Source organism: Euleptes europaea, chromosome 6 (genome assembly GCF_029931775.1).
Source record: "Euleptes europaea isolate rEulEur1 chromosome 6, rEulEur1.hap1, whole genome shotgun sequence".
NCBI lineage: Eukaryota > Metazoa > Chordata > Lepidosauria > Squamata > Sphaerodactylidae > Euleptes > Euleptes europaea.
In genome coordinates this window covers 36,695,754-36,959,058 of record NC_079317.1, presented here as the reverse complement: position 1 = coordinate 36,959,058, position 263,305 = coordinate 36,695,754, and the positions used below count along the sequence as shown (strand labels likewise).

The window sequence follows — 263,305 nt, the reverse complement described above, 5'->3', positions numbered from 1 at the left end:
TGAAAACGGCCTGGTCCTAGGGTTGCCATGAGCCAGTTGCTACTTGACAGTGCACACAGAAACAGTCTGACACTTTAACCAATACACCACACTAGCTCTCATCAAACCATAACAGTACTAAATAATGCAGTGCATTTTCAGTTCCGTCAAGTCGCTTCTGACTTAAAGCGGCCCAGTGAATTTATTACCTCCAAAATGCCCTATTGTGAACAGCCGTGCTAAGGTCTCAAACTGATGGCTTGTGGCTTCACAATTACGTTATTGTGATTAATATTTTATATTTTGGACTTGTTTATTAATATTTACTGAAATTTTGATTAATATTTTTTATGATTTAATACTAATTAAGATTTGAAAGCTAACTTAACAAACTTTTTATGATGTTTGTCTTAGCAAATGTATTTTTCTAATTATTAATTAAAAAATGGAAATAGAAGAGCTGAACGATAACTGGAGAAGACTAGACTGACATAAAAGGAAAGTTGGAGAAGCAGAGCCGAAGGAAAACTAAAGTGAGCTGACCCACATAACACAAGGAAGCACACGTTATGCTTTCTTGGGAACACTTGGGCAGCAGAGTGAAGAGACAATACTGACCTATGAACCAGTCCCATGACACCACACTGAGGCAACTGCTACATATTACAAAATCCCTATGGCCTTCCTTACCCTGTGATCTGTGTCTTTGTAAGCTGCATACCTTAGATCCACACAGCCATCTGTTTCTGTGTTTGAACCACAGCACAGGTACACATATCTTACAGGGACCGCTCAACACTGTACTCTAGCCCATCATGCCTCTTGTGAGCATGCTGTGTTTGTCTTTTCCACAAAATCCTGATTATTGACTCAGTTTCACCAGCGTCATGTGCGATTTCACTCATTCGTCTGTTTTGTCCTATCATTTCTAGACTTCACCTCCAACTTCCATGCATATCAACAAGACTGCAAGATGTAGCATCACGAATGGTGATGGTAGAAGTAATAGTGAATCAGGCAGTCAATCAAAGCACATAAGCAGGAATACAGGCATCCTTTCCAGCCCAGTTGTCAGCATGTAAGACAAGGGGCCTAGCAATCGACTCATCAACTACAACAAACAAACTAAGGAAAAGGGTCCTTACCATTTATCCTTTCCTGCTTCCAAACCAGTATCTGTTGTTATGTGCTAATGCTAGATAAAAAGGGTGATTTGTATCAAATGAAATGATCGATTCTGAGGGAGGAAATTATGGCAGAACAAAATCCAAACTAATGATCACAAATTCCTTAGCATTTCTTCCTTAACATTGTATTCCCACCCACCCCGACAATGTTTTATAAAATGCACAGATGTGTTTCTTGTTTATACTATTAAAACATATGTAGCTGGCTGCAATTACTTTCTTATTACAAAATACTAGTTTGGTTAGCGGATCCAGTTAATGATTAAGCTACTCAGTCAGGATATTTGACATTGCAGATTGCTGAAACACAGTTCTGTGTGAGCAAAGTTTGCCAACAGAAGGAAAATGGAATAACGACATTTTAAAACAATGTTCTAGCAATTAAATAAAGGCCTAAAAAATATAGGTTATTTTTTTTTAACAGGACAGCAAACAGGTCTTTTGGGTATTTTCTTCAGGATTCGCTCTTTCCTTTTTTAGGATGTGGAAGACTGTAGATGTTAGGATCTTGCTCTTAGTTCTTTCGCTGTTAACAAACGTGAAGAGTACAGCGTTGTCAGATCAGAAAAAATGCGGTGACCCAGAATGTGAAAGTAAGTACAAAAGTCTTTGTTTTAAATAACACTTTTCAAAACTTACTCAAATCCAAACTACAAATCAGAGTGCAGCAAGGCATTTTGAAGGCACAGTTTAAATGTCAAAATGTTAGCTTTATGAGAAATTAATCTGTATGTTTTTAACAGCAGGATTATTTCTGGGAAGCCATTTGAAGGGACTGTGTTGAGGCATATGTGAAAGGGCAAAGATCAGTAGGGAAGTTTGCTGTTGACTCTCAGGACTAGAGCCTCAGATTCATCACTGTGTTTATTCAAAACATATCCGTCCACAGTCCCTGATTAACTTTTTGTTCTTAAAAAACAATGTGTGTGTGTGTGCTGCTACTTACTAAATTTATACCATTTTTAGTACTTATTTGGCTGTCTTTGTTTCTTGCCTTACCTAGCTTGTAATATGTGATATAGGAGGGGACGTGGCTCAGTGGTAGAGCATCTGCTTTTTCTGCTGCCACGCAAAAAACGTGCAAGATCAACAACTACTTGTACACATGCATTCTCTGCTGTCACCCCCACCTTGTGGAATGGTCTGCCTGAGGAGGTCAGGAAGGCTCCCATGCATCGGTCTTTCTGCAAACTATACAAAACAGCATTGTTTAGGAGGTCATTTATATAACAACAACAGGGCTATATTACAATAAAAAACGTTCAAGATGCTTTTTACGAAGAATGTGAACTAGGCCACTATGCCTAGTGTGCCTTATCTATTTGTTGTAAATATTCTCCTACTCTTACCACATTTTCTACTTATGTTAAACCATTTTCTGCACTGTTTAACATATAATGCCCCATACATTTTGCTCAGTATTACATTTCTGTAATCCTAATCTGATTATGTTGCTTATTAGACATCTCATCCTTTTGATTGCATTGATTTACACATCTAGTCAGCTGTGATTTGACAGCAAAAAAAAATCCGTCTTGAGTCTCAGTGAGAAAGGCGGACTATAAATACAGTAAATAACAATAAAAAATAAATAATGCAGAAGGTCACAGGTTCCCTGGCATCTCCAGTTAAAGAGGATTAGGTACCTGAAAGGACTCCGAGACACTGGAGAGCTGCTGCCAGTCAAAATAGACAACACTGTCATTGGAAGATCAGTGGTCTGGCTCTCTATAAGGCAGCTTCATGCATTCATGTGAATCACAGACAAATGGAAACTTAAATATTATAGTGATCTTGGTTGTGGGAATCTATGCAGGTCTATGAGGCTGCGTGTCAGATGTGGTACCTGGTTTTATTTCCGAGAGAAGGGCTTTACGTTTCCTCATATGAACACACTGCATTAGTAAAGTGGCTGGTTGTCATGCCAATAATGAAAACAGAAAAGAACAAAAACAGGCCATGGCTTCTCCATACTTTGGAGGTTTCCCATGTATGCTGAAAAATATCTTTCACTGGAAATATCTGCTGAGGGAAGGGAATCTCTATCAGCTAAGCACAACTTTCTTGCTCCCCCACTTGCAGCCCCAAAATATGTCCCCCAAAACGCTGCTCCTGGGGGACAAGGGACTCCCTAGAACAGCAAGAGAAGGGAACTGAGGCCTGCCAAGGGAAGGACGAATTGGAGGAAATCCCCCTTCTTCTATTTGCAGAATGGAACACATAAAACTGCTATATACTGAATCAGACCATTGGTCCATCAGGGTTAGTATTGTCTACTCAGACTGGCAATGGCTCTCCAGTATGTTAGGTAGAGGTCTTTCACATTATCTACTACCTGATCTTTTAACTGGCAATGCTGTGGATTGAACCTGGGATCTTCTGCATGCCAAACATCTGCTCTACCACTGAGCCACAGCCCCTCCTCCTGGGCCATGGATCCCTGTGGTGCTAATGCTACACATGCAGGCACCAGTAACCCACTTTATACATGATGCCAAAGATATGGAACACTACTGCATTTGTCAGTTTCACCAAGGGCCATAATTAAAAATATGCTGGGCTGGGTTTTAAATGCTGGATTTTAATTAATATAGTATTTTGTTTTTGTTTTTTTCATTTTGTAAGCCACTTTGGGCAGGATCCTGAAGAGACGGCATACTTTTTTCCTAAATAAATAAATAATAAAACCCAGTACATAATGGAGTTTTTTCTGTCCCAGAAAGAAGCATAAGATGAAATGCTGGTGTGGGGTAGTAAAGAGTTGTGCATTCCCTGTCTCCAAGAGAGCAGCCTGCTCTGATTTGGGGGGAGAGGGGTTACAAAGGTTGCACAACATAAGTTTTTCTCTGCAGCAATGGGGTTGTTCCCTATGTCTATTATGAATGAACCAATGGGTTGTATCCAATGACTCCTTCCATTGATGATTGAGCTTTTCACCAGTGAAAGAATCTTTCTGCCTGTGGAAGGAGCTATTCACCAGTGCAAGAAGCCACTTCCACTGACTTAAAGCTCATTCTGCCAGAGGGTAGGTTCACCCTCAGTGGAACTGAGTAATTCAAGAAAACCCAATATTTGGATAGTTTCAGAGGGAGCTGTGTTGGTCTGCAGTAGAACAACTAGATTGAAATCCAGTAGCCCCTTAGAGACCAACACGTTTTTCATGGCATGAGCTTTCAAGAGTCAAAGCTTCAGGATCTTTGACTCTCAAAAGCTCAAACCCCAAAAGTCTTGTTGGTCTCTAAGGTGCTATTGGACTTGAATCCCAATGTTTGCTGAATATGTCCATTAATTGTCTAGAGTAAATCTTTGAGTCTAGTTTTGATTAGTATTAGTTTGGGGAGGGGCTGTGGCTCAGTGGAAGACCCTCCACTTGAATGTAGAAAGTCCCAGGTTCAATTCCTGGCATCTCAGGTTAAAAGGACCAGGCAGTAGGTAATGTGAAAGACCTCTGCCTGAGACCCTGGAGAGCCACTGCCAGTATGAGAGACACTACTGACCTTGATGGACCAATGTTCTGGTGCAGTACAAGGTAGTTTCATGTGTGTACAATGGAAAAAACAATGTCACAGAAGTCTTCATATGTTGTCTCTATTTTTTACATCTAGCTTCAATAATTCGAGTGAAAGCCATTAAAGACTACACAGGACCTGACTGTCGCTATCTGAACTTCAAATCAGGAGAAGACATAATAGTATACTTCAAACTTTCAAGGAAAAGGGAGGACTTGTGGGCGGGAAGTGTAAGTATGTCAATAGACAACACTTTCTGTATAAGCCATTAAGGTTCAGTGAGATCAACAGCCGATTCTGGTTATTATTGGGCTGACTCTAATGGTCACTGTCCACAAGCAGAAGGTCTCCCACTGCAGACCCTCACTATGACCCCCATGTTGTTCCTGAAGGTCTCCTGTCCCTAAGGAGATACATTTTGGAGAGATCAGTGGGCTGCAGCAAGAGGGCCTTCCAAATAACCATTGGAGACAACCTATTGTATGGTGGCCTGAAATGGCTCTGGGCCCAGCTCAGAGGACAAAACAGGCTGGGGGGGAAGGACAATTAGAGGATGATGTCATATAGATGCTTTCCCCCCACTCCCCAAATGAAAGCCACTCGGTTAGGAAGCCAAAGCAGAGGAAAAACCTCGTTGGACAACTAGCCTGTAATAATGGCCATATCCTGTTCCAATTAATTTCCAATTAAATGAGATGAAATGGGGATGTGACCTAATGGCAGAAAAGAAGAAGCAAAACACAGAAACGCACTTCACAGAAACTGAAGCTCAGTTCAGACAACTCAGGTGCTGTGTGTCAATGAAGAAGTTGCTTAGGAACTGCAGAGTCAGCCTGTCCTGGAGGGGGTTGCACTACCCCTGGAGGAACAGGTTCATAGCTTGAGTCCTGACCTACAGTTAGAGGATCAGGTCTCCATGACATGCAACAACTTTTATCAGCTTCAGCTGATTCAGCAACTACCGCCATTCCTCCAAAAGGCCACATCAGTGCCATTTTTCTTCAGTCAGCCCCTAGCAGTTGCACCATCATAGCACTTTTTTTAAAAATTGCTGTGGCGCTCTAATACTATAGTGCTGCCATGCTAAAGCAATTACTGTTTTTTTTTAACTCTCAAAAAGTCCTCCAGTGGCACAGCAGAGAAAACTATGGTAACATGGGGCTGATGGAAGGAAATGTGCAGAGTGCCAATGCATGTGATTCTGTATTTGCAGCAACAACGAAAGCAACACTGTATCAACTGCAGTGGAAAGCATTGGCCAAAATTGCAGTTCCTTAAATTCTGGTTATTGTGACGTGTAAGAGTATCTTTGGTAATATGGAAAGCAATACTAGTATGAAGTTCTTTTTGTATCCCGGTTGGGTGAAAAAATAGGGTATCCAGTGGGAAGAAGGCAACCTTTTCGTTCTTGAAAAGATAGTTTCAGCAGTTGCTCAATTTTCTTCTGTGATTATCTTAGATATGTAGTTTCACCCAGGCTGGTCTCATAAAAAGGGGGGAATTTTCTGAAGGAAAGTAAGTTTTATTATCAAAATTGCAGAAGTTTCACTTATTGGTTTGTTTGTTTTTGTATCACACATTTCAAGTGCAATTGAACCATGATTTTTATATAATACATCTCTAAATGTTCCATTTTTACAGAAAGGTAAGGATTTTGGATATTTCCCAAGGGATGTGGTCCAAACAGAAGAAGTTTTTGTTACAGAGGAAGTAGAAGTCCCAACTAAGGTAAATTAATATGATATCACTGTACAACAATTGAAATGGGAAGATCTTCTTTGTAAGTGTGGTCAGTAAAAACTGCCTACATAATAATAATGTGCAATGGGTGCATTAATGTATTGTGTTTTTTTTATTTTTAGGAAACTGATTTCCTTTGTCTTGATGGAGGGGAATATGTTTTTGAAAACAAAGACAGCATACTTAATACTCAGCATGAAGAAAATGAATATATACCTTTTTACACAGAAGAATACTCAAAATTAAACATGCCCAGAGATGAGGCTCTGGAAGTGACAGGTATTTCCTTCCCAAAGGAATATAAAGAACCTGACAGGGATGACAGCAAATCCAAAAACCAGCATACCCTGGAATCTACGAGGCATGGAGATTCAGAACTCAGAGGCAGCATGACTGGAGTAGATGAGAGCATTCAGCAAGAAGATCAAAGGAGTCCAGTTCTGAAACCAGTCCCTAAACAAACTACATGGTCTGTTACTGGTATTGCAGGTTGGCTTGGTTTGGGAGGCAAACAAGAAGAGGAGCCTGCAAGAGAAATCTCAGAGACTGCAGAACAAATTACATTCAGACGCAGAAAAATAGCCATCACTGATGACAGTGACTTTAAAAAACTCAATGATGATAGTGAAACAGAGCCAAGGACCTGGTTTCAGAATACTTTGACAGATTTGATGCACTTTGGAAGTGAGAAGGCTGGATTTGGTTTGCTGTACAAAGAAAATTATCCAGATGTCCAAGACATCTCCAGAATCACTGGGGATGCTGATCCCCATGGCAGTACAGCATCAGATACACAAGAAGAGGAACCCAGGGATTCCACAGTATCCAAATCTAACTGGTTTGATTTAGATATAAGTGATGTTTTAACTTTTGGCTACTCTAATGAGAATGAAGTTCAAAGAGAGAAGTATGAAGGAACAGAAGCAATAAGTACAAATGAAGACTCACTGCCTCTAAGTGTACATTCAACAGACACTGTAGTGGATCAACGTTTGATAAAGAGAACATCCAAGTCACCACCCCATGAAGAGCAAGAAAAATATATTCAAGAAATTACAGAGGTTAAAAAAACAGATTCCAAAGTGCAATTAACAAACGAAGTTACAGAATTCAAAGAGGCCACAGATAGATCTGTTTCCACTGAGCCAGGTGACAAACTACTGAAATCTCACTATGCAGAACACAGTTCAGAATCAGACAGTGAAGCTATGGAAAACTTTAACATTAAAGCTATAATGAAGGAGTCAGAGAGAAAAAATGACCAGTCAGGTTGGTATGATAGTATTTATAGTAGCATATTTGATTTTAGTAGAGTCAAATCAGATAATCAACCAGCTCATGACTCTTTATCCATTCAGAGGTTGCAGGAATTTGTTGTAGATCAGTTTTTACCATCTCACGGTGCAGATCAAGGTTTTCTCCCAAATGATAGCCCAGCTGCAAGGAAAGAAAATTTTGGCAGTCCTCAAACATGTCAGTCTTTCTTAGCGGGAAAACAAAAAATCACTGAGAAGGTTTCAGCAATCTTTGATGTAACTACTTCCGAGGAAAATCTCCTCCTGGCTTCTTTAGCAGCAAAAAATCATGAAGAAAGTAGAGATGATGAATTAGTGAAAGACAGTACTTCACTTTTTCAGTCCGTAAAAGCTAAATTAGAACAAGGGATCCCCTATGGTCAGCACATACAAATAACTACTCATGGAAAACCTGAGAGTTTGGAAATGCAGGACATTTGCAGTATAGATGATAAAAATTGCACTCCTATCTTAGAGGACCAGCAGTGTTCTGCTTTGGCGTTAGCAAATATGAATGATTCACTGACACAACAGGAAGACACTGGTGAAGTTATTTATTCCCATGAAAACTCCACCCCAGCAATAGAAGATGATGGGATAGGGGTCAGACCAAACAATAAGACTGAAGAAGTAGGTAATTCACACTCGCCAGCCACTGAAATATATCTAGAGAGGTTATCAAAAGGAGGAATGACTGAAACAGTGCAACACAAAGAAGGAAATAACCAGGAAACACATAGAAAACTGATGTTTAAAGAGCTGAAAGAACATACAGATCATTTCCCACGGCTGAGGGACAACTCAGTTGAAGATGAGGTACTTCATGATGTGTCAGATGACGATACACTAGATACAAGACGAAGCAGAGAGCAAATGTTATCAGCAAACGTTGAAGTAATAGAAAACACTGAAGTAAAAGAGATAGATAGGCACTCACCTGGCACAAAGAGCCAGAAAAAATATAATGAATTTTTCCCCAAGGATATTGCAGATGTTCATAAAAATCTTTTTCATAACCAACAAGTCGAGGAAGCACTAGTTTCTCAAAACACCCAGAATTCAGCCCACTTTCCACCTTCTTCTAGATCCTGTCAAAGCAGAGAATTAACAGATGCCCCTCATTGTGAAGAAATGCCCAGCCAGTTTGAAGAACCTCTGAATTTCCTTTCTTTTAACCGCTATGAACTTCTACTTAGCTTCCAAAGCTCAACAGAAAAAGACAAAGACTCTTTGCAAAGAAGCAAAGAGAACATTCGCTCCAGTTATGAGAACAGCCAGCCAAAAAGTAGTGCTGAATTAAGAAACAAAGAAGCAGAAAAGAAGGCACAATCTCATCAGAAAAAGTACATGCCAGCAATGAAGAAGGAAGGCATTTCCAACAAAGACATGTTGTTGTCTTCATTGGCAAAGCAAAACAAAGATAGTGAAGGTACTAGTTTATTAAAAAATAGGCTACCTGTTACATCTGCAGAGCATCCATCAGGACATGCAATAGAATCCTTGTTCAGTAATCGAAAACTGGAGGACAAAAGTACTGAGGATAGTGAAGTAGAACTGGTCCCTAACAATAAACCACATTTATTGGAAAAACAGCATGAAGCACCAACACTGAAGTTCAGTGTACAAAAATTATCACAGGACTATAAGGCTACAAATAAAGACCCCGCATCTGGAACACAAGATTTTAATGAAAAAGAAGAAATGCAGAAGAATTTTGTCTCAAAAGCATTGGAGGGGGAAGATCATACAGTTAGCATAGATTATATTGATCAGATGAAGAGAGAGCAAATTTCAGATCCAGTGTCTTTTTTACAGGCACAATCAGAAAAACGTATAAATTACAATATACAAGGAGACTATGTTGTCGATTCCTATGACAAAAATGAATCTCCTGATTTGAAAAGGAAAGGAAACATTTTTCTTTATGATACCAAAGATTATTTTTCTACAAACTCTGATGACAATGATAATCTATTAAAAAATGTAGTTCCTAATGAATGTATTAATCAGTTTTCCCAAGAGAGAATAAAAGAACAAGGGGAACTTTCACAACATGTCTCAGAAGAACATAGTGAAGGCAAACAAGGAGACAGTATGCAGGATACAGAAGATGAGCTGAAGAAGCAAACAAATAAAAATCACCCAAATATATTAAATAACCCGGAGCCATCTCCAGTGGCTTCATGTAAGGAAGCGGTGCAAAGTGAAAAAGAGATTTATAGGAATGGCAGCCACGTGTCGAGCAATGATTTTGTCAACAACAGTGTACAAAATAAAGGCATTCAGGTTTCACAATTTCACAGGACAGGTGAAAAATGTGGTGAGGAGGAACACAGCTCAAAACCAATACAAGAACATCTTGATAATGCTAAAGTTAGTGATGCTTCATTAACAGAAAAGGTAGTTGATGATCATGATCTGAAAGAAAAAGTGATCTTATCTTATCCTACTGGTACTTTTTCTTCCAAAATGCCTGTAAGTTTGCCATATCTGAAGGAAGATCAAAAAGGCTTAAAAGTTAAACAAGAAGTCCTGTCTTCCCATCCTGAGCTATCAGACTGTGATAATAGTGATATTCTGAGTCAAGGGACTGGTGAAAAGTGTACGTGTCAGATGATACACAGTACAAGAAAATTTTTTCCACAAGCACCAGATTTAGATGTGCCAGAGCTTGAAGTCTCCAAAGGCCATAAACAACTAAACAGCATTTTAAATATGCAAAGCCAGACATTTCATACAGGTCATGATGATCCTAGACTGAGGTCTGTGGATCATCCTATGGACCATGTCCCTCTTCACGCTAAACATAGCTTGGACATGAGCCATTTAACTATAGATCTGAATGATGAGAACTTTGCCCAAGACAGACTTGTTCTTCCAAAAACTCTAAACTATGTAGAAAAATTTGCTGTTTCTGGAGATAGTCAAGAAAAAAGCCAAAAAATTACAGAAAGTGAGAAAGTGATAGCACTCAGGAACATAGAAGGCAGCAATGACAAGACAGGGAAAGAAGGTGTGGTGGGCAATATTTTTACAAAAACGTCATGGTTTCTAGGAAGGCTATTTCAGAATAAGCATAATGAAGACACTCAAATAAACGAAAAAAGCACTGATAATATGGTAACCCTGGGACAGGAGATTGATATATTGGGAAGTGATCCTGAACAAGACAAAGGTGAAGTTCAGAATACAAAAGCCATCAGTTATAGTACAGATAATTTAAAAATAACAGAACAGGGGACTCGGGAGGAAATATATAAACACACCCAAGAAAAATCTATAACTATAGACTCGAGAGATGACAGCCAAAAAGCTAACCCATTTTTAATTCAGAAGGCTGTATCTGCTGTCCTGGACACAGTCAAAAATTATAAATTGATAAGTGATAGCGAGGTGGCTCTAAAAGAAGCTAGTTCACTCAGTGGATTCCAAGAACATTACATAAATCTAGTTCAAGAATCCAAAAGGATACTTCAAGAAACTATGTGTGAAAGCTATGAATTGCTGGTACTGGAACAAGAGATTGAAAATCTTTGTCACGACATCATTGCTTTTCCATGTGAAGAAGTTTTTGGTGAAAGGAGGCAAGTGATTACGTCTGCGGAATGTGAAAATAAATTTATGAATGAACCCAAGAAGTGTTTGAACAAGAAAATGGATTTAGTTGCAGAACTACGAAGTCTGATGCTGGATGTCAGAAAAAAATGTGAAGCACAAAACGCAGACTCAGGTACTGGATCACTCTGTGGTTTAAAAAGCTTGAGAAAGCAAGAACAATACTTTCAAAAACAAAAAGAGATACTTTTTTCACTGTTAAATGAGTAAAGAAATTGCTGCTTTTTTATGCTTATAAAACTGCTGGACAATATCCCTTTCAGGAGTATAGTATCCCTTTGTACCAAGCTATATCTAGAAAATGTAGGAAATATGATTTTACAATACACAAAATAGATGGAGAACTAATTTTGCTTCAATAGGAAAACCAAACGGGCTCTGGGAAAATGTAATATCCCATGACAGAAGTACACTCAACAGCAGACATGTAGCTGGTAAAAATTAAAACAATCAACCAATGAGGCTTGGATCCACAGCATATCTGTGGGTGTTCCATAGAAGTGTTCTGAAGGGTCCAACACGAAGTCTTTTTTAGTTGATGAATACATGGTTTTTAATCAGTTCAGTAAACATTACAGTTAGGATATTGGAAGATTATAATTTTAAAGTGTAATATACTTTTAAAGTGTGAAATAACTTATTTTTCATCATTTTGGTTATCTATAATATATTCTGTTAGTGTAACCAATGTAAGATTTCCAAAAATGGACAGGTTAACCCTTCCCGTGTTCTGCATATTCTCCCAGTCAGGTGTTCCTCTCCCAGATAATTTTTCTCTTGAATGAAGGAAAATTGTCAGCTGCTCAAGGAGGGATTTCCAGGGAAGAATTGAAAGGTGGAGAAAATGTTAAGCATCCTTGTTCACCCTCCAATTCTCCCTGAAATATCTCATTAACATTATGTCAAGTATCCCTCAAACATTTAATTTAATTTGGTTTGCTGTTTAATTTGGGTTGCCACTTTGCCATTATTTCCTCAGTTTCACTTTAAATGTATCTTTACCAGTATCACAAATCTTTAGTCTATTCTCTACTTTTATCTTATACTGTTCACTGGAATATTTTCAGAAGCTTTTCTGGCTTCTGTTCACTAGACCCTCTTTTCTGACAATATGTCTCCTGCCTGTTTAATCTTCACTGCTCACTGTTATGACAATGGCTTTCTTCTCTTTTGGCCTTTTCATGTAGCTCCCTCTTCCATCCCATCCTGTGTTTTTTTTTTTTTAATTTCTTAAGTCTATACTCCTTTATTCGAATAAAATAAAAATTACTTACCTTACTCTATTTGCTGTCTATTTCTCTCTTCTCTCTGTTTCTTGTTCACTTAATTTCCATAATTGAGTCAAATATTTCTTTCCTCTGCTTGCTGATCTTTACCATCACTTATTACTACCAGTCAGTATATCCTGGCTGATTCCTTCTCTCTTATCTTTTTTTAATCCTTCCATTCCTCAAGTAGCTCAGGTTGACATATATTGTTGTCCCTACCCCATGTTTTATCCTTAGTGCCCTGGGACGTTGACTGGGCACGTATGAGTGGTCTAAGATCACCCAGCAAACTTCATAGTAGACTGGGATTTGAACACAGGTCCCTCAGATCCTAATCCATTACTAGAACCATTTCCCTTATTTGTCTTATTATTTTGTTGTAAACCTGAGTGGTGTGGTAGTATTAGCAGTAGTAATATGCGTACAGCCAAAGAAATAATAAGTACTAATAAACTGACAGCCCTAGCAATATAAATGAAATAATTAATTGACATATGAGTTACATGTTCAAACCTTAATGGATGATGAATACTTTAATGTGTCTAACTTGCCTTGTTTACAATTTTCTGGGTAATTTTAAATTGGGAGATTGTAGATTGGGAGGACTCTGATGATTAAAAGAAAATCAATTGTGAATGTGAAGCTGGAATCAATCTGCTAAATCTTCATATGCCAACAAATTATGACAGATTAAAATAAATATAAAATGAAACCATTTTATTGTTGTTTATAGGCACAACTAATACAGGAAAATCATCTGGTGGTGGTCCTACAGTGAATTCCAATAAAAAACCTAACAGTGGTCAATATTCAAAAACAAACAGAATTCCTCCAGTAACTATTGAGGAGAATATATGTACTTCAGAAAACAGGGGTCAGCTGAATTTGAAAGAAAGAGTATTAGTGAGAAATCTGATGACTCAAAACTCTACTTTCAGATATGGTGAGTAGTATCTGAAAACTAGCACCCAAAATTATATATTAAAAAAAAAGTTTCATCTGTAAACACCTATTCTCTCGTTTCTCTCCCTTTTATATGAAGCAGAAAGAGAATGGCTATTTCAGATAATCCTGTATTTGAATGACATCTGTGACTTTATAAACTCTGCGTTTTCAGATATGATGCTTATGAGCAAACAGGTGAGTATCTTTAATTTTTTTTACCTCACATTGAGCTTTCTCATGGGTCACAATCCTAAACAGGTCTGTTCAGAAGTAAGTCATTTTGTTTAGTGGGGTTTATTTCCAGGAAAGTGCTTTTAGGATTGCTCTGTAAAATGTAGCTGTTATTCAGTTGTTCTTCTCTGGCACTTAAAATTTATATATAATTATAAACATTTACACACACATATATATACATACAAACACAACTCTTCCTCAGAAGAGCTCAGGGTGAGGTACACGGTTCTCCCTTCCTCCATGTAATGCTCACAATAACGGTATGAGGTAAGTTAGGTAAATGAGATGGCAGATGGATAACTGACAAAAGGATCACCCAGTGAGCTTCGTGGCTGAGGGTCTTCCAAGGGTGTTCCATATAAAAGAAACTTAAAGACTGGCTGTATCCACACATTGATGGATGCTGTGTAAGCAGTGCACTATATTGTTAAATTAATTGGCTTGTTTGGACAGAAAAATCCAGTTGCAAATAATTGCTACAGCACAACAATAGCACAACACCCAGCAATGTGTGGATGCAGTCCCTGTTGTTGCCATTAACAGCCATTGTGAATAGCCACTGTTCTTGGCTGCTTCCACAAAGGGGTGCTATAACATGCGTCTGCCATGGCAGCACAGAGTAGTACAGTGTATGGGTACGAGCAGAAATAGTGTCCACACATTCCTGTTCCTGCGCCTGCCAGTTCCCTCCCACCACCCCTGCTTCTCCTTTTTTCCCTGTCACTGCAAGACACCTCTGCAGCCCTATCTGTACCTTTCCAGTCACTTTCCTTTCCTTAAAAAGGCATGCTGTAGAGCTACAGTGTGGCTTGGCAGGGAAATGGGGGGAGACAGTTAAAGGGTTGAGTATGTATGTGATGACACATCACAGCAAAATACCTACACCATTTTGAAAGTAGAGCTTAGCGATGACCCATCCCCATAGGGGACGCTAGAGGAAATGTCCATAAGGGTGCCAGTCTCCTAGCATGTGTGGGGGAGTGGAGATCCCCTGGAATTACAACTAATCTCCACACTATAGAGATCAGTTCACCTGGACAAAATGGCTGCTTTGCAGTCTAGATTCTATGGAATCACATCCCTGCTGAACTCCCTCTACTCCCCAAACTCTGCCCTCTCCAAACTCCGTCCTAGGAATTTCCCAGCCTGGAGTTGGCAACCCTAGTCCACAGATTCACTCTCCCTACAGCCACTCAGCCAGGCAAAAGTAGTCTCCCCACCCACCCCCAGCAGCCCTGGGAATGTTATGAATTGTACTCAAACTGAGCATAACATCATGTGGATGTTCCCTGTAATGTGGGGGCTTCCTGCTTTCCATGTGGGGAAGCAGCCCTTATCTTATACACCTTTAGCTTGCATAGAAATGTGTTCATTTACATAATTTATAGTCCATCTTTGTCATGGGAGACTAAAAGTGGATTACATACATTCCTCCTGCATTCATGCTCCTGCAACCCCTACAATGTTCCCCTCTCAGTGCCCATAGGTTTACATAATCTGCTGAAGATTCGCTTCATATACCTGATGAAGTAGGCTCTAGCCCACATAATTGTATGCCCCAGTAAATCTGCTAGTCTTTAAAGTGCTGTAAGTATACATTTTTTAAAAATCAGATTTCTTACATAAAATTAGATGTAACAGCTAATTCTATCTCAAGCATCATGGGTTGGTATACTTATGCATTCCTGTTTCTGTGGCTCTCAGTAGCGAGTACAAAAGCATGAGTTAGGATCTATCACTGAGCTGATTAATGCTTATGACAGGGTTATCAGGATGCTAGTTGCAAGTACTGGATATCAGGTAAAGTAACTTGCAGGCTGGCATGGGCCAATTTACATGTAATCAGAATGGTCATGTGAAAAACACTTAATCTGGCTGGTGCTATGCTGTCATCCCCTGCGCTAATCCCCACATAGGTAGTATTTGCATGCCAGTAGGGCTGCCAATCTCTAGAATGACAACTAATCTCCAATCAACAGATCAGTTCCCCTAAAGAAAATCGCTGCTATGGAGGATTGACTCTATGGCATTATACTCCACTGAGGTCCCTCCCCTCCCCAAACTACCCTTCCCAGGCTCCCCCCCAAAAAAATTTTTCCCCAGGAATTTCCCAACCTGGAGTTGGCAGACCTACTGTGTGTGTGTGTGAAGTGCAGTCAAGTCGCAGCCGACTTATGGCAACCCCTTTTGGGGTTTTCATGGCAAGAGACTAACAGAGGTGGTTTGCCAGTGCCTTCCTCTGCACAGCAACCCTGGTATTCCTTGGTAGTCTCCCATCCAAATACTAGCCAGGGCTGACCCTGCTTAACTTCTGAGATCTGATGAAATTAAGCTAACCTGGGCCATCTAGGTCAGGGCGGCAGACCTCCTAGTGAGCTGTAAAATGGAGTGCATGTAGCCACCTTGGTAATAAACAAAAAAACAAAAAGCCATGCAAGAGGGAATTAATAACAACAACAATAAGGCTTGGTTCTTATATGCCAATTTTCTCTACCACTTAAGGAAGAATCAAACCGGCTTACAATCACCTTCCCTTCCCCACAACAGACACCCTGTGAGGTAGGTGAGGCTGAGAAATTGTGACTAGCCCAGCTGGCTTCATATGTAGGAGGGGAGAAAAAAAATCCAGTTCACCAAATTAAATCCGGTTCTCCAGATCAGAGTCCACTGCTCCAAACCACCTCTCTTAACCACTACACCACGCTGGCTCTCAGATTTGCCAAGCAAGTGAGATACATGCATTCTCATTCCATCCAAGACTTGTATTTCAGCCATTACTGCTTGTCAATTGGATATGATCATGTTTTCTGCTGAGCCATGGCACTGCTGACATGTTTTAGTTTTGCAAGGAAGCAAGTGGTATCTGATCGTCTGTTTAGCAATACCTTTCCATATACTTGCTGTGTGTAATTTAACCATGGGTATCACAAGGAAGAGGGTGTGGGACTACTGTCAGAAACGTCGCCTGTCATTAACCTCCCTTTTACACCCCCTAATTGCATAAACATCAGAATAAGATCTCTTGTGAGTTGGAAACATGTCTCTCAAGATCGGGAACTCTCATAAAGAAACTAGAGATATTTTACTGCTTCTTTAGATTTTCTAAAAGTAATATTTGCATGATCGCAGTTCTTGGTCTACAGATGGAGACAGCAGAGGAAGAGGTATGTGTTTCTTCTAAAACTAATTCAACTGACAAGAGGAAGAATTTGTTTTTTTGTATGCATAGAGTGATGTTATGATGGTAAAATTGTGGGACTGCTGCAGAGACACTTCACTAAGTGCTACTTTACTAATGGAATGTTGTTCCTTGTTTATTTGATTTGTAGATTTTCTTTGGGGTTATGAACAGTAACACTTGAAATGGGTGACAGGTGAACCGAGTTTCGTTTTGAGAAAAGGGACAACTGTTTCCATGTTGAGTTATAAATAGCCTGTTCCAACTGAAAATATCCTATACCAGCTGAAGCAGAACAGTCTTATCGAGCTCCTTCAAATGTGTCCTCTACTCTCTTTCTCTCTGTGCCCTTTTTCTATTTAAAAAGGCCAGCCATAAGTATCAATTTACAAAGTACGCTGTCCCACAGAGAGTCTACCTTGTCTTCCTTGTTTTCTCTGATCTCCCACGCTGTTTGCTCAATTGATTCTCCCTCGAGGCATAATCGTTCTTTTTCCTCCTGCCGCCAACATTTGTACCCCTGTACACAGACTAATGAGGATAGGTTACAAAGAATCCTAACGTTTTAGTATCCCTAAAACCACACTGGGTTTTTTGTCTGTCTGTCTGTTTGTTTGCCCTAATGAATAGCCAAAGAACCGGGGCCTTGTTTACCCCTCCTCATTCCACCTGGCCTCGCACACGAAACAGAACCAGGCCGCGGTCTCGTCTTCCTGCCGCTACGGCCTTCCCTGTCACCCCTCCCCTCGCCGCCTCGGTGGTTTCTTCCCGCCCGCCCCCTCTCCCAAGTCGCCGGTGGTACGTCCCGTTCGCCCACGACAGGAAGAGGCCTTGGGGGGGGGGGGCGCGGGAAAGATGGCTGCTGCTAACGTCGCCGTTGCCGGGAGCAGCCCGGAGGACGCCGCGGAGGTGGTGGCCGCGGGATTCTGGCCGGCCTGGCGGGCGAGCGCCCAGCGCTACTGCGGGCAGGTCTTGGACTGCGCTCGGAGCGTGAGTGGAAGGGGGCGGGTGGGGTATACGCAGGCGTGGAGGGACGGTCGGCCACTGCTGCCCGAGTTCCCCTTTGCTTTGCGGCCACCTCCTTCCCCAGTGGGTCATTTCTAACCCGAGATGTGCCGGAGCCTGCCTCGATGCCCCCCCCCCCCTTCGACCTGTAAGAGCTCCCAGTCGCAGCTGTCTGGGGTGGCTGAGGATACTCGGCCATGAGGGTTGGGGGAGTGTGCTCTGCACATCCTCAGTGGCAAGTCGTCATTCTTGCTTCACATGTTCCGGATGTTGGAGCCAGCTTTTGGGGGCAAAGGCCCGGCCTCCAGTTACAGCCTACCTATAGCCTCTGACTTGAGGCTTTGTAATAATATTGGTGAAATCCCCCAAGTGTTGTTCCCTTGGATGGGGGTGCTTTTAGGGATCTCAAAGGGAGATTGGAAAGAGAAAGCTGCTGAATTACAGTTGATATTCAAACTAAAGTCAATGCATTTACCTGGGCTGAATAAAGACCTTGCATTCATGGCTCATGACCAGTGCTGATTTCTCCACACCCATGTCTCCCCTGGACATCACAGACTCTTCTGCAGACCACACCTCATCCCATCATGCCTGCTATTCACATTTACATACTGTTAACATTTACATACTAATGCTTGTCTGAATTCACTCTCCTCTGCTTAAAGAAAGATGGATTCACATTCTAGCTGTACCTGAAGAAGTGAGCTGTGGCTCACGAAAGCTCATACCCTACCATAAAATATTTTTGTTAGTCTTTAAGGTGCTACTGGACCCTTGCCCTTTTCTACTACTGCAGACAGACTAACTTGGCTACCCACTGTGAATTTTCTTTTAGGGATGGAACTACTAACCTGGGAAAAGTTGTTTACTTGTTTCTTCACGAGGCTCCTGTACCTGTAACAGCTGCCACGTTAGTTTACACATTACTTTGCCAGATACTGTGTGATAATATAGGCATGTGAGTTGGCCCATTGTGTTGAAGCTTAAGTTCCACTCTCTGGTTCCATCACACACACACACCAAAGGAAAAAAACACTTGAGCGTTCTCTGGCAATTCACCCAGCTGAACCAGCCTCATAGGTTTGTTATGAGGACAGGTAGGGTGAGTATTGTGGTGTGCTTTTACATAGGACAGTGCTGTAGAAGTTTATACTTCTAGTAATAAAATAATGAAGTGGTGTGTCTGTCAAGATAATATGTATGTGAGTACTGCCTGGGACTGCCACCTGAAGCATTCTAAAATAAGGGCCGCATTGGGACACTAACAAAACGAAATATCGCTTGTATCTGAGCATTAAGAATATTAAAATGTCATTTTTGTAATGTATTACACTGTAATTGCAAAAATCAATTATAATATCTTTTCCATGAGTGTTTCCGAAATAAGGACCTGTGTCTGACCATCAGCGACAGATGGCAAGCCAAGAACCCAGCCCTGGTTGTATGTACTCAAAAACAGTGGTTTTCGATCAGACACAAAAGTAGTATGAAGGTGCCAGGAAGAACAGTTTGTTCTCCCTCGTTCCCCATGTCGACCTGATGGCCCTGTCTGCCACAGGTTATTCATTTGTGACATTTTGGCATGCTAGTAGTAATAACAGGATGCCTGTATACATACAAATGTCCTTTTCAGAAAAAGTGGATCTTTTGTTCTCATGGTGGGATCTAAGTTCTTTACTCAATGGCTTTAATGCTAGTGCATTAGCCTGACATGAGCATCTTGTTCAAAGGTTGTCCAGAGCATGGTGACATTCTTGAGGGAATATTCACAGGACTAAACATCACACCCAGTCCTCTTTGAGGTGGAGGGGTAGCAAGAAACTGAATGGTGGTTTAATCATGTGAAAAACATTGATTTGAATCTGCCTTAAGTCTTTGTGCAGCCAGTTCTTGTGCTTTGGCCTTCTAGCAAACTTTTTCTAGGAGTTGGTTCTTGTAGGTTATCCGGGCTGTGTAACCGTGGTCTTGGAATTTTCTTTCCTGACGTTTCGCCAGCAACTGTGGCAGGCATCTTCAGAGTAGTAACACTGAAGGACAGTGTCTCTCAGTGTCAAGGGTGTAGGAAGAGTAATATATAGTCAGAAAGGGGTTGGGTTTGAGCTGAGTATTGTCCTGCAAAAGTATTGTCCTGTAAGTATCAAGATAATGTGCTAATGAGGGTATGGTATGTTAATATGGAACCATTGTATCCTGAAGTGATCTGTTAATGTGTGTAATCCAAAGCTAATCTGTATGGCTATTGTTGAATGTTGTCTTTGTCTGGAGGTTTTTCAGGGCAGGAAGCCAAGCCTTATTCATTCTTAAACTCTCCTCTTTTCTGTTAAAGTTGTGCTGATGTTTATGAATTTCAATGGCTTCTCTGTGCAATCTGACAAAATAGTTGGTAGAATTGTCCAGTCTTTCAGTGTCTTGGAATAAGACCCTGTGTCCTGTTTGTGTCAGTCCATGTTCAGCCACTGCTGATTTCTCAGGTTGGCCAAGTCTGCAGTATCTTTCAGTGGCTGAACATGGACTGACACAAACAGGACACAGGGTCTTATTCCAAGACACTGAAAGACTGGACAATTCTACCAACTATTTTGTCAGATTGCACAGAGAAGCCATTGAAATTCATAAACATCAGCACAACTTTAACAGAAAAGAGGAGAGTTTAAGAATGAATAAGGCTTGGCTTCCTGCCCTGAAAAACCTCCAGACAAAGACAACATTCAACAATAGCCATACAGATTAGCTTTGGATTACACACATTAACAGATCACTTCAGGATACAATGGTTCCATATTAACATACCATACCCTCATTAGCACATTATCTTGATACTTACAGGACAATACTTTTGCAGGACAATACTCAGCTCAAACCCAACCCCTTTCTGACTATATATTACTCTTCCTACACCCTTGACACTGAGAGACACTGTCCTTCAGTGTTACTACTCTGAAGATGCCTGCCACAGTTGCTGGCGAAACGTCAGGAAAGAAAATTCCAAGACCACGGTTACACAGCCCGGATAACCTACAAGAACCAATGAACTCTGACCGTGAAAGCCTTCGACAATATTTTTCTAGGAGTGTTAGGCTTCTAACAAACTTCTCCTTTTTTGCCATTTAGTGTATCTAGCAGTTTAAGACAGTATCTATCTCAACACTTTTGGTAATCTTTGTTAATAACTCTTCACATTCCTGTGTCAAGTCTGTACTATTCACAGTATTTTAAACTGTTGCACTTTTTGAATATCATTATTTCTGGTGACAGTTGGAGGTGAATAGGCAGTATGACCTTATGCATTCTTACAGTGGGCACAAATCCCATAGGTTTATGTGGGTTTACTTTCAAGTAGGTTTGGTCATGGGTTGGAGACTAGTGCACCCAACTACATAGGATCAAGCTTCATTGCTTATAGTGGGATTTATTCCTGAGTAAACGTGTGTCAAATCAAACTGTATGTCATGTTTCAGAGGAGTTTATAAGTATGCTTTGTATCATGACCATAAAATTTGTCTTCTGTTGTACAGTAACTGTTAAGTAAATAAAATCTGAAAACCAAATATAGGACTTGTGATAACCGTTTGTCTCTTCTCAAAAAGCAAATAAATGCAGCCTCTGTGGTTGAATTACTTCACTGTGGAATACCAACAGTTGGTAGTCAGCACTTGTGTATACAATTGCTTATGAGACAATAGTCCCTTTTCTCCTTTCAACTTTTCTGTAGTATTTCTAGCATGGAAAGCATTTTAACCATTGTATTCTGGAAAAATCCTGAGTTAACATAATCAAAGCTACCAGTGTTAACCAATCCTGTTCACATTTGTTGGGGGAGAAAAACTAGTTTTGTTTATTTTTTTCTTGAAGGTTGTTGCAGCATTGCCTGAAAATGTGAGACCCGGTCCAAATCTTTATGGATTCCCATGGGAAATGGTGATATGTTCTGCAGTTGTTGTCCTTTTTGTTGTCTTTCTACTAATGTACAGGAGCTATCAGTCAGTAAGTATGCAGTAAGACAAATGCAATGTTGTACCAGGTTGTTCAAGAATTGTTTCAAAGTTAGTTCAGAGTTCTTTATTAGAGCATAATTATGCAGCTTGATTTCTGTGCTTTATGTTGACTTGGAAATGTGTTCTATTAACATATTCACTGAGGTTTAGGGTTGCACAGAGAGAACTGTGCACATACCCATGGTGGATACAATTCTTGTCAGTCTTAATATTGAAGAAATGCTAGTGATGTCTATATTTTGACACTTTGATGCAGTATTTGGACATTTGGGAGGGTTTGGGGTGTATTAAAGGAAACTCTTTCCAGTATTTTGGTGCTCTGATTAGGTTATCAAAATCTATGTCGGTGTATTTGTTTAAATATTGATGTGTTTAAAATCTTCAAGGAAGTTTAGGTTTTATTTTCAAAACCAGTTTAAAGACCTACTAAATTGTACTTGCTAGGACAGCTTTTTCTCTTAGTTATCCATCTAAATTATTGAACTATTTGATATGTGTCTTCTAAAGTTCTGATTACTCAGTTATGACAGTTTAACCCCTGCGTTCCCCCAGCTCTGGCACTCCCTCCTCCCCAAAAGTTGTTGTTTGTATTGACATTTCCTTATATCCTGAAGAATACAGCCAGCTTTAATTTGTTTGAGATTATGTGTGATTCTAATAAGATGATATAAGAAAAGAACTTTGATATAAACTAAAGCTAGCTTTATGTTGTGGCTGTATTTCTTTATTTCGAGGTTTCCTTTCTTTTGATATTTCATAACCAATATTCAATTGATACTGAATATTTTCTTGAACAACATTTTTCCTGTTTTATTTTAATGACGATGACAAATCATTCTAGCCCTGTCCTAATTAGGAGCTTGTTTTAGAGAAGGCAGGGTTTTTAAGTATTTTGAATGCTTTTCCAAAAGAATTATGCCAGAATACTGCCTTGCAGTCCAGATTAGTTTGAGACTATAAATTGTGATTTGTCATGGGAAGTGTCAGTAAAGTGAGGAAGTGGAGATGTAGCGCACAAAGAATCTTGGGGTTGTGCCAGGGTAAAGGGGTAATGTTGCTTAGTAGCAGGGAGTACAAAAAGGATGCTCTGGGAGAACTTCATATTTTTGAGTTATTCACAGTGTTCGTTCACGAGATATTTGTAACTTGGAGCAATGCTGATTTAATAGTTGGGACTAGGTGATGGGATTGCATGCCTCTACAACCTAAGCGAATTTGTGCTCAACCACGCTTCAGTGATATATTGTGTACTACTGACATTAAGTTGAATGAGGTTCCATTCTTCATTAGGTTTATTATTAGCTATTAGTAAGGGAGCTGCTTGGAATTTTAATGTTAACATTGGAAATGATTTTAAATCCTGATTTATATGCTGTATAATGTACTTATTTAAATTGTACTTATTTTATTGATTGTTAGCTGCCCTGAGCCCGACCTTGGTTGGGAAAGGCTGGGGTAGAGGTCAAAATAAACAAATATATCTTGAGCATGATTAAAGGGAAGGAGGTTGGAGTGAGTGAGTGCAGAATTCTCTGATTTTCTTCAGCTCTCTTAGCTGTGTTAAGAGCCCTGATGTTAATCTGCTTCAGACCTGAGAGTTAGCTTTAATTTGTACGGATTTTGGTATTCCAATCTTGTTCTAAGATTGAAAGCTGAGCTTTAATTGTGTGTAATGCTGTAAACTGATAGCAATATTTTCTCTTCTTTTGCAGGTCAGAAGTAGACTTTATGTTGGTAAGTTTGACTTTTTTGTCTGTGGGCTGTGTCTAGCTAAGGACTTGAGTTGAAACTATTTTCTGCCACTTAAGTTACCACATCCTCCTCCTCCTCCTCCTTCTTTTTAGGAAGAGAGAAGCAACTTGCTAGTAAAGTTGCTGAACTTGTTGAAGACAAATGTAAACTACTAGAAAAGCTCAGCCTCCACAAAAAAGAGGTAACTTGATTGCTGTTTTCCTCTATGCTTAAATGAAAGAAATACTTTCTATTATTGCTTCCTCCTAAGATTTAAAATATATAATCTAGCCATTCATTGAGTAATCTTTTTTGTTGTATACAATGTAGGGTGCCTTTCTTTACACCACCTTTAATCCTGGCATAATATCATGCTGGCACAGGGGTGGGGCTGGCCTCTGAGTGAATATTGGATTCTCACCAAGTCCCACTTGTCTTCCTGACTCCACTCCATTTTTCTCCCATGGCCCAGTAGTCTCCCGTTGGTACACAGTTTATGCTGGCAGAAGCCCTGCACTGTAACTAGTCATTCATACTCTGCATGGGGATATTGTTATGCTTTGCCCGCACAAGGGGTTTTAGTGAAGACTCTGCAGGTATAGCTCGAGAATAAACAATTGAACATAGTTAGCATGGTGTAGTGGTAAGAGCGGTGGACTCTAATCTGGAAAACTGGGTTTGATTCCCCCCTCCTCCACATGAGCGGCAGACTATCTTGTGAACCAGGTTTTTTTCCCCACTCCTACACATGAAGCCTGCTAGGTGACCTTGGGATAGTCACAGTTCTCTCCAAACTCTCTCAGCCCCACGTACCTCACAAGGTGTCTGTTGTGGGGAGGGGAAGGGAAGGTGATTGTAAGCTGGTTTGAGACTCCTTAAAGGCAAAGAAAATCATGGTATAAAATCCAACTCTTCTTCGTCGTCTTCATCATCTTCGCTTGTTGGTCTGTCTGTCTTGGGATCTCCAACCTTGTTGAGCATGTAGGCACTTCTGGCATTTCGAGAACAGTTATTGGCCATCATCACAAAATGGCTGTCATTTGGGGGGTATAGCTAAGGTTGCCAACAACCTGAAGGAAAAATGTCCTTAACATAGGCTCTTTGTTAAAGCTGTGAAATAAATGGAACTTTTGCTCATAGAACAATTTGAAGTCCATGTCTTTGGATTTTCTTAATTCCTTTTTTTGTGTTTAATGCTAATGTATGGATCTTTTCCCTATTAGTATGATGAGTTAGAAAACTCATTGAAGGACACCAGCCTTCTAAGTGAGTCAACCAATGCATCCAACATTAAGGTAACACTTGTATGGGTATAAAAGCACTTTTTGTATAATAATTGTATAAAGTATTTTTTTTATAACATAGTTTGCGCTTTGGGCAGTTTTTATGACTGTTTGTAAAGGGAAAATGATAAATCCCCTCCATAGATTCTTTCAGTTCTACAGTTCGAATTCCCTAGCCAATGGAACAACATAGTTATTAAACTTGTTGCTCATTTTTCAGTGAATATAGCAATCCACATACATACAGATACAATTTTGTTGTGCAAGAGGAATCTAGGACCTTGACAAACTCAGCTTTGCTTTTTTCAAAAAAGATTTCTTGCTTTGTGTATCGAGACATCTCCAAAATTTTAAAAGGACTAGGAAGAGCCTGAGATAATCTTTGGGTGTTCAGAAGATGTGGGGTGTCAGGATTTTCCCTAGGTCTTAGCAAGATACAAACAGGAATAAGAATCAAGTATGCAAAATAAGCAAATAATGATTTATTCAGGTTGCAGAGTTTTTATTTTGGATGGTATAAAATGTGAATTCTTCATTTGGACAATGACTTGGAGCCAAACCTCCCTTTCTGTGAGTAGAATACTTCTGCTCTCACAAGCGGGGGAGCATTTTCCACCACCTATTTCCCCATTACTGGCAAACTACTGTGCCAAATCCTACACAGTTCCGAGGGGTCCCCTGAATCTCAGGAGTATGTTTTGGCCGAGGGGATGGGTGTAAATATTTCTTTATTTCAGTTATTTATATGCCATCTTTAAACTCAAGGACACTGAACAGCAATATAAAATAGCAATTCAAAAATCTTAAATATCTTAATATAATAGTGTAGAACACAACAAACTAGTAGCTATCAAATCAGTGGACAAGAGCTAAAATAAAAATGTGCTTTTCAGGTGAGGAGAGAGGGAAGGGACAGATCTTGCAATAGACAAGGGGTTGAGGCAGCAGTATTCCAAAGACAAGGTAACACAACAGAGAAGGTCTTCTCTCTGGTAGCTACTCGTTTAAAAATGTGGGGGCCTGTAAACAGAGGTCTCAGCAGATGACCTGAGTTGATTGGCATATGGGAATAGGCAGTTCTTTGAGTACCTAGGTCTCAGACTATTTAAGGCTTTGAAGGTAACAATTAGTAATTTGAATGGTGCCCAGACGTGAATAGGTAGCCAGTGTGAGTAATAGGGGAGATGCGATCCTGTCAGTTTGCACCTGTCAGGGGACCAAGGAAAGTTCATTTTCCAAATCAGGTCAAAATCTGAAGTACGGCTTGATGATCCATTTCATCTAAGAAGGTCTGGACTGGAGTTGGACAGCTATCACTTGCTTAAGCACCTTGCCCCCAAAAAATCAGCTAATAGTTAATAAAATAACATAGGCCTTCAGGCTTCTTCAGGAGGGGACTCACAGCCATCCACACTTTTAATGAAGCATTTACTGCACTCAGTTCTGTAAACTGAGCTCCTTTTGTGGGTCTTTTTTGCTTGTTTGTTTTTTTGCGAGGGGGATCTAATCCTGTGGAAGTTTTTGTTCATCTTTGTAGCTTCTGTTCACATGTCTCATGTGGGACTGCACAGATGCGGTCCAGCCACAGAGATGAAGAACCCAAAGCTCTCTAGAAGTTTCGAAGCATTAGGAGCATTCCCCCCCTCCGTGTTTCGCACCAGCATTTCCTGCCCAAACCGGCACATGAGGGAGGCAAACGTCAGCACGAGATAGGGGGAGAGGGAGAGCATTCCTTATGCTTCAAAACTTCTATAAAGCTTTGGATTCTTCATCTCCACGGCTGGCCTTTGTCTGCGCTGTGCCATGTTTGCCTGCACAGAAGATCACTTGATGAACAACGGTTACAGGCAAGCGCAGACATAATACATAGTTTACTATTTGGTGTAAAATTTACATCTCAACGCAGCCTTCTCTCTGGAGTTCGTTTTAATGTTTCTGCAATACATCTAAAATGAATGTGTTCATTGACTGCAGTGGTTTTCTAGATTATACTTCGCAGTGATAAATGTCCACACATAATCTTTTAAAACTTGCTTCCTTTAGACAGTGTGTGAACAACTGAGGAGCTCAAACTCTGTGATCGAGAAGGAAATAGAATGTTTAGAAAAAGAACTAGAAGAAGAGAAGTCTAAAGGATCAGAACAAGATGACTTGGTATGTCTTTCATGTCAGCCAGTGTGACCTAAAATATTAACATGATAGTATAATTTTCTTTGTACTATTATAAATGTTAGGAAGTTCTCTGCTCCCCTAATCTTTGTTCTGTTTTAGTGGATAAGATCTAGTTATTGAGAATGTAATATGTAATTTTTTTAATCAAAAACGCAGTGTACTTCATAGTCCACAAAGAGCGATATTTAACTTAAGTGTTTTTTTCATGCTTACTTGTAGTCTGTCAGTACATCCAGCTCTTTGATATTAATCATTTGTGGGTGATAGAGGAAGTTTCTTATGAGCGAAACACGTCAGTTCTTTGATATCTTTGGATTTGGCTCTCATATATATTTTTGGTATCCAAGTACAGCTTATGGCTTTCTCAGTTAACTGTAGCCCATTTTATAAAATTTTCTTTATTTTCTATTTATATCCTGCCCTCAATCCCCAGCTAAAGCCCGGGCTCAGGGCTGCTCACATAATCAGCAATAATATAATAAAACCACATAACCAACTTTAATATTCCTCAGTATCAATCACATAATTAATTAAAACACAAGTGGCACTCATCATAAAAACATAGGGCCATAGTGGCCTGGAGAGAGCAGTCAGGACCCTGATATGGTTGATAAAAGCTTGGAGGGAAGGGGAGGGGGCCAGCTCTGATGATAAACCGTTGCTGCCCTCAACTATAGGCCTGGCGAATAAGTTCCATCTTAACAGGCCCTGTGGAAATTTTTTAAGATCCCTCAGGGCCCTGGTCTCATTAGAAAGGGAGTTCCACCAGACTGTGGCCAGGGCGGAAAAAGCCCTGCCCCTAGTTGAGGACAGCCAGACACTCTTTGGGCCGGGCACCACCAGTAAGCTGTTATTAGCAGAGCGTAATGCTCTCGGTGTGTGTGTGCATACCAGGAGCGACGGTCCCATAGATACGATGGTCCCAGACCGTGTAAGGCTATTTTATGTGAAAGTAAGCCCTGCAGAGTTACTTCTAAATAAGTATTCACAGGACTGCAGCTTTAGTATTACTTTTGTAATATGTAACCTAATCCTATACTTTAAAAAGGTGTTTATTTAATTTTTAAGAACTAACAGTGTTCCCCCCTATTTTAAAACAAATGTACTGCCAAAAACAAGCAAATGCTAGCATAAATAAACAAATGGATTTAAAAGGTTCAAAAGTGAGGACAGTAAAAAGAAAGTGGCAGTATGAGATTTTAGGTAAGGCTAAACCTTCAAAGCAATCCTTTGATTTCACAAACAATAGAGAAACGTGGAGTGACTTGCCTGTATCCTTGGAAGCAAGTGCCATTGTGTTTAGTAGGCCTTAGTGTACCTATGACTGATACTTTAGTGTATTGGTACCTTCCCTTCTAGCCTGCATTGGTAGTTCTAAATTTAGCATTGCATGCCTAAGGAGTGCTTTGTAAGCATCATCTGTGAACCATTCCGAGTCAGATTTTCTTTTCTCATTGTTGCTAGCTTAAATGGATTGGTAAGAGAAATGAATTGATATCTAAATGCTGTTTGGAATTGGGTGCCTCTTGACAAACATATGTAGAATCTTTCCACAGTGAATGATGCCTTTTGACATTCAATAGGCAGAACCCATTAATTTTCAGAGGTTGCTTCATCATTCTTTTAAAACATGTTTTGAAATATTCACTATTTTAAACATGCCATTGATTTCTGAGAAATTTAATTTAGCCTTGTAGAGGAAGAAGAGAAAAATTGGCTTATGTTTTAGCAGTTTGTCGGTTCACTTGTGTTTGTACCCTGATATCATAGGGTGGTTTGAATTCTCTGGCCAGCTACATCCCTGAAAGATAATTATTATTGACCCAGAGAAGTGGTGACCTTTCATTCTTAGAAATAGAGGTATTTACTTTCTCTACTCCTCTGACCTACAGGTCTTGAGTAGTATCAATCGATCCCAACTAGGAATAATAATAAGAAAGGAAGAATTCAAGCTAGAGAGAGCACACTATACCATATTAGAGAAGATGCCTTGTCACAGGCTGCTTGACTTCTCATGGTCTGAACGAGGAATTTAGCTAACAAAAAGAGTATTTGCTGGCCTAGAATCCATTACAAATTTAGTAACTATAGTATCTAGGGGAAGCTCATTTCACTAGGACATAAGTGGTTTGATCCATTTCTCTCTAGCCTCCTAATACCACAGACATTCAAAGAGAACATGCTGCACAGGGTCTGTGATCCCTAAAGCACAGCCACAATATCTATCTGAAAATGGTAAACCTAATATGTGGCCCTCAGAGATGACAGCTGGCAGTGCATTTAATCTTGCGAGCATAATTGCTTGCATGTATTGGAATTGTAAGGTTAAATGAGTATTTTGGGATTGTAAAGAGTGGTGGGATTCCCACAGGGAGAGTAGAGCAAATGAGCCTGGCAGATAGTACTATTGATATCAATCTTCCTAGTCAACTGCTTGATAGTCTTTTGGGGTGAGGCCACCCTAGCACAGAAACTACTTTCTCTGGGCATCGTATGATATTCAGTTCTTCTGTTATAGCTTGATTCCAGGAACTGGAGAAATTATCTTGTTTCATGTACTATGCTATTATCCTCAGAGAACATTATTTTTTTTCTTATTTAATGACAGTATCCAAGTCCTAGATTTGACAGAATGCTGGCCAAGTTCAAGCCATAAATTTCAGGATCTTACAGATCTGACATAAAAACTGTATTAGTGTATCCATAGTCTCATTTATCCTGTGGGCCCAGATTGCTGCTCCATTGAGTAGTTGAGATAATACCTTAGCACTGAAAGCTATAATAGCTGCTGGAAGGTATTGTCTACCTTTGCTATAGAAACACAAGTATTTCAAGGAAAATAAAACAAAAAGGCAGGAGGAGTCAAGAACTAGACCTTCACTATTCATGCAGCCTGCGTGCTATCATAGGCACAATGATGGCAAAAACTTGATTGAAACAGTGTCTTGCATAGATAATTCATTAAAGTAGAGCAAGATTGACAACATATTTTCGGTATTTTTCACTAAAATATTATTCTGCATCTATTTTGACTAGGTAGTTTAAGCCAGAATTTAGGAGACAGTCATATAATTATTTTTCTTTCTTTCTAGATGGCTGAAATACAGAGAAGATTGGAGTCTTTAGAAAATGAAGAAAAATCTATCTGTCAGCAAATACCTGAAGTAAGCCAAAGTTTAGATCTATATGTAAATTTCTTAGAGTTGTTCCATTGTTTCAGCAATCACCTTGGACCATGCTGTCAAGATTTTTCATTCTTCTAGGCATGTCTTGTAACAAGCTAAGGTAATATGCTATATGGCCCATTCTTCTGAAACACTTCCCTAATATAGTCATCTGGCAAGTCTGTTTGGTTTTTTAATTTTATTTGTTTATTTCATTTATACCCCACCTTTCTCCCCAGTCACAGCAGGTGACATTGTTCTCCTTTCCTTCATTTTATTCTCATAACAGCCCTGTGAGGTAGGTTAGGCTAAGACTTTGTGACTGGCCTAAGGTCTTCCAGCAAGCTTCTATTGCGGAGTGGGATCTGAACCTGGGTCCAAATTGTATTTTGTTTGATACAGTGGTATATAGTAGTTTAGATCATTTCAACAATGGTCACTCTTCTTGTACAGTCTGCCAGTTTCCCTTTTCCTTCTAGGAGTTTTCCTCCTTCCTCTGTCTTCCCAGGCATTCTTTTTCACATTTTCCTTAGCACTGCACTACGAAGTACAGTGTAGTGAAGTATCATTCAGTCTCATTTGGTAGGAAGAAAGACAGTCTTTGTAGCGTAAACCGTGTTAAACAGAGCAGTATTTTGCAGGCTATGCACTGAAGTTGCCTTACTTCTCTAATCTTGAAGAGCTAAGATAAGAAGGCAGAATGAGTAAGTCATGGGTACAATGTAATTCAAGGAGATGATGGGATAAAAATGGTCTAAATATAAATTACATAAATAAATACAGTACTATAGGGACTGTGTGCAGTTTTATCCCTGCAGCAGTGTGGGCTACCTGGAGGTCATTTTAACTTGACCAACTTGCAGGTTCCCTGCAAGTGGGCCATCTAATGGGCCACTGCGGTGGGAACGGGGTGATAGATGAGATGGATTTTTGTGTGAGAGAGAGATATTCAGCAGAGCTGCTTTTTTGTGTGTCTCTCACAATGCAATCCTGTACAGAGTTACTCCAATCTAAGCCCACTGGTTTCAATTAATTTGGGTTGGAGTAACTCTCCATAGGACTTCAGTGTGAGTATCTCAACCCTAAATCATTGTACTGTATTGGTAAGAGCTGTATTATGATAAGGTCAGAGTCCAAAAACAAACCTCGGAGCATCCCCACAAAACAGAAGCAACAGACTGACATGAATTGGGCTGTGGCTCATGAAAATGTCTGCCACCAAAAACTGGTCTATTGCCACAAAGTTCTCTGTTAGAATGAATAGATATATCCAGAAATGGAGACGTTATTGTGTGTCTTTTTGTAGACTAACTATAAAACCAGCTTATTTTATTCTTTGTCACTTAGGCTAAAACTACATTAAAAGTGTACAATATCAACATAGAGAGACTGAAGAAGTCTGTTCATGATGCAGTAGAGGAAAACAGCCGTCTTCAAGAAAGTGAAAAACAGGTATATGTCTGTTCCACAGTGTAATTTTGCAGTGTTTTTTTTCCCTTTTTTTTGTGACATTATACCATGACTGAAATAATTTATACAGTTGCAAATGCTTCTAAAGTCAGTCTAAATTAGTACATAATATAATGAAAACCAGATGGAAAGGTAATGGAAAATGTGTGGCAGAATACAGGCTTCTCTCTAATACAAAAATCCCCTGTACTTCAAGCATGAGTGAGGCAAGGAAAAGGCTAGGCTAAAATCCTCCTGATATGATGGTTTTGTGTGTGTTTAAATGTGAGGGAGCATTCAGACGTGTGGCTCACAATGATTCTGCCTAGCAAAACATCCACCACATAGGTGCTTTGATATTTGTCTTATGCATACTTTACTCAGAGGAGCTTAGAGCAACTTATATAATGCTCCTAGGTGGTCTCCCATGCAAATAAATACACAGAGCCAAAAATCCATTAACTTCAGCAGTTGACCTTTTGTGTGTGTCCAGACTGTTGTTTAATAATCATTTTGTTTTTCGTCTCTAGTTGTGCGTGTCAAAAAGATAGTGAAAGGTTAGGCAACAACAAAACACAAAAAGACTCTGTGTGTGTGTGTGTGAGAGAGAGTGAGAGAGAGAATCCTTACCACTCAGGGTAACAAGCCACCACCAGTCCCTCTGCTAACCCTCCAGCTAGAGACCAAGGGACAGAGTCTCCAGCCCTCCCAGGTATTAATCAAGAAGTCAGTTATGCAAGGTAGGACACTTGCAAGTTGAGTTCAAAAAAACAATTACTTTGGTAGTTGTAGCCGATTCCTTTTAGCTGGAAGCAATCATAATACCACCCCCTGGCAGTTGCCAAGTTTTTCCCCTATGTAATCAAATCTAACAGTTAGATCTGAGCAATCTGGTGCCTTAGTTGACATAGGTGTATTTATTGTTGTTGTTATTGTTACTCTCTTTGTTGTTGTTCTGTTGTTGGAACTGTTTGTGCTCAAGACTGTTGTCATAAGAGCAGAGAATAAAAGAAAGTTGTAGCCAGTGATAGCTAAAGTACTGGGTTTAGCTTGAAGCCCCCAAACACAAATAACACCACATGGTATAATTAATAAGATTTATTGAAAGAAATGTGCAAAAAAGTTACAGATATAAGAGAAGTGCAAAGCAAGGATAAAGTAATAAAATTTAAACAGCTAACCTAAAATACTTATAAAGGCTTTGATTACAGATGTTACCTGACCAGGATGAGAAACAGAGTCCAGGTAAAGTTTCAAAGTCCAAAAGCAGGTTTTCTGGCCACACAAGGCCTAACCCAGTCAAAAGGATGACCCAAAGAACAGGTGTCCAGAAGGATGCAAGCTAGAATTACAAATTTCTAGGCTGATCCTGCATTAAGCAGGGGTTATGGCCCCTTCCAACTCTATGATTCTATTATCTTGCTTTATGCCCAACTTCTAGCAAGTGGCCTCATCCTAATTGACCAATCAGGTGTGTTGCTAGACATATGACCTGACCAATCAGTTATGTGACTAACACATGACCACATTCTCTGTAGCTGCAATACAATTAAGCAAGCCACCTGAGTGCAAGCCACCTTCCTCCACCCAGGATTCCTTGTGTTTAATGAGATGGAATGTGGAGGCAACACTTACTCCCAATTTCTGGTCTTGGAAACTCTCGGCCCCATGATCTCATTTGCACCTTTGTATAACTTCCATCTCTTAACTCTCTCTGAAACTACAAGTCATTAAGTTCCCCGAGAGGGGCCTTCTATACTTTTGCTAGGCCCAAAGCCTGTTGCATCATTGATCCAGTTTCTAAAGATTTTAAAATTAAATCTTTAAGTTTGTGATAAAATTGTAAATGAAATAGTGATCTTTGCATACTTTCCTTTCCAGCTGTTACAAGAAGCCGAAGGATGGGGTGAACGATTTAGTGAACTAAACGAACAAATAAAAATGTTTGAATCTTCTAAAGCAGATATGGAGGAGTCTCTTAAAAACAAGGACAGTCAAGTCAAGGTAAAATACTCTCATTTAGCAGTGAGTGGCAAAATGATTAAAAGGGCTAAGAGACTGTTCAGGTTATTGTAGTGGCTCATCCTGTTTTTCTGGATGCTGATAAAAAACTGACAGGGTTTTGTGTAATATGATAAAAAGTGCTTAATGGGGTTACACTGTATTCAGCCAGCCCTAAATAAAGCTGCACAAACATGCAGAAAAATAAAATTTGGGGCAGCATGTGCTCTCACAGTTCAGAAATGGCCAGTGGTCCCCCACAACTGAAATAAGTAGGTGATTTTTGCATGTGTGTGACTCTAGCACACACCAAAGCAAACTTCCTTTATTATTCACAATTTAAGAAGGATGTTGACAAGTTGGAGTGTGTCCAGAGGAGGGCGACCAGAATGGTCAAAGGTCTGGAATCCATGCCTTATGAGGAGAGACTTAGGGAGTTGGGTTTGTTTAGTTTGGAGAACAGAAAGTTGAGGGGAGACATGATAGCCATGTTTAAATATGTGAAGTGATGTCATGTTGATGAGGGAACTAGGTTGTTCTCTGTTGCTCCAGAGACTAGGACACGGAGTAATGGATTTAAACTAATAGAAAAGCGATTCCACCTAAACATTAGGAAGAACTTTCTGACGGTGAGGGATGTTCGACGGTGGAATGTGCTGCCTCGGAGGGTGGTGGAGTCCCCGTCTTTGGAGGTCTTTAAGCAAAGGCTAGATGGCCATCTGTCGGGAGTGCTTTGATTGTGGGATCCTGCATGTGGGGGGAGGGTTGGGGTCACTGGGGATGTTGGGGGAGGTAGTTGTTAATTTCCTGCATTGTGCAGGGGGTTGGACTAAATGGCCCTGGTGGTCCCTTCCAACTCTATGATTCTATGATTCTTACAGTGTCATAGTTACTCTTTCAAGGGAGAACCAATTTTATTATGCGTGTAATAATTCTCCCCCCCCCCCATTTCTGCCTCCCATTCTTGTTGGGTGTGGCCCCTTTGTTACTTGTGCTTCCAAATCTTCATGCTCAGTATCCACTGTTTTCATTGTCCCTCATCCCCGGGACCTTTTCAGAAATAAAGATTTCTCCCATAGGGATTGATGAAACCGCATAGCTTCATTGATCCCTAAAGCAGTCAACTTTACTGACTCACAGCCCGAAAGAGTTTTTTCCCCCTTGCGTGGTTGCTTATTTGAGTCAAGGAAGATAACTGGTAATGTTCAACAAAATATTCACAGTCAACTGTTTTACAAGTTAATTTAACGCATTAATCTTTCCTTGTGGAGCCAAAGATTAATTCCTATTTTTTGGTAACTGACATGCAGACACTGACTGAATTCTTGTTGAAGATGAAAGACTGGAGCAGCGCAGTAGAGGAACACGATGATACCGAAGACAGCTATTGGGCTAACAATACGAGGGAAGAAACAGAGAACGGGGAACATCTAGGTAAAATGGTGTTTTTCTTTGCTGGGTAGAGGAAGTGGGAAGCAAGATGACTGTTTATTTTCGAATTCCTGAAGAGCAGACATTTCAGGCTGTAGCGGCAGAAGGAAGGAAAATTTTTTTATAGCATTGCACTACTGTTGCATGAGCTTTTGCAGGAAACAGCCTCTTTCACTCCAGGTGGTAGATTTTCTCCTAAGCTTGTAGACAGTGAAAGCTAGTTGTTTGATAGGAATCCTGAATTTAGGGAACTGGAGTTAGCATCCCTGAATCTTGGCAAGGTTGTCCTGGGCAAACATTTTGCGTGAACTATGGCTCAACAGTATTAAATATATTGAAATAAATAACTTGTACTTGAAAGTTCAGATTAATCTCAATTTATTTACTTACTTCATACCCTTCCTTTCTCCCAAGTGGGGACCCAAAGCTGCTTACTTTACCGGTTTTCATCTCCTACTGTCTTTGCTGTCGGTCAGGAGAGCTTGTCAAGCAGTACTGTTTCATAGGGACTTTAATTGATGTATTAGTTTTATGGTAGGCTATGTGATTGGATAACTTTTTTACTGAGATCTCTTATTTTAAATTGATTTTATGGTATGGTATGTCACATGTAAATTGCCTAGAACTATAAAGGACAGAAGCTCTACAAATGCTTTAAATATATTACAATTGGTGCCTTGTGCAGCTGTTATTGAACTTTAAAATGGAGATTTGTGATCTTCATTTCATCTAGGTTACCCTTACTAAGATTGGTTTAAAATGGATGTTCACATGAGGGAAATCCACAGTTAAAAATCAAACTGAATGAGACTGCCCCTCCAGTTGTATAGTTTGTCAGAAAACAAACTGATTTGATAACAGTTCAATTTTATCTTAACCCGAGTGTAAGTAATTTAAACAGGAAAATGATTAAGAATACTTCTAATTCACTAACGTTTTTTAGATGAGAAATGTTTCTTCTGCTCATCCCCTGGATTTCTAAAACAAAGAACTGCCAATTTGTAATGGGGCAAAATGAATCTCTGAAGTATTAAAGTAACATTCTTTTCATTGTGATCTACTGTTCTCTCTCCCCTTCTTTCCCTTAACTAGATGATCAGGAAAAACGAACTGTAAGGAAGCTGATTCATGCTGCTAAGGTAATATTGTAATAATATTATTTTGTTTTTTTGGTTTTTTTACTAATACAGAAACCATTAGAAATAATAAAGGAAAAAGAAAGTGTTCTGTGTATACAGTCTTGGCATCTTAGTAAGTTTATTGAAAGGATAAAAGCTTGAGAATATATCAGTACGTTGCTTGTAGGCAAGTAATTTTCTTGTAGAAATCACTTTTTAAAACATAAATTTGTTGGGGTGTGTATGTTTTTTAAAAAAACAATAAAGGGAGGGTTGGTCTTGCTGTTTAATTAGAGAATGCTGGATACCCTTTATCTTGGCATTAGATAAACTGTTGTAGCCAGAACAGAATCCAGACCTTCACAAGGATGTATTCAATAAGAACAAACATAGACGTAGTTGCTCTCAGAATTATTATCTTACATAATTTATGTTTTCTCTTTGATATAGCTAAATGCTTGCCTAAAATCATTGGAAATGGAAAGAAATCAAATATATTCAAAGCTAACTGATGAAAACAAAGCAAAAGAGGAACTTGCAGGTAATTGTGAATTTTTCTCATAGATTTTGAATGGCTTATCTTTTTTAAAAAATCCCCCTTTCTCAGGGTGGTTTTTAAGTAAGGTATACGAAGATCTGTGTATTCAGATTTACAGAAAGTTTATCCTAATAGCTTAATTCAGTTAATTTTAAATTCCTGAAATGAGTTGAGATTGTTGATCAAATTATGGAATATTGAGGATTTTTTAGTTCACATAGAAACAAAGTCTCAATTCTTAACTCTGAGCTGGATGATCTTATGAACAGTATTGTGTCATAAACTTAATATTTTTGCCTTGGGAAGATTATTTCTCTCTTGTCTCCTGCCTTAGGATTTTGCACTCTTTTCTGAAGTAGGAGGCATGGCTGAAATTAAAGAAAAGATTTGTAGAATTAGGGAGTCTGTGATAGTTTGTTAGCAGCTGTCTTAGAGATGCAGCAGATGTGTGTTTCTTTAGTCTAGCTGATTTCCATATTGGTATTGAGCAAAGGTTTATCCCCAAGACCAAGTTGGTAATCATGGTTTTAATTCCCCCTCAACACCTTATATTTTGCTTTATTGAGCAGTTTAGATTAATTTGTACTGAACTAAAATCACATCAAATTGCAGATAAAAAGGATTAACCATGGTTTGCTCTTATATCTGAATGGGCAAACTATGGTTTGTGAATAGCCAGCAAAGAAGAATCAGAAATCCTGTCTTGAAGTGCTTTTGCAAAGTAGTTTGTGTCTGGAATGGTGTCCAGATTGATAAACTGTAATGATGGTGGTTGCTTCACCTTCAAAGGCAGCCATACAGTGAAGATGGGACAAAATGTGTCAGGTTAAATACAAGTGTATGTAAAATGATAGTAGACAGATGGCACTAAATCATGAGTTGCCTATTGTGTATTTGGAAACTGATGTTTGGAGGCCACGTTTTCAACTCCAAATCATTATGGTTTGGTTGATGCCTGAATGAAGCTTTTTGTCCTGCAGACACTGGATAGCCCCAGGCTAGCCTGATCTCATCAGATCTCAGAAGCTAAGCAGGGTCAGTCCTGGCAGGTATTTGGATGGGAGACTTCCAAGGAATACCAGGGTCATGACGTGGAGGCAGGCAAAGGCAAACCACCTCAGAACATCTCTTGCCTTGAAAACCCTACAGGGTTGCCATAAGTCAACTGTGACTTGACAGCAAAAAAAAAATCTTAGATTACAGTAGGTATAAACTGGATAATGCTGGCTATGCCAGGAGTGGGCAGAAGGTAGACAGTGGAGCACTAGCTAATTTCCAGCTGGTTTTCCAGTGCATCACATAGAATTTAGTGGTTGCTTGGAGTTCCTGCAGAGAATGTGGTACTACGTGGGCCTTGGCCCAGTCTTGTAAGGCAGTAATTACACTCTTAATCAAACATGCATTAATCAAGCACGCTTAATTGTTTAGAGATCTTGTGTATGCATTTTCAGTTTGTTAGATTTGAAACATCCAGTGTACCACAGGTTTCTACTTAATAAAACAATAAACCACACAAGACTGCAGCTGGCTTGCCCCTTTCAGTTTGATGGGGATCTTTTGAGAATGAATGATCCTGTCATAGAGCTTTGGGCTGTGCACCTAAACGATCGTCACCTTTTTGATCTTATATTCATAGGGCTGTATAGGTTGGATCCCGTGGATCTATTCTGCCAGCAGAAGCTTTCCCTCTCCAGTATAAAAAGCCTTCAACCACCAGAGGAGCAGATCCATGGGGGGCTTTTGGGGGGGGAGCTGAAAATGCTGCTTTGTATCTTAAGTCTGCATAGGCATGTCTTTCTTGGTTGGACTTATTAAACTTCCACTGCGAGGAAGAGCTAGTGATGTTTTAGATGTTGGAACTGTAATTTCTCTTCCAGACTTCACCCACATAGTCATGCTGAGAGCAAATCTGGTTCAGGTTGTGATTCTTAGAGTCTTGGTGAGAGCCGCTGTCTGGGCACTGTGGTGCTAATGGCAATTTCTCATTGGCCCCAGTTCCTGCAGCCTGATACATGGCTTGGGGGTTGAAATAAGGGCTGAGTTGTTTGGCATCAGGGTCAAAAATAACAATAATATTTCATATGTATGTGCTTACTGTAATACAGTTTGAGTATCCCTTATCCAGACTGCTTGGGACCAGAAGTAGTCCGTATTTCAGATCTTTCCATATATTGGAATATTTAGGAATATTTAGGAATTTTTGCATAAACATAATGAGATATCTTGGAGGTGGGACCCACATTCATTTACATTTTATATAAACTGTATACACATAGCCTGAATGTAATTCTAAACAGTGTTTTTAACTGGTTCTTGTAGGTTATCCGGGCTGTGTGACTGTGGTCTTGGTGTTTTTAACAATTTTGTGTACATTGAACCATCAGAGAGCAAAGGTGTAACTCTCTCAGCAGAATACCTGTATCAGCTTGTAAACAAGAGCAACAACAAACTAACTAACAATGGCAGGCTTTAAATCTCCACCTACGATGCAGTATACACTGTATTTTATATTTTTAGGTGAGAGGAAATATTGAAAGTATGCAGCATGGATCTGCCTGCATGCCAGCTCGAAGGGTCCGGTTTTCGGATCAGTCCTGATAAGGGATACTCCACCTGTAGTGCTTTTGTGTGTCCACATATATGCATGTCTGTGACGTCGTCGTCGTCGTCCCCCCTCCCCCGGTAGTTTAAGCCCATTTCTGCTGTGAAGGATGTCTGAGCATAGTTTCATCCACAGATCTTTGACAACTAACATTTTCCTATATTTTGGGTTGGGGGGGATTTCAGCTAAGCCTCCTAGAGTTATATGGCCTAGTAATACTAGGAAGTTTTAGGTGTATTCAGAGCTTATTCACCATTAAAGCAAAATGCTATAACTTAAATAATTCCTGTAGGATTTTTATTCTGAGGCTTTACAATATTAATTATTTGGAAATTAACTCTAATCCTGACAGAACGCATTGAAAATCTACAAAGGGAACATGTCACGTTGCAGTCTGAAAAGACACATTTTGGAAATCAAGTTCAAAAGCTTCAGCAAAAACTAAAAGTCATGACAGAGCTGTATCAAGAAAATGAAATGAACCTCCACAGGTATTGGGGTTGGTGGATTCTTGGCTTAATGGTTGGTGAACTTTCCCCCCAGATATTGAATTTTTATTTTTAAATTTTCAGTCAGTTATGGTCCTGGTGTCATTTGAGCTTGCCAGATGACTTTGCCATTTGTGGGCTTACGTTGGCACTTGAACTTCACGTTTTAATTCTGGGAGCTGCTCTGGGAGCAGTGACCTGTTTTGTACCAGTTGGAGTTTCTGTCTTAAAAGGCAGCTCCATGTACAGGGTATGCGTAGATGTGCTAGTAAAGAACTCTTTAAATAGTAAGTTAATAATCAGACAGTATGGAAATATGTAGACAATAGGACATCCCACTGTTTTGTCTTGCCGGATTAATTTCTAATGCTTTTCATAGTGCTTAACTAAGAAAGGTAGAAAATAATGGGTTATGACTATGGATTGTTCTCTCTCTCTCTCTCTCTCTCTTTTTGGTAAGGAAATTAACTGTAGAAGAGAAAGAACGGCTGCAAAAAGAAGAAAAACTTTCTAAAGTTGACAGAAAAATTAATCATGCTGCTGAAGAACTGACCACTTACCGGTAAAGATAGATTTTGTTTCTGCCTTCCTGTATAGAGTATGCAAGATTAAACCTTTGTCCTCTATAGAATATACAAAATTAAATCTTTGAACTTGATATGATAACATACAGGAAATGTATAGTTCTGTGCTGACAGATGTCTCTTATGACTAGTGCCCCATTTTCTCCTTCTGTAGGGTTCTCCTTTAGGTTTGATTTTTACTGATTAACCCTATGCTTTTATTGATAAGCCTTGATGATGATATTCCTTTTTATAAAACACTGGTTGTGCAAAATTAACCTCAGTGTGTAATGATTCCATTACAGACAACGAGCAAAAGATCTAGAAGATGAGCTGGAAAGAACAGTTCGCTCTTATCAGAATCAGGTATATATCTTTTGCTTGCTTAACTGAGATGCTGCAGTTGCTTACAGCCCGGATAACCTACAAGAACCAATTTCAACCTTAGTCATCTTTTTTTAATAAACAGCATTGCTCGAATTAATTATGCATCATCTCACTTAAGGCCTTACTAACTATTCACATAGCCTACCTTTGAGTAAAACAGAGTAAGTACCACCTAATGTATGTCTGCATAACAGAAAATGATGGGCCAGTGGCATCTTTGAGGAAATCCAAAATACCCAGTATTTGCAGGGCTTTCCTCCCTCTTTGTGGAAACATCCATAGCTCATTCAAGCCCATCATCGCCTGTATTTCTACATCTGTGGTGTTCCTCCTCCCTAGATTTAGAGGTGCATGGTGGAGGGAACAGCTAGTTTTTCCTGGCAGGCTCCATGGCTCTCCTGCATCTTGGACTCGTTCACTGGTTTTAATTTCTGAGAGTGTGAAACCCTTTGCTGAACTCTGCAAATAGGAGGGAGACAGTGGGGGTGGGGGGAACCAAGCTCAATAATAAAAGGCAGGAAAGAGAGATGGGGGTGGAGAGAAACTTGTGCTGCTGAAAGGAAGATGGGTAGTACAGGACACAAGGGGTTCATGGGGTGCAGCGAGCCCTTTGGGGAGAAATAGTTGAGCAGTGGGGGATGCAGTGAGAGGGCTGGGAGGCAAGCAAAGGGGAGTTAGAGATTGGGGTGGAGAGAGACAAATTCACATTTTAGGGAACAGGAAAATACCGTGGAATGTAGAAAGAGGGGAGGGTTAACCGGGAGAGAATCTAGAGTAGGCCTGTAGTGGTACAGTGCACTGAGCTTCAGTGGGTCAAAGGGGCTGACTGCATGTTTTTGAAAAAGGAGAGGGAAAACTGCATTAAAATATGGTTCAGTGTTTTGCCACAGTTAATGTGGCAGTGCAGCAAACTGAGAGCGTGAAAATGTAGAAATGGAATTATTTGAGTTGGGCATCCTAGATCTAATAAGCAATTTTCTTTAACAGATTATGTCACATGAGAAGAAAGCTCATGACAATTGGGTAAGTCACAAGTACTAAAGCTCTTGAATCTGCCTGGAATGTGTGGTGTTTACTACCGTCTTGTGGGTTCAGTAGGGATTACTGCACATCTGGTTTTTTCTGAGATGTGTGCTTGTTCCTCTGGACTACAAAAAATCCCAGAAAAAACACACAGCTGCTGCTTTAGACTCCAGGATTACATGTTAATGGAAGCTTAAGTGTTTGTTTCTAGGTTCTGTGAAGGCTGCTGCAAATGCTGATGGATGCGTGCTGCTCCTTCAATCATTCGAATCGTTCACTAAAACTTTAGGAATCTTTGACGTGCTGTTTTAAACAATATCTGTCCCTCCCACTTGATGAAAGGGTCTTTCAAAGCCAGGTGCCATAGCTCTGTGGTACTTGGATGGCAGGGAAGAGGATACAGGTGCAGGAAGAGTGGTAACAATTGACACAGCTGCAGTTGTGTTTTAGAAAACTACCACACATAGCAGAAGCACATTCAGGAGGGGGTGAGAATGGAGAGTAGAACAAAGCTTTCTATGGAGCTTAGTGCATAACCCTAGGCCCAGAGAGCCAGTGTGGATTTGCCCAGGCAAAAGGGGTGAAATCCGGGCAGCTCTGCTTCATTTGCTTGATATAGAACACCACTGAAGCTGTTGCAGTTGCCAGCTGCAGCAGGAGGTAGGATGTAAAAATAAATCCTTCAGACTAGATGTTCTTTACAATAGTTAGCTTTACTCAGTTGCATTCTGGGCCTACTTCAGTGCCATTTTGATAAATGTTTTGGCTGTTCTTGGCTGTTACCCGACAGTAAAGACAGTCTGTCCTGTGATAACTTTGCAGTTGGTGGAACAAAATGTTACCGCAAAACCAAACAAATAAAAAAGAACTCTCGCTCCACTGTTATAAAGTAATTCAAATGTATTGAGAGATTGCTTCAAATAGAATACAGGGTTTTGTCCAGATGGCAGCTTCCCCTGCAGCTGTATTAACACAGTATCAAGAAATAGATAAGTGGAGGGGAAAGGTGCCAAGTATCATGGAGGTTTTATTCAACAGTCGCTCTTTAGGACTACAGAACTTTGGGATGTGATGGTCGCCCATGATCCAGTCAAGTGTGTGAATTGGATGCTTCCTTTTAGGTGTCATTTGCTGAGGGAGTGGTGCTTCTCACACACTGCTTAAGTTTGCAAAGAAGTTTATAAACTGTTTCTTTACCATTTCTTAAAATAAGTATTTGATGAGCATTTTGTTCTTAAAGCTAACAGCCCGAGCAGCTGAAAGGCACCTCAATGATATAAGGAAGGAAAGTTTGCATTTTAGACAACAGTAAGTACTGAGCTAACTTTGTACATTTGTTTACAAATACCCACCCTTAACATGCTACATCACTGGCATCTTTCCACAGCCCCATTGACAAGAATTTATAGTGGTGCCAGCAATCACTGCTTGTTCTGTGATGAACCTTAAGTTAACTTTACTCATCTGTGGCGGAACGGTATCAGAGCAGAGAAGTTCTGGAAAATGTAGTAATGCTGTCACATGGTATTGCATACAAGGTTGTTTCTACACTGGAACTAGTCTTGTTAAATGATGTGGTATCCATTCCAACACAGTTCCGTGTGCTTGTAGTGACAGCAGCTAAGATTCGTTTCAGAGGGTAGCCATGGTGATCTGCAGTAGAAGACCTGGATTCAAGTCCAGTAGCATCTTAGAGACCAACAAGATTTTCGGGGTATAAGCTTTTGAGAGTCAAAGCTCCCTTTGTCAGACACAAGTAGGAATGGAGGTCCCTGAGTCCTTACATCCAGTTCAGATGGAAGGGGTGTTACCAAGAAAGGAGTCAGGATGCAGAGGTGCAGTGCAAAATGTAACCAGGTTGATCAGAGCAGGGTAGAAATGCTTAGGGGCAGAAAATTAGCATCTGTAGTGAGATAGGAATCCTATCTTATACCCCCCCCCCCCAAAAAAAAAAAAATCTTGTTGGTCTCTAGGCTACTACTGGACTTGAATATAGCTCTGCTAAGATTAATATTTGCCAAGATGTGGAAACAAAATAAAATTCCCAGTAGGAAAGCATTCTTGGAAAAGTGAAGGATTTCTATACTGTGACATGACTTAAGGCTTTTCAAAAAATGAAGATGTTAACTAAATTAGATTTACAATGGAAAGAAGTGTTATATCTTATGGAGTTCGTTGTGTTTAAAACTTGAAGCTGCTTGTTTTTGTGTGTGACACTTTTAAGATTTAGACAAAACAACTGGGGACCTGCAAGAAATTTGCGGGAGCAGCTATCCCATCCCCCCCACCTTTGTTTCCTCCCCACTCCCCCAACTTCTCTCAGCCTCTCGCTCTTTCTCCCTCCTGCCACCCCCTTTCTTACTCTCTCTCCTCCATGCCTGTCACTTTCTCTCTCTTTCTTCCCCTTCCCCCCATCAGTTGCCCACCTGCTTCCTTCCTCCCCCCCTCCCCCCATAGCAGCAGTGGGGGCAGCAGCTCTCCCGGAATCACAACAGATCTCCCAACTAGAGATCAGTTCCCCTTATGGTTTCCAACTGCAGGTTGGGAAATTCCTTGAGATTTGGGGGTGGAGCCTTGGGAGGGTGAGGTTTGGGGAGGGAAGCAACCTCAGCAGGGTATAATACTATAGAGTCCACCTTCCAAAGCAGCCATTTTCTCCAGGGGAACTGATCTCTGTCATCTGGAGAGCAGCTGTAATTCCGAGTGATCTCCAGCCCTCACCTGAAGGTTGGCAAGCCTAGTATCCCTGGAGGAAATGGCTGCTTTGAAGGGTGCGCTCTATGGTATTATATCCTGCTGAGGCCTCTCCCCTCCCCAAACCCTGCCCTCCTCAGACTCCACCACAAAATCTCCAGGACTTTCCAAACCTGCAACTGGCAAGTCTAACCTGGCCTAGCCCCAATGAGTCATCCCTCAAAGGCCAAAATAGTAGGCTTGGAAAGGTCTCTGCCCCCTCCCTCTACCTTTTAGTGACAGAAAATGAAGCCTAGAATCTGTGGTTGCTTAGCAACAGCCACTGAAAGAATTTCAAAGCTATAGGCGCTCTGTCTATTATTTTTGGATTTTTTAACCTCCCCAATCTATTTTTTTAGATTTCTAATTTTTCAGCAAACCTGGGGCCCTTTTCAGGTTTGTAGAAAGATCTGTCTTGCCGGTTCACAGCTCCAGTCACCAGATTTAAGTATCTAAATGTTTGGCCGACTTCGCTATTAGTATATAAGATAATGAGATGGTTATTTTGGAAAGGAACAATTAATAATAGTATTATTTGGCTAATGAAAGTCTGTTTTGTCACTGGGTGTTTTATAGCAATTGAGGGACTCATCTTCTATTGCCCTTAATATGTTTTGTAAAAAAAAAAAATCAAACCCTCTTTTACTCTTGAGATGCTAAAGAATGTTGCAGCATGAACAGTCCTAAGATTAGTGTTCCCCTTTTTCATGAGCCGTTCTGAACATACATAGCAAAGTACTGGGGCGCTAAGGATTGGATCCTGTGGTTGCATGAATGGAAGGTGCTCACTGTGGCATATCTCCCCCTCGCTTCCTGTAGCAGTCCTCAGTGACCATCAGGAAGCTATTTCTGGGTGTCATAGGACCCTTGTAGACAAAACACCGAAGAGAAGAGAGGGAATTGGGTGAAATCACCACTCTTTGCTCTTGCACTGATTTCAGCGCAGCAGAACAAGTGCACCATGGGTGCAAAAGCACTTCTTTCCCTTTTCTCACTGCAGCTCCCCGCCCCTTTACCTGATGGTTTTTTTGTCTGCTGGGATCCTGTGGCCACTAGCAATACCTTTTCAGGGGTTGCAAAGAGCTGCTGTGGGAAGAGGAAAGATGGGAAAGGTCCGTCTCAGGGCCAAACTGGACATGACAGCATTGCTGGGTCTGACCTGAGGAAGCTGCTGCTATTTTAAAGCCAAATGAGGTGGTTTGAAAACGTCATGAGGGCCTGATCCTGATCAAGCCAGTGGCTCAGTGAGATGTTCTTGCTGAAACAGCTGCACATCCTTCTCCCCACGGCTATTTCAGCACTTGAAGCAGTCCGGGGGAGGAGGCAAGAGGACCCCACCCTGACACATTATGGGGCCTAGTCAGGCCTTGCGACATTTTAAACTTGCCTCATTAGGCTTTTAAATAGTGGCAGCATCCACAGGTCAGACCCAGGGATATCGTCACGTCTAGTTTGCCCCTCTGTGAGCATCTTCCCCTTGTGAGCCATAGCTTAAAATGCACTGTGAGCATAACAATTTTTTTGTGTTCTTGGTATGGCAATAACATAATGCCTTGGGAAGCCTTGTAAGTATCCTTACCACATGGCTTATTTTTGGGCATAAGAAATGTTAGGATTAGATTACTAGCATTTTATCGAAGTAGTTTCTTATATATTAACTATTAATCTTCATAATTTGTTTCATTGGCATATGTTATCTTGCATGAGCCAAAAAACTGTGTCCTAGAAATACTATGTCATGTTATGAACTGACTTGATTGTATTTTAAAACACTCTGGTAATATATTGTTTTTTCCTTTAGATTAACAGAATCAGAATTTAAATGTGATCTTTTGATAAAAGATCCTTACGCTTTTGATGTTCCAATTAGAACCTTTGGCAGAGGTATAGTACCTTTTAAAATGTGCTTTCTGTTGTAGGAATAGAGATCCTGACAGTTTGCAGAAATATTTACTGGAAGTATAGCTGGCTCTGTATGCATGCAAGATATTAGCAGTTCAATGAACTGCAGCACAGTATACATTTATTTTGATGTTCAGTTAAATTTATCTTCTTTTAAATCTGAAGTATCATTTCAATTAGTCCCAAAAGTGGTTTAATTCCAGAAAAGATTATAAATCTTGTGACACAATCTTGTGTCACACAGATACAGGATCTGAGGTGAGATATGCATAATTACTCTCTCTCTATATACACACACACACACACACACCTATTAACGCTAACCTTGTGAATTTTAGTATTTTGTTTTAACTATTCCAGAGCATTCCCCATATGGACCCTCACCAATGGGCAGACCTTCATCTGAAACAAGAGCTTTTCTTTCCCCCCCAACCTTATTGGAGGGTCCATTAAGACTTTCACCTGTGCTTCCAGGTGGAGGAGGAAGAGGTACAATTCTTAAATTTAAAAATTTAACTATTATGAGTTCTCTCTCCTCTTCGTCTATCCCTCCTTTCTTGGTAATGACTTTTGAATATATAAATTGAAAGGACCCTTTTAGGTTTTTCAGTATAAATGCCCTATGGTTTGTGCCAGCAACACAATACCTTTGGGGATTATATTTATTAAAGATAGTTTGCATTAACATGTGGGGTGGAGCCAAAGGTATCATTCTCATGGATTTGGTACCTCCTGCTCACAGAGGGCTACTGTAAACCCTTTGCATGAGAGCTTTTTATGAATAAGTAAAATGAGATCTAAAGAGATTTGTCCCCTTACTCAACAACTTGCAGAAGGACAAGAACTGCTGTAATGATGTGGGATCTTACTGCGAGCACTTGCACAAGATTTCTGGAAAAGTGGTAGCAGTAATTTTCCTCCCACTTCATATTTGCTTGGATTCAAAGTTACATTTTTAGATGAGTGAATGAACAACCCACTTTGGACTACTTTTTAGCTTGAAGAAATCTAAGTATCAGCATGTGCTGGGCAGGAGGGACAATAGGTGATGCAAAAGACCTCTACCTGAGAGCCTGGAAAGTTACTTCCAGTCAGAAGACTGACCTTGATAGACCAACAGTCTGATTCATTATAAGGCAGCGCTGTGTGTTCATGTGACGTCTTTGAATCTGGGAACCAATACAAATTGGGCGGATGCCTAAGCCAAAACAAAACAAAAAACCCAAATGTTTTTAATTTTTTAAAAAACAAGCTTTTTTTTCAAAACCAGCAGTTCATTTAGTAATAATAATAAAAAAAGAATCCAACGGCACCTTTAAAGCTAAGGAACGGAGATGAAAGTAGAACTTTTATTTGTAGCAAGAATTCCTCAGCAGAAGAAAGTTTAGTTTTTAAGTGATAAAAATGGATGGAATGTGGTGAATGATCTCAGCAGTCATTCCTTTTGTTTGAGGCTGGAGAAAGTTTCAGTCTCTGACTTTAAAGCGCTGCTAGCACTCTGCTGTTGTTCAGAGTCTGAGCTTGTATAACTGTAACAGTGTAGGTAAGAAGAATGCACCATAACTTAAGAAGATGCCAACATTCTGAATAGTAATTAAATACTGAGACCATTCTAATTAAGCACTTGTCTCTACTGCATCTTTTATCAGTTATTTATTCTTATAATATATTCTTCTAAATAGTGGGGAAACCCCTCTAATCTCTTTCAGCTGACTTCTTTCTTTAAAAATGCAACTCTTGGCAGTGAATTCAGGGGTGGGGAAATGAATTTGATGGTCTTTCTCCAACTACTGGGGAGGGAGGGGGCAGGTGAGGGCTCTGAGAAAATAATCTCTGCCAAATTGTTGCGAGGGCTGATTAGGTTGATGAAAAGGCTTTAACATTCTTTCTTTCTTTACCCAGTGAGAGGAATCTGAATATAATGTAGACTTTGTTTCAGGTTCCCCCCCCCTCAAAGCAGATATAGTATTTGTGACTGAGCACTTGCACCCCTACTGGAAAGAGCATGGGACTGCAGTTCACCAAGGGAAGGGGCTTCAGGAGCAATGTCCCCCCCCCCATTTCTTACAAACAAGTTAAAAGGTCATGACTTTGGTGCTTGCGGACTCAATGAAAGCTCTTCCAGTATCTCCAGAGAATGAATTCATTGCTTAACTTACTTGATTTAGGATCAAGAGGACCAGGGAACGCTGCCATGTATGAGGCTGGTAATGAAAGAGAAGAGCTGAGTTCTGACAGGTTATCTAATCCTCACAGACCACCTTCAGACAGTGGTTCTTTATCCCCTCCATGGGACAGAGATCGCAGGATAATGCCTCTTCCTGCAGGTAACTAAATACGGAACATTCTTCATTGTGAAATATGTATTTCTAAAACTGCTGCTGCAAATTAAAATGGAGCCTTTCTGTGTTCTTTACATTGCTGCAGCACTGGACTCTCCAGGTGTAAGGGTTTGGGGTTTTTTTTGGGGGGGGGGTATATGTAAAAATAAGACCATGAGTAGATTCTAAAAATTTGAATAGCTCTGTTTCAGTACTCCATTGTATTGTTTGGGTGGTGGAAGACTTCCATAAATGGGAGTTAAATGTCAGATTTCTATTGACCAATGTCAATAAGTGCTGCTTATTCCTCATGTCTTAATGTTATATATTTCATAGTGCATGGAATACCAGATAAATTAGGATGGCAGGCATTGTTTACTGGGTCTGATTTTTAGAGCTAATCCACTAAATAAAACATACATCTTATTGAATTGTAGGTCAGCTGTATAATGACCAGTCTCTTCCCCCTCAAAGACAAGAGAGATTTTATCCCAACCCTCCAAACTCTGGAAGGCTTTCAGGCCCAGCAGAGCTAAGAAGTTACAATATGCCTTCTTTTGATAAAGCAGGTAGGAATTGCTGCCTTCGTGTGCCTTAATGAAAGAATTTATTATGAAATTGCTTATAGCAGTAAGTAATCCTTTAGAGTAGTTAGGACAAGAAATCCAGACACACAGAGGTTTTAGCACTTTCTGTTCTCTGGTAGTAACATACCAAACTATGCCAATAATGACGGGTATTATGAAACAAATGTTGTTTGCTGTGTATAATGCAAGCTGTAACACAATTATGAAACAAAAAGAGAGGTACTAAAAGTTTAGGAAACTTCTGCTGTCCTTTTGCAATTTAATTGGACTAATTTGTTTTGCTTAACATAAGTTAAATTATTGCTTGATATGAGTAACTGTGTATCCCTGTGTCAACTATGGTCACACTTTGAAAAAAATACTTCATTCATACTAGAAAAAAATCCTTTCACCCCACATTGTAGATCAAAGATGGGTGAAACATTGATGCAGACTTTGACATAAGCCTTGCCAATATAGTCCTTCATAGTTCTCTGCAACCAGTAAAGCACTTACATAATATTATGTGGTGTGCACACTATTTCAAAGGATAACATTTCTTACTCAAAAGGGCCACCCCAGTAACAAGAAATAAAAATAAGGCCAAGGCCAATGGTGCAAAATAGGTAAAAAGATTTTGTATTACTTAGAATACTTAGAATAAAAATTCCCTACGTGATTTGCCCAAGGGGCTTCTTCAGAAGAATCTGTAGTTATTGCAGTAATCTTTATGAGCAAAAATTGGTTACAGAATTTAGCCTTATTTTTATTGGCCTTAAAATATGTTCTGTCTTGGTGGTAAAACAGCAGCTCAGATACAGGAGCTGTATTTGAAACAAACAGAAACATGAACATATGCTCACAAACTGCATTAATAAATGTGCTGAAACATGGTGTTAAAACATGTGATGAGATAGGTTCTATCTCATGCAAGCTTCTGCCACAACAAATGTTTTGGTCGTTGAAGTATCACAAGTCTTGGATAGTTTGGCTGCAGCTGATTTACAGGGATCTGAATCCTGAGGAATTTGTCATAGGTCCAGTGTTCCTACGATCTGGAGGAAATGTATCTAGAAGGTTCCTTAATGCTAAAACGAATATTATATTTTCCCTTGCCCAGATGGACACATATCTGAGAATCACTTGAGAATGGGCTTCAGTGGAAATGGAGTAAAAGATAATCCCAATGATAGTGTGAGTAGTAGTTTAAAAGAATGTTTTCCTTTGCCACAATGCTGTTTATTGTATTGTAATATAATTATCTTGTTGACACCTCCCCATACTGAACACACATTATCTGTGATTAAATTTGCGAGTGCTGGCTTGGGAAATACCTGGAGATTTGGGAGTGATGTCTGAGGAGGGGTTTCTCCTAGACTTTATGGTATACAATAGAGTTCACCTCTAAAGCTGCAGTTTTCTCCAGGAGAAACTGATCTCTGCATTGTAAATGAATAACTTTAAAACATGAAAGAGCAAGACTGCAGAAAGGATGCACAGGCAAAACGCCATCAGGGAAATGAGTGAAATATATTTCCCACACAAGGATAACATTGTGTCATGTTTTGATGAGACCAGTTTTTAATTAGCATTCCACGGTTCAGGTATCACAAACAACTCTCAATTTGTTCATGAGGAGAATGAGTCTCAAACTTGTCTGCTCCTTCCCCTCACATCCTGAGCTGCAATTGAAGACTTTCTGGTTTAGGAGGTCTTCAGTCTAGTTTCATTAAGAGCCTGCTGGACCAAGCCAGTGGTTCTTCCAATCCAGCACATTCTTTCACACAGCAGCTAACCCCAGTTTGTTGGGATTCTGAATGTGTGTGTCCTAACAAGTTGGGGATTGTTTCTTTCTCAGTAACTTGGATTGTAAAGCACAGCCTGGTTTAGAACCCTAGTTACTGAGAGAGAGAGAGAAACACTGATGGGCTTAAGACTTAAATTCAGAAATCGCAGCAAACTGAACCAGGAAGTCTTTGATTGCAGCTGAATATATGAAAGGAGGAGGGGATGGAGGACATTGATCCTGATGATTTGAGTCTCTTTCCTGCCATCTGAATGCAGCCTTGGAATCCTGGAACAGTTAATTCATGTAGGCACATTTTCCTTGGTTTGGGTTGGGTGCCTGCTTTTAGCTACCTCTGTAGCTCAGTGTCTTGTAAAAATACCTTACTTCCAAAACTTAATGTATCCCTTTCCCTTGAGAGCCAGCATGGTGTAGTGGTTAAGAGCAGCGGACTCTAATCTGGAGAACCGGGTTTGATTCCTCACTCCACATGAAACCTGCTGGATGACCTTGGGCTAGTCACAGTTCTCTTAGAACTGTCTCAGCCCCAGATACCTCACAAGGTGCCTGTTTTATGTGTGTGTGTGGGGGGAAGGACAGGTGATTGTAAGCCGCTTTGAGACTCCTTACAGTAGAGAAAACCGGGGTATGAAAACCAACTCTTCTTGTTGTTCCACAGAATATGGCCAATGTTTCAGACCATCCTGTTGCTCCTGAAGCTGAAAACTTTCGTCCTGGGGTTGTGCCTCCTCCCCCTCTCCCTTTACTGAGAGCTCCTCTAATGCCAATGGATCCACGGGGGCCTTTCATGAGAAGAGGCCCTCCCTTTCCACCAGTGCCTCCTAGTGGTGTGTATGGACCTCGTGACTATTTTCCAAGAGATTTTGCCAGTCTGCCACATCCTTCAATGCCAAGTATGTAATCGCTCCACTAAACATTATTTTTCTAACTAGGTCATTAAATGTTTTCATTTAAATATGTTAATTTTGAAAAGCAGGATAACTTGAGGCATCTGGGAAAAGATAGGTACCGCTGAAATTAATGGGGCTTTAGTTAGTCATGGGTGGCCAAGTAGGTTGAAAAAACTAAACTATTTTTAGTGGAAGATATTATTTTAGTGGAGCTTAAATGTATACCAGGAGCCCTGTGGCGCAGAGTGGTAAGTTGCAGTACTGCAGTCCAAGCTCTGCTCACGACCTGAGTTCGATCCCAGCGGAAGTTGGTTTCAGGTAGCCGGCTCAAGGTTGACTCAGCCTTCCATCCTTCCGAGGTCGGTAAAATGAGTACCCAGTTTGCTGGGGGTAAAGGGAAGATGACTGGGGAAGGCACTGGCAAACCGCCCCGCAAATGAAGTCTGCCTTGGAAACGTTGGGATGTGACGTCACCCCATGGGTCAGGAATGACCCGGTGCTTGCACAGGGGACCTTTACCTTTTAAATGTATACCAGTTTACAGTCATAAAACTCACACCTAAGTTTAAAGGAAGTTGTTGATTAACAATCTCGTCTGATAAAATCCAGAATAATTTATAATCTGTTTCCATTCTCAGGCGGAGACTGGATTCGCAAAACAGGCCCAGTGTTTTCACAGTAAATGGGTTAAAATGTTGAGCTCAAGGATAGAGGCTGGAATTTTAAATAGTTTGCTACATTTATTTATTTTAATATGATTTTTATCCTTCTATTCTTCTAAGAAGCTCAGGGTGGCATACATTGTTATCTCCTCCTCTATTTTAGCCTCACAGCAACACTGAGGTAGATTAGGCCAGCTTTGTGGCAGAGTGTGGCTTTGTGCCTGGGTCTCCCAGAGGCTACTATTGACACTAGACCATCCTGGCCAGTCTCCTTTGTGAAGGTAGAATTAGCATCTGCCACTTAGGAGGACAAAATCAGTAGTTATTAATGGAAATGGATATCACTGAAGCATTCACTGTTCATTTTGCCTACCCTCTCCCCCATCAATATTCTTATAGCACCATAGAGTGGTTTTATTGAGAAACAAGCTCTGGCGTACATGACCTCCTTCCCTTTCTAATCTTCCCTTTCTGCTTCCTGGTTAAAACTTCTGCTGCTCTCAGTAAAGTGCATGTCCATAAAGTCTCTAAGAAATTAGCTCCTTTGTTCAGTAATGGCTAAAGAGGACTCTGATCATTCTCTTTAAACAGTGAGAACTCCATTTCCATTGAGGCCTTTTTACCAGTATCCATCCCCGAGGGGTGGATTTTTTCCACCTCCACCACCTCCACCTGATAACAGCAATGAACTGCCTGCAGGATTAACACAGCTATCAACTGCACCCTCTACAGATCATCAAGAACCACAACAGGAAGCCTGATTCTTTTTAGAGTAATTCAGTCTCCCTTTTCTCTTGACTGAATTATTTGCTGCTAAGTAACAGCTGTTACTTAAGCAACTCGATGTGACTGGTGAAATGGAAGCTTAATAGAATTATTCTCAGGAGAGTGCTGCGTAAATAATGGTTGAACTGTAAATAAATGATTTCCTTTGTACAATAGCAATTTTAAATTATTTTTAATTTTTGAATGTAGATGTACAAATCCGTCCTCTGTAAGAACATCCAGCTGTTTCTGGCCATGTCTGGTCTCATAAGAAGTAATTGCACGTGAAAAGTAGACTTAAATTAAAAGGCAAATGTGAAAAAAATTAAAAGATTTAATAGTAACTGCTGTGTTGAGTGCTTAACGAAACACATTATTTCCTCCTTTCCATCAGTTCCAAAAGTACGATTCATGGTAGTCCTTTAGAAATGGCACACTTTTCCTTTATTTGTTTGCTGTGGTGCTTTCTTGGAACCTTTTTCCAGCAAGGAGTGTAGAAGGAATATAGCAGGATCCGGTAAGTCCTCTGGAGGCTGCATATCCACTACTGATATGTATGGTGCATGAAAATGTGGTTGCACAAGTATCACAGGTAACTGCTGGCAAGGGTTTTAACCTCACAAGACTAGCAATTCAACTCTTTCTCCCACAATCTATTTTCATATGTACTACTTATAAATTCATCAGACATGGATGGGCCAGTTCTCTCAATGAATTGGTCAAGACTGTGTTTGTGAATCTTTAATAACTTTAAAAAGACCTTCTTTTCCTTCAGTAGTGCCCTACCACTTCAACAGAATTCCCAAATCTGCCCTCTGATGGGAATGAGATGCTGAAAATGGGCCACATCAGAGGTAGATTATCAGCTTTGCTCACCTAAGAGAGCATGTTCAATCCCCAGTATTTTCAGGCCTGTGATCATGGAGGGCTTCTAGGCAGCAGACTGTGCTGTGCTTGATGGACCAGTAGTTCCTGCAGTGGCATTTCAAGCAAGAATGAAAACCACTGCTGTCAGGTACAGACCAGACACGATTCCTTAGGAGGCTTGTGCACAGAAGTTCTGCTGGTGAGGACAGCAGAGAAGTACACTTTCTATCAAAGCAATATAAGGAGATCATTTGAAGAGAGAATATAGGCTGCTGCTCTGTATATATTATATTTAAGCTATTCTGGGCTTCATAAAAAGTTTTTTTTTAATTAAGTTCTACCAATGAGTCCAGATGTATACACTCTAGAATGCTATAAAATGGAATGATTGGGTTACTAACAGTGCCATCCTAAGCAGAGTGGAACCCTTCTGAGCCCCATGCTACACGGAGTATAACATTAGGATGGCTACAGCTTCAAGTTCCTGCTCAGCTGTGAAGCTTATCAGGTGGCCTTCAAGCAATCATAATAATCGGTCATCCTGACCTCCTTCTTAGAGCTAGAATTCTGGACTTGAAGCTGGGAGTCCCGCCTGCTGTTTCTGCTCTTAATTGCTTGTCGTTCTGTATTTAATTGGTAAAGTAATTCAGACATATTTCTCGTGAAGGTATAACAAATTGGTGAAGCACATGGAGGTTACATGTTACGAGTTACCAGCTGAAAGACTTTGTGAAATACTTTATGAACAAAGAAATATACTATAGACATCTTTCTTTATCCCTTAGAAGTTCCTTGATCCATTGATCTTGAGCAGCGTAATTTTAAATCTCATGTTTGAGGGATATAAGGACTGAAATGAATCTTGCCACTGACAATGTAGCCTTGGGATCCTTGTCATTTAATAAAAAAGGCATGTCAGACACAGAGGCTTTAGATTTATATATTAAAAGGGGAGAGCTATAACATGATCTAAGTTCCTCATAAAAGCAGCATTCCAAGAGGGCATGAGCTAATGAATCAATAGAGCCAGAAGAGCAAGGACAGGTCTTTTCTGGGTATGGTATGTTCAAAATTCTGCCTTGCATAACCAGAGGGGTTAGCATTCAGTCTAGCTAAACAAAAGGCTCTAGAAAGACGAGGAGTTGTCAAATAATAAGCGGGCAAACTGCGTAGTGACTATAGACATCTAGAGAGAAACATTTAACCACAGAAGTGGTTTGCAGTCGAATTCTCAAAACACTACGCACAGGGGCTTTTTGCCCTGAAGAAATTCTAGGAGTACCTTGTGATCAATTGTGCATCCCCAGTGAAAATGCGGAGCTTCTGAACCATACATGAGTGTCTTCCCCCCAAAAAAACGCTGCTTTGTAATTGTCTGTAGTGTATTTTTTTAAAAAAATATATATATCACCAGCCCCGCAGCAGGATTCTCCCATTTGATCTGAACTGAGTGGCCATTTTACAGCTAAAGCAGAGAAGAGTGAACAACCCCTTCGCCCCGACCAATTTGTTTCTGCATAACTCAATGCAGCGATCATAAGAACACTTGCACAGTCATTTGTGACATTCATTGTTCCATCAGTAGTCTTGCACTTAAAAAAAAAGTCTTTCATGCCTATAAGAGGATACGTATAATGGGAGGGCTGCAAATCAGCCTGGCTCTGTTCCATCCTGCTGAGAACTGAAACTGACCCACACTCATTGTGAAACTGTCCAACTAAGCAGCCACAGAGGCTGTTTGTGATTATTTCAGCTTCTCTCAACTGTTCCATATGAAACTGACCCACACTAGCTGAGAAACTGACCAAATAAGCAACCTCATGGTATTCCAGTATTCTCTTGCTAGTGTACTTGATAATGGCTTCAAGAGGAGGGGTTGGATGAGGGGGACAGACATGTGGGAGGGAGAAGCGAGAATAGGCAGGAGAAAAAACCAAAGTGACAGGTATGCACAGGATTAGCTTTTGATTTGGGATCAAGGCAGACTTAAAACTCTGGGTAAAACAGCACCCTGAAAACGTGAGGGGAGAGCGAGGCGACTTTTGAAGGTTGGAAAATACATGAAGCCCCGAAGTACTTGAGGGACAGTGATGCGAATAACCAGTGCATAAAAGGCCTCTGTTTATGGTTGCATTGTTTGTCAGTGAGGGTGTAGATTGCATCTCCAGTAAATGAGCACACCTTTATGTGAACCTTATGAGAGGGTGGGCAGTTTTTCACTGGGGAGCTAGGATAGAGCATGCTGCCTGTTGTCTTTGTTAGGAATATATTTTACTTTGCAATCCTTTTTGAATAAATTCTTTAAAAAGAAAGACGCAGGTGGGAGGCCTCCCTGGTACAACTCTTAAAATTGACATAGATTGTCTAGCAATTTCAACTAGGCCAAATTGTTGCTACGCCGCTTTTGCTGTGAGAGTGAGGGTGTGCTGTAGTTATCTGGTAACAGCTTTATGGGTTGATATTTGCAAGCCTACTTCAGATTTGTATCTTTGACCTTGAAACCCCTAAATTGCCTGGAGTTTAGTGCAGGCGTCAACCCAAGCACACTTACTAGGGAGCAAGTCCCATTTAACTCAGTGGGACTGACTTCTGTATTCAGAGCACAGTCATTCACCACACCGCTTTTGTGACAGTAATGTAGGCTTGGGGCCCATATTAGAAAACTTATGACATATCTTGAGGATATATCTTAAGGATATTTTTTTTGTCTGCCTTTTGGCCATGGTCAGCTTTCAGAACTGTGCATAGGAAAGTACATGTGTACCTAAAACTTTAAGTCAACGTAGTCCAGAAGGGCACTCACCACATTAGTGACAGAGGTATGGCCTTTTCTGTGGGACTTTGGTACAAACTGGCTCTGCGAGTTTATAGACATAAGCTTTGCACTGACTGGGGATTATGATGTCACAATCTCACCTCCCACCCTCTCTCTGGAGTTTTCAGCTTAAAAACAACTGAGTTTACAAAAAAAGAGAAAAGAACCAAGCGATCTTTTAAAAGTATGAACACAAGGCAAACATTTCTACTTCAACATTGGCAGGGGGTGGGAGAGACAACGAGGTGGTGAGGAATAAAACAAAATTATCAGCATGTGCGTTGGGAGGGGGCAGGAACTGAGCTCATCCGGTGAGACCTAAAAGTACACTGCCTACAGCTGCAAGGTATGGCTGGATGACGTCTTCTTGTTGAAGCTTAAAATAGGAAGTTTACCAATTCTCAGTTTCAGGCCTCAGGATGGCTGTTGATGGTTTCTGTTAAACATCTTCCCAGGCAAGAAGTGAAAAACTTTAAAAGTCAAGGACTTGCAACATTCTGCAGGTGCCAAAGCAACCAAAGACATTGTCTAGCTCACTCTGCTGCTCACAGATAGCCACATGACTACTTTGTGCCACCCCAAACACATACAAAATACATACATTAAATATATAACTATAACATTTAAATTACCAGAGTACCTCTGACCAAGGGCTTCTTTATTAGCTTGGCTCTCTCCTCAGCATGAGGCACAGTAGCTCGTGTGAGAGTGAGATCGCCAAGGTGCTTGGAAGAGAGCAAGCTGGCTGTTGAGAAGGGAGGTATATGGCCAGCTTGATCTTCTCAGGTGACTGCAATGGTGGTGGTTTCCCTCTCTTTTCTCCCTACAGTTGCCCAGATACTGGGATGAGAGTAGAGCCCGCAGAGAAGGGATTGTTGGAAAGGATAGGTCATCTACTTCCATCCCTGGCCCAAGACCCACTTAGCCATCCTCCAGTATTCAAGGTGGGAACCATCTAACAGTCATAAGCCCTACTGGGCAATTGCTTTGCCAACTGTCCCAGAACATGAGGGAAGTGCCACATTGGGGAATAATGCTCAGAAGATTTGGCACTCCCTTGTCAACCCTGGCCAGCTTGCCCTCCTCTCTCAGCCCCCAAAGAGAGTTCCATAAGCCTCAGAATGGGAAAGGGGAAGACAGCTGCATTATCTTGTCCCTCCCTCTTCCCAGGACTCCTGCACTGTCCACCTTAGAGCAGGGCCCATCTTTTCTCCTTGGCTTGCCTCCGAATCTTCCTTAAAAGGGGTTCTGCCTCCCCTGCCCTCCCTCCTTCCTGCTTGCTTAGCCAATCCTGCTCCCAAGCCCTTCAACATATAGCTGGGCCCTCCTCTCCATTCCCTCCTCTGAGCCACAACCCTCCCGATAAGATGTTGGAATTCCATAGTTACAGCACCTTTGTGTATATCTTTCTAAAATGGCAGCTTTGCAGGAACCCCAATTAGGTTTTGGACCATGGCATGGGGAAGAGGATGAGTTAATCCTGAAATGGCTCTGTGGAATTGCTATTAGTCTTTTGAGGAAAACATCAGGTTGCCTTATGTTGTTCCTCCCTCCACTGATCAAATACCAGTCCCAACGGGTCATTTCAAGCCAGAAAATGGCACAAGAGCAAAGAATTAGATTTAGTCTCCCCAATCTGAATTAAGAGCCTGCAACAAAAACCCCTTGGAGCTTCAACCCAGAACTCCCAGTTTAACATGTAATTTGGCCCTTGCCTGGCCACCTGCTTCCTCCATCACTAGCCCTTGCCTGGTTGGTGGGCTGGTCAAGTTGGCTGTTCCTGCCCTGGCTCAGGCACACCCCATCCCAGGGGCAGGTGCTGGTGTACTCTTGCCTGCCATTGCAGAGGGGGTGGTGCCTGCTGCGTCTGGTTGCTGACATCACTGATGTGGGCCCCACTGCTGATGTTGCTGGCAAGGCCTTCTACTCCCTGAAGGCCGCTGGTGCCAAGGCTGCTTTCTCTGTGGCATCCACCATGTGTCCCCACCCACCGATGGCTAATTATTGCTAGGGATTTGCTAAACACAAATTATTGCTAGGGATTTCACAATTAGTGTCAGTTTACAATATACCATAAAACTCTGTCAAATGTGCAGCACTGTAAAATTCATTAATAAATAAAATGGCAAGCCAAAGGTATATTATGTGTTTGGTCCATTTAATAAGAGGACAGGAAATTAATATCAATAGTTTCCTAGAACATCAGGTTTTGATATAAGCAATTACTGCTGGAAGGATTGGATATGCTTTATATTATACTTCAAGATCTGCCAGTTTAAATAAACATTATACCAACCAATCCATTGTTTTGCTCAGGTTATATTCCTAAAATGCTCATACAGCATTAGAAAATAAACCAGCAGATTGTTTCAGACTTCAACGCTTACTGTACTGCACTTAAGAAAAAAAGCAAGCTGTTAAGTTTGCAAATTATTTGCATGATTTGTCTGATGCCAAAATGACTGTGTTGATATAATGAAATATTTTGCAGCCATCAATTTTAATGCTTTATTCATCGATTAAAAGAATATACATTTAACATAAACCATACAACATCAGTCATCAAGTCAAACACTCAGCTGGTTTCCTTACATTTTCTGTCAGGAGATACTTTTAAGTCTGATCACATTTATAAGATAAAATCTCACCACATCTGGCATATACACACACTGTGCCAGTGGATTCACTCTACTGATGTACATATAAAATCCGCATGGTATGTGCTCACTGGAGACAAAACAGCGCACACCTGTCAAAAGGTCATTTTAATATAAGATGGTAAAACCATTTGTAAAACACATATAAACTTTTCCATAAATAGAATCATATCTGGACATCTGTTGCATAAATTGTGTTTTCCAAAGCTTACAATATGGCAGCCAGGTCTCAGCACTGCTGGGCACCCACGTTGGCCACTTAACTTTTATTATTGCAGACTGTCCTTTAACATTAAATGCACAACATTCGTACCACTTAAAACTTGGGTCAGGTGGAAGTCTCACAGAGACCACGTCTGTACCGCGGTTGCCCTGAAACAGTTTATATCGGCTTTTAAAGCCTCTCAGATATAACAAGATTTTAAAACATACTTCATGGAATGTTCTTCATGCATCATAGCAGCTCATACCTGTGATAGAACAAGGTTTGTATCTGTTTTCCTTTCCTTCCTTTACATTCACTATTCACAGTGAAACAGGTGCATGTTTAAGAGTTCTGAGGTTGCTGACTGAGCCACAGCACAGCTGTGTACCACAGGTCGAAATTCGACCTTATATATTACAATCTAGCAGTATCTGGCTGGCCAAAAATCGGCCTGCCCCTGCCAGCATGTGGGCACTTCTTCGTTTTAATCTATTCTTTGGCAGCTGACACAGGCGCTGACAGAGAAAATCCAGTGACTTAGTTGCTAGGGATTTCACGACTAATGTTTGTTTGCAAGCAAAGTAGACTTATAAATTTATATCTAACTTGTTATGGTTTTACCCCATCGGAGCATACAGACTTCAACATTTCCTTTTAAATCTGGGCCCAAAGCTAACTTGTACGGAGAAGCTGACAGACCACGAGAAAAAGAAGCTACAATTCATTTACAATGGAACTACAACTTATAGCCTCCAGAGTTAGGTAAACATCTGAAGAAGCTACACAGTGCTAGAAACTACTGTTTCATATTGAAGGAAGAGATTGCAGAGTGGCAATATTTCATGCTTCGGATATTGTATGTGAAACTAAAGCAAAAGGTTTATAGTAAATGGTATTGGATAGTCATCTGATTTTCTTTTAAGCCTAAAGTAGCATGCTACCAGATAACATGACAATGACTGCATTCAAATCCACTGGGCTATGGATAGTAAACGTTTTGGCTCCCAAGCACAAGAACTCCGACAACAGGTAAAATCAGTGAAGTTGCAGAGTTACTCAGTTCAAAAAAAGAAAGTTAGCCGGCAACCTCAGACAACCATCGGCCACATCTGAGTTTTTCTTTTTTTAAAGACAAGTCCATTAACCGTGAAAGCCCTAAGCGTTGCCACTTTCAGCTTCTATACCAATACCCGACTACGTTTTTTGATCAAGAAGTAGAATATACATATAATTCTATATAGCTAATACTGATTAAACACAGCACAAGAGGGGTTAAATTCACACTACTGAAAACATAATAGGACCCTACTTGCATATGTAACCACAGGAACTGTAAATAAAGAGAGCTAAATGCCTTCACTGAAGCTTTGCATTTCTCTGTAAAAATGACGAGTTGGCTCAGTAAAGACACTGAGTAATTCTATGTCCATGACTGCGTGCCAAGGTCGACCCAATCCAAGGGATACCTGCTCAATGAGATTATGTACCGGATCCACATCCTGATCAGCTAGTTCACCTTGGTCAAAATCAATGCTTTCTTCTGTGACTTCAAGCACTTTCAAATCAGAGCCACGAAGACGAGCAATTGCGATCAGGTTGTGAGCCCAAACTGTGTAACCTGAAAAACAAAAATGGCCATTACTGTTTTGCTATTACTGCAGATTTCTTCCCTCTCCCCCGTGCCAACTCCACAGATAGTTCCATATAACACCTTCTTCAGTAATTGGCTGGTTTATATTCTCAGCTCATAAAAATTATAAGTGTGCTACACAAAGCAGGTTTTTTTGCTATTTTAAGAGGCTGCTTCCATCCCTTTCCCCCCACATGTCTAGGCAGTGGAATACTTGACTCCTTGGGTACACTAGTATTTAAAATATTAGACAAGGTATTCTGCATAAGAGTTAAATCAGCCAGTGATCTTAAACACACACACAAGGGTTAATATGGCTGCCAAGGAATCAGTAATGCATGACGAGTAAGGACATTCAAACAGTGGAGATCCGGATTTCTTACAAAAAGCACACCTGTTTTTTGCAACTGTGGTGCTTGTGCACCATGGTTTTTCAAACGTAATCATGACTATATATGCACAGACTACTTCAAATCATGCTTGAGATTAGTGTAAAGTTAAATTCCTGCCTGCATAGCTGATTTCCATCCTCCCTATGAAAAAGAACCTTTGCACATGTGTATTCACATACACACCCATTAGTTTCTAAACTGCTGAAGTTGTGCGCCTATATAATTTGCCTACCGTGCACTGCCAGAAGAGACAGCCTTGTGCATCTCCAGGCCAACAAAACCAATGGGTCTTCGGTCCGGTTGTCGCTGAGATCTGGGAAGCCAGAAGTATCTATCACATCATTCATTAGTATGAAGTGAGTGAGGAACTTATCATACTGCCTAGATATGAGATCAACAACCGCTCCTGAAACACAAGTGATGTAGCTGTCAAAGTGAATCCTCTCCAGTGGGATACTGGGCTTAAGAATCCTTAACATATCATCACTCTTGATATCAAAAGCCATTATATAGACCCGAAGATTAGTGCTGTTGCGTGTCAGTGCCTTCCAATCCTCATCTTCTGGCATGTATTCCAAGGACTTGTGCATTACAGAAATGTTGTGGACCAGAAGAGACAGTCGATACAAAGGCACATGGTTATTATCAGCCAAGACTCTTGCCATTTCTGCTGTAAAATCACAGAAATCCAAGGCGAGTGAGCGGAGACCGACAAAGCGCTCCAATTCAACAGCAGTGATAAGAGTGGTATTACCAGGGATGTGGTTGTCCAGTAAACTCAGGTGTTCCATGGTGTTGGCAATGGGATTTGAGAGAGATGACAGTGATGTGGGGGTTACAATTTGCAGCATGAACCCACATGACAGCCATTTTAGTTGCCTACTGTTACTCAATATTTCTTCAAACAGCTGCTGTATTCTGCAATAAAACACAAACAAAAATCCTATTAAATACAAATTCAACAGTGCCATTAAAAAACAAACAAACGAGAACCGAATTTAGTGGACACATTATTGGGTTGGATCCAGCAGTACCCTTGCATATGATCATGTTATGTTCCTCACTTTCCCCTCCTCCCAGCAGTCCCTTCCAACTCCAGGAAAGTTGATTCCCGGAGCTGGGTGGAAAAATAGCCATGCAGGTTGGTGGGATGCAGTGAGGAGGGTGAAATCCCCCTTTCATCAAGAACAAGTGGCTTGCCTTCGACTATTCTCAATTGCCAGAAATCACTGCTGCGCTATGGACTCAATAACATTCATACTCAATCTGATTCAGAGATTTGGAATATAATTTAAATGAGATACACAGAGTAAAAGTCAGGCCTGATTCACACATACGTGTAAATCACATGGGATCGTCACTTAAAGCTGAACATGAGAGCAATGTTTGGAGATATGAAAGCTCTATCTATGCTGTTTGTTCTGAGATGGCTGTTTCTCATGTGCAAATCACCATTTGACATTGTAATTAGAGTGATGCCTGTCCTTGTGTGTGAACTAATTTTCACACTATCCATTGATGACAATTAATCACCAAGTGACCCAAAAGGTATACAAATTGTCTTACAAATTTCAGATTAATAGTCTGGGGGAAGAAGGCACTATCAGAGCCTCCTGCATAACAGTGCTGAGGAAACAATGTGCAAGGTTATGAACTGCACAGAAATCTTCCTTTTAAAATATGCAAGTGACTTCAAATAGTAACCTATCCTTGAAGCTTCCTCCTCTTCAAAAGATTATGGTCAGGATTCAGGAGGCTGGGCATGGTGATATTCTGTACATTCACTTTTCAGATTCCCTTCATCATGCAGTTCTTCCTCTCCCAAGCCAGAGGAACTGTACGGTGGAGATTCAATATGCCTTGGGGTGGGGGAATGTGGCAACATGGAAAAACTGGCTGCCTCCTAATGCTTATGGACCTCTTTAAAGCCCCACAGATCTAAAGCAGCGAAGGGGACTAATGATTGAAGAACAAGGTCTCCTTCTGGCCAAGTTACAGCAGGAATAGTTAGTATCTGCAGAACAGGTGTTTGTGTGTGTGTGTGTGTGTGTGTGAAGAAGCTTGCAGTTCTGTTTTGAACCAATACAGTAGGAGCTATAAGAGCTTACATGTTACAACCTACAATCCCCTCTACTAATTTTAACAGATTTTCTCATACCTGTCATTAAGAATACTTGCCAGTACTCAGAAAGAGATATTCAAGCTGGTGTACACCAAACTAGCTCATTTCCAATTTGTTCTATCGCCACCCCAAATAAGATTGCTTGGCACCGAATTAAATCTGGGCAGGTTTGTGAGTTGGCAGCTAAAAAATCTAGATTATAACAGTGCACTGAATCCTGAACCAAGGAAGCTCACAGACAAAATGTTTGTTCCTTTCCCTTTCTACTCCCTCTCCCACCCCAGCAGCTCAGAATTCCCTCTCCTCTCCTATGGGGGCTTTTTAAAAAATTCAGGCATTGTTCAGAAAGAGTGTCAGCACAATGTTTTTAAAAATTCTGTATTAAGTATGTTGCAATCAAGTATTTAAAATATGTGCCCGTATAATTAAGGCCTCATTTGGAGTTTAAAAGCATAAACCCTAATCCAACTATGCTCCTAGGCAACTCTCCAAGTGTCAGAGTTAGTGACCTTAAGAGGCACACCTCTAATTGCATAATGAAATGCATCCACCTAATTCAGTAGGGAGGGATGAACATATATTGTTCATATATTGGCAACACCCATGAAAGTCTGTTCACAGACATGGACCTCTCTTTTTGGATCAGGGCAAAATCTCCAAGCACCTTTGCCTTTTCCCACACTGTGGAATAGTTTACCAGTGGGGGGCTGCTGGACTGGCTCATAACTGGCTGTGCTGTATGGCAGCCAAAGTATTTGACTAAGATATGAGAGACCCAGGCTCAAAACTCCATTCTGCCATGAAGCCTGCTGGGTGTGATCTTAGGTCAGTCTCTCTCTCTCTCGGCCTTGTTTATTTCACAGTGTTCTTCTGAGGATAAAATGGGGAAGGGAGAACAATATGCTGCCCTGAGCTCCTGGGAGTAAGAGCAGGGGAAAAATGCACTACACAGACAGATGAGTTGCCTTGCTGCAGCAGTGGATTTGATGAAATGGCCTTTGATCCCCCTCCAGTTGTCTTTTAGAACAAATGTTTCCCATCCTGCAAAACACTGTTCTCCCACCTCTTGCAAACAGTTCCCGTTTTAGAGCAACTGCATAAAGAAAAGAGTTGTACGGTTTGCAAAATAAAGTGTGACAACTAAGAATGCAAGGGGTACTTGTCAAAACAATTCTGTTCAACCCAGGCCACACAGTGGCCACAGAAGACAGAATTCTGTGGATTCTATTCTACTTCTATTAAGCTAGATCATTAACAATCTAGTTTGTGTGAAGCAAAATGTTCAACTGTTTTAAATTAAATACCACTTATTGAAAACTTACTGTTTAATCTTTTTGCCATCTGGATCCACCTTGCTGAGGTATGTATTCGATATACTTCCATGTTGTTGTAGAATGCTTATATCACCAAAGAGACTTAACTTCTGGAGATTCCTGCAAGGAAGAAAACTTGAGTTAAGTCTTGAGAGGCATTGCATTGGAAGGCATCTCAAACGCCTGCATTCTTTAATAAAAGCCATTATGAGCATAGTTACTATAAAACCTTCCTGTATGTGGGACTTGAATTTGTCTGTTTTAGCTAGGCAGCATTTAGGTTAACAAAGAAAACTTAAGCTTAACTTAAATTTGCTTTACAAGTGTGCTATAATCTGTCAAAAGTACCAAAGGAACCTAGTATTTAGAAACTAATAAAGTGAATGTTTCCCAACCATCTACAACATGATTAGAAAAAATTATTATTGGTCCTTAATATAGTTAATAAACATACTAATAAATAATACAAGGTCTATAATAGTAGTGGTGAGACATTTGCTTAAATTGGTAGCAAAATCCATATCAAAACAGAACCACTGTGTGGACTCTATGGTAGAGTAGGGGTCGGATGAAAATTGGAGGACTTTGGGCTGGATCCTATGGAAAAGACCTGTGCGTGCAAGGGAGAAGGCAATTTTTTGCTGATCCTTTGCCCAATGCAGCAGCCCTTCAACTCCCCTTACCTCTCCCGTCCCACGGTTATTTCAGTTGAGGGCATTTGGTCTGCAATGGGGAAGGGGAAGTTGCGCTTCCATGCACGGAATTCAGACAGGATCCAGCCCTCTGACAAAAGATTTCCCAATGAGTATGACCTTGTTTTCTATATCTCCTGGTAGACAAACTGTTCACATGTAATGGTCAGAATACAGAGGGCTGTCGAAACAGCCTTCTTCCTGAAACCCATCTTCAAAGGCTGCACAAAACAGGCACTCTAAAGAAGGCTTAAAAGGCAATCCTGGTTAGGGCCAAAATTCCAGAAGACTTACACGTTCCTTCATACTCTATAATGGGGCACAATAATCCTATTGCGATCAAGTCATGGCACAACAAACCCAGCTGCAATCTTCTTCTGTGTTCCAGGTTGTTGCGGTAGGTTTTCACCAAAGTTGCCTGTTTTTGGTAACTCACTGCAAGTTTTATGCATGAATTATTCCTACTATACACACAATACTCTGAACAGTCTTTCCTCAGAAGTTCCTGAACAGGATTCTTTCCAATTCATAAGAACATAAGAAACGCCATGCTGGATCAGATCAAGGTCCATCAAGTCCAACAATCTGTTCACACAATGGTCAACCAGGTACCTCTAGGAACCCTCCAAACAAAACAACTGCAGCAGCATTATCCTGCCTGTGTTCCACAGCACTGAATATAATAGGCATGCTCCTCTGATCCTGGAGAGAATAGGTATGCATCATGACTAGTATCCGGTTTTACTAGTGGCCATGAATACCCCTCTCCTCCATGAACATGTCCACTCCCCTCTTAAAGCCTTCCAAGTTGGCAGCCATCACCACATCCTGGGGCAGGGAATTCCACAATATAACAATTCAGATTAGATAAATTGACAATAGTGGTCAAAATAATTACAGAGACAACAACAACAAAGAAACAAAAAAAATAACTTGCCCTAGATAATATTCAGTGACACAGACTTGATTCCGGTATTCAACCGAAAAGCACCATTGGTTATTGTCTACAGATGCAGAGTAGGATTTCTCACTCTTGACTGACCACCTTTGCATTGGAAAACTGAGTAAAAACCAGTTCATACCAGAAGTAAGTGTGATGACTCCCTTAGAACTGTAATTCCTTGGTCCTCCTCAACTAGTTAAGAGTTTCTAAGGCTGAGCTATGGGATCCACTCAACCAATCAACCATTTTATGATTGGTGACTTGGATGCTAGGTGAAGGCAGGTGGCAGCAACAGCTCTAAGAGTTCCTGCCCTTCAAAAGATTGGGAAGCCAATTTCCTTTCCTTAAGATGGAGACTCCCTGCTCTCAACCCTAGAAAATGCAGAGACGTTTGATTTTGTGTTAGCCAGATGGCACATTAAGGACTCACCCTCTATCAGTACAAAGGACTTGTAGACCTCCTGGAATACCTTCACAGATTCCCAGGGGCTACAGTTTGAGAAAGGCTGGTTTGTAGCACAACAATTGTTTGAAAGAGACCTCCAATTTATTTCTGTACACCAAACCTTCCCTGCTGAGTTGCTTGGAGGCAATGCTAGCTCCCAGAATTGACTGAGTTCTTAGCCTCTGGACTGAAATTAAATAGCATCTTCTGGTTGTAAGTGTGACCTGACCTTAGCAGCAAGTAACCTATCTTTCAGTACTAACCTAATTCAGTAGACTGTTGCCATCCACAACTAGCAGTTCTAAAGAAGTAATACATGATCTACATAAAGTCTATTCACATGCAGCTAATTTCTTGTCTCAAATGCATCAATATTTTGTCATTTTTCACAGTGTACTATTTACTGTCAGCATAACACAACAGTTTCCCAAAGACTTTCTAAGGAGCCAGTTTTCATATCTCATCTAAATGCTCTGCTTTTTAAAAAATCAGGAGGCAATAATGCAAACATTTTAATTAGAAGCAGCAGTTAGTGCCTGAGAACATCAAGCAGTGTCACTATTTTTAGCTTTGCAGCTTGACATGCCTTCCCTCAGGTACTGTTGATTCCAAAAAGAACAGCACTGTCATTTGAAATGTTGTGTAGTTACATAATCTATACACATTGCAGTGTAGGACTGAACTAGACGGACACAAACGATCCTGATCAACTGTCACTCCATGCCTCCCTTTCACAGCATCCAACACAAAGTGTGATGTAACGTCTCTGCACTGTGCATTTCTCTGCTGCTGCTTCACATCATTGGTTGGCAAGGAGACACACCGTGTGATGACATCACATCATGCCATGTCTGTGCTAAATACTACAAGGGAGAAGGAACCAGAGTGGAGGCAGCTCTGGGTCTCTTATAATGCCTGCTTTGGCCCATAAAGACAAATTATGCATAAACATTTAGCATTTTTTTAAATTAATTGACAGATTGAGATGCAAAAAGAAAATGTTAAAGTACCATTTTAAAATTGGATTTCAGCAATTCCATTTAAGACTCTAAAAGAGAGCATAAGGTATAAGGTACTGCAGTAAGAAGGAAAAATTGGCAGAAATACAAACACATCCACTTCTTGTTCTGTTTATGCTAGAATGGGAGGTGACCTGCCAATTACCTCTAGAGCTGCAATGCTCAAGAGCATCCCAAAACCTCTGAAGCAGCTTCTAGGAGGTGCAAGGGGAAGGCAGAGAGACCTGTAACATGAATTCATTGGGTCCAACCCAATGGCATGTAAACATTCTCATTCTTATTACCCTTCTCTATTACTTTTCTCTACCGAAAAGAGTATCAAAGCGGCTTACAATCACCTTCCCTCTCCCACCCCCCCACCCCCCGCCACAACGGGCACCTTGTGAGGTAGGTGAGGCTGAGAGAGTTCTCAGCGAACTGTGACTAGCCCACGGTCACCCAGCAGGCTGCATGTGAAGGAATGCGGAATCCAATCTGGTTCTCCAGATTAGAGTCCACCGTACATGTGGAGGAGCCGGGAATTGAACCAAATTCTCCAGATTAGAGTCCACTGCTCTTAACCAGTACACCACGCTGGCTCTCCAATATTAAGTGACAGAATCCAGTGATATTATTAGTCTGCATTAGCTCACATGAAACACACGTAGGTTGAGGGTTAAATTACTGAAGTGAAAAATGAAAACTTGTGATGAAAAACAAATTTTTAGTTTGCTTAAAGCTGGAAAAATTAATGGTCCTAGAACTTCATTTGTATTGTGCAGCTGAAAAGGGAGCATCCGTCACATTTTGGAGAATAGAACAGAGTTTGCACACTTTTTTCTGTTCCCTCTACAACTCAGTAGATAAGATGGGCTCCAAAGAGGAGTGTGTATCTAACCCTCTATCCACCATGAAGAAAACCAAGATAAAAATACTGCTCCAATTGTCATCCCTCCCTGATTTTGGTCTGTACATGGGCCTAAAATGCAAGAGTGTGAATGGATTCCAAGCACAAATTGTAACATCAGTGAATAACCACTGGTATTATAACTTATGTTTATATGCATGTCATCTAAAAATTTAACACAGGCATAAAGGAAACAGAGTCCTCTTACTTCCTTTAGCAGTTTTTATGACAGAAAAACTGGACGTTCTGTAATTCAGACAGGGGACACGTTCAAAAATTAGTCGGGACTTTTAGGATTGTTCATTCCTACTTTCTCCTTTCTTCGTACCTTTACAATCCTACAAGTATTAAATAACAATTAGGCTCAGAAATAAGTAACTGAACATTTACGAATCTGAGTTGCAGTTCCAAGTAGATTAAGGAATGAGTTATACAAAAATGTTCTTCCGCTTTTGGATTACAATCTGAAAATACACGTATTATTTTCAGAGAACAGTAAGTTATGCAAGCCACATACAGGAAATGCAAGACCTTGCTAAATGAAAGACTTTCATGACCAGAGAGAAATACAGCGATTATTCTATGCAAGACAGATAATAAATAATTTGGGATCATGTTTGGGAACAGAGTGGTGACCAGTGAGTCTTCCCCTCTGCCTAGACTGGCTCACTCGAATAAATGCCCACCTCCTGTAAACCAATGGATTGAGGACCTTACAAAACATATGTATAAGGCAGAACTGCTTAAACTAGAACCTCAAGTTCCACATTATGGCTTGGATCCATTAGAAGGCTTTCACAGAAACTCCCTCCCCCGCATGCAAAGAATTTCTCCAGTAGATCCAAGTCTATGTCCTACAGCTTCTGAAGACTAGAATTTGTTTGCCAAAATAATTCTATTACCATCTAATTTGCAACTTTACCCAAAGAAATGCTTGAGTTGTCAAGCATGTTCAAGCTCAGATACTGTTACTGTGATTCAATTTTACTTTTATCATTGGAAGAGCCATAAGCAACAGTGACAAAAATTGAGATGACTTTGCCAGTGTAGTGTTAGAACACAGACACAAGTCTAAAACTAGTCAATGTAATCCTTCAATTGCATATTCATATGCACTGCAGTTTCCATGCAACACAATATCTGTATCACATACAAAGTTATACACTAGAGGGAAACTACTCTCGTCATCACAAAAACAAATGAATGCTCACAGGAGAAAATTTAAATTAAACAGCTCTAGAAATATGCTATGGTAACAACAGATACCAATTTGTCAAGACTGGTCATAGAAGTAGCATGGAAAGACTTATATGTCTTTCCATGCTACTTCTTTGACCAGTCTTTATTAGCATGCAGCTTTATTAGTATGCAACACTGAAATTAACATTTAGAATTTTACTGGCCTACCCAAAATTTTCACCAAATTGAAAGCTATGTACAACACATAGTATAAAACATGAATAATCATGTGACAGCTGTCATATTCTCAGATGGAGATGTGCCAGCGTAGTGTAGTGGTTTGGAGCGGTGGAGTCTGATCTGGAGAACCGGGTTTGATTCCCCACTCCTTCACATGAGCGGCGGAAGCTAATCTGGTGAACTGGATTTGTTTCCCCACTCCTACACACGAAGCCAGCTGGGTGACCTTGGGCTAGCCACACTCTCTCAGCCTCACTCACCTCACAGAGTGTCTGTTGTGGGGAGGGGAAGGGAAGGTGATTGTAAGCCGGTTTAAGTCTCCCTTAAGTGGTAGAGAAAGTCGGCATATAAAAACCAACTCTTCTTCAAGTTTCACCCAGGGTAGCAAAAATGGCTTGTTACCAATTTGCCATAAGAAAAAAGTTTGAGGATAGTTATAATCTAGTAATTACCCAGCGATTTCCTGGAGACACAGTAAAAATAAATTATAATAAACTACTACTGAGCATGATTTAGCAGTTTTTTCCTCCCCCTCGTTTTTCATTCCTTTTCTTTTTCCTCCTTTTCCCCCTTGTTCCTTTTCCCTTGGTTTTCTTCTTCCTTTCTCGACTGCTTGGAGGACCTGTGAATTCTGGGTCATGGTTGGCCACCTGCTCACCATCATTATGGGCCAACCCACCACTGAGATTAATTTATTATATATATAGTAAGAATGTAATTTAAAACAATCTTTTAAGCTTCTGTGTTTTTAACTTATGACCTATATTTGTATTATAATGTATTATTGTTGGAAGCCGCCCTGAGCCCAACATGGTTGGGAAAGGGTAGGGTAAAAATTAAGTAAAATAAAAATAATAAATACTTCAAACTTTTCAAGTAACAATTTAGGGTGCAGACCTTTCTATCCTACCCATGCCCAGTTATACACTTCTAAAAGGTTGGGGGAAAGCTAAAACAGCCAGCTGCTTTGGCATTGAGCCGTTTCCATAGGTTCTCAGACCATGATGTACAAGTTCCAGAACATTTACCTGTTTCAAAAGAGGCATGTATTCAGGAGGTTGCACAGGGTAACCAGGAGCATATTTTACAACCAAGAATTCTACAAGCCCTGGGGATCTTCTTGCAGTTCAATAAAAAGCTATCTTTGTCCATTTAAGCCATATGAGACAGTGGGCAGGAAGTCACTCTGCCAAAGGCATTCCTGAAGGGGTACTCCCCCACCCCCTTTCAGTAGTAACTCCTGCTTACTCTGTGTGACAGCATGGCTGCAATGTGCAAAGTGGACTTCCAGCCCAATGTGCATTGTGCAATGCATTCTTCACACTACGTGCCATAATCATGCTACAACATCATATGTGTGGGGCTACAGCCAAGGCTATTAGGATACCAACTACAAATGTAATCTCTCAAGGCTGATACAGGACAATTATGAAAAACAATCAGAAACATAAAATAATGCAGATCAAGAGTTCCACTCCCAGATCTTAAAACTGCTTCACCATTCTCTGAAGAGCTGTTTAAAAAATGCTTTCTGCAAACATACTAGGTCTTCATTTGAGCAGAAGGAATGAACCTTCTCTACCTCTCAATCCAGAGCTGAAATCGTCTGTATATATTATTTACATCATTTATAAGTCCACCTTTCTCACTAAGACTGAAGGCAAATTACACAGTATAAGTCAATGCAATCAACAGGATGGGACATCAAATAAGCAATGCAATATGATTTGGATTGCAGAACTTTGAAACAGAGCTGAAATTCTATTCAAAAGCATGGGGATTTGTTTTCTTAGACTCCATTTATGATAAGGTCTTGATCAATTACAGTTAGCCAAACCAGTTGATTATTAAAGAACTTCAAGATCTTTACAAGGATGCTTGCTTTGAACAGAAACATCCTGACTGGTAAAGCATCAAAGTTTCAGAATGCACATTTTTAGAAGTATGGCTGGGTGTACGGCTTCTCAGGAGACATTTACAAAAGCTTTATCACTGCCTATTATGAGACTGAATAAAAAATGGGACAAGATCCGAACAGTTTTCCAAAGAGTAGCTGCTTCAGCCAGGCTACCATCCACTCGAGAATCTAACCTCTAATTTTATTTTTGCTCTCAACTCCTATCCCCTGGTGAAGAATGTTTTGCTTGCCAATTTGCTTGCAGTATTTCAACTTGACACAATAGGTAGTGATGATATGAAAATTTTCCACTGCACTGGAACATCCTAATACCCTCCACAAGTGATTGCTGCTAGCTTTATCAGCCAACTTGGCTCCAGTGTAGCCTTTTTGTTCCCAGAGTTCAATGACAGAAATAAATGTCTTATCTTTAACGTCACTTCAGAAGCCCATTGACTGCAAAATGCTGAACATGCTAATATGTATGGCGTTTTCTAACTTAATCTGTTTTATTAGGTGCTCTAATAGGTTAACATCACCAAGCAATTTCTCCCGTACAAGCACATTTCCTCAGAAACCAAATGTGGGAAGCACAGATAATCAGCAGGCAGCTGCAGATGGAAAGAGAAAGTGAAGTGACAGGAAGACCTAGTTTAGCATCTTAATTGTAGAGCTTGTACGTATCTGAAATAAAGGGATTCGGAAAGATGGTCCACAGTTACCAATCACAGTCACTTACAGAAGTCAAAACAATACTTTTTCACCTATCAAAAATGTAAATACACCGACCCCAAAGATGTTTAGTTCAACACTTTGCCACCTACGGCTGAAGAAACAGACGAGAGAAATAAAAATATATATATTTTCAAAGCTACAAAGGACTTGGTTCAAAGCCTTTATTTTTTTCAGCTCTTTTTTTTTTTGGCATATTTACATGCAAGTCAGAAACTGTCTGAATTAGATATAGAGTATTCAGAATTTCCCTGCTGCCCTAGTCTAACATGGGGATCCACATGTGCAAGCTGATCTACCGCAGAAATTAAGCCGGTTTGGCATGGATGGGAACCTGCCTTGCAATTCTATGTAAATCACTTTTTGGAGGAAGACTGGGGTATAACTGAAATAATAAATTAGTTACACGAAGAATCTTTCTTGGAACATCTTCTAGAGTAAATTAAGCTGAAGACCAGCTTCTCCACAGCTTTGGGCATTTGCCTGAGAGATACCCCCCACACACACGACAAACCACAATGTTTCCTCCTCAGACAAACAGCTTGCCACTTGTTTTCTGCTACCACCCTTCTGGTTTTTTTTTTTTTTTTAATGGGGGAAGAAATAGGAGGTTTATAGTTTCTTCCTTTCATAGGATCCTTCTATATGGGAAAACTACTAGTTTTTTTGTTTTTGTTTTTTGCAGCGAGCAGCTGCTTTTTCCAGGAGCAGCAAGTAAGTTCAGCAAAACAGAAGGACCCCATCCCTAGGCCACCTCTTTAGATCACAGCAGAGGAGAAGCCCTATCCCTGACTTACTTGGGACAGAGATTTGCAGCACAGGGTGGGGGGAGGGCATGGCGGCAGGGAGTCACCACGCAAATGGGAGAAACATACAGGTACCATGTGGGTACCTTCAGGCTTCTCTTACACAGGTAATAGCAACCCCTGGTGCACTTGTATTTTGAAAAATCAGTGGGAATGATAAACATCTTTCACCTTTGTTATTACCCCAATTCATAAACCACAGCAAATTATTTGATCATGAATTTCTCAATACTGCATGTAGTTTGGCCCCTAGCGACCAAGAAATTGAGCTGAGAATACGGAAATCTCCTGTTCACATTCGATCTTAGCCATGAACACACTGGATGGGAAGCAAGCCATTATCACTCAAGCACTGCTATACAGAAAGACCACTACTGATCATGTTACTGAGTTATCATGAAGTGCTTTGAACACTTGAAAAGCACTACAGATGCTTAGGAGAAGCACGACTTTCTCCATCCTCCAATAAACCACATTTTCCAGTCGCATCGTAGTAAAAAATCCACAAACATCCTGGTCTTGGAAACAGCTCACCATTTGTACAGATGGCCGGTTAGCTAGTGATTGAAGTGTTCACTTCTGAAAATGTCTGAAACAAGTTGGAATACACAGGGAAGCATTCACAAGACCAGCATGTACCTGGATACTGTCAACAAGACGACCAAAGATATAATAGGACAAATTTAATTGTGAAAATGCACCACAAACTTGCTCGATAAATTCATCTCCTATCCACCAGCACATACTTGCTGATCCTGCTGTACCTTTTTCATACATGTCTTATATAAACAAGAGTACAATCGTAAGCATTTGTTTTCCAGACTGGGTGTGAGTTATGTGCTCTAAAGTACTCTGTTGTGCAGACCTGGATCAAGGAAAAGAGAAGAGCACAGTGAAGGGGAGGAGTGCACAAACATTTATTGAAAAGGGAGTTTCATTCTATGATGAAACAGAGAAGCAAGAGAAACAAAAGCCAAGAAAAAGATAAGTACTCAGCTCTGGAACATTACTGTTCAAATTAGACTCCCTCGTTACATGACCTTGAAAGGCAGTAGGGATGTTCCGCTTCCAGTCTGCTCCTCCATAACATGAAATTGTTGAAAGTGTCACATACATGGCTAACTGTGACACTGAGGGTTAGATAAAGAGGGATAGACTAATGTTTCCATGGGTGCAAGGATTTTTGCCTGTGGAGCACAACCCCCACCTCCAAACAGCCCTAAATGCCCCTGAAATCCTGTTTCTGGGAGACATGAAAATCATGTTTTGTGGATGGAATCCTTGTGCCCACAGAAATGTTAGTTTCAATCCAAGCCTGTTGATGGACCGTTTGCCACAGGATGGCCTATATCATTATCAATGGAAGGGAACAGGGCTCACAATTTGGATAAAAAGGCACAAGTTACTAAAATAAAGTTCCATAAAGTAAGCCACCCAAAAAGCACAATAAGCCATAGCAGAGAACTTACTGGATCTCCATAACCCCTGTACTGACATCACATATCCACCATGTTTTCTATTTGGGAGAATTCTATTCCATTTGATCCTTTTCTTGAGAAATGGAACACTATGCATACCTCTGGGGTGACTTGCCTGAACTACACACATTCATTAGTTATTAAATCTAACAGCTTAAAACAACAGGTATGCTTTTGTTCTTACACTAAGGATGAGCTAAGCATCTCACAAATACAACTCTACTGTGTCAAAGATCACCCCTGGATTCCCCAGCAAGCAGAACAGGCTTCAGGACAGCACTTGAGGAGTCCACCTAAAAGAGTGCACTGAAGGAAATTCGGTGGTGGAGCACCTACTGTACATTTAGAAAGACTCAGGCTCGATCCCTGACATTTCAGGCTAAAGCAAGATCACAATCTGATGGTAGAGTCACAGGCCACTCTGTGATGGAGAGGATTCCTCCACAGCTCAAACCCTTGGCTTTTTGTCTTACTATGGTATACCTCCTGATACCGAACATGTTTCCTATTTCCACCTTTCTTGTTCACTACTCAATGTTCTAGCCATGACAGCGGTGAGATCATAACTCCGGCTCCTCTCCTGTCACACAGACTTGCAGTTCAGTGAGTTCTATGTTTCCACCAAGGAGCTACAAAGCAGGCTCTGGGCGGAAAAAACCAAAGATGATTCAGTTAAAAGAGCCTAGAGACAGCGGGTCTTGGGAAAGGCATCCCCCACCCAAGACTCAGGAGAGCAAGTTCCAGCACAGTGGAGCAAGCGCAGGAGAGATCAGGGACATTAAAACAGCCCAGGAGCAAGCTAAGCTGAGTGGCCCCTGCAGTGCAGGAAGCGCAGCAAGGGCCACTTAGGTGAGACTGCAGCAATGAAAGCAACAGGAGTCAGCGTGCCCAAGGAGAGATGCTAAACCTGCAGCAAGCATCACAATGGCCTGGGCTTCAGCCAAGCAACCCCTCCAACACTACCTGCACCACAGGGGCCCCTTGGCCTAGCCAGTGGCCCTCCAGGGCAACTTCCCAAGTTAAAGAGCCGGTTCACCCCTGACTGCACTACATGGCACAGTGGTCTAGCTTGGAATAAAGCCAGCTTCATATGTCCAGGAATCTTCTCTCGGCCCAGATCCTTCCCGTTATAACACTTTTATTTAGGGTTGTATACTCTCTGCACCTCGTTTTTACATTAGGTTCACCATCTCCTTTCCCCTCACAAGGCTCCCACGTTTTCAACTGCTGCAAGGCAAGCAAAAAATTCAACAGGTGGAGCATCCCCCCCCCCAAAAAAAAACGTCGAACGCCACCCAGTTACGCAGCGCTGCAACCGCGCAAGGGAAGGAAGGAGGAGACGGCGAAGGGGGTGGGGGGGAGATGCAAGCGTGTCCTGTACTCTCCCTCCTTCCCGGGCGGCGGAGCGCCGTGTCCCCACGTCCCTCCTACCTGTTGTTGCGGACGCTGCTCAACACGCACAGCACGAGCTCCAAGTAGGTCCTCAGCAACTCCAGCCAGCGAGGGCAGAGAGGCGCTTCCCCGTCCGCCGCCACCGCCGCCACCGCCGCCTCTTCGCAAACCGCGCTGGCTCCGCCGCCGCCGCCGCTGGGGTAGTTGTCCGCGGCGAACTGGACGCGGAGTTCGCGCACGAACCAGCCGCACTTGCGCATGAGGAAGTCGAGGCGCGGGCGCTCGGCCGGGCAGACGCGCAGGCTGAGGCGCAGCCGGGGCCACAGGGCCGGGTAGAAGAGGCAGTCGCGCCAGTGCGAGCAGGCGGCCGAGGCCCGCAGCCGGTCCGGGGCCGCCAGGAACGAGAAGATGTGGACAACCAGCTCGCTGGGCAGGGAGCCGGCGCCCACCGGCCCCCCGCACACCGACGACATCGCCGGCCCAGCAGCAGCCGCCGGCGGCCGCAGCCCCACGCCCGGCCTCGGCCTCCTCCGCTCCAGCTCCTGCGACAAAAACAACAACATCAATGACAAGGCGGAGGGAGGCGGGGCGGCACCGCGCGCCACTCGGCTACTGGAGGAGCCAACCACCCGCCAGCAGCCGCGGGGGAGCCTGGGACGGACCATTGGGCTTCTGGGGCGGGAGGGGCGGTCGGCGGGATGGGACGGGACGGAACGTACCAGCAGGCTGAGGAACGAACCAAACGTACCGGGGGAGGGGGGAGGGGGGAGGGGGGGAGCGTGCGTCTGTGACTCAGCAAAGGGAAAGGCGGGGTTGCTCATGAGACACGTCTCAGGCAGAGCCTTTGTTTTGGGAGGACGGCATTCGCCATCACCTAGTGGAGCGAGCGGAATTTATCTGCAACGCTTGCACGTGGAAGGGGGGGGGAGGAGGGAAGATTCTTCCGCGCTTGCTTGTGAAAGAAAGTAATCATCAAGACTTATCGCCTAGTGTCGCCTCCATAAGCATCCTGCACAAACAGGGAAGATGGTGAAGGATGCGGCATCTTTCTATGTTCGGTGGCTGGGCGCTGTCCTTCCAATTGCAGATAATTCACAGTGGGTCGCCGTGTTAGTCTGTCTGCAGTAGTAGAAAAGGGCAAGAGTCCAGGAGCACCTTAAAGACTAACAAAAATATTTTCTGGCAGGGTATGAGCTTTCGTGAGCCACAGCTCACGCTGTGGCTCACGAAAGCTCATACCCTATTAGAAAATATTTTTGCATTTAAAGAGCTGTGGCTCACGAAAGCTCATACCCTACCAGAAAATAGTCTTTAACGTGCTACTGGACTCTTGCCCTTTTCTACTTCTAATTGCAGGACAGGTTTTTTAAAAAATTTTTTTACAATGAATTGGCTTAGGGAGGAGTAAGTGACAATTTGAGAATGGGGATAAAAACAGTCACTGTCCACCGTTATTCCCGTTCAAGAGGTGTTTGTTCTTTAGCCTCGAGAGGAAAACAGGAGCATCATCTTGCAATGGTTCCAGCGAGTAAAAAGAAAGGCTCACTTACAAATGATGCATAGGCAAATTGTAAAAGGCACCCAAGTTCGATAGGGCTCATCTAATTCAATTTGGTGTTCCCGTACGTGATTCTTGCCTCTTTGAGGCCTTATTTCTTGCCAGAAATAGTCATAACATTCAGTGACCCCAAAAGCTGGGATGTGGCTATGCAAATAGATAGTGAAAGGACCAGTGGTGCAATGATAGAATGTCTGCTCTGCACCTAGAAGGTCCTGGGATCAGTCCCCCAGCATCTCCCGTTTAAAGAATCAGGTCACAGGTGAAGTGAGAGACCTTGATGTGAGACCCTGGAAAGCTGCTACCAGTCATAGTAGACCAGTGGTTTAAGGCAATTTTATGTCTTTATCTGCTTGGCAGGGCAGGGCACAGGTTTAATCCTCAGTCCCAGTGGCATTTCCATGAGATGCAACTAAATGAATGGTTGTAATGCGCTCTTTTGAGGAAGAATCAAGCACTACATTGGAGGAGCATTGTGTGTGTGAAGTGCCATCAAGTCGCAGCAGACTTATGGCGACCCCTTTTTGGGGTTTTCATGGCAAGAGACTAACAGAGGTGGTTTGCCAGTGCCTTCCTCTGCACAGCAACCCTGGCATTCCTTGGTGGTCTCCCATACAAATACTAACCAGGGCCGACCCTGCTTAGCTTCTGAGATCTGACGAGATCAGGCTAGCCTGGGCCATCCAGGTCAGGGCTGGGGGAGCATTACTGTGGGGCAAAACCTGGTTTTGAGCCCTGTTGCAACCATGTGCCTATTTGTGCCAGTTCTGTGCATATTTTTGACCACTCTGCAATGCTGTCACTTCCAATATAAGAAGAGCTCTGTTGGATCAGACCAGTGTTCCATGTAGTGCAGCATCTTGTTTCACACCAACAAATAAAGCATGCTGGCCCCAATGTTGTTTTTTAGCCAGAGGATCATGCCTCTAATTTTTATAATTTCATCATTCTCCTTGACATTTTTAGGCTTGTGTAGATTATTATTTTCTGCTGCTCACTTTTGGGATCCATGAAGCTTTAAAATACAAAAGCATGTGGCTGAGGGACATAATTTATCATGTACAAACATCATGACTATATATACTGATAAATACATCCAGGTTACAATCCACAATAAATTCTACTGGCCAGGCTTAATTACAGCGTTTAATTCCAGCGTTGGTGTAGCATAGCTACTATTTTTCCTTGATCCATGAAGCTTCACCATCTTTGTTTTAGAAAATCTGCAACTAGCTCTATCCATAACCGCAAAGGAACAGTCCAATTGGCTTCTGTCATTGCAGCAATGATCGACAACAATGATTCTTGAAATGCTGGATTTTGTGCACTCAGAAGTCACATGGAGTTCAAAAGGAATTACTCTTTAGCATATATGCATAGGATTTCAGTTGCTGATTTAATAAAAGCTTATAATCTTTTTGGCCCTGACCTGGATGGCTAGGCTAGCCTGATCTTGTCAGATCTCAGAAGCTAAAGCAGGGTTGGATGGGAGACTACCAAGCTATAATACTAGGGTTGCTATGCAGAGGAAGGCAATGACAAACTACCTCTGTTAGTCTTTTGCCTTGATACCTTACTGGGTCGCCATGAGTCGGCTGCAACTTAACTGTACTTTATACACTCACATAATCCTCTGGAGCCTTTGAATCCCTCTGGCTTTGGGGGAAGAGGCTATTATAACATCAGTGAAAACAAAAGGCGTTATGTGGCACTAACAAATTTATTGTGGCAGAAGCATTTCTGGACCAGAGTTCACGTCATCAGATGAAGTACGAGAAGCAACCCGCCCTCTCCAAAATAGCCCTAAAGAATCCCGTAGCACTTCAACCTCACTAGCACACAGTAAATGGATTGCAGATAAGATCTGTAACTCTACACACGAGTCATCCGCCACAGCGCGTCCTAGAAGCAAGAGGAAGGCGGAGCTCGGACAAAGAGGAGGAAGCTTCTAGTGAGTCTGTCGTCCGGGCCTTTTGTCTTTCTGGCGTGAAATTCTAAAGAGTTTCCGTTCTCAGTTGAACGTGGGGGCAGCCAATAAAAACAAAGAGGCAAACAGGCTTGTGGCATCTCAAAGACTACCTACCTTTTATTTCAGCTACAGCTTTGTAGCGTTAGACCTCGCTTCATCAAATGTATGACATGAATAGGATCAGTATTGTACTCACAGAGCCACTTTGCCTTATGCACCTGCCACGCATAAGACGGCAGTCAAACGGGTGCCGCACGTGAAGCCGGCGTATCCGCGTTCCCCTCTCTCTGAGTGGTTTGGGCTAGGCTCTCGGGTTTGTTTTTAGAAGTACCCGCCTCGCTCGCATCTCTATGATGTGGCCTAGCCGGGCCTCTAGAACTTCCGGTGGTTGCGTGCGTCATATCCGGACGGTTCTGAGATGCCGGTAAGAAAAGCTTTTCCCCGGGAAAGGCAGGAGAAACGAGCGACTCTGTCCTTCCCTTCTCCCCCCCCCCGGACAGTGGAGGGAAAGGGGCCGCAGCGAAGGGTCCGGGGGTCCCATGGCTCCGCCCGTCCCCCGCGGTTCCTGTGTCCAGCCGTGTCCTTAGGAGGAGCCCCCGCTCTCCTCGTCGTGGGAGTGGCCTGGCTTTGGCCGTGGCCTTGTCGTAGGGCAGTCGGTGTGGAGCAGGGCGCTCCGCACCCCTGCAGGCCTCTTGTCCAGGCGCGTTTGCCTGCCTGCCTGCTGGGGCTGCCGGTGTCGCTCGTGCTGTTCCCGGGGTCAGGGTGCAAAGCTGACGCTTGCCCTTCGGTTGTCCTGCTTGCTTAGCCGGTGAAGCTTCGCGGCAGCCTAGTAAGGGGGTGGGTGGCCGGGGTCCTCTCCCTCCCCACTGTCTGGACTAACTACGGCGTCTGCGGTGTTTGCAGCCGTTGTTTTGGGCGCTGAAGTCGCTGAAGCGCTTCACTTTAAATAGAAGTCGTGCTGCGGAGCAGGTCAGTGTCGACGTCCTTGCTCGCTGTCAGTCGTGGCTGATGATTTAGTGGCCTGTGGCCTGTCACTTCACTAAGTGACGTTTGATGCTTTTCTCCGGCCTATGGCAGGTAGGAATACTGCCCAACGTCCTCAACGTGCGTACTGCTGTACAGTAATTGATAAGTCAAAAGGTGGGTTTCTGAGTTAAATCTAAATGTTGTTGGCAAGAGTGGTAGGAGAGGCAGTGGTCCCAAATATTGAACATGATGAAATGCAGTTGCATGGAAACTTCCTTTCACTTGGAGATGGGCATTAGGGATTTTTAAAGGATTCTTCTTTGTGGAAGAACTTGAAGAAGGGGGGATGTTGCGAGGGAGAATGGGAAGAGTAGTCTAAGCGAGTTGTGCTTACGCAGTAGGAACAGAAAGATATTCTGTACATGCTCAAAGGCTTTGTTGCAACTAGACATATGCTGCTGTGAGTCATAACACTGCAGGTTATTTCTAGGATTGATGTTTTAAAAGTTCTAGGTTTCTCTGCTAGGGTTGCCAGCTCTGGGTGGAGAAATTCCTGGTGATTTGGGGGTGGAGCCAGGGGAGGAAAGGGAGCGCAGTAGGAATGGGATGTTTAGAGTCCATCCTCTGGAGATGCCATTTTATCCAGGGAAACTGATCTCTGTCACCTGGGCATCAGTTGTAATTGTGACAGCGCTCCAGGTTTCACCTGGAGATTGACAGCCCAATTGTTATGGGAGTTTAACAGTCTGGTCATGGCTGTAGCTTGAAAAACAAGAAGACAATGGTAGGAAGGCTCCTGACGAGAGAATTCAGGTTAAAGCATTGTATTGGGCATTATGTTTTATGAGTTTAATGTTTGGTCACCTTCATTTCTGTTCTCTTTTAGATTAAATTGAATAGTTCTCTACTACAGCTTCTCTCAAGAAGATCCTCACAGAGTTGTGGGATTGAATATGTGCATAATCACAAAACATAGTTCACTTTGAACTTTAAGCTTTGTGCCTTACCCAAGTCTGTATTGGGAATCAGAAACTTGAATCAATGTTATCAGATGAGCTAGAATCTAAACCAGAGGTAGGTAATGGCTTGATGCATCAGTTTCTGTATCAGTTCGTGCTGTTAATACAAGTCAAGTATCCCTTATCCAAAAATTTGATATCCAAAATCCAAAACATTTTGAGCGCCCACAAAGGGTAATAAAATGGCACATGTGCAGGCCGGTCGCACCAATGGCAGGTTCCCCACAATGCCCCTCTTCTGGTCCCAAGCATTTTGGATAAGGGATACTTAACCTGTATTATCATTTGTGCAGTTAGCATATGGTTGTTGTATATAGAAACAAGATCTTTTTTCATCAAGTCTCCAAAGTTGCTCACCTGGCCTGCACCCATAAGAGGTCCCTTTCAAAACCCACCACCTGCACCTGTAGGTTACACTTAGAATTCAAGCTCTTGATAGTTGGGTGGTGTAGGGTTCCTATATCCTGTGACATTGGAGCAGCTAAGCTCACAGAAACCAGAAGAACTGTGATGTTCTTGGAGAATGCTTGCAGCATGAAGACTGTGATCCTGCTGATGGAATATAACACCTTAATTTTTACTTACTCTTTGAGACCTGTAGCAGCATTCATCCACAAGTACCAAAGAGTATCAAGAAAGCTCACATCAGAATTTCCCAAAAGGTTAGAGCTAACATAATTTAAAGTTAATGAGATTTAAGCTCCTAGGTCTGGACAAGCCTGATACAGATATTTCCACGGTTCAGTATCTGTTTTTTATTTGTTTGGCTTCTGCTCATGCTGAATGCTTCCTATTATGCACTTTCATTTGAAGACCCATTTTCCCCTTGTCTGTGCTATTCCATGTTGGCTAGCCAGGCTGCCAAGATGGCAGGCAGCCAAGGATACTGTTGAATATTCAAAAGTCCCAGCAGGTGATTTTTATCTCCATATTAAAATCTAAATGGAAGGTAGAGTGGTAAAAGCTATGGGAAGGCCACAACATATTCCTCAAAATCAAACGAATACAGTGTTTTATTGCCAAATACATCTAAAAGGAGGAAGTTTTCCAGGCTTGGCTAATGATCGGACATGGCCATTACTCATTAGTACCTGCTAAGAGAACATGTGCCCCCCCACAATATGTTCGCTTTGAACTGCGTGCTCTGAATCTATTTGTCAGAGCCATTGGCTAGCTGAGCTCTTTAAAAGATGTGAAAGTGTTGGTCTAGTGGCCTGTGAAACAATTTTTAAGTGATAGCACAAACTGTGATGCCTTGTTGCAAAGCTACCTAACATATGGTGCGATGTGGTTTGGATGCTGCTGTGTGTAAAAGTCCATATGATACCTACCTATCAATATTACACAAGTGTATTAAAACAGTGGTCATCAGCCCATGAGTTGTGGAAACCTACTTGCTAGGTTGTGAGCCTACTTGGCCACAGCTGCCACCTGCTTATCCAGCAGAAGGCCTGTGAACAATTTGCTTCATCCAGGAAAGCCTGAAGTTGTGCAGCCACCACCCGTTCAATAACCTTGCTCAAGAAAGAACACTCGAGACTGGTCAATAATTATTGAGAGGTCCTGGATCAAGGGTAGGCTTCTTTAGAAGAAGACACACCACAGCATGTTTCAAGGTTGGGTGACAACCCTCTCTCTTAAAGAAGCATTAACTGCCTCTTAAACCCAGTCAGCCAGCTCCCCTTTGAAGATTTAAGAAACCAGGAAAGGGCAAGGGTCATACATGCAAGTGGCAGGCTTCAAACGTCCAAGATCTTGTCCCTATCCTCAGACTGAATAAACTAAAAAATATTCCATGCAATTGGACAAGTTTGCACTCTGGCACCATCTAACCCTGTCACTGCTAACGTAGAGTCCAAGTCAGCAGATGTGAGAGATTTTATCTACAAAGTGTTAAGCAAAACGGTCATAGAGGGCCACCGAGCAGTCCTTCTCCTGCAGGCCAGGTCCCAACAGGCCTCTGACCACCCAGAATAGCTCGATGGCCTACACTGTGCGGATGCAGAAAAGTGTTGTTTCTTTGCCGTCATCCGTGCCATGGGGTATGCTTTAAAATGAGCTTTTGCCTTTGTCCTTTCAGATTCAGCCTACGTCTTCCTCTACTGTAACTCTAGCTGTCTCCCTTGTCTTTTCATTGCCTGCAGCCCCTCAGTACACTAAGAGGCTATCTGAAATCTAACACCTGAGAGAGAGTGCCTGGGAGTGATTATGTCAGCTGCCTGGGTCATTTTCTCATTCCAGAAGTCAACTAGGAGCCCAAAATTGACACAAGTTTAGTTCTGTGACTTCTTTATTTGGTATCTTTTGCAGTTAAGGCAGAAAAAATACTAATTCTTGAAGTCCTGGAAAAGGTGGGAGAGAACTGACAAAATATACTTAATAGCTATGCAGCATCTCTAGGTACCTGTTACTGACTTAAAACATTTGCTTATTTTTCAGCTGCTGGTTCAGTTTGTTCAGAACACATCTATTCCATTAGGACAAGGGCTTGTAGAACCAGAACATAAAGATATTACCTGTCTCTCTCTCCTTCCTGTTACTGAATCCCCAGAATGCAACAGGTTAATGTTGCCAGGTAAAATATTAAGCTAATTTTAGGAAAGTTTTGTGATAAGTTTTGTGAAAGTTTTGTAATAGGCATGGAGCAGTGTTTAAGAGAGCTAATGTTACGGTATTGCTAAAGTGTTAGTTTACGATATAGGATATTATTTCTCTATATCACAGTGTTCTAAATTACAGCCATCCTTCGATGTCATGAGATACAAACTTAATAGAGAATTCTCTATGGAATGGTTTGTTGTGTAATAAAGCTAGCATCATCTTACAGTATTCATTTTCTGTAATGATTAAATAAGATCTCTCAAATTTTAAAGAAGCATTTTGATTGTCTTAATCAGATGACTCTCCAGGTCATGCCAGCCCTTCAAAGGACGTTTCCTCTTCTGCTGTCTTGCGAAGTCTCCAGGTGAATGTTGGACCTGATGGTGAGGAAACAAGGGCAGAAACTGTGCAGAAACCACCTGAGCTTCTACCGAGTCCTGACACTTCTAGTTTATTGCAAGACCTCCAACCTAGTGATAGCACTTCCTTTATCCTCCTCAATTTAACACGAACAGGTAACTTTTATTCAGTTTTAGGGTCTACCGGTAGTTAGATTTCCCTCCGTTATTAAAATGGCAAGCGATGCCTGTCCGAGTGAGTTCATGATGATCTGTTTTCAAGAGTGGAAAATTGATCGCTGTTGCGCTTAGGCAGGGGTCCTGTGACCATCAACAGCTCTTTCCAGTCCAGTGGCCAGAAATGTTTTTGCAGATGTTGTGGTAGACCAGAGATCTCATCTCTGTTCTCAGTGTGATGAAACTTCCTCTCTTCTAGGCATTGGCTTGCCATCAGAGCACCTGGTGTTTGTCCAGGGTGAAGCAGAGGATTCTGGGAATGACTTATTCTCCAACGATAGCGCAGACAGCAGTACCCCGTGGTTTTTACGAGTGCAAGAACTGGCACATGACAGCTTGATTGCTGCCACTCGAGCCCAGCTCGCCAAGAATGCCAAAGCAAGCAATAATGGTAAGCAGGTCGTTGTTGTTTTTCAAAGCACCATCAGGTAAAATCTTCAGGATATCTTATAAACCTTTTATATATTCATAAAGATTTTTAGTCTTTTGAGGCTGAGGAAAAAGTAGCCTTAGTCTGATTATATCTTGCTGTTAACGATAATTTAATAAAAAGTCATTTCAAGGAGCTACCATCCTCTGACATTCGGTCAGTTTATGCTGAGTTGAAGACCAACATAAAGAAAGTATCTTTCTACTGCTTATACCGAGACTGACTCTCAGCCCACTTGTCCAGTTGTGCAGCCTTTCCATCTGGCTTAGTAACAAGTGCCAATACTCTTCCCGTCAACTTCTTACCTGCCACGGCTCCCGAGCTCTGTCGAACCCCAGGCACTGTGACCCAGAGGTTTTGCAGTATATGCCTGCTGCATATACGAAAACCACTCGCAGTAGCATTTGGCCAGGCCTTAATTAGGTTTGCTGGGGGAAATGGAGTATCGTGAGCTTGCAGCTCATGGCTGGGAGTTGACTGCTTTGCCCAGTAATTGCTGCCAGACTGTGTAGATCACTGAAGGCCAGACATGCTCAGCAATTGCTGGTGCGAAGGTCTGATAGTGCGGTGGAAAATTACATGTCCATAGCACACTGACATTATAGGCAATGCCTTCTCCACAGTATGAATACAAGCAAGCTTAGTCCTCTAAGGAAACCAATCATGCAATCCTTCAAGTAGTCTGAGCCAACATGTGTGTCCTTTCTCTTCCACTTGTTTGAGTGAGTTTTTGGGGAGGGAAGAGGCAGTGCATCCCCACTGCTTAAGCAATTGGGCTGGCACTCCATCTTGATCCAGCTGGAGGTGGTTAGCTAGTTGAGGCAGAACGTGCATTTGTATTGCATTGAAAATAGTGCTGTGGACACATTCTTAATTGCATTGTATTCCTTTCAGTGGGATGTGTGTCGGGATACTCATCCACATTCCACTCCAGTTTCTACTGCTAACTCCATGCAACTAGAGCTGGAGGAGGATTAAATTCTTGCTGTGCAATTTTGGGAGGTATTGAAACCACCAGCGCAGTGTCACAGGAAGGAAGTAGCAGCTCATGATTTCCCTCCCCACTCCTGATACAGAAGGAGGGCAATGAGAGGTATTTGCTTGCCATCAGCGATTGCTGTGTGTCATCATGATCACTGAGGGTCCCTGATTAGCAAATGACATGTCATAAGCAAGCCCTTTCAGGTACATAAATGATGGCATCCAAGGGGTGGTAAATAAGCGGAACAAGAACTTAAAAAGCATAGGAAAGGCAGATATTTTTATGAATACATCTAGCCTCATTTCCAAAATAGAACTTCCACATTGAGAAATATATATATTTGCTGTCAAGTCACAGCTGACTTATGACGACCCCGTAGGGTTTTCAAAGCAAGAGACATTTAGAGATGGTTTGCCATTGCCTGCCTTTGCGTCATGCCCCTGGTATTCCTTGCAGGTCTCCCATCCAAATACTTCCAGGGTTGAGGCTGAGAGTGTGTGACTGGCCCAAGGTCACCCAGGAAGTTTCCATGGCAGAGTGAGAATTCGAACCTGGGTTTCCCAGATCCTAGTCCCAACACCTTGAGAGCTAGCGTGGTGTAGTGGTTAATCTGAAGAACTGAATTCATTTCCCCACGCCTCCATATGAAGCCTGCTTGGTGACCTTGGACCTTTCCCAGAATCCTAGTCCAACGCTTTAACCACCACTCTGGCTCTTCTGCTGTATAGGGTTGGTCATATGCAAAACTCAAATGTCCAGTTTATAGGTTTTGTATCTTATTAAGTTGTTCTCTGCTGTTAGGCATCTATCACCTTCGCACCTACTCCTGACTTCACCGTTTCTTTTTTCTCCCCCCCCCCCAATTCCAGGTGAAAATGTTCACATTTGCTCAGGAGACCCCCAACTGAAAGAATCCAGCCCCATCCCTCACCTGCCTCGTGTGGAGAAAAAACTGAAGTGCACAGTTGAGGACTGTGATGGGACATTTGAGAAAAAACTGAAGTGCACAGTTGAGGGTTGTGACAGGACATTTGTGTGGCCGGCCCACTTCAAATATCACCTAAAAACCCACAGGTGTATAGACTTGCTATAGCTGTGACTTTGCAGAGCTCTGCAGACTGTATAGGTATTTATGCAGTACATTATCAGTTCCCACTCTGGAACAATCAAGTGTTCAAATACAGGGAATAAATAACAGAATGATCTCTTCCCCCCCCCCCCTTGTTGGAATTCAAGGCTTGACTAGAGAGTCTTTGTATTATGAACTTTTACCTCATCTTTTAATTCTTTTTTTTCTTGGTGAAATTACATTGACTCCCTGTTTTTCATAGTTCACCAGCCACTGGCTAGGAGGAGTAATTACCAACCTTCTCCATATATTTCCTTGATCTTAACTAAAACAGTGTTGATCGATATTTCTGTGTAGACCCAGATCTCTCATTCACTATCTGCAATATTTTACATGGGATTCGGTGACTACATAATAATAGTGCTCCTGGCTTTACTATGGTGGCTATACCAGCCCAAATGATCACAAAATTGCTGCTTGGGTGATGGGTAATTCTGCTTCTGCACTGGACTTGTTTTGTGTATGTCATTATGCACTGCCTGTATATTTTAATTTTGGTAGAACTCATTTCCAGTTTTTAGAAGTTAACCAAAAGATGTCAAAATATAACCTCAGTCTAAATCACTTCAAATTAAAAACAAAGCGGGCTATAGTTCTGACTATGTCACTTTGCCACTCTTCCATCCCCCCCCCACTTTTAATTTAATTAACCCCAAACTTTGCATTACAGAAAGCTCTTTCTTAACAAAGGACAGATTGCTCCTTGCAATGTGTGTAATGCTGGCATGAAACCTATTTTGTCTTCCAGGAATGACCGTTCCTTTATTTGTCCTGCAAAAGATTGTGGGAAAAGTTTCTATGTACTGCAGAGGCTGAAGGTGCATATGAGAACGCACAATGGCGAGAAGCCATTCGTCTGCACTGAGCTAGGCTGTGGGAAACAGTTCACAACGGCTGGGAATCTGAAGAACCATCTGAGGATTCACACTGGTGTGTGCTCCTGTTTTTTTAATCCTACTCCTGCAGTTGTGTACCACAGATCTGCAATGAATTATATAATTATCCCCCACACTCTCAGCTGCAAAACGTCTGAGGTGGCTAACAAAAATCTGCATTCAAACCAATAAAACATTAAGATCCATTCAGGTCTTCTCTGGGTCTTTTATTAACAATATTTGTCAGCCTGGCCATCGCTGAACATTCTGCTAATTTGTCTGCCCAGTTATTCAGTGATGTACATTTTTGCTTCCAGTTGTAGGTGATGACCACTCTTGCTGCTGTAATCATGTATCTGAACAGTTCAGACACATTTATGTTTTGTGTTGTTAAAAAAGTAAATATATTAATAAATATATTTAAAAACATTAAGATCATCAGCTATCACAGATAATCACCAGTTTAAAAACTAGCTTCTCCTACAATTGAGGGCATACAAGGCAGGGCTTCTTAAGTCTGACTCAACTGGTGGGCAGATTTATGTGGGAGAAGACTGTCCTTCAAGTTGGAGAGTATTAGACTTATAAGGCAATAGCCAGCATTTTAAATTGTGCTTGGAAGTAAACTAGGAGCCATTGCAACTGTGTTAAAACTAGTAAAATACCCTAACTGTAACTTGTTGCAATTCAGGGGAAAAGCCCTTCTTGTGCGAGGCTCAGGGATGTGGTCGTTCCTTTGCTGAATACTCCAGCCTTCGGAAGCACCAGGTTGTCCACTCAGGTACAGATCACGTAATAATGCCTGTCTGAGAGATGTCTTGTTTTTTCAGTTTTGCTACTTTGCCTTCTTGCCTTTTTAACCCTTATTCTGATGTGGGCCCAAAACTTTCCTCCTCAGTGCATAAGATTGTGGGCCAAATTTATTTACATTTTTTGTAGTCTTCCTTTCTCACAGAGACTCAAGGCAGATTACATAATGTAAGTCAACGCAATCAATAGGATCAGACATCTAATAAGCAATGTAGTAGGGCTAGGATTGTAGAAATCAAACTGTAAGTATTCAACATGACATGTTAAACAACACAGAAAATGCAGTGAGAGCAAGATAATACATATAGCAACAGATAATACATGCTATACGCTATACATGATAGTGTAGTCCACAGTTCCGTTCCTTTTATTAAAGCACCTTCCTAAAACTATTGTTATAATATAGCCCTATGTCCATTATAAAAATCAATTCTGTTTTACATAGTTTGCAGAATGTCAGAAGCGTGGGAGCCTTCCTGACCTCAGACAGGCCATTCTGTAACGTGGGGGCCACTACAGAGAATGCACGTGTATGGGCAGTTATTGATCTCACCCATTTGCAAAAATGCACCCTACTCAGATAAGTGAAGCTGTCTTAGTGGAGCATAGTGGGGGAGGCGGTCCTGCAGATATGAGAGTCCAAAGCCATAAAGGGTTTTATACGTGGTAGCCAGCACCCTGAATGAAACCTGGTAACCAGTGGGCAGCCAATAGAGAATGGGTGTAATATGCATGATCTGCCTAGCTCCTAAAAATAACCAAGATCTGGCATTCATCACCAGCTGTAGTATTCAAAGGCAGACCTATGTACAGTGCATTACAGTAGTCTAGTCTCAGTGTTTCTGTGGCATGGTTCCAGATGACCAGATCCGCTGAGTCAAATTAGGGGGGCCATTTTCCTGGGTAAATAAGTTGGAAAGAAGCATTTTTAGCAGCTGCATTAACTGCTTCTCCAGAGTTAATGCTGGGGGCAGTATAACTCCTAGGCTCTTAACAAAGCCAGGAAGGGTCCTCTGAACCCTGCAGGTCAGGACTTACTGGACAGAGATTCTACAGTTCTTGTATTTGCTGATAGTTTTGTAACCCGTTTCTAGTGCTAAACCTTTAAACTGGTCTGTAGATGAGAAACTAGTTCTGCATAGAAAACCGACGCTTCACATTCAGCAGTTCTTTTTATCTTTTTTTTAAAGGAATAAAGCCCCATCAATGCCAAATCTGTGGGAAGACATTTTCTCAGAGTGGTAGTAGGAATGTTCATATGAAGAAACATCATTCTAGAGCTGGAACAATTAGCAACATTAGCAACACGCAGCATGAACCAACAGGTAGGGACTGAATAGACTGAGATGACACCTATTTATCTCCTCCTGTGTAGTGTTGAAGGGATGGGTCAGGTTTGGAAAGACAGACTGATCTTCAAGAGGCTATTGGGAGAAGTGGGTGATGGAAACAACTCTTACTAGGATGATGTGGAAACAATTCTATGAAGAACCTTTGTGGGTGAGAACCTTGAAGTATAAGAGTGTTTGACCAATAAGTGTTGAAGATATCTTGATTTTGAAAAACAATCATAAATTTTATCTGAGGCGCAGTCTTTTCTTTACCCAGAGGAGAGGGGAATGTATGTGAATTTTGTATACCACCTCCTAATCAAAGTCCTTTTGTCCTGTAAACTGCCTCAAGAAATTTGGTTAAAAGCCAATAACTCCTTTTTAAGGCCACCCATCTGGTTCCCTCATCAAATTCACTTGTTGGAGTTACCAATATCTCAGGAATTCCGTTCAGCCTACCAAACCCAAAATTCATTCTGAGGTCCCAAGAGGGCATGAAAACCTTTTTCTGCTGGCCCTTCCTCACTGTAGCCACCATCCCACATGGCCTTCATCCACTAAGGTTGCACAACTTCCACCATAGTCCTTTCCAGTGGTTTAAAGAGGCCCCACCTCCCCCTTTTGCCAATAGAAAAGCTAGTGGGATACAACCCAGTGAATGAGAGAACAATTCTCTGTATAGCTCTGATTTCTGTGGTGTAGAGAGATTGTTTTCTCTGTGGTGGAAGATGTTAAAGGAGTGTTGCAGACTGGAGTAGCTACTCAACTCCTAGCATGTTGTGTTTTGCCACAGAATCGCTGATGGGCAGTAGTTTATTGGAAGAATCTGAAGTACCCAGTAAGAACCTGGTATCCATAAGCTCACCACCTAGCCTCGATGTAACATCCTTGCACCTGCCTGACACTGAATCAATTATTGGTGTAAAAGAGGGTGAGAGACTGTTTCTGTCTAATAGAAAGGAGGGTTTATGTGGGTGGGGGTAGATATCTTGCACCTGGCATTGGTCTGAAATGGGATAGTGGCTTGGATCCTATGGCATTGTTCTGCTCGCACTTCTCCTTGGCCACTGTGAAAGCTGTCCTGTGCTGCAGCAATTACTTCCTCTGCCAGTAGCATTTCTGTGTGTGCAAAATCAGTATTTTTCAAGTCCTTACACTCAGAAGTGGTAGCAGAAGGAAACTAGAGTTTTTCTGCATTTCTCTCAGCCAAGTGCACTCTGTCCTACAAATTAGATGCCCCTCCCTCCTGAAGGTTGGCTGCTGTATTGTTCCTATTTACTGGAGTACATAGCACTGCTCCCTTTGATGTAGGGTTGGGATTGGAGGGTGTGGCTGCTTTTGTAGTTCATTCCGTACGTGGGCCTAGTGGGGGATTGTATTTAGGGCAGCTGGGTATAAATATGATTAAAGGAGCCTGTAAATTGGATACACATTGAGTATCTCTTATCTGGACATCTGATATCCGGACTGATCAAAAAACCGGACGTTTTGAGCCAGCATGCAGGCACTACTCACAGGCCTTCTGTGTTGTCCGTAACCCTGTCTGTGGTTAACCATTGCTTTTGGGTTGGTTACTATCATCAAATGATTTGAATTCCTTTGTAGAGCCGTAAAATACCTATGGCTTTTCTTGCATTCTTAGTCTGCCACTGTTCCCTGCGTTTGCTGTAAAACATCCATCCTAGTAGGTTTTAATCTGGGTATCTAAAGTAAGTTGCCTGACAAAAATCCCATAGGAATGGTTTGCCAGGTGTAACTTCTACTTCTGTTTGATTTGTAGAGGTCCTTGCAGAAGCAGCAACAAATTCTCTCCATGCTGCATCAGATGTCATGTTGCCATCTCATCATCTAATGCCCATGTCAACATCCAGACATTCTTACGGGGTGTCAGCTTTGCTGCAGTGAATCCACAGGTCAGTTTGAGCAGCACTAATCTGGCATCTGTAAAATTCAGAATCCAGAAAGAGGGAAAAAAGGTACAGTGGGAAAATGTTTTATTTATAGCTATAGATCTATAGAGGGATCTATAACTATTAAACATACTTCCCCCCCTGCCCTTTTCTTTCCTGTTTCTGGACTCTGTATTGGTGTGGCTCTCATCTTCTGCTGTCTGTAAAATTCAGAGAAGCTCTAATTTTGGGGCTGCTTGCTAAGAAGAATTATATTGTGTCTTTAAGTGTGACATAGCTTTCAGTGGAGAATTGAGTTGCTTTCTAAGATGCCAGTGTGTTTTGTCCTTTGTAATAGTTACTAGTTGCTAAACTAAGACAGTAGCCTAAATTTGCTGCACTAGAAAACAAATTGTTTTTGCATTTTTATCTATAGTACGCTTTAATCTCATGTTCCCCAAGGAACCCAGTGCAGAACACAAGGTTTTCTCCCCTCCCTTTTGTCACTGTGAATTTGAGAAAAAGTGACTGGCCCAAGATTGCCTGATGAACTTAATTCACAGAGTAAGGATTTGAACCTGCATCTCCCAGGTCTAACATTCTGTCCAATAAACTCCATTTACTATTTTAACTAAAGGAGTTCTCCAACATCCAGTTCCTTTGAGCAGTACTTAAAGCAGCATGCAGTTGTTTTGACACTGCCACATTGGTGTTAGAGCTGTCTGCTGGCATCAGTTCTTTTTGTAAAGCTTATTACAGTACATAAATTACATGGTTTTTAATCAATGTAAATATGGCTGTTAACTGAGCTCTTCCTGTTGGTTAGCTGCACAATGAGTATATACTGTGGTCTCCCCCTCTGCAAGCATGCTGTTCTCAACACAGAACAGTAGTGTAGTTATCAAGACACTGCAGAGGCAAAGCACTTTTCCCAATGGGAATTCTCCAAGCACTGCAGTTTGGTACCATTGGGAGTTTTGCTCACATCAGGTCTCCTTTTGTACCGCATTCTAGGGCATTCTGTTTGTGCAAGTATGAGAATTGATAAACCATTCTTATTATGACACTGCTTATGCAAGCATGTCAAGAACAATGTTAGCAGCTGTAGTCTTTCAATTTGCAACTCCTTTGACACAACTGTTATGGGCTTTTTTCCCCTTCCTGCATTTACTAATGCTTTGGTTCCAAATAACTGAATACCATCAAATCTTTGAGACACATTGTTACTTTAATTATTGGGGATATTGGGAAAGTTTGATTTCTAAAAATGGAGCGGTACAAACTATTTGGTCTTTATTTGTGAATTAAACTACATACTTCAGTTCCTGATGAATATGGCCACAAAAGTGACCAGCCTATTTGTCCACACCTGACTAGGAATGTCAGTTGTAGTACAGTGATGCCCTGGGGGGGAGAATTAAAAGGATGTGAAATGTGGTGTTCCATGCGTTTCTTTTATATACATGAAGAACTGACCTAGTCTGAATAATAATGTATTGACTTCACAGTTACAAAAAGGAACAGCCAAGCAATGAAGTATTGAACACAAGCGATGAAGTTAAAGCACAGGCTTATGTGATGTGCTCAAGAAGCTATTTGGTACCAGAATTCCCAGCATGTATGCTGTGCCTTTAGCATACTTCTTATAATATGCCAGCCTGGAGTATGGTTCTGCTTTAGTCACTGGAAACTCTTCCTGAAGAATGTATTCCGGAACTACTACTAATATGCTTTCCCGTTGAAAATGGCACCCAAAAGCCAGGAGGCAATGTTTTTATGACTAGCCCCCAGTTACTTTTGCCTTTCTGAAGTTCATCATAAGTTATGGTGTCATACTGGCTTGTACTTCTTGGGAAGAATATTTAGATTGTAGTGCATTCTGCAATAAGGCACTTCACTTTGCTCTTGCTTCTGAGCTGTAGGGGTGGTTCTGTGTTTTTTTTCTTGGAGCTGGAGTTTCTGTATCCCCTTGCTTTCTGCAGATACATCAACTAGTGCTGCTTATGCTCCAAACTGAAGACCTGCTGATGTTGATCAGAAGATTGCCTCAGACATCCTGTACTTGCTTCTCAGTGTGACATTTCTAATTTCTAATTATTAGGGCCTTTAATTTAAACAAATCAGACGTAGAAACTATTGTGTTCTCTTGTAAATAAATGATGTACTTCCAAATCTTAATATTGTGTGTGTGTTCTGATGTATGGGGTGTAAGACTACCTCCTAAAGCTAAACACCAGGCAAACTACATGCAGTAGTATTATAATATGTTTATTATTATATTTTATAAGTATAAATAAGGATGATTAACAATAGCTGTGGAACATGCAGAAGTATTGGTGAAGCCAAGAGGGAGAAATTCTAGGGGAGTAGCTATGTTAATCTGTTGTTGTGAAAGCAAAAAGTTGTGCAGTACCTTTTTGAGGCCAACAAACTGATTACCTCTTAAAGGCTTATGCTGTACAGTCCACTTCATCAAATATAGATAAGGCATCTCCTACGAGCTGAGTCAGAGCTACTTTAGTAGCTCCTGATTGGAAGTGGGGTATAGGTCTAGCAAACGTTAGCATGCATCTTGAATTCCTGGGAATCTGGAAGTTGTATTCATTACTTTTAAAACACTCTTTAAACTAAAAATACATAAAGCATCTCAGGAGTGTATATGGTGGCTGTTACTGTTTAATATGTGGAAGAAGGAATTCAAATATGCTGGTTCCGTGGCAGAGATAGCTGAGAGCCCCTGTTAGGTCAGGTTTTAAGCTGGTTTTCTTTGGATATTGACTTTCCTGCTAGAAAAAGTTCTGCACTAATTACCTTTCAGAGTGTGGTTTTTGCTTGCTAGGAAAGCTCTAATTTATGACTGGAGTTGAAGCGTTATCCCTTTCAAGCCTAATTTACAATCCACTGCCTGTCAATGAGGGCTCTCTTTAAGGATCAAACACACACTGGTGCATAAAGAACCTCCATAAACGGCTTATTTATCTCAGATTCAAGTTTACTCTTGTTTTTGAACAGCAGAACCCAAAATTACTGCTGCTAATAGATTCATGGCAAAAACAGGGCTTGTCATTCTTTACAGCAGCCAAAGACTTGCCTTTTTGTGTAAATGTGGCTGTCTTCATTAATATTAGGACAATCCATTTGCACATTTTAGCTTTGAGCATGGTTCATCTAAAAGTTGCAAGTGGATTGCCTTCATATTAAAGTGCAACAAATAGTCGGGACATCTGTAACAATGGGAGGAATCATAATGTCACACATTAATCCCAGTTGAACTGGCCTCTGTGTACATCTGCAGTGTTTCATAATAGGGTCTTGGACTATATGTCTGTTAACATGTAAGAACACAATACTCTACATTTATACAATATCCTAATCTATATTCAACAGTGCAAAGGAGATAGGGATATAAAACAACTCAGTTCTCATGTTTGCATTTGCCTGCAGAAAAAAGCGGTTCCACAATCTAGTCCAGGGATGTCAAGCATAAGGTACATAGGATCTGGCCCCTTGAGAGCTCTTATCCGGCCCGCGAGCCAGCCAACCCCCCCCCCTTAATTTGGGCTGGCGAGGCATGGCCCGGCCTGACCAAGTGGCATTTGTCATATCCAGCCCCCGTAACAATTGAGTTTGACACCCCTGATCTAGTCTGATAGTCTCTTCTTCCTGTAACAGAAGTCAGGACTTTGTGCCTGCCATAGTTTATTGACGATTACAAGAACTCCATTATTACATTAGGGCCACACGAACACAGACCCCCTTCCCCCAGCTCCCATCACAATCCAATTTTGAGTATTTGGCAGATACTCAAAGCTGAGAGCTCAAGCTTTGTAAGAGGACCACCTATCATTTAATATGTGCCATGATTACAAATACTATAATGTAAATTAAATATAAAAGCTCCAGTTGGTCATGCTGAAGTTGTTGCTTAATCCTGAAGTCAAAATTAAAGGAATAATGTTTGATGAAAGGAAAGAATGAGCTGTAGGCATGTAGAAACTTAACCTGGGTTCCTAAGTTAATTCCTGCACACTCTGCCCTTGAGATTGTTGGAGCTCCTGCACACTCTGCCCTTGAGATTGTTGGAGCTCCTGCACACTCTGCCCTTCTTGAGATTGTTGGAGCGTAGCTGCATCACCAATACCGTTCTGGGACTTCTGAGTTCTGCTGATTTAAAAAAGAAAACTGTTTAGAAGTTCTTCTCTTTTACATTTGAATACCAACTTTTCAAGAATCTCAAGGCAATTAATGTAGGGTTTCCCCATTTTCTTCTCACAACAGCCGGCTTTTTACACTGGTAAGTTCCGATTTAGTTATTTGCAGCGTCATTGCATGCCCTCATACCAGGAAAAAAAATAGAAAATTATATAGATGAAAATGATTTTATATACTTCAAGTACCTTTTTGATTCAGACTGCTGCATTCCCACTAAGTCAATGGCTTCTCTCCCTTTGCTTCTTACAAAATCTTCATTCAATCCAAATTGCCGCAAAGTGTCTCTATAGAGTCTCTGTGCCCCTTGACTGGCACCACGCTATGGAATCAAACATTAAACATTTAGGAGATCTCCTTTTCATAAATACTTAACATTATTCAGTGGTCAAGTACCATTAAATGCCAGATTACATATATATATTCGTCTACACTAGAAGTCACCTTCTCTGCCTTAGTGTTTTATCTCCATATGCTATAGTGCAGGGGTCTCCCAACCTCTTTGAGCTTGCAGGCATCTTTGGAATTCTGACTCAGGGTGGTGGGTGCAGCCGCAAAATGGTTGCCCAAAAATGGCTGCCACAGGAGGCAGAGCCAGCCATAAAATTACTGGCGCAGCTTACCTTCACTCACACAGTGAATATCCTTGTTTTGTGGCGGTAGCTGCTACCAAAGCAACATTTTTGTTAAATCTGCACAGCCAATCAAATCTCCAAATGCCAATCAGAAGCCTTGCTGGCAAAACCCCCACCTGGCCCTGTCCATTTTCTAAAAATATTTGGCAGGCACCATGGAGCCCACAGGCACCACGTTGGGGACCCTTGCTATATTGTGTACCTTGAATAATCAGTAACTATAATCCAATGTTTTATTTTGTCCTCAACCTTCCCTTCTCCCTGCCACATTTTCCACTACTGATGCCTAATGTCAATAAGGTTGCTTGGGCTGCATCCTCACAGGGAGCATGAAAATGTTTCCCCACCTCAGAAGCCACAACAAGCAGTGTGGGAGAAGTCCATCTCCTTCACCCCTCACCACCTTTTGCTGCTAACACCCCCTCCCCCATTCCTCCATCTTTTTTCCACTGTACCTGCTCAAAAATGCAGGCACAACAGCAATTATACTGCAGCCCTGTGGCATGGACCCCCACTCCCCCCTTTCCATACTGAGCCATGTATAATACTATTATGAACCCAGGCAAGGAAAGGGGAAAAGTCCTTTAAAGTATTGGAAGTGAGAGGTAAATGCAGAGTTTAGCACTGCTCTCTCCAATGTGGCTACAGGAGATTGTCCAGATGGGTGCTCCTCTCCTTTGGAGAAAATGGGTTATATTTTCTCTAAAGTAAGCGGGGATAGGTTGGAGCCATACACACACTGAGCACAATGTCATCTGAGTGTTGGCTTTTTAGTGTGGGTGCTTCCTGCTGTCCATGCAGGGAAAAATTCCCAGGCAGAAGCTGAACTGAATACTGACTGTATGACAATCAGGGAATACTGCCTGTTTGATCCTCTATAATCCTCCCAAAATAACAGTCTTGTGACACCTTGAAAAAATACTGTAGCAGAAGCTTTTGTGAGCCAGAGACCACTTCATCCAATTCATAATCTTGCCATCTCATTCATTCCAAAGTAGTTACCTTTGTTACTTGTTCAAACAGATACGGTCTGTTTTTCACTCGTATCTTCATGTCTTCTAGTTCTTTTTTATATTCCTTTGTTCTCTTTCGGTCATTCTGCCTGAAAGAAAAATTTCCTTTGTATTAGAAATCCTCCCAAATTCCTCACAGCCTGTCATTCCTTGTGAAAGTACTCAGATAGACCTGTACACAGTTTGAGATTTCTATCACTGAAGCTGACGCTTGTGACAAACAAAAATTAGTGTTATCTAATATGAGTGAATCATCTCTATTCTAAAGGAAACCAAACCTGTAATGTTTGTTTTATTTTATTCCCCAGAACTTCTCACATCAGAATAAAGTGGGGTGTGCATCACACTGATGTCAAGGATGGGACTTTGTTTTCTGGCAGATAAATTGTGAGGTTAGTGTGATTGAGCCAGAATGGACAAAAATCGTGTCCAGCTGAGGAACAGAACTTTCTGCAGAGAATGAAGTCTCCCGACAGCAACCTCAGCTTCAAGGAGCCCAGTGAGGTGGAGGGTGGTGACTGAGAAAAGCCAGAAGATAGCTGAGCAGCTACACTGCTTGGGCTGTAGAGCATTGTGGTCAGTAGTTGAGGACCAAGAGGTTTTGTCTAACCAGGAGCCAGCTAATAGTAATGAGATTGAAAAACTGAAACTGTTTACTACATATACTGTAAGGACAACAGAAAGTTTCCCCATACATGTTGAACTGGAGCTTTCTTTTCTCTACTTGCTCTCCGGATCCCTGTATTGGTCCACTGCGGAATCAGAATTGAAAGAGCTTCAAAGGTCCACTGTAGGATTCCATCACTGACAGATGTTCATCCAGTCTCTGTAAAATCTGGAGAAAAAGCAGTTAAGCTGCTTTTCTGAGTCTACTTGCTATACTGCTCAGCTGTCTTACTGTCGAACCTAAATATGCTTCGCTGCAAAATGACTTCTGGCCACAGTAATGAAGTGCAGATTCATCATAAAAGATCTGAACTATTTTTCTGTTACAAAATATTGTTTTGCAAATGAAAGGTCCTTTGACTTCCAGTGCTGGCGATAAGTCCGAAGAATAAACAAATGATACAAATACGTCAGGTAGATTTCAGCTCTGAGTCCTGGAGCCAAATCCCACTCCACATGTTAAATTTTTAGTAATCCCAAATGTATGAAATATTTAGCTCTGATGAACTTGACACGTATGCAACATAGAACACTAACCAGTTTTGTTTCAGCTTTTCCTTGTGCATCTCCTCCAAGCTTTTATGAGGGTCCATGGCTTTCGCTCGGCAACTCACAGACTTCCACATAGCCTGACATTTCCTCCTCTGCTGCTCTGCCCAGCGAATGCCTTCATTCTCCCTGTACTTTTTATCTTGTTGGAGCGATCTGTAACAATGAGCATGGACAATGGAATCCTAGTTCATTTCAAAGAGAAACCATTAAGCTTTAAAAAAAAAATCAAGGGGAGCCAATGTAGGCATCAGGGCCGTCTTAATAGCATTATAGGCCCCCAGGTAAAGCAGTGCGGTGGGGCCCCTACCTACACAACCACTCACAGGAATAAAAATGTAAATGGCCGATAAAATTAAATATATATTTATTGGTGCTTCCATAATGAACAAGTCCTTTCTTACATTATACTTCAGTATTTATTCTTACTCCAAACCCAAATTAACATTAATATTGTTCATTATCTTTAGTAAAACACATGCTAAATATGCAAGTCACAACATACATAGATTAGCTTGGGGGCCCTAATCTTGTGGGGCTCCCGGGCAACTGCCCAGCGTGTCCATGCGTTAAGACAGCCCTGGTAGGCATTATTACTCACTTAATTGCAGATTCCCTTTTTCTCACTGCATCTGTAATGTGGACTGGAAGTGTGTTGGAGGAGAGGGAAGACAGACAAGTCAAAGAACGACTTCTTTGTATTGGAGCCTTGGAAGATTGCTGACAATCCTGAAAACAAGGGGAATCAGAATTGCTTTGTAAAATTCTTCTTGTACCATACTTAAGTTGTAGGTGCTACACAAATAATACATATTATTATGTGTATCAACATGTAAAAACTAGTATTTTGTGTATCTGCATTTAGAGATTTTTTTGTCCTCAATGGCCTTTTGATTCTACAGTAACACTGAGGAAGACACTCTCTCAAGTGCTTTATATCCAAAGTTCAAAGGGGCAAAATTTGTTATGCGTAATATGCTGGATAGCCTGTTTCCTTCCCCATGAGGAACAGCCCTAGAAATGTTTTAGTGTGATGTATTTGCTTTGATATATACATTTAATCGTGGAAACATTCCCCCCCCCCCGAACAGACACTGAAGTATTACCAGTGTGAGATTACATTGGTGCTGGTGAGGCATTTCTCATTTTGATCTGTAATAAAGGCGGTCTAGTAAGGTTTAACTCTGCAAACGCACAGTATCCCAATTCTGTGTAAATAGATGTCTAATTTTACACAGTGAAGAATGATACTTATTTAATAATTTATACCCCCGCCCTCCCCAGCCAAAGGCCAGGCTCAAAGCTTGGATTTATATATGAGCTAGTCGAAAATTGTTAAGGCTAAAAACAATTATTTTTACCATCATTTTCTGGGTAGGCACCTGATGTTTACAACGGAGATTAGATGTTCTTAATGTGAATGGTTTATTGTGAGTTGCTTCTTTGATTTCTCTTTTGCTTATCGCTTCCCTCTGGAATGCCCAGTAAAGTCCTTCAAAATCAGGCACAGATGTGTTAATTCTTGGTTTAAAACTGAAGTTGTCCTGCAGAAAGCTGAGCTTTTGCTCTCTGTTTCTGGAGGCAATTCGGGATTCTTTCCCTCTTTGTCTATTGCCAAGTTCAATGGGAGCCCAAGAGTTTTCCAGTAAATCCTTGGCTCTCATCTGAATACGGATTTTTCTGAATAATTCAGCTTCTGAGGATTAAAACAAAAAAGTAATGAAAATTCAGACAAGGTGATTGGATGAAAATGTTGAGACATAACATGTTGGATGGAGCCTTGAGGCATTAATATAACAAAACATTAAATTCCTAAACAAAGAAGACCAACCGAAAATTATAAACTCAGAATGTTTTTGAAGTTACAGAGAAGTAATCTCTTCTGCCAAAGACACAACTACTACAGAGAACATAGATCTTGTAGAATAATTTAATAATCTCACTCTTCCCATTTGCATGCAGGAATTGTGAGTGTTCTGGAGTAAAGTGGATGATGGAGGTTGTTTTTAGACATCACCTTTTGCTTGAAAAGGCAGCAAAGAAGGGCATATGTGAGGACTTGAGCCTGATACGGAGCCCTTTAACAGGATTTATGGAATGTGGACCACACTTCAAATACATCACATGGATTTTTAAAACTACTAGACAGTGTGTAAAACAGGAAAAACAGGTATGGAGAATAAAGTTGCCTTTTAATTATGCCACTGAGAACTGGAAGGTGATATTTTGGAAAATGAAGATGACACATGCCCTTTTGTTTGCCCGAGTCATTTGACAGAAGGCTTGGGTGAGTTCTCAGTTTGTGTCTTTCCCCCTCCATTTTTTGTTGGTTAAAGAACCCAACTGATTATTTCTTGGCCAGAACCTCCAGTCCTGAATCTTGCCAGTGCATTGAACAATCTATGCCCTGATTTTCACACTGCAAATGCTGATCTTGGACAAGAGTAGGACAAGAGTTACTCTTGGACAAGAGTTACGCTTTTGCCAATTCCCCTGACTGGCCCTATTTGCTTTTATATTAGAAAAGTAGTTGCAGTTTGTCAAAATAAAAGTGCCTCTTTCTATATCGCCACAATTAACATTTTAGTTACATATTTGAATTTTGTGGTGTTTTCCTGCCACATATGAGGGTGTACACATTCCCACTATTTTGTATTTCTATAACAGTATGACACAAAGTACTTTACTGAGAGATAAAAGTAAGAGCTTTACCTTTGAGTTTATCCCCAAGCATTGGTTCGTGAATGAATCTGGGGATCTTTTTTCTGGCTTTGGGTACTGATTTCTCCGCTGGAGCCAATATTTCCAGAACCTTCCGTCTGATGGCCTCCTTTTTCATTTCTTCTTTTTCTTGAAAGCTGAAAGGTTTTTGTGTAGAAAGGAGCAGCTCCCTTCTCTTCTGTATCTCCACTTGTCTGCTAATTTCATTTTTTCCCATAATTTCCTGGTAGAGCGGAAGATAGATGTGGGCAGGTACAGGTTGCGCCCTGAACTGTTTTTGGCATTCAGCTTCTTCTTGGCTTTGCTTCTTATATGTGGCATTCTCAAGCACTGTATGTGATTTTAACAGCTGGGACTTCTTATGAGCTTCTCGAAGTGTCATTTTGAAGGGCTGGGGAACAGTGATAGAGGAGATCCATGCAGCAGAGGCACTCTTTGGCCTTGAAAAGGGCTGAGGAAATGAGTGATGGTTTTGCTTACTGGATGGGCTATCCACAGTAAGGTCAGTCAAAGAGTTGTACCGTCTTATGTTACCAGATCTGAAGATAGGGTAAAAATATCAAAGGCACAGGAATAAGGTGAAAAGGTTATAGCTGAGAACATTTTATTTTAAATAAGTGAAAGACATTTAGGTACTTGTAAAAAAGACTAGCCTTCAAGCCTATTGTGTTAGACTTGCTATGAAGTAATTGTACTTCTGTAAAATTTCCAGAGGAGTAGCTGTGTTAGTCTATTGCAACAAAATAAAACAGAAGCTCAATGGCACCTTAGACTAACAACATTTTTTCTAGCATGAGCTTTTGTGAGTCAGAGCTCACTTCCAGTAATTATCCCTATTAAAAAGTGGAATACAACTTCCTCGTCATAGCATCTGAAGAAGTGGGCTCTGACTCTTGAAAGCTCATGATGGAATAAATGTTGTTAGTCTTTAATGTGCCACTGGGCTTCTGTAAAAACGCCATGCTATAAAGGGAGTTGTGATATGAATTGGACCTTAAGCTCCACAACTGCACAGTACAACCAACGGATCCTACAGAATAATAAGAGGATCTATTGTGTCTTACTTCACAGCTTCATGGTACTTTCTTGGCACTGTCAATCTTCCATTATCCTGGAAAAAGTCTTCGAATTCTTTGTCTTCTGTGGCTAGCTTGTGGCTGTTCTCCAGCTTTGCCTGGTAAATCAAACCTAGTTCTAACAAACATTGCTTGTTTTTTCTTTTGACAGCCTGCAACGAATCATAAAATCCTGAACTTGAAGGAGTTATTATATCTTCATCTGGCTGGAAAAAATCCAGCAGCTCACTTCTTCTGGGCAGAGCAGCAGTGTTGTCCCGTGGTGTTTCTTCTGATTCTGACTCTGACTGTGCTTGAACTGGAAATGCCTAAAAAAGTCAGAAAAGCAAAACAAAGGCTTGAGACGCAGAATGGACCTGCAGAACCCTCCATCTCAAATATATTGTTTGCTTCATCAGTATAATGACCCAGTTCTGAACTGGTTCAGTGAACTCCCATTTTCAGTAAGCCAATCTGGGGATGTGACTTGACCCGGTTTCAGGACTGCAAGGCTATATACACACTTACTTGGGAGCCATGCTCCTTGAGCTCGGCGAGATTTACTTCCAAGCAAACATGATCGAGGGAGCGGTGGTTCCCTTGCGGACTGAGTAGTCATTTGAAGGCACCCTTCATAAGCAGGGATGGTTACAGATCTGGCCTGTGGCAGGCGCGTGGTGTTCTGCCGATCACCCATCAGTTCCCTCGAGCGTGGCCACCATCCTTCCATCCCTCCGACCCCGTTTCCCTACTAGGGCGTGGCTACAGTCATCCAGGGGCTGCCATGGCGAGAACTAAGCGGCGTTATCGTTGCCATGGAAGCAGCCTGTTGCCATGGAAGCAGGCTGTTGCCAACGTCTGCCTGACACACGCGCTCACATGCATACGTACCCCTCGAGCCTTCTGCTCCGCTGGAAGCGTCGCTTCTGCCCCGCCCGCGGCTTCCCGAGATTCTACTACCGTCATCTTCGTTTTACACCCGCTACGCGGCTCGTAGCACAAACAGCCTCCATGCACTTGGGGCTCTACCAATAGGCACCCGCCGTTTCTGCAGTCTCTTGCACAGTAACCAATGATCGCTCAGTATGGCCCTTGTCCCCGCCCAGCCCAACCGAACGCGCGTCTCGCAGGCGGCGGGCCGCTGTCGGTCTCGGGACGTGGTAAAGGGGCCCAAGGAGCTCTTTCCGGTCGCGCTCAGTTGTTATGGTGATGGGTGCATCACTTCCGAAATTATGGCGGCTGCCATGGCCTTATCCTTACGTCGGGGCTTTGGGCCGAGGAAGAGGATTTGCTTTCGTTCCGGCCGTGTCGCTTCCTTGGGGTGGCGGGGCGGCTCAGTGAGGTCCAGTAGTTCGGAGGCGGTGTACGATGTGGTGGTGTCAGGCGGTGGCATGGTCGGAAGCGCCATGGCTGCTGCACTAGGTAGGAGGCAGCTCAGTTTCTTTTGAACGCAAGCTTGGTTACTTAAATGCGACAAGTCCTTGTTATTCAGCTCCCAAGAAATCGAGGGGGTCAAGCGGATATTTACATTCTTATCGAGTTTTTTGTACGCTTCGTAGCAAATTTCTCGTGGTGGAGTTTAATGACATGGATTGCAATTCCTTGACAATCGTGTTTGAACATTTCACCGAAGTTCAGTGTGTGCCACCATCAGTTGCCTCTGAAAAGCTTGCAACGGCAATATTATTTGAATGTGAAAGACACAACATGTTCAAAACTGCTTACACTGTTCCTACCAGATGGCCTCTCATACTACAATGTGTACACACATATTGTCATAAAGTCGTTTCTGACTTACGGCAACCCTATGCATTAATGACCTCCAAAACGCCCTATAAACCTTGTTCAGGTATTGCGAACTGAGGGCCGTGGCTTCCTTGTTGGATCAGTCTATCTCATGTTGGGTCATCCTCTTTTATTATCTTTTCCAGTGACTCTTGTCTTCTCATAATGTAACCAAAGTCTTCTCATAATGTAACCAAAGTATGGTCATTTTAGCTTCTAGGGGGAATTTAGGCTTGATTTGATCTGGAACATGCTACAATGGGGTTGCTTAAATATAGGTTTGCCAAAATTCACTGCTTGCCTACTGTGACTCCTTTGCACTCAAAGCCTTTTTTTTTAAAGATCCTGTTTTGGTTTGGGAAGGAAGCAATACTGTGTAAACGGTTTTCCTTTTAAAGAAGAACAAGGACAGACTTTGATTTAGGGAGATGATCTAACAGTTCTTTCCTATGCAGAGTTGCCCACTGAAATAAATAGACTTATATTGGAGTAACTCTATATAGGACTATGCTGAATTGTGCTAAGTTCTATTGTTGGTTATGGTATTGTGCTAAGCTATTCTATGTATTCAGGGTATGACTCAAAGGGGGCCTGTTTTCCTTGGAATATTTTGTTGTGGGATGTTAAACATTCGTGAGTAATTTTTGTTGAAAAGGTCTTAAACTTCTGACTTTCTTTAGGAAATGATTCTCATCTCCATGAAAAGAAAATCCTGCTACTTGAAGCTGGCCCCAAGAAAGCAACTAACCGGTTGCCCAAGGGTTATAGTAACCGAGTCAGTGCTATAACTCCTGGCTCAGCCACACTTCTTAATAGTAAGTACAGCATTCAATAATGATCTGGATGTCAGGTTATGAGTACATACAGGACATAGGATTGATTGATCTTGAGATGTTAAAATTACAAGTCTGCGTAGTTGTGCATACCAGGTAGGATGCTGCTGGCTTGGAAGAGCTGTGGACTGTATATCTTAGTCATTAGAGAGTTGATCCAAATCCCCTAGAGAAAGAGAATGCAGCTGTAACTGTCACTTATTTAAATTGATTTAAAGATTCACGAATTCTTGTCCGGACAAGTTTGATGCTGTGCATATGAACTCTTTGAATGAAAGCCTAAGAATCATGGCCAGCCTGTGAGGTTTCTGTCCAGCACCCCTCAGAATAGATGGCTGATGTCCTACTCAGCTGCCCTTTGGAGGGCATCTCCACTCCTCAAAAATGTTAGGTTACCATATCTGTGCTCAATTCTCTGTGTGTTTGGCAGTGGGGAAGTGGAAGAAGGGGAATTCTTGTCAGTTGCCTCAAAACTAGCATATTTGGCACATATTAGATAGTTGATTCATCACTGCATTCAATAGCATTTACTTGACATAAATCAGCATATTGGTGAACTAGCAGAAAGGATCAATTCATGTGAATCTCTGCTAAAGGTTTTTCTATAGATAACTAACGTCATTAACATCAAAATCTTTTCCATACTGTTCTGAGAATTACTGCTAAACTGTTACATCTTTCTAAGTCCACTGAAGTCAGTGTGATTAGAAGGGTGTACTCTGTTTAGGATTGCACTGTTAGTGTAATATAGCATCCATGTAAAGGAAAGAAGAGATTGCAGTGTACTTTATTTGAATTGCAGATAGCAGAATGCTACTTAAAAGGCAGTTCCATATCATAACTGAAGCTACTGTATTCGGTACCTTTTTTAAAGCAATAATTAAGAGAAAAAAATTAAAACCAAAGAAGAAAAAGCAACAGCGATTTCTGTGTTGTGCAGTTTTAGAGGTCCAAGAATAAAGTAGTGTCGCTATTTTAAAAAATCTTCCTGGGAATGTGTGCTGCTCAGTGATCGAGTGGAACATACAGTGCCATCCTAAGCAGAGTAATACACTTCTAAGCCGATTGACTTCAGTGCACTTAGTAAGGTATAACTAAGCATAGATTGGCACTGTGTATTAGTACAGATTATATAATACACAGGAAGTTGTTCTATGATACACGTTTTATAATAAGCCCCCATTTAGCAGGCAGTGATAAAATGAATTACTGCAGCTCCTGCTTCTATCCCACAAGCAAAAAGAAAAGGAGAAGTGAGGATAAGCTGTGTCTTCCCTCTTCCTTGATGGGAGTTTTTTTTAAAGAAAACTTATATGTACTACTTTGGGATTCTTTAGACTTTGCCTCAGGAACAGGGAGAGGACATGGCTCAGTTGCAGAGCATCTGCTTTGCATGGAGAAGGCCCCAAATTCAATCCTAAGCACCTTGAGTTATAAAATGATGTGAAGGAGCTCCATCTGAGAGCCTCTGGTAGTCAGAGGAGGAAGTACTAACTTTGATAGGCCAGTAGTTTGGCTCCGTATTCTTCATGTGTTCAACAATATAGTGGATTGCATACATCACAAGGATCGCACAGTGACTACAGAAGGATTACTGATATTCCTACTTTTCGTCTCTTCCTGGCAGCCTATCCTGGGAAAGTTGATTCCCAGGTTGATTCCTGGGAAGGTTGATTCCCAGTATCAAGGGATCTGCATGGAGTAATAGCTGTGCGGATTTGGAGACTGCAGTGGGCTGGTGGATCTGGAAAGATTGGCTTGGGATCTAACTCAGCTCAAAGATATCAGTTGCAACTTCAATAATACTGCCCTTTCTTTCTCTATTATTGTTCCTTGGAAAGTTTCCTTGATCCAAAAGCTGCTTCTGTTCCTTAAAACACTCCACCTTCCAACAGATAAAACCAAAGAAATGACAACTGAGTCACAGTTAACCCAGCACAGTTTTGCTTGTGGCTTATAAGGGAAAGATGCCAAGGATCTAGTAGAAACAAGTGAGAGAACTAGTCTGGACCTCGGCTCTAAGGTTCCATATTAGACATCTGTGAGATGTTACATTTATTCTTTTAATGTTGTGGGATTCTTTCCTTTCTCTTCTAGGCTTTGGTGCTTGGGATCATATTTGCAGTATGAGAATCAAGCCTTTTCAGCGGATGCAGGTGCCTGATACTGCAACAAATACAGTTTATGTCTGTGTGGTAACATAACTTTGCATGACTTCAGTTCTCAAGACATTTATTTTTCAGTAGTCTATGATTTGCTTCCTTTTTAGGGAAGGGAACAGGTGGCTTCACATATGACATGCAAGTGAATTGTGTGTTCTTTTTCTATATTTGTGGGGTTTTGTGCAAAAGAGTCACAGATGAGCATTTTGTACCCACCTCACAACCATTAATATGTCCCTATCGGTTTTCCCTTTGCACAAGACCCTGGGAGAGTAAGAAAGGGAGTCTTGATTCATGAATACACCTGTTATTTCTGCTTCCATGTGCAGCTGTTGAACACATGAAGAGGCAAGCCCCAGGAAGTATCTATCATTATCATGCTCCTAGTCTCCTGGCCAATACCTTAGGGGGTTACTGTAAGCATTACTGAGATAAAGGGTTGAATCTTGCAATCTGTCAGTGGTAAGTGCTGACAGCCATGCCATCTTCTTGGCTTTCCTTTCCCCCCCAGCAGCCTGTCTGACCATGGAAACTTTATTTCTGATGTTTTGGGACCCATGTGGAATTAACCATGTTGTTTGGGAAGCTGCAGTGATGGGAGGAAAGGAGCAAAAATTGCTACCTTCCGTTTTTTTGCATGAGCAGAGCTCTGCTGATGGAAGATTTTGCCCCCTTCTCCCTCCCCATTGCAATTTCCCAAATCCACATGGGTCCTGTGACACTGGGAATAAACTTTTCCAGATGTTGAACATGGCTGCTGGGGAGAAAAGAGAGCTAGGAAGGTTGGGGATTCTTGAATGGTGACCTTGCAAGGCTCTTCCACTGGGTCTAGCCCAAATTATGGGAAGTTCCTTGAAGACTTTGAAAAAATAGTATGTAAATAGTGGGTAGTAATACTTAGAGATGTGAAGGCCTGGGGGGGGATCAGATCTTTACCTCTGAGGATGCTTTTCATTTGTTTCCAACAGAAAAACGGAAGACTTAGGGAAGCACTGGGGGTGGGGGGGAGTTCTGTGAAACATTTTCCCTTTTAGAATGTGTGAACTCGTTTTTAATACAAGGGCTTTCTCACTCAAATTGCATAGAATGGGAAAACCCTTAAGGTTTTTTCTTCAATTTTCTAATAGAAAAATTGGGAAACTTCAGGGAACAATGACAAAACTCCTGTGATTTCCCCCCTCCCCCTTTTGGAATGAATGAAACGAACAAGGTTTTGCTCAAACTATTTAGTATAATTTTTTTAATTTAAAACAATATACAGCATGACATAAAGATAATTCCTATGTATAGAGTAGAGACAGACAAAATGTTTAAAGAATGCCTTTTGTTTAAATGTAAATAATTTTGGTGACAATTAAAATACTGTAAAACATTATAATGTGTTTAAGGGTAATACATTCTTTAAGAGTTCAGTATTTTCAATATCACATAGCTTAATATCCAAACAAGTTGATAGTCCTACTTATTGAGGCTGAATGAGTGTTTCCATCCAAATAATAAATATTATTTAGTTTACTACAGAATGTTTTCTAAATTCAACTTTTTTTTTTCTACTTCTCGGTATAAATTAAAGATACATGTGCTATGGCAGCAAAGGGTGCCACAGCTCGCAACTCTTTTTAAGTTTTGGGTATGCGTGTTGTGTGTGCATACTTTTAAATTCCATAAATATGCACGGGACAGATTTTTTCAGAGACTTCAAAATTTTACAACTGTAGTAATACTTCTGTGTAGACATTTGAGAATAGGAAGTTATTAAAAATAGTTGTATCCCACTCTTATAGCCTCAGGGCAGCTTTCGTTCCTACTTATTAAAACAGTTTATCAATAATAGCAAAAATATATATAAACCAGTACCCAACAGCAGTTTCCACATAAAACCAAATGATTGTAGCGTCATCTGAAAAGACCTGAAGCAGTAAAATCAATTAAATTAGCAGTACACTTCGCAGTAATATCAACAGTAGAACTAGATAAGAAAAAGTCTGAGGGGGAAGAAGAATAAAAACATGAACAAAATATACAGCCTTAGAATTGATAAAAGCATGAGTGAATAAAATAAGCTTTCTCGTGCCAGAAGCTAAGCAAACTTGGTGGTGAGCAAATGGCTGTGTGGGTAGTGTTCCAAAAAGGTGGTACAACAGAAAAAGCCTACCTGTAGTAGTCACCTACCTTATTTCTGAAGGCCATGGCAGTAGCAAGCAGCCAGGCCAAGTTGAGTTATGCAAGTCGGGTGGTATTAAGTCACTCAGAGGTTGCTGCCAGGACTAGGGTTGCCAACCTCCAGGTGGCATTTGGAGATCTCCTGGAATTATAACTGAACTTCAGGCGACAGAGGTCTGTCTGCCTGGACAAAATGGCTGCTTTGGAGGGTGGACTCTGTGGCATCATATCCAGGTGAGGCCTTTCCCCTCTCTAAACCCTGCCCTCCTCAGACTCCACCACAAAATCTCCAGGAATTTCCCAACCTGAAGCTGGCAACCCTAGCCAGGCCTAGCCCCTATGAGTTCTCCCTCAAAGGCTAAAGCAAGCCTGGAAAAAGGCCCTGCCTCCTCCCCCTGCCTTTTACTGAGGAAAACCAAGCCTGGAATGCTGGTTGCTAGGGTCATTAAGGAGCTTCCGTTTCTTAAACCTACAGGTGTTCCTTTTATCATTTGGGGGTGTTGGGCTCCTCCCATGTACTTTTTTTGGGATTCAGATTTTTCTGCAAGCCTGGGCATTTTTCAGCTTTGTAGAAAGATCTATCTTGTTCATTTTGTTCTGAGGATACTTAAATCAATTGCTTGATTTAAGTATCCTCAGATTTAGCCAACTCTGTGTTGCTTTGGGACAAAGAGACTTACAGAGCAATCCACCTTAGGAGCCATTGTGACCTCTGCGCCGGTGTTAGTGCCACTTGCAAAAATTAGTGCAAAATTGGCAGTAATGCTGGCGCAGGGTCACTTATGCTTGCGCTGGGAAGCGGCAGGGCAGTGTGAGGCAGGGGTGCTGGTGGAGCTTCGCCAGCAGCATATCTCCAGTACAGGGTATGGTATGGAAAACAGCTGAGAGGCCCAGGAGAATCAACAGGGTTGTATTATGCCTGACCCTCCAAGTGAAGGTTATCAGTCAGGGCAACCAAGGAAGTTTCAGTTCCAAAACCAGCATGAAACTGGATTGAAATGGGTCTAAATCATCTGTCTCATCCAAGAATGTCTGGAGTTGTACATCCACCTCTTGTTTCTGCACTTTGCCAGTGGCTAATACTTGATCATATCATTTAGAATCAGGGATGGCTTCATTAGGTGTATGTGATTTTGCCGTCAAGTCGCAGCTGACTTATGGCGACCCCATAGGGTTTTCAAGGCAAGAGATGTTCAGTGGTGGTTTGCCATTTCCTACATCTGCTGGGGCTGAGAGAGTTCGGAGAGAACTGTGACTGGCCCAGGGTCACCCAGCAGGCTTCATGTGGAGGGGTGGGGAATCGAACCTGATTCTCCAGATTAGAGTCCGCCGCTCTTAACCACTACACCACAAGAGGCGGCACTTATTCAAGGCACTGGTACTGTCTCTGAAGCATTCACTAATTTCTGATCCAACCATGCAGAATTATCTAGCTAAATCTAATGAGCATGTAGGGCAAGGGTCAAGGATCTGTGTGATTGATGTTACGCCACCAACCAATTTGACCATATTGTTAGGCCATACGCTAACTGGAATTTAAGCAACTTCAACTAATTTGAGTTCTGATAACATTCTGAGATTGCTCTACGGTGCTAGCCAAGTAATAATGGATGCAAGAGGTTTTTACATGCAAAATATCTAGCAAATAAATTACATGCTAATTTTTTGTGTTTTTCGGCTTTTCAGTTTCAACTTAAGTTTATGCCTTAATTTTGTACTTCTTGGAGATTTAGCATTGAATTTTGTAAGTGGGAGTTGCTGAGAGGAAAACGTTTTCTCTGTTTGTGTCTGTATCTTCCTTGATGCGGTTAGTAGCGTTTTTCTTCTTACAGGTGTGGGATGCTTGTTCTGAAGCCATGATAATCTTTGATAAAGATAATCTGGAAGAAATGGGATATATAGTAGAGAATGACGTTATCATGTCTGCTTTAACCAAACAACTGGATGCCATGTCAGGTAGTGGCTTCTTTCCCAATCTTGAGTTCTCTCTTGTTGCTATTTTACTATGCCAATAAAGGTATCTGAATCTTGAGTTCTCTCAAGGGATTTTCAGTGAACTAGAAAAATAGAAGACATGAAACATGGGGAAACTTAGGTCTACCACATAACTGGGGGATGTGGACAGAGCTTTTTTGGGTCTGGTCCTTCTGAGTGTGGAACAATCCTTTTTCCTTTTTAGAATTGTCCACATTTAAACACTGGAAAATACTTCATTGACCGCCATGGAAAAATTTAAACATGGGAGTTCATTAAGCTAGTAGATTGTTCTGTCTAGGCTTTGACTTGTTTTGATGTTTTAAAACTTTTATTTGGTGACATTGGTACGTTGTATCCCCATCAGACCGAGTGGAAGTTCTCTACAGGAGCAGAGCACTTGGGTACACCTGGCCCCTTCCCTATCAAACCTGTGACTCAAGCCCTTGGGTTGAAATTGATTTAGCAGATGGACGCAGACTTCAGACCAAACTGCTGGTAACTAAGCCTTTGTTTTCTGTTTGATCAGGCACCATCCCTTGCCTAGTCCTTTCCACTGGATTGGGTTCTAATCTCATGTGGTATTACTCAGCATGAAGGGACCAAGAGGTGAGTTAGAGTGGTTAAAAAGTGTTCAGTGTGGTTATACTTGTATACAGGGGGCTGGAGCTAGCAATACACAGACACACAGATCAAGGATCTTTCCCATGTTCTATGTTACGGTGGTGGTGGTAGATAATGCCATCAAGTCACAGCTGATTAATGGTGACCCCGTTGGGTTTTGAAGGCAAGAGAAGTGTAGAGATGTTTTGCCATTGCCTGCCTCTGCGAGCTGAGAGCTTTCTGAGAGAACTGTGACTGGCCCAAAGTCACCCAGCAGGCCTCATGTGGAGGAGTGGAGAATCGAATCTGGTTCTCCTGATTAGAGTCCGCTCTTAACCACTATACTATGCTGGCTTCCGGAGAGTGCCTTCTCAGCAGGTCAATCTAGATGTTCTCAGGAGATCCTGAGTGGTGTCTGTGGGTTACCAGTGAGTTTTCCATGGAACTGGTCTAAGGGACATTCCCTGGAAAAAATAAAAAATAGGAAAAGGGGGGTACAGCTCCATTGAAAACGATGCTGCGCCAACAAAAAGGTCCAGGGGGGCCAGCGTAAGTGCCCCTAGATGGCGCAAGTGGCATGGACGCCAGCGTAGGGGTCATGCTGCTTCCGAAGCCCATTCAGCCCCCAACCTCAGGAATGTCTGCCTGGACATTCAATGTGGAATAGAAATGAATGGGTCATTCTAATGGAACCCCCAGGGGTCCAAAACCCCAGACACTCTGCTCTTGCCCTAGTAAGGTGTTAGGGTTTCTGTCACATTCTCCTCCCCCCTAGAAGGTGCTTCCAACCTCAGGAAAGTTTATTAATGGGGTTATGGGACCCCTGGCACTGCAGCCTCCTGACTTACATATGTGTCCCATGACCCCAGCAATAAACTCTCCTGGGGTTGGAAACAGCTGCCAGAGGGAGGGGAATATGGGAAAGAACTCCCCATTGTTATTATCTTTCTACTTCAATAGGACCTATATCAGTGATGACTCCCCCTATATCAGTGATGAATACTGGTTAAATTATACGTGAGGTGAGAGAGTAGTTGAGGTGCCATTTTGTGTCAGATTGGATTTATGATTTTAAATATAATGTTTTAATCCTGCATTTTACCTATTGGTTTATTGTTTTGGTTTGTTGTTGTAAACTGCCCTGAGCCCGGCCTTGCCAGGAAAGGGCAGGGTATAAATAAATAAAATAAACTGGATCCATCCCTACAACTGTGGTCTTAAATGTGTTTACTGTGAAATATTGTTAGACTTGGGATGTAAGAAAATCTATTTTTTCCAAGTATCCAAATGCAGAGGGGTAATAACCTTACTCTGAGGCCGTAGCCTGGCACACAGCACTGCCTCTGAGAAGGGTTGTCCCTGTTGACCGGTAGTACCCACCCTGGCACCCTTTAACAACAAGGACACAACAAAGTATAAACACTAATACCTATAACTGAACCTGTTACTATTTTAACACCTTCTTTGAAAACAGTAAGGAATCAAAACCAACTCTGGCTTTTCCAAGCCATCCTCCAGCAGCTTACTGCAAAAGAGTCTTTTTCCCAACTAATATGAGGCCTTTGTGGCAATGGAATCTTCACTCATGACAAGAGGGTACGATGTTCAGTTAGCTGTCCATTGTGGACAGAATCATAGAGTTGGAAGGGACCACAAGGGTCATCTAGTCCAACCCTGTGCACAATGCAGGAAATTAACAACTACCTCCCCCCACATCCCCAGTGACCCCAACCCTCCCCCCGCCATGCAGGATCCCACAATAATGAGAACTGGATGAGTTTTTGTTGTTGTTGTTAGCTGTTGAACCGGTTAATTTTAACTACTGTTCTCTTTGCAGATTGGTGCAGACGGGCAGAATTCCATGGTCCGGAAGGCAGCTGGAATTCAGAATATTCAGTACCAATATGATCAGTCAGCAGTGGTTGCTACTCTTCACTTAGCTGAGGTAACTAATTTTCCAGGATCTTGTCTGGGTTTCAACTTCTGAATACACAAAACAAATGACAGAAAGGTAACAACATTCATTCGTCTTCTGGTTCTCTCATGCTGCAGGCAACAGATAACAATGTAGCGTGGCAAAGATTTCTTCCCTCTGGACCAATTGCTCTTCTCCCGGTAAAGGACTTCGTAACCGTAAATTCAACCCATTTTTGTACATAAATAACATTAATTAATGTATTCTGATTTTGAGCAGGTCACTGTTTGACCCTCATTAATGGTGTTTGTCCTCCTTCAGCATTGTTTTCATAGACTCCTTCCACATATTGGGGCGGGAATTTGATTCTTGGCACTAGTTGGCATCATGGTAGATTTGGTGAAGGTGGTCCCCTTTTTTTATTGAATCAGCTGTCTGACACTGTCAGCTCTTTGGTCTGGTCCACGTCACATGAACATGCGTCTCAGCTTCAGAGTATGGATGAGGAAAGTTTTGTGGACTCTATCAACTCTGCTTTTGTGAGTATTGTCCTCATAGATGTGCTACTTACTAAAGACTCATGATTTAAAAAAAATGATAACAAGCATGTCAATTTAATTCCTTAACTTTGGTTTGAACAGAGTGAAGGTTTGTTCATGTTTGTATGGTAATTCTTATAGTGAATATATTATTGGTGTTAGTCAATTTCCTCTTAAATATGAGATGTATCCCACCCCGCCTCCCCAAAATAACTTGGCAAATGCCAGCCTTGTCTTCCAGCTTACTTTTCAAGCTTCATCTTGGTGTTTTTTTACCCTCACTAGTGTCCTGTTCTGCATTTGGATTAGAGAATTTTTCTACCATTCTGAGCAGGAATGATGCCTTGTATTATTTTGGCACTGCTGCACAGCCAGCATCAGTCACATACAATTGAAGGGTGACCACTGAAACTCCATCAGCTGTGGACCCCACTGTGTTTCTTGTGAAGGCATCTAGTGTGGGTTCGGCATAAAAAGCATGTTGAGAGGTCTGAGAGAAGACAAGGAACTGTTTTCTCTGTATCCCTCCTTCCAGTAGTTTTCCGTGATAAATGCCAGTTACCACTTTCTTCCCTCTTCTAATTGTAGCTTTTTAAATAGGTGGAATTCTAGAACGGTTAGAAGACTCACATCTGTTTCAATTTTCATTATTTATTCTCTTAGCTTTGTAGTCTCTCTGTCTCTCTATGTGATATCGTATAAACAAATCTCTTTCATTATTCAGTGGAGCAATGCAAATCACTCTGACTTCATTGATACTGCTGGATCCATGTTCCGATCTGCTGTTTCTCTGCTGATGCCATCAGTGTCTGTAGCTCGTCAGTTGCCCCCAAGTGTTGCAAAAGTGGATCCAAAGAGCCGAGCCGTGTTCCCTCTTGGACTGGGGCATGCAACCCAATATGTTCAGCACCGGGTGGCCCTTATTGGGTAATTTCACATTGAGAAACTTTAGTACTGTGATAGATCTTTGGGAGGATGAGTTGATTCTGGTATCAAAAAGGAAATAATCTTGAGTGATAGAAATGAGCTGTTTCTAATGGCATGGGGGGAGATTGTAGCGGGTGTGGACGAGATAGCATTGGTTTCTCAGGAGGTTTGTGCAATTTGCCTGGACTTGCTATGAGTTTCAGAGGCATAGATTAAAACTATTGCTGAAGTTGATGTACAGGCATTGTGGGAATATGCAGCAGATGTGGTATATGAGGGCAGTTATTGGCCAAGGGTATAGTGAGGGACAAATTCCAGAGGTGGTAGCTGTGTTAGTTTGCAGCAGCCAAAATAACAAAACATCTTGTGTCATCTTAAAGACTAACACATTTATTGTGACTTAAGCTTTTGTGAGTCAGAGCTCACTCTGTCAGATGTATGAAAGCATCATTCGAGGTCCTTATGGTGAAATTCATACAACTCCAGTTGGCAGCGTTCTTTTTGAATACCATAATTTTAGATTGCTCTTTGTGCTTGGCATAAGCTTCCATTGCGTTCTCCTTTCAGGGATGCAGCTCACAGAATACATCCTCTAGCTGGTCAAGGTGTAAATATGGGTTTTGGTGATATCACATGTTTGATGCATCATCTCAGTGCTGCAGCATTTAACGGGAAGGACCTGGGTAAGGGTTTAAAATTTTATCTATTCTATACTGTGTCAAATTGTTGGAAACGTCTATAAGGTGTAAAGGAAAAGTGGTGTGCAAATGTACTAAATAAAAAGAAATATATTTTATTTATTCGCAATATTTTTATACTGCCCATGAACTCAAAAGTTCTCAAAGCGGTCAACAGAGTTTTGTCCTGCTGTAGACTATAGAAGGAGCACCTTTCTGTAAAAATGAGAAATCTGTGTCACCATTGAGTCAGAGGGGAGCTTGAAAGGACCAAGGTGCAATATGCTACATACTGCATATTTACACAATCAAGGTTGTTTTAAACAAAACAGCTATTTTGCACTGTGTTGGAAAGGTTCTAAGTTGATTTAGTTATACCTTTTTGTCCACTATTTGGGTCATACTCGTGTTGCTATAATTGGAAGTTTCATAGAATTACAGATGGGGAACTCTACAGCCTAACCACCCTCAAAACCGGCTCAATAATAGAAACAACAAAGTCTGCCAGACTGGGCACAGTAATTCAAAGGTTGCTTCCATGATGCTTTAATTTAGGGGATTTTGTGGGGACAGAGCCATGAAACTCCAATGCAAGGTTGGGCTGAAGACTGAGATTCTGAGTTTAGCAGAATAATCAGAAATTTTGAGAGAAACTGAAGTACAAGCATGCAAGTCAATGATGGTATTCAAGTACGTTGCAGATAGTTTCAGAGGGTCACCACGTTGGCGTGCAGCAGAAAAGCTAAATTTGAGTCCAGTAGCACTTTAGAGACCAACAGGATTTTCAGAGTATACGTTTTCGAGAATCAAAGCTCTCTTTGTCAGATCTGATGGAGGGAGCTTTGACTCTCAAAAGCAAGTACATTGCAGTATCAGGTACTGCCAATACCTCTGCACTGTGCAGCATGTATTGCAAAGAATAAAGGGATGATTATCCCATCATTGCTCCAAGAAGCTCATGGCAGTGTATTATTGGTCTCCCCTCCTCCATTTTAATTTTTCAAAACTCTATGAAAGTAGGATATGCTGAGGGGATGTGACTACCACCCAGCAAACTTCATCGCAGAGTGGGATATGAACCTGCTGAATGCTAGTCCACCACACTGGAAAGAAAGACAGCAAGCCAGGTGGAGGGGGATATTAGCTATCCTTTTCTCTGTGGAGAGGTTGCTGGGTGGGTAGCTTATGAACACGTAAACACCCAACCATCTGTGTTGACTTTGTTGACCCAAAGGTTAGGAGTTCTGAGAGGGATTTTTGGGCAAGACCACCAGAGGTCTTTTTTGTTCCATGAGATTGAGGCTGGACAGAGGGTCATTGTACTTTGACTGGATCCAAATGTTTGATAATAATAGCCATAGAGCAGATCATATCTGAGTAATTTCTCTAGGCTTGACCTTTTACGCTAAAGCTTCACCTTTTTGCAGCCAAATTTGCTGGCTATTATAATTCCTTGACCAAAATTCAGTCATACAAAAGTGGCCCACTCCTGCCTATTCTCCTAGCCAACTTACCCTCCTTTGTCTTGTGCGCACGCACCTTCCAAATGAGACTAACTGAATTCTTTTTTTGAAAAACAACTCTGTAGACATGGACAGGCTGGACTCTTCTGATATGGCAGGACAGGTGGCCTGGTCACAGACCAAAAAAAGGTAGAACTCTGAGCTACAAACTGGAGGTAGAATGGTCATGGCAACACAGGTCATAGAGCATTGAGGGAATTGCTCTGGTGCAGTGGAAGAAGGTAGCCAAGCTTGTTTTTCAGTGCCTTCTCATCAAACATATGTGCAAGTGGTTGCGTTCTTGCATTCAGTAGTTAAACAAGAAGCGAAGTGCCGGGGGCGGCTAATCCTGCCACACACGTCTCTTGGATGGTGGGCAAAGCACAAAGGAATGGAGGAGCCTATGCAGGAATGGGTGAATAGGACGGAGGCACTAATCCTTTAAGAACAAGTCTCTAGCTGGGTGCATAATTAAGTTTACCTTAGGTGGATTTAGTTATTCATTATATTTCATCAATGTCTTCCATCCGGTCCCTTCCCACTGTTTCAGTTCAAGTTGGTGTGAAATGAACACTGCTCTTCAGTAATTTTGGGTGTGAAATTACTGGCCCGTTCTCCAGATAATTTAGTATCTTTAGCCACCCTCTTGTGCTCAGGATTTGAAAGGATTATTTTCCCCAACTTGTTTAATCTAATACTAAGAGCCCCATGGCGCAGAGTGGTAAGCTGCAGTCAAAAGCTCTGCTCACAACCTGAGTTCGATCCCGATGGAAGTTGGTTTCAGGTAACCTGCTCAAGGTTGATTCAGCCTTCCATCCTTCTGAGGTCGGTAAAACACTTACCCAGCTTGCTGGGGGTAAAGTGTAGACAACTGGGGAAGGCAATGGCAAACCACCCTGTAAACATAGTCTGCCTAATAAACATTGTGATGTGACGTCACCCCATGGGCTAGTAATGACCTGGTGCTTGCACAAGGGACTGCCTTTACCTTTTTTATTCTAATATTATGCAGCCTTTATTACATTAGGATTCCAATCCATTTTAGACTTCAGCAGTTATGAACACAGAACCAGAAAAGGATGGCTCATATGCATTTACTGATGAGTATAAGTGTATAATCTTGAGTAAGTGGGGCAGGAATAGTGGTTACTTAAGCATGGGCAAAAGGGAGAAACTGTGCATATGGTAAGCGTCAAGGGAAAATGCATACTTTTGAATATGGTGTGTGAGTTTCTAAACTCACGTACATACTATGCTATATAATAAAATTTATCTTAGTGATTTTTAGGAGCACAGCACTGAAATTCTCAATGGTTTTGTATATATTTGAGTGACTGGAATGTCTATACTGAGACTGGTCATGATAATCTTTCCAGTGAAAGCCCTTAATTTTCAAATACATTCAACTGGTCTTCTGAATTATAATGTTCTAAATGTTGGGTATTTCAGGGTGACATATCATGTTGTGTTGAACAGTCTTCCATTAATTAGTGGAGGATTTTGAAAACTGAGGATGTAAGGATGGCTATTGGCAGCATTAAAATAGTTGGAATCCCTTAGTTATCAGCTAGTGTTAAAATGTTGGTCTAGGGCAGGGGAGACCCAGGTTCAAATTCCATGCACCCATGACACTCATTGGGTGTCAGTCATGCTGTCTGCCTAGCCTACCTCACAGGGCTGTTGTGAGGATAAAATGGACACTGCCCTGAGCTCCTTAGAGGTGTATGATAGATAACTGTGTAGTTCAATGTTATGCTGCTCAGCACAAGATGGGAGCAGACTATCAATTTATACCTTCCTAGGTTGCCCAGATCCCATTATTTGGCCCTGTATGCCAGACTGGAAAATGTTGTCAGCCCAATCCAGCCTTCACACCTGATGTTTAACCTCCTTATGGTAATCAGTATCACCTGCCTACTTATGCAGTAATTCTGTTGCAGGCTCTTTAAGTCATCTTCTGCAGTATGAGCAAGAACGACAGAGACACAACCTTTCTATCATGGCTGCAGTTGACCTGCTGAAGAGGCTGTACTCTACAAGTGCAGCTCCTTTCGTGCTGTTAAGAACATGGGGATTGCAAACAACTAACGCAGCAACTTCAATTAAAGTAAGACACTTAAAAAGTACTACCTTTCACATAAGGAGCCATGGGGTTATGATGGAAGACCAGGGGATGAGTAGATTTTCATATCACAAATTCCCTAATAATGTAACCGTTTGCTGCCTGTGACTTGGTAGTTCACTAACCAGCATTTAGACACAAGTACCTAGAGCACTACACTTACAACACAAGTTTTATATTTGTTTTCTGTTTATATCTTGCCTTTTATGGTTTGGATACAAAGCAGATAATTTTTGTAAAATGAAAGCAAAACATTCATAAAACGTTTCGCTGGCATTTTGGCTCAAGTGGATTGAATGATTCCTCCTTTAAAGCAACCATACAGTAACATTGTGCTGATTCTGCTACATCCAAAGAAACAATGGCAGTGGAGATATTGTAGACTTCACATACAATGGACAACATTTAGCACACTGTCAGACTTGGTCTAGAATAGAGAATGGCTGTTGGAAAACTGTCCTTGGGTTGCATGTAAATGTCATGTTCACTCTTCCTGGCCCCCTCACTTTTCCCCATGCAAGGTTGGGCATGCAGTGCATTACTTCTTACCTAGTACAGATTTTTCCCTTGTGTAAAGTCAGGTGACCTCATTTGCTTCTGGGAAGTGCTTCTACCAGGTGAGAAATGGCACCTCATAAAGGCGTACTCCAATTGAACTCCCTTGGAAAACCATGCTGCTCTATCCCAAAGCAGCATATACCTTGCTGTGGTTAGCACCCCTTTCCACTGAAAAATCTATTAGAGGCGGTTGCCTCCACCACCATCCCCAGTTTCTTGGGGAAGAAATGTCTGCTGGCCAAGCAAGAAGCAGTATCTTGTGCCCCTGTTGGAAGATTACCCCAAAGCCTTCCAGAATGGTCTCTCATTTCCTATTGGAAAGGGAGACTGGTGCGCGCGCGTGTGTGCGTGCACGCACGCCAGCCTCTGAGAAAGCTAACGGCCAAAGTAGACATCCCTGCGGCCGACTCACGGATGCTGCCTTTTTAAAGCCTAATGAGGCAATTGTAAAATGTCATGATCTTGATCAGGTGGTCCCTGCAGCATATTTAAATTGCCTCATTATGCTTTAAAAGGGCAGCGGCATTCACAGGTCTGACCCAGGGGCACCATCACATCCAGTTTGGCCCTAAAGTGGATGCCTGTCCCCGGCTGTCAGGATGAAGGATTTGATCATTGCTGGAGATAAATGTAAAGTTCTGCATTTAGGTAGGAAAAATCAAATGCATAATTATAGGATGGGGGAGATTTGTCTTGGCAGTAGTATGTGCGAAAAGGACATGGGGAACTTAGTAGGCCATACACTGAACATGAATCAGCAGTGTGTTGCGGTAGCTAAAAAGGCAAATGTGATTTTGGGCTGTATCAACAGAAGTATAGTGTCCAGATCATGCGAAGTAATGGAATTGCTTTACTCTGCTCTGGTTAGCCCTCACCTAGAGTATTATGTTCAGTTTTGAGTACGACAATTTAGGAAGAATACAGACAAGCTGGAACGTGTCCAGAGAAGGGCAACGAAGATGGTGAGGGGTCTGGAGAAAGGTTGAAGGAGCTGGGTTTGTTTAGCCTTCAAGTATTTGAAGGGCTGTTATAGAGGATGGTGTGGAGTTGTTTTTCTGTTGCCCCAGAAGGTCAGACCAGAACCAGTGGGTTGAAATTAAATCAAAAGTTTTCGGTTAAACATCAGGAAGAATTTCCTGATAGAGCATTTCGCCAGTAGAATAGGCTTCCTCAGGAGGTGGTGGGCTCTCCTTCTTTGGAGGTTTTTAAGCAGAGGTTAGATGGCTATCTGACTGCAATGCTGATTCTGTTAACTTAGTTAGTGCGAGGAACAGCAGGAAGGGCTGCATCAGTGCTTGGCTCTTGTGGTCCTTTCTTACTGTGGTGAGAATTTCTTTATATTGAACATCAGTTTGTATTAAACATTATTAGTTTGAGTTAAGAAAAACCTGAATCCTATATACCTAAATATTATAACCTGTAGCTTAGACTATGGCCTTCATGAAATAGACCTTTAACTGACCCTAAATTCCAAACTAACCCATGACCTTAAAGGGGAACAGGATACGGCATTACTAGGAGTCACTCAGCTAAGACACATTGGGTGCCCCCACATTATGTTATGAGAACAACAAGGTCGCTGAGGCCAGCAGCAAATTATCTGGAGAATTGTTTTTGCAGGTCTGACGGGTAAACAGGGAGCTTGTCAGGGACCCCTGGATCCAAGAAAGAATTATTTTGCAACATTATATTTTAAAACAAGATTAGCCATGATTTGTGCAAAACTCATATCCTGAGGAATTTGAATGGGAGGGGTCCAGAGGAGACCTTCTCTTACGGTTTTACCTATAAAACAGGAACCAAATTGTCACAGTGTCATTCTAGGGAGAAGACCAGGGTTTCTACTTGTGATTCCCATCTTCTGTCTTTCCTTGGAATGAACCAAAGCGCTTTGATTAGCTGTGGGTCTGTTACATTTTTGCTTTGATTTCTGTCCTTATATTTGCTTAAAGGGTTTAATAAACTGCATGAATTCTGTTACCTGTTTTGTGTGCTGTTTGAAATATCTTGAGTACCAGATCTGTCTATCTTTCCTGTAAAATCTCTGACTCTTTCTTCTGGTGAGTTAAGCAAGCAGAGAATCCAATCTCAAGAACCTCCAATTCCCTCCACACTTACATACCTAGAGTAATGCTGATCAACACTTTTGGCTCCGGAAGCAATTTTCCTCCAGGCCAGAGTGGTGGGTTTTTGTTTTGTTTTTTGCCATTTTCTGGGCATGGAGTAGGGGTCACTAGGGATGTGGGGGGAGGTCCCTACCAACTCTGTTTCTATGTGTGCAGGTCTGAAGTGTTGCAAGCTTCTTGGTGGGCAATGTTAAAGAATTGGTTAACATGACCTCTGGGTGTAGGAAACAAGAAAGAACTCAGACCTAGTTCCATGTTTTTGCAACACTTCTACTTTTTCCTGGGTGAGGGGGGAGTTTGCTTGTACATGTGATTCCTAATGATGGGTTACTCAGCATGAAGAACTAACGGATTTATCAGTAGAGGATCTTGCATTCAGGCAACGCATATTGTATCTCCCACTGTTTTCTTTAATATTATAAAGCATTTGTGTGGGGAGGGGCACTTGGGTTGAGGCTATGTGGCATTACTGGTGGGGGTAGCACTCTCCCGTGACACTTCCTCAGTAGAAATCCTCATCCTCAACCTATTGTTTGTATAAGTGGTTAACAGCAGTGGGGAGGGTATTTCTGTCATGGGAACAGTACATGGAAGTCTTACGTGGGGGTCTCCCTCCACCTGTTCTGCAATCCCTCATCTCCCTCCATGTTGTTTGGGCTTTAGACCCCATTTTCTGCTTTTTCAGTTGATGAGGGTATGCTGTAGATGTAACACTTGCCAGAAATGTAATTAATATGTCTCTTCTTCCTCCATTTTTTAGGAGCAGATCATGGCATTTGCCAGTAAGTGACTGCCTTGTGAAGCTAGATTTACTGTTCACTGTCAATTGCTGGAGACTCAGACTTCATTTGTAAAGGCTGCATTACATTTGTTTTAAGATATTTGACTAGATGATGAAAAAAGGAAGAACGTGAGATTCTTACATCGATGATGGAAAAAGGAACTTGAGATTCTTACGTCTGCTTGTTATAGATGAAGTCTTTTTTCTTATGAAAGAGCAGCAGTTGGTTTTCACCTATAATGCCAGTAATCTGTTGATCCTAACCAGCGCTGGACATCTGAAACTTGGAAGGTTAGCTTGGTAGAAGTATATTGTTGGAAGGAGTTTACATGTGGCCACAGATTGAAGGATCACTTCCAGCTCACATTTTGAGACCGGTTAGGTTGGTGATTACTCAAGTATCACCTGATTCTTCCTACTTCAACATCTTTTTCAGCCTTGGCCTTTTAGATATGTGATGGCTGGTTGCTGCAAAAACAGGATCGGGATGTTGCTTTCCTGTTCTCTTCTCTGGGCTACGAGAGTATTCTCATTAATTATATAGGCTAGAGCACCAAGGGTGAAGATCAATTACAGGCTGGAGTCCAATAACATTCTGTTAAAAATATCATTTAATTACTAAAATAGACATTCAGGCCCTATCTTGCTCATGTGCCAATCCTAATGTTAACTATTTAACTGCTTTACAGCACCAAGAAAAATGAACATGGTTAACAAACATGGATAATTATGTATCCTTTTTACAGACAACTAGTCAGAACAAAGTGTGAATGAAAAGATATTTCAAGGCCTAGAGCATGTAGCCTGCACACATACAGTGCTACATGTTCAGTCTACTCACTGTTTAGCTTGTGATAATTGAAGGTAAACTAAAACGTGTGCTGCGCTAGGATTAAATATACTTAAAACTATGTAAACTCCTAAAACCTGTTTTGGCTTCTTTTTTTCTTTTAGAAAGCTTGAATTTAGTGTTTACTCCTCCTCTACCACTTATGTACATAAATCCTTTAAACGAAAGCCATCCTATGCAGATCATTAAATGCATAAATAGTCTTGTTTTACTGGATAGGGATGGACATTTGTGAAAGTAGAATAAATGCCATATCACTACTGGGATCATCAGAAGAAAAAACGATTACTATAATCTTGCACCCCTTATATAGACCAAGTCCATGGCGGTCTATTTTATTTGAGGAAGTGGTGTACTACCATGAAATCTTGATTACAGCAGTAGTTGTGTATTTGTTATGACGTATACCATAGCTACGGTGATCAAGGCCCTGATTTTGCCAACTACAGATTGCCTTTGGTACAGGAATAGCAGTGGTCCAAAACAGACACGCCCAAGCTTTCACGTGAGGTCACAGACAGTTTGCCCAGGGTTTCAGCAAATCAGGTTGCTGTAGTCCAGGGCCAAGTGATCTTCCAATTTGCCATTCTTTTTACTACCAAAGCAAGAGTTGGTTTCACTACCAGCAGCCAAGTCTAGAATGCAAGGAGTGGAATAATTGAGCTCTACTATAATTGAGTATCAGGGGTACAATAATGGGTTGGGAGCCACTGTGAGTGCTATCATACCTTACGAATCAGGAATGCCTATGAGTGGAAAGTGGTTTCTTCTAAATTAAGACACCCACCATATTTATAAGCATACGATTGAACATTTTATGTGGATATACCAATTTGTTCTTAGCTTTCAGCCAAAAAAAAGCAACCGGACAAAACCATCTGAACATTTTGTCCAATAGTTGTTTATCTGCACAATACCAAGATAGAATATTCAGTTACTGCACATTCATGTTACCCTCATACGAAATGTTGAAGTGCACAAATACATTGCAACAGTCAGAAATTGACAGTGCCATTCTGGGGTCAGGCTAATTACCATTTTTCAGGCATGAAGAAATTTTTGATACTAGAAACTGAAGAGTAACTTTTTTCAGCTGGGTGTTCTGCAGTAAATGGATTATAAGAATATACTGTAAAAATTTTGGGACTGTTAATCCCTAGAAAACTTCATTCTGAAGCAGACAGAAAAATGCTTATAGCACACTGTTTGCCATCTCATAGCTTTGTGGAAGGGAGATAGAAAGACGAGAAGTGAAACCATTTCTTGTGGGATTCTTAAACACTTCCATTCCCTGCAGCTTCTAGATAGGTTGACAATTTCTTCTACCTCCTTCAGCTGAGCCAAGCACCTCCTTCCCCAGTTTTAGGAATTAGCTAATTCTAAAAGATTAATTACCAAGTTTCAAACAGCCTATTAGAAAGTTTGGGTAAATAGTTCATTCCAGTTTTTGTTATTAGGCTAGGCTCCTACTTTACATGTGATCCTTCATTGTTTCATGTGCAAAAGGCCTGCAAACTTTGTGGAACATGACTTGAGGTCTGGTGGTACCAAGAGGGTTTAAATGCTTTGGCCAAAGACATGTCTGAGCTCCTTGAACAATATCAGTTTCAAGGCCACTGAGCTAGAGCTCAGATCCTTTGGCATAAATTATTTTATGTCCAGGGCACTTATTATCCTAGAAGAACCCATCTTGTCTTGCAGCTCAGAAGTGCCCAGTCTTAAAGGTAACTATTTCCCTTCTTTGGTCTGTACACTGTTCAGAACATCATGTTCTTGTTTCCAAAAAGGTACTCTGCAGACAATGCCTTCTCACTGGGAAAGTCCCAAGGATTGCAGAAGATGAAAGGTAGCACCCAGAGCCCAGCCTGTCTCTATGTTGTTCACCTTCTTTGCCAGCTGTAAAAAGGGAAAGGAAAGAAATCAGTTCTTAGATCAACCAAGACTGTCAATGCAAATCTCAACTGATGCAACAGGAACATCTGTACAAGGGATTCCTAGGCTTCAACTGTATTATTTTAATTTGTATTAACTTCATTTATAGTCTTCCATTCTTGCTGACATTCAAGGTGGATTACAAAATATAAAAATAAATTCACGCTAACAGCAAAGACCACAAAACAATGCAGTAGGCCTCAGACTGCAGACTTGGAAAACAATGCCAACAAGAAACTGTCTGAAGGCATAACATACCACAATGCAGGAAGGAGGTTACAAACGAAGAAGACAGTGCAGTAAAAGGAAGGTGACACATACAATAAGCATTGCAATAGACAACAATCCTATCCCTTCTAAAAGCTAAGTAATGTTAAGATGCAGAACTCAAGCAAAAATAGTATTTCCACTATACATAAGTCTATATTTTGCTACATTTAAGCTCAATCATACCTGAAGAACATTAATTACAAGAACCACTGGTTAGTGAAGATAAACATTGCCTACTATCAAGAATTTATTAGGAATAACAAGAAACTGCTTTGAAAATCCTGGGATACAAATATATTAATCTGAATTTACATAAGACATTTATAAAAGAATTTGGAAGTGTTAAACCCTTTTGCTAATCTTGTTGGGGGGGGGGGGAAAGAGAGCAACAGCCATGGCAACATGTGGACTGCAGCAGCAGTAGTTTCAGGAACCAGCCACTAAACATAGCCCACCCATTTACCCCACCCCTACTTCAACCATGGCTTCCCCCATCCGATTTTGCTCACCTGTAACATTGTGCTGTCTCCAAATCCAAATCCTTCTTTTAATAAGGCTGTAATATAAGTGATATCCATACACAGAAAGGGGCTGGCAGAGCTGTACCTCTCCAGGTTATCACACACTATGGTGAAGTTAAGGAGAACTTCTATTAGTATTACAATAGATGTGAACATCACACACATCCAGCCTTCTCCCATGCACAGTGGGATCATGGGCTCCCTTCCCCCTACCACCTCTTGTGTATAATTGAATTTCATATGCTGGGGGAAGAACACTCATTGAAGAGGATTAATCTTGACTAGCCTCTGTGTTGAGGTTATGAGGAACAATGATTAAGTATGGCTGGGAAGTGGTGACAAAGGCTGGGACTATGATCTCACAGCCTCCTTCTGATCTGTTAGCCATGATGGAAGATCATCTAGTGTTGTATCTGTGCTGCTCCTAACAGAGAAGCCTCAAGTGGCTTGTTCTAACTCTCTACCTTTTGGAATGATTCCCATTTGGCGTGAACACTTGTTATTAGAATGCATCAGCCCCCGGAGGCTGGTGGAAAATATCCTTGTGTTTGCAATGCCTGTAAACTGCGTACAGTTCATCAGAAAAAACCATGCACTACAGCATAATTACTCAAGGAGCTGCTTTACACTTTCAGACCATTCCTCATCCCTGAAGCATAATAATACTCTACAAAGTTTAAAAGTTAGTTTCACTATAGAAAACAAGTTAACAAGTGACAAATATCCCTTATCTGAAAGTATATGTACAAATCTTTATGAACTCACATAGGGCATGGTTTCAAAAACACCACAGCTATTGCTAAATAAACTACAGTATTCTTCTTCTCTGGGAAGAACCGTTTAGAGGATTCCCTAGCTCGAATTTCTACTTTTTTCTTTACCTTCTTTGGCTTTTCTTTGAAAGTCTTGCACTTCTAAAATGCCACCTTTTTCATAATCTGAAATATCAAAAAAATAACGATAATAGCATGGCTGAGGAAATATATTGTAAAAGATTAAGAAAATGTAACTTTGGGCAAGTGGAGTTTACAATACAAGGTATATATGAGACTTCTAGACAAGGATTCACCAACACTTTTTTGTTAGCTTGATTAAAAGGATTAACGTGGTATACAATGGGAGAAGTTTAGGTAGAATCCCCCATGTCAGAACAAAAAGTTTTACTTTACCTGATTTTAATTATTGTGGATTACATTCTGAACTTGTACAACTACTTGAAGTTACAGACATTGGAATGCTTAGTGTAGACTTCTAAGAGTCCCCTGGCTTAGTTGGGCTTCAGTTAAGGGAGATCTTGTATTTTCTAAGTTCAGCTCTCATGCCAGGTCTTGTTTGTTAAGCATATCACATAATAAACCTCTGCTTAAAATAGCTGGATAGGGTATATTTAAGGAAGACTTCCACAGCAGACCCTTACACAAGGTCCCTTTAAGTCCCATCTGAGACAAAGAAAGACAATATTGCCCAAATGTCATTCAGGTCAGGCAAGATTCAAGCAGTTGCTGTTCACCTATTAGGTCAGTGTCCACAGCCCGATCATAGAAATAGGAAAAGGCATAGAAGGAGTTTCTGCGTATCTCATCTGGTTGGTGCAGTTTCCCTTGTACAACCTTCAGGACTTCAGAATAACAAGATTCAAATCCTGTTTCTCCTGCTAGGATAAACACACAAATGTAAGCAGGGCATGAGCCGCCACAACAGAATATGTAAACACATGAAAAACAAAATAGAGCAAGTAAGTGGTGCAACAGTGGAGATCCAGATGGGTGTTCTCAAGATCTGCCGGGTCCAGTCTCCCGGTCACGAACTCTGTCCTTTGGAGGGAGCAAAACTGACTTATTGTGGCGGCAGCAGAAAGGACATGGCAGTCTTCCTAGACCTTGCCATAATATGACCTCACTAGAGCTGCCGTGCTTTATCTTACTATTTTTAGAAAGCCCTAGCTCTTTATCCCCTTTCTGAAAACATCCTTCTAAACATGCCAAATTAGACATGAACTAGGAGATCTGTCATTAGAACTTCCCACTTTTTAAAAAAAGGCTAAGAACAGCCATAGCAGCACCCGCTGTACCCCCAAAATAAATCCCCCAAACTGCTATTTGTGTTCCCTACAGAGAAAATCTTGTAGGCACCTACCTATATGGTACTTAAGTGAGGAGCCCACTGGGGCTGTAACAAAATTTGTTCCAGCATAACCCAACTCATAAAGCGAGTTTTGATTCACGAAAGCTTATGCTGGAGTACAGGTGTCACTTGACTCCTGTTTTATTTTGCTGCTACTGACTAACACAGCTACCCATCTGGAATTAACTGTATGGTCCTTGTATATTTTCATCTGTATGGCAAATAATTATGACCTTAGGCAGTTCATGAGATGGCATCTTGGCCATCTCCTGGAGTAGGGGTCACTAGGTATATGTGGGGGAGGTAGTTGTGAATTTCCTGCATTGTGAAGGGGGTTGGACTAAATGACCCTGGTGGTCCCTTCCAACGCTAAGATTCTGTTCTATAATGGGGGGACGCTGAGATCAGGAAAATGACACAAGGGAAAAGGGTTTATATCCAAATGCCACAGCCCAATCTGTCTCCAGCCCCTCCAAGGCTTTTAACCTTTTAAAATAAATGTGCGAGATACTAAACATGGCTATTCCTGGTAGTTGTTTGTCCCTTAAATATCTATAGTTATATGAAACAGATTAAGAATCAATGTTATTGCTTTTAAGAAGCCATTAAACCAGGTCAGACTGGAAAATTAACTCCTTTGCCATGTTTAATTTTAAAATACAGTCACATTTTACTCTGCGGTCCAAAAATACATGGCAAGGAAGAAACAACCACAAGTCATGCAAACAAACCCTTGTAGCAACAGATGGCTTCACTGGGATTCAGACCGAGAATGCACAGTTTAAATTGCAGACCTAGAAGATATAACAAAACCCCACCCTAACATTCCTCCATGGTTATTATCTCCAAGGATTCACTTCTTTTTGGGGTGAAGATCATTGCTGGGTATCAGATCTCATCCATCAAATATTCAGCATGTGCACAAAAGGATCTCTTCCTACATTCCCAGTGTTAACACGATAGGACGAACACTCCACTCCAAGTGGGTTCAGCAGTGCTTTCCCCATCCTTTTGTACTGTCTAAAAGGCTACATTAATTCAGAGAGGCAAAACATTTCAAAAAGTAAATTTATACTGTGTCATTCCACAGCCCCATGATGGGCCCCAGAACCATGAACTCATGAAGCTGCCATATGAGTCAAACTATTGGTCTATCAAGGTCACTGATGTCTATTCTGACCAACATCAGCTCTTCTGGGCCTCAGGCAGAGGTCTTTCACATCACTTGCTGCCTGATCCTGGGATCTATAGTGTTTCCCATGCTGTCTTAACTTCTGCATGAAACTGTCCAGCATGACATTTACAATCTGCCTCACAAACCCTGCTCTCCTTCAGAAGCAACAACCAAAGATGGGGCTTTTCAGTAGTGGCACCTTACTTGTGGAATGCCCTTCCCTTTGAGATTATCCTGGTACCCACTACACTGTCCCTTAGGTGCCAAACCAAAACACTTCTTTCCCCCAGGCTTTTAGCTAAGGTTTATCTTTTAACTTCTGTTTATGGATACTTTGGCGCAAGTATTTTTAATGATATTTTTATGCCAATTGCTTGTGTTTTTTTAAATATTTTATGTTCTTAAGGTTTTGTTTTCACTTGTAAGCTGCCTCAAACAAGTTTTTGGAGAGGAAGCATATACATTCCCTAATAAACAAATAAATCCTTTTAACTGGAGATGCTGGCAGATGCTTCACCACTGAGCCATGGGTCCACCCCTAAGAAAGATGTAATTTTAAGACAAACAAAAAGAAAAAAAGGAAGCACCATCAGTTGCTTGTTACTATCCTTCTACTTTACCTTCTCTGTTGCCCCCGTACTGATATCTCACTCCCCCAAAGTGCCACTCTGCTTCCAGCTGTTTTGGCAAACAGGAACTTCGGAATGTCTGCCCATCTGCTGCTGAACAGAATTAGATGGGAAAAATCAGGACGACTCACACTTTAAATCCCCTCATAATAGCAGGGGAAAAGTTGGTGAAAATTCAAACTCCCCATTCCATTTTCAGAAAAAAAAGTAGATCTTGCTGCTTTCTTACGAATGTGTTAGGATGCTGAATTCATTAGACTCCACCTAGGTTAAGGCCCCTGGCCTAGTTTTTATAGGGGAGAAACATCAGGGGGATTCAGGCTGGAAAATACTTTTGGCCCCAAAACAGACTGAAAGTACACAAATGGGCAGAAATTTACATCGCAAGGATGGACAGCATGGAATCTAGACAGATAGAGGGGGGGGCAAAATGCACTCTGTACTATGGTAGCCCAAAGGTGGGGTGGGGAACATGGTAACAGTAGTGGTATGTGAAATTCACATGGAAGAAATCTTTACAACAAGTTTGGGAACCCCAGTCATAATAACGAAACAATGTATTTTTTAAAAGGACGATAGAATAGCACCCCTTGAAATTATGTCTTTTCAAATTCCAGCACATGAACATTCTTGCCTCTCCTATAATTTGAGGGGAGGGGGAGTAAAAAAATTCCATTCACTCTTTAGAAAGTAGATTATAAGCAGACAGTGTAAGTTTTCAGCTAGGGCTTTGCAATGTAAGCAAAGTAATCACAGCCTAAACTCACCTCTGCTCAGGTTTGACTTTAATAATTACCGGTATATGCTACACAGGGTAACCAATTATTTTCCAAAGCTTGGCTAATCCTAGACTTTCACATCCTAGACTAAGAGTTACACCCTTTCAGATCCATTGAAGATAATGCATTTAGAAGGGTGTAACTTTGCTTAGGATTATGCTGTCTGTCTTTCAAGTTGGCATTTCACAGCTTGGATCCTGTCAGATGGTTTGCATATCTGCGTAGAGTACCAAATTCCCTGCCTCAGTTATCTCTTTGAAGAAAGGCTACACATCAGGAAGAGTACAAAGGAAATTCCACAGCATGCAGCTAGCCTGTTAGAGCAGTGGTTCCCAAAGTGGGTGGTACTGCCCCCTAGTAGGTGGTGGGATTCCCTAGCGGGGTGCTAAGAGGCAAAGGGGCAGCAGTGGGTACTAAGGGGCAATGACTTTAAACCAGACATTGGGAAACTGGTATCACTTCATCAATCCCATCCATCACATTAAGAATTTACTGAGCAGTGAACTAAATGTGGTATCTAAGATTCTATCAGGCTTTGAAAAGCTGGCATCACTGGATCAAGTTCATCAATTCTGTTGAATAAATTAAACTTTAAAGTTTTAATTTGTTATTGAATAAATGTGCAATTAATTGTTACTGTTTTCAATGAATCATAGAGTTGGAAGGGACCACCAGGGCCATCTAGTCCAACCCCCTGCACAATGCAGGAAATTCACAACTACCTCCCCCACACACACACCCCAGTGACCCCTACATGTCCAGAAGATGGCCAATTCTGTTGCTATTTTGAATTTTGTTATCTTCCTTAGTGGGTCATGCAAAACGCTGTCCTGAATAATGCTTTTTGTGGGGTAGGGCAAGGGGCACTGCCTGGAAAGGTTTGGGAACCATTGAGTTAGAGGCTTGCCAGGAACGTTTCCCTGGACACATGCGAATGGGACAATTCTGGAGAACTGAATGTGCCTGTTCAGCTTATCTGATCCATGCAAACCACATGCCAGCCATTGTTCAATGTGCCTTTATCCCCTGCCAGTCTGCATTCCAGCTCGGTGATTAATAAGAAAAATCTGAGAGGAGAAGCCATTTTCGCACACAGATTCTCTTGCTGGACCATGAAACCTGCACAGGATGCAGGTGAGGATTCAATGATGACAAAAGGTATCCATTTGACCCACACACACTTTCACTACAAACAGTGAACGAGGGTATGCAAATCATTAGTCAGGGATGCAAATAGAACAGAATGCAAATCATGCAACTAGAATGCAAATCATTAGGGATGCACATTCCCAGGCACATAAAACTGCACACACTCATGTATTCCTAGTAATGCAAGCGGGGGCTGCAATAGACCCCTCAAGTCTGAGCATGCAGTGCAATAATCTGGAATTAAATTCTGATGGAAAGAACTGTGGGGTGAGACTGTCAAGCACAGCCCACAGAGGGGAAACAGCATTTTCACCATGAGATATTCCAGACTCCAGGCTGCCCATTTAGAGCATTAAATGCCAAACCAGAAACACATTAAGCTCCTATGCAACCATAAAAAAGAAAGCACATGAACACATGAAGATGCCTTATACTGATTCAGACCATTGGTCCATCAAAGTCAGTATCATCAACTCAGAGTAGTAGTGGCTCTCCAGGGTCTCAGGCTGAAGTCTTTCACATCACCTACCACCTCATCCTTTTAGCTGGAGAGGCCGGGCATTGAACCTGGGATCTTTTCCATGCCAAGAAGGCACTCTACCACTGAGTCCTAGCCCCTCCCCTAGAGGGGAGATCAAGCTGCATATTTGCTCAGCATTAATTAGTTTGCTACCCATGAAGGAAGGTTTTATCAAAGTTGCCAGAAAGCAGACCTGAAGAAAATGGAACCACTACATGTAGACATTACCCTTAGAGCTACAAGAATTAAGCAACAATTAAGCAACAAAATGTAGCAGGTAGATCAATTAAAGCTCCCACTGCAAAGCAAAAGTTTCTCATGATTAATTGGTGGGACCAAGACTGAAGGACACACTGCCAAGCAGCACAGGCATTATGCCAATAATGCAAGCTAGTGGCTTCATCCTAGCAAGTTTGTGGTGTGCCTCTCCAATGACAGCAGGGCCACTCATCATATTGTAGCAGGGGGCAGGGCTACCACAGCCAGCCAGCAGACAGAGATGGATGGCTTTCCCAAATCAAACCGGAGACTGGGGAGTGATGGTTGTGGTGGTATTCTCTCTCTGCACACTCACTCCATCACTCTGCATTCAACCCCTGCCCTGAACTCCCAAAGCCACCTTCCATTTGTGGCAGCTAAGTCAGCAGGCATGGACACTGGCACCTTCTTCTAAGACTTTTACACCCCCCATGCTTTTTTTCCTCTTTCAGTCACAATGCAGCAAAGAATTCTCTTGCACCAACTTAGCCAAACACTGTAGGCAGAGCACACACACAGCTGCTGGTCTGGATACCTACTCCCAGCACAGTATCCAGTATTTTTACTATCTTCAATTAAACCACTGGGAGAGGTGATCACACACTGTCCTATTTCTTATGCTCAGTGTATCCTAAAGAGGCAGTGAACTATCTGGACTAGAATCTGAAGGCAGTAGAAGTCCGGAGGCTGGTAAACAAACAATCCTGACAAGGAGGAGATGCTATCTGTTGGAGATCCTGTTGATCCCGGGTATGAGACTCAACCTGTTCTGGGTGGAACTGTACTCCCTCTGATGTCTCAGGTTCACAGTTTGTCTCTTTGACCCCACCCTTGCAACTAGGTGGTCAAGGTCCCAGCAGTGGCCTGGGGTGCCTATCATCAGCTTAGATACATAAACTAGCTGTGATCCTTCCTGTAAAAAGTCACCTCTGACCACAGATACACACATGCCCTAATAAGAGCCAGATTAGATTACTGTAACAGTCTATAGGGTTGCCTTTGAAGAGTTTTTGGAATTGAACCCAAAATGCAGTTACCTGGACGTAACTGGAGCTCAGTGACATGATTGCATGACATCTACTCTGAATCATTTACACTGGCTGCCAGTTAATTTCCAAGCACAATTTCCAAGTGCCAGTTTTAACCTTTAAAGATTTCAACAGTTTGAAGATGAGATACCTGAAGGACCACATTCTCCAATAGGAACCTACCTGTGTGTGCTACCCTTTTGATGGGCGGTAATATGCAACAGGGCCTTTTAGGTGGCAGCATAGAAACTATAGAATATACTCTCTCAGTTCATCTGCCACCTGCCATACAAATTTTTAGAAATGCGACTAAAATACACCTATTTCTCCTAACTTTCTGTCAGGATGAAAAACAACAAAATGTTGTTTTTGACATACTGACAGTATTGGCTGCCACTCCAGGTAGCAGCAATCCAATGGAAGCATGGGATTTTCAAACTATAATAGTATCAACCAAGTTGGATTCCCTGACCAAGTTCAGGTGGCTGAAGCCGCAAAATGTTATTCCTAACCATCATTCTACCAAAGACTACCGATATTGGTTCTTGTAGGTTATCCGGGCTGTGTAACCGTGGTCTTGGAATTTTCTTTCCTGACGTTTCGCCAGCAACTGTGGCAGGCATCTTCAGAGTAGTAACACTGAAGGACAGTGTCTCTCAGTGTCAAGGGTGTAGGAAGAGTAATATATAGTCAGAAAGGGGTTGGGTTTGAGCTGAGTATTGTCCTGCAAAAGTATTGTCCTGTAAGTATCAAGATAATGTGCTAATGAGGGTATGGTATGTTAATATGGAACCATTGTATCCTGAAGTGATCTGTTAATGTGTGTAATCCAAAGCTAATCTGTATGGCCATTGTTGAATGTTGTCTTTGTCTTGAGGTTTTTCAGGGCAGGAAGCCAAGCCTTATTCATTCTTAAACTCTCCTCTTTTCTGTTAAAGTTGTGCTGATGTTTATGAATTTCAATGGCTTCTCTGTGCAATCTGACAAAATAGTTGGTAGAATTGTCCAGTCTTTCAGTGTCTTGGAATAAGACCCTGTGTCCTGTTTGTGTCAGTCCATGTTCAGCCACTGCTGATTTCTCAGGTTGGCCAAGTCTGCAGTATCCTTGTTTGTATGAAATCAGAAGGGCCATTAAACCAAACAAAAATCAGAAAACTCAAGAAAAACAGTCTCCCATAGGAAAGGTATTCTTGCCATTTATTAAAGGAGTCACTGATAGGATGGAGAAACTTTTGAAAAAACATAACCTACAAACAGTGTTTAAACCCACCAAGAAAATACAACAAATGCTACGATCAGCAAAAGACAAAAGAGACCCCCTCACCTCTGCAGGGGTATATCGTATACCTTGCAGCTGTGGAGAAGTTTACATCGGGACCACAAAACGCAGCATACAAACAAGGATAAAAGAACATGAAAGATACTGCAGACTTGGCCAACCTGAGAAATCAGCAGTGGCTGAACATGGACTGACACAAACAGGACACAGGGTCTTATTCCAAGACACTGAAAGACTGGACAATTCTACCAACTATTTTGTCAGATTGCACAGAGAAGCCATTGAAATTCATAAACATCAGCACAACTTTAACAGAAAAGAGGAGAGTTTAAGAATGAATAAGGCTTGGCTTCCTGCCCTGAAAAACCTCCAGACAAAGACAACATTCAACAATGGCCATACAGATTAGCTTTGGATTACACACATTAACAGATCACTTCAGGATACAATGGTTCCATATTAACATACCATACCCTCATTAGCACATTATCTTGATACTTACAGGACAATACTTTTGCAGGACAATACTCAGCTCAAACCCAACCCCTTTCTGACTATATATTACTCTTCCTACACCCTTGACACTGAGAGACACTGTCCTTCAGTGTTACTACTCTGAAGATGCCTGCCACAGTTGCTGGCGAAACGTCAGGAAAGAAAATTCCAAGACCACGGTTACACAGCCCGGATAACCTACAAGAACCAAAGAACTCTGACCGTGAAAGCCTTCGACAATACTACCGATATTCTTGGTTGGCTAGCGTAAGACTCTCCCACAATCCTCCTGAAATTATCATCCAGTTATAAAGGTAAAGGTCCCCTGTGCAAGCACCGGATCATTCCTGACCCATGGGGTGACGTCACATCCTGACATTTTCTAGGCAGACTTTGTTTGTGGGGTGGTTTGCCAGTGCCTTCCCCAGTCATCTTCCCTTTACCCCCAGCAAGCTGGGTACTCATTTTACCGACCTCGGAAGGATGGAAGGCTGAGTCAACCTCGAGCCGGCTACCTGAAACCAACTTCCATTGGGATCGAACTCAGGTCGTGAGGAGAGTTTGGACTGCAGTACTGCAGCTTACCACTCTGAGCCACGGGGCTCTTATCATCCAGTTATATTGTATTTTATTTCCTTTCTTTGTATAGTAACCACCTTGAGTCCACTTGCAGAGACAGGCACTACAGAATTGTCTTAAATACTTACATTGGAAACAAGTACCATCTATTTCCAAGACAAACCAAAACCAGTAAACGCAGAGACTGTGTCTAGATCTGACATGGTCCCAGGGCAGCGGGACACAATGGAGGAGGACGAAGGGGCAGCACCGGCAAGGGAAGAGCCTCACAGACAAGAATGAGACTCCAGTTGGAAAATGTGGAAGATTTCAAAAAACAACGCAGTTTATTTTATCCAACCTTACCTTCCATTTCCAGGGCTCCTAACGTTGCTAGTCGTGCAGCCTTCAGCCCGAAACCTAAATAGCTGCAAACAAGGAAAAACATTGTGTGTATGTTAAACTAAAAAGAGATGTGCCAATGAGGTGTAGAGAACATCTCTTGCCTGTAGAAGTTCCCAGGTTTTATCCCTATCATCTCCAGTTAAAGAACCTCAGGCTGCATGTGATGCAAATGACCTCTCTCTGCCACAAACCCTGAAGACAGCTGCTGTCAGTCGGAGTAGACAATTCTGAATGAAACGGCCCAGCAGTCTGATTCAATATAAGGCATATGTTCAAAAATGTGCACACTGATCTATCCCATTTGTGAAAGACTAGGCAGCAGCCTACTTAGAAGTATGAATTCTGCTGAAATAACCTCAGTTATGAAATGCCAACATGTGACTCTTTATCATCATGCAAACACCGGTATAATGCAAAAAGACAACACCTATTTCTGGCACTCGGCAACAGTTGTTTTTTTAAAAATAACTCTGACAACCAGCAAAATATACTGGCTTTATATCTGTATATGACAAAATTTTAAGATACCTAAAGCTGTGACGAGTTACAAGATACACTGGAGAATGGCTGTTTTTATAGGACATCTCCACTCACCTGTGTGTGTAGAGTTTGTAAGTGCTGTTGAACATTTCAAATGAGGAAAGGAAATCCACTGGTGTTTGTTCCAGGGTATCCTAAAAATTAGGATGAGAAAAAAAGATTATCTTCTAAGAAAACAGGTCAGAAACTCTTTGATTTTCATATAGATTATGTAAACAGATCACATCCATATTAGATGGAAAGCCTGCTTTTCTACAACAGCAAAAAGAATTCTGATGAGTTATTTGTAGCATGACTACCTCTACAAAGTACTTTATCATGTACACCAGTCCTCAAATATTGGGAAGTGTAAGAGCCTTGCTAGTCCAATATCAATTATTATTACTTATGGCTATATTTTACCTGACTTCTCCAGCTCGCAACCCAGCTAAGCCTAAGAAGCATCCTCTCTGCTCCTTGTAGTGAGTGTATGTGGGTCACCTTAGCCAATCACTCCCTCTCAGTCTAATCCTATAGTTGTGAAGATCATATGAAGCTGCCTTGTACTGAATCAGGACATCAAGGTCAGTATTGTCTACTCAGACTGGCAGCGGCTCTTCAGGGTCTCAGATGGAGGTCTTTCACATCACCTTATCCTGCTAACTGGAAATGCCGGGGATTGAACCCAGGACTTTCTGCAAATGCTCTACCACTGAGCCATGGCCCCACACGGAGGAAGGGAGAATGATGTGCAATCCTTGGAGAAAGGGTGGGATAAAAATGTAATAAGAGACAGACAGCCAAGACTTCCAGCAAGCCTTAGGGAAAGTGTTTGGATTGCTGCCCTACTTTAAACAATAAGGCCTAGAGTTTGAAGAGCAGCAAAGCTAAATGTGTTATTTATTTATTTTAATGCATTTTAATTTCACCCTTCCACCAAGGAGCTCAGGACAGTGTCTGTGGTTTCCCCCTCTTCTTTTATGGTAGGCTAGGCTGAAAGTGTGATTAGCCCAAGGCATTAGTTCGTCCTAGTCCAGCATGCTAACCATTGCACCACACTGGCTCACACACATATATTTCAGTTCACGTTCTTTATAATGTTGTTTTAAAATCCTGATAGACTCTAGCAACCTAACAGATTAGCTTCTGTGTTAAGAAAAATAGGATCACAAATATGATATTATCCAGTTTCAACAATCCAAAAAATACCGAATTAAACCTACTGCTCACCTCTAGTTGTGGCAAAAATGTAATCTGAGTTGAGGCTCCTCCGAGGTCCAAGGTTCCCACTGTCTGCTGCTTCTGGCCATACAGCTGCCCTACAAATATCATTGAAGAAGTTCAAAGACTGCCCACACATTCCCATTGTTTTTTGGCAACCTTGGCTGGGTTGTGGCAGAATTATATGATACTGTAGCAGATGTATTTATGTATTTAATTTATTTAATTCATTTATACCCTGCCTTTCTCCCTAATGGGCATCCAAAGTGGTTTACATCATTCTCCCCTTCTCCATTTTATCCTCACAACAACCCTGTGAGGTAGGTTAGGCTGAAAAGTGTGACTGGCCAAGGTCACCTAGTGAGCCTCCATGGCACAAGTGGGGATTTGAACCTGGGTCTTCTTAACCACTACACCACACCGGCTCTCTCAAGAAAATAGTCCACAGCCACAGGATGACATGCTCAGTATTTATGGAGAGTCACTGTCCACCTTAAATGTGAATCATGTACTGACAAATTACCTGTCAAGAAGTTCACAGTGATCCAAGCTAGAATACCTGCAAAAAGCAAGAAAAGAGCCTCTGAAACTTTTTCCATATTTAGACTTTAAATGCAGTGCACAAAAATGCAGTTATTACTACACTGTCTCTACCTCTGTTTTCTGCTAATCAATTAACCATATTTATCCAAGTAGGATTTGATTCGATCCCTTACCCATATGTTTGAACATGCATCTGGAATATTTATTTCTCTTTCTCATCTTTCACTGAAGCTTTTTATCCAAGACTTTAATTCCCCTCCCCACCCAAATATCCACAACTTTATTTTTTGTATCTTCCATAATCTTTTGAAGTCATCTCTCAGTAATCATTGCAACATCTTTTATTGGAAAGTGAGTTGAAAACTGCTTGGTACATGTAGGCTGAATTAAAACATGTGATAAAACATCCAACCATTTCTCTGGGTATCAAGATTCAACCTATATAGTAGATAACCTACTTACTCACAATGCCAGTTTGGTTGTTTGAATTTGCCCAGGGTTTTTTTGTGTGTGTGTGTGTGTTTAATTTTTTATTATTTTCTCCAAAATCTTAACTCGACTATTCAACAAGTTTAACAGTCCATTGTCATCAAAATTACAATAACAGAAAAACAAAACTTTGTTGATATATTATAACATTAAATTTAAATTGTGTTTGACCTCCTTCCATCTAGAAATAAAATTATTTCCCTTTTGTAAATGGTTACTAATCTTACATATCATTGCATTCACTAATATATTACTTAATAAACCAATTATAACATAACATTTTGCCCTTATTATAAATTTAACATATGATAAAAAGCTATTTTTACTTATATGTATAAAAATATTAGTTTAATGAATACCCTCTAAATGACCCCATTTGAAATTTAGTTGCACAATAAGTTTTCCATGCCCCCCATTCTTCCGAAAATTGCGTATTATCTTTTTGATTAATTAAAGCTGTAAGTTTTGCCATTTCCATCAGGTCCATCATTTTCTGTATCCAGTCTTTTTTATATGGTATTTCAGTCAGTTTCCATTTAGCTGCATATGTCAATCTCGCTGCAGTAATGGCATACATCAAAAATGATCTTTGGGTAATTATAGTGTCCGGTATCATACTTAATAGCATCATTTCAGGTATCTTTGGAATGTTATTCTGTAAAATCAGCCTCATTTCATTATATATCATGTCCCAGAATTTTTTAGCTTTTTCACAAGTCCACCACATGTGATGAAATGAACCAATTTCTTTTTTACACTTCCAACATTGTGGGGACATTGTTTTGTAAGTCTTTGCCAGTTTTTTCGGTGTCAAATACCAACAGTACATCATTTTGTAAATATTTTCTCTTAACGATTGAGAGAATATGGATTTCATATCTCGAGACCAAAGTCTTTCCCATTTATGAAGTTGTATATCGTGACCCAACATTTGTGCCCAATTAATCATAGTGGGTTTAATTCTTTCTTGCTCAAAATAAAGTTCCAACAATAACTTGTAGATTTTCGATACTAAGTGTTCATTTGTATCCAATATAAGTTTTTGAAAGGTCGATTTATTTTTTGAAAATCCGAAATTTTGATCTTGAAGAAAAACCAATTTTATTTGATAATATTGGAACCAAGTTAGATTGTCTTTAACTTCTTCATGTTCTTTAAGTGAGCAGTGTATTCCTTCCCACTTTAAAAGATCTTGATAAGTAATAAATTGGGCTGGTCTTAACGGTTTCAGCGTCAACATTTCTTGTGATGAAATCCATAATGGGGTTTTTGTTTCCAGCAAATGTTTATATCTGGACCATGTTTTAAATAAAGATGATTTAACCATGTGTTGCTGAAATGATGCGTGAGTCTTAATTTTACCATACCATAAATATCCATGCCATCCACTTCTATTGTCAAAACCCTCTAAGTCTAATAAACGTGTACTGGACAATTCCATCCAATCTTTAAGTCATACCAAGGCAGCTGCTTCAGCATATAGTTTAAAATTAGGAAGTGCGAAACCACCCCTATCTTTAGAGTCTACCAAGGACTTGTAGGCAATTCTTGGTTTTTTCCCTTGCCAGATGAAGTTTATTAAATCTTTTTTCCAAGCATCGAAGTGTTTTACTTGGGATATTACAGGTAGATTTTGAAACAGAAACAATAATCTCGGTAAAATGTTCATTTGTATGGTCGAAATACGTCCAAGCAAAGAAAGTTTCTTATTTGACCATATCAGCATATTCTTTTTTATTGTTTCCCATAACTTGACATAATTGTTTGTAAACAAATCCTTATTTTTGATAGAAATCCAGATTTCCAAGTATTTTTTTTTGCATTTTCCCATCCTGTATGTCAATAAAATCATGTTGTCCTGCTATAGTAAGATTTTTAAAGATTGTTTGTGTTTGTGTTCTCTTGATTAATTTTAAATCCTGAAACCTCACTGTAAGAGTCCAATATACCTTTCAAAGTATTAGCAGAGTGAGTAGGATCATCCAAAATCAATAGAAGATCATCCGCAAATGCTCTCAGTTTAAACTCATGTTTCTTTATCTTTAGACCATGGATGTCTTCTGATTCTCGTATTTTACAGCATAATGTTTCCAAGACCAGAATAAAAAGCAAAGGTGAAAGTGGGCATCCTTGTCTTGTCCCTTTTCGTATATTGCAATTTTCTGACATGATTCATTTACTAATATTTTCGCTTGTTGTTTTGTATATTTTGCATTTATACCTCTTTTAAATTTTTCGTCAGAATTCATATTGTCCAAAACCTTTTTCATAAAGTTCCTAGAGACCATATCAAATGCCTTTTCTGCATCCAAAAAGATAATATTCAGCATAAAGCTGCTTTTATGTTCATAGTACTCTAAAGCATCTAAAAGTACTCCAAGGTTATCTTTAATTTGTCTTCCCGGAACAAAGCCTGCTTGGTCTTCATGAATCAAGTCTTTAATCAGTTGTTTAATTTAGTTGACAAAACAGAGGTATATATCTTGTAATCCAATTTAAAAGAGAGATAGGTCTGTAATTTGTAACCTTCTCAGGATCACTTCCAACTTTATGAATCAATGAGATAAAAGCATGTGTCCATGTTTCAGGAATCAAGCCAGTATCCATTGTTGTATTGCAAACCATCAACAATAGAGTCAGCAGATGTAATTTAAATGTTCGGTAAAACAAGGCTGTTATTCCATCTGGACCAGGGGTTTTATCTGTTTTTTGCTTAACCAGAGCTTCTTCTAACTCTTCCAAGGAGATTTGTGCTTCCAAGGAATCCTTTTGAGCTGATGATAACTTCTTAAGATTAATAGATTGAAGGAAGTTCCAGTAGTGTGCTCGTCCATATCACTAGTTCTCTGGGAGAGTCTCCCAGGGAAATCTAAGAAATATTTTGGAGTGTTTCAACGCTCCAACTCGATTCTAATTAGTGAATTGGGAAGCAGGAATACCCCTGCAACTCAAAGAAAGCGGTGTGACTCCCACACTCTCCGAGGGACTTTTATAAGTCCCCCGGAGGTCTGGATGCTGTCCCGCTGGAAAAAGGGGGAAAACATCGCCGTCAGCGCTTCTTTGGCATCAGGCTTGGACTTCCTCTACCTATTACCGGCCAATTAACCATCTTAAAGAAAAGAATACCTCACCTCCTGAAATCTGAGTGAGTGACAACAACTCTTTTGATTTCACCTTCATAAAGACTTGTTAACCGATTGATAAAACCACCACCGAAAACCACGTCTTCTTACCTTCCAAACAAGAATTTTCCTTGGCAAATAACTTATCAGATAAAGCGGCAGAGATTCTATCAATTTCATCTGTGGGTAGACTAAACAATTTGACTCTTGAAAGACATGGCAAACTACCAATTGGATTTAGCATTGCCGGTGGAGGAAGAGAGCTAAAGCCCTCCTATTTAATGGCTGTGGTTTGTTTTGGCTTGTGAGAATTTCTCAGTCACGTTCTTCTTAAGACGAGGTACCAGAAAAGCCTCTAGGAAAAAGGCATACTCTAATCAGAAAGCCTTGGAGGGGGGACGGGAAGAGACGGACACCTCGTAGGACCGGAAGTGCGTCATTTCCGTGCAACACTCAAATAGCTCCCATGCTATAAAATCATAGAGAAGGTGACGACGGAAGGTCCGCGATTCCAAGATACTGGCGAACTTCCTGTTTCCTGATTAAAAGCCGATCCAGAGCTTCCAGAAAACTTTATGGTACCTTGATCTTTTAAACCTTAATTATTCTTTGAAATAAGCAATTTTAACCGGCGATTTTTACTGTGCCACACTTGCCAAAAGGTATTATACTACCCACACTCTAGAGACTCATTTCACTGAACTGCCAAAATCATATAAAAATAAACGTCTAATGCCAAATGTCAGCACCTCGCCAAAGGTCAGGATCCATTCATACTGTTTCACCTGCATTGTCTAAAGGTAAAGAACCCACTCAAGAAGTCGTCATGGATAAGAAAATTACAGAGATGTTTGCCAAACAAAATGAATCAAATACTAAACAGTATGATCAGCTGTCCAAACAACAAGAGCAGCTATCAAAACAGATGGACCAACTAACTACAATGCTGAATACTTTTACCCAATCCATCACTCAAAAACTGGATACAACGACAGGAGAAATTAAAGATGTGAAGACCCAAGTCACTACAATTCAAACGGAAATGAAAACATTGGATACATCAGTTTAAAAAGTTACAGAAGAACAGAAGGACATAAAGGGAAAAAAATAGAAAGTCATGAAAAACAGATTGATGCAATACATTCCCAGGATGAATCCACTAAAGATCAGCTGGCAATGATGGATATGAGAGTCAGAGAGACTAATCTTCGCATACGCAATCTGCCTGAAGAATATGGAGCTAATAGAGGAATTTTAATGAAGACATTAGCTGGCTTAACCCAAATGGAAGAACAGGCCTTAGATCATGCAATAAATAGGATTTACAGGATTCCTTTACCAGCAAGGCTAAAGAAATCTAAGCCAAGAGATGTTATGATCACCTTCTATGACATCAGAATGAAGGACGCTATTATGCAGTTACATTATGATTCTCCAATGTCTATAGGTGGAGTCCATCTTATAATTTTAAAAGACATCCCTCGACATCTGATGTCAAAGAGAAATATCTACAAAGATTTCACGGCAACGTTAAGAAAAAATGGAATAAAATACTGCTGGATATTATCACAAGGCCTAACTTTTTTGTACAAAGGGGTTAGAATCACTATCAACTCATTAGCTGAAGTTGGAAAATTTATGAGAAAGTACAGAAAAGACCTAGGGGGTTCCTCTCCTGGAGGGAGAGAAGAACAACAACAAGAAGAAGATCTCTCTTTACAGGGAGCAGTTGGAGGACAAGCATCATAAGATTACTTACGTAAAAAACAAACATCATGGCTAAAGCAATCTCATGGAATGTGAATGGACTGAATGAAAAAATTAAAAGGGAAAGGATTTTTAAACTTTTGCATAAACAAAAATATACATTAATATGTCTACAAGAAACTCATATAGCCAGAAAAGACAAAAAATACTTGGAAAGGAAGATGTTGGGTCAAGTGTTTATATCATCATCTAAAACAAAAACCAGAGGAGTGGCTATATATGAACAACCTAACTTGGCTCCAGAACTTGTATACAAGGATGAAGAAGGCAGAATTGTGATAATCAGAATAAAAATAATGGGACAAAAAACATTGATTGCTGGGTTTTATTCACCAAATGAAGGAAAGGCAGTATTTTATAAACAACTACATGAACTTTTGCTCCAATACACTGAAGAACAGGTCTTCTTGATGGGAGATTTTAATGGAGTCATTTCACCTACCTTGGACAAGAAATCTAAAGCTAAAGATGATAAAGAGGGATGTCTCCCAAAAATTTTTTTCAAATGATGAGTGATTTTGAACTTCAGGACATCTGGAGAACAATGAATACTACAGCTAAAGAATTTACCTTTTATTCAGCAAGACATGATTCACATTCAAGAATAGATATGATTTGGGCAAGCAAGTCTATTTTTACACAACTACGTAAAGTACACATTATACCAAGAACTTTTTCTGACCACAACCCAATTTCTTTTGAGTGGAATAATAGACACGCATTTAGATGGAGGCTAAATGACAGACTCTTGAAAGATGAGAAAATTCAAACAGAATTGCACGCTCTTGTTAAAGACTTTTTTGAAAGAAACATGAATGGAGAAACTACCTTAAATACAGTTTGGGATGCTTTTAAAGCAGTGATTAGAGGATTTATGATCCACAAACACACAGTATGGAAAAAACAACAGTTACAATCAACTAACAGTATACTTTGGGATTTACAAAAATTAGAACAAGACCTTCTTATTGAATCTCAAGAAATCCAAAGAAATACTATTTTACAGAAAATAAACACCAGCTAAATATGGTAGTTTCAGAAGATATGAACAAGTCATTGAAATGTGCAAAGCAAAAATATTTTGAGCATGCAAACCGTCCAGGTAAATTTTCGGCAACCCAGCTAAGAGACTCGTTTAAAAAAAAAGATCATAGCCAAAATACAAACACAAAAAGGACCAATTTGTACTACGACAGATATTCAGAAAGAATTTGTATTTTTCTATTCTAAACTATATCATAAGGATGAGATCTCAAAAAAGAAGATGGAAAACTTCCTTCAGTCTATTAATCTTAAGAATTTGCCCAGGTTTGTTACAGCTGGAATTCTGAGGTAAGGAACATGTCTAACAGAGACTACGCTTTTCATCTGGTAGTATCTATGAAGTCTCACTAGTGTGACTAAGGAGGTCTTTTGCTTCCCTCTATAGGAAACCCATTAAAAAACAATCATAGAGTTGAAAGGGGCCATACAAGCCATCTAGTCCAACCCCCTGCTCAGTGCAGGATCAGCCCAGAGCATCCCTGACAAGTGATTGTCCAGCCTCTGCTTAAAGACTGCCAGTGAGGGGGAGCTCACCACCTCCCTGGGTAGCTGATTCCACTGTCTAACAATTCTTACTGTAAAAAACGTTTTCCTAATATCCAGCCGGTAGCTCTCTGCCTGAAATTTAAACCCATTATTGTGAGTCCTATCCTCTGCTTCCAGCATGAACTGCTCCCTGCCCTCCTCTAAGTGACAGCCCTTCAAATACTCAAAAAGAGCAATCATGTCCCCCCTCAATGTCTTCTTCTCCAGACTAAACATTCCCAACTCCCTCAGCCTTTCCTCATAGCGAGGCTTCCAGAACTGCACACAATACTCCAGGTGCGGCCTGACCAATGCTGTGTACACTGCAACTATGACATCTTGCGATTTGGATGTTATGCCTCTGTTGATGCACCCCAAGATCGCATTAGATTTTTTTGTCTCTGCATCACACTGGATACTCATATTCAACTTACGGCCATCTTTGGGACTGAAGGGATACTGTCATTTTTAACATCCAGAGAGCAGCAGGAGGAATATTTTTACCTTTCAGTCAGCCCTGAGAGGCACTTCTCCTTCCTTCCTGCTTCCATAATTATTTTCCCCCAGTTATCCCAATCCTCCCTCCTAGGACCCACCTTCATATGTTCCATCCATGATGCTAACACTATCAGTGGGGACTAGAAAGGGTGATTCCTCAAAGACTCCCCTGACCTGCAAAAAGAAAAAAAAATGGGGTTATGTTCCTTGAAACAGGAACTGAACTGAAGTACGGCACAACTTTCCTCTCCTATGTAACATAAGGGAAGGTAGATGCAAGTTTAGTGCTTTTCACTCAACCTCTAGATACTAAAAACAACACCAGGGCTATTTTCTGTCACTGACACCCTACTCTTATCAAGGTAGAGCCATACTGGCAACTGTAACAGTATTTCCAAGTTCCTATATAAGCCAGATACCACATTTTTTGTTAAAACCCTCAAAAGCCACCAAAACCCAGAGGCAAACATACCCACACAAGCAAGAAGGGGGGAAAAAGAGCATTAAGAAAGCCTTTCTACACAATGCCATACCCTCCAATACCTTTTTATTGAGGTATTACCTTTGTATTAAGACTAACCAAAACACCAAAAAAACACTATGCAAGCTTTTGCATCCTCCAGAACTGGCTTTTATTTTTGGATTTTGCATCCTATGCTTTCGAAATACAATCCAACCTTACCTCTGAGAGCAGAGCCTGGGCTTTGTGCTCTGGTAACAGCCGCAGACCAGCTGTGGCTTTCAATACTACTGGGGTCTTCTTCCAATGGCTAGGTGGCACAGCCTCCTGGGCCATTTCTAACAATCCTCTTACACTTTCAGCACCCTAAAGATTGACACAAAGCAAGAAATTAATATTTCAGTGGCGTTGGGTGGAGGAGCAGTTTTCAAGCTTCTTTCAAATCTTTCTCTATTTTCCCTCAACGCCTTCCTCAGCACCTACCCTGGTTGTGAACACCATGCATATTCCTTACTCCACTCTACCCTTATATTACTGTCAAGAAACTGAGTTCCTAAAGCAGTTTCTTGTCCTCTATCAAACACTGGTTCAGGCTGCGGCCTGCGAAAAGAGCCTGCAATATAAATTTAAGATGGAAAATAACTGTGTTTGATATTCAGCAAGCTTTGACCTTTTGCGACTGAGGTACGATTCCAGGTGCCAAGGGGAGGCAAACTTAACTCCCTATTCCTCAAGGCCAGAACTGTAGCGACAACCAATTAACCACATTCCATTCACTTATCAGAAAAATATGAGCTTGTCACCTGTGAGAAATGGGAAGGGCTTAGACTTTAGCTGAACCCTCACCATTTATCACACTTTGACCCCCTTGGTCATCTAGCTGGCAATAGCGTTACATAATTAATTAACACCACTAGCAATGAATCTGATTGGTTAATGAACTCAAGCCAATTAAGATCTTTTGGGCATAAATGTTAGCATTTTTCATTCGAGCATTTATGGACTCTTGGTACCTAAACTATGGCTCTATGATCCATCTTCAGACCTTATGATTGCTTTATGGGTCTGCTCAGGCATGCTGCCTGAATCTCTTGACTCTGGACAGAATGGACTTCTGACGGCTGGAGGATTTCAGCTAGAAGGGTAACATCTTGCTGTTCTGAACTAATGTTTTACTGTGTGTTTAGTCTTGAGTGGCTTAGCCTTTGTTATTTTAATTCCTCACTGTGCACTGTTTTCTTTAGAAATATTCTTGCACAACTTTAATAAATCACTTTAATTATATCTTGTGGTGTTTTTTGTCTTTGGGTGGCTTCAGTCTAATTCCAGAACCTTGCTACACCTACCAAGTAATTGTTTTGTGAAACTCCTGCTGCAACTGGTCTACCCTGCAGGGCTAACTTTCATAACTTCAATCCCAGGAAGGTTGGAAGCTTGCCCTTTAGCTTCTCACTGTTTGGGTAGATAAAGGGGCTGGTGGCAGCTACTAGGACTGAGGTTTGAGGATTCATACCCCAGCTGTTTGGTAAATCTGTGAGCTGTCTGACCATCCCTTGGACTGGGGGTTCTTGACAATTATTTTTCTTTCTTTTTCAAGTTATATCAACTTCATCTAGAATGAGGAAAGAGAAGCCACAAAAACAAAGGAATCCATCATAATGTCTTACTTTCCAAGGTTGATCTGCATAAGCTGAGAGACCTGGTTTGACTGATTCAAAAATTTCCCCTTCTAATTCTGGAGGCTTTTCTGCAATAAACAAGCAAATAAAGCAGCTGTTGTAACAATCTAATGCTTTTGGACAGAAAATGCTTATTTGGAACAAGCTTATCAACCTAAGGAGTTAAATTGTTATCTAACATTTCCTGCATTGTGATCCATCCAAGTTTTCCCATTCCTCCATCTTGTGAAACAAGATGGCTTTCTATGGCCTCCCTCTGATCTACCAAAGGCTGCTTTGAGAACACAGCTTTGTGTGTGTTGGGAGATTACAGTTAACCAACACCCCCTTAACAATTCACTTCAAGATCAATTTAAACACTGATGTAACAAGTAGCATAGAGCTGTGCCTCATACCATGATCATGTTTCTGTCCTTATAAAACTCAATCTGCTTCACAGTATTTCAGACAAAAAGCCACCAGTCAGTCTTAAGCCTTCAACTGGGAACCTTCTCAAAGAAACACAAGAAGCAGACAACTCAACTGAACCGCAACAATTTAGGAAGAGAATTAAATTTATACGAATAGGTCAAAAGTGACTGAGCAAAAAAGACCATCAGAATACAAAATTATAAATTCCCAACTCCTAACACAAAGAAAATTAAAAGTTTAAGATCTTGTTGCACAAGTCCTCCAGGCTGAGATTAGCTAACACTTATGATTTAAGAGTTCCACATCATACTCTTGAGAAACACATCTGCTCATCAACCTTTCCATGTGATCTTACCTGGGCTTCTTTGTACAAAGGTGTAAATATGAATTCGTGTCCCCGTGCTTCCCGCGTCAAACATGATACCATAATAAGTATCCATGCTGGCATTGGCAGGACACACCTTAGGCGGGAAGAGGTTTTGGAACCACATCTCTGGCTCGTGATGTGAAACAATGCAGTAAATGGAGGAAAGCACGAGAAAGGTAACGACAGAGATCCAGGTAAGTGCCATCATGACCGGGAGCCCTGGACAGCTGCTGTGTGAATCAGGACTTGCAGAGTTCTAGAAGTTCCTGGAGACAAAAGGTATAAACTAGTAGCAAAGGTTTAACAATATTAAGTTAGCCACATCTTTGAAAGCTGACCCTCTTACAGAGACAGGTAACAACTCACCATACTTCAAGCTACAAAAAGAACGTTGGTAATGTAACTGTTATTGAAGGCTGCAGTTTGGAATCCATTTGAAATCTGTGTTTAACTTAATTCCATAAACATACAAGATACCCCCCACACACATACACCACTCAGCCTCCAAACATACAGCTTCAAGATAATGTGGAGATCAACACTATCAGTATCATTAATTCATTACTTAATTCAGCAAAACTGTAAATGGGCCAAGGCTTCTCTGTCCTGTCACATTTCAAAGGCTGGGCAGGCAGAGAACACAAATGTCATTCATAGCTATGGACAATGTGAATTTCATTTCCTGCTGATGGCAGCTGCTTTGAACCAATGTATGAGGAGGGCGAAGAGCATGCCATTCCACGTGGCACTGGTGTTAGCTATTGAGTGGCGTATTGTTTCTAGAGAGGCAGAATGGAAAGATGCAGTTTTCTGCCTTTGTACTCCTTACTTCTCTAGGATTGCTGTCATTGTGTAGATTAACTTTGACTTCCAAATCAGATGCAAATAATTTTTAGAACAAATGTCCTCACCAAAGCTTTGTTTGGTTACAGCACATCAACACCTCATCACAAAATGTGGATTAAAATAGGTAATAATATACAAGAGAGATTCCAAAATCGAATCCAGTCCTTGAATGACTAGCCTCAGGGAGAAGTCGAAGAAGAGTTGGTTTTTATATGCCAACTTTCTCTACCATTTAAGGCAGAATCAAACCAGCTTACAATCTCCTTCCCTTCCCCTCCACACAACAGACACCCTGTGAGGTAGGTGGGGCTGAGAGAGCTCTAAGAGAACTGTAACTAGCCCAAGGTCACCCAGCTGGCTTCATGTGTAGGGGTGGGGAAACCAACCCGGTTCACCTGCCGCTCATATGGAGGAGCAGGGAATCAAACCTGGTTCTCCAGAGTCCACCACTCCAAACCACCACTCTTAACCCCTACAACCACGCTGGCTCTCGCACAGTGAAACTTATGCTGAAATATCAACTGCAACCAAATGCAGACATTGTCTCTGACAATATTTCCACCACTATATACTTGAACAGGAGCAAGATTCCCCACTCCCAACACACATATTTTTGACACTGATTTCCAAAGTACCAAGTTACTACTGAATCAGAACTACACTGCAGTGGTTTGTGTTCATGTACACAAACCAAATACACATGATTAGAAAAGCCATCTCTCCTTCCAATCAAGATCCCCAGTCTTCCTGCTTTACCAATTTGTTTCTCCTAATTTGGGGTCCTCATCCCCATATTCGAAGGTATTTAACAGATCTTTACCTGTTCCTAGCTCCAGCAGGCTTCATCCTATGCTGCCAGAGTCTACCTTATGCATCAGCCTTTCAACAATAAATGATTTCGTTACTTGTATGCTCAACCCACTAATTATATCTGTCCACCAATGTATAATCAGTATTTGGCACATGGACCCATCAGCTCAGGCCTTCATCTGCTCTCATTTCAAATTTGCTGCTCCTTTCCTCTCAGAATCCTTACCTGCCCTTTTGTTCAATTCCCCTAGTTACAACAGGCAAAAGTTAACCTTTAAACTTATGTCCTCTCCCCACCTACGTTCAAAGTGATATCGTGTATCAGCAGTGGGACAACCTATTCTTTCAGATAACAGAACTGTCAAGTCATCTTAATGTAATACAGGGAGTAATCTGCTGGTACCTCTCACTCATTCTCATCCAGCAGTATTTAGCTAGTTTGATAGGCAGACTGAAGAGTTTTTGGCCCAACAAAATCGAGGCTATAGTGTTCCAAAATAAAATGGTAATAATTTGTCTGAAAAATATTTAAATTCTTGCATAAACCCAAGCTACATATCACTTAAAGAACTGAATCTTAAGCTTTACTGGTAGCTAGCACAACTTGGACAGAGTAAGAACAACAAGATTTTTGTAAAGGTGCTCCTGTGCTGTGCAACCGCAACTGTTGTCTCCACAGCAGGTAAGATGAAAACTTAAAATCTGCAAAGGAATCTGCAGTGACATAACCCCCCCCCCCCCAGCACACACACTGAAAACACCATGGTGGCAACCTCCACAGCTGGTGGGACCCTTCCCCTTCCTTCCAAGCCATGGAACCATCCTACATAAGAGTAGAAGGCATCAGATTAAGACTGTGGAAATCTGGAGTCAAATTTGTAATGAGCCTAACTGGTTCATCTTAAACGAGTTACTATCTCTGAGTTTACTATCTCTGAATTTCACAGTTATTTATTTAATTTAGCTCTCTTCTTTCTTTCTTCACAGAACTCTAGATGACTTACAGTTAGGGCTGCCAGCCTCCAGGCTGTAGATCTTCCACTATTACAACTGATCTCCAGGTGACAGAGATCAGTTCCCCTGAAGAAAATGGCCGCTTTGGCAATTGGACTCTATGGCATTGAAGTCCCTCCCCTCTCCAAACCCTCCCCTTCTCAGGCTCCACCCCCAAAATCTCCAGGTATTTCCCAAGCTGGAGCTGGCAACCCAACTTACAGTGGATTCCCAAGAGTTATCCCATGCAAGTATAGACAGGTTTGAGAAAGGGAGGAGAGAACCGTGTGCTTTCCCAGTACTCTGTTTATATATACATAACACAATCCTTTAGTTACTAACCACAGAACAAAACTAGCACAGTTTCACATCTAAATAACATTGTTAACAAACAGATCACACAGAAGCATCAAATATCTCATCTACATTATAACTGTGATAAATGAGAGAACGAAGATGAGATGAAGTGGGAAAGATAACAGATTGGAAAATACAGAGAAGTAATTTATAATAAATCTGATATGAAAAAGAAAGTCAGTGTCAGGAACCAAGAACAGGAAAAACATGTTTCAGATGAACAAAAAACAAGACAGGCAAGTGGCAGAGATCAGAAAAGGGTGGTGCTGAAGCAAAGAAACCACCATTGCAGTAGCCAAGTCTACAGATTATGAGGAAGTGTACAAGTGTCTTGGTGGTACCTACAGAAAACCATTTTCAATGTTCATTCCCAATCATGGAGAAAACAAATAAGAGCAAACCAACAGCCAATATTTCATCTTGCCAACTTGATCTTCCTAGTTGTTATCTGATGGTGGCAGAAATCAATGCTAAAATCATGCCATATCTTTAGCCAAAAGCCAAACACTTATCTACTCCAAATTGTCCCCCAAAGCCAATTCACTAGCCAGCCAGTGGTGAAAGAAGTCACTTCATCTGCACTTACCCGTTTCCAAGTGTTCTTTGCAGCTAACCCTTAACTATTAATTGTACTAGCAAAACATTCTGGATGAAAGTTCAAACCAACCACTCTCTGTAAACATAGGTTTATCCTTTATCTCATGCAAATACTAAAATTTATCTCAGTCCAGTTTTTACTTGAGCCACGCAGGTTCAAGGGCACATCTCAGGCAGGCACAAGGTTCACTGAAAACAGCAGAAAATTATTTACTAAGGTGAATGCTCTTTGAATGAAAAAGGCAAAAAGCCAAGCAGGCCTGGGAGAAAGAGGTATGTTGGACTCACCCTGTTATGTCACACTGTTCCAGTTGACACTGCACCAATTCAACATCAGCCACCTGGAAAAATCTACCCCCAGTGCTCCTGGAACACTATTCCACATTAGGCACAACTGCAATTTGAGTGAAGAGGCAACGCTCTTTTCAAGACTAGCTCATAAATTAAACAGATGAATTTGTATTTCATGAAACCACGTATTTTTCTGATGTTGAAACCACTGCTTAGGCACAGACAGGGGGGTTTCCCCCCCAAAAAAACTGACAAAGTGCCAACGAAGCAACTGACTGTTTTCCCATTGTTTCGATGCAACATGCCGAAACAGAAGTCAAAGCTCTGGCGGAAAGACCGTAAGATACGGGCACAGTATACGTAAAAAGGAACGGTGTGGCGCGGCAGCTTTAAAACGCAACCACAGCCAGGGCGTTTGAGAGCTGAGAACCCAGCCAGAAGTGCACAAGAAGGCAGGAGCGGCGGAAATGGACCCAAACTCGTCATTGTCCGGGAAAACGGAGAGACACCTCAACAACACTCCCGCGCTCGAGCCTCCACTCACCGCCTCGTCCAAGCCCCCAACCCTCCACATCTCGCCGGTGCCGCGTGTCGCGTCTACACACTGCGCATGCCGTCATCGGCGAGCGCGGGTACGCCACTAGGCCGCGCCGCTTGGTTCCCATAGTGACGGGCCGCTTCAGAAACAGCCCGGGGGACGCGAGGCTTGCGTTTCCATGGCGAAAGGCAAAGATAAAGGCTCCAAGGGAAGGAGGTAACTAGCAGGAAGATCGGCGTGGTTAGAGTAAAATAGTGTCACGCTCGTCAGAGCTGCTGTGGTTAAGGGCACTTTCAATGCACTTTGCAGTTGGATTTTGCTATGTGAAATGGCGAAATCCACTTGCAAACGATCGTTAAAGTGCATTGACAGTGGATTGAAAATTCATTATTCTGTATGTGTGAAAGCACCCTTTGAGCTAAACTAGATGGCTATATGTGGCTCAAGGCGAGACACAGGTGCCTGACCTGACTCACTATCACATGGAAGTCCATTGCTAGGACACATGGAGCTCAAGAAAGAGGCAACCCCCCCCCCCCGGGTTACCAGCTCTGGATTGGGAAACGCAGCGAAGCGTGTGGCGGGTATCCGGGGGGGGGGGAGGCTGCTATCATCCCCTTGCCTAGGCCCTTGATTCTTGACTCGCCCAGCGTTGTTCTCCTTCCTTAGGGGAAAGAAAGGCAAGGAGGGCGGCCGAGGCAGCAAATCGGAATCGAAGAGCTTGGAGAAGGAGGCCGAGGCGGATCGGGCGAAAGTTGCGGCGGCGCTATGGGAGGCCAGGCTGGAGGTGACGGAGGTCTCCCGCAGGGAGTACCGCGAGGCCGCCCGCCGCCTCGCTCGCAACAACGAGGAGCTGGAGCTGCAGCAGCGAAAGCTGGAGAAAGACACGGTGGAGGTGATCACCTACCTCAAGAGGCAGGAATTCGAAAAGGAAGATATGGTAAGTCCGGGAGACCCGGCCAGCCCCTCCCTTGCAGGCTTGCCATCTTTTCCTAGAATCATGGAAGGGGCCACCGGGGTCATCTAGTCCAACCCCCTGCACAATGCAGGAAATTCACAACTACCTCCCCCTTGGTCAGCATCGAGGAATTGTCTGCAGGGTAATCACAGGTGTCCAGTTTTAATTATCAGATAGAAAGAGGTCGTTGTCAGATGCTGGCCAGTAGTTTTAGTTTTAAGGTAGGTGTGGCATGCACAGTACCACAATTAGTTATCATATGGCCATAGAATAATTCATTTATGACTCTGCTTTTAATGCATGCTTGCTTTTGCTAATTGAAAGGAAGAGTTCCTGGAGTAGGCAAGCATACATTTGGAATGGAACTGGAGACCTGTTCTGTCTCATTCAAAATCCTAAACTAGCCTTTCATAAGTAGAGAAGAAAAGTAGGAAAAATGCCAAATGTCTTAAAAATGCATCAAGGATCTTATTTAAAGTAACTTGTTGTATGAATATTGTGGGCCATGCACTGCAGCAAGAATCATGCCAAATCTTTTCTGTTGACAGAAGGGTTTTGGTCAGTGGAACGTGACCTCCTTGCATCTGACTTCTCACTGCAGCCCGAAATGCTGCTACTTGAGTCAGGAGAAATGTCTTAAAAATGCATCAAGGATCTTCAGTGAACATTAGAATCACCACTCAGAGCACCAAAATATTGTGAGATATTCAGCTCATTCCTGAGCCTTCCAGCAGCCGGGGACAGCATAGCTGAGGTGCTTGTTTGGCACCTCTAAAGAGGTTCCCTGGCTGTTGCAAGCCTTAAAAAAGTCTTTTTTACAGGGGGAAAAAGAAAACGGACTTTCCCCCACATGCTGTTGCTGGAGGGGGCGTTACTGGGCTGGAGGGGCTTTGGAAGCAGACTACCATCAGCTCCACCCCCGGGAATGCCTCCCCCCCATGCCAGTGCTGCATATCCCTTCTGGGATTTAGGTCCCGGAGAGACTGTGGTGTCGGAGTAGCGATGTGCAGCTCCACAGTGCCCAGGCACCAACAGAACTGCCCTAGCCGCCAGCATTAAGTGCCTCTTATTCCGTGATAAGAGGCTACTTATGCTGGCAGTAGGGTCACACTGCCTCCAGAGAACTTTCAGCCCCCCACCTCAGGAATGCACGAATTGTTTTCATCAGTTTAACAACCTGTGCATCCTGTCTCTCTAGTATACAGCAAGACAAAAGCTATAGGGCTCAATGGTAGAGCATCTGCTTGACATGCAGAAGATCCCAGGTTCAATCCCCAGTTAAAGTCACTAGGCAAGTAGGTGATATGAAAGACCTCTACCTGGGACCCTGGAGAGCCACTGCCCATCTGAGTAGACAATACTGACATTGATGGATCAAGGGTCTGATTCGGTATAAGGCAGCTTCATGTGTTAATTTCCCACTATAGTATTTTTGGAGGGACACCCAGTAACACCTTACTGGAGACCCAGATGGGGAGAATTGGAGGGAGTTGCAAGCTTGGGCCCTTGAGCATGTACAAAGTAATAGGGTCAGAAAGACCTGGTGGAGGGGAACCTGTGTTCAGTTAAGGACAAGTCTTTCAGTCAACCTCTCAGTGACTCCTGAGGCTTATACAAGAGCCTGACCTAGTCAGGAATGGGTGGCATACAGATCCAACAAATAATAATAAAGATTCCTGACGAAGAAAGCTTTAATATTTGAAAGCTTATACCTTGGAAATTTTGTTGGTCTTTATGGTGCTGCTGAACTCTAATCTTGCTTTTCTACTGCAGACCAATATGGCTACCCAGCTAGGCTTATACAGAGTGCCTTTCCCTAAATATTTATTGGATTGACTTGGACAGGGCTTAAGATGTGAGAGCTAGATTTTCTAGTTGCTGATAGAAGGAAATGAATAGAAAAGCGTTCTCTTACTTTCTGAATTCTCTGTGGATTTCTTTTTTTTTATGTAGCTTGAGAAGATGAAGCAGCAGCTGATTGATATGAAGCAGCAAGCCAAAGAAGAAAATGAAAAAGTGGTGAGTAAACTTTTTGTTTGATGCTGTTGGTAACATGGGGGTATTTAAAGTACATCTTGGTTAGGTCTAACAGAGTGATACAGTAGATAAAATTATATGGCAATTATTTATTCACATACATTTACTTCATTTTTCATCTTTATCATTGAGTCTCAAGGCAGTAAACAACATACATTGGCATACGATCCATTAAATACAGATAAACTTATTTTGCTTAAGCATGGCTAGATCAAGGTATAAGAGAAATGAAGTTCTGATTTTTGGTTATTGCACCCAGAAGTAGATAGAAAGTGACTCAGAACCAAATAATAACAAATCAGTTCAAAAGCTTTATTTTGGTTCTACATTTTGTTTAATACTTTGTCAGGTAGGTTTCCCACATTTACATACTTTTACATTCATTGCTTTTAAATATGCAACTTCAATGTGATGCTAGAGCTGCATGTCCACTTGCCAAAAAATTTTTTTACTATTACTTGCCCCATGTATGTGTTTTCAGTGTTCATTTCTTGCAACATATCTAATTTACAGGCTGAGCAATTCACAAAACAGCTGGAAGAGATGGAGGAGAAATTCAACAAGAAGGCTAAAGAAATTGGTCTTATTCAGGTTGAACTGAAAACAATAAAGGAATTTCGTGAAGAGAAAGCAAATATGGAGAAAGAACTCGAAGATGTAAGATTATTATAAATATTTATTATGTAAATATAAATAAATATGTTTTGTAAGTATAAATATTTATTAAATTGGAAGAGAATCTAAGCAGATTTACGTCTGTCTAAGGCCACTGACCTTGGTGAATTTAGAAGGATGCAACTTTGCTTAAGATGGCACTGTAAGTCACAACGAGAAAATATATCCTTAAATACTGGAATCAAATAAAAAGAGGATAAAAAGAAATAAAAATCCTGTTTGATATCACATCACAAAATACACTTAATGCTGTGAAAAAATTATCACAGCTCCTCACTAAATGTAAATTGTAGAATCTTTACTAGATCTAGGATAAACCACGCTGGCAACCTCAGTCATATCATTTGTATGTAATTGTGGATAATGTGTTGTTTTGTTACAATTTCTATCTATTACCTCTTTCTCCCACCCTTCCTCCAAAGTTCTTAGGGAAGCATTCATGATTCTCCCTTCCTCCAATTTCTGAGTATTGTTTTAACATTCAAAGATGAGAAACTTGAACTGGCTCTCCAAAATTGTAGTTACTCAAGGCTTAGAATCCCAACAATTGAAGAATGCAATGAATTAAGAAATTTTAAAATTTGCTTCATCGTTTCTGGGTCCTGTGTTAAGTTTTGACACCATATTTTCAAGCATATATTTTGCAACTCTAAATGCTAGTTATTTTTCTACTAAAAGCTGGTGGAGTTAGAATCATAGTCTGCATGATGCACAAAATTATTGTTAGGGAACAGATGACAAGTTCAGGTGCCCTGCATCTAACCTGCTCCAGTTCTGGTTGAAAGATTGTTTAAGTCTGTGCATACCCAAGTGTAAGCTTGGTGCAATACTTTTATGAAATAAGAGAGAAACCTTTTAAGTAATAAAACTACTATAAAGTGAACCAAAAAAGAAAAAGGGAGGCAAAAAATCTTAGCAAATTTCACTATAAATGATCTAAGCATATCTTAACTTATGTCCTGTATTTTCCCCACCATCAGTTGGTTTTAATATGTCTAATGCCCCTGAGGATTAAAGATCTGGGCCATGCAGAGATAGTGAAATAAAAAGAGCTGTATTTGTAACAGCTCTGAATTGGTGGAATGATGGGTTCAAGTATATGTATGGGGAGTGACTACAAGGAGGAAGAACTAACTCACCAGTCTGGAACTGGTCTTTTTTGCGCATCTTTTATTGTCATTTGATAGGTGGAAATTACCTCCCCTTTAGCTACTCCATAAAGGTATAGTGGACACTTTCTTCATTTTTCAAGAGTGTTACTTTTCATGTTCCCTTTGTGCTTTCTAAAGATACAAGTATATGGGAACTGGTTTGCCAAGAATTTATCCTTGGAGCTCCCTTGCAAGATTATTATGTTTTATGCTAGCTCATGAGAATATTTCCGGCTAATTTCTGGCGCTTTGTGGGCATGAACATTGATCATTCTTATTTTACTTTTGGAGTGATTTTCTGGAGTCACTAAATAATTCCTTAGGAAATGGTTCATCCCCTCAGATTAAATTAGTAAGCACCATCCCTTATTAGGGTTCAAAATGAGGCTTTCCCCCACCCCATTCGTTCACATTTAATGGCTTTGAGTTGCAGGGGAGTTCAGGAGGATACTTTTTATACTACTGGGATCTGCTGTAGTCTGCCAAGTTGTGACTTTTACTGTAGAAATGCAGTATGGTCTGATGCATTTGATGAGAATGAATTTCAAAATTATGTGTGTCTCTTGAATTTTAGTAGAAAAACCAACATCTTAGTAACCTCCAGACAATTGTAAAAAGGCGAATATATTTTGCCTCAAAGAATATGTGATGTACATAGGTATCTTCAAGAAACCAAGGTTCAAGTAAATTTTGGATGATATACGTGTCTGAGGGAATGGAAAAGTTTTGTCAGAATGGGAGAATTAGAACATAAGGGTCTGTGCTGTGTTGAAAGAGTGCTCACAGAGTGAACGCAGATATATGAAGATGAGAGGCCAGCTATAAAATTGAAGGTGACATCGTAGTGAGATCGAATAAATGCAAACCTAACAAATAAAAGAAAATCTGAGTGTCAGAAATGCTAGGGTGGGGAAGGGAAGTGTGAGGTACCTCTCTAAGGAATATCATTTGGACTGTCATTTAGAAAACTAAAATAATGATAAAATACTTATTACAATCCTAGCTAAAAGAAAACTTGGATACCACAAAAAAAGAACATAAGGAGACACTCTACACGTTGGAGAGAAAGTTTCTTGAAGAAAAGGTATCATGTTTTAGAAAATTACACATAACTCTAATTTAGGGAACCATATGTGCCATTATATGTACATGTCTGCTTCAGCTTTACTGGTTCCTTCTAGTTCATACTGCTTCTGGGGAAAAACTTTGGCTTTGCATTGTGCATGGATGGCCAGTGTGGTGTAGTGGTTAAGAGTAACAGACTCTAACCTGGAAAACTGGGTATGATTCCCCACTCCTCCACATGAAGCCTGCTGGGTGACCTTGGGCTAGTCACTGTCCTCTCAAAAAACTCTCAGCCCCACTTACCTCACAAGGTGGCTGTTGTTGGTGGGGGAAGGTGATTGTAAGCCGCTTTGATATTCCTTATGGTAGAGAAAAGGGGGTTTAAAAACCAACTCTTCTTCTTCTCTGCATTGAGTATAGGGTTGTCATATGTGGAAAATGTATCAGATTTTTCTAGGATGCTTCCTTTTCTCTCAGTTATGCACTATAGTTTGGATAATATGTGTAAGGTCTTCATTCTAATAAAGGCATGAACCCCAATTTGTGATACATTGCCTGTATTCCCCGAAATAATTCTTAAGAAAATAGTTACATCTTTTGAGGAAAAGGGCTGGGTCTCAGGGATTGTAAGAATTTTTTTGTTGATGTTGGACTTCACCGTTTTCAATGGGACCTTCTTTTGCTTTCTCCTAGAAGTGTCAAAAATTTTCTCCTTGTATTTTTTAAATCTGAATAGTACTTTGTGTCTTGCTTTAATTACAAAATCTCTCCGTTCTTGTATGTTTGCTTTTTCTTTCTCTAAGCAACGACTGGAAAGAGAAGCAGAAAAGAAAATTATAATGCTGGCAGAAAGGGCCCACCATGAAGCAATCATGTAAGATTTATCTGATTTCTATATTCCTTAATCTTGCTAGGGTGCTACATGTAGTAGGATAATTTATAGGTAATCCAAACAGGTACTTAATTTCTTATGATTAAATACATTGCTAGTCACGAATAGTCTTATTATATGAGTGAGTGCTGTCTCTGTAAACTCATGTTGGGTCTGCAGTTGGTGTTCCGTGAAGTTTTTGTGACTAATAAACAAAGTCTGTTATACCAACCGCTGAATTTCCTTTGTCCTTTCTCAGGAAGTTGGACAAGGCAGGAAGAGCAGTTTTTGCAGAGAATGTTCGTATTCACGAGGCTCTTTCATATCACATGAAGGAAACAGAAGAGTTAGAAAAATCCAAGCAAAAACTGGAGGAGAACAACGCTTTTCTCTTGCAAGAGAAGGTTCTTGTTATGACATTTCCTGTTCTTGCACAAAGAAGAGATCTTGAAATATTTGTTTAGGAACAATTCACTAGTACATCTGCACAAAGATTAATGTAAAAATGGCTAACATTTGGCAGTACCTTAGAAAGATGAGGGTCTTATTCTGGCCTCTCGTTTGTGCAAACAGAAAGGCTTCTTTTTGAAAGGAGTTAAGCATGAGGTTTGTAAACATCAAATAATCACCTGCTTGCTTCTTCTGAATCACACATGTAGATGTACACTGGTATATTTCCATTATGGAGGTGATAGAGTCAAATAGTTATAATCAGAGACTATTTCAGTTTATTGGCTTGTAATTCATGTGCCAAATTAATATGCCTACAAGTCACCAAAACATCAGGATGGGTGTCTTTTTGAGGATGTTGATGAAAGGACATAGTTTATCAAGTTGGAAGTAATTTATAATTTAATAATCACAAATTCCCCCATTTGGAGGACTGTCCTGCCAGACAATATCAGAAAGGCCTCCTCACTGCAGCTTTTTAGGTTGTGTAAGGCAGAATTATTAGGGGGAGCATTTCTATAAAAGCTGTTCTTGTAGGTGGTTTTGGTTATATTTGGGATCTATGTTTTCTGCTGCTTTCAAGTTATTGTGGTGTTTTCATTATACTTTAAGTTGGGGTTTGAATTTATTATTGTTAAACCACTTTGAATACTGTCCTGTTTGGAGAAAGGTGAGTTAGAAATGGTGTAAATAAATTAGTATTCATTGGACTGGATCTTTCCCTTTTATTCCATCAGCACCTGTGTGTTCTCTGGCATGAGACATCTTGTGCCAGAAGAATGCAGGAACCAACAGAATGAAATGGTAGGGTACAGTCCTTTGTCAGAATGACATAACATGGTTTAAATTTTCTTTTTCATTCCACTGCTCTTCTGGAACATACAGAGTATTTCCATTCCAATTATAGTAATTCACCAGATCCAAAATAGCTTCAAAATATTCACATACCATTCATGTTGTGGTAGATTGTAGCAGCTTGGGGTTCATGTGGCTAGTAAGAAAATTGCTGTGGCTGCACTGTGAAATGCAAAATATCTAGTAGCCTCCAGAATAAACTGGAAGGAGAAACCAACTTCAACTGGGCCATCCTAAAGTAGAGCCACACTTTTCTAACCCCTTTGACTTCAATAGAGTTAGAAGGGTGTAACTGTGCTTAAGGATGGCACTGTTAGCTTCTTTTTCACCAGATTCAGCAAGGATAGGAGGAACTGGCCTGTCCATGTAGTTTTCACAACAATGTGCCTTCAGTCTTGGCTCCTTTGATTTAATCAGGGAAATTTTAAAACTATGAAGTAGTGGATTAATCAACCAATTCCCTTAGAATTTGCATTTCATTCATACTGTTAATCTGACAACAATTTATTTAAATATCTCATGGCATTTTCAATCTTTTTTGTAAAGGAAACAAAAGAAATGTTAATTCAGGAGAAGATCCTGCAAAGTACCCGGGATAAAGTGCAGATCCAGGATCTGCAAGACAAGGTGAAGAAACTGGAAGCTGCTCTTTGTCACATGGCTAGAGAATTTAAAGCAGAACTAAAAAAGACTCAACAGAATGCTTTGATAAGGAACCAGGCCAGTTATACAGAAATTGAGAAGCTGCAGCAGCTGTTGGAGATGAAAGGGAGAGAGATGAGCAGAGTGAAGAAACTGGCCAGAAACATCTTAGATGAAAGGACTGAGGTGGAGAGATTCTTTTTGGATGCTTTGGAACAGGTGAAACAGGAGATCGTGACCAGCAGGAAGTGCTATAAGCAGGTTGCCCAAGCTGCTTATCAGAGGAAAATGATGGCGGCATTTGCAGGGAAAGAGGACTACCCCAAAATCAGAACCTTTAATGACAATATCTACAGCACAAATAGCGTGCACAAGGACCTCCTGGAAGCAGAGAAATGGTACATGTGATGGAACTGCAAAAGTTTTAGGTCTGGTTTTGACAGTTGGGAATGGAAGTTGAGTGTGAAAATCTCTATGAAACAACATACATCAACTTGGAATATCTGGGGAAAGGGAGGAAAGTGGTTTAGTGTTGTGCTTGCAGCATTGACCAGTGCTGAGAAAAATATGGTAGAACACAACTCACAGGGGAAATGCCCACACCCTTCAGTTTAACGCTTTTTAACCTCTGTAATTCTTTAAAACTTTTTGTAGAGAAGTAAAGCAATAGCTTCTTTACATTCACCTTTATGTCTGCTGGTGAAGTAAAGTTTTAAAGTTCTTCTTTGTGTATCATTGGCAGTAACTATAGTAAGAAGGAATTGAGAATAAAAATATTTCCTTATGGCAATTGCCCATGCTCAGCAAACATTAGGAAGATTGGTTCTTGTAGGTTATCCGGGCTGTGTAACCGTGGTCTTGGAATTTTCTTTCCTGACGTTTCGCCAGCAACTGTGACGTTTCGCCAGACACTGAAAGACTGGACAATTCTACCAACTATTTTGTCAGATTGCACAGAGAAGCCATTGAAATTCATAAACATCAGCACAACTTTAACAGAAAAGAGGAGAGTTTAAGAATGAATAAGGCTTGGCTTCCTGCCCTGAAAAACCTCCAGACAAAGACAACATTCAACAATAGCCATACAGATTAGTTTTGGATTACACATTAACAGATCACTTCAGGATACAATGGTTCCATATTAACATACCATACCCTCATTAGCACATTATCTTGATACTTACAGGACAATACTTTTGCAGGACAATACTCAGCTCAAACCCAACCCCTTTCTGACTATATATTACTCTTCCTACACCCTTGACAATGAGAGACACTGTCCTTCAGTGTTACTACTCTGAAGATGCCTGCCACAGTTGCTGGCGAAACGTCAGGAAAGAAAATTCCAAGACCACGGTTACACAGCCCGGATAACCTACAAGAACCAATGAACTCTGACCGTGAAAGCCTTCGACAATATATTAGGAAGATTGCTAGAAAGGGCATGTCATTTTTCCTGGAAACCCCACTGAAGACTGCAAACTTTTGCTGTCCTGTAATCACGGACTGACAGCTAATGCAAGTTGAAGCATCCTGAAAGGCTGACCTATATGGTCAGCAGTGCTCAACTCTGTCCATCTTCAGCAGTTAGGAGTGGCACCTGCTATTAATGCAATGGTTTCCCTTTGATTATTGTTTCAAACTGTCCTCTTTGTAGTATCTTGTCATGCCTGCCTTTGACAGCTTGCAACTTTTAAGTATAAAAACAGCTGTGGATGTTCACTTCATGAATCTGATGGAGTGAGTTCTGACTCAAAAAAGCTTATGCGGGGTGGGGGGAATCTTTAAGGTGTCACTGGACCTCTGTTTAATTTTGAGAGCAATCAGTGAAGTCATAACTGGAGTATAATTTCCCAGCATGGTGCCATAGCCTGGTCAGTCAAATAAGTGAGCAACCTGGTCAAAGGGGCCCACTACTTGCACCTCCTTGCCTCTTGGCTTCCCCCTAGATCATCCCTAGGGGTGGTACTGCCCACTTCGGGAACCACTGGTTTACAACGACTTTGTTTACTTAGTGCTCTGGGAGAGTGAAATCTGCAAATCCAGTTATCTTGTTATTGAAGATCATTTTTCTTGCCTAAATAATAGAAGATCTTATGCTGGTAAATTAGTGATTTTTTTATTAATCTTCTTTTTCCTCCCAAAGGACAAATATCCAGAAGGGAAAAGTGGACATTTCTGAATTGACCTGGGAGCAGAAGGAAAGTGTGCTGAGGTTACTTTTTGCAAAGATGAATGGCCTCCGTAGCCGGTAAAGTCCTATTTGTGAACAAGGGTTGTAGGCAGAGTTCTTAGGGCCCATCCATTTTGTAGTTCTTACGTTCTCAGATCAGCACTGCTAAATCAAAAGTGTCTAAAATCAGACACACAAGATATTTTGAAAAGTTTTTGAGAGTTCAGAGCGTGACTGCTGCTGTGCAAACAGTTTATCCCATGCTAGTAACAGCAAACCAGTGTGTGGAAAATGTGTAGGTACTTGTAGAATAAAGGGGCTGGATATGTCATCATAATATTTAGGAGGGAACATTCAGACTAGGGGGACTTGTATCTGAGTGAGGGTAAAGCCTGACAGTGGAGAGCTAGGAAAGCAGTGTTTTTTTTCATAGCCACATCACTGGATTGAACTAGTGGATCCTTGAGTTTTCAGCAATTGTAGAAATATATTCTAGCATTATTTGCATTTAGTACCTAAAATACAGAAGTGACATAGGCCCTACCAAGGCAAAGGTAAAAAAAGAAGCCAGGATTTAGTAATGGAATGTTGAGGATTAATCAATAGCACTGGAGAAGTAAAAGGATTGTCCCAGCTCATTGCTGTACTGAGCAGCATGATGTAGTGGTTAGGAGCACCAGACTCTAATCTGGAGAACTGGGTTCGATTCCCCACTCCTCCACATGAAGCCTGCTGGGTGACCTTGGGCCAGTCATAGTTCTCTCAGAACTCTCTCCGCCCATACAGAGGCAAGCAATGGCAAACCACCTCCGAACGTCTCTTGCCTTGAAAACCCAACAGGGTTGTAATAAGTCAGCTGTGTGAATTGACAGCACCTTCCACCACCATGCTCCATTGATGTAGAAACAGCTTTAAGAGTACTGGTTAACTAACTTCTGTTAATTTTTAACAAGGCACAAAAACCAACTTGCAAAAAGAATAAGCATTTGATAAAGCCAGCATTGTATAATTTGTCTTTAGAGGCAACGATTACATGTCTTCCCTCACTTGTTTTATGCTGCAAGTTACTTTTTTTAACAGTTGATCATGGAAAAACAGTTAAGTAACTCTTGAATAGTGCTAATAGTTTCCAATGCCGCAATATGAAAGAACAGACATGAAAACAAATGCAGGTCACAGCAATATCTAATAATGGTCAAGGATGTTGCCCTAGTAGTGGCTTAATAAAGGTCCACCAACAGCATTTGTAGAGAAAGGTGCTCCTTTGAGGGAGTAAGCAAGAATTCCAGAAGGCATTTGGACCCGAGACTCACATGAATACATGAAGCTGCCTTATACTGAATCAGACCCTCGGTCCATCAAAGTCAGTATTGTCTACTCAGACGAGCAGCGACTCCCCCAGGTCTCAGGCAGACGTCTTTCACATCACCTGCTTGCCTGGTCCTTTTAAATGGAGATGCTGGGGATTGAACCTGGGATTGAACCTGGGACCTTCTGCATGCCAAGCAGAGGCTCTACCGCTGAGCCATGGTCCCTCCCTGACTCAAATAATATGGCATTAATCAATCTGCATTTCGATATGGTTTCTACAGCCCTCTTTTCTTTCTTGTTGGTTAATTTGTAAAATCGATTCTTTATTGCTATAAGAACATCTTGGTGAGGCTCCCCAACGTCTCCCCACCCCTTCCCCAAAGGGACAGTACCTAAGGTGTATCTGGGATGTGTGCCCATGACCTTAGCGTCAGGCTGCATAGAGCCAAAATGGGAACAGATCATAAAGAACACTGTTTTGGTTCAGTAGGTGCTTTGCCCGGAGTACTATGGTCCTGACAAAAGTAGGAAGCAGCAGCCAACAATAATGGTTACTGCAACTGCCTCCATCATCCTTGTACAAGACAGCTTCATTCATTTTCTCTCCTGGCTCCACTATTAATGAAGATAACTCTGGAGTGTAAGGCAGCCACAGGAATGTCCATGGGGAGGGATAATTTCTGCAGTACAGCTGGACAACTTCAAGCTTTCCTGGATGAAGTGGATTGTTTGGATCTGTTCAAGTCTAGTTATGGGACTTTATTAGCCTTGGTTATCCTGGTGCCAGGAGATGGACAGAGGGAGTGCAGCTTTCAATACCATTGATTGTGGTATCCTTCTGGGCTGGAAGGCACCCATTTGCAGTTGTTACAGTCCTCCCAGGAAGGTGGGTTTCAGAAGGTGGTGCTGGAGGACTGCTGCTCAGCCCCTTGGCCTTTGGGGTCCTGTCTTATCACCTAAGCTGTTTAACATCGACAAGAAATTGCTGGGTCTTGAACCTTAAAGCTCTATATGGTTTGGGACCAACTAACAACACAGTTTTGTTTTAATGATTTTTAATGAGTTATTATGTTTTAATTTGATAGCAGCTTTGGTGGCCCTTGGGAGGGCAGAAAGGCAGGGTTTCAATTTTGTAAAATAAAATAACAATACATCTGCTTTGCAACACTGAAAATACTATCCCACTGATCAAACTGGCGGAGGATCTTTTTTATTTGCTTTCACAAATTGAAACCACCTTGGCCCTTGCAAGGGCTACCAGTAGCCCTGCTTTTTCAAAGGAGACAGCTCCTTTTGGTGAAAGTTTGATGCCTTTTCAACGTCCTGCTTCTACTCAGTCCTTGAGCATTTAGAAAGGATGGATCTGATTACTAAGAGCCAGCACGGGTTTCTCAAGAACAAGTCATGTCAGACTAACCTTATCTCCTTTTTTGAAAAAGTTACTACCTTGCTGGATCGGGAATGTAGACATAGTTTATCTAGATTTCAGTAAGGCTTTTGATAAGGTTCCCCATAATATTCTTGTTGACAAATTGGGAAAATGTGGTTTAGATCCTGTTACTGTAGTTAGGTGAATCTGTAATTGGTTGACAGATCGCACCCAAAGAGTGTTTGTCAATGGTTCCTCATCCAGTTCGAGGGGAGTGACTAGTGGAGTGCTTCAGGGATCTGTCCTGGGCCCTGTGTTGTTCAATATCTTTATAAATGATTTGGATGAAGGACTACAGGAGATGCTTATTAAATTTGCAGATGATACTAAATTGGGAGGGGTAGCAAATACAGTAGAAGACAGAGCCAGGATACAGGATGATCTTGACAGGCTGGAGAATTGGGCTAAAACCAATAAAATGCATTTCAACAGAGATAAATGTAAAGTTCTGCATCTAGGTAGGAAAAATCAAATGCATAATTATAGGATGGAGGAGACTTGTCTTAGCAGTAGTGTGTGCGAAAAAGATCTTGGGGTCTTAGTAGACCAAACACTGAACATGAGTCAGCAGTGTGATGCGGTAGCTAAAAAGGCAAATGCGATCTTGGGCTGCAGCAACACAAGTATAGTGTCCAGATCACGAGATGGTATTGCTTTACTCTGCTCTGGTTAGACCTCACGTAGAGTATTGTGTTCAGTTTTGGGCACCACAATTTCAGAAAGATGTAGACAAGCTGGAATGTGTCCAGAGGAGAGCAACAAAGATGGTGAGGGGTCTGGAGACCAAGTCCTATGAGGAAAGGTTGAAGGAGCTGGGTATATTTAGCCTGAAGAGGAGAAGACTGAGAGGGGATATGATAACCTTCTTCAAGTACTTGAAGGGCTGTCATATAGAGCATGGTGCAGTTGTTTTCTGTTGCCCCAGAAGGTCGGACCAGAACCAACGGGTTGAAATTAAATCAAAAGGGTTTCCAAAGGGTTTCCATCTAGACATTAGAAATTTCTTAGTTAGAGCGGTTCCTCAGTGGAACAGGCTTCCTCGGGAGGTGGTAAGTGCTCCTTCCCGGGAGGTTTTTAAGCAGAGACTAGATGGCCATCGGTCAGCAATGCTGATTCTATGACATTAGGCAGTTTATGAGAGGGAGGGCACCTTAGCCATCTTCTGGGCATGGGGTAGGGGTCACTGGGTGTGTGTAGAGGTAGTTGTGAAATTCCTGCATTGGGCAGGGGGTCGGACTAGATGAGCCTGGTGGTTCCTTCCAACTCTATGATACTATGATTCATAGAGGGGAGGATTTATCCATCCCATTGCTGGATATCATCTTCTGCAAGAGAGAATACCAGCAGGAAAAAGTAACTTACTAAAGAAATTTTTGTATATATACAAAAGCCCTAACTTTGTGGTAGAAATTGTTATCTTTCTTAAGAAGCTCTGTAATTTTAGAGGAAGTGTTAAAATATTTTGCTGTAGGACTTTGGGAACTTAATTAGTAGCACTGCTTTGCATTGTGGAAATATTGTGGGTTATTTTGAGGCATGATTCTTGCTAATTGATACATGGTAATCAAGTAAAAATATGCAGATTTTGTCATGCAAGAGAGTAGCCTGACAACAGTGTTAGCACCAATCTAAAACTCAGATGTATTTATTATAGAGCCAGTAATTTTTCATCAGCTTTTGCATAGGATGATTGACTATAACTTGCAAATAAGAGCTAGGTTTAAGATCAGCACTAAGTTTTCATTTCACAGGAGTGGGAAAAGTCTTAATATCAGCATCACTTAACTTGTTTTTCCTGTTGCTTGCATTCTAGGAAACACAGTCAAGCTTTGGTTCCTATAGCCTCTTTTACTACTACAGAAAGCAAAGCTCGGTAAGGATAACATCTAGTCCTTTAGTCACATTCTTTTTCTGGCAATATAGATTCTCTTACAGTCAGTGGTGGCACTTGTTTTTATTTTCTTCTTTGTCTAGATCAGGTTAAAAGAGGGGATCCAGCTCAACTTCCCAACATGAGGGAAGGGGGCACCAAGAATAGTCCAGAGACACTTGCTGACAACATTACAGACATTCTCCCCCCCAATTCTCTTCCATATGCTTCTAAAATTCCTTTCCCTACCCTACTTCTTAACTTTGACATTCCACTAGCCTGCACTACGTTTCCCTGTTCAGTCAGAGGGAGTGGAAAAGATCTGTATCCATCCCTCACCTATGGACTTGTAGGGATTTCTGACCCTGTTGGCAAAGGAGAGGGAAATTAACAGAAAGACTGCAAAGAAATTGCTGTACGGCTACAACTGGGGAGATAAACAGTGATGGCGACCAGATGGAAATCACAGTGGCCTCTGACCTTAGGGGTCTGTGAAAAAAATAGAACTTGAGAACCATAACCCAGACCACATTAAGACTGGAACATAATAAGATAGGTTTCATTTTTTAAAGTATATAGGATGCCTCTCCAGTGATTTGCTGATTTCAATAGAAGGCAAGTTTTCAGAGTCTGTGGGATCAGCATTAATCGAGTAACTTCCTTGAAAGTGTGTGTATGTGTATTCAGGGATACCCACTGGTTGAATCAAAATACTTCTGTAATATTGGGGAACAGAAATGCAAGCCACATAGTTTGGCTAATCTGGATGAATATATGGGTTTGTGCTGACCATTTATTTTCCCCCTTACAGAGCGGCTGATGCTCCTCCCACCGTAACTTTCATTACTCAGCAGGCTCCAATGACTGAGCCAACTACTCATAAAACAAGCCTTCCAGATATTCAGATTATACCACATCTAGGGTAAGGTGGCTTTGACTTAACAACTGACATCATGAAAGCTTTCCTCACCTACTTTCCTTCTGGGACTTCACATCCATAAGGACAATAATGCTGAAGCTATGAAACTGCATTTTTTATTTTCCCCCCAGTTATTTCCTTTACCCAGAGCTCAGTTTTTAATTTTAAAGAGTTTGCATTCAATGATTGTGTATTCCAAAATAAAATCTGAGAAAGATATTCTGAGGGCATCAAGTTTTGTAAAGGAAGGAAACGTACTGGTAAAAGATAATGGCCGCAATCCAGGTTAGAGTTGTGTTCTTAATTACTGAAATCAATTGTGTCTGAAGAAAAGAAAGGATTCTGAATTTAATAACTGTTTATTCATGATTAACATCAGAACCCCTTCTAGTATACAGATAAAATAATTAGATAAACTGGGATTTCAAGTGCTTGCAAGTTGTAAAAGGGTAGAATACAAAAGTAGTTCATCCATTGTTGGATTAGATAAAACAAAATCAACAGCATGATTTTCAAACTTAAGGACATACTGTCAGTCAGTTGTTACTCCACCAGAGACATTAAGAAGCCAAAATGTACATCATCCCATGGCTGTACCAGTCATACCTTAAGCTGTGTACACTATACTATTCAAACCCTCCCTCTGCAAAGTAATATACATTGATACCCTACATGCTAAAGGGCTTGCCTGTAACTAGTCCTAGAGACTAGTTACAGGAAGTTCTCCACTTCCACTTGGTTGAGCAATGGAAAGTAAAGCCTCTACCTCAATACCTGTTAAGAGTATTATTAAGGAGGCAATCCATTGTTTCTGGGAGGATTTGTAGCACTGAAAAGCAGAAACTCACAGCATTCTAGTTTCAAGAATGTTAATAGCATGTAGGCACATTGTTCTGAAAGGCGGGAGGGCATTTATTTAGAAATCAAGTTTTCACCTTGCTTACATGCATGGTGGACTACATTCCTAAGTGAAAGCAAGATTTCATACACTCATTGTGCTACTGGAGCAGACATTTTCTGTGCATTAAATTCTTGAAGACTACTCATTAAAGTTAAGTCAGTGTTGCCTTTCCCAAAATATATTGCTCTGTTCTTCAAGGGGACAAAAATATGACTTAGATTATTACAGCAGCAGGACACAACAGATGTAAACAGAGTGGTAGCAGCATCTGAAGTAACTGGAGCTGAAAATTGTAACATTCCATGGAAAACATAGCTTTGATTTCAGTACTGTGAAATGAAGTGAACAGAAGAAGCTGATCCTACTTTTGTGTGGCTGTTCACAGTACCGTATTTTCTCTACAAGAGAATCTCATAAGAAAAATGGAGCTTGGTTAGCTAATACAAAGATGAAAAACAAACTTGCAGTTAAAAGTCCGTAGCCAATTCGATTTGAAATGAAGGTCCTGAAATGAAGAGGGCAAGGCTGGCGCTGAGTGTCTGGGAGCGGCCTGCACTGTAGGAGGTAAAGAATGCATTCGCAATAGCACCTCTGACCAGTGCAAGAAGCTGCTTTAGTTCCCCATGGTCGGCATAACTACAGCAGGCCTGGCAACAGTGGCATCTTCTTCTTTCCACTGAGACGTGATTGTCTTCAGCTGTGTGTAAAACTGTACCCCCTGAAAAAAGAATGGAGAACAAGAGTTAGCAAATGAGCCTTAGAGGTTCAAGGAGGTTTATCAAAGATTTCCCCCCCTTACCCTGAGCCAAGCGAAGTTTCTACTTAGGAGCTCCTCCTAAAAATGTGACTATTTTTTCTTCAACACTTAGCATTCTGTTAAGTTCTTCCTTCCCAGTGTCCACCTCACAGAAGTCTGCTTGAGTTAACATTGGCTGCAGTATGTCATCTAGGGCCAAAGGAAGGAAACAATTATGTATTTTTTTTCAAAAGCTTACCTGTTTACCATAGAAATTGGTATCACCTCTGAATGATCCACGGGAGCCAGTGAAGGAGAACATCGGTAAAGGCACTGGAATTGGAACATTCACACCAACCTAGATGGAGCCAAGCCAAGAACTGTATTATAACAAATCAAATGTACAAAACTTAGTGATCAGCAGTCAGTGACAGGAGAGCACTAAATAATGCTGGGCTAGGATCTAAGCAGCCCAAGTTCTAATCCATGTTCTTCCTTGGACTCATTAAGCAGTCACTAAACAATTATTTTGCAGTGTTAGTTCCTCATTAATAAAATCATTAGGTTCGAGTCCAGTAGTACCTTAAAGACCCTCAAGATTTTCAGGGTACAAGCTTTCGAAAGTCAAAGCTCCCTTCGTATCTGATTAAGGGAGCTTTGATTCCCAAAAGCTTATACCCTGGAAACTTAAGGTGCTACTGGACTTGAATCTACTTTTTCTACTGCAGACCAACATGGCTACTCTCTGAAAAGAAAATAGTTAACGCTCGCATAAGGCAATAGGGAACCAGTCTGGTACAAGGGTTAGTGTGTTGGGGTTTGATGCGGGAAATCTGGCTGTCCACAGCTAAGCTCTCCAAACAGCTCAAACATATTAAACTGTCGGGCCAAACTGGTCCATCTAGCCGAGTATTGTGTCCTCTGATTGGCAGCAGCTCTCATAGGTCTTTCATGACTCTGATACTCAGAAATTACTATTGCGCCTCAGAATCTCGACCAAGTTCTTTGGACATGAAAAACCAACCTTTACATACCTGCCCAACATCCACTAAATGGGAGTATTTCCGAGCAGTGGCACCATTGGTGGTAAAAATTGCAGTTCCATTCCCATAGGGATTCTTATTTATTATTTCGATTGCTTCATCCAGTGTGTCTGCTTCCAGAACTACCAGGACTGGTCCGAAGATTTCCTCTTTATAGCAGGTCATGTTAGGCTATCAAAAACAAGAACAATTTGGATTGCAGAACACACAAGGAAGATACTAAAAAAATCCTGTGAACTGGCCATAGGCCGGTTCAGATGTGGGAAGCTCGCACTCAGCTCACTTGGTCCCTGTGGGCACTCACTATCTCAGTTTAACCTCTCTTCCTATAATTGTCATGAGGCATTTAGTCTGACCCTACACAAGTTTACTTCAAAATAAAACCCAGTGAGTTGAATGGAAATGACTCCCACGTAAGTGGACACAGCACGGCAGCTTCAACCCGCCCCCCATTTTGAGCTCCTGGCAGTAAGGGACAGAAAAACGAAAACAATAAAACTAGCCCTTTCATTCCATCCACTGCTACTCTGACTCCATATTATATATAATATTATATATAATATTATATATATATATATATATATATATATATATATATATATATATATATATATATATATATATATATATCACACACAAAGAACAGCTCCTTTTCAGTTCTCCCTCCCATATGTGTTAAAAGGTCTTAACCAATCTGTGTCTTGGGTTCTGAATGCCTGGGCCAGTCAGAACTCATTCAGACAGGTGCCAGGATATCAAAGGGATGCAGTGTTTTTACTCCTGGCTACGAACACCATGCTTATCCAGCCAGAGGATGTTTTGCCACAAATACTGGTCAGTCTCAATAAATGCCAGTCTCTTCCTAAGATGAAACAGTCCCCCCGTCTGCTCTCATCCAGGACAGCAACAGCTCACCTTGACCTTAGCCAGTATGGTTGGCCCAACAAAATTGCCGTTTTCAAAGCCTTTCACTCTAACGCTTCGTCCATCAAGAAGAATGTTGGCCCCTTCTTTCACACCACTGTCAATGAGCTGACAGACACGTTCCTTGGCCTGGGGGCTGATCAAAGGCCCAAGGTCTGCTCCAGGTTGGTCACCTACAATAAAATAAGACGGTTCTTCAAAATCTAACACACAGCAATAAAACAGCCAGCAGTGGTTAGAGTGTCAGACTAGGAACTGGGAGAGCCAGGTTTGAATACCTACTCTTTCCAAGGAAGCCTGCCCCAATGATCATGGGCTAGTCACACACTCGCAACCAATCTCACCGGGTTATTTTAAGAATAAAACCAGGGGACAAGAAAATAATAAGCCAATTTGGGTCCCCATGGGGAGAAAAGCAGGTTATAAAATAAATGAATAAGCAAGTTGTTATTTAATGTATACAAGTCAACTCCTTTCAACAGGAAACCTTTCTATTTTAACAAGTAAGAGGGCAGAATAAGCCCCTCAGCTTAGCTCATCCAAAATTCAGAAGCAATTTTTATTCTCTTCAGCTTCACTTACAAGCTTGGTTTGAAACAAAAAGCACCATGTATTCAAAACTGCTTTCAATGGAATTAACTGTTCAGGTAGGCAGTTAGCAGTTTTTCAGGACAACACAATGCAATGAGTTCTAATGTGACTTTTGCTACACTGTTAAATCAAGGAGCATTCTGGGGACCTCATTACATTATAATCAAGCAGAAATCATCCCTAAAGGAAATCCTTACAAAATAGTAAAGATAGGATTTTTCAGTGGCCAATACTTGCCCCGTTAACTTTCCCCATTCATTACAGACCATTTTGATGCTCCAGATCTACCAAATGGCACCATTTCACAACTTTAATTATATAACATACAGATCAATACCTGCATTAACTCTCAGATTCTTAGCTCTTTCCACAAGTTCTGGCAGCCATTTCTGAGCCTCTCCTACCAAGACTGCTGTAGACAAGGCCATGCAACGTTGTCCAGCTGCTCCAAAAGCTGCTCCCACTAGCTGATTCAAGGTGTTCTCTTTATTGGCATCTGGCATCACCACTCCATGGTTCTTAGCTCCCTAAAAGAGGGAACACAATTCTTCAAAAATCACAATATGCTTAACCATCTCCAGCTCATCAGGGATGAAGTGGAGTCGACACATGCACCAGTACAAGACACAGCAAAGAGATATGCTTCAGGTCTGAACTGATCACCATTGCTGAAGACTGACTTATAGAAATGATCTGATTAGCTAGTGGTCCCATTGGTCTCCTGCCTTGCCTTTGAATATAATAGTCAGGAATCTACATATGTATGTACACATACACTAGGCACATCCACATACCACAGGGGTGGGGGTGGGACAGCCAGCTTTTCTTTCTGGCATGCTGTTCTGCATCTCTAACTTTTGAGGGGCTTGTCAAAGGGCAGGGAGGGCTGCCTTTGCAAAGGAAAAGCTGAAAACCTGCCTTTTGTTATATATATTGCTTTGGCTTGTAGCCATGGTTTGCAAGATAACCAAATGAGAACTGTTTTGATTGAGATGACATGCACGGACCCTCTGTGAGACCTTGCTTCCGCAGCTGCCTTCGATCTGGTGCATCTTGGTCACTGTGAAAAACTGCTTGTGACACATTATAATCTGCAGCATGCAGACCTAAGTTCCCAAGCACACCAGTGCCTGGTTTGGATTGGGTCAGTGGTATTGGGGGTGTGGGGAGAGAAGAGGGGCTTCAGCCTTCCCACCCATGCAATTTTCTTGACCCAAAAGGGCCTGGGGTATTCTTTCCCGTGGGGGGGGGGGAGTACACATGTATTAATAGGGAATACACGTTTGCCTCTAATAAGGCAATGCTGTCTAGAGTTGTTTCAGGGTGGAAAATGATGCACGGGATGAAGCTGCCACTGCCGCCGCACACAAGGCGCGATCGGGTGGGGTGGGGGGTAGAAGGCGGGACAGCCCGCCCATCAGCTGGCCGGCGGGATCACCCTGGGAGAGGGCCCGGCAGGCGATTTACCGTATTGACCCGAGTATAAGCCGAGGTGAGTTTTTTAAGCCAAAAATCATGGCTAAAAAACTCAGCTTATACTCGAGTATATACGGTATGCTTTTTCCATATGCAGAATAAGAAAACAATCACATCAAATGTTATTTCTATGAAGTTTCAAAACATTAAAGTTATCAATATCCAAAGGTTTTCACAGGACAGTCACAGGACAGTCAACAGATTTCCTAGAGCAGAGATCCAATTAGTTCTTTATTTGTCATGCTTTACCATGTTGGCCTGGACTCTCTTGCCGTTCTTGGAACCCCTTTCGTAGATATATTCTCCAGCTTGATTTGATCCCACAAAGCTGATGGCTTTGATATCAGGATGGTCACAAATAAAATTCACAGCTTAAAAACAAAAGCAGAAGAAAACAGTTCATTACTTTTTTTTCATTACAAGCTCATTCTCGGCCCTCACACAAAATGATTACATTTTTAAACAGACACCCAGATTGCTGCTTCTTCATCAGCCCACATCCCAAGCATCTTAGATGTTCGCACTTAATCTATCAAAGCCAGAAAATCTGTCCATATGAGGGGACTGACTTGGCTTCATGAACCCTACCCTCTCTATTCTTCTAGCTCACAGACCACAATCGGTTGAATAATCACATTTTCATCAACTGGATTAGTATCTGCAAAGAAAAGCTCCCCCGCCACCTTTTCAGTGGCATGCTTTTTTATGAAGTGGGGACTCATCTGGATCAGTGTTTTAAAATACACAAGTAAAAAGGTGGGAAAGAAACATATTTGGAATTCATTAATCATTACCAGCACATAAGAAGGTGTCATAGCTTTTTGGAAGGTGGGGGCAAAACCTACTTTTCCAGCAGACCCATGTCTGCTGTGCCAGCACTCTGTCCTTGCGTTGTTACTGCTGGGAGAAGCAAACTATAAATGTTTTAAACAAAAAACAATCAAATCTTGGGTGTGGGACTTATGTCTCTCTGCCCAATAGCATCCTCATCAACCCCTTCCTGTCTACATAAAGGAACCCCAAGACCATGAATGCCTGCCTTGCAACTACCTTCATGCTGCCCGTGGATGATGTTCAGAGTCCCATCTGGGGCACCAGCATCCTGCAGCAGCTTTGCAAGGAACATGAGGGCTCCCGGCACACGTTCCGAAGGCTTCATCACGAAAGTGTTGCCACACACCATAGCCATGGGGTACATCCAAAGAGGAATCATGGCTGGGAAATTGAATGGTGCAATGCCTGCACATACTCCCAGAGGAAAGCGATAGGTGTAAGTGTCCATATCTTTAGTGATGGAGGGAAGGGTCTCGCCCAGCATGAGGGACGTCACACTGCAAGCATGTTCAACGACCTCTGCGATAAAGAAAAGGTGCTACTATGAGTTCCTGCTACTTGGCCTCCAAACACTTTTTCTTCAACACTTTTATGACTTGCTTATCATCTCCAGCTTAACTACAGCCATCACAGTCCATAAATACTTGCTGTTCTGCCAGCAGTAGCTGTCTGCTTAAGAATCACTTCTATTCAGAGCATGAACTTTTCCAATGGAAACATATACTACACTAACAGCAATGTGCTACAAGGGATGTTATCAGCATTATCTGAGAAGGCAAAAAAATGGAAGACAAACATTTCAGTATATCAAAGCCTAAACTGAAAAGGGGGGGAGAGAAAGCAAAATGATGAAAAGAAGGTTTAAAGCCCAAAGGAAAAGAGGATTTTGTTTATAATTTGTCAGGAAAATTCTGACGGCTATACTTCTAACATCCCAGACCTCTAGCCCAGCAACCTTCCACTCAGCCTGTGAAAGCAGTTATCCATGTACAACTAGAGGCGTACGCAAGCAGCTTACGGAGGCCTCGGAACACATCTCCCTCAGCATCAGCCAGGGTCTTCCCTTGCTCCAAGGTGATAAGCTTTGAAATTTCTTTCTAGAGATAAAAAGAGAAGCCAAGAAGATACGGAAAGGGCATCTCAACAAAGCTGAACACAGAGACCCTCTCACTCCACCCGTGGAAACAAACAGCAAGAGACGGGACACATTATCGCCACATGATGAGGGAGGGATGACCCAAACAATCATTCTGTGTTTGGGCAAGTTGTTTCCCACCCAGCCCTGGTTCTCAGCGTGAATGGGTCACGTAGACTATTCATCTTGGGAACTGAGATCTAAAGTGGCTTACTTCATTCTCCTGTCCTCCATTTTAGCCTCACAACCCTGTGAGATAGGTTAGGCTGAGAAAGGGTGACTGTTCCAAGGTTGCCCAGCAAGCTTCCATGGAAGAGTGGGGATTCAAACCTAGGCCTCCCAGATCATAGTCCAGTGCACTGCGCTGGCTCTCTGGAATACTGCAGGTAAGCGGAAGAGGCAACTCTGAAGCCGCATGATAAGTTAGGCGAATGTTCATCACTCTCATGTTCACACACAAAACACTTTCATCACAAACCAAAAGTTCTTGAAATAAAGTTTAGCTGGCAAACAAATACCACAGACACGCTCTTGGATAGATTTCTAGGCAGACTCTGTTTTATGCTACTTTTAAGTTCAGACATGTTCTTACTGGCCTGGTTTTATTGGCCTGACTCAGTTTAGTGTTTTGTTTCTTAGTACTGTTTTATTGAGAGCCGCCTCAACAGCAAGTTCTGGAGAGGTGGCACACATTTTCTAAATAAATAAGCAGCAACATATAACACCTGAATTGGTTATTTTAATTAAAGGTGTAAAGTGATTTGCAACCTTTATGTTTGCTTGTCTTTTCAATGCAATTGTGGGGAAGCTTGTTAAAATTCCAATTTTATACCAACTGAGTTAAAAACTGCTGCTGGTTCCTCACCAGATTGTCTTTGATGAGCTGCTGGTATCGCAGGAAGACTTGCTGCCGGCTCAAAATAGAGGTCTCTGACCAATTCCGCAAGGATTTTTTGCATGAAGCCACAGCTGCTTCCATCTCACTCTTTGTGGCTTTTGGGACACGACCAACCACTTCATTGGTGGCCTATTAAGACAGCAAAACAGAGAAATTGTCATTTGTTATGCCAGCACCCCTATAGTTGTCTAGGGCCTCAGGTCACCCCAAAACAGGGTGCAGGTAAAGGAACCCTTCACACACACACATTTACTTTTAGACCCAGTCGGCCAGGAGAAGAAGCCTCATAGATCAGGCCCAGTCTCAAAGAAATCAGTGGCCAGTTAAAATGTAAAGTGAGACTCCCTTTGGCAAGAAAGTTCATTTTAAAAGCAAGCATCTTGGTTAGCTGAGATAATTTCATATTACAGGTGCAAAAATTGCTCAGTGTTTGTGACAAAGGACAATTATTAGAATAGACTTAAGAGGATTCTTAAAACAATGTTTAACACTTCAAATTAACTGGTTTCCTTCCCCAGTTAATTATAAAGCCAAAAATTCATCTCATGGACTTGAGCCCCAACAGCTCTGTAAGCAATATTCAATCACTGTTTTTGAGCTAATCAGGATATCAGCACACTCTTAGGTCACTATTAGCTTTGTCCTAAACACATATTAGCCAAGGAAATAAGTTCTCTACCTGACAATAGCAAGTAAGGTAATTTAATTTGACTCCACTATCACAGGACACACATACACCCCTAGGAGATATAAAATTAAGTCTGAGATTCAGCTATACACTTCAGGTCAGGTTTCTCTTTCTAAGCCTACCTCCACCACTAAGGAGACAGCCTGTGCTTTTCAAGACAGGTAGCTATGATCTAATTTCTCCCCTGTTCTTCACCTTTCCCACTTTCCTGCTATGGCCCACAGTCCCCATGCTCTTTCTCTCCATGGCTCTGACAGTGTTCCTGGTTCCTGCCATGGAGCCTCCCTTTGTTGTCCCTAAGGTCTCTCTTCCAGACAACCTGGTTCTCTGGCTCCTGCCAACCCCACTCCATTTGTTCATGTCTCCACCATAACTCCCCCTCTCAGATATCCAAGCCTCCTCCTTGCATTATCCTTCATTCTCTTTCCCTCTCTTTTTTAGCCTTTCTTTCTCTCATGTTCTTCAGAGACATGCACACATCCACACAACTCTCTCTGGGAGTAGCCATGAGTGAAACATAACTGGGCAGCTTAATTGTCAAAGATTGTAGTAACTGTTGAATCAGGACTTACCAAAGTAGATATCTGGAGTATTTTATTCTGACTTACCAAATGTTTTGATTGCCCACCATCTTGTAAATTTCTGTTTTGCCTTCAATCTATCCATTTGTAACCCTTTTAATACAATGGTCTCATTTTAAAGGAAAACAGATTGCAAAAGACTAAGCTTGTCTTTTGAGGTTTGGTTATTTCTGTATTGCTGAACTTATTGAATTTGTTTTGCTCATGACTCATTGGTCCACAAGCATAAAGAAGAAGAAGAGTTGGTTTTTACATGCCGACTTTCTCTACCACTTAAGGGAGACTCAGACTGGCTTACAATCACCTTCCCTTCCCCTCCCCACAACAGACGCCCTGTGAGGTAGGTGAAGCTGAGAGAATGCGAGTTGCCCAAGGTCACCCAGCTGGCTTCATGTGTAGGAGTGGGGAAACAAATCCAGTTTACCAGATTTGCGGCCACCACTCATGTGGAGTAGGGAATCAAACCAGGTTCTCCAGATCAGACTCCACTGCTCTTAACCACTACACCACGCTAGAACATAAAGGAAATAAAGGGAAAGGGAAATACTATACCAAACTGGAATCTATATAAAATGGCTCAGGATCCAAGAGGTCCAGAGCTGGGAGTGGATGGCCAAAAGAATTAAGACAAACAAGCATTTCTTCAAATATATCAGGAGTAGAAAGCCAACTAGGGAGGCAGTTGGGCCTTTCGATGACAAAGACATAAAAGGATTGTACAAGGAAGATGGGGACAGGAAAGACAGGAAAACTGAATTAATTCTTTGTACCTGTTTTCACTGTGGAAAATGTGGACCCTATACCCATGCCAGAACCACAGTTTTGGGGAAGGGTGTCTGAGGAACAGAGTCAAATTGAGGTGCAGAGCGATCAAATACTAGCACTATTAGTCAAACTGGAAACCAGCAAGTCTGTACATCTGGACAGCATTCATCCAATGGCTCTTAAGAAGTCAAATGTGAGATTGTTGATCTAGTAGCAAGTATATGTAACTTGCTGCTAAAACTGGCCTCTGTGTTGGATGACTGGAAAATAGCAAATGTCACTCCAATTTTTATGAAGGGCTCCAGACAGGATCCAGGAAATCACAGGCCAATTAGCTTTACATCTTTTCCAGATAAATTAGGAGAAACTGTTATTGAAGAGAGACTTATTAAGCACATCAAGGAACAAAGTCCACTGAGGAAAAATCAGCATGGCTTCTGCAAAGCAAAATCTTGCCTCGACAAACTCTTAGACTTCTTTAATCAGGTTAATAAGCATATGGATAAGAGCGATCTGGTAAAATGGCATACTCGGACTTTCAAAAGGCTTTTGAACTCCTGAGTAAGCTTATGGATTAAAAGTTGGTTAAATGGCAGGAAGCAGAGAGCTGAAATAAATGGACAGCTCTTGCAAAGTGAGCAGTGGGTCCCAGAAGGATTGGTATAGGCGCCATTTAATTTGTTCATAAATTTCCTAGGGCTGAGCTAGATGACAGCAGGTAGTCATAGCTCTACAAGACAACTCTGTCCCCTTGCCCTGAGGCTAAAACTCCCTTCTCCCATTTGTAGAAGACTAAGAGGGCTCCATTTTTTATATCTGTATGGGTGTGAGAGGGGCTTGCCTTCTGTCTTTACAAAGGATTAATGTACCCTGTGGATCCTACTGGATCCTCAGGAATCTCAAGGCCCTTGCAGAAAGGTTTCAGAATACATTAAGCAGAGTAGCTTCAGGGATTCCATAAACAGACTGATTCCAAATTCCAGCAGACTAGCCATATTAATCTGCTACAAGTGTCTTGTGACAAAAAGGCAAACAGATTTAATGCTCAATAAACATTTGTGGACTACAAACCCACTTCCACAGATGGATGCATCTACCATGTGCCTTGTTGAAGTAGCCTTGAGTAAATAGGAAACCATCAAAATTCCAGTCAAAAATTCATTTCTTCACTGTTTGCATAAACATTAAAAGCAGGGTCAAATATCTGTCTGTAAAGAATTTCAAGGGCCTGATGTCAACAGATGAAGTAAAAGCTTTCATACTCAAGTTAATGCAATTCTAAGCTTTCTTTTTTTTAATGCACTTTTTAATGTTGTTAACTACACAATGGTTTTTTTAAGCACAAAAATAAAATTTGCTTCACTTACTGGGTTGTGGATTTCAATCCATTCATTGCTTTTGGAATCAACAAACTTGCCATCAATGAATAGTTTGGTTGTTGGCTGTGGAAGACAAAGCCCTGATCAGTGGCTAGATTACTCAAGTGCAACTATTATTATTATCTCTATAACACCATCCATGTGCATAGTGCTTTGTAGACTAGAAGACAATTGGTCCTCACCCTGAGGAATTTGCGATCTCAAATTTGACTTAAAACAGACAACTGAGGGAGGAGAGGGAGACAGAGGCAGGGATAAACAGGAGAATACAGAAAAGTGACCTCTAGGGAGTGGAAATCTCTTTTGCCACCTGATCCTACATGCTCTGCCTCCAATTTCCCATCCCCTTCATCACCTATCTGGTCTTTCTGCCTTCCCTCACTCTTGCCTACCTGCATGCCTGGTTCTTCTACCTGGAGGTGTTCACACACCTGTCCATCCTTCCTGCCTGCTCTCACTTTGCCCACCAGCCCAGTCTTCTTGGCTCCCCACTCTACCTGTTCTCAGTCTTCCCTTCCACCAGCAGCTCACTCACCCAGTTCCACCCACCCGCTTTCCCCTAGGCAGGAAGGCCCTGATTTGCCTGCAGCAATCTTTTAGCTGGAGCTGACCTGTATCATTCACTCCACTATTAGCCAAGGAGAACATGATGTGGGGAAAAAGCTTTCAAAAAGGGTAATTTTCATTTCTTCCTTCCCTATTAGTGTCTTATGCAAGAACAACTCACCACTGAAGAAGATGAGAAGGATAACGAATGCCAGTTAGGAATCTACAAAACAGAAAAGTGGGAAGACAGAGCTATACATTTTTTTAAAAAACATAGAGCTAGTTAAATCCTATGATCCATGTGTTAGTTCTAGAAGACACAGCTTACCGGTACTCCGCAAAAATTAGTGCATGGCAAATATTCCTGTGGAGATTTTATATAACTGAACTCTTCTATGTGAAGTAAAGGAGTACATCACAAAAACAGGTAAGTACATCAAGTCTAGCTCTTGCCAGTTAGAATGCAGCCGTGGTTTGGAACCAGCGTGGTGTAGTGGTTAACAGCAGTGGTTTGGAGTGGTGGACTCTGATCTAGAGAATTGGGTTTGATTCCCCACTCCTCCATATGAGCTGTGGACGCTAATCTGGTGAACTGGGTTGGTTTCCCCACTCCTACATATGAAACCAGTGGGGTGACCTTGGGCCAGTCACACTTTCTCAGCCCCACCTACCTCACAGGGTGTCTGTTGTGGGGAGGGGAAGGTGATCGTAAGCTAGTTTGATTCTGCCTTAAGTGGTAGAGAAGGTTGGCATGTAAAAACCAACTCTTCTTCTTCTAAGGCAGGAGCAGGCTGAATATTAACTGCAGTCCACCAGCAGACCAACAGTCAGAGTGGAATGTCGAAGGAGACCAGGAGGGTGAGCTCCGCGGGGGCCATTCAACTCTGACCTTGTCAGCAGCCCCCCGGTCCTGGCAGGGGAGCTGTACTTGATCCTGGCTGCCAGAGATCCTAGCAACATTCTTAGTAAATCAAAGGCCCAATGCAGCCCTGCACCTAACCTAGTGACTGCTAGGAATCTTGCAGAGAATCCTACCCTTCCTCCACAAAGCTCAGGGCGGCATACGCGTCTTCCATTGTATATTCACAACAGTCCTGCCAGGTGGGAATACTGGACTGGGTAGTCTGGTAGGAGCGCCTTTCTGCAAGACTTGGGCGAGGCGTAGGGCCACTTATCACAAGTTACGCCCGGATACGGGCCAGACTCTCCTCTCTTCTGAAGGTGTGACAGACGCAGGAGGCCAGCGCGTAGCCCCTGCGCTGCCTGAATAGTCTACAAACCCGTGCAAGCGGGGAAGGAGCAGAGACACAGAGTTCAGAGGTCGTTTCCCGAACCAATCGAGCGCGCGACCCCCGAGGCGCTGCGCCCCCATTACGCAATCTCACCCTGAGCCAGAGACGCCGCCCTTCCTGGGAAGCCCGAAATACTGCCACCACCGCCATGCTGTCAAGAACCCCCTCCCCACCGAACCAAGGGCAACAATCGGCCCCTCTCCCAGTTGACCAATCACGCCACGATCTAAACCCCAACCCCGCCTTTTGAAAGCTTAACAAGCCAATAGGATATTGAGCTTTCCAAGTTTCGCTTTCCCCTCCCACCTCGCAACCGCCCGTCGTTTCCAGATTTCCATTGGCTATCCATGCGTAAACGCCCCCTCCAGACGGATTCCTATTGGATAGGTCTTTTCCCAACCGGGGGGAGGGAGTAGAGCGGAGCCTGGGTTTCTCGTCGTATGTTTAGATTCTAGCTGGGGGCGGCCGTTGGATGTCACGTGATGGACAAAGATGGCGGTTTCTACAGAAGGTGAAATGGGTATTTTACATTAGTAGCTCTTAGTAACTGGTAACGCTGTTATGGCTACAGTGCAGGTTTGGTTTACGGATGCGGTAGAATGTAGTGTTGGAATAGGCTGTACTATATAAGACTCTAGTGGCGCGAACCACGTTTTAAAACTTTCTTCCGTGTAAAAATGTACTGCAAATTCAGGAACAAAGCTGTTCGTATGCTGTACTGATTTTCCAATTGGTAATGTAGGGGACCTGTGAACGATGTCATCTTTCACCTGCAAGTTGAAGTCCGTTGTAGTGCCTCAGCTTTCTGCCACCTCTTTATCACTTCTTTCTAGATCTCAGTTTGTGTTTACTTCGTGGTCAATCTCTTTGAAATCGCTGAGGCTTTCTTTTGAGGATATATATGTACAGTTGAGGGGCTGTAACATACTTGCCTAGGAACAAACTGCATTGGTCACAGGGGGACTTACACAGCAGACTATGTGGGGTTGAGTTGGGAGGCTGTTTGTTCCAAGCCTGAGTTTATGGGGTTTAATGTGAGATTCTAGGAAGGATTGGTCAGGGACTGTAGAATGTGTCCTTCCCTCAGGTAACTCTTATAATTCCACTGCGTGTGTATTTGCTAAATTGGAATGGATTCATTGAGGCTTAGTCCTAAATGAGCTTGCATACAAAGTTAGCCTTATTGGTTGAGATATTTAAGTAGACTTGAGGAACCCAAGTTGACATTATCTGTTTCAGACCATATTTGATGAGGCCTCAGAAATTCCTTCTTTATCCTAAAATAATACTTGTAGCATGCACTACTAATGACAATAGGGACAGGCTTACAGCATCCTGATTCTCACACTCAGGATCACTGCCCATCCCTATTTTTCTCTTACATGCACACATCTGTTAAACATTTCTGAAAGTTCTACTGTACCTGTTGTATTAATTTACGTTGAAATAGCCTATCTTACACTTATCTACAAGATAATAGAGTACAGTATGGTTCTTTTAAGTTAAAGAGATGCTGGAGTAATTGCAATACTAAGACAATTTAGTTGTCACTTTCACCATGCAATCCTATGCAGGGTTATTCCAGTCTGTGCCCATTGAAATTTATGGGCTTAGGCTGGGATAACACTCTTTAGGATTGCACTGTTATAGTCTCCCTTTAGAAGAAGAAGAGTTAGTTTTTATACGCTGACTTTCTCTACCACTTAAGGAAGAATCAAACCGGCTTACAATCACCTTCCCCTCCCCTCAACAGACACCCTGTGAGGAAAGTGAGGCTGAGAGTAGCCTGAGGTTTTGTAGATTAACCAACTTCTTCCAGTATTCGTGGTACTGTTAAGTGCAAACTTGGGAAATCAGTTGGTGGAATGTTTATGCACAAAGGAATGGTTATTATTAGCTTAACTTATAGTCTGCCCTTCTCACTGGGACTCAAGGCGGATTATAAATATAATAACTATTTAGTCAATCAGCAAGCAAGTTGCAAAGTATGGTAAACATCCTTCATAAAACAGAATAATGCAGTGAGGCTGGGCAGATTACAAGTATGAGGAAAACTCTTCATTTAATCAGCAAGCAGCATAAAAATGTGATAAAACAATTCAGTCAAACATTGAAGGTTCTTAAGAAAACACAGTAATGCAGTGGTATTAAGACTGGAATTGGAAAAATAACACAAGGACACAAAAACTGTCCAAGGCAATGGAACAGGGTAGGTAACATTTTCTCTTGTACTAAACAATTCAGTTGATCATCAGGGTTCTGAATAAAACAAAAGTACATGGGAGTATACATAGGGAGGTCAAGAATACTAAATCAATGTCATTCTCAGGTTTTTAGAGTGCAGGAAACTATAATCCCTACTTAAGCCTGGATAGACACAAGCAAATTTCTGAATACATTCCTGTTCTGCTGTGCTGCATTCCATATATCCATCCAGATACATATATCCATCCAGATCATTCACAGTGGGTAGCCGTGTTAGTCTGTCTGCAGTAGTAGAAAAGAGCAAGAGTCCAGTAGCACCTTAAAGACTAATAAAAATATTTTCTGGCAGGGTATGAGCTTTCGTGAGCCACAGCTGTGGCTCACGAAAGCTCATACCCTGCCAGAAAATATTTTTGTTAGTCTTTAAGGTGCTACTGGACTCATATCCATCCAGAGACAGTGGCTGTTTTGCAGTATATCAAAAATTCAACTAAACTGTTGCTTTGTGTGAAATGAGAGGCTGCACTGCACAGGGCCTTAATATTAACTATTCTTGTTTTTAAATGCATCAGTATGAGAGACAAAGTTTTAGGGACTCCGAGGAGGGAGTTAAATCTGATAATTGATGGGTCTTACTAATTCACACTAACACAAATTTTAATAAGGCATTTCTTTACAGGAGCCAGAAATTACTAGGGCTGTACATAGGGTCTATTGAAATGTATATTATTGCGATGGAGATGTTTCTGCTGAATATGATTGGATTCATGATGTTCTTCTAGGTGCAGACTTAGAGGCCTCCCTGCTGAGTTTTGAGAAGTTGGACCGAGCTTCACCAGATCTCTGGCCAGAGCAATGTACGTTGTGCTTGAGTGGAGCATGCAGGATTGTGGGTAGAAACCATGTGGTAATTGTGCTGTGCTCAGACTTTGTAATCTGATGTTAGGGAGATACTGCGAGTTATTCCCTAGCTCTCTTTACCAAAAAAAATTAGTTGCCACGAAGAGCCTTTTTCTCTTCCATTCTCTGTTGAAGCTCTGGGCTCTTATGGCTGTGAGTATATAACACAGGGGTCCCCAAAGTGGTACACGTGGTCACCATGGTGCCCACCAAGTGTTCTTAGAAAGTGGGGGCAGCCTGGTGTGGCTTCTGCCCATCAAGTCTTCTGATTGGTCATTGGAGATATGATCAGCTGTGTAGATATTTAAAAACATTGCTTTGGCAGCAGCTGCCAACATAATACAAGGGTCTTCACTTGTGACTGAAGGTAAACCATAGTAGTCATTTTGTGGCTGGCTCTGCCTCCTATGGCAGCCATTTTATGGTAACCATTTTGTGGCTGTGCCCACCTTGCTGTGTCAGAATTCCAATGGTGCCCACAGGATCAGAAAGGTTGGGGACCCCGATATAAAGGCTTAACAAGTAGGGTCTTCACATAGTTGTTGCCTGGAGAAAGGCAATTGTTATTGGGAGAAAGCTAGTTCCCTATTGCTGTTTGCATCCTGGTTCAAGAATACCACGTAAGGATGAACTGTGCCTTCCTTTACAGAGGCATGCTCATTAATTTTTGTCAGCAAAACATACCTAGTATTGTATACTGTCAGTTTTCTCTTGAACAGTCCTGAGTTGCCCCCCCCCCCCAATTCCTTCAGACCAATAGAAGGAGATTCATGGTTAGGATCCCATTGCCTTTCTTCAAAGATGGGTAGTGGAGGTTGGTTGGTAGTGTCTACCTTCTATACATGCATATGTTTTTCTTTTCTGGGGTAAACTTGAGAAGAGACAGCAGCATGGTTCATTTTGACTCAGAAAAGAAGGCTGGAGTAGGCATGTATTGATTAGTGCTTGAAACATAACTAGTACACTCGCATCCTCTAGTTGTTTTAAGTAGTTCTACAACTGTTTTAAAACAGTATTAATTGGTGTATGTATGGTGAAGGATGAATCTATATAAGAATAAATATCATTCAGTGAAAACCATACAGGAAGAATGAGGCCAAAATAAGAGGCGGGGGCTCTTTCTTGGCTTATGAAGCACCTCACTGAGATGAATGTCTATAACACTATTTGCAAATCTGAGTTCAGATCCAGGATGAAACATTCACCATGTCTCTTCTTAGAATGCTACATCTGCTTTACCCGTTACCTAAATGAGTCTGTTTGAGCTAGCTATTTAGTTATAGATTAGGCACACTGACTTTTATTTAGGCACAGAATTGAGAGAGTGGAGTGCTTCAAGTAAAAACAGTACCATACTGTGGAATATGAAGTGCATTTTAGTGACAGAACAGAGGAAATGTGTTAGGAGAGAAATCATTTCTGATCAGTGCACAGAAGTAACTTGGTGTATGTAACACGCAAGTGCAGCAAAATGTAAAATCTACTATAGATAAAATGAGTAATCCTTTATACTGAAAGCCTCTAGGATTTTTTCTGATTGGGTTGTAATTGCCTTTTGAAGATGCGGAATGATGTAATAATATATTGCTGTGTAGCAAATTGTAAAATCCACTATAGATAAAATGAGTAATCCTTTATACTGAAAGCCTCTAGGACTTTCTCTGATTGGATTGTAATTGTCCTTTGAAGATGCAGAATGATATAATATATTACTGAAACTGTATCTGTTTTGTCTCCAGTACCAGGTGTTGCTGAATTTGCTGCTTCTTTTAAAAGTGTGAGTAAAATTGGATTGCAGTTTAATATTTTTAAAATTTTCTGCTCTGCTTTTGCTATCTTTCTGGATTTTACGAAACTTGAGAGCCAGTGTGGTGTATTGGTTAAGAGTGTCAGACTAGTATCTGGGAGACCTGGGTTCAGATCCCCACCCAAGCCCTGGAAGCTTGCTGGGTGACCTTAGATTGGTCACATTCTCTTAGTCTAAGCTACTTTACAGGGCTATGAGGATAAAATGGAGTAGAGGAGAATGGTGTAAGCTGCTTAGGGTCCCCATTGGGGGAAAGATGGGGTATAAATAAATTAAATAAATAAACTCATACAGTTCTCATCCTAGCACAGTAGATCATTTGTGTGTGTGTGTGTGAATGAGTAATTACCACTGTGATACTGAGATTGTCAAACTTGATGCATTTGCTCTATTTTTTTTGTTAGAGCAGGGAAGGCCACCTCAATCAGTGAAAAGGGCTAACAGTGAACTACATCATGTGTTCAGATGTTTTTACACTTCTTTGCCAAGGCCAGCCCTACTCTTTGGGTGGTACAACATATTTTGACATGACATTAAAACGAAGCAAACTGCAGTTACTTGTAGTACAATCCTATGCAGAGTAAAAAGCACATTGGGATCAGTGGGCTTGGACTGGAGTAATATCTGTATAAGATTGCACTGTTAGTTTGTTATAACATCTTGTGGGTAGATTTTCTGTCTCCAACATTAAAATGTCTTAAGCAATCTCTATTGTTTGCATATTAACTTCCAAGCATATATGCTATATCTGACCAGAGTGGTTTCTTGGAATATGCTAAACAGCCACATGTTATGTCAGATAATTCCAAGTTTATCCAAGCGATAGGTCACCATTGTTTTTCTTTGTGTCTGTCTTTCAATAAATAGCCCATCACCAGTTCTCCTCCCAAGTGGATGGCTGAGTTAGAGAATGATGACATTGATATGTTGAAGGGTGAGTTGCTGCTTTTTGCCTGTGCTTGGTAAAAGCATCACGTAACTGGCATTAGTGAAGTCTTTGTTATTTGACTAAAAGACTCAGGAAGAGTTGAAGGTTTTGTTTTGCTGATGTTGCCATATAAATTAGTGCTGAAAGAGTGTGCACTCTTCCCAAAGTCAAGTTCTATCTCCTAGTGAGGAAATTTGCAGGACTGTTAACAGTCTGTAATTGTGGTGTTCTGAAATGTAAAGACTGAGCCTTTTGGAGTATAATGGATGTCACTGACTGAGATGTACATATCACATGGTCTTAAATGGAGATTGGTGTTCATGAGAGGACTTCTCAAACTGACATGCAAAATCCTTCCTAAAATACTGGATAAATCAAGTTAAATACAAATTGAACTTCTCAACTAAGCTTCCATAAGTTAGGTTGAAAAAGCCTATGGAGCTGCCTGTCTTTGGAAAATGTAGTAACTTAAAATAAGACAACTTACAAAGGAGGGAAAGCCTACAACACCCCCACACACACTTCCCCCCATTTTCTCTCTCTTTCCAGAATCCCCCTATCCTCATTTTTTTTCTTTTTCCAGATGCATACTTGCTCTCTGTCTCCCACCCCCTTTTCCACTCTGGTTTGGTAGTGGCAAAATTACCTGGAAGTATACACTGTTATGGTATTATCATTGTTACTATTTTCATTGTCAAGGTTAAGTGTTTGATTTTTCAGAAAGCTGTTCAAACCAGTTGTAATTCAGATTAGATTGTACCCAGTATATTTAGACTAAAAAGCATGTGTGTTAAACTCATGTGCACTATTTTGTCTATAGCTTTATCCCAAAACATTGTGAATTAACATCTAAAGAAGAATGGGTAAAAACCTATATCCATTTTTAATTAAGCCTGTGCAATGTTATATGATGCTTTGGGGGGATCTATTTGGGCAACGGAACAAATACATTTGCATGTAAGGATGATATTAAGGATAGAGCATGAAAATCTTTGCTAAATATCTTTATGTGGAAACCTAAGGAAAATTACACCCTTTAAGACTGCTGAAGTCAATGTTTTTAGAAGAGTGTAATTTTGCTTAGAATGGCACTGCATATCTCTGCAATTACTCTTAGGCCATACTTTTTGTTTTTAGAGCTGGGGAGTCTCACAACTGCTAATCTAATGGAGAAGGTCAGAGGTCTACAGAATCTGGCGTATCAGTTGGGGCTTGATGAATGTAAGTACTATAGAAGTGCTAGAATGTATTCTGTTTTAAAAGCTGTAACTTGGATGATAAATTTTATGAGACTGCCATTGAAGAAAAACCTTTTGAGCCAGCATGCAGGTATTACTCACAGGCCCTCATCAGCGCCATTGATGGTTCAATTAACACAAAATTAAAAATATTGTTTAAAATTACATTCAGGCTATGTGTATAAAGTATGTATAAAAAAATATTAAAAACATAAATGAATTTCATGTTTAGACTTGGATCCCATCCCCAAGCTATCTCATTATGTATGTGCAAAAATTCCGAAATATTCCAAAATACAGAAAGGTCTGAAATACGGACCACTTCTGGTGCCAAGCAGTCTGGATAAGGGATACTCAACCTGTGTTACTAATACACAAGATAATAAAACCATTTTTAGAGCAGTTCATAGCCGAGTCATTACAAGATCCACTCGATAAACAGTAGATGGCAGCAGAAGGCTGCCTAGAGTTACTTGTTGCTTTTCAGTGACAGACTAGACTGGGTGATGTTGTTTTATTATCCTTTCTTGAGGCTTTTATATGTAGTACTCCATTTACTTTTGTCTGTATGTTGCTATTGTGGTATTATTTTATGCTACTTTGCATTTTCAAGATATTAAGCTCTTTTAATTCTTAGAATAGCAATTTTAACGAGAATTATTTTTGCTCCCTCGTTACAGCTTTTTGATGTACACTTCTGTTTTATGGTAATTGTTTGCTTTTTTCCTAAATTTGGAGAATTACTGGTAATTGTGAGTTTCATTCAAGTTTTAAATTAGTTCCATATATGACTGCTTCCTATTGTTAAACTGTTAATGTGTTTGCTATGTAATCCTCTGAAGCTTGGAATGTTCCTGACTGTCATGTATGGTTGCTGACTGAAAGTCATAGTAAAATAGGCTTAATTTATTTATTTTGTGATTTATAACCCGCCCTCCCCAGCCGAAGCTGGCTCAGAGAGGCTTGCATGGCTAACCAGTAATATGCTCTCTGGGTCAGCGTCATTAGGATCCTCTCTATATATTTTAATGTCATTTCTATAAGTAATTTCAACGAAGTTGCCAAGGTGGCTTGCAAAAGGTTTTGTTAAAGGTTTTTTTATATTAACTATTAGTTTTAACAAATGTGAAAAGTAGAACAAATAGCCACCATAATAAGAGCATTTGGCTCTGAAAAATTCTGACAGACTTTTTTGTTTCCAAAGGAATTATTCTCCCAAGTGAGAGTATTCCATAGTTCTGGAGCAACCACAAAAAGACCCTTCTCCTTATAAGTGACAAGTAAATATCCATGAGAGATGAAATTTGGAACCCATTATTAAATGCATTTGCACTTCCAATTTTGTTCGGTAAGTGTAAATGTAAGAATGGGAGAACAGCAAGCACTTGAACTTGAGTGCAAGTACTTTTTTCTTTTGAGAGAGTTGGGTAGCAGAAATCTTGCTTTTGACTATAGAACAACTTCTGGCATCAGGAAGGGTTGGGCCCCAAGCATAGCAGTGGTGTTCAAGCATTATATTTAGTGAAATGAGCTGCAGTTCTGTTAAGCTAATATAAATGCTTTAAAACCAGAAAGAACCCAATTTCTGTTTCAGTTGTTTCATCCAGTTGGAGGGTTTAATGGCAAATAAAATGTTTCAGTTTAGCATAGTCTCAGTATTGTTTGTGCTGCTCATGAAAATGTACTTCAGTATTGATCAGAAATATTTTCCTAAGGGTTCCTTGTGTAGTACAGCATAAGATATAACTGAACGTGAAGTTTAAATAATAGTGTGGTTGTGCCTTGCCAGGTACCTCTTCACCAAGAGCTAGCTTCACCTCAGAGAATTGGCTTATTAAATACAAAGATGCCATCTGTTCTTAAATGCAGTCAGAATTACTTGAGATAAAGTAATTTGCAGCAATGATTAGATAGCGCTTGGATAACGTTTTACAGTTATTTTTTGTTCTTTCAAGTCATTCATCTTATTTGAAAGGATTCATAAGCATAGTATTATCTGATCTGGTCAGAAATGATTCATGTAATGAAGTACCCCAAATCACAATACAGTTTGGGGGTCAGTGCTGCAGTACAGAATCTTCTGGATTCAGGTGCTGCATAATTTACAGAATTTACTGCTGTCCGATACCTTAGAGCCTAGAGAGGTAAAAATGACACCACATTCAGTTGCTGTTGAGTTTAGAGTGAGTGGCCTGTTGAAACTCTTCCTGTGGTTTTGTAATAGTGTGCAAGGAGGCCTTAAGTAATGGATGCACAGCCAAAATGATGTTGGCTGTAACTTGTGGTCTGCTGATCTTTCGTCCTGTCATCTTCCTGTTCCACTGTTACAGCTAACAAAAGTGGCTCTGGGTAGTGTGCTGCCTAGGCCAGCTGTTACCCACTGGATACCCAGCTAGATAAGGACTTGGCCTCTGAGCAGCTGCATAGGATCCTACTATCAAGTAACACATGGTTTGAAAAGTGACTATCTACATAAAGGATCCTTAAAATGAGCAGTTGAGAAACCCTTTCTACTACCTTGCTTTGAGTGAAAGATCACTCACCTGGAGACTGTTTCTCACCTTACACTTTCTGTACCCTCAAACAAAATATGAGTTTCTGCTCAGCTGTGAATGGCGTGGAAAATATGTACAAATCCCTTTATAAAATATTGTGAAAAAGATGTGAATATTCAGAAAAATTGGGAAATGCCAGGGTTTTTTGAGGGGCGCACTGAAAAAGAACTATGAAATATATTCTCTTTTAGAATGAGTAAATTACATCTTAAGACATAGTCTGTCACACACAAAATGTTTAGCATGCAGAAGTCTGAGCACTAGAGAAAAATGTTTATTTTGTAGCCTTTCAAGATTTTTTTTGTTTAAATATAAATTACTTTGGCAACATTTCATATGCTAGAACGTGTTTAATGGTAATTTAGTTTATGATAGTTTAGGTTTGCTAGGAAAGTAAGTATTGCATATTTCAAAATTTCCATTTTTCCCTTAGGAAAAATGGGGTTTTTCCATGACTTTAATTTTTCTGGCTATTTTGGTTCTCTAGAAGCAGCAATACAAATCAAGCCCCTGGTTCAAAATATTGGGAACACTTGCTGAATTGTACACTTGTGCATCTTTGTTGTACTCTTGTACTATGATGTTCTTACCAGTGACAAAGAACTAAAAATGCACTCCAAAGCTGGAATCTACTTCCCAGAAAGTTTAAACACTCATTTATATTTAGTCAAGTTCAAAGAGAAAATGCTGATGTCGTCCATGATTTATGTTGTGATGTTCTATTGCTTTGTATACATGGCAATGTGTCTGGATGTTACAAACCTTATGGATATCCAGCCTAGTTCTTGAGTTAGGGTGCTGCTGTCACCACTTGAGCTGTTCTTTTTCTAGTATGTTAGCAATATCCCAACCCGAGTATGGGGCTGGATACCTAATATATGAACTGCTCACATTCTCCTTGTTATAGGTGCACAAAAGAACCTTGAGCTAAAGTAGCTGTCATTGCTATATAGAGAGCTTGTGTAGTATCTGCTTGAAACAAGAAAGCTTATTCTTCATTCTCCTCACTCTAGTTTTAGGGGTTGTACGTTGCATTGTAGTGCACACTGGCCATGTATACGAGCAAGAACTTGCGTTTCTTTCTTTTGCTTATTGAACACTTGGCTTGTTTTCGAAAAGGGTTGCTGTGTGGGTACTTCTGCTGCAAGAAATGAGACATCACAATACCAGATTGAAATTAGGATGCACACAAGTCCCTTGAATTAGCTAATTTTTTGGCATGCAACATTCTGCGCTATCTACAGCTCAAGGATCATGACCTCAACCATTTTTTTTATCATCTCTATTGGATTGTATGCCAGTTTTAGAAGTGAAAGAGGTATGGGAAGTTTTAATTGTACCTGTGTGATTTATTCGCAGTCAGCTCTTTAATTTCTTCTGGCTGTCTGAGGTTTCCGACATGCTGTAAATTTCACCAACTTTTTCATTATCTGCAATTTCTTTATGACTTGTGAATCGGAGTGGAGAGAGAGTGTGGATTTACAGCGGAGATAAACATGTCCATAAAGTCTGTATCTGTGTCAGTAATTGTACTGCTGTCAGTGACTGTCCTGTTTTACAGGCCTCTCTTGGGGAAGGAACACACTTTGCTACTAGTGGCAGAGTAGGGTTCACACTTGGGTTTGCATTAACTTGCCGGAAGATTAGTATGCAGTGATTGAGATGGAAATTGAATCTAGACATTGGTGATTCTTTCTCTCTCCTAATGAGTGACTGAATTATCCAGTGCTAATTTGGATGGAATGGAATCTAGACGTGGAATGGAATCTTCTTTATGCTAAAATGTGATGTGGTTGACCTAACACTGTAAAATATGGCTTTATATGAATTACTTGCGTTACACAGCAATCACTGTCTTTAAATGCTTCCCCAGAATTTCTAGTAAGACTGCATCTTGATCTTTAGACATTGATGGCTGCAATCCTAAGGGCACTCTGGGAGTAAGCCCCACTAAAAAACAGGGCACTTATTTCTGAGTAGGCCTGCTTGGGAGTGCTCCCAGTGGCATTTTGTTGACAACATGTAGGATGGACTTGCCAGGGGAAGGACAGAGAAAACCTTTACAATTCCCTTAAATGTTGCAAGCATTCCATCTTTACTATTTCCACTTCAAGTCATGGTATTTGATAGCTGTAACTGAAAGTTTGTGACAAAGATGTTCCTGAGACTTTGTGTGGCTTGTCTTTTAGTGTCTGGACTGCAAAGTGTCTGGTGCTACAAAATGGGTTTCTGACACTTGAAGATTATTCATGATATGCCTGTGGAACATCTTGTTCGCTTGTCAGATACTCAGAATGTGAGCCGGATGTAGCACTTATGATATATTTGCCTGCCAAACAGGTTCAGACTGCAGAGAATGAAAACTTAAAATAAAACCCCTTCTAGATGTGTTTAAGTGTAATGGACTGTTTGATAGTTTGCCTCATCTTGTGTATGTCAGTGGAGGCTCACTTTGAAGCCTATCACTGATGTGTGTGTTGTGGTGTCTTGTGAAATAGGAGCATAATTCCTGATTTATAGTTAATAAACAATTCTGTATTTGTTTTTAAATAGCTATTCAAAACTGGAAAATACATGTATCTACTTGATCTTAGATGAACAAAGTGTGGCTACAGATATGTTCTTAAATATGCATGCTTCTGTTTGATGAAACATGTAATTCAACACCCCTTTATATGGTCATGCTTCCTACTCATCCTCCCTTGTATATGGAAAAATACTGTCAGTGGGCCAGGATCCAAAGCATTGCAGGCAGTACTCTGCTTGCTCATGGGGCTTTTCAGTTTCTGCCATTTGCAGCCCCCTGAAAAGCAACTGTTTGTGGGGCCTTCTGGAAATGAAGCAGTAACCATCCGAGTAGCAATCTAAGAGACTCCTGTTTGAAGATTATACACACACAAATGTATATGTGCATGCATCCCACTCCAGCATTTACAGGTCAGTTGTGTTCTCACATGGGCTGGTGTAAATAGCAGGCAGTGCTTCCTTAAGATAAGTGACATGTTTCTTTCAGAGGGTAGCCATGTTGGGCTGCATTAGAAGATCTAGATTTGAGTCTAGTAGCACCTTGGAGACAAATGAGTTTTGAGTATAAGCTTTTGAGGTGCTACTAGACTCAAATCTATGTTTCTTTCAGAACAGGTTTATAATGGAGGCATTATTATCAGAAAGAATGGTAGTCAGATATAAATCTATAAATAAAATGTGCATGTCCACAGTAAAGTTTATGGGATATATTCTATATGTAGAACAAAATCATAGCAAGAATCTTTGCCTCTTCCTGTTGCGGCTCTCACCCTATTCCCCAAACCACAGAAACCCCCATCTCTTGTGTGATCTCTTCATTCATTTGCAGAAGAAAACATGTAAGAGTGAGGAGGGGTGATCTCTGGTGATCCCCTCCTCTGCACTGCATCCCATGACATTCTAAAGCAGTGGTTCCCAACCTTTTTTTGACCAGGGACCACTAAGGACTTTTTTGTTCGGTGCAGGGACCCCAAGGTTCAAAATGAAAATTCAGAGAATTTGAAAATAAACTTTAATCATAACTGTTAGTTAAACATTAAACTTAGAATAATATTTGAATATATATATTTTATAATAGAGAACTTTTAATTGAAAATATTAATTTATTATGGGCTTATAACTTTGTTTCGCGGGCTTTAATTTAGTTCTCGCTGAGCCACAGGGGTCCGCGGACCCCCGGTTGGGAACCAGTGTTCTAAAGGGTCTCCTGATTCCTAGGAGTGGCTTTGCGGGGGGAGGGGGGCTGCAGTACGAAGGGAAGGGGGACAAAAGTCCTTCCTGGGAACATTGCTGCCTTTGTGGTGTATTGGATCTAGCCCTATATTTGTATCTCTGGGTTATGAGATTAAAATAAGGCCTTGTCAGTTTACAGGAATAACATCTCAGGAGCTGGCCATCTGCCCTTTTAAGAAATAGCCTAATTTCTCTCTCTTTTTTTGAGGAAGAGATGCTCTGGTAACAATAGGGATTTTGAAAAAGAGAGATTAAGCCTGAAGGGTATTTTGGTATAAGTGCATCATTTAAAAACTTTATCTGTGTATATTAAGTTGAAGGTAAACAAGTGACCAAGAGTAACATAATTGTGTCTCCATTTAAATGTAATTACTGTGTCTCCGGATTGTCCATATATTTTCAAACATACATTAGAGGAAGCCGATGTAGTGTCAAATCTTCTTGTCCCGCGATAATATGCTAAATAAGAATGAAGTTAAAAGTTTTTTTAAAATTGCTGAATAGAGACATATTATCAGTTGAGAGGTTTCATGTATACAAACATACAATACACTTCCACATGAAGTAATTTGGGTGGAGTGAAAGGGAATGATGACCTTACTATTAGTGCTCCTGGTGGTTTGAACAACGCTTGCATTAATGGCAATCAGTGACCAATGCCTGGTTAGAAATGGACATAGAAATGCATCATTAATATTGCAGCAATGTAGACACATTGGATACACCATCAAATTGGATTAAGATGCGTTGACTATAGTTTCTTCTGTGTATGTGTGAAATATTTTATAATACTTTAACTAATCTAAAGCAGTCTTAACACTTGGGGATCTCATAACTTTACACAAATATAACAGATCGCTAACGAGAAAGTGAGAGTTAGGAACCTCAGGGAAAGCAGTTAAAGATGGAGTCTTAAACTAGGGTAGTTGGTTTTTCTTAAGTTTGAATTATTTATTATGATCAAATATAAGACCGAGTTTTCTGGATTTAATTATCGGGTTATAATGTGCGTTCTGTGGTTAATATTATTGAGAACCAGTGTTGTCCAGTGGATAGGGAACTGGACTTGGATCTGGCAGATTGCTGTTTAAAGCACTGATAGTGGACACTATGGTTTGAGCAAGTTCTGCAAAATTGAAATAGTGATCTAACAGATGCCTTTTGACAGTTTGTATTTTTATAAAAGGTCAAAACAAAGGATTATAAAGGTACATGCAAATAGAACTATGCAAATTACTAGTAGTAAATTAGTAGTAAAACAAGTTAGCCTTTGAACGCTCATAGGCATTTTTTGGCTTGCAGTTTCACTAGTTGTTCATGGGTGCCATGCAAGATACTCTGGAGTTCGTTATGAATAATCTTGAAGTATTACATGAAGCAAGGCAGTGTGTGTTCAAGTCCAAATGGCAACATGGCATTCTGTAGCAGGCTATTTAATTTTGGAATGAGAGACCAAGCCAGTCGGTAAAAAGTAAATGTCCCCTGTGCTAGCACCGAGTCATTACTGACCCATGGGGTGACGTGTCAGCCCTTGGCCCACAGAACCAGAAAACACCACAAAGTCATATAGAGTCCAAACAGATGGCTTTTACTGGTCAATTAGGCATACAGTGCAAACGAATAAAATGACAGCTATGAGAGGCTCACTAGCTGGGAGATATTATAAGGCAGGAAAGGCGGGAGATTACACGTACAGGCTGAATACAGTTTCCCAGGAGCTGGGTTCCCAGGCCTAGGTATGCGACCTTGGGGGGCAGACAATACAACGCAGAGACAGAGGCAATAACGAAACCGAGATAGCAGCCTGACATTCTGCTCCCCTCAAGGCCCCCTCCCAGTTCGCAAGGGGGCTGGCCGATCTGGGTAAGCAATGTGAAAGGCGTCGACGAGGTCGGGGGCGGAGACATCCCGTGCGCGTACCCATTCGTCATAGGCAGGGGGGAAATGTTTCCAACGGACCAAATATTGCAGGTTGCCATGGTGAACACGGGAGTCAAGGATCTTGGAGACTTCGAAGTGTTCCTCCCCCCCCACCATGATGGGTTGCGCAGGAGGTGGGTCCGGATGCCACCGTGGAGAAGCAACATGGGGTTTGAGGAGGCTAATGTGGAAAACAGGATGCACACGCCTCAAGGATTTGGGGAGAGCCAGTTCCACCGTGACAGGGTTTATGACCCGGGTGATGGGGAAAGGGCCAATGTATTTAGCACTGAGCTTATGGCACGGTTGGGTGGAACGGAGATTTTTGGTGGAAAGGTAAACCAAAGTACCCACTTGCAGATCACCCCCGGGGGAGCGATGTTTGTCAGCTTGTGCTTTGTATTTACGTTTGGCTCGGTCGAGGTTGCTAACGAGCCAGGGCCAAGTGGTACGGAGGGCGTGTGCCCAGGAGGCAATGTCGGGGTTCCCCTCCCCCTCTATATCATCTGTAGGAGCGATGGGACTGAAATCTTGTCCATACACAGCAAAAAATGGGCTAAAACCTGTGGATTGATGCATGGCATTATTGTAGGCATATTCTGCTAAAGGTAACAGTTCTACCCAGTTATCCTGGTGGTAGTTAACATAACAGCGTAAATAACATTCAAGTACAGCATTGACACGTTCAGTTTGACCATCAGTTTGAGGATGGTATGCACTAGACAACCCTTGTTCCACTCCCACCAACTTGAGGAAAGCTTTCCAAAACTTAGAAACGAAACCACTGCCGCGGTCACAAATTATCTTACGCGGAAACGAATGTAAACGAAAGATATGCGTCACGAAGAGGCGGGCCAGTTTCTGAGCAGAGGGGATCCCTGCGCATGGAATCAAATGTATTTGCTTAGAAAACAAATCAGTAACAACCCACAACACAGTTTTACCCCCACTGAGAGGGAGATCAGTCATGAAGTCCATAGCAATCACTTCCCAAGGTTTGCTGGGCGTTTCAAGAGGTTGTAGCAGTCCCGGGGGTTTGCCCTGCGATCGTTTCGCAGCGGCACAAACGGGACAGCTGCGGATGAAGGAGTCAATGTCGGAACGCATTCCCCCCCACCAGAACTGTCTGCGCAATAAGTGAAGGGTTTTCAGAAACCCAAAGTGCCCAGCTGTTTTGGCTCCATGGGCTAAATGTAAAACGTCCTTTCGGAGAGCCTTGGGAACATATAATTTCGAGTCCTTGTACCAGGATCCTCCTTGTTCCAAAACACCAGGAGGTAGGGTATGAGCGGAACGTTCTAAAAGGCACTGGTCCCGAAGGACAGTTAAAAAGGACTCGGAGATGGGGATTTTGGAGGGGGCCCCCCCGTCGGCCATGGAGATCTTAGAAACAGTTATGGGGCTAGTGCTTACGTGCGGCGGCGCGCAGACTGCAGGCGGCTGGGCGGTCGGAGGGGTAGGAAGGGCGGGAACTCCGGTTTGTTGCGGTGGCGGCTGGGCAGCCGGTTGAGCTGGCGGAGCTTGTACGTTGGGTAAGGTGTGCTGATGCTGGGATCGAGTTTGTACAGCCAGCATAGGTAGAGCCCCACGTTGCATAGGGGTGAACAGAGAGTTGGTGGGTCTTTCGAGTTTTACCGGATATTGTGGTAAACGGGAAAGGGCATCCGCAAGAACGTTCTGTTTCCCAGGGACGTGCTTCAGGGTGAAACGGAACTGCGCAAAGAACTCCGCCCACCGTTGTTGTTTCGCCGATAGCTTATGGGACCCCGTGAGGGCAGCTAGATTTTTGTGATCGGTCCAAACCTCAAAGGGGACTTTAGACCCTTCCAAGAATTGTCGCTATAGAGTCAGTGCATGATGAACTGCTGAGGCCTCTTTCTCCCAGATGGGCCAGTTTAATTGAGCGTGCGCAAATTTTTTTGAAAAGTAAGCGCAAGGGTGAAGAAGACCATCCGGTCCTTGCTGGAGGAGAGCCCCTCCCATGGCTACATCGGAAGCATCGACTTGCACAATGAACATTTGATTTGGGTCTGGGTGCTGTAGCACCGGCTCCGAAGTGAAGAGGCGTTTGAGGGCCAGAAAGGCGGCTTGGCATTGCTCAGTCCATAGGATTTTCGCGGAGGGCAAGGCAGCCGAGCTTACTTTTCCCTTAGTTTTCAGTAGGTCCGTAATGGGTAGAGCCACCTGGGCGAAGTTAGGGATGAATCCTCGATAGAAGTTTGCAAATCCCAGAAATTGCTGTACTTGCTTCCGGTTGGTGGGGGGAGTCCAATCGAGGACGGCTTGGACTTTGGCGGGGTCCATGCGAAGACCTTGGTGGGAGATGATGTATCCCAAAAACGTGAGTTTGCTTTGGTGAAATTCGCACTTAGCTAGTTTTGCGAAAAGTTGATGGTTACGCAGGCGTTGCAGAACTTCCCTGACCAGAGCCACATGCTCGTCCATAGTTTTCGAATAAATGAGAATGTCATCTAAGTAGACCACCACCCCACGATATAGAAGGTCATGTAGGATTTCATTGATGAGTTGCATGAAGACCCCCGGAGCCCCTTTTAATCCGAACGGCATCACAAGGAATTCATACATTCCGAAACAGCTAGAGAAGGCAGTGAGGTGCTCATCCCCTTCGCGGATACGGACTCGGTAGTAAGCTTCCACCAAGTCTAATTTAGAGAACACACGGCCTTCCTGTAATTGTCCCAAAATATCGGATATTAATGGGATAGGATAGGCATTGGTCTGGGTAACCGCATTGAGCTTTCTGAAGTCAATGCACAGGCGAAGGTCGCCCTCTTTTTTCCGGACGAAAAACGCGGGGGCCGAGTTTGGGGCATTCGAAGGGCGAATGAACCCTCTGGCGAGGTTTTTGTCCAAAAAGTCCCGGAGGACAGTGCGCTCGGAAGCGCTCATAGGGTAAATCTTACTCTTGGTTAATGTGCAGTCCTTTACCACTTCAATCGCACAGTCTGAGGCCCGGTGGGGGGGTAAGGCATCACATTCCTTAAGGTCGAAGACATCTTCAAAGTCCCGGTATACAGCGGGTAGAGCCGGTGGTGCTGGGGCAGTAGAGGTTAATGCTGGAACGGGCGGATATAGCAGAGCAAAGTTTTGCCGATGCTGGTCGCAGGTGGGACTAGCGAAGGAGATAGTGTTTGTTTCCCAATCAATACTGGGACTATGTCCTTTAATCCAGTTAATTCCCAAGACCACTTCAAATCGGATAGGGGCTATAGTGAAGTCTATTTGTTCCCAGTGGGAACCAATTCCCATTGCCACCCCTATGGTGCGGTGATCAACTGGACCCCCCTGGAAATGGCTTCCGTCCATTTGGGCAAATTGGACGGGGGCGGGTAAAGCCTCAGAGTCGGCTCTGAGTGCAGCAAAAGTGGTTTCGCTTATGAGAGTGCGACAGCAACCGGAGTCAATTAGTGCTTTGACGGGGATTTGTGGGCCACCGTTAAGTTGCTGTAAAACTGCATCCACGTAGACGGTGGAGTCCACGTCTTTAATTTTGGTAGGAGCATTCGGTTTGATAGGAAGATCCTGAGAGGTCTGTGGAGACGCTCCATTCACCACAGACCGGAGCCGTTTTTTGACAAGTCGAGGGGAGATTCCAGGTTTAAGGCTGGAGAAATCCAAGGATTTTCCTCATCCGAAGAGGGAAAATCGTCCCCCAATGGGGCACTTGTAATCCGAGACCCGGCGGGGTCGTTGGTAGTAGGCAGGGAGGCTGGGTCCCCGGCATGGAGTGCAGAGGGTGTGGGTCTTCCCGGAGCTGCGCTGCGGGTGGCCGCGGTGCCTCTGCGTGGTGGACGACCTCGGGCGCGGGTTGTCGTGCTGGGACGAAATATTTCCTGGCGGCGTGGGCAAACGGCTGCAAAGTGGCCCATTTCTCCGCAAGTAAGACAGGCACCCCTCTGAAATCGGGCTTCACGTTCCTGGGGCGGACGTGGGGGATTTCGTGGGACGAGCAGTGGTGCTTTGGGTTGAGGCTTTTGGGTGCCTTTTTCCTTGTGCTTTTGACGGACGAGAGAAATGAAGCGTCGGCGGCTTTCCACTTCCTCGGCTAATAGGATCCAGTCTTCGAGGGTATCGGGATCGCCTCGCATGTAAGACCAGTTCAGAATGTCAGGATGCAAGGCTTCCCTGAAATGATGGATCAGGGTGGTCTCGGGCCAACCTACAATTTTACTTGCCAGTCGTTGAAATTCATCGGCAAATTCTCGAACTGTAGCAGAGCCTTGTTTTAATTGTAAGAGTTCCGTTTTGGCTCTTTCCCCCAGGAAGGGGTCCTCAAACCTCCTTCTCAGGGCAGTCATGAAGTTGTTGAGGGAACGAATAGCACGAGAGCGGGTGTCAAACTGGAGGACCATCCAGTCAGCCGCTTTACCTGTCAGAAGGGAAGCTACGTAACGCACTCGGCTGTCTTCCGTGGGGAAAAGTTGTCCTTGTTCTCGCATATAACTGTCCACTTGATGCAAGAAACAAGGCAAAGTCTCGAGAGATCCGTCATACGTAGTCCTCAATTTGAGTTGCTTCCAAGGACCGGGCGCAGGTTGACCCGGTTGCACGGGTGGTCCGGGCGGAGGGACAACAGGAGCTCCAGGAGGCAAGGGTGGAGCAGGCACATTAGCGGGTGGTTGCACGGGTGGTCCGGGCGGAGGAGCAACAGGAGCTCCAGGAGGCAAGGGTGGAGCAGGCACATTAGCGGGTGGCTGTACGGGTACCCCCTGACCCGGTATCGGAACGGGCTGTCTCAGAGCTATCAGGGTTTGTTGTAATTGCCTGTTCTCCTGAAGCATACGTTCCATTACTTCCTGGAGTTGATCAACACGGTCGGAGAGCTCCCGATTCTGGGCTCTTAAGAGATGAGCCTCCTCACTTGGGCCACCAGTAAGATGAGGCTTACTGGTCCGGAAGCTTGTGGCCCATTGAGAGCTATCCCCATATAAATCCTCGTCTTCAGACTCTTCTGAGTCTCGACGTCGGTCAGCCAAACGGCGTGCGCGTTGGGTCGCGCGCGACGGGACAAACGCCGGGGAAAAGGACAGACCTGATAGCCCTAGTACATTGCCCTTAGGGCGCGTGTCCACGTTCGCCTGATTCCTAATCCTTGCTGCAGCCGCCCTGGCTGCTTCCGCAGCCTCTCTCTCTCTTGCGACTTTAGCCGCTTCGGCGGCTTGCTGATCCGCAAGAACTTTGGCGTTCTCAAGTCTCAGGGCAGTCTCTGCCGTAATGCGCGGCAAAAGTTCTGTCTCTAGGAGTGAGAGTATGGGGTCGGGTTCCCCGCCCAGCAGAGGTTGTACTCGAACCGCCAGTGCGGGTGCCTCGGCTCCGAAGGTCGAGGTCAAAACTTGAGCCAAGGTGGCTACCGGGGTGTCCTTTGTACATTCCACAAGGAGAAGAGCGGTGCTAATAGCGACTCGCTTGGCCTCAGCCTGACAGCTGGCTGCATCCGGGATCAGGGAAAAACCCTCCGGTGGGGCTCCCGCCATGGTAGAAAGAGTTTCTCGAGAAATAAGATTATCCAAAAGTCCAGTTAATATTTGTAAATCCTCAGTCGCCAATCGGGCATCGTCCAGTAATTGATCCAAGTCCTGAAGATCTAGACGAGCATCAGTATCCTCCGACGTTAACATCCAGAGACGTCCTTTAAGAGATTGCCACTGTTCCTGTACCAGTCCCCTCAAGCGGCAAACCTCTCGGGTCGTCCGGAAAAGTTCAGCGATTAAGTCTTGTAACAGAGTAGGATCCTCAGAGAAGGGCTCCAGGGTGTAGATCACCTGGAGAGCTGCACAGCTCCCATCCAAGTGGCAGGCGAACCCCCCTGGGCTCCAGCCTGGCTAGTAGAATGGTGAAGAGAAGGTGATAGCTGTCATAATGTCAGCCCTTGGCCCACAGAACCAGAAAACACCACAAAGTCATATAGAGTCCAAACAGATGGCTTTTACTGGTCAATTAGGCATACAGTGCAAACGAATAAAATGACAGCTATGAGAGGCTCACTAGCTGGGAGATATTATAAGGCAGGAAAGGCGGGAGATTACACGTACAGGCTGAATACAGTTTCCCAGGAGCTGGGTTCCCAGGCCTAGGTATGCGACCTTGGGGGGCAGACAATACAACGCAGAGACAGAGGCAATAACGAAACCGAGATAGCAGCCTGACACATCCCGACGTTTACTAGGCAGACTTTGTTTACGGGGTGGTTTGCCAGTGCCTTCCCCAGTCATCTTCCCTTTAACCCCAGCATGCTGGGTACTCATTTTACCGACCTCAGAAGGATGGAAGGCTGAGTCAACCTTGAGCCAGCTACCTGAAACCGACTTCCATCGGGATTGAACTCAGGTCGTGAGCAGAGCTTGGACTGCAGTACTTCAGCTTACCACTCTGCGCCAAAATTGGAGAGGAACCATTTTGTACATTGCAGTTTCAGATCTATAAACAGCTGTTTTCCATTTTCCTAGGGGAGGAATGGTAAAAGCCTGTTTGATGGTCTACAGGGCATGTGAAAATGCTTAATTTCCAATTGATTCCCAGGTGATATCTAACTTTCAAGTGTAACATTTAACAAATGATTACCTGGGGCAGCTAGTATCATTAAGGCAGGAGTCGTCTTTAAGATGTTGAAGTGGGTTCGTCTCATATAGCCTTTTTTTATCAAATGCAGAGGTCACCGTATGCCAAGACTCCTATGGTTTGTGCAGGGCAGAGCCTGTCAGTGTTCTTTTCAATTTACTGGAAGCAGCTCTGCTTATTCTGAATATGAGGCCCTGCAGAAATCAATTACAGCTTCCCTTTTTGAATCCCCAGTCAACATAGCCTTGAAGGGCCTGTGTATAGAACATAATATAGTTGGGCAAGAGCTCTGTGACAGTATCTAAGTGCCTCATTAACTCCTGTACGTTAGAACAAGATAAAAATGTCATCAAGTCCTATCAGATGCCTGATATAACCTGCTGCAAGCTGGAGTGCCATTAGTTTAAATTCTCAATCAAATGCCTTCCTTGAGCTTAAGGAGAAGTGATTAAATACAGAGTGTCCCCTGAGGGCTCTACAGCTGTCATGGGGGTTGGAGTGGGTTCCCTCCCTTACCAGCCGAGAGTCTTGAGCCAGAGGTCTCCGTGGGGCGGGTCCTCTTCAAACCTGCACGTGCTTGTCCCAGCTGTTCCCCTTTGCCTAATGAATTGCTTTACAGGGAGAAACTGGGTATTGCCATCGCAAGCTGCCTTCCCCAGGGACCGAAGCCAGCCTCGTAATGACTAATGTTAGTGATAGTAATTGAAGTGTGATAGCTCTCTGGGGACTCGCACCACGCTATCAGGCACTTGTGGCTGGTGCAGGCCTTCGAATAGCTCAGGAGTGTTTTTTAATTGCTCTACTTCCAGAAAGACACTTCTAGTATTTTCTCCACATGGACCTTTTCTTTCTTTCTTTCAATGGGTGGTCCAGCAATCTCTCCTGCCCTGCCACAGATTCAGTGGACTGCTTTAAATACCGTATTCTTGGAGGTTCTGTATAGAAAGGTTAGTAGGGCTGGTTCCTGGGTTGGCTTCAGGCTAACGTTTTCATGGCCACAAGGATTTTTTCTCCTTACCACCCCTCCATGACAGCCCCAAATGCCCCCTGAAATCCTGTTCCTGTGTGTCCCTGAAATAAATGGGGGGGGGCATTTGGGGTTGCCCCGAAAAGGGGGAGGCAGGAAAATCATGCTGTTTTTGCCTTCATTTGCCTCTTGAGTTTAGGGGAGTGTGTAATAATGGCAAATGGATCTCCTTTTTTTTCTGTGGTAATATACCATTCCGCTTTCAAAAAGACCAAGCTCAAGAATGCTGTTGGTTTGCTTCATGGCACAGCCATGTGTTTTATGGTAAGGAGCAGGCTATTTTAAACTTTGAGAAAATGTATAGTCCAAATTAGATTGGGAACAAACAAATTTTGAGAAGCTGTTCTTTTCTGAATCCAAAGTTATTTAAATTCTGTTGGCAGAGAAGTAATTTGACTCAGCAAACTTTCTACAGTAAACCCTCACCATCTATGTGGGGTCTGTTCCCAATGTCACCCTGAATGGCAATATCTGAGAATACTGGGAGGCAGAGTTTTGCCAACAGCAAAACAACCATTTTTTCTGCAAAATTTAACAATATAGCATTACAATGATGGTGTAATGGTGGGAGTAAAAACATACTGGAAACAGCATTGTGTGGTCAGACCTCAAATAAGTAAAATCATGAGTCACGAATCCACTAACGAAGAGGGCCTCCTGTACTTTACCCCCCCCCCACCTCCTGATAGCAGTGGAATTTGGAAAGAAAAGATGGGCAGGATAGGCTTTCATGTTCTTTGTGTTAACAGTTTGTCTTATACATTTTCTCCTACTCTTCACTGTGCTCCATGGGAAGATGTTATAAAGTATGGCAGGAGTATAACGATCACAAATATATTCCTCTTTAAGCCAGATTAGGTAAAAAGCTGATGAAAAACACACTCATTGCTAAATTAGACCAAACTAACGATTTAGTTAATCAACTAATTGTCAGCAGAGGTTGTCCAGAGATGCCAAGAATCCCATAATATGCAATTTTCAAACACTCACCCTCTTGCAAATTCTGGTAGTAGCCAGTTTAATATTGCTGCTGTTAAAGAAAACCAGTTTTTTTAAAGAAGGGGTTCTCCAGTTCTGTTTTCATAGTTTATTATAAGGCAGTATGTAAGAGATAAAAGGGGGCTTATTATGTAAGAGAAAAAAGGGGTCTTATTTTTTCTCTCCCCCCAAAACAATTTTGAATGTAAGTTCTTGGAAGAATGTAAATCATACTCAGCGGAACTGATCATTTTTGCCAGAGCAAAATTTCTTCCTTGAATATGCTGTTCAAGGAGTTTTTCTCGGGTTTTGCCTTTCCCCCCTCACTTCCTCATCCTTCCAAGTAAGCTTTTCCCAAAATCATGGCAAATATCCACCTGGTAATGTGGTCTTGCATCCTGTTCTTTCCCCATCCCTAAAGAGCTAAGATCTGGGAGGGGAGAGAACCATCTAGATCTTCACAAGATCTTGTCTTTTCAGAAAGATTATTGGGCTAAGGCATCTGATCCAAGGGCATGTCAATATTATAACCCCAGAAAGCAAACAGAAGTCACTTCCAAAAGAAAGTTAAAGAAGGCACAGAGAGAGGAGAATTAAGTCTTAGGATTGGGGCTGAGGAATTGGCAAGAAGCTTGTAGAGTTGGAGTAAAGCAGGAATGGGCAGGAGTAAAATGTGAAGCAGTCTGAACTGTGCAATACAAATGAACTGTTGTACAGACTCCTTGCTGGCAGGAAGGGGCAGCGACCTTTTCTTAGTTGGGGAGAGTAAGCAGAATCCACAAACAGGAGACAAAACAGCCTGGGGAAATGTGCCTCTCTGCCCCCCCCCCCCAGCCTCACAGAAGGAGGCCTAGCCAAAGGAAGTTGTATGTGATGCTTGGCTGCAGCCTCACTGCTGTGCTGGTTGGCCACACAGGTGAGGTGGCTGCTGTCACAGGGTGTAACTTGCATGGCTAGGCCCAGCAGTAAGACTGGGCTATGCGAGTCATCCATTGGTGGTCGGTCATGTCAAGGTGATTGTGAGGGGTGTGGAGCCAGCATGCTTGTGCCTGTTCCCCCTCTCCATGCATTGACTAATATCACAGAGGGGGAGGGGTGCTCAGGGCAAGCTGTATCGAGTGGTTGACCCTTAGATTGTAAATAAGTGAAACTGTAAGTGGTGAGTGCACAGATGGTTAGGCCTGCTGTACCCAATACCTGTAACAGCAATCTTTGACCGCATTTATTCAGTTTATTTTTATGGCCGTGATGAGAGAGAACCTTTTTTTCTCCCATAAATAGCATGCCCAAAATTTTCCTTCCTCCATTTTATTATTGACCCTAACGTTATAAAGCGTACTTTCCTGTAATGAGTTCTCAGGTTTTTTTGAACTAAGTCTCATTTAGACTTGTATAGTTAATTTTAAATCATCCACATAGCTATAGTGTACTTTGAAATAGTTCATTGGTCTGGTCATCAGCAAATATTCAGGCCAAAAGCAACCATTATAATTACTTTAAATAAGCATGTTTTCTCACTGTTTTGCTCTAGCTTAACTAAATCAATTTTTAAATCAATTTTTGTTAAACCAGTGTACTGTTTGTGCACAAATAAGACCTTAATGTGGTAGCCTCAGCCTTGGTTGTTTTAAGCTACGTGTGTGTTTTGAATAACTTTCCAAGAGATATTCACTGAAAGTGCATCTGCTGACAGAACTGGTTCACTTGTTGTAGGGTTCTGCAGCATCAAATGCTTTGGACTGGTTCTGTTTAAGTTCCTTATCTGGCTGTTATCATGGAACTGATGGTTACAGACTAGTGGGTGCCACAGAGTTGGAAAACTGAGAACTGAAGTAATGAACATGGACCAAATAGACCTCTATAGAATGAAGTTCTTTTAGAATGAGAGCCAGAGTATCAGACTAAGACCTGAGAAACCCAGGATGGATGTGCTATGGTAAACACCTTGGAATCTTAAATATATATGTCTTACCTATTGGAAGATATATACATCTTACCTATCAGAAGATAAGTGCTGTCTATGGAAATCTCTTACAAGTACTGACCAGTTGGTAAGGAAGGGTCTCGTTAGTAATTAGGGCTTGTAGGCAGGAGTCTAAACAATGGAGAGAGACTGCAGAATACACACAGTGTCTGTTAGTGTCAGGAAATTCAGACATTTTATCTCAGAGTACAGGTACTTTGGATTTTACCACTTTAAATGTGTTTCCTTTTTCTTTCTTTTTTCAGCTCTCTCTCTCTCTCTCTCTCTCTCTCTCTCTCTCTCTCTCTCTCTCTCTCTCTCTCTCTCTCTCTCTCTCTGTGTGTGTGTGTGTATATATATATTTGTTGTTGTTGTTGCATTCTGTTGAGCTCTCATCTGGCTTTGTACAATAACATACTTAATCCTAGAATGGTATTCGAACCACTTCCAGTGGCTTCTCTGGTTGTAGTGTCAGAGGACTCTAAAGCCCTCTTCCCCAAGGTTGTGGGGTACTTCAAACCAACTGCTCATGAGGCACAATGGGTGACTGCTGGAAGGAAAGTTTGCTCCCCCCCCCCCGCCCGGCAGTCCAAATGCATGAGCATGACCAAGTGTGTGAAAAATTAGAACATAACCTAAAAGAGCTATGCTGGATCAGACCGGATCAGACCTAAGGGCCATCAAGTCAGCATTCTGTTCACACAGTGACCAATCAGCTACTTCTAGGAAGCCTACAGACAGGAAGATTACAACAGCATTATCCTGCCTGTGCTCCCCAGCAACTGATTTAAGGGGCATACTGCCTCTTGTACTGGAGGGAGTAGATATCCATCATCTTTAGTAACCATTGGTAGCCCAGCCATGAATTTGTCCACTCCCCTTTTAAAGCATTCTAAATAGGTGGCCATGACCACATCCTGTGACTGAGTTCCACAAATTAACCATTCACTGTGTGAATAAATACTTCCTTTTGTCTATCCTGAATCTCCTACCCTCCAGCTTCAGTAAATGACCCCAGGTTCTAGTATTATGGGAGAGTGAGAAGAGTTTCTCCCTGTCCACTGTCACCACGGCATGCATAATTTTATAAAACTCTATCATGTCTCCCCTTACTCGCCTTTTTTCTAGACTAAACAGTCCTAAATGTTTTTATTGATCCTCATAGGGCAGCTGCTCTACTCCCCAGCAGCATCGGGGAAGGAGGGGTATAAATTGAATAATAAATAAATCATTTTTGGTTACACTTTTCTACACCTTTTCAAGCTCTGCACTACCTTTTTTCCTGTGTGGTGACCAGAACTGTACACAATATTCCACGTGTTGTCTCACCATAGATTTGCATAAGGTCAGGATGATAGCAGCAGTTTTATTCTCTATTCCTGTTCTAAATTATGACCAGTATGGAATTGGCCTTTTTCACAGTAGGCACACACTAGGTCAAAGTTTTCATTGAGCTATCCACTACCACCCCAAAGTCCCTTTTTGGGTCCACTGCTTCCAGTATAGATCTCATCAGTGTATATGTGAAGTTGGGATTATTTGCCCCAATATGCGTTACTTTATACTTGCTCACTTTGAATCTCATTTGCATTTTGATGCCCGTTTCCCCAGTTTGAAGAGATCCTTTTAAACTCTTCACAGTCCATTTTTCTCTTAATCTCCCTAAATAATTTGGTGTCGTCTGCAAACTGGGCCACCACTACTCACCCCTAACTCCGGGTCATTTATGAACAAGTTGAAAAGCATTGGTCCCAATATTGAGGGATGCTGCTGCTCACATCATGGCAAGATTATTCCTACTCTCTGCTTCCTGATTTTAGCCGATATCCCATGACTCTGAAATTTGCTCAGGAGTCTTTGGTGAGGGACTTTGTCAGAAGCCTTCTAGAAATCCAAATAAATGGTATCTACCAGCTCATTTCTGTCCACATTAGTCAACTTCTTATGAGAAGTTGGAAGATATCTTAGGGTTATTCAGAAGTGTAAATAATTCTTTAAACTAAAGTATATGCACTGGGGTAGACCCATATTTGGCAGTTATAGGCAATTGCCAGGGTGCCAGAGAGGTCAGGAACCACCAAGGGCACCAAAAGATGCTTGCCATGGCAAGCGGCAACCCTGAGTGGTGCCCACAGTGCCACCACTCTGCCACCATCCTCGTCTTTCCCCCCTCCCCCCTCCAAAGGGCTCCACTGCTGGGTTCCACTGCTTTCCTCCAGCTTTGTGGGGTGGCTCAGGGCATGGTGGCATGCTTGGCCTACCTTCCCCTGCCCCTGTGAGGAGGGAGAAAGAGCAGGTAGCCATTAGCTCCACCACACTCCCTCCAGCTTTAGGGGGTTCCTGGGCTGCAGCAGGTCTGTGTGTGCTCTCAGCAAGGGGCAACTAGCAGGCAGTCTAGGGTACCAAAGCCCTTGGGCCAGCTTTGCATATGCAAGTAATTTCTTCAATAGAGCATCTCTTGTATATGTATATTAAATGTAGTAGCTAAATCTGGTTCTGTACTGTTCAGGCAATCATACCTTTAAGAGCCCACAAGTGTGCAGCCCCAAATGAAAGTGCAATGTGGTTGCAACCTTTACAAAAATTTGTGAAATACTTGTCTAAACATTTTTAAAAAACCTTTTATTAGCCTCATTCTCTTAACAGAAGCTCAGGGCACGTTAAAGATGTAAAGGTGCTACTGGACTTCTGTTTTGTTTTACTACAAATAGACTAACATGACAACCCCTCTAGAATCCTCATGTTCTTAAACCATGCATTTTAAAAAAAAAATACTACTTTGGGCAAAGTGCTTCTGCAATACTTTGCAAGCCTTAGAACTGCACTGAATTTCTTAAGTTGGTTTTAAAGAGTAATTGCCAGCCAATCCATATGCAGGTTACATGGGTTTATAATTCTAATAATTGTAATGTGTAATAATGCCTGTTTAGTGACAAGCCATCTAATGAATCCTGGGGAAACAGGTTCCTTAGCCCCTACATCCATTGACCATGCTGAGAGTCACCTAACAGTGAATTTCTCAGGATGAACAGCATGCTCCCTGCCGCTTCCCTGTTAGAATTCAGTATGCCATACCTTTAGCACCCTCTCTCTTGAATGGAATTCAAAAAGACACTTAGATTTCCATAAATAAATTAGGAATTCAGTGGCTTCTTCCGGCTAATCAGGACAGGCTGATAAACCTTGCTAGCTGTTTAATAAATGAATTGTGACTGATTACCTATTAATATGGACGCCTCAGGAATTCACCCAGGGGGAAGCAGAGCAGTGAAATAGAGAGGGGCATGGCCCCCTGGGAAATCAGGGCTTCATGTTTGCAGCTTAAATATCTCTGTGAAGTATCAATAAGGAGGTAATTGAATTTTGAACACAAACATGAGCGCCGGATGGATGAAGGGGGGGGGCTGTGATCATCTCTTCTAGGCCCCTTCATTCTTCCCTCTCCTTTCCCTTGGAGACCACTCTAGTGAAGATAGATGCTAAATCCATTAAATAAAGATTAGACTCTGTCGTGGTAGAAAATGGTAGCTTAGCTAGATCCCTGAGCAAATTGGGACCTTTAGCAATACAGAAAATTAAAATATACATTTTTAACTAGTGTGCTATCGACACACTAATAATGGTTGCCTGGCTTGTGGGGCTTGCTCACCTTTCAGAATTGCTTTTGTTTGTCTATATGGCTTTCCTTGTTTTTGTGTCTTATTTAGTGCTTGAAAGCAGTGAAAACTATTGCTTGTTCAGACTGTAGAACCTGATCTTTTCCCCATTGTTTTTATAATCTGGAGATGGATCTGTTAATCTAGTCCTAAAAGATATGTTCTGCATTTCCTGGGATCAGACTGGTGTACTTACAGAGTTGTAAGATACTGTAGATGTCTCAAGGGGATGAATTAAAGCAGGAGACAAGTAGACCAAAGCATACTTGAAGCCTCCAAGGGAGGCATTTCTAAGTTTATGCAAGCATCTGTTAGAATCTTGGACTTCATATACTATGTATTTTTTGCAGAGATGGATTTGAATATATGTATGCTGTATATTTAGTTTTTTAGTCTCATTATCTTTCATTTATGTTTAACCATTCATTACAATATTGGGCATAATATTGGTGGCCTGTTGGCCACCTAATGCTGCCAATTACTTGCAAGCTGATAACCTAATAAAATATGTAAATCGGCTGCAGGTCTCTGAATCAAGCTACATTATCAGTATTAAAGAATATACCTTATCCAGCACTAGAAAGTAAAAAATGGCATCGTCTTGGTCCTTGCTTGAGGGAGTCAGTGGGTTCGCACCAGTTACAAAAATATGACAAGCCTGTCATTGATTCTAATAGCTAAAAAGGGCCACTGAAAGATTCGCTGGAGAGCCTGAGAGTTTCATTAGATCTTACTTCATTGGTGGAGGATCAAATTCATACAGTTGCAAGAAATGTATTTAGTGCAGGCAGTGACTTTGTATCTAGACGCTAGATGAGTAATACTCAGCAACTTGAGAGCCTCCTGTCGCTCTTTGACATGCCACCTGTGGCTTTACTGAGCACTTTTGCCCAATATGGCACCCGCCTCATGTTCCAGGAAGGTAGGAAAGGCCATTGCTTGGTAGGGCTTGTGGCTGGTATGCAGGAAAAAGGAAGGTCTTGTCCAGCTTTAGAAGCCAAGTTGAAGTTTGGTGCCCAGTAAAGAGCAGAAAGATGGAAGTTCGAATTGAGGTGCCACCAATGAAAAAGCCTTATTCTCAATGACTGCCCTCTTTACTCCGGAGAGTAGGGGCACATGAAGCAGGATCTCTGTTGATTAACTTAATTGACAAGCAGTTTTATACCCTGATTCCAGATCATGAAAGGCTTTCACGGTAATCACTGGCACTTTGAATTGGGGCCCAGAAGAAAATGGGTGGTCAATATAGCTTGCCTCGCCCCACCCCATGTTTGCTAGAAAGAGAAGTGTTATCCACAGGGTAAAGGAAACTCATTGCAGCAATCCCTGTAAAGTAAGTTAGGTTTACCAGATAACAAAAGACATCAGTATAATAAAAATAAAGGCTTTCGACATCAACTGTTACAACTTGCAAAGTCCCTGGGTCTCTCCTGGCTCCCCCCGCCCAATTAATATCCAGGAAATTATCCCTAGCTCAGTAGGGCTGGGTTAAGCTACTCTGTCTTATCTGATTAATTTTCTGCCTGAATAATATTTCTGCCAAATATGTCAAAAGAAGTGCAAAGATGCCTCTGTGTTTGTCAGGGCAAAAGGGGAAACTGGACGAATTAGTGTAATATATTCCCCATGGAACAACGTAGAAAGCAGGAAGGGCTTCTTCTAGGAAATTAATACCTTGCAAGCTCAGTGGTAGGCAAGTGTTACTATTGGCCAAGTCTTGGGTTAGTAAGACAAGAAGATAGTTTGTCTCTGTAGCCTAGGGTCCATTCTAGATTCGAAGTATCTGCATTTTTCTTTCACTATGCAACTTGTCTCATTCTTCCTTATTTCTTTACAAATGCTTGTTCAAAAATATCCCGTCATTTAATTCACTATAACTGGGTTTGAAGTATTGTATAATTAAGAGGTGCAGTGTGTCACTTTATTTATACCCCACCTTTCTCCTTAATGGGGACCCGAAGTGGCTTACATCATAATCCTGTCCTCCATTTTATCTTCACAACAACTTTTTGAGGTAGGGTAGGCTGAGTGTATGTGACTGGCCTGAGGTCACCCAGTGATTATGGGCAGAGTGGGGATCCTAGTTCAACACTCTAACCACTTACACATCACTGGCTTTATTGGCATTCCCATTCTAAGCCTTTGGTACCTGTATAGGGCTATGGATTGGGGGCAAGTGCTCTTGTGCTTTCCTGTGTATTGAAGCCCAAGCTGTAAAAGTAGAAATTCTTGCCTTGAAGTATCTGAGCCCAAGAGTCATGATACCCAGAGTAGCTAAATGGAACTCTATTTCTGTCATTTTGGAGCTTACATGAATTCTGGGCACCAAGGGGCTATGATCAAGGAGTAACCTAATCAGAGCAACATGGCTGGGAACTTTCACTTCCTGAAATAAAAAGAGTTAGTGCAGTGGACTGCCCAAAAAAAAAAAAAAAAAATCAATGGGTTATAGATCAAATCAAGCCTGAACTGACCCTAGAAGCTAAAATGACTAAACTGCGGCTATCGTATTTTGGTCACGCCATGAGACGACAAGAGTCACTGGAAAAGACAGTCATGTTAGGAAAAGTTGAGGGCAGCAGGAAAAGAGGAAGACCCAACAAGAGATAGATTGACTCAATAAAGGAAGCCACAGCCTTCAGTTTGCAAGATCTGAGAAAAGCTGTCAAAGATAGGACATTTTGGAGGACTTTCATTCATAGGGTCGCCATGAGTCGGAAGCGACTTGGTGGCACTTAACACACACACACACAGTGCAGTGTAGTGGCTAGGAGACTTCATTATGGCCAAGAGACTTCATTATGAACTAGGAAACCCCCTGTTCAAAAGTGACATAAATGCTTTGGGTGCCATTTAGTAAGCCACTATTCCTCGGCCTCCTGTCTGCAATATCAGAATGATAATACTGATGTATTTTATTTCGTGGTAGAGATTGTTGGACATGCAAATAAAACGCTGTGAACGTTCTAAAGCACCACAGAAGTACTTATGAGTGTAATTATATTAGGGTAGTGGATAGTTTTCTAGAAATCATGCTGATGATTTCATTGCAATAAAAAATTCTGTCAAAGGTTCACATAGTTCAGCTGTGATTAGATTTCAGTGCTCTCATAAATCTCTCCCCTGCCCCCTATCATTTAAGTACAATTAATTTAAATTGTTCCCCCTTTCTGGTAATAATATAAGTTAAAGGGTTCTCATCCATACCTTCTAGTTACTGTCCTTCTACACTGAACCTGAATTTCTTGTGAAGACAAGTGCTCCTTGAGAATTTAATTCCAAATTAGAATCCTCATTGGTTTACCAGAATCTGGTTTCCCACTCCAGCCCCATTCCCCTTGTCTTTTCTAGGAAAAGGCAGTCCTCTGTTCAAGCACCGAGCCAGCATGGTGTAGTGGCTAAGAGAGGTGGACTCTAATCTGGAAAACCAGGTTTGATTCCCCACTCCTCCACATGCATAGCGGACTCTAATCTGGTGAACTGGGTTGGTTTCCCCACTCCTACACATAAAGCCAGCTGGGTGACCTTGGGCTAATCACAGTTCTCTCAAAACTCAGCCTCACCTACTTCACAAGGTGTCTGTTGTGGGGAGAGGAAGGGAAGGAGATTGTAAGCTGGTTTGATTCTCCTTAAAAAGGTAGAGAAAATCGGCATATAAAAACCAACTTTTCTTCTTTATTACTGGCCCAGGGGGTGACATCACATCCTGACGTTTACTAGGCGGTTTGCCCTTGCCTTCCCCAGTCGTCTACACTTTACCTCCAGCAAGCTTGGTACTCACTCTAAGCGATAGGGAATGTACAGTAGAATTTGCAAGATCAGTTTCCCTTGGAACAGGGACTTGTGTCAGTTGGCTTTTGGTGTTCAGTGCAGCCAGTTACCAGACTATTTGTTTTTCTCCTACACACTGCTCAGTGGTGGCTGGAAGGATGAAGGGATTTAATGCTACTGATCAGCAAAATAAATGAAAACATCCAGATTGTACCTTTATACATTGAGATCCTACTCTGCAAATACACAATTAACATGCTGACAGATATGCCCTTAACAAACCAAAACTGACTAACTACACAGGCTGAGTGAACAAAATAACACCAGGGAAAAAAGCACAACTCCACAGAACAGCAAAACAAAGCCCACTGAGGCAGTCTTAGTGATTCTGGGGTCCCAAGCAAAATTTGAGGAATGAGTCCCAGAATCATTTAGGCAGAATGGGGGAGGGGGTGATCAACTGTAGGGTGCTGGGCCATCTTTGCCACCCTAAAGATGATCTCCCCCTTCCCGCACTGCCTGAATGTCAGACAGCTCAGGGCATCAGCTGTTGGGTGGTTGGGGGTCCCTTTTCTTCCTTTTTATATGCCAATAAAGGCTTGTGTGTTGGTTGGGGGTCCCCACCACCCTACACCTGGTCATCTTTCTCCATCCACTCTGCCAGAGTCTCAAGCGGCACAGGGGATCAGTGATAACTGCAGTGGTGAGGGCTACAGGGCAGTGACTGGGCAACTGGTTGCAGGGCAGTGGAGGTTCCCAGTGCAGCCCTTCCTACTGCGGGGCCCAGGGCAGCTGCTCCAGGTATCCTGTGGCTAACTTCACCTCTTTTTGCAAACCTTCTCCTTCAGGGGGAGGGCAGTCCATTCCAGAACAGGAGATGCCTCAGTTCCTGTGTCAGTCCTTTTGCCCAGCAGTAGCACTTCTATCTGGTTGGGTTTAAGCTCCAGTTTATTAGCCCTCATCTATCCCAAAATTGCCTCCAGGCATTGGTTGAAGGTTTCCAGAGCCTCTCTGGAAGCAGGAGCTGAGTATTAACCTCTGTTATAGAGTCATAGATCATAAGAGTTGGAAGGGGCCATACAGGCCATCTAGTCCAACCCCCCCCCCTTCACTCAGTGCAGGACCAGACTGAAATAATCCCTGACACATGTTTGTCCAACCACTGCTTGAAGACTGCCAGTGAGGGGGAGCTCATCACCTCCCTAGGCAGCCGATTCCTCTGCTGAGCAACTCTTACTGAAATCCCCCCCCCCCGATATCCAGTCAGTACCTTTCCGCTGGCAATTTAAACCCATTATTGCAAGTCCTATCCTCTGCTACCAACAGGAACAGCTCTGTGCCCTCTAAGTGACAGCCTTTCAAATATTTAAAGAGAACAATCATGTCCTCCCTCAACCTCCTCTTCTCCAGACTAAACATTCTCAACTCCCTCAGCCTTGTAGGTGTTCAGGCCCCTGATCTGAACCCACTCCATTCTGTCTACATCCTTTTTGAAGGGAGGCCTCCAGAATTCCACACAATACTCTAGGTGTGACCTGGCCGATGTTGCCCTTCTATGTCCCTGATTGGTCAGTGAACTTCATAATAACCCATTGGCAAGGCTTATCAAGCTTTCCTTATCTCCACCCATGGTGGCCTGTCCTCTACTGTTACTTCCTGAGTAAAGATTACCTTTGCCCATGAAGAGACATTTCTTTCCCCTGTACCTTCAAGGGGGGAAAGTTGTGTATGTTAGTCTTTGTAGAAAGGAACCAACTGCATTCTACAAAGACCAGACTAAGGAGGAGGCCAACAGGTTACCATCCCGGTGCTAGAGGTAAGGAAAGTGATAGGGAGGAAGGAGCTGGGGACCGCTAAGCCTCTTGGGGCATTGCTCCATTCATCTGATGCCTCCCCGTCACTCCTGCAGCCCTGTGTCTGACTTCCTAGAAGAACTTTTTATGGTCCATGTAGCCTACCCGTCTGGCATGTTTGTTCCTGGCTTCAATTATATGGTTGTTTAATCAATCTGAATTGCTTGTATTAATCTGAGGGTGGATCCCACCAAATAGCTGCACCTCTGAGGAAAAGGCTATTCTTCCCACACTGTTCATGATGACTGTAATCTAGCTGTTACAGTAGTTGTATCACTAGCATTTAATTTAACGAACGTGTGCTGTTTTTAATAATTATATTGGGATTTGGCTTTTATGGCTATTATAGTTCTCAGAGGGCCTTGATTAACAAGTAATCATCTAAAATCTTTGGCATTTTTTCCCAGTGTACACTGTAGTACAAAATGAACTTGCTTCTCATAAACATAGATGGAATATCCATTTTTATGCCTTAGATTGGCTTCAAAATATGTCTGTAGCTTTCTGCTTAAAACCAATCCTGCAGCCTGTAAGTTTTCATTTTCTTTGGCTACAAATCATGTCTGAGAGAAGACAGAGATTATGAAACAGCACCTGTTTAGTAAGAATGGTAGCAAACAACACATTTATAGATTAATTATCAAGGATTCTAACACGGGCACACAGTCCTCTAGTGGTAGACTGTCATCTTGCCAAGGCTTTATGCACCAATTTCTACCTGCATTTTTCCCATTCTGCAGTTCTTAAATTTGTGCTTTCTGGTACATTGTAACGCTGACCTTTTTAACATCAGCATGTTATCCAGTCAGTGTTATGTAACCAAATTAACAGCAGACTCCTTTGCAGATTTACTCACTCTGTATTCAGTAGGTCTTCCTCCATGGTAAGTGTGCACAGGACCACGCTGTAAGTGTACTGTGACTTGGGTTTGGAAATACTGTTCCCCTCTTCTTTTAAATTTAATCATGCAAGGTGTGCACAAGAGCCTCATGTTGGAACCTTGTGATGGATTTCAGGATGAAGACTTAAGTGCCTTTATAAGGGGTGGGGGTCAGAATGCCCATCAACACCTTTATATGACAATACCACAAAACAAATCCAAGCAATCTCTGGATGTAGGGCCATTGGAAATGCTTGAGCACACCACGGTTGCATTAGATATATAAATATAAAACTGGGATTTTATTGTTACCTGCCCTGAGCCTGGCCTTGGCCGGGGAGGAAAGGCTAGACAATTAAAAAGAAATAAAAAAATAACCAAACTCCCACTAGCCAACATCCCATTACTTGCGTGAATGCTCACTTGGACACATTATGCTATTTGGGGGCATTTTTAAAAACTTGTTTGGTTATTTATGCACTCCTTTGCCCCATTCCAAACTTTGTAATGCAATCACAATACCTTGTTTTCTGTTGCCACCACTGACCCTTAAAACAAACCATTCCTTTCTTATTTATATTTTTGGGAGTTTGGTAAATGATAGTGCTAGTTGGCATAGGATAGTCAAACACTGAGATCAATATAAAATAAGAATCAAATGTGAAAGTGTTTATTAAAGAAATGAATATTTGAAAAGGATACTCTGAATATTTACTTGGCTATTTGTTGTGTAGATGCACCTTATGATGGTTTCATATAGCAAAGGGAGTTGGCAAATCCATATGCTAGTTCTCCCTAATACAGTAGAAGCATTAGCTGTCATCTTGTCAAAGGCTTCCATGGGAAATGGGATTGCTGCTGAACCAGATATGCTGATTAAGGGTACTTTCACACATACTTAATAATGCACTTTCAATCCACTTTAAGAATTGTTTACAAGTGGATTTTGCCATTTTATACAGCTGCAAAGTGCATTGAAAGTGTATTATTGGGCATGTGTGAAAGCGCCCTAAGAAAGCTTCTAGCCAGTGGCAAGATTTTAGCAGCATTGAGTGGGTGGCGACCATGGCCAGGACCTGTCCAAGACCTGCAGCCTGCTCAACTGTTGCTCACTGGGCACTGCTGTCCTTTCACTGCTGCCACACAAGAAGAAGAGTTGGTTTTTATATGCTGACTTTCTCTACCACTTAAGGGAGAATTAAACCGGCTTACAATCCCCTTCCCCTACCCACAGCAGGCACTCTGTGAGGTAGGTGGGGCTGAGAGAGCTGTGACTAGCCCAAGGTCACCCAGCTGGCTTCATGTGTAGGAGTGGGTAAACAAATCCAGTTCACCAGATCTGCCTCCGCCGCTCATGTAGAGGAGTGGGGAATCAGACCCGGTTCTCCAGATCAGAGCCCATTGCTCCAAACCACCGCTCTTAGCCTGGCCAAGTGGCCTCCCTCTGCCTGGGCAAAAGCTTGTGCTTGGGTGGAGGGCCTCAGGAGGGACTCCTTGGTCCCAGACATGCTGGTTAACTGGGTTCAGCAGTTAACTAGGTACTGGTTAACAAAACTTGGACCATACATTCAAATGGTCAATTTCACTTTTACTACCTCTGCAAGCTTGCACTCACAAAGCTGTGCTTATGTTGCTCAGATGATTTCCTTCTGGTAAGGCTGTTTGTTGGATTTATCTGTATCTTGAAGACACAGGCATACTTAGGATGCTCTACTCATTGAACATGGTGGCTTCAGGACACCAAGACGCTGCTCCGGGAAGAATCCGTCTCTTCCTCAGCTGACTTTTCATGCTCCTTTCCCCTCCAGCTTCTGTCTTCTTCTCAGATTCCCTTCCAGATCACAGGCTTCTTCCTTCAGACCACTCCTGTTTTCACTTCTTCATAGCCTCTGTGCAGAACAGCAGTTCAGAAACTTCTAGAGTTAGTTTTTAGGCACAAAATTCTCCTCTCAGAAACACAGTTTCAGATTTTAGCTCTTTCTCCACAATAAGAAATCCACTTTAATATTTACATATGAAATAACTTTTACAGATTAGACTCATTTTTCTTTTCCTTACAGTTAATACCCTGAGTAAACTTTTCATCATGCTTTGATTAATTGCTAGGGCTGTCAGAAGCCACGTGAAATGGCAGGGGGGCAAGTTCTAGCCTGCAGAACACCAGTTGACTCTCTCTGCTTGTAAGCATTTTGTGCTGCCTTTTCTCTACAGTCACTCTTGGAGGCAGCCTGCTTTTAAAATTGCTGATATAAATGCCGTAAAGATGACCATATTCATTAAGAGTTGCTTTCAGTAATCTGGAGCCTTGTAAGTGCATTGGCTTGGATTCACCAGCGCATTTCCATGGACAGAAGGCTTTCTGCCCACAAAGTGTGATTTTTTGTGTGTACCTTCCTACCTTCCCACTGCAGTCCAAAATTCCCCCAGAAATGCTGTTCCTGGGTGTCCCCATCCCCCAGGAGCAGAATTTGGGGAAGCATCCCTTCTGGGCAAAAGGGCTAAATAGGTATGTGATATAATTTTCCTTTCCTTTGAGCTGCATTTCTGAGTACCTTCCAGTGCAATCCTAAATAGGGCTCAAAAGAGGGACTCCCCTCCCCCTAAAAAAACTCTTAAGTATCTGTGAAACCTGTGTGAATGAAAGCACGCTGTATAAACCTAGGGCTTAAAAAATCAGCTCCAACCATAGAAACAAATTATTGATTGTAGAGACAACTTCAAAAATGTGTGCAGTGACTGCTGTAGTGTTTAAAACGGAGGAGCAAATGCTCTGCTAGGCTAACCTGGAATCAATTACCTATGTTTACTTGACGTATAATTTGGTTTCCAAGTGTGCACATTTTAAAACTAATTTTAATGCCAGGTGTGCTAACCAAAGGAATCCAGGTATGAAACCGATTTGCAAAAAGTTAGGCCGTAATAGCCATGACAAAGTGCTAGATTAAAGCCAGTGGAGCTGTTGCCACATGAGGAAGTCTACTGTGTAGTTGCTTTGTTTACAAAAACATAAGCCTTTGGGCTAGAATACTGCACGGCTATGCTGGATTTAGTATAAAGTTTAAAAAATAAATTCAGCTCTGTTGACTGGATTAGAATGCAAGTAAAGGAGCATTCATGGAAACAAACAAGTTAGTTTTTTAATGGATTAAAAATAGCCAGGGTCCCAGAATATAAATAAATGAGAATCTGCTATGTTCCCTTTTGTGCTTACAATCATAAGCACCTACCAGAACAAATATTAACCTAGTATTTTCCTTTTGGGTATCAATAGCAAGTTAGTGCTTTGGATATCCTGCAAATAGAAATTCTCATCTCTTTCCCCCAGTGGGCTATGCAGTCCTGCATCCCAGATAGTGACTTTTGCTGGTCCTACTTTGCATCTTTCTTTTCCATTAGCTGTGAAACCCTGGAGCTTTGGGTAGGGCAGGGATAGGATGAAGCATCACCAGGAAACAAGTAATACCCTTTAAGTAGGGGTGGTATCCCCAGCTCCTTCGTTTCCATGTACAAAATTGCAATTGGGTGGGGGGAGGTTGCAAGAGAAAAAATTGTTCTCTACTTTTAGTTGTCCTCTTCTCACAGCTGGGTCATATTTCTTAGAAACTAGGGTGGAAAACCTGTCTCATTTTCTCCCACCACACACAAAGTATTTCTGCTGTTTTATAAGCAGTTCCATTAATCTGGATTATCACTTTCTATGTGGTTTTACCTGCCAGTGCTCTAAAAGCTCCCTTTTTAATAGGAAGTTCATTATATTTCACTATAAGATGAATACTTGTTCATAGACATCAGCTTTGGGTTGTATCTTTTGATGGAGTTTTGTCCACAAGGTTTTGTTTTGTGATATAGGATGTAAATTCAACTCCGGCTTGTTATTAAACCTTTTCAAGGAGGTCCCTTGTGTCAGCTTCATAGAGCAGGTGGCCTGGGATGCATATGTGGAGTCAGGAGCTTGTGTTTTATCAGAACGTATAATCTAAGAATCGCTCAGCCTGCTCTTCTCTCCTGAGGAGGGAATGGCCAAACTGGACTCCTGCTAAAAACTAATTATTAAGCTAGAGTAAACGTCATTCAGTGCAAATCCCAGCTGAAAGTGCCTGGGTGAAGGATATTTCTGGGTAGCAGGCCAAGCTGTCATTTGACTTTTTAATAGATGGTCTGTTTGTTGTCCCACAAAATTTGAAGCGGATCTTTTTGGCTTTAATGGAATAGGGGTTTTTTTTCCCATTCAAGTTTACTAATGACTTTTTAGAGCAGCAAATGCCTAAAGTGTGAATTAAAGCCATGTAGGGCCAAGTGGGACATTGGCTCCCTCCCTCCGTTTGTAGCTTTATAAGTAGCTCCAAAGATACTAATTAAGATTTGGCATTTAAAAAAGGCCAGGTATAAAAGCATAGACCATAAAAACAAAGCAGGGTCAGCTTAAAACAACAATTTCCACACTAAAATTAATGTTAAAAAATCATCCTCTTAATTAAAAGCCCGGGTGAACAAAACATGTTGGCCTAGTCCCTAGTGCCTTAAAGAAAGCAACATAGGTGCCAGGCAAGCCCGGGGTGGGGGGTGGGGAGGCATTTCACAAGCCAGGTGCCACTACTGAAAAAGCCCTGTCTGGTTGCCACCCACCTCACCTCTGAAAGTGGGGCACAAACAGCATAGCTTGTGAGGCAGATCTTAACTGGCAGGCTGGACAATATTTGCTGGGGTAGAGCGGGTTATAAGAATGATAAAATTAATAAATATATAAATATGGTAGAAGGCGAGTCCTTCAAGTACCTCTGGCCCCACTCCATTTCGGGCTTTAAAGGTAAGAACCAGCACTTTGAATTGTGCCCAGAAACAAAGAGCAGCCAGTGCAGATCTTTCAGCACCGCATGGAGCCGCTATTGGCTCCATTTGAAAAATCACATTACTTATGAGGTTGAAGTAAGTTTCACGATAGGACGTTGAGGAGAAACCAGCGTGGAAGGGAAGGCAGCCACCACTTCTGTCCGTGTGCCGTGGTTGTGAGGAACAAAGAGCTTGTGTGAGTTGGGGAGGCAAAAACTCCCACTGAATGTCTGATTCAAAGTTCCAGCAAGCATTGACTTCATAATGTGGCCAATAGCAAGACTGCCGCCAGTGGTGTGGAGAGTGAAGAGTGAGAGGACATAGCACAATCACCCAGTCAGCCAAGGAAGTTCATTAAATTGCAGTAGGTTTTCACTCTGCTGGCAAGGTTGGAAAGGATGGCTGCTGGTGTCTGTACCCTTAAATTTTTTCTGGCCCTGAGTGTAGATGCTTAGAATGGTTAAAGGGCACCGATAATTATGTAATACTCTTCTATTCTCTTGAGAGCTCGTTGGTCTCTAAAGTGCTAATTCACTCAAATGTAGCAGTACTTGCGTCAGAGTTTGTGTTGCAGGCTACAGAATATACATTTTTCAGTCCAACCACTGAGGCCTCCTGATTGCTAGATGGATTGATCTTTCCCTTTCCCCTTCCATGCTCTTCAGCTCTCTCTCTTGTTTCTTCACAGGCAGTATTATCCACTGAAGGTCCCCTCCCCCTCTTATCTTTACCAAAAGAAAACAAATAAAACCAGTCCTGTACTTTCTAAGAACTTGTTAAGTTGCTACAAAGACAGCAGCACTGGCTGACCTTGAGAACCTGACAGCCTGAGCAGCTTCACGATGCTACCTGGCAGCCAGGAGATAGAAATTGCCCCTGTTGGGACATCCCAGAGGGTCTGACAGTCCGGAGGGAGCATTGCCCCCACCTGGAAATCCAGGGTGGGCTTGAGTCCCACTACCTGTGTAGTTTATGCCCCTGCCTCCAAACCTGTCATCACGTCTGTTGCTTTGCCCCTCTTTCACCTGATCCCTCCCATCACCACTGCATGTTCCTTGCTTTCCCTTCTTACTATCTCTGCTGCTCTCTCCATTCCATCCCTCCCTGTTTTTTCCTTTCCTACCAACAGTCCTGCCACTGCTTTCTCCACCTGGTGCCTCTTTTTTTAAAAAAACAAAAAAGCACCTTGTGTGTTTGATTGCTAGGCAACCCCATCATGCCAACCATGATCTTATATGTGCACCTGTGACTGTATGAGACTGTTTCTGTCCAAGTAATACAGTTTATTTTGTTTTCTGCAAAAGTTGTTTTCCATTCTCAACTATTTCAATTTCTCAGTTTATGGTTGCTTTTAACCGTAATCTTTTTTTTTTAAGGTTTTTTCCACCAAAAATACATTGATGTGGAAAGTTCAGACGTTCTACAAACCTAGGGGAATCCTCCGGGTTTGCGTAAAGATCCCCAAATTTAATGAAAGGCAAGAATTAACTTCCCAAAATGGAAAGGTGCAAACTGCTATAACCTATGGTGTCTTAGTACCTGTATCAGTTTTTTGCCATCTGAGTAGACCAGTTTAGGATTGCTGTCCTAGTGTTGAAATGTTAGTGGCAAATTAACATAATGGTAACAGCTAACTTAACACTAGGGACTTTTGGTGTGTATATATAGGTACTGTTCTTGTTTTTCTGGCATTAAATATTTTTGCAGTTAATTAGTCTCATAATTCAGTTCCTGGTCTGTGGTATTGACTGGTTTAGCCTGTGAATTTCTTTGGTGCACTTTTGACTTTATGCCAGAATAAATTTTTTAAGCTGTTTGTTTCCTACTTTTTGTTCTCGGCCTGAAACTAGGGGGCAGACATAACCGCTACTAAGAGAAGTGAACTGTATAAACTGCAATTAGAATGGTAGAGCACAGGTGGCTGAAGATTCTATACTATTGCCAAGCTATTTGTTTCCTCAAATGAGAAGTTCGTCAAGGAAAATGTTTTAGACAGTAGGGGGAACAGAATAGTGTCTTCAAGACTGAAATGTTTGCTTCCTACTTCAGATTCTTCCAAATATGGTGTTTTTTATATCAATTTGAAGTCACAACAAACTTGTATTACCTAATTCAGTTAGCAGTTCATATATTGATTTAGATTAGTATATTGGGAATAATTTTGCCCTAAACAGAAGCTTTCCTTTGATCATAGCTGGATTTGGCATGCAGAGCTTCAGAATGTGGCCATCTATAACCAGCAAGTTTAAAATAGGCTGTTTTAGCATCAGGGTTAACAGTGGTTTTTGCACTGGATGTCCAAGGTTCCACTAAGGAGATGGGCATCTTAAATCTCTATCCTAGTCATTTACAAAGTGCTACTTCGATGAAAAGATGGAGTGACTGATACCACAGCCTAGCATGTAATGTATCCAGAGCTTCAGCTATCACTGCGTTTTGCAATTTAATGGATAAGGCTCCCCCCTCCCCAGATCTGTATATCTACATGCTCTGCTGTGTCAGATCTGCATTCTTGGGATGTTAAGGTTCCATTAAAAATAAATAATAATCACAGCCCTCACTCTCCCCCCTCACCACACTCATTTTCTATAATATGGTAATGATATCACCGTAGCAGTAATTACGGGTCATCTTCATTTCTTTCATCTCTGCTGGTTCTGATGGCTTCATTCCTTTGACGGAGAAGATTTGGCTGTGGGTACTGTGATTATTTTGTTAAGCATTATTCGAATAGACAGGAGAGAGAGAAATTAATCAATCCAAATGCAATTAGCATCATGTTTAACCCAGTGATGGACGTCTCAAGGTGAAACAGCCAAGGGAGTTTCAGTCATTATTATTCAATCCAGTGGCTCTTATCTAAATTATAATCAAGAGGGGTTTTATTGGCTTCAAGGAGAGGAGATGTAACTCTTTCCCTACACCAAGTGTCAAGAAGATCATAGGTCAAGGAGGTCAAGATGGCTGCTGTTAGTTTCTTGGAATGGGAGGTACTACAATACATTCATCTTAATATTTAGGTTAGTTGAAACAAAACAGTTGTATTCCTGTGTTCCTAGTGGATTTGATCTGAGTAGGTTTTTATACTTGGCCATCTAGGAATGACAAGTACTTTACCTATCTGTTCACCAATCCACCGGAGCCCACACTGATTAGGTCTATATCATAATTATACGCTTTGGAATGCTGAGCAGAACCTGTTAATGTTTTCTTGTAGAGGATAAGAAACAAGGCAAACTTGTAGAACACAACCCATTCCATACAAAAATCATTTCAATTAAAATTTTGGATACTTCTCATTTGTATGTCTTCTGTAAGAAGGTGGGGCTATGTGCATTAAATAATCCTCTGAAATGATTATCCAGTTGTAGTAATCTCATATCACCAACCAAAACATGTGCATAATAAAGGAAGAGAGTTGTTATTGCAACCAGCCGTACTGTCCAATGAACAGCACTTCGTGATGAAAAATAGAAATAGAGCAAACATTGCTAGTATGGTCAGGTTCTTTTTTTGTATTTAGAAGCCCAGTATTATTCACCATACATTCTAAATTTGTCAGCTTTGTGCTTGTTTACAAATTTAGTACCACAAGTCTTAACCCCATGTTTCAATTATTGTTTTTAACTTTTGACTTGTAATTCATTTTCCCATCTTTGATACATAGGTACTACCACATTTTAAAACTGGTTTTGGAAGGCCAGAGTGAAACCTTTGTATGTTGTTAATATTCAGCTGATGAATGGATGGAATATGTGCAGTATAGAAGTGCAAAATGATGAACACAATTATATTTGGTTTTCCATATCTGTATTCAGTTTCTTAAGCACAGGTTGCATATTTCAACTAGTTTTTCACTGTGTCCTTAGCAGGCTTGCTGGCTAAGCATTTTATGAACATTTTTCTCTCTTAAAGTCATCATCACACATGTGTTTTCCACACCAAACCTCCATAGTTTTAAATATTTAAGATACTGTTAATCACATATATAAATACACAAGCTGGGACCCACAAGGAACTCAGAGGGGAGTACAAATCCCATCCCCCTTCTGGTCCTCTATTGCTCACCTCACCACTTTTTCTCTGCCCCCTCCCTCCCTTGCTAATGTCTCTGGCCCTCATTGGCCAGATGATGGGGGCTGGTCTAGGAAAAGAAAACACAGAGGACACAATTTCTGCAGTAAGTTCATAAAAACATCCCTTCCATCATTGAACAACAGCAATTTGCCTGTAAATAAACACCATTACCCAGTTACTAATGTGGGCCTGTTGTGAGTTTCTAGGTCATCATTGCTGGTCTGGCAATAAAACAATACCATAGATTGGATTGAAGAATGAGCACAGTCTGGCCCAGCATAAGAGTTGCTTTGCTAGGTTAGATCAAAGGGTGATACAGACTCATCACCACTATCAAAGAAAATAAGCATCTCCTCCATCCTCCCCTTATGGCAGCTATGAATTTGCCATGTACGCAAAGGAAAGTATTATTTATATGTTTAGATAATTTTCATTAATATGTTAACAATGTCCCCGCCCCTCATTTTTTTACAGCAATAGCTGCTGGGCATAGGCTAAAGTCTTCCAAGCTTTTGGTCAGGGAAGACTACAGCATCCATGCTAAGGTACTTCTTGATAAAGCAGCTCAAGACTTCATGAGCATATCATAAAGAAAGCTGGATTAGATTTAGATGAAGGTGGAGTGAAAATTGGAAGGAGGAACATTAACAATTTGAGATATGCCAATGATACCACATTTCTGGCAGAAAATAGCGAAGACTTAAAACGATTACTGGTGAAAGTTAAAGCAGAAAGTGCCAAAGCAGGACGACAGCTGAACATCAAGAAGACAAAAGTAATGACTACTGGGGAATTACTCAACTTTAAGGGTGACAATGAGGAAATTGAAATTGTTCAAGACTTTCTATTCCTTGGCTGTATCATCAAACAAAAGGGATACTGTAACCAAGAAAATAGGGGGAGATTGAGACTGGGAAGGGCAGCCATGAAAGAGCTGGAAAAGATTCTTAAGTGTAAAGATGTGTGTCACTGGCAACCAAGATCAAGTTAATTTATGCCATAGTATTCCCTGTTACTATGTATGGGTGGGAAAGTTGGACGGTGAAGAAAGCTGACAGGAAGAAAGTTGTTTTGTGTGAAATGTGGTGTTGGAGGATACTGTGGACTACCAAAAAGACAAATAAATAAATTCTAGATGAAATGAAGCCTGAGCTCATAAAAGGTAAAATGACTAAACAGAGGCCATCGTACTTTGCTCACATGATGGGAAGACAAGACTCACTGGAAAAGACAAATATGCTAGGAAGATGAAGGCAGCAGGAAAAGAGGAAGACCCAATATAAGATGGTTCTTGTGGGTTATCCGGGCTGTGTAACCGTGGTCTTGATATTTTCCTTCCGTGTTACTCCTCTGAAGATGCCTGCCACAGCTGCTGGTGAAACGTCAGGAAAGAAAATATCAAGACCACGATTACACAGCCCGGATAACCCACAAGAACCAATGAACTCTGACCGTGAAAGCCTTCGACAATATTTTCAATATAAGATGGATTGATTCTATAAAGGAAGCCATGCCCCTCGGTTTGCAAGACCTGAGGAAGGCTATTAATGAGAGGATGTTTTGGAGGAAATTGATTCATAGGGTTGCCATGAGTTAGAAGCGACTTGATGGTACTTAACAGACATACACACACATGGCAACAGTGGGTCTCCTCCAATACTCTTGGAGCCCAAACATTTGAAAGGTCATACGCTCAGTTAGTGGGATAGGACTGGTCTGGGTGTGAAGGGCCTTGGACTACTACCCTTTATTGTGGATAGACTGTTACCTGTGAAGATCAGGAGTAGAAAGCTTACTTGAGAGGATGATGGGATATCTTCAGGACACCTCTCTAACTGTTAAGAAATCATGCTTCAAGCTATGAAGCAGAAGGGCCAACAACTGAAATGTAGGTAGAAGAAGACTTCGGATATATCCAACCCAACATATACTCCTGCTCATTTTTAGAAAGTGGCAAAAACATCATACTTCTCTGCCACAGCTGTATCTGCACAGTGTTGGCTGATGGAGCTTTTCAGACTAGTTGGTGACATTATAGGATCTGGTCCTGGAAGAGATGATTTTTGTGTGGTGTAGTGGTTAAGAACAATGGTTTGGAGTGGTGGACTCTGACCTGGAGAACCGGGTTTGATTCCCCAATCCTCCACATGAGAGGCGGACGCTAATCTGGTAAACCGAATTTGTTTTCCCACTCTGACACATGAAGCCAGCTGGGTGACCTTGGGCTAGTCACAGATCTATTAGAGCCCTCAGCCCTACCTACCTCACAGGGTGTCTGTTGTGGGGAGGGGAAGGGAAGGTGATTGTAAGCTGGTTTGATTCTTCCTTAAGTGGTAGAGAAAGTCGGCATATAAAAACCAACTCTTCCTCTTCGACATTATATTAGTATACTGGTTGTTTATATAGCCTTTCAGTGTCTTTGTCTTTGCAGAGTACAAGAAGACAGATCCCTGACCCATAGTGCTGAATTTTATTAAACAGAGACAACAGGATAGAGAGGGAGGCTGAGACTTTGTTTAGTTACATCTGGTCAAGTCTCAGACTCCCTCCTCCAACTGGTGAAGCTGTCAGACTGGCAATGGTTAACGCCTCTCTGAATGAAAGGTGGTGAGTCCTTGCAAGTTCTGAGACATAGTTTGAAGGGGCAGGAAGAAACTTAATGGTTTCATTTTACCTGAAACAGTATAGATTTCAAATTGCCTATTTATGTGTAAGGAGATAGAGGATATGGAAAATCAGTTGCATGTTATGTTGGGAGGAAGCTGGTTTTTGTGTTCCCATTTCAGTCTGGGTTTGGAATAATCTTAATGGTAGATGACCTTCACAAGGAGGTCAACTGGGACAGTATATCCTTGTTGGTTGTCTTCGATATCCTCAGCCACCATATCCTTTTGGATTATCTGGCAAAATCAGGAATAGGAGATGCTGCTTTACAGAATTTCCCCTCCTGGCTATCAGGTAGAATATCAAAGGTGGTACCAGGACATATTTTCCCCAAATCATAGTGATGGCAGAGGATTCCTTGAATTGGTGCCTTGAGTCAGTAATGGGTTGCATGAGGACCAGTAAAGCAAAGCACAGTTTAGATAACACTGTTGTTTGTGGATAGTTGTGCTGACTTTTGAGCTGAATCCTGTCCTGTCCTAGATGGGCTGCCTCTCCCCATGAATGATCAGATTCACAACTTGTAAATACTCCTGGTTCTTTACTTGCTGCTTGACTCTCAGGTGATGGCTGTGGTCAGGAGTCTTTTGTTTTCCAAATTAGAGTAGTATGCCAGCAGCATCTATTACTGGGATATACTTGCCCCCCTCTGAAAATTGTCCAAGAAACTACAGTTGATCCAGAATGGGTCAGCTAGATTGCTTACTGATACCACAGAGCTGGAAGAAACTCTGTGATGTTTCATCCAATGTGCTGCCTGGTAAAGAACAGCATCCCTAGCAAATGGCTGTCCAGTCTCTTAAAAATCTCTATCAAAGGAGAGCACACTCCCTGAAGCAATTTGTTCTACTGGCAAAACGCTCTTATCCTTGGGAAATTCTTTATAATATGTAAACCATATAGGGCTTTAATTATAAGAACCAGCACTTTGTGTTGTGTCTAGTGTACATCAGTTAAGTTTTTTAGAGCTAGTGAGATGTATTATACTCAGCCAGCCTCACCAGCATGTTTTGGACCAAGAGAAGTTTCCAAATCATCTTCAAAGGCAACTCCATGTAAAGCACATTGCAGTAGTCTAATGTAAGTGTAATCAGAGTCTAGATGACAATGACCATTTCCAAGGACATAATTGGCAAACCAACCAAAGTTGTGGTTAACAGCACTGTGTACTACAGATGTGTGAGGATCCGTCCCCTTGGGCCCCGCCTCTTAGCCCCGCGGCCTGGCCGGCTTGACTTGGAGAGGGCTTCCTTTGGCCTCAGAATGTGCCTCCTGAGAGGATTTTCTTTCCTCCTCTTCAGCCCACGGTCCGTTCCTGCTCCTCTGAGCCACACCAGCTCCAGGGACGCCCGGCACCGCTTCCTCCCTGGCCTTCCACCCCCTCCCCGTCATATAGCCAGCCAGGCCCTCCGGGGTTCCACCCCTTTCCCACCTCCCCTCCTGTCTGACAGGGGCTCCACCAATCAGCCCCTGGCAGCTCCGTCCATCCGCCCTCCCCCTCAGGAGGGCTGCGGCCCCGCCCCAGCTGATCGGCGGCTCGTGCTCTGCCGCTCCCGCTCCAGTCCCTTCGCCCCTCCGGCCCTTCCCCGCCCGGCTCCTCCTCTGCCGAGGGACTTCGCCCCAGTGCCTGGGCCGGCGGAGGCGTCGCCCCGCAAACCCTGCCAATACCGGGCGGCGTTGCCAAGTCGCTCGGCCCCAGCCCTCCCGGCCAGGCCGGCAGTTCTCCCGGGGCTCCCGCGGGCTGTGGCACTGTCGGCCCTGCCCCCTTTTCCCCATCCGCTTCGCCTCCTCCTGCCCGGTAAGTGCGCCCCCGGGCAGTCCCGCGCCCGGGACTAGCCTGGGCGCGGGACAAGATGAGAACCAAGCTTCCAAAATGGATCTAATGACCCTCTCTCCAACTGTATACGCTCTGTCAAAAGGAATGCATCCCCATCTGGGAAAGGCTGATACCTGAAAGTACTGTGAGATTATCTATTTGGACAGATTTCCTGAGCATAAGAGGTTTTTGGCAATGGAGGAATAAGGCTGCAGTAAGGAAATTGGAGGTTTGTTATCAATTTGTTATCCTTGTTATTAGAGATTTTCAAGAAATGGTTGGAGAAGCATCTGTTGGATGTTTCAGATACAAGGTAGAAGATCAGATTAAGATCTACTGGGTGTTTTTAAAGTCTCATTCTTAATGCATATATAATAGAAATATCAAAGTCGCTTGGACATTCTGCTCCATGAATATCTAGCATTTGGATGATCAGTGTTTGTGTGTATGTGTTTATTAATATTGCTATGGTTTAATTATATTATGTGAACATGATGGGCATCATTGTACATAAATAACTTTGTTTCTTTGGGATCCTTCAGGGTAACAGCTGCTTACATAAGTGTAAGTCACTGCTTTCATTACTGGTTTTATCAGAGTAAATCCTCTATTATTTCCTGACTATCCAGACCTGATGACACAGTATGGTGCTGTGTTACCATATGCATGAGAAGGCTTTTTACAAGATGTTGGGGACCAATGAGAGTAGAGCCCCAGTCTCAAGCTGAGTGTTCTTTTCTAATTAAATTGCCCTTGGAAGGAACATCCGGAGCCACAGTTTCCACTTTGGACTGAAGGCCAAACATTGTGAGTCTTTGTCATTTGATTAAAAATGTTACTTAACCTTTAAATTGCTACAGATGTAAAGATAGCCCTGAGTTTCTAATGTAATCTCCTCAAAGTTAAAATCGGGAAAATCTTTGTGTAATGAAACCCATATGTCATAGTGAAAGGATGCAAAATGCTGGCAGAGTGGGCTGCTCTCGCAAGAGATTCTGTACCCAATCTTGTTAACCAGGGCTGCTTTTGGTAATCCCTCATCTCCTCACTTGCAAGAAATCAATCTGTACTACTGAATCTCTTCAACCAGCAGCCACAAAATTTACTGCAGGAGGCAGTTTGGGGACACTTGTAGTGGGAAGGAAGACCAAGGCAACAAGGCTAAATACAGGATTGAGGGATTGAAGTTCCAAAGAGGAGATTATATTAAACTGTGCTCCACCCTCCCAGCAACTGGAAAATTAAGCTTTCGTTTTGGCTTCTGCCTCCTGTCTTCACTACCTGGTATGAGATCCCTCTATTATGAGGGGGGGAATTTAATTCCTGGTTTGGGGCCTCTTGTTATTTATAGCAGCCCAATGTCTGTTCCTGGGCAAGGGTGGATTTGTTCAAATACTCAGCTTTTATTGTAACCTAGGCCGATTACATCCTAAATTGGTATTTTCCGTGGTCTTCAGTGCCCCCACTTCCCCATCTAACTGAGGAGATTAATTTGTAACTGAGCTATTGCAGTCGTAGCTATTGTTGATTTTCTATTGTGGTGATAGATGCACTGCATAGGATAGATAGTAAATTTTGCCCTGACACGGCTGTTCATGTTTGTGTTCTGTGCTGCACAGATTTTTGTGGTTGTTTGCTAGTGTAATGAAATCTGCACTGAGGCCCCACCTCCAAGAGGCAAGTCCTTTGGATTAAGCAACCATTTAAAAATATTCCCAAGGGTTTCAATACAATTTGGTTTAATCAGTTATTAGAAGACCCACCTCTATGCACTAAGTGACTGGCTCCCCTTGTTCCCCTGGGTAGCCAGCGATGACAGCTATTATTGTGTTTTTTAATGGCAACAATTTCATCTAGGTTGTAGGTGGCAGTTTCTTTATCCTCTTGTTTGCATCTGTACCAAAACAATTTTGAGACTCCTAGAACAAAATTCCTCATGAGGTACAACAAAAGAACATTTACCAGTAGAGATCTGCGGGGGGTGGTTGTCTCAGCCATATTCAGGGGACGAATGGACTATGAATGAAGAAATACCAGAAAGGCTGGAATCGAGTTCTGTCGAATCTGAATTTTCTACTCATTATCAGGAATATACCATCCTAGGATTCTTGTGTATGTAGATCAGAGAAACAGCAGCAACATGCAAGAAAAATAGATAGGAAAAATCAGAAATTTCTCTTTGCAATTTGGCTGGCACTTGTAGATTACGGTAGCCTTATTTTGATAGCTATCAAGACCTTCCCTCAGTTTTGTATCGTACCTTTTAAAATTTAGAGCCTAGTTGCCTCCTTAGTGTGTGTGGAGAAGAGGAATACAGAATAGCAGAAGGCTGTCTCCTGCTCCTAATGGGATTTCGTAGCAGCATGTGCGAGTTTGTTTCAGAAGTCAGAAATGAACAGATGTTGGTATAAATTACCTCTGTGTCTGATGTCTTGCAAATTAAAAGCATGGTTGGCATCACTAAACAATTTCACCAGGTGGGGGGGGGAAGGGTGAGCGGGTGGTGATTATTGTAGCAGGTCGGTAAGAATCTTTAAGCTGTAGCCGAGCAGGATAGCAAGGATAAAGGAATGAAGAATAAAATGAGAGGTCTGTGAATTAATCAGAAATGTTAACATCTCCGATGACAAGCGAACAGGAGGGCACGTGCTCTGGAGCAGCCCCCAACTCACAGTAATTTCACTTGGAGCGCAGAACTAGTCAGTGCTTGCAGTCTGATTTATAGGGTGCAGCCCTCTTCAGGGGCACATAGTTGTCACACATTCGTATATCTCGTATATGGGACTGGTGCTGTGGAAAACTTCCACTCCATCAGCTGATAATGCTGCAGTTTGACATAACTTCAGCAAGAATAGGGCGTGGGATTTGATTCGACATGAAATTTCTAGAACCTCAAACTTCCAGTGATTATGTTTTGAAGGGGAGTTTTTTACCCACGAATTGACTGAATAAAATGACTGCTTTGTATCATCTGTATCTTTTTACTGAAAAATCTACTTTTTATAGCCTCTGAACTTCACAGATATGTGCAATTCTGTCTCCCATCACGAGAATATTTGGAGGATACAGCTATTAAAGTACTTGCTTGTTTCAGTTGACATAGCAAGGGCCAATTTACATAACCATTTTCAGACAATAAAGTGTAAGCTGAGTGGATGTGATTTGACTTTTTCCTCTCCTGGGCATATTATGAATTGGTCATGTGATAGCTTTGGATCTCCCTTTTCCCTAGTGTAACTGTATTGGTCATCACTAAACCCATGTATTTAAAGGCTGAGGTGGTGCAATAAAATGGAATCTGAATGTGGTCAATCATATGACCACTTTCTAACTATATTGTTTCATTAGCGTATACTTAAAGTTTGGATTTTTTGTTCCAGCATGCATCACCTTACACTTACCTACATTGAACTTCATTTACCACATTGTTGCCCACTCACCCAATTTGTGGAGGTCTTCCTGCAGCTCTTCACAGAACTGAGATATCACGTCGTGGATCTTGTTCTATTTGGAGTTTTCTGTTGAGAGGTTCTTGTAGGTTATCCGGGCTGTGTGACCGTGGTCTTGGTATTTTCTTTCCTGACGTTTCGCCAGCAGCTGTGGCAGGCATCTTCAGAGGAGTAACACTGAAGGACAGATTTCAATAGCTTTCTGCTGAGAATTTATCAAGCCACCTGTGCACATTTTCTGACCTATGGAAAGCATCTGTGGGAAGTGGGGGGAATGTTTATCTTCAGTACCCCTTCTGTGCTTAGTGTCATCAGATCCTGCAAACACTAAACATGACAAACTGTGGTTACAGGGATCCCAGTGTTCTCTGTCTTCTTTCCAGTACCTGCTCTTCTCTAGGCTCCAGAGTTTGTGAACACAAAAGTAACACATAATATTTCACCCAAACCAAAGTTTGTTCTCATGCTTTGAGCGTTCGGTACATGCTGTGCATCCATCACTAGGGCCCATCACAGCAGGGCTATTTGGCCTGGGCCTCACATTCACAGAGAGCCTCAAATTTAGACTTAGATGCTATCTCCAAATGAACATTACTCATACAATCACAAGGATGCGCTGACTGACTGAAGGAAGATGTTCATCATACAGCTTTAAACTTGTGTCCCATCACCAGGCTGCACCGCCTGTGCATTAATGTGCTGCTCTGAACCCTGTGCATTAATGTGCTGCTCTGGTGGCAGTGGTTGACACAGCCAGGCGCCCACCACCGGGAGGGCCTCAAAAATGCAAGTGACCTGGGCCTCTGTCATCCTCTGAGAGGCCCTGTCCATCACAGCCACCAAGGTCATCTAGTCCAACCCCCTGCCCAATGCAGGAAATTCACAACTACCTCCCCCCTGCACCCCCAGAAGATGGCAAAAAACCTTCCAGGATCCCTAGCCAATCTGGCCTGGAGGAAAGTTGCTTCTTAACCCCCAGGTGGTGATCGGCATTACCCTGGGCATGTAAGAAAGGGACACGAGCCAAACACTGGCACAACCCTTCTCTCCCTCCCTTAATCTGCCTAAGTTCACAGAACCATCATTCACAGAGGCGGCACTCCTTTACTTTCTCTAAATAAAGATGTCGATTAAAGAAATCTTAATTGATTAATAATATGAGTTTTAATCACTTGCTCAAAAGATTAGATTTGTATATGTATCAGAGAGGAGTTCTGAAGAGAGGGGTTATTTGGGCATGACGTAGCCCAAGTATAGTGTTTTTAAGCATCACGGATTTCAAAAGCCTTTTTGTTCTTAGATGATGAACATACATTTCATAACACATATTATTTTAGAAAATGAGATATAGATGTTTGAAGCTGCCCTATACTGGGTGAACCTACTGGTCCATCTATTTCCATAACGTTGCCTGTGACTGGCAACTGTCCTCCAGGGTCTCAGGCAGAGAAGACTCTTTTCTAGTTCTGTTATCTGAGATCCTTTAGCTAGAGATGCCAGGAACTGAACCTGGAACCTCCTGCATGTAAAGCATGACTCTCACTGAGCTGTGGTTCTGCAATCCTGTGTGCATTCCCTACGGTGTTTTTATTAGTTGTATTAACTGTTTTTTTTAATTGCAAGATTAATGGATTAGATTAATTTATATAAAACATTTTTATTAATTCAAAGGCAACCCTGATCATTAACAAAGTGTTGCAGCCCTGCATGTCCAAACAGTTTCTGTTAACGCATGTAGCAAAAAGTAAACCTGTGCACTTGGAGTAATATTTATTCCCCCTGCCAGAGAGTTGTGTGGGCATTGCTGGTGGGAATCCCACAAGGAGTTGTACACGCAGGGATTTTTGCAGTATATTAGCCCCCATCCCCCCTATTGCTGGCCATTTTACTCATTACATAAACATGAGGAGACCACATAACAAGGAAATTGGTCAAAGAGTTCTCCTTAAGAAGTTTATATTTCCTTGAAATACGAAACACTGGGGTACCTTCACTAGAATCATCGGACTTACAAGTCAGAAATACTTCTGCAGGAAAGTAGCTATCTAAAACCCTGCAGTGCTCTACCCAGAGATTGATGATGTAGACAGAAACATATAAGCCCTGCCTTGCTGTATTAAACATTCAGAGAATGACAATACACTGCAAGGGCGTAGAGCAGAGCTCTATAAACTTTACTTTAACACACCATCCATAGATGAGCTACACTGAGGGAATATAAACCCCCATTATATTATAGCATCCAGGGAGCATCACTGCCAAGGGGGAATGAAAACGCTGTCTCATTTATGTTTAAGATCATAAGCATCCAGGGACAAGTAATCTTGAAATGGAGGGAGACAGAGGTCCATAATCTCTGAAGGGTTATAGCATCCAGGAAGAGATGCCCTGAAGAGGAGCAATGGCACTCTAGGTTATTCTATTCATAGATAGATATAATAGAAAACCTGAAAGAGCTCTTAAAGTGATTCCCCAGTATTATTCTGCAGTAGGAATAAAGGACGCGGGTACAGTATGAAATGAGACAGCTTGTGGATATTATGGCTGAGCTTTGATGGTCTCAGTGTTTGGCCTGCATTTCTGGGCTTCTAGGAACTCTAAAGTGCCGCACAAATTTATTGCTTCATTTATATCTTTTCTGCTACCGCTTGGCATCAGACAGTCATTTTATATGAATTTCACAAATGAGGTTAAATGTTTAAAATGTATCCCACTTTACCGCTTTTATAGTGTTTTTTTTCTCCCCCTTCTGATTTCAGCTAGAGAAATGACCAGAGGGAAATTCCTGAACATCCTGGAAAAACCAAAAAAGTAGGTGAAAGGGGAGTATGCACAGAAATACACCTGACTAATGGAAAACTACCGGAATTCTACATCTGCTGGAACTGAAAGGCAACTGGCTGACTTTAGCTTACTGAAATGCTCCCCTGTCTGTTGGTCCTTTTTGTGATGAGAAGCACTAATTTGGCAAGCACTGACACCAGATCCCTCAGTGGGGCCCTGGCCTTTATCTGCTCCTGAGCATTCTGCCAAAAGAAGTTGATTTTGTTTAACACAATTTCATCAGAGTGATGGTCTTATGCATCTGCAATACCTGATATTTAAAGTAAGATTCTTTGATGGTATCACCATGTGCCTCTGAGTCATTGTGTGCATGGCTCTTGTGTGTGTCCCTTTCTCTACTCTTTTTAGGATTAGAACATCTTTTGTGTAACTGCCATGCTGGAAGAACTAATTGATCGCTGGATTTAAAACAATATAAAATTATATATATTTATGTATACATTATTTAAGAAAACATTGCATTGGCTAATCCTAGGGCAGGCGGGCTTTCTCACAAGTGAGCATTGTCTGTGGCTAATAAGAATTTGCAAACATCACAGAAAAGATGTTGTTTGTTACCATTCTTTTCCTCACATGGGTTTCATTGCTTCAGGTACTGGTTGGCACAGGGAGCCATCTATCAACCCTGAACTTTATTTCTGTTTAGTCCTTGACTGCCATAGTATTGATAAGTGGGTTGGTGAACCAGAAGGTATCTTGCCTCACATCCTGTAAAATAAAGAAACCTGAGCTATACGCTCAGCTTTATCAGTTTGTCCTGTTTAAGTCTAGTTTGGTATCAGTCTCTACCTGAAGAAGTAAGACAAGTTGAAATTAAAATCTTTCCAAAATGGAATTTACATTGCCTTTACATTGTTTTTACAACTCTAGAAAGCAAATTCAGCAAAATTGGCTTCTTTGGCAAGAGAACAATAATAATTTATGTAGTTTGTATCTCCTGGTTAGGGAGGGGGCCACACTTACAATTGCTTATTCACAAGTAGCACAGCAGAGCTTTGCTTTCAGATTCCTTTCTCCAGAAGAAGTCATAATACTAAAAATTACAGTACAGCCAATCATAAGCACCTTTAAGTCCCATTAATTTTAATGGGAAATTTATACATATGCTTAAATCACTCCCATTGTAATATAATTAAACAAGAGTTTGACGATTGTTGAACTGTAGCCTGTAAAAACTATGATGCCATTTCCTTGTGGCTCAGAAAAAAAAGCATTTAAATATAGGTTTTTGGGCAGAACCTCTCTCTCACACACACATACACACAAATTTCAGTGATTCGCTGTTCAGGCACTTTATTTAACACGTGGGTGAAAAATCTATGTTGTAGAGCAGTTTTTAATTCTGTCAAATTATGTGTTTCTGCCTTTAAATCTTTATGTATTTGTCAACCTAAGTACAGCAGAGGCCTTTGTTATATTAAGCATAAATAGTTCGGCCAAGTCTGCCATATTGAAGCAGATTAAGTTTTTCACATGGTCACATTTTTCCAAGACTGGGACTTACATGTGAAAAGATCACATCTAGGCTGATGTGAGAGCAAGACTGCAAGTGATTGTGAAAAGCAAACAAAAATTAAAAGCAGGAGAAATTTTTTTTTTTTTAAAAAGGAGGAACAGTTGAGCAGATGAATAGATAAGGCGTGCATGTATGTGACTGCCTAGTTTTTTATTTCTCGTTAAAAAGAACTAAAATTCTTATATTTGTTTGATTTGCAATGTTTCTTAGTTTTGCAAAGTTGCAAAGCTACTTATTTTTCATTCCCTTTTGTTTCAACATAAAATATTTAAAGTTTTGCTTTAACTTTCGTGTATTAAAATACATGGGATATTATTCACTTTGACTGTGTTGTGTGTTTGCATTTCAAAAAGTCTTGAAATGCACTACAAGTTTGTGAAACTGAAAAGGTTAAGCAACACATGGTAAGTCCATATTATTGGTCAAGGCATGAATCCCAAATTTGATTAGTTACTACTCTTCTGTATTTAAAAAAACAAATGTTTTGGAAATTTATCCTCCATGGCCAAGGCAGTAAGGTACAGTAGTGATCTTGGGTTATTTATATATTTTATATCCATAGGTATTTTAGCATTGTATTTTTATAGATTATATAATTTGTATTCTCTTGAAAAGTAACCTGTTTGTTCTGGATTGGTGTTCATATAATAAATAAAGCAATGTGCATTTTCAAAACAGTCCCGTAAAATGTGGAAAGTGTGATGTTACTATACAGAAGCTGCCACTTACCTGTATTTTATCAATCGCTTTTAACTAACTGTCAATTTGATCCTGTGAATGTTCACTTGAACATAAATCCCACTGAATTTTCTGAGGCTTCCTTCTTAGTAAATATGATGGGAATGAGTCTTGTAGTCTGTTCCTGTTCATGTTAATTCAGAAGTAATTCTCTCTGAGTTCAATGAGATTTATTCCCAAAACTATGTGTGAATTCAGTGGAAATCCAAGTCCCATTTCTAAATTTCTAAGTTGTTGAATGTTGATAACTGTGTTGAACGAAGTATCTTTGCTAATGTCTGTCTGCCTTGTGATACATATGGAACAATACCAAAACCTGCATTATACAGTATGGGAAGAGTGGAAAGTATGGAAGTCAAGCAGAAGAGTAAGTGGCTTGGTCACACCAGAGGCTTTTGATATACGGAGATACAGAAAAAAGAAAATAGGGAAAAGAATTTAGGGGGAAGAACATAAGAGGTTTTGAATGGACAGAATAGGGGGCAATTTTTGCTAATTCCTTTGTTCCACTACAGTCAACTCCCTACTCATGCTGTTTCTGGAGGTCTCCTGTCCCCCAGAAGCAGGGGTTTGGGAGACATTCTGAGTTGCAGCAGAAGGATGGAGGCAGAGAAGCCTCATTTTGCAAATGGATATCCATTCAATCTGCAGAAAATATCAGTTGATCCAAGCCATTGTGTCTTAATTTTTATTCTCTGAGAGAAAGTTTGTTCAGTGCATGGGAACTGCGCAGGCCAGCCACAGAGAACTGGCTAGAAAGCTTTCACAAGCTTCAGAGCACCTGAAGTGCTCCCCCTCCCCTTCGCCCAGGCCGAGAGCGAGCCGGTTTCCCGCCCAATGGTCACATGACAGGGGAGGAGCGCTCCTCCCTCAGTTCTCTCGTCACTGCCATGGAGAGAGGACTAGCTTTGTTTCAGAGCGGGTTTTTTTTTACCTCAAACACTTAATGGGACTGAACTAGTATGAGCTAAATTAAGCTAATTGTTTTCAAATACTGGAGTTAAGGCATTCTCTTTGAACCATCCAAAAGCTTCATCTTTAGAAGTGCCTCCACAAAATTATAGAAAAGAAATATTATAACAAAGTTAAGATCTGTTCCCTTTAAAATTAAATCACTTAATATTTTCTACAAGATTTATGAAATTTAGCCTCAATCGTCTCTTGTGTCAACTCCAAAATGATAACTAAGATGACAAAGTGGATCCCATCTTTCATTATACTTAATTCACTTTGCTTTCACACATTTAGAGAGTGTATTTGATTGTAACTTTTGCCATTGTTCTTCATAACAGTGTTTTTTAAGCTCAACCAGTGGTAGAGTTCCTCTGATGAGCGCACAAAGAATTATCTTCCTTCAGGATGACTTCTTCCTTCTCCAGTGGCCCACAATGAAAATGTAGCTTTGTAATAACACAATAAGGCAGAAATACCTGGTTTTAATTAGCAATTAATTCAATCTAATGTGATTTTAAATATTATGCAGTAATCATAGCTGCACAGTGTCACTAAAGGATAGAGTTAATTGAATGCCTTAGCTGTGTATTTCCATACCTTAACAAGCTTGGAGAATAGGAGACCTTCAACAAGAGGAATGTATTCCATTCAAGTGTACCCTGTTGATCCCATTAAGTCTTGCAGCAGCCCATAGTATCAGGGAACACCACAAGGTGTTGGTGATGCAAATGAAGATTCTGGCAGACTTTGGGGGACAGTTTTTATTGGGTTATCTGTTCCTAACAGGATGGTCCCAAAGGAGAAATGTTTTCCTTGGATTCTGTGTCATAAAACTTTGTTGTTCTTATGAGGCTGTGGGCTTACTGATGCTTTCTTCTCATCCAACCTTGGTGGACTTGAAGATGTCTGGCCAGAATTTGGGGCTTGGATGCCAGTAAGTAATAACGAATCAGTTATACTGAATCCAGACAAGATTCAAGAGTAAAGTTACCTGGTGACTCTTATCCTTGCTGGAGTTAAGCTTTAGATCTTCTCAGAAGTGCAGCTAGATGACACACAGTTTGGAATGTACTCCTTTGAAAAGCATACAGGAGGAGATGAGAAAGTGCTACATATGCTATTGAATCTTAGTCACATGTCCAAGTATGCACAATATTGTAGACTTTAAATGATGGCTTTTTGTATCAACTGACCCAGGCTGTTCCATGGCCACCAGTTTTTTTGGTGAGAAGGCTGTAACTCTTCAAATTCAAAACTAGTAACTAAAGGTGCGTTGTAATAGCACTCTACAGTTAGTACTGGTTTCCTGTAACCTTCTGAGCCCTGGCTGGGTTTACCCCAGTGAAGCCCTCAACCACCTTCATTACCTCAGATTGCCTTCACCCATGTTTCTTTGCAATCCATGTGGTCACATTAGCTGTGCAGGGCTTTCTATCTGTGAATCAAATTGGAATGACAAGGGAAGGAAGTCTTGCTTCCTACTCCTCTGCTATGCAAACCCTTTCCATGGAGATTTATAGGGCAGACTCATTTCCATCTAATCCAGACCATATGTGTGTGTGTTAAGAAAGTTCCATTAAGTTGCAGCTGACTTAGGCGACTCCAACAAGGGGCTTTCAAGGCAAGTGAAAAGCAGAGGTGGATTGCCATTACCTTCCTCTGCGGAGTCTTCCTTAGTGGTCTCCCTTCCAAGTACTGACCCTGCTTAGCTTCTGAGATCTGAGGAGATAGCATGCCACCTTCTCCGATCCAGTCCTTGGAGCCTCTCACAATATGGAATTACAAATTGAAGTGAACGAATGAATGAAGAAACTGGTGCTCTGACGTCTAAGAGTGTTTTGTTGGACTTGTTATACTTCTGGCAGTCTAAATTAAGTGGGCAACTCTGTTGGCCTGATTAACACATTTGACAGGTGCCACATGATTGGTTTTAGAAAAACTGGCTGCTGCTGCATTTCTAAGCTAGCTGGAATTGTGTGGAGGTGCCATTCAAATGGACAAGTGCCCTTCCACAGGCAGCACAGCTCCAGGTTGTTTCAGGTCCCACACATCAAGCAGGCTACACGCTGGATTTGATCTTTGGTATGGGTGTGGATGTGTGTCTGATTTCTTCAGACGGAGTGCTGTGGTCAGACCACTTTGCCCTGAAGGCCTGTCTGGGAATCCCATGCCCCCTCCGCATAGGTAGTGAGCAGATTTATGCTGTCCCGCAGAGAATCATGGATCCAATTGATTTTCAGAATGCTCTGCAGGATCCAATAGCTCCCAGCAACTCATTAGATGTGCTGCTAGATTACTGGCACTGCCATCTCTGAAGCCATCGACAAGATCACTCCCCAACATCCTCTTCACCCTCGCTCTAAGTTAGCTCCTTGGTATACCATGGGGCTATGGATGGAAAAGCAGGAGCTAAGATGACTAGAGTGGGTTTGGGTGGCATACTTGTGATGAAGCTACAAGAACATCTTATAGGACGTTTATGATATGAGGTGGCAGTGAAGGCTGCGAAGACTTATGCGGCCTCCATTGCATTCGCTAGTTCACTCCCTGCTCAATTGTTGCAGCGGTTCTCAAACTTTGGAGTCATGGCGCACTTTTCAGGAGAGACGTTAATCATGGAGCACTAATTTTCACCTGGCACCTATATACTAAATATAAATATGATCCTGTAAACATTGGTCCAGGAGAGTCGGCTGAATTGGTTCAATACAGGACCTGAAGACTGCCAAGGGTGTTCCAGTTCACTCATTATATCAACATTGGTAGGGTGGTCGGCAGAGTGACAAGATTTTATCTGCAAAATGGCTTGCAAAAGTCTCACAGCTGATTGCCAAATCATTGACATTTTGAGATCCCTCAGAGAGGAATATGAGTCCTAATCACTCTAAACCAGCGGTTCCCAAACTCTGCTCCACAGAGCACTTGGTGCTCCGCGAAACATCTTCTAGTGCTCTGTGAAGAGATTGGAAAGAAAAATACTCTGTCGGATGAGACCCAGGCCCCTGCAGGACCTAGCTCAGATCCAGAGGGCCTGCAAGATTCAGATGTTCTACTGGGCTTATGGTTGAGGACAGCAAAGGTTCCACTCGAGGTGCCCTCCCTGCTCCTGTCCTCCCTGTCTCTTTTCCCTTGTTTTCCCTCCCTTTTCTTCCCTTCTCCCTTTCTTTCTTCTCCATTGCCCTCACTGATTGTCCTCCCCATCATTATTGTTAGTATTAGTTTTATAAGGGCGCTGTCTTTAAATTTTTAATGTTTGTTAAGGAATGTAAATGTTAAGTCTATACATTTGTGTAGGGTATTTATTTAACTGTATTTTATTGGTTGTTAGCTGCCCTGAGCCTGACTTCGGTTGGGAAGGGCGGAATAAAAATCAAATAAATAAATAAATTTTAAAAACATTTAACACGTTTTTACAAGATATGACCCCAGACATTTATATATGTTCAGAGTCTCCCGCATCCTAAGACTTCTGTGTGTTCTACAGCAAGGCTCACAAAATTGTCCTCTCCCAAAATCACTGAGGCTCATTTTGGTTTGGCCTATGGAGAAAAATGTAGCCATGCGAAAGCCATACCAGAGAAAGTGAAATGGCTATGTCAAATGTAACAAGCTGGACTGTTTCTGAACTGAAACGATACTAGTGACTAAAACATTTACTTAACACTACGTTCAGAGCAGTGGACTCCAGCCAATTAAGTTTCACATAGAATGAAGGGTTTTTTTGATGAGTTATAGAAGTTGCTGACCCCCTGACCTGTCTGTTGACTTCTGTCCCATAGCTCCCTGGTGAGTGATACTCCTGCACTCCCTGCTGCCTTTGTTAAAAACACCTTGCCAAGAGAAAGCACAACAGAGGGTGATTCCAATATACTAAGACTCTTAACTCACCATTTTCCTCCAGCAGGCTGCAAAATTTCAGGGATTAAAGGGGGGGGGGGGAGAAGGACAGACTTCATTGAAGACAAAAAGAATTGTCACATAACATGTTTTCCCCTCTCCCTTCTTTCAAGCAAAAGTTAATCAGAACAAGCCATGTGGTTTTAAAATTAGGTTCTAATGAATGCCCAGGTATTACATTTTTGGGACATTGCTGGGCCTGGATAGGTAGGTGAGGAATAAATGGTTTCTCTGCTCCGCCACTGCAGTTACCCAGATGCATGCCTTGCTGGCTTTTTGTGTTCTGCTTTGTTGGCCCCCAAAAGTTGCATAATGTAGAAAATTATTGGCAAAGTTACAAATTGCTGATGCCTAATTGGTCAATATGAGGTAAATTCTTAATTTACCTTGCCTCCAGAGTCCGTTCTTGGTTGCCTCATCTTCCCAGCCTTTGCACAAAGTTGTTTTTAACAGATTCTCGACCTGGTCTCGTTCATTTTCATATCCACTATAATGCACCTGTTTAAATCCTTCATAATGCAGTGCTGTGCATGTTTACTCAAAAGTCAGCCCGCTGCGTTCAATGGGATTTATTCCAGGCAGCTGTGCATAGGATTGCAGCTTGAAACACCAACTCGTCTAGGGGCACTATAAGTATTTTACATAGCCAGCTGTCCTTTTTTAAAAACTGCTAATTAATTGAGCATTTTGGATGTTTTATGCCACTCAGAAAATAATAACTATTTTCTCTGCTTGTTTTTACTAATTGTCTTGCATTAGCGGTCACAACAATGAGGATCGCTAATTAATTTCCTAGCATTTCATTGCTCCTTGAATCTTGGGGATAAAATCCAAAGGTTCTTGATTGGGGCAGGAAAAAAGTGGAGCTTCACCTCACTCCCTACCAGCTGACTGACTAGCCAAGCACTGAGCCTATCACAGACAGGCATGTCACTTGGCTTCATCAGAGATGCAGATTTTCTCCTATCTCTGGGCTTGGAAACGTGTAGTCTTAACTAGGTCGAGAGCTCTTGTTTTATAGTATACTTCCTCCTATAGGGTTGTCTTATTTCTTTGTTCCTTGTTTGCTCCCCTTTCCAATCAAGATCGTGTCAAGGAATATGTGAGTAACTGAGGGACCAACAGCACTATCAATGTTGGCTCAGGAGAACACTTTGCAAATTGGTTTGAAATAGATGCAAATGGTATGGAGTTTCTTTAAAAAATAGTCCCCTTTTCCCACTATAACTCCTACTGGTAAGGCAAGGTCATCCACTCTTCAATTTCCTGATTTAAAATATTGACTTCTTGGTTATCTGTGCCTGCATTACTGGAGAGATCAAGCTCTGCTTCCAAACCCCTTATTAACAATATTGTTAAGAGCAGCAAAGACGTCTCTGCAGCTGCCCAGTTCAGTATATTCCCTTCTACTCCCTGTCCCTTCAGCTAAACCAATGTCAGTTGAGGATTAGCCTCTATTGTGATTGCATTAAAAGTAATTACAGAAATATGGGAAGCAAAATGTGGCATGTGGCGAGGAATTCTGAAACTTTAGCATGTCTGCCCAGGATTGCCAACTTTGGCTTGGGAAATTTCTGAAGAGTTGGGCACAGTACCTGGGGGTGGTGAAGTTTTGGAAAGGGAGGGGTCTCAGCAAGGATGTGATATCACTCTATGCCTCTCATTTCTCCTAGATTCTATAGTGCATCATAGAGTCTGCCCTCTAAATATGCCATTTCCAACAGGGAAACTGGTCTTTGTAATATGGAAATCAGTTGTAATTTTCAGGAGAATTCCAGGCCTCTCCTTGAAGTTGGTAACCCTATGTCTGCAGAAGAAAAACTTGGAAGCACATTGACAACTGGTGTACTTGTAGAAAAGAGCAAGAGTCCAGTAGCACCTTAAAGACTAACAAATTTTCTGGCAGGGTATGAGCTTTCGTGAGCTACAGCTCACTTCTGAAGAAATTTTGTTAGTCTTTAAGGTGCTACTGGACTCTTGCTCTTTTCTACTGCTCTTGACAGATTAACACTGCTACCCATCATGGTGTACTTGTGTTCACATTTGAAAACCCAAGTACTTGTGTATGGATACTTGTATAACTATCAGTTATTCCATTGTTCTCTCAGTCCATGTCACTGCTTTTATAGACTTACTCTCCTCCCTTTATTTTTGCCATGACTCAAATGGAACCGATGAACCAGCTGGGACACTATTTTTCATTCCTAGATCTTCTAACAAAGAGCAACAACGCACAAAATAGCATGCAGTGGTGTGATTCATAAAAATTTGCCCAGTTGCAGTATCTGATTTGGGGGGGGGGTGTACTATATAATTCCAGAGTCACTGTGGAAGCGGATCCTTTGGCAAATATTTGTTCAAGGAAGCATGTCTTGCTGAAAACAGCCCAAATAGTATAATTTGATTCGCAGTAATAAAAAGAAGAGGGGAAAAAGAAAAGCAGAGGAAGAAACTCATGGGGAAGAGGAATGTAGCCTTATGCTTGGCCACTGGAGGAAGAATAGGCAGGGTCAAGGACAGACTTTGCCCCTGGCAAATAACTAGCTGATGTCAGGCTTTCTGGCATCCTTCCCTTTGGTCTTTATGATTCAGCAAGCAGGCCTCAGTAGTTTTCTCATTGCCTGTCCACCTCCCTCTTTTTAGTTCGTGGCGAGTCTTACTGCTGTTTGTGGGGCAGGCAGCACTGGCTGTTGCTTGTTAGAAGAATTTTCTCCAAAGTCAGACCCATGGAAAGAGCCGTGTGAAGCGGAAGACAATTAGGGGCTTATTAGTGTCCTGGGGAGACGTGTAACTTGTGTTGCCGGGACTTACCAAAACAGCGAGAGTCTTACAGGCAAGCTCCAGCCGAGAAAAGACTGAGGGATTGTCTCACCTAATTATGGGGAATGGGCCTCTTTGTGTTTGTGATTCGGTACGGTTGTCCGATCTCTTTTCTCTGGCTGCTGGCTCAGTCCGAGCTGGAAGTGTGCTAATTAGAAGAGAAATGGACGTAGTGATCCTGTCAGCTCTTGTTACCGGCAGGGACAAAGCAGAATATTATTCTGAGGCAATGTTTTGTGAGTGTCCCTCTTCCAGCTCTCATTAGGGGGAAAGGCTGATGGATGGGGAGGGGCGCTTACCACATGGGCTGGCTAATGGAGCCCAGACGCCGTTACTGTGCTAATTAACGGGCTCAAGCAAACGCTTCTCCAACCAGCAGTTCCAGTCATTGCACCTAGGGCCTCCAATGTCTCACTAGGTGAGTATGGAGGGATATGGTCTCTGGACAAAGTTCCTAGGCTTTCCACGGCAGGTCATGTGAAGAGTTGAAGAAGTCCATTATGTCTCTTTCAAGAAGGCCTAGTGGGCTTGTCAAACTGCACACCGCTCTTCCGTCATGTTTTGTGGCCTGTTGTGTGCTTGACGCCCCCCCACCTTCAGTCCAAAGAAGACAGCAAAAGCAGGATGCTTATTGAACCCCCTCCCCCATTAAGCTTCCATTCATGGGTCACAAGTTGTGCAGCACTGCCTTAAAATCTGAGTACCTAGGAAATAGTCACTTTACTTCCATTTCCCTGTTGGTCAGCGCCAAGAACCTCATGACAACTTGGACTGAGATCCCTGAGAAGAATTATAGCAAAGCAAATGGCATTCCTAGCCTCTGAATTTACTACACAAGGAAGTTAATTCAAGAGCAGCCTTGAACCAAGCGGAAAGGCGGGATATAAATGTTTTAATAAATAAGAGGATGAGGTCCTGGCTAAGTGGTATAATAAATACTTTGCATGCAGAAGATCATAAGTACAGCCCCTGGTATTATAAGGTCTTAAGACAGCAGATATGGGGAAAGACCCTACCCCTTATCTATGGCGAAAGACCCTACCCCTTATCTAGAGAGCCAGTGTGGTGTAGTGGTTAAGAGTATCGGTTTGGAGCGGTGGACTCTAATCTGGAGAACTGGGTTTGATTCCCCACTCCACACAAGCAGTGGAGGCTAATCTGGTGAACCGAGTTGGTTTCCCCACTCCTACACATGAAGCCTGCTGGATGACCTTGGGCTAGTCACACTCTCTCAGCCCCACCTACCTCACAAGGTGTCTGTTGTAGGGAGAGGAAAGGAAGCTGATTGTAAGCCGGTTTGATTCTTCCTTTAGTGGTAGAGAAAGTCGGCATATAAAAACCAACTTTTCTTCTTCTGCCCAAGATCCTGGAAAGCTCAAGCTACTCAAAACTGTTATAGGGTCCTGAACCAAGGCAGCTCTGTAAGTTCTTAAGATTCTAAGTAGTCTGTTTCTGTATAGCATCAAATTTTGTATCCTGAGAATCTGCATTTTAAAATTTTTATTCCTGTGAAGTCATATTCCTGCACATTATTTAAAAATGACCAGAAAAAGCATGCAATATTTAGCAAATATGTGGAGTCACCATAAATCAGCTGTGACTTGACAGTACGCACGCACACACACATTCGCCAATTGACAAGGATAAACTAGATGTGGTGACATCCTGCCAGATCTAGAAAGCCAGCATGGTGTAATGGTTAAGAGTGGCTGACTCTAATCTGGAGAACCATTTTTGATTCCCTACCCTTCCAACTGAGTGGTGGACTCTAATCTGGTGAACCAGGTTCGATTCCCACTCCTCCACATGAAGCCTGCTGGTCACAGTTCTTTCTGAACTCTCTCTCTCAATGCCACCTACTTCACAAGATGCCTGCTGGATGGGGGGAGAAGGTGATTGTAAGCCACTTTGACTCCTTATGGTAGAGAAAAGCAGGGTATAAAAATCAACTCTTCTTCTTTTCTTCTTCTACTAAGCATACATACCTCTGTGATACAAAATGCCCACCAGTTAATCAGTTAGAAACAAAAAGTGGCTCTGTGACATGTCACTATAATCCAGTTCCAGACTCGTTTGTGTTGCCATTCCGCATTCTGAGAATCCAAGAACTAAGCTTGGTGCCATCCTGTGTTTCCCTTGTTAGTGATGGTCAGCCGTTCATTAGACCTGCACTAGGTATAGTAAGGTACGACATTGAACACATGAAGCTGCCTTATACTGAATCAGATCCTTGGTTCATCAAAGTCAGCATTGTCTACTCAGACCGGCAGCGGCTCTCCAGGGTCTCAGGCAGAGGTCTCTCACATCACCTACTTGCCTAGTCCCTTTAACTGGAGATGCCAGGGATTGAACCTGGGACCTTCTGCATGCCAAGCAGATGCTCTACCACTCAGCCACAGCCCCTCCCAATGTTGTTCATTTGATGCATTTGATGTTCCTATTGCTGGCTCATGCCCCCCTTGTTGTAGACAGTAGTGTTGGCAAATCGTCCTGGCCCAATTTTTTATGATGCCAAACTGCCCATAAAGGATCAAGTTCACAGCTTGGGGGGTGCTTTAAGATCTATCTACATCTTGAGAAACACAGCTTGCTTCTGTGTCTTAAATTTCTGTTACTAACTTTGGTTGTTTCCATTCTTGGAAAGTAATGACCTTACCATGTTACTCATAGGTCTATAGGTTAGTTGGGGCTGCCATTTATTTATGTATTTACTTAATTGATTGCCAGCCTTTTTCACTGAGGCTCAAGGCAAAGTACAACTAAAAACAATGCAGTAGGAACAGTAAAAAAAAAGTAGAACTAACAAAATTAGGGAACACACTAAAAAAGCAACATTGCAAAACTGGAGAACAGTGCAGTGACATTTATTATGGCATACCATAGTGATAGAGCTGAGTTAAAGTTGGATTGCAAAATAAGAGAAGAACGTTTTAAAAAAAACACCAGCCTGATATACATAACGAAGACTATAATATATTGTCCAGAATGAAGACTATCTTAAATTCTACAGATAACTGCAACTTTACTCCATAAAAATGGCCTCCTGAACAGTTCTGTTTTACATTATATGGAATGATAGGAGTTGTAGGATCCGTCCTGTTTTTGTCAGTCATGCCATTCCACCAGTTGGGACCACAACACAGAATCCTTGGGTATAGACAACTGTTGATCTTACTCAGTTGTAGCGTGACACATTCAGAAGTCTTTGATCTGATGGACAGAAGTGCTTCAGCAGAGCATATCAGGGGAGGCAGTCATGCACATATGCGGGTGCTAAACCACGAAGGTAGGCGAGAACCAGTACCATGAATTGTATCCAGAAACTAATCAGTAACCAGTGTATAAACTGCAGGATAAGTGATATATACATACTTCACCTAGCTTCCTGGTGCCAAGGTTTGTTTTTGTTTTTGCATCCACACAACCTACAAAAAAACATTTCAACTTCTTTTTTGGGATTGGATCCTGCAGATTTGTTCTGCTAGCAAAAGGGGTAGAGCATCTGCTTGGCATGCAGAAGGTCCAAGGTTCAATCCCTGGCATCTCCAGTTAAAAGGACAAGGCAAGTAGGGGATGTGAAAGACTTCTACCTGAAACCTGGAGAGCTGCTGCTGGTCTGAGTAGAAAATACTGACTTTGATGGACCAAGGGTCTGATTCAGTAAGAGTGTTCACTGTGTGTTCACTGTCCTCCAACAGAAGAGCCAGTGGAAGGCTTATGCTATTATTACAGCAACTTTGACATATGCATTGTTTCCACTGGCCAAGTAGCATTGTCAAGCTTTTTTAAACTTTCCATATTAGAAAATATCACTAATTTTTTTAATTTTAAATTTTTTAAATAGGCTTGCTATTTTTGCTGCAATTCCAACATACTATCACTGGAAGTAGCAGTATTAGTAATATTATCATCACCAGGAGCATTTTCCAATGTTTGTAATAGTTAACGATAATTCAAATAGTGCTTTAAGCATGTTAAGTGGGGCTGCCAGGTCATAACCCAGAGGTCCTGCCTGCTTGCCTCTTTAACAGTTCTGCAGCTGCTATGCATTTGCACTTCTTCCAGTCCGTTCCTCCACCTTTGCATGGCCTCAAGCTTTTAAGGAGGCAAACAGGGTCTTCAGGTTTCTATCTGGCAAACCCTAAATTGCCAAGAGCTGATTGCATTGATTCCGATTCATGCCCTGTTTTTCACAATCACAAGCATATGTACTATTGTTACTAGCTCCTCAAACTCTTCTTCTTTCTGTAGTTTTCTCTTGACTAGTTTATCACAGCTTGAGCCTAAGAGCTACTTGCTGTTTGGGACACCAGGCATAAGTAGGGTTGCCAACCTTCAGGTACTAGCTGGAGATCTCCTGCTATTACAACTGATCTCCAGCCGATAGAGATCAGTTCACCTGGAAAAAATGGCCGCTTTGGCAATTGGACCCTATGGCATTGAAGTCCCTCCCTTCCCCAAGCTCCGCCCTCCTCAGGCTCCATCCCAAAAACCTCCCACCAGTGGTGAAGAGGGACCTGCCAACCCTTGATACCAGGCATAAGGATCACAGATAGCACTGGCACTACAGTGCATAAGCTTGATTTCAGCCTCTGCACAGATCCAGTATAACAACAACAACAGACTTTATTTGTAGTCATAGACTTCAAATATCCCAAAAAAATTTAATTTAATATATACCTAAATAGTTATGAACTGATAATACAAAAGATAAAGATGTAGATGAGATTAAAAACTGGAATAAAGGGATAAAATCCTCCAAAGTATACATAAAACAGTAGAGATTCTAGTCATAGATTGGTTATTCTAGAGCCTTAAGTGCATTTTGTCTTATTTTAGTTGCTGGCCAGGCAAATCTAGCCATACTAACAGATAAATTTAGTATTGTGTCTGACAAAAGGAGCTCTAGACGACGTTTTCTGAGAGGTCTGGGACAATCCACTAACGGAATCACAGGGCCTGATCGTACATGATCATATAACATGCACTCAAATAGGACGTGTTCAGTGGTTTCTAATGCGTCCTGGTTACATATACATTTTCGTGCATCCATTGGCCTTTTATTATATATCCCTTTGAGAAACTTAGAGGGAAGAGCATTACATCGAAGGAGCATAAAAGCCCTACGATATTCATGATTTGTAATATCTGACAGATAAGGCATAGTGGTGTTCCTAATAAGCAGGTCCTTTCTAAAGAGGGGATTCTGAATCTTATTCAGATTGTGCGGCCTCTCTACCTCAAAAACTCTAGTCTTAATAAGTTATTTGGCCGAATCATGAATCATTGATAAGAGGAGCTGACGAGAGAGCCCATAGTGGCCCAATTTTTTTATTAAGAGCTAACTGCCAGGGTGCTACAAAGAAGTCTGTTAATATCAGGGTTATCAACCCTTTTTTTTTGTTTAACAACTTTAGCCAGAACATGAAGGTGATAATCCAGAGACTGGTCTGGACTGTGGTCATCCCAGACTCGATCCTCAGGGCTGCGTTTTACATGTTATTCGGAGCCTGAAAGATTTTTCTGAGGAATTTAGATTGCACTCTCTGCAGGCTGGCTGTATTACCAGTAATGCTCCAAGGGGCACCATAAGTTCTTTGGGCAAGTGGCTTGGCTCAAAAGATTTTAATTGCAGCTGGAATATGCCACCCTCCTTTTTGCCAAAAGAATTTTTGAATTGATCCAGAGGATTTCTGAGCAATTAAGGCAATCAAGTTAATATGCGAGGTTTTTGATTGTGTGGCCTGGAAGACCACCCCTAGGTATTTATTCTGAGGACCTGCTCAATTTCTTTTTGATTAATTTCCCACCTATGTTTCTTTGGTTTTCTGTCACAGACCATGATTTTTGTCTTACCCACATTGATTTCAAGCTGATTTTCTCTGCAGTATAGATTTAAAGCTCTCAGGGCCCTCCTCATGCCCACTGGCATGAGTGTTCTAGAAAATAGGGCCAGATAGTCCGCATATAGGAGAAAGGAAATATGCCTATTACCAGTGTTAGGGGAGTGAAACTGGGGATCCTTAAGGTGATTATCAATATCATTTATATAAAAATTGAATAGCAGTGGGGCAAGTATGCATCCCTGCTTTACACCCTTTTTGGTCTTGATCAAGTTTGTAAGGTGACCTTGTGGGCTACACCGCACCCTAATACCAGTATTTTGATATAGGGCCTTGACCAGAAAAAGGAGCCGTTTATCTATGTTTGACCATTAATATGAGATATGTGATATAGCACCATGCAGGGAAGTTATTAATGTGGATAAAATAGAATGATATAATATGGTAAGTATGATAACTATGTCACAAGCTAGATGGAAAGTTCTTCCAAGGAAGACTTTCCAGCTGGAAGTATTCTGTGGACCAAGGAACTCAATATTGGCATTGAGGAGGGAAATGAGTATAATGACAAACTCATGTCATGGACATTTGTAATATATATAAGGATGACCAAGTTATACAGGGTGAAATTGATTATTGAATGAACTAAGGCAGCATAAATGGAATTCAATACAATAGTAATGTCATCTGCTGAGGGCTTTGAGTATTTTTTTTCAACCGTTGATTTTTTTTTTTTGTAGGGATAAGGACATATTAATGTAATTGTAAAATTCATTGATGAGATCTCATTTGAATCACCCATGATTAATATTGTTTTTCCCCAAGAAGGAAATTGGTATTTGGACATGGAAAATAGAGTTATTTGAATTTAGATCCTGTTCTAGTACTTATTTTGAAAAAGAATTAATTGAAACTGGTGTAATGTCTATTTGAGCACTTCTGTTTGTGTTTGCCTTTTTCTAAAGCGGTGATTCCCAAACTTTTTGAGTCTTTTTTTTAAAAAAGTTTTTATTTTATTTTTAATAATATCAGAACAATATGTATTATATTGATTTAAAAAGATATAAACATTACTAATTTAATCAATGTCAGAAAAGAAAAGAAAAAAGAAAAATATTGACTTCCCCTCCATCCTCCTCTATCCATTTATACTCTTAGTACTTCCCTTTGCATATATTTTCTAATTTAAATCATTCTTTATCCTAGGATTATGTCATATATTTCAACGTTTAAAAACTAATAATAACTCGCTTATATAAACCTATACATTCAGATTAATTTGAATCCTTGGATATTTGCTAAGTTAAATTCATTTTCACAATACCTTCTCCATGCCTCCCATTCCCCCACTTTGAGTCATGGAGCACTTTACAGGAGAGAAATTTGTCACGAAGCACTAATTTTCACCTAGCATCTATATACTAAACCGAATGACAGTAGTATTTTTCTTTCCAATCTCTTCATGGAGCACTAGGAGATGTTTTGCAGAGCACCAAGTTTGGGAGCCACTGCTCTAGAGGAAGTGACTTGGGCCTTTGCCTAATTTTTTTTAGAGCGCTTTACTCTGCAGAATCTTTTCTGTTGTTCATCTGTTCTCTGTGCCAAATTGTAATGTAGTTTGTTCTGTAGGAAGCTGCCAAACTTCTATTTTGTTTTGCTGGATGGATGGTCTTTCTTGACGATAGAAATGGATAAGCATTTATAGATCAATCCTTTCTGAAAAAAGTCTCATGAATGACCAATTGTGATAGAATAGTTTTGATGCATAGAAATTTATAGAAATGTCTTTAAGACCGTGGTAACCAACTCATTGTGATGCCCAAATCTGACAGTATTTAAAAACCGGCCTCTTCAAGGAATTTCAAGAGAGGTAGGTGAGAACCTATAACAGGGAGACAGGCACACCATGGATTCACTTTTCAGTTTTGAATATGAAGCTACTGTAGTTCAGTCTGGAGAGCAAGGATCCAGTGAAGTTCTTCTGTAAAAGTAGTTCTAGTTACCACAACCATATCTTAGCAGATTCATGTGCTACTCAGAGTGCGTATAAAGTGCCATCTCTACAATTCATGTCTCCTTTGATACCTCTGTCATTCAAATCTGTCTGTTGCTTTGATAGCTCAACTAGTAGAGTAGAGGATTGTAGAACGTGTCTAATTATTCATCCTTAGACTGTTGGTTTGATTCCAGCTCAAAGGACATCACGTTGAGAACCAGCAAGGAGAAAGATATACACTGCATTGAGTCCCACTGGGGAGAATGGTAGGGTATATAAATGAAATAAATAAAATAACGGAAGTAAATAAATATCTCTTGATATATAAGATAATACAAGAGTCTGGATGCCCAAAGCTGGCATTCAGTATACCTCTTTGATACTTCAATGTATTATTTTATTCTTTTATGAATTTCCTTTCCAACAGGTATCCTTCTGCTCAGGTATGGGGATTGTCCAAAAGTGTGACTGACCCTTTTGGATTTTCCAGTGCTGTTTCATACAAAGTTTCGGCACATCCTTCCTTTCTGGTAATGTCTAGTAAGATCTTCTGATCTCTGGAGCAACTGAGAACTGAGTCAATGAATTAAGGAAAATAAGCCGAAACTGTTAAATTTGGGGCTTTAGAACTACCCCTCCCTCCAGCTTTCCTTCTCTGTAGTCCCACAATGTTCAATGCTCTTCTACTGCTTGCCACATTCCTCCTTTGGACCGTTCTGCTGAAATGCATGCAGGTGAATTGCAATAGTTCTACTGGCTTGTGAGTAACAAGTAGGCAAAAGTATGATGAAAAGCTGGGGGGGGAGATTGCACATCACCTGACCCCCCTGCAGCCAATTCACTGAGACAAGACGTCAAATTAATGAGCCCTCAGGACTGTAATTAGCTGTCAATTACCTCAAATTAATCAACTCCTCGCCTAATTAAGCATTATCGGCAGGTGGGCAAAAAACGGGCCATTGTGTGGGAGCCATGAGAAAAGCATGGCTGGCAAACTTGGTTAGTATCAGCAACGCATTCCCTGCCTCACTGCACCACAGACACCAGGACAGCCAGAGACTTCTTAAAGGCACACAGCCCCCTTTATTCCCCTCCCCCTTTGTGCCTCTAACCCTCATCTGCCTGTGGATGTGACATAAGGCAGCTGTTTCATTGGCTGACTCATCCTCTTCTGGGCAAACCTACCTTGCACTCGGGGTCATGTTGCTAAGAATACCTCTCAAGGCCGGGAAGAGATAAACCTGGCAATGGCAGTGTGGCTGTAGCCCAGCCTACTTGAACAGAAAAACTGTTGGTCTGTTGGATCTGCTAGGCCACCACAGGTTTGAGAAGATTGCTTGCATGCAGCTGGCCCTTGGAATACCACCACTGCGTCCAGGCATCTAGAGATGCTTCCGCCACTGTGTGCTGGTCAGGTAGTAGATGGTGTGATGTGATGTGACTTCAGTGGACCAATGGTCTGATGCAGTATAAGGCAGAGTCATGTGTGTATTTAGTAGGGTTGAAAACCACCAGGTGAGGCCTGTTCTCCCAGACAGAGATGAGTTACCCTGGAGGAAACAGACTATAGTATATCTTAGATTCTAGAAGAAGAGTTCTAGAACTGACCCTAGAAGAGTTCTGAACTGACCCTAGAAGCTAAAATGACTAAACTGAGGCTATCTTATTTTGGTCACGTCATGAGACGACAAGAGTCACTGGAAAAGATAGTCATGCTAGGAAAAGTTGAGGGCAGCAGGAAAAGAGGAAGACCCAACAAGAGATGGATTGATTCAATAAAGGAAGCCACAGTCTTCAATTTGCAAGATCTGAGCAAGGCTGTCAAAGATAGGACTTTTTGGAGGACTTTCATTCATAGGGTCGCCATGAGTCGGAAGCAACTTGACGGCACTTAACACACACACACAGAAGAAGAGTTGGTTTTTATACCGCATTTTTTCTCTACTGTAAGGAGTCTCAAAGCGGCTTCCCTTCCTCCACACCACAACATGCACCTTGTGAGGTAGGTGGGGCTGAGAGAGTTCTGAGAGAATTGTGACTTGCCCAAGGTCACCCAGCAGGCTTCATGTGGAGGAGTGGGGAAACAAACCCGGTTCTTCAGATTAGAGTCCACTGCTCTTAACCACTACAATATGCTGGCTCTCTAGATGAAATCCCTCTGTAGGTGAAATTGACGCGGAAGCCAAGCGGATTAGCAGTCTTGTCCAGGATACCCATCAGAAAGTTCACGGCCACATAGAAAAAGTGTAGTTTATTTTACAGTGCAGAAATATATACAGATACTCCTTTCACACTCTCTGCTCATAACATCCCGCATAGAACTGCGGTTTCACTTCATTATATACACCTGGTGGACGCAGCCACCAATCACAGTAGATATCCAATTATCCTGGTATTGCTACTGCATTGCATCAGCCACCTGGCTCTAACTGGATCAGGCCAGCTTTCTCTAGCTCCCCAGGTACTTTCCAGGCTGATTACATCATCCTTAAATCTCACTGATCTATCCTGCGCCTGTCAAACTATCTGACAGACTTGTAATCTTGACACTCCTTCTCAAGGATTTCAGATTAGTTTGATTAGTTTCATGAATCTATTACAATCCACAATTTTTGTAAATAGATCTGCCACATTACCAGCACTGGCACACTTTACAATACATACCAAGCCTTTGTTCACAGATTCAATTACATTGACATATCTTATTCTTATATGTTTACTTCTGCCTTTAAAGTTTTGCTCAGTCGCAAGTTGTAGCGCTGATTGACTGTCAGTATACACCTTTACTGGTAATTGTACAGATACATTGAGTTCCTTCATGAGATAGACAAACCATTCCACCTGATTTATACATTCACTCACAGCGCTATATTCTGCTTCACATGAACTCATGGCTACAAATGACTGTTTTACAGATTTCCAATGTATGGGTGCTTTACCAAAATACAACACATACCCGGTCGTTGATTTTGCGTTCCCCTGATCTGACCATGATGCATCTGCATACGCAGTCAGTTCCCCATTGCATGCATTCAAGCATAACTGGTTGTTTACAGATCCCTTCAGGTATCTGAGTACACGCTTAGCTGCTTTCCAGTCACTCTGCTTTGGTGACATATTTTTCCTGCTCAGGCAATGTACCGCCTGATATATGTCTGGGCGAGTCCAACAAGCAAGATATAACAAACTTCCTATCAGGGACTGATACAGAGATTTGTCACGCTCTTCTTGTTCCTGAGACTCTTCACATAAATAACCTGTGACCATTGGGGTTTCAGCTGCATTAGCATCAAGCATGCTAAACCTTTCCAGCAACTGTTTTATTTTTTCTGTTTGAGACAAGTAAAAAACACCTTTACTGTCTGTTTATTTTTACCCCAAGATAATTTCTTATCTCTCCCAAACATTTCAGTTTAAAGCGTTCTCCAAGCTGTTTCTGAAATTGTTCCTGGTCACTCTCATTATTGGTTATTACACACAAATCATCCACGTAAATCAGCACGTATGACTCCTTCTGACCTGTGCACCTTGAAAACAAACAAGGATCAGCAACACTCCGTGTGAAGCCTAACTTTTTAACAGCCTCAATTAAACATTTGTGCCACTCTCTGGCCGATTGATGCAAACCATACAAAGCTCTGTTCAGCTTTAGTACTTTGCCTTCTTCCTTTAATTCAAACCCTGGAATTTGAGT

The 263,305-nt window shown here is 41.7% G+C and overlaps 9 protein-coding genes across 10 annotated transcripts; 5 read left to right on the top strand and 4 right to left on the bottom strand.

The window, feature by feature from the left end:
* Nucleotides 1-1,647: 1,647 nt before the first annotated feature.
* Nucleotides 1,648-53,767, top strand: MIA2 (MIA SH3 domain ER export factor 2). The gene is made up of 29 exons (XM_056851658.1): nucleotides 1,648-1,759; nucleotides 4,772-4,905; nucleotides 6,317-6,403; nucleotides 6,538-7,564; nucleotides 13,327-13,536; nucleotides 13,636-13,733; nucleotides 21,808-21,939; nucleotides 23,663-23,684; nucleotides 23,795-23,883; nucleotides 24,905-24,976; nucleotides 27,008-27,118; nucleotides 30,229-30,300; nucleotides 31,648-31,752; nucleotides 33,631-33,753; nucleotides 35,061-35,184; nucleotides 36,274-36,320; nucleotides 36,750-36,840; nucleotides 39,792-39,930; nucleotides 40,388-40,489; nucleotides 40,796-40,856; nucleotides 41,865-41,900; nucleotides 43,141-43,208; nucleotides 46,435-46,517; nucleotides 46,896-47,024; nucleotides 48,704-48,862; nucleotides 49,294-49,425; nucleotides 50,543-50,616; nucleotides 51,888-52,122; nucleotides 53,373-53,767. The coding sequence occupies exons 1-29, from the start codon at nucleotides 1,648-1,650 to the stop codon at nucleotides 53,540-53,542; spliced, it is 4,044 nt and encodes a 1,347-aa protein (XP_056707636.1). The 3' UTR covers nucleotides 53,543-53,767.
* A 5,955-nt stretch (nucleotides 53,768-59,722) lies between these two features.
* FBXO33 (F-box protein 33) lies at nucleotides 59,723-77,921 on the bottom strand. Its single transcript, XM_056850959.1, has 4 exons — nucleotides 77,296-77,921; nucleotides 65,557-65,667; nucleotides 62,345-63,030; nucleotides 59,723-61,708 (listed from the first exon to the last, which is right to left on the bottom strand). Exons 1-4 carry the CDS (start codon nucleotides 77,919-77,921, stop codon nucleotides 61,437-61,439), a joined length of 1,695 nt encoding a protein of 564 aa, XP_056706937.1. The 3' UTR covers nucleotides 59,723-61,436.
* A 3,266-nt stretch (nucleotides 77,922-81,187) lies between these two features.
* On the top strand, nucleotides 81,188-93,432 carry ZNF410 (zinc finger protein 410). The gene is made up of 11 exons (XM_056851371.1): nucleotides 81,188-81,207; nucleotides 82,636-82,823; nucleotides 85,208-85,343; nucleotides 85,666-85,884; nucleotides 86,144-86,335; nucleotides 88,226-88,430; nucleotides 89,234-89,415; nucleotides 90,052-90,141; nucleotides 91,361-91,495; nucleotides 92,295-92,432; nucleotides 93,282-93,432. The coding sequence occupies exons 2-11, from the start codon at nucleotides 82,791-82,793 to the stop codon at nucleotides 93,404-93,406; spliced, it is 1,455 nt and encodes a 484-aa protein (XP_056707349.1). The 5' UTR covers nucleotides 81,188-81,207; nucleotides 82,636-82,790; the 3' UTR covers nucleotides 93,407-93,432.
* A 3,968-nt stretch (nucleotides 93,433-97,400) lies between these two features.
* FAM161B (FAM161 centrosomal protein B) lies at nucleotides 97,401-105,204 on the bottom strand. Its single transcript, XM_056851854.1, has 9 exons — nucleotides 105,130-105,204; nucleotides 104,248-104,567; nucleotides 103,175-103,722; nucleotides 101,824-102,158; nucleotides 101,064-101,191; nucleotides 100,451-100,618; nucleotides 99,237-99,336; nucleotides 97,788-97,921; nucleotides 97,401-97,551 (listed from the first exon to the last, which is right to left on the bottom strand). The coding sequence occupies exons 1-9, from the start codon at nucleotides 105,202-105,204 to the stop codon at nucleotides 97,401-97,403; spliced, it is 1,959 nt and encodes a 652-aa protein (XP_056707832.1).
* Nucleotides 105,205-105,470: 266 nt separating this feature from the next.
* On the top strand, nucleotides 105,471-124,955 carry COQ6 (coenzyme Q6, monooxygenase). The gene is made up of 12 exons (XM_056851290.1): nucleotides 105,471-105,660; nucleotides 106,704-106,838; nucleotides 108,954-109,012; nucleotides 113,014-113,137; nucleotides 113,523-113,653; nucleotides 115,596-115,703; nucleotides 115,811-115,873; nucleotides 116,105-116,212; nucleotides 116,937-117,139; nucleotides 117,707-117,822; nucleotides 121,259-121,425; nucleotides 124,885-124,955. Exons 1-12 carry the CDS (start codon nucleotides 105,471-105,473, stop codon nucleotides 124,912-124,914), a joined length of 1,434 nt encoding a protein of 477 aa, XP_056707268.1. The 3' UTR covers nucleotides 124,915-124,955.
* Nucleotides 124,956-127,498: 2,543 nt separating this feature from the next.
* ENTPD5 (ectonucleoside triphosphate diphosphohydrolase 5 (inactive)) lies at nucleotides 127,499-156,008 on the bottom strand. 2 transcript variants are annotated; one of them, XM_056851235.1, is made up of 14 exons: nucleotides 155,960-156,008; nucleotides 151,510-151,787; nucleotides 150,732-150,811; nucleotides 149,287-149,430; nucleotides 148,703-148,778; nucleotides 141,140-141,175; nucleotides 140,626-140,714; nucleotides 139,471-139,550; nucleotides 138,838-138,899; nucleotides 132,397-132,498; nucleotides 129,989-130,129; nucleotides 129,360-129,416; nucleotides 128,467-128,582; nucleotides 127,499-127,651 (listed from the first exon to the last, which is right to left on the bottom strand). In XM_056851235.1, the coding sequence occupies exons 2-14, from the start codon at nucleotides 151,727-151,729 to the stop codon at nucleotides 127,565-127,567; spliced, it is 1,290 nt and encodes a 429-aa protein (XP_056707213.1). In that variant the 5' UTR covers nucleotides 151,730-151,787; nucleotides 155,960-156,008; the 3' UTR covers nucleotides 127,499-127,564. The 2 variants fall into 2 exon arrangements, with proteins under 2 accessions (XP_056707213.1, XP_056707214.1); XM_056851236.1 differs by having other exon boundaries at nucleotides 132,397-132,495.
* Nucleotides 156,009-156,131: 123 nt separating this feature from the next.
* Nucleotides 156,132-172,366, top strand: BBOF1 (basal body orientation factor 1). Its single transcript, XM_056851853.1, has 11 exons — nucleotides 156,132-156,169; nucleotides 156,623-156,893; nucleotides 158,865-158,930; nucleotides 159,462-159,605; nucleotides 161,778-161,858; nucleotides 162,643-162,713; nucleotides 162,970-163,114; nucleotides 164,562-165,055; nucleotides 166,804-166,908; nucleotides 171,384-171,443; nucleotides 172,252-172,366. The coding sequence occupies exons 1-11, from the start codon at nucleotides 156,132-156,134 to the stop codon at nucleotides 172,364-172,366; spliced, it is 1,590 nt and encodes a 529-aa protein (XP_056707831.1).
* A 1,438-nt stretch (nucleotides 172,367-173,804) lies between these two features.
* Nucleotides 173,805-186,298, bottom strand: ALDH6A1 (aldehyde dehydrogenase 6 family member A1). Its single transcript, XM_056851852.1, has 12 exons — nucleotides 186,242-186,298; nucleotides 185,038-185,079; nucleotides 184,299-184,373; nucleotides 180,865-181,026; nucleotides 179,883-179,961; nucleotides 179,081-179,383; nucleotides 178,280-178,401; nucleotides 176,892-177,081; nucleotides 175,955-176,136; nucleotides 175,031-175,210; nucleotides 174,256-174,354; nucleotides 173,805-173,978 (listed from the first exon to the last, which is right to left on the bottom strand). The coding sequence occupies exons 1-12, from the start codon at nucleotides 186,296-186,298 to the stop codon at nucleotides 173,874-173,876; spliced, it is 1,596 nt and encodes a 531-aa protein (XP_056707830.1). The 3' UTR covers nucleotides 173,805-173,873.
* Nucleotides 186,299-186,596: 298 nt separating this feature from the next.
* Nucleotides 186,597-241,898, top strand: LIN52 (lin-52 DREAM MuvB core complex component). Its single transcript, XM_056851092.1, has 6 exons — nucleotides 186,597-186,668; nucleotides 189,136-189,210; nucleotides 190,993-191,030; nucleotides 191,928-191,994; nucleotides 193,126-193,209; nucleotides 241,763-241,898. Exons 1-6 carry the CDS (start codon nucleotides 186,641-186,643, stop codon nucleotides 241,816-241,818), a joined length of 348 nt encoding a protein of 115 aa, XP_056707070.1. The 5' UTR covers nucleotides 186,597-186,640; the 3' UTR covers nucleotides 241,819-241,898.
* Nucleotides 241,899-263,305: the final 21,407 nt, after the last annotated feature.

Coding starts and splice junctions, on each gene's coding strand:
- ALDH6A1 (XM_056851852.1), bottom strand. CDS start 186,298: ATGGCGGTGGTGGCAGTATTTCGGGCTTCCCAGGAAGGGCGGCGTCTC. Junction 184,374..185,037: donor CCTTCTCATCTTCTTCAGTG/GTGAGTTGTTCT, acceptor TGTCTTCCACAG/CCAACAACCAAACTATTCAT. Junction 179,384..179,882: donor AGATGTGTTCCGAGGCCTCC/GTAAGCTGCTTG, acceptor TCTTTATCGCAG/AGGTCGTTGAACATGCTTGC.
- ENTPD5 (XM_056851235.1), bottom strand. CDS start 151,729: ATGATGGCACTTACCTGGATCTCTGTCGTTACCTTTCTCGTGCTTTCC. Junction 138,900..139,470: donor TACAAACTCTACACACACAG/GTGAGTGGAGAT, acceptor CCTTGTTTGCAG/CTATTTAGGTTTCGGGCTGA. Junction 132,499..138,837: donor AGGAGCCCTGGAAATGGAAG/GTAAGGTTGGAT, acceptor AATTCTGTTCAG/CAGCAGATGGGCAGACATTC.
- FBXO33 (XM_056850959.1), bottom strand. CDS start 77,921: ATGGTCCGTCCCAGGCTCCCCCGCGGCTGCTGGCGGGTGGTTGGCTCC. Junction 65,668..77,295: donor AGCAGCGTCCGCAACAACAG/GTAGGAGGGACG, acceptor TCTTCCTTGCAG/GAATCTCCAGAAGTTAAGTC. Junction 61,709..62,344: donor GTCTCTTCTGGCAGTGCACG/GTAGGCAAATTA, acceptor TTTGTTTTTCAG/GTTACACAGTTTGGGCTCAC.
- BBOF1 (XM_056851853.1), top strand. CDS start 156,132: ATGGCGAAAGGCAAAGATAAAGGCTCCAAGGGAAGGAG. Junction 159,606..161,777: donor TGGAGAAAGAACTCGAAGAT/GTAAGATTATTA, acceptor TTACAATCCTAG/CTAAAAGAAAACTTGGATAC. Junction 166,909..171,383: donor ATGAATGGCCTCCGTAGCCG/GTAAAGTCCTAT, acceptor CTTGCATTCTAG/GAAACACAGTCAAGCTTTGG.
- MIA2 (XM_056851658.1), top strand. CDS start 1,648: ATGTGGAAGACTGTAGATGTTAGGATCTTGCTCTTAGTTCTTTCGCTG. Junction 1,760..4,771: donor CGGTGACCCAGAATGTGAAA/GTAAGTACAAAA, acceptor TTTTACATCTAG/CTTCAATAATTCGAGTGAAA. Junction 47,025..48,703: donor TCCAGGTGGAGGAGGAAGAG/GTACAATTCTTA, acceptor TACTTGATTTAG/GATCAAGAGGACCAGGGAAC.
- COQ6 (XM_056851290.1), top strand. CDS start 105,471: ATGGCGGCTGCCATGGCCTTATCCTTACGTCGGGGCTTTGGGCCGAGG. Junction 109,013..113,013: donor AGCCTTTTCAGCGGATGCAG/GTGCCTGATACT, acceptor TTCTTCTTACAG/GTGTGGGATGCTTGTTCTGA. Junction 113,138..113,522: donor ACAACTGGATGCCATGTCAG/GTAGTGGCTTCT, acceptor TATCCCCATCAG/ACCGAGTGGAAGTTCTCTAC.
- LIN52 (XM_056851092.1), top strand. CDS start 186,641: ATGGCGGTTTCTACAGAAGGTGAAATGG. Junction 189,211..190,992: donor AGATCTCTGGCCAGAGCAAT/GTACGTTGTGCT, acceptor TTTTGTCTCCAG/TACCAGGTGTTGCTGAATTT. Junction 191,031..191,927: donor TTGCTGCTTCTTTTAAAAGT/GTGAGTAAAATT, acceptor TTCAATAAATAG/CCCATCACCAGTTCTCCTCC.
- FAM161B (XM_056851854.1), bottom strand. CDS start 105,204: ATGACGGTAGTAGAATCTCGGGAAGCCGCGGGCGGGGCAGAAGCGACG. Junction 103,723..104,247: donor AAGTACCATGAAGCTGTGAA/GTAAGACACAAT, acceptor CCCTATCTTCAG/ATCTGGTAACATAAGACGGT. Junction 97,552..97,787: donor CAGCAGTCTGAATCAAAAAG/GTACTTGAAGTA, acceptor TTAAATCAGCAG/AACTCAGAAGTCCCAGAACG.
- ZNF410 (XM_056851371.1), top strand. CDS start 82,791: ATGTTATCAGATGAGCTAGAATCTAAACCAGAG. Junction 82,824..85,207: donor AGCTAGAATCTAAACCAGAG/GTAGGTAATGGC, acceptor CTTATTTTTCAG/CTGCTGGTTCAGTTTGTTCA. Junction 85,344..85,665: donor CAACAGGTTAATGTTGCCAG/GTAAAATATTAA, acceptor TGTCTTAATCAG/ATGACTCTCCAGGTCATGCC.